Here is a 288,358-nt window from a genome sequence, read left to right as displayed (position 1 = left end):
AAAAGAAGTCTGTAAAATCATTTTTCAACTCCCAGCTTTTGGACAAGTTCTCACCAGAATCATGCTAAAGTCGTGATACCAAACGGCAACTCTGATATCACTGAACTAGTTGTTCCCACAGTGACTAGATTAGCATCGTGGGTAGCACTGAGAGCACAACTATGAATGTGAGAGGTGACATTTGTAACAGGATAACTTTTCTGGGATCATAAATGTATGTTAAGGAGTGCAAGTCCATGCTGGGTTTGGTGACACTTGATCATTTGATGCAAGTTGTAGCTCTGTGAACTCCCCAGAACTTCACTTTATCCCTGTTTTTAAAATGTTTTTATGTCTCAGCTTGCCCATTTAGTGTCCATTTCAGACATCAAACTGAGGTACGCTTTTATTCAGTGGAGAGAAATGCCTTTCAGTCAAGCTTGTCCTCTATTATATAGTGTTATTACCCTCAACATTAGCTGCTTTTTAGAAGGCAATCATTGCGAAGATGATGATAGCTATGACAATAAAGTAATTGACCATACCATTCGTTTTTGGACAATTGAGTTTTAAAGATACTTAGCATGAAAGGTGAAGCATGCAGGATTTAGTTATGCAGATATAAAACTCAGCAACCCCTGGCTTACATGAAAGTGGAATTTTGCAACTGTATCACTTTTCTGTAATGAACTGTACCTGATCAAATGTATTTAGCATCATTACAGGCAGGTCAGCTGAGGTAACTAAGACATTTAAAAAACATTCGTATGTAGATACACAGACATGGTTATATTGTTAAAAAAAAAAACAAAGCAGATATATCACGTGGCTTTTTATTTAAAGTTTGGTGTCTTCATGTAATTCCCAACCAATAACTGAAAACGTGTGTGTAGGTGGATAAATCTTACGTACTGTAGTTTGAAAAATGAGAAAAATGCCTGTTGAAAATGTACTTTTCCTTTATTTGAAAGGCAATAAATACAATCTAAATGAAGTATCAATAATTTATTTTTATTTTTTTTTTTGAGATCCCTCATTTAAGGTCCAGTAACATGAGATCACTCTAACAGTAAAGTTCAGTTTCTTTTCTAACGGCTGTGAAGAAGCAAAAAGGCAACACTCCATCAAATATAATTTCTCAAATCTTCATTCTAATGAAATTTAATGGGTATATTCATACAGCACGATAGCCTCAAGCACACTTACATGCGCTCATAAAGGTTTCCATTTGACAGCAGAAATGCATAATGCAGTTTAGATAGAGTGCTACCTTTTTGCTTCAGTAACATGATACACCATTTGATTCTAGAAAAATTCACATGCTACTAAATTGATTGTTTTTCACATGGCTCCGAGAAAATTACCAGAAAAAGACAGGCACAGATCAAATTGTTGACACTGTGGACTTGGTTTGCGATCTTCTGAACCCTCGTAATGAGATGACACAAATAACACTTTCTGATGTGCCTACAGCACACCGGTTACAAGAAGCCTGGCAGAGAGTGAGAGTGAGGATTCTGACGAAGGAGTACAGGTGTCAATGTGATTAATTGCACCAGGGAGGAGAATTAGCAGTCTGCTAATCAGGTCGACCAAACAAGGAGGGAAAATTAAGTTTTTAAAGTGTTAGTTTTTCTTACAATCATGGCCTGTTGGAACAGCAGAGGGAAGTTTGTTAATAGCTCATAAGTCCATCCCTGAGGACCGAATTATCCTGAAGGAAGCTCTCTGTTTGTAGAGTGCCAGCTCATATTTTGCAGAAGGGGCAAACACCCACACAACGTCTAGTGCTGAAACAGCCAGGCTATTGGTAAACTGGCAGCTCGGCCATGTGTGAAAATATATCTTTGTATGACTCACAGATAGACCTTGGTGAGGTGTAGAAATCCCAGATGAAATTAGAAAATGTCTTAACCCTAATAAAAGAAAAACAAACTCTATGGTCTGGCCACACATACAGCAGGAAGAGGAGATCACATCCAATCAGGTGTGGCTATTAATTCTCAAGCTTTTTGCTGCCCTTCATTTATGAAAACAACTTCTAAATAATGACTTTTGACACCAGGGTGATGAATGATAGAAAAACAAGCGAGCTCAGGCACCTTATTGAGATGGCTTTTTGGTGTGTGTCTGCACACTCACACCAAAAAATGTCTGAGAACATCTGGCCTCGCCTGAAGAGAGGGCCCGTATCGGACCTGCAGACATTTGGGGTCAGTGAAAATGGCCTTTACTCCTGCTCTCTTCTCTCCACCCTCTGGCTGAATATTTAAATTTTCACTTCCTCTATCAAAGGGGTTTTGCTCCCTTCACACCTGCCAGTGCTTTGCCCTTGAATGCAGAAACAGGATCTACTGTGAACATGTGATTTTGTTCAGCAAACAAGGCAAAAGTCATCAGTCAGGTAGACTTCTGGAAAGCTTTGAGGACACAATCAGAGACTCTGTCCATATGGAAATTTGGGTTGCTTTGAAATGTTTTGCTTTAAAACTATGATTTGTGAGTCAGAACCTGAAGACAATAATTCAACACCACAGCAATAATCTGTGGTCATTTCTTTCAACCACAGACCTCTTCTACAAACACGCTTTTTATTAGAAATTTGTTTATTAGAATTTTTCCCTGTATTTGCAAAGACCAGAAACCTGTTTGGGGGAGTCAGACAGCTCTTGTCCACTAAAGAAATGAATTTTGACACTGAACCCAGGACATTTACTCTTTTATGTTAGCAAAAACATATTGCTACTTTAATTTAACATGATAGCATGCTAACGTTGGCTAATTTGCACTAAACACAAATGATATTTTGGGGTGAAATTTACAGGTATTTGGTCATAAACTAAAGTAGGAGACAGAATAAATTTGTGACCTGCTGGCACTTAGGTAGAAAGTGAAGAGAAGAGTTGAGAAATCTGACTGAGAGGTAACATCAGGGGAGTGCCAGACATTGGGATTCATCATCTGGGAACCATAAATGTTTGTACAAAATGTAACCAATAATTGTCATGACATTTAGTCAAAAACCAAAAAAGTACAAATGATACAGCTGATGTAAATATAAAATTCTTACTCTGTGTTAAATGTTAATGCCCAGATAAACAGATTCACTCCAATGCCATCCAAAAATATTATTCAGTTTCTCACTCACTCACTCATGGATGCAACAAACAAAGAGAAGCTGACCATGCTTTAATATTTTAAACTCTATTGACTGCAACATCTCAAAATGAATCTCAGACCCTCAATCAACCACCTTCAAAGAAATTGATTACGTGAAATATTGATGCTTCATCAGGTGAGTGAAGGGTTTATTGATGCTGCATCAGGCTAAGGCAGGTTTTTCTTTTTTTTCAAAGTACTCCAAAGCCACTCACAGATTGTAAAGAAAAGTATATTTGATTAATTCCCTTAGTTTTTAAATATTGACTTAATGTTTCTGTATACCTTATATGCTTTGCTTCTTTGGGAAATCGAACGTAAAAACATAGAGATGATTTATTTTGTTGTGTTGTGGAGTTTCTCTTGAACTGATGGTTTTCAGTCTCAGAAACCAGGGACTCAATATGTTTTTCAAATGGTCCACAACGGTCACTAGAGCTTCTTTGTTGTACAACTTGGCAACAACAGAAACTGTTGACTTCTCAGCATACTTGTCAATGTTGTATTTTTGAGGAACTTGCAGGAGAAAAGACAGGTACAAGCAAAAAAGACACAGAAAACCTGGCCATAGCAGTTACCACTGACTGAACAAACTGGCAAACAATGAGTGAGTGACTGAGCTGGGGTTTAAATGCTGCAGCAGGTTGATTAGGTGACGAGCAGCAGGTGTGCAGGAGAATTGGTGGGAGCAGGAACCAGGAGGCCACACCCAGTGGGACACAGATGGGAGGAAAAAACAGAGGGAAATAAAAAGGAAACAGCCTAACCACAACATTCGTGTTATGTTGGACGTATTTTTAGAACCTTGTTCCAAGATCAATAACAATAGGAGAGACCATAGGCTAGGAGAGAAAAAGTATAACAACAGAGAGCAAAAAGACAGTCTTTAATATAAAAAGGCTGCTCCAACTCCCACGAATCACGAACTGCATCGAAACCTTAATCCTTGCACTTAATAAAAAGTGACTGATAAAACAGCCCTGTGCTCCCTGTGCTCTACATAGAAAGATACAAATGATAGAATACTCTTTTTAGGTTAGTTTTGTACTTAAATGTTTGATACCTAGATGCAAGAACACGGTATGCTACTGGACCAAATGCATTACGTGAAATTATTCTGCTGCAAAAAATCAGTGTCGGTGGTTTCAACTAAGACCAAGTTTGTTCTCTAACCTCAACTATGAACTTTTACTTGTCTGAACTTAAAGGTGCCAAGGCTTTGCAATTGCAGTGTTAGCAATACTACTGTCATTACTTGCATTAGTTGCGACACTAGAGACGTAGGCTATGGTAGGCTAAGTTAACAGTTGTTAATGACGTTGGCTGTGTATCAATAACAAAAACTTGTAGCACCTTTAACCACTCCTCATCGTAAAGATGGCTGACCAGAAAATGCTCTTGAAGTCGCCTGCATTTTGGAAAGAGCTGACATGCTAATCTAACCAGGTAGAGTTTCCCATCCTACACTCAGATTAAAATGGCCACCCTGGGAACAGCACCAATACCTCACTTCACAATAAGATTAGTCCAGCCTTTGGATTGTGTCACACCATTCAAACATACCGGCACACAGGACATGAATGAAACGTTTGAATCTCTTCACTGTCATCTGCTCCCCTCTTCCTGGCGATGTTCCTCTCCAGCTCCGCCCCTTCTCCTCTCTCAGCCTCTCTCTCTCTTCATTCAGCACAGTTTCATCCCTCTCCAACCACCACCCCACCCTCCTGCCCAACGGACTGTCTGTTAGAGGAAAAGGAGTTCCTTTTCTTTCTGAGAAGAAAGTCCAACAGGCGAGAGGAAGAGAGAGCGCGCAGGCAGGACATGAAACCTCTTCCCAACCGTCTCGCCCACCCAGGCCAAAGCCTCTCAACTCACAAGCCCTTCAGCAGGCATTTTCTAGCGCTGTGAATTTTTGTGCAGGTAAAGATTAGCAAAGAGCCCTCTGCAACAAAGCATTCAATCACATTCAAGTAGGGCCCTGTATCAAATGCACCCTCCACCTCCACCTACTTTAGGAGAGCAGGTCTTTCTTCTCGTCTCCCTTTTTACTCTCTTCTTCTCTCCTCTCTTTGGCTTGGTCAGACTGAATTGCCTTTGAAACAGGCATCTCTGCTCCCCCCCTCTCCCCTTCATCTCTTGTCAATCTGAGAAAGCCAGGAAATGAACGCTCTTTGTGGGATTAATTAATAGCGGGAGCTGGTCAGCGCGCTAGCAGAGCTGTAATTGCTACTCAGCAGAGGGAGGAGGGAGGCAGGGAGGGAGGGGTGGTTGAAGAAAAAGTTTGGGTTGCAGTTTTTTGAGAGCAGAGGGGGTGTTCCTGAGCGCTTTGAACTGAAGGGCTCTGCTGCAGTGGATTAAAGTGAGAAGAGAGAGATAGAGGGAGGGGGGAGGGGGGGCTTTGAAGTCTGCTGAGAGGTCTAGGAGAAGAAGAAGTGAAGTTGGGTGGTAGAAATTCTGTCTGGCAACATCAAACAGTGTTATCGCCCACTTTCACCTGTTGACACTCAAGGGTGAAGACACTAGATTGTGCACTGTGAGCTGCAAGGATACACGTTCTCCTTCTTCTCATTCTTCTTCTTCTCCATCTCTTTCTTTTCGTTCAAGTATAAATATCTCGACGCAGAGATACAGATTTGTTTTGTTCGTGAGGGCTGATTCGACTGCTCACGTCTTAAGTTATTTGGTTGATTTCCAAAGAAAATTCAGCAGCTTTTCCACCTGAACACCGGGGTCAGCCTGTTGTGCGAACATGAATGTTCATATATGAGTGTTTGCATCATTAGAATATTTTTTTCCCACCCTACTCCCACACAGAGGCACATCTGAGCTGAAAAGATTTCACTTAAGAGCGCTGGTTGATTGTGGAAAAAAAAAAAACTCATAAGGTCATCAGCTGATTACTGAACAAGTTCACCTACTGAATTTCAACACTTTTATTCCCAATGTAAGAGTTGAACTTGTTAATTCTTCATAACTTTATTCTTTAACAACACTAACTGAAATTATAACATGTTCTCGGCTGTCAGACAATCAGAGATGATTGTCTTTTGGTGAAAAGTTCACAACAAAATAAAACAGATGCAGTTGTAGAAATAATTATTAAATATGTAAATCATAAGAGGAGGTCTGGTCTCAGGTGGAAAACCTGTTAATTTTGCCTCCAAACTTAAGTAATTACTTCATTTTATTTAGTAAAAGCAGTTTGATTGTAAGGATAATAGATTTTTTTTTAAAAGTTGCATTAAGAGATTCAGTGATATAAAAAAAGAAAAAATAGATCCATATATTGAAAATGATGCCGATATTTTTGTAGTTACAATGGATTTTGATGACCTGAGTAACCTTCAAATAATTTCCTGTTCAACACAAGGCACAATGTATTTCCATTTAAAGCTTTTACCTTCACACACACTCACTCTCACATACACACATTCGAGTCCACTCATGTTCAAACCTCCTTGAAAAATGAGGGTTTATGTAAATTTTTTTAAAAACTTTGCAAATGGCCATTTTCCCCCCTTTTTTTGCTGAACTGCCAAATTAGTGTTGGAGCGCCCATGCATACGGAGAATTAATCAACAATAATCTTTTCACTTCTGTGAGAGATTATTCAGCTCGGGCCCTTTGGTGAATGTGCTCTGATGCTGCACTTGCACATATAAGAAAACACTTCTAATGTACGTCTGCGCTTTGGGCCACTATTGTGTCTTTTGTCTGTGATGTTAAAATCAGCTGAAACACAGCTTTTAATGAAGGAAAAATATAGAATTTTGATCATTTTCAGTGAACTGTGAATGATTATGTTCTGAATTAGCCCATATAAAGTAACAGAGGACTAAATGAGCACAAAGTTGCATTCATTTTCAAAGGATGGTGTGATTTCTTTATTCTGTAATTAATTGATAATGATGACAAATCATTAAATTGCTACTAAATAAACCATAAAAGTCAGTTAAAGGAAATCTGAATGAAAGTAAGACTTTCATTTAAGCCACACTGCTTTGAAATTGTTGATATTTGGTGGATACTTCTGCCGAGTGAAGTTCATTTCTGCAGCCGTTTACAGCCTCCAACAGCTAAGCTGTTCATTTAAACAACAAACTGAAAGCTTATTAATTTAGAAATGTTAAAAAGAGCCTTTGAAGAGAGTCAAGCATAAAGCACAATAAGATGTTTTCAAGCAAAAAAACACTAAATATGCCAAATAAAATGGCCTTAACCTGAACTCTGTGACCTGTAATATCCACAAAAGGCAGAAACAACCTTAATCTGTTTTTTTTCACATCTTAGGTAAACATGGGTCGTGATCGTGCCGCTGCAGAAAATAAATAGATCAACTGTGTGCAGCTCATGGGAGTGGACAAGTGCAAATGAATACCCTTAAAGTCAAAAATATGCACTAGACAGAGAAATGGTATGCATATCCAGTGAAGTGAGCCCACATTCACTCATCCATTATACTAGCTTGGCACATTTTAGACACACACATACACACACACACTGGACAGATAGTAGGTATCAAAATTCAGGGAAGAGAGAGAGATGTAGTGAGGTGGAGGTGGGGGTGGGCAGTCAGAGGAAGGAAAAAAAAAGTGATCCTTGATTTTTATGCAACGCCTGTTCAAAATTCAACTATCCTTGAGGCGCGCTTGTGCAACACTTTGCTGATGTCTGGAGGCCTGTAATTGTGCACACACATCAATTATGGATCGGGGCTCTGGTACTCCTCGCCTCGTCCTCCGCCGGCTCCAATCAGAGCGGGGTCTGTAGCTGGTCGCGCTCCCCTGGTGCTTTTTCTCTTTTTCTTTTTTTTTTTTTTTTGGTGGGAGCAGTTTGATTACAGGTGTAGTACAGGCAGCCTTGTTATAGACCAGTGGATGGAGAGGAGGGGGTGCTTGGGAGGAATGTTGGTCCCCTTCTCCCTCTCTCACTCCTTTTTCTTCCTTTCCTGCCCGGATGAGGGGCATGTTGGTGGGTGGGTGGAGGGAATTAGGGAGGAAGCAGGGGTGGAGGGAATAGTGGTGGGATGGGGTGGGGGGTTATGCGTCTGATTCGGCCATCACATCCCGCTAACAATTTCTGTCAGGTCCCCAGAGATTCCCTAATGAGCCCCACCGACACGGCCGAAGGCGAGATCCCCGCGCCGGCCCACTGAAGTGAGAAGCCAGAAGATCGGCACCTAGCAGCCTTGCAATTATTAATCAGACTTCACTCTTTTTTTTCCTCCCTTTTCACTCCCCCTCTTTTCACTCACTCTCTCCTATTCATCAGTTAGTCAAAGTGTTCCCTTCTTTGCTGCTCCCTCCTTTTCCTGGCTGATAGGTACAGTGGTCTTTATTGCACTACACACAGAGGTTAAAAAAGAGTGAGAGAAAAGATCGTTAAACCACTGTGACAGCAAAGCTCAAGTCTCTTGCCTTTAAATAGGAAAGCAAAAGGTGTCATGGCAAAGAAAAAGAGACAGCTTTCATCAAATATAGAACGACTGACTCCACTACAGAAGTCCTTACATCTAATAAAAAGTGATGTGCTCCACTTTTCTTCCGTCCTCAATCACCCATCAGCTGAGATTTATACAAAGAAGCACTATATGTATTTTTTAGGTCCTTAGTTTTTACTTGAGCACATCTATTCTGCTACATGAGACTTCTGATCCAGCACATTTCAGAGAAAATACTGCACTTTCCACTTCTTTTTTAATCAGCAGTGAATTTGCAGATTAAGATTTTTACATTAAAAAGTATATAAAGCATTAACATTAGCTTTTCCTGAAGCAGCAGCTCATACATCCATACATCAGCAATAAGAATCCAATATTATATAACACTAACACAGGCCATGCCCCTGTATAACAAGTACTGATAATACTTTTGTTGAGGTAAGATTTGAAATAGGGACCTTTACTTGTAATGGAGTACTATCACACTGTGGTACTGTTGCTTTTACTTGAGTAAAAAATCTGCATATTTCAGCATTAAATAATAAATCCTTAACAGTCAGAAAATATTTCATGACATGGACTCATCTCATTGAATTAGAGAAAAATAAAGATGCTAAAAAAACAGATAATGAACAACTACAGCACCTCCTTATATGTAGAAGATGTTAATAAAGATATTTTGATATTATAAGATATTTTAACACACACATTAGGACTTTCTACAAGCTCTACATCCTCAAAAGAAAAAGTAAAGCTCACATTCTTTTAATGTTTCTGTCATTTTGTTACTTTTTCTTCTTTAAACTAACATTAGGAACACACAAAATCAGAGTCTTGTTGTTGTGTGCATGACAGAGGGTCCAACTCCAAAGTGATTAATTAATAAACAGTCTGCCTTTGTCTGTATTTGGTGTTGAAAAGCTTAAGGCTCTTATGATAATGGAATATATATTTAAAACGTATAGCATTATATGAAAATACATCATTAAGAAAAAATGCAAAAAAACTTATTTTTATAAACTCATGAAAGGGAGCCACTGTCAGCATCTGCTTTGATGCAAGAACAGATTATTCATTACCTTAAAATTATTGATTTATGCTTATTAATGTAGAGAATTAGTCTGCATCTTGTTTTGAATTTTTAAAATGCAGGTTTTTCTGGTGGAGTTTTGAATGGGGAACATGACAGTTTCATAGCAAATTTTATTCAAACCCCCCCAGTTTTTATACTTCAGTCCTTAATAAGTTCAGTCCTGTTGCTTCTCTATCGCCATTCCTGAATCCCTTTTTCACATTTCTCACACCTCCTCCTCACTTTTTCCAGTAAAACAGAAGGCACTGTGGTCTTTACAGCCCTACAAGCAGAAATCTACTGGTTCAAAAAGAAAAGGAGATGAGGAAGAGATGGTTGAGGAGACAAAGAGCAAGGGTCTGGGTGGCACTTTGAGCTAACACCCCCCTGTAGCCATTAAACAGCCCCATTAACAGCAGGATAATGTACAGGGTCTATTTTGTGTGAGGCCAGTTTGGGCTTTCAAACGCACACACATATGCAGACAGACTCTCGCCCACACACACGCGCACACACACACACACCCACACACACACACACACACTTTTATCCCTCTATGGAGGAAAAAAAAGGGAAAGTTGCTTCTCTAAGTCTGGGCTGACTTGGCCTGAGGCGAAACCTGACCTTTGCACCACAAAGGTGAAAAGCTCTGTTCTCATTGGTTTGAGAAAAATGCCTCCAGAAGTAACATTTTTCCCTCTTCACATCTCATCTTTTCATCGGTTATTGTGTTTTTTTTCCCTCTCTTCTCTGCCCCCTTTCTTTCCTCCACTGAGTGAAAACCTCCCGTAGCCTCCCCAACCCACCCCAACTCCCCTCCACCCCCTCCAACGACCCCAACCCACCCCCACCACCACCCCTCCCGTCTACTTCCCTGACAGGCCCTGGCGTTGCTGTAACATTTTTATCACCGGGCGGCTGCACACCTAGGAGCAGTGCAGGACAGAGTGTGTACTGCAGCTCGCGGGACGGAGGCAGGGTGGTGAGGTGGTGGTGGAGGGTAAGATTGAGTGTAAGTGCTCACTAAACAATGTTCCAGGTATTCCTCAGGAACTGCAGGGTTTGCGCTTTAGGGTCAAGTTCACGACCTTGCTAAGATGTGGATTGCTGACCCCGACCTGGGTGAAATTATATACGTTCTTTCCCCTCGTGGAGCAGGATAAAGGCTGACTGAACCGCTTTACAATAAATAGCATGTGTTCTTGTTTTGATCTGTTCCTCTGTCATAATATTGAAATGCTGGGTGCAGTAGGTGTGACACGTTTCATGTTTACCGTCATTTGCATGTTTGCCGCTCTAATTTTGACTTTGATATTGTTTTTGTTGAATCTGAGTGAAAATAAGTATCTTAATTTGCATGGAGTTTTGCATAGACAGGAGAAAGCACAGTCATTTTTAGACACATTAAAAACCCTGATGAGTCAGGCTGAAAAAGGTGTAGTACATACTTCACCAGTTATCCTTTTTATAACCATCACCATCATCATTAAACTAAAAGATTTTTAAAATATTCTTTTTACACTGAATTACCAAAAACATAAATAAAAATCTAATCACTGTATTCTTGTTGCTTACAATAAAATCTACCTCTTTTAAAAATGCAAATATATTTCGACATTGGATGAAACTCGAGGTGGAATGCTTGTCTAAAATGAAAAAGGTATTAATTTGCATTGAGTTTTGCACATACAGTCATTTTCAAACACATTCAAACGTCTAATGATTCAAGCTGCAAAACATACAGCATGTACTTTCAGAGAGGGGTTACTTTCACATTGTATTTGCTACCAGATCATTAGTAAAACCATTTATTCACTATTAAGAATTCTATTTTTTTAGTCATTAAGATATGTGTTCTTTTACTGCAAAAAAATCTGCTGCCATTAGAAGAAAAATAAACCTACAATAACATACACTTAGAAGGTCAAATTGTGCAGTTATACCCTCATTCATGTTTTGAATCAGGCCACTCACTGAAGTCAAGTGTTACCAGATATACAAAGAAAGTCTCCACAGGTAGGAGTGAATTCTTTGAAAATCTAATGAAGTCTGGTTGGGAAAGATTAACCACAGAGAACCAGAAAAAAATCTCTCTCCTTCATCTCTGGACATCAACTCTGTGTCTCTGCTCTCTCTGCTGCTGAGTGTTGATTGATGAGTGCAGACCTGACTGTGTAGTCAACAGAATGGGTCTCTCCTAAGGAGGAGTGAGAGAGACAGGGAGAGGGAGAGGGAGAGAGAGGGGGGAGAGGCCGCCTAATGAGAGCTGAAGACAATGCCAGAGTGATGAAAGAATAAAAGTCGCTCTGCTGGGATTCAGAATTAGAGGCAGAAATTGATGCTGCAAGTGAATCTAAAGAGCGAAGGAGAGTGAAAATTAGGCCACTTGCTTTAATGGCGTGCTTGTGCGTCAGCTAAAATGTTCTGTTAGGGCCTCAGAGGGGGGACACGTGCACGGCAGTTAGTTCAACCTCAGCGACCAGTGTGTGTCTGACGCCCCCGACCTGTTTTGTATCATCAGTAACACGCACATTATATCACTCTTTAAATCAATAACCAGGAGCTTTATCTACAATATGTCATTGGAAATATCCATAGACTTAATATGTGAACAAACTGTAAGAGAGTGAAGGGAAAGGTGAGCTGTGAGCAGAGAGAGGGAGGAAATGTGCAGAATAAGAAGTAGGCCATCCACTCCAACTGCCTGCCTTACACTTTCATATACAGCAAATACATTATACTTAAACAATGAGGCAAAACGATTAGCTAGAAAGATGAAGATGCTCCTTTAATTTTAAATGAACTCTGTGTACAAATAAAGCTTAATCTTAAAATGTATAAACAATTTGAATGAAGCCACAGCTCAGTTATTTAACATGTTCAATAGCATTAAATCATAATATAAATATATCAAAAAGCACCAGTGTAATTCAGGTTTAACTCTAAGCACCACTGTAGGTGTTTGTTTTTTTATTACTGTTGGGTTATTTACCTGAACTACAATTTGTGAACTGTTCTAATCTACTCTAGTTACTCACTAATGTCACTATTTATTACTGATTGTTATTAATATTAAACTTTGCAGTTTTGTATGACTAACAATACATTTCAGGGCAAAACTTAAGTTTGCTGTGTCAAAACAGGTTTTTTAGTTTGGGTAAATGACCCAATAAAAATGTAAAATATAACACTGACACTTGGCCAGAATAACTTATTGGTACTGGGCCCAGTGAATCCAGTATTGCATTCGGAACTTGACCTGGTGATTTTTAGTGTGTGAGAGTTTCACAACTCCCAGAGAAAACACACTTCAGGCCTCTTTTATAATCCTGTAACTTTACACACAGATGAATTGAGCTTGGTTACAACTCAAACTATTCAGACAGTTCACATCACTTCTTTTTTTTTTTTTTTTTTTTTTATGATATTTCCACCTGTGGCTCATCTGCACAATGTAACATAGGGATATTTCAGCATTAGAGACAAAATAATCAATGACCGTTCTTTATAGATTTCTTGACGGAGTTCCCTTTAAAAGAATACAAACAAATGATCCAGTGTCATCAATATATGTATATATATTAATTCAAAGTGTATGTTTTTTTTAAACAATAAAGTGAAACTAATGCACATTATGTCCCTCACTCAGTGTTCAACCCTTTAGAAAAATCTAATTGCGAAAATTTCTTTCTCATTTTTGTGAAATTTCCTAGTAGAATTAGCTAAATTTCACTGTGCACAGTAAAACATCCGTATTTTCTGCTTGAAAAAACATACAATTTTGGATTATTTTTTTTCCTCTTTTACTTTAATATTGTACTCTCAAGTTCAGAGTTAGTGATGAAGCATAAACCCACAATTCTCTGATTTCAAAACTTTCCCCTCATCACAGAACTCGGTCCTGGTGAGATGCAGTTTCATCTAAGTGCAATACCACACATGATAAATATGTAAGTGTGAGGCTGCACAGAAGAAGAAGAAGAACATTTGAGGTGTGTGTGTGTGTGTGTGAGCTGGTGGTGGGGGTGCGAGTGAGAGAAGAGGGTGGTATCGGGTGTGTGTTGACAAACGAAGACAGTGTATTGGTTTGTGTTGTTCGTGCGGGTTTGTGCGTGGGTGTTCATGGGGGTGAGTGATGGAGAGGGGTGAGGAGAAGGTGGGGGTGGGGGGTTTGGGTGGTAGCCCCGCTGTTTGGCCATACGCTCCTGCCTTCTCTTGCCTTTTCAGCCTGGCTGACCAGAGAGCTCATTTGCATTAGCGGTGTGTGTGTGTGTGTGGGGTGACGGAGGAGGGGGGGGGTTGGATTTCGCTCGAGGCCTGTCTACTCTTCTGGGCAGTAGACTGGTGTGTGTGTGTGTGTGTGTGTGTGTGTGTGCGTGTGTGGCAGCATGGAGGGAGGGGGGTGGGGGGTTGATCGCGCGCTGGCAGAGAGGACGTGTCACATCCATGTAGCCCTTGCTAATCAGGGGCCGGCTTGAGCCGCGGCCAACTAGCCGAGGCTCTTCCACACCATGTGAAGAAATGCAGATAATGGCGCACGCTACTGAGAGAGAGGCATGCTGGGAAAACGCTACATACATGTAGGGGTGAGAGCTGCTGGTGGGTTAGCTCAGAGTTCAGCATATGGGGCGGCATCATGTGTGTGTGCACGGAGAGGCCACAAGCACACGCGTGCACTCGTGGCTCCACTCTGACAATCCACCAGCGGCTCTTTTCCATTGCAAATCCACAGTCATTTGGTGAAGTGCTAGTGACCCCTATGGGCAAGATGCTGTGATTTTTGGCTATTCATGATGTGCATGGCTGAATTTGCACTAACCCTGTGGAAAAAAAGGGAAAAAAACATGCACATGCCATTTAAAACCTTGACGACCAGCGCCAGGAACTGGAACATTGAAATTAGTCTCTACAGTGGTGCAAAAATTTTTAAATCTGCTCCTGATTTAACTTCCCTGCATCCTAAAGTTCTCCACATTGGTTTTTCTGAAGATTTATAGGATGATGGTGGCAAAAAACAACAGCCATGCAACAATATTTTAAAAGAAATGTCTTTTTTGGTTTGGATTCCTCCGTGTTTGAATGCTGGGCTAGATTAGGACCAACTGAATCACAACAACAACAACAACAACCTCCTTAACACTGGGCAAACGACACCAAAGGGCAGAATATCTTGGCATTGTGAGCTCTTAGAAACCAGAGGAAGACATGAAGTAAATATAAAGAGTGACCACAACTGTCCCTTTAAAACTGGTGGATGCAGACAAACCTGGCAACACAGAGAAAAGACAGAGGCAGCACCTACATGAAGACAGAGGGAACAAGTTCTTTACCAAAATAAAACTCAAAAATCAAGTGTTCAACACATTCAATGTTTAGTTGGGGGGAAGTTTCTAAAATAAGACTTCCAGGATTCAGTCCTATGTAAGTTTATATTCTTGTATTCCTAATTTTTAATAATTTGATTGTAAGGATGTTTTTCTTTTAGTGTAGCAATGTGCAAACCATTTGTTTTATAGTTGCATTTTGTACAACCTTCTTTGGCAGTACCTACTTATGGTCATGCCAATAAAGCAATTTTGAATTTGAATGGGAGTGTGTATGTGAGACAGAGGGAGAGGAGGGATCGTGACAGCAGCAGTATCAGCGGTGAACAGCACCCGCCGCCCCTCCCCTCACCTCCCGTTTCACCTCCCTCAGGTCTCCAGAAAAAGAGGACTGCGCCTGAGCCGAAACCTGCCGCTCTTATTCTATCATCCTCTACAAACAAAAAGCAGCCGAGCGAGAGACACAGACATGGGAAGAGAGAGTGAAGGAGAGAGAGAGAGGAGGGACAGAGTAAACCACAGGGAGAGATTTAGCCGGCGAGGTTCAGATTTCGAAGCGACCCCTGTGTTGCTCTTCTTAGCCCTCGTTGTGGCAAACGGGCGGCGAGCAGATGTGGCAAACACACGCCACCCTCCACCCCCCTTCAAGTCCTCTAAACCTGTCTGATCTGCATCTTAAGTTAAGGAAAATATAATGTATTCCAAAGGCAGAAAAAAATAATATGACACAAAGGGATGATAAATAGGAGGATGAGGCCTGTAATAAGCTAAAGAGGCTACATGGATAATAACCTCCAAGCAGGAGATGTGGAGACCCGGGCCTATATGTTTCTCCTTTGCCCGCCTGGGATCTCTAATCCTGGGCTTTGAGAGGGGGACGCAGGGGGAAGGGGCTGAGGTTGAAGTTAGTGTAAGATGCATTAGTGTCTTCTACACATGTGCGCCCTAATCCCTGCTCTCCAGCTTTTTCTGAGCTGCTTTTGTATTTCATTTTTTCCTCCCTACCCTCCCCTCCTTGCCCTCCATCCTCTTTTCTCTCATCCTCTCCTCTCTCTCTCTCCCTCTCTCTCTTGACCAGTTAAATCCCGACGGGGCCGGCGGAGTGACAGGCCCCATTCAGTGGTGTGTTGGGGGTGACAGCTGGTGAGAGGCCCGTGTGAAAGAGCGTTGCCCCCATGATGCTTCCAGCACCCCTCCTCTTACCGTACACACACACACACACACACAGCAAAGGCAGGAAAACCAAAGAGCTGGGCAGCAGCTGAGCCGTCTCTGCCCCATCATCCCCCTCGTGTCCTTTTCCCCCCTTCAAGTCTCCAAGAATGGCCCCAGCACAAGAAAAAACCAGGTAGCTGCCATTTTGTCAGTGTTGATCTCTGGTTCATTTTTTGGTTTTGGTGACATCGCTGCAGAGATCAGCTGTCAGTCAAACCACGGGAACACCACAGTTTCTGCTCATATCTGCTCACGTTAAAGCAAGACCATGTCACTTTTGACAGAAGAAGTTACACATTGTTCCTTCAAGGACTTTCCTGATACGACCTCGCTTGGCGTGGTATGACCAGATATTTTTTGCAGCAGAAAATGTATGTAATTATAAATAATGAACCTTACTCAGATATAGAACCTGCTATTTATTTATTCATAAGAAAAACTGAATTAGGGAAAAACAACAGAGGCTTTTGACAACTGGGTGTACACTTTAGTCAACACTGGAGCACCAAAACACATTTATTTGTGTAAAAATGTCAAGGATTATGACTTTAACCATCATTTACAGTAACCTGGAACAATTTTAACTTGCTTGGTGGATTTCAACGAGGCTCCACAGTATCCAGCTACTTGATCCAACTGCCCTCCCTAAAGTACAGTAGTTGGTCTGCTCTCAGCACGGCTCTCTAGTCAGTTCAGTTCATTAACAAGGGGGAGCTTGTGTTGCTCTGAGGCCTGTAGTATTGTGTGTGTTTGAGTGAGCACTGATGAGATGGACCTACAGGAGTGTGTGTGTGTGTGTGTGTGTGTGTGTGTGTGTGAGGCCCGTCTGGTGCTGCCCTCATGTCGTCCATGACAGCATGTTCTTTCTCTGCCCCCAGCTTGCTCGCGCTGCCTCGTGTCCATCAATCTGTGCGTGTGCCCCTCACCTGCACCTGTTTATGTGTGTGTGTATGCATCCCTCATTTCATGTGTGTGTGTGTGTGTGTGTGTGTGTGTGTGTGTTTCCTCCCACATTATGGCGTGTGTGTGTTTCCCTGCCCGCCTGCCTAACGAGGGTCCCTAGTCCATATGTGACTTCCTCATTAACGGGCCCACATGACAGGGACAGAGGCGCTGGCCGCTGGCCCAGAGTAGGGCTGACACCACCGGACCCCCAGACGCTAGCAGGACCGTGTGTGTGTGTGTGTGTGTGTGTGTGTGTGCTCGGCCACAGATGCCCTAACCATGTGGCCCCCTGTTCTCTCTTCCAGTTAGGACCACTAATTACAGGCTGGATCTCTCCCCTCTACCTCCCTCCATCCCTCCATCCCTTCTCTTTTTGTCTGTTTTTGAAGTGATAATGGTGTCATTGGCTTGCAATTGGCCAGCAAAGATTGATAGTAATGGATAGGAATGGTTCACGGTGTGCTGCTGGATGCCGCAGAGTTGTCAGCAGTGAATGTGTGCGGTTTAAATTGTGTTGAACAGTCGAGGAGAAGATTTTCCAGTGCAACAGGGGCCAATAAACAGAAGGAGAAGCTGAAATAAAAGTTCGACAAAAGCAAGTTGTGAGCAAAATGACAGAAAGCTCTGTGAGGACAAACTAGCAGCACACAACAGTTTGAACCGTCGATGTTGGCAGTGTGTAAGAGCACAGCACCAGGCATGCCGCCATATAGGTAATGATTGACAGGCTGTCACAGAGAGCCTGCTTTTTGGGACTTCCAGTCAACTCCGCAAACACTACTCCGCCTGCCATACACCTGGCAGAGGCACAATTGGATAACAAGCAGGGCTGTTTGCGCTGCCGGTGCCACATTCAGTGGGAATCATGGGCAAGAACAAATAATGTCAGCAAAGGCTTCTTTTTTTGTGCAGTTAGTGGTCGAGGAGAGTGTTTTTCCCTCATCCTGCTGAGCTGCAGTGAGGACACACAAACATGGACTTACACTCCCCTCTGCCAAATGCACAAAACACTGGGAATATGGAGCTTTAAACAATCTATATAACTGTATATAGATTCTTTAATTGCCTGATTAAAACAGAGGAAGTTACATTAATAAGAAGGTGTTTATGCAGGTGATTCTCACGCTTTTCCTGCTTTCCTCACAGCCATGTTTACTAGCTTGCTGTCCTCCTCTCTGCCTGCACACTGCAACATATCAAAAGTGCTGCTAACCACTGGTCAAACACTCCTCGAGGAACCTCTAAATATCCAGTGGTGTTTCAGCTACGCTTACAAGAATAAAAAATGGTGGCAGAAGAAAACATGAGACACTAATGCTCCTCAAATGAATGAAAAACAACATGAACGTCATATTTCTGTCATGTTTTCTAAACCATTTCAGGTTTAACTGGTGCTCTCTAGATCATGTGCCCATGTTGCACTCTCTTCTTTTAATATTTGCAAAACAGTAGTGGACTGAAACACACATTCATTTGCTTTTTTTTTTTTTTTTTTTGCCAATTTCCTGGACAATTGATGAAATTTGCAGGACACGATGGAGACCTGGCTACAGTTGAGAACCAGAATTCATCCTCTGGCCTTTGAGGTTGGCAGATTCAATAAGATAAGGAGTGTGAGAGTCTCATCTTTTGTTCTGTGGCATGTAGATGATCAGAAAATGGAACGGCTGTGTTTCATTTTCAAGTAAAGCCATCACTCCTCCCTCAGTTCTCACCAGCCCTGACCAGTGGTCCTGAAAACACAACTCTCAGCTTTATATTTGACATGAAACCTTTTGTCAATCACACTAATTGCTTCTGATGAAATATTATTGGAGCTAATTACATTTTTCTTGCCAGTGTGTTCTCCCACACAGTCCCTCTGTACAGGGCATGCACTTCAAAAATCAGCCTCCAAAGCACGCATTATTAAACATAACACTCTACCCATCGTTAGATGTGTGTATTTCATTTTTCATTCCAGCTTATTCTGGTTGTTTTGCACTACTTTATATGGCACCACATAGACAGGGGCAGCTGCATCTAGACAGAATGGGAGAACACAGAAATGACATTGTAAAGGTAGTATCAGCATTACATACTCATACTGTTTCATCACAGAATTAGCAGTTTAAGTGCTTTGGGGGTTGATTTTTTAATCATGTATCAGTCCTGTAGGATTGTTTTAGAGCTATTCACTCTGGCAAGGAGGATTTTTTTGTCAGATTCAGTCTGTGTGATGGAATAGGAATAGAAAATAGGACACAGCAGAGTAAGATTTCAACTTTAAAAATGGTTGGAGTAACACTTTCACCATGTGTCATCACAGCCCAGCTGCATGCAGATGTTCATTCCAGTGAAACATGACAGCAACACTATTTCAAGGATTCCCACACATAAAAACAGTGAGAACTTCTCAGTGAGAGCAGCTTCAGAGTAAAAACTTGTCCCGGGGTCTCTGTGACCTGTGCTTAGGTAACCAGTGTCCTGGAGATGTCCGCCGCCTTTGACAAGCACCAGCTGCTCCTCGCCACCCTTTCTGACCTCATGATCCCCAGGTCTGAGCTCTGATGGTTCACCTACTACTGTACCTGTCAGGTTCACACATGTAGACCTCCTTTATTACATATATGATCATTTCAGGGTCGCAGGAATATTGTCAGAGCACGGAGAGTCTGACCTTTGGACTCAAGTTTTCTCCTTTAAAAGTTGCTTTTGAAGGTTTTGAAGTGGTGTGAAGCTTGCAGTATTTTTAAATCCAGATGAGTGATCAAATGAGGAATATTTTTTCAATGAAATAATCTGGATTATTGTGTAAAAAATTGGGAGACATTCATCAGTTGCAGACAGAATAAAGTAAAATTTTAAGCTGCAGAGATTAAAGTAGAGTCGTGGCATTAGTCTCTTGTTTCCACTCAAATCTTTGGCCCTTTGCAGAGGTAATGAAACAAGTTAACATCCTGCCACTGCTTGTGTAAATTGAAAAAAAAAAAGAAAGAAAAATAGCAATATTCCTCTTCAATCCATAATTACAATATGTGATTATTCACATTGTCATTGTTTCCTTTTGGAGGATGGAGGCTGGAGAAAATGTGTGGCAATCATTAAGGTATTGTTTGGCTAAAGAAGAATAATTTGCTACTGTACAGGATTTAGCTACTAATTACTATGTACATTTAAGACTAAAAATCTCTCCAAGGCGGCTGATTGTGTTACAGCTATTTAAACATGTGCATTTATTGCTCAGGTTTTCATACAGCCTGTTTTATATCTACAGATCGCTTGGGTGAGATTTTTCTGTTTACTTCTAAATAATTACCTGTCACACAAATGTTCAGGCCCCAGGGGCACTTTAACGTTCTCAGCACATATCATTTTTCCCCTAAGCGGGTCTTAAACTGCCTACTGGTGTTAAAATTAATGCCCCTGCCCAGACGCTGGGTTGACCCCAGACAGCCGTTTGACCTCTGACCCTTCAATTGTCTTGTTGCCTTTCCAGGGTAAACAGAGACAGAAGGTTGCCTGTCTGTTGAAGCAACGGTCTGCCTGCCTGTCTGACGTGCTACATTCAGGTTGTAATGGTAATTATCCACATCTCAAACATTTAGTGATAAATAAACTACACTACTAAACATCTCTACATTCAATACATAACTGTTCATGTTCACTCAGTCCTATGTAGCTGTGGTAACTTGGGGGTTACAGTTTATCAACCTGCCTGTGTGTCTGCCAATCAAACCGTCTGTCAGCCAGTCAACAAGCGTCAGAGATAAAGAGAAAAACTTGTTCTCAGAATAGAATCAGCTGTTTTTGGTGCCGTCAGATGCTCTCACTCTCAGGAGAAGCACTCCTCATCTGACACCGGCACAGATAAGACCAAGATTTCTTTTTCGGTACAAGGGAGTGAAGGAGTGGTGGAGTAAGATGAACGGCTAAGTGAGGGTTAGTATAGAGTCGTCGTGAGGTGCAGCATCAGGCCTAAAAAAGCTTTGTCCTCCCTCAGAGCCGTGTTATTTCTCCACCATGATTGCCCGCTCGAGACATCTTGTGCTGCTGATCTGAATGATTTAACCCCACACTATCCCAGTCCCTGAAACCACCCCTCCGGTGTTTAGGTTAAAGAAATCAAGTGAAAAGAGGAAATTAATTTTGTTTTAACTCATTTCACCTCTGAATGTGCCCCTGGGTTGCCGGAAGGTAACGAGAAGTGAGGTCGGATGTGATAACAGCTATCTGCTGGCTGCTTATGGCCTGCACCTCTCTGCTCTCTCTCCCCCACAATGCACCACCACAATGACTGTTCAGAGGTCATTTAAGATTCATTTAATGTCTGCACCGTGGACTGGACTGGACATGGCAACCTATTTGTGTCAACTGAAGCTGCTCAACCACACTTGCTAACATGACATTTCATGGGTAACGTTTTCCCAAAGCACTTCACAATGCCATTATCATTTAGTCCTAGGTGACCTCAGAAGGGACTAAATCACTAATCCTGCCCTTAACGGAGCCATTCTGGACCACAGATTAGAATTTTATCTCTACAAACATTTACGTAGGCACCTCTACCTGGAGGGAAAATTAATCTGATTAAGACTAATCTGTGATTGGACTTAAACCTCAGAAGGCAGAGTTAAAGAACGTCTTTTGAATGAAAGGCAGGCTTGTCTGTTTGCCCAGCTCTTCCAGATGGAAATATTTCAACAACTATTGCATAGATTTACATGAGATGATTTCTTAACTGTCCTCCATAGCCTCACTTGGTTTAACTTGTTGCCACATGTTAGTGAGGTCTTCTGCTACTGGAAATGACTGTCCTTCTTGTTTTGGATTTATAGCTCAGCAGATGTGAGCATCTGGTTGCACAGGAGCTTTGGTGTGAATTTATGTGAGCGTGCATCTGTGCTGTTTCTCGCAGACTATTTTCAATTCGTCTCTGTGTTTCTCTGTGTTTTGTGTATACATTAGTGGACATGATTGAAAAAGAAAAAAATGGGGGAGTAAATGAAAAGAAAGGATCAACTGATAGGATCTGGAGAAAGAAGCCAGAGGTTGTTAAAGGTAATGAATCTATACCTGTGCCTGTGCAGCCATTGTCGCTTGTAATTGCGGTGGTGTTCTTCAGCGGCTGAGAAATGCCAAAGAGGACCGCTCAAACAAAACACCTGCCCCTGCTGTTATTTTACTACAATATTTCCTCCCTGACAATCCCCTGTCTCTGGCTTTCACAGGCATCCCTGCCAAGGGTCCGCGAAAGAAAAACTGTTTTTATAGAAAGAGAGAAGGGGTGCCACTCGGGAGACAAAAGGGAAAAGTGGTGACATTATGACGCGCCTGTGATGTTAATTAAAATAAGAGAAAGAGTCCATTCAGCAATGTTTCTCTGATACAAAACAATAACCTTTTGTGTTAAAAAGAGAAATGTAATTCATACTAATCCTGTGTGTGGTTTGCACTGAGCTAAGCAACGGACATTCCCCTTCAGTAAGAGGCTTTACAATGAAATGTCACTTTTCTGCCATATCCACAAGGATTCAAGGCTTATGTGGTGATGGGTTTATGTGAGGTGAAGCGTTACACTATGTTTCATTTTATTTCTTTTGCTTGTCATTTAAGCATTTTGTAATTGGTACTGTATATCACACTCCTCTATGTTTTGTTGTCATTTAAGTCCCTGTTATCCAATTCAGCTTTGTCTGTGCTTGTCATCTTTTTTGAAAGAGGTGATGTTTGATTTTTTTTTTAAAAGGCCCTTAGGGTTTGTTTTATTTCATGTCAAGAAAATTTATATATTTTTGACGGGTTGTATCAGTGAGCATGTAAACACTGCAAACCAATCTGTGCATTCGCCTTCAAGTATTTGGGTGCTGGTGGATGTCAGGCATGCATTCTGTCACTTTCTATCTTGTTTTCATTGGCAGGATGAATGCATTAAGACAGACTTCAGTGTCTCTAAACAATGCTTTCGTGAGACTATGTGTGGGCACGTACAGGCAGCAAAGAATGGAAACCAATCAGTCTGTAAACATATCAAGTCATTAAGAGAAGTCCTGAACATCCTGACATACTGAACCTTTTTGAGGAAGCTTTTATTCCACCTGAGGTGGAAATCTGCCTGAGGCTCCGTACAGCCTCACAGAGCTGTAAAATGGTAAAATTATAACATTAACACCATTTGTTTCATTTTTTTGCTCCTCAAGACCAGTTCTGTTTACAGTATTTGTTCAGTAGATATAACTGCACTGTGGGTGAACCTGCAGCTTAGAACAATCTTTGTTTAAGAATCTGATACTTTTTATCTTCAGGATCAAGTCTCCATCCATCACTGTTGGTGAAGTTGGATTTGTAATTCTTTTACGTTGTCAGTTTTTCGGTCTGTTCCTTTGGTTGCTCTTTATTATTATTACTTTGTCTATCACAGTACAAAGACTGTATGGATTCAGTAGTTTCTTTGATATGACAGTGATGCAAATAAAATGATGGCTTGAAATGACAGGAAACTGCAAGGAGCTCTTGCTTCTCTGGAAACAGAACTGGGCCAATTTATATAACAAATAATCAGCAACTTAACAAGGAAGACTACATGATTTCCTCTTAGTTCTGCTATATTATTCTATCGTTAACAAAATATTATATAGTATTCATGAGTTTTTATTTGACCATTCTCTCACCCTTTTTCCCTTTCAGTCCAGGCCTACTAACTGCCTGTCTAACAAGCTAAAAGCACACACTGTATCAAAACGAGGATGATGGACAGTAATGGCAGCTTCCAGCCTCGCAGAAAACTTAGAGGTTGAAAGAAAAAGCATATTTATCTGCTAATAGTACAGCCTTTTGTTCCTCATGGGGTGAATTTCTGAGGTGTCTAATTACTACCTTGAAAATTAGTATTTCAACCATAAAATTTTTCCATCTTTAAAGCCTCTTTAAAAGAGAGGCCTGTCTTGAGCGAACAATCACTGAAATCATTGCCTGGAAATAGACACATTACAAAACACAAGCACCTACCAAGAAAATGGTCAATTTTGTTTTATGAAATAAGTGTGAAATACAAGTTGTAAGTGGCCACCAGAAAGATAATTAATGAAGCAGATGTGAATAAAAACAGATATTAGTTGATATTGAAACACTGCTGGAAAAAGCAGCGTGTGGAGGTGGGAAGAGCAGATGGATCAGCCAATGCCCCAACCTTGGTTGAACTCATGCAAAGAATTTTGAGTTTATTATTTAATTTAATTCAAGTGAGCCTTCACCAAATGTTAACCATAGTTCTGGTCTAACCTTGACCAAATTTTACTTTCCAAAGTTAACTCGTTTTGGGACTTTTCTCGAATTAGCAGTCAAGCTTTTTGAGGCACAAACATCCATGCTCCTTTCAGTTCAGGCTGCTCTGACTGATCAGTCTGCTGGCAATACCAGCTACTACACGTATGATAACGTGAACAAAGTGTTCAGGAATCAGGAAAGCAAGAAACTGACAGGGAACATAAGTGGTCCGCGGCTCGGCAGAACCGGATGAAGCTGTAGGTGGTGGTGAATGCTTGGTCAGACACACTCTCCAACTCTCTTTGTTTTCTCTAGAGAGAAAGAGCTGGGAGTGCATTTTCCTTTCATACAGAAACAACATAAAACTGCTTTTTCCTTCCTTTTTTCTCTCCAGCTCCACACCTTTACCCCTTCAGGACACTGTAGGTAAACAAAATTTGTAATGTTTACTTGGTTGCAGTCACCTGGGTACTTGTCAGCAGTGGCTCTGGCTTGTTGCAGCATCAGGTACATCTGAGTGGTCTGTGGGATCTGAGGTATCAGGGAGGCAGTGTTGGTGAGGAAGAGTGGGAGGGGGGTGGCAGGGGTAAGACGGGAATCGATGCAGGGCTCTTTTAGGCTCAGTTCCCTGGCTGTGCAGCTGCTAGCAATTACCTGAGAGTGAGAGGAAAGACTGTGAAGTAACCCAGCGCTGAAGGCCTCTCCTCGGCTCACACCCCGAGGCTCTCTAATTACTCCACCAAAAGCCTGAATATCTGTCAGAACCAATCAGAGGCAGCCAGGAAACAGGAACATGGTGAGGCATTCATTTGTTTGCGAGGCAAACACTCGCCAGGTACTTAGCACAGAATCAGTGTTTGATTTATTAATGCGTGTATGCAGGTCAGAGTACTTATTATGACAATTCTCCTGCTTGCAACAAAAGCTGTGGGAAAACAGAATTATTAGGTGCAATTGCTTTTGGGTTTTTTCTTCCCTTGCAGAAGAAAGGCTGTTTTTTAAGTGGGGAAATCGTGCAAAGAAAAAGTGAGCCATATCCACTGAACAAGACAAGTTAGAGAGGAGTTGTTGGCAAAGGGCAAAAAGTAAAGTCTGAATCAAACACAAGAGGTGCTACTTGTAGATGATAATCTTCATTTCTGCATCCCAGCTTTCCCCCCAACTCTCCTTTCCTCCCCCTCTTCCTCCTTTTCTTCATCTTCTCTGCAGGATTGGCTTTGGAGTGTGGCCGTCCCCCCTGCCATATGCTTGGCGCCGCTCGTCTTTTAGAACCACTTTGTCACTCTCCCCAGTTTGGAGGTACACTTTGAAAGTGATGTCGCAGGATGCAAAACACCCAGGGAAGGTGGGCCAGCACCAGACAATGATTAATACTGCTTTCAGCGATCTCCTTGAAGGAAACCGAGGCATCATTGCATTGCACTAGAATTACTTTGGCTTAGAAAGGAAGGGGGGCAGACTGGGGGGATGAGAAAGCAGCATCATAATTCTTTGAATCGCCATATACGGATGTTTTTTAATTAAAATGTTTAGTGAAAACACATTATTCACAACCTTGAATTGCACGGGCGAAACTTATACTTTATGCATCGGGGGAAAGTGTTGAGACTTTGTCACATTCATGAAAGCCTCATCTTGATTTCGATGCCGTCCCTCCAAGGTTGAGCAGGTATTTTTGTGCCTTCCATTTGAGTTATAAAGTGATAAATGATAAGAGTGCATTTGCACACTTTTCTTAACTTTCAGGTTTTTGAGAGGCAATGAGAAACAAATGCTGGGGATTTTGGAGTTGGGAGGAGGGTTTGTTGGGGGAATGCCGGGGTGTGCCTGTGCATAAATGGAATCCAACTGAAGTTTGGAGTGATGGGGATGTGTGGCAGCGTCTCCCTGCAAGGCCTGGTCACTTTGACCACAACGCCAGGGATCGTGTGTTCTCAGTGGTTTGCTAATATGTGTTGGTATGGTGAGTTTCCCTTCTTTACGGAGGCCTAATTAAAGCTAACAGGACACAATGTTGCAGTCTACTGAGGGCACCCTGTGACTCACCCCTCCTGCGAGGGGGGAAGGAGTTGGTGGTTGTGTAGTTTTCAGGTGAGGTTTTCCCACTTTTTCCAAGTACAGAGTAGAATAGTAAATTACAGTTTAAATTTAAGTGAAGCTGTAGCTGCATTAATCCCACATGGCAGCAAAACATATGTTAAACTTCAGCACAATAAGTACAATAGAAAAATATTGTACTTGGTTCTTCTCTACATTGATCACACAGCTTTATCTGCTTGGTTTATTTGCTAAAATTCAGTGATGCAACCATTGTCAGCCATGCAGCCTTCATGAGTATTACAGCAACACAGCACAGATGCCTCTTAAATAGCAAAAGCACAGGTGATCCCCCTTATGGTAATTGGCATTGCACCAGCCAAGGCAATCAGGCATTTACATGACAACCAATCAGCATCCAGCACTGGAACAAGGCAGAAGCTGGAAATTAGTTCACCATAAAGAAACGTGAGCATCCCGTCAGCCTTGCCCACCCATACAACCATTCATTTAACGGTGAATACCTGTGTTTAAGGGGAAAATTACAAAGAGACCAATGGATTCATTCAGGTCATGCAGGTGTAAAGTTTTCTCTTGAAGTGGTTTTTCAACATCACCACCTCTTTGACTTTAATTTTTCAAAGCAAATACATTTTAAAGCTTTGGTTTGATGTTGATAATATGTGAAATGTATTGTAGTTAGTGCAGTGGTGTTCTCATCTCTTCATGAGAAATTTTAAAAAGCTGTTTTCAACTTCGTGATGATGCATTTTTCAGCTGATCCAGTGGTTTTCTTAAAGTTTTATTTTGCTCAAAGAGTGGGAGAATTTTCTCAACCCCATAAAACCTATCCACATCACCAGATCTGGACAAAAAAGCAGATACTTGGCTGAGATAAAACTCCCACCAACACTTGTAGTATTAAAAACAACCTTCCTGTCAGACCAATACTTCATCAAGTGCAGTGAGTTAGAGCTTATGACTGCCTGCTCAGCTCCATGCCCCTTGCAAGTAGGTGAAGTTGAGCCAGAAACGCACATTTCACATCTAGATAAATTTTTAATAGAGAGCCTGCCTTACACCTTAGTGCAGCATTCAATTCCTGACTACCCCTGTAATCCGGGACTTTTACTAGTAGGTTACGTTAGCCACTGCTAACGGGAGAGTAAGAGAGTGTGGAACACAAAAAGATGATATCTATGGTTTTGTTACGTCCCCCCTTTTTTAACTGTCCACTGTTGTCCAATGTTAACAGAGTGCAACATTAGTACTTATTTAAGTAAAGGATCTGAGCACCACAGCCAAATGGAAAATTGAAGCTGAATTATCCTATAAACGATTTCCTGACCACAGTGCAGATGACTTTTTCTGTGACAAAATAGATGAAGTGGTATTAGAATTTTTAGTATTCCCGCTATTTTGATTTTTAAAAAAGTTTTGCCCCCTTTTTAAAAATGAGAGATTAACCAGTCACCAAATTAGTGCATGCAGTAGTGATACAATGAGTTATGAATGCCTGCTTTTAGGGAGTAATAATAACTAGGATCATTCTGAAATGAGTGCTGAGTAATACTTTATGATTGTGGTGGGGACTTGAGAAATAAAGTTACTGAAACAAAGGAAGCGCTCTCGCTCAGTCGTGACTCATTCTCTTTCTCACACACACATTTATGCACAAAGGGACATTCACACACCCAATAAAACTACTGTTCTTTCATATAGCAATTTATCTGAACAAATTAGAGGCAGCAAGTATCCCACAGATGAAATCTCAGTTAGTACCTGCCATGCAAATTAAAGCATCGCAGCCCATACTCCATTACACATATCATTATAAACCCCTGCCCCACTTCAAAACCCCTGCTACCAATAATCAATCTTACCATGTTTGGGTATAAAATGCAAAGCACTGAATTAACAAGCAGGCGTGACAGGCTGATTATTGATTTAATGTCAGCGGCTGGCTGGCACATACATCTCTGAGGCACAGCACACTATTAAAACGTCCTAACTAGGGTAATTGCATTAGACACCTTTTTATACCACTTTGTGTGGCTAATCGGCATGTAATAAGGAGAGAGAAGAGACAGGAACTGAGCGATTCGCTGACTCAGTGGCCGTGTGATGTCATGTCTGGAGGTGGAGGCAGAAAAGGAGGAGAGGGAGGAATAAAAACTGGAGAGAAGAGGTGACAGGAGGGGGCATGGGGATCTTTAATCTTTCTGTCTTTAATTGGAGCTTCTGACAAAACAACCCACTCTCACAGCAGTTCGTGAAATAGTCACAAAATGTATTGTATTGATTCGTGTACATGGATATGAATTTTCCTTTTTTTTTGTGTGTGTGTGTGTGAGTGTGAGTGTGTGTGACTCAGGTACTGTACTTCCTGTCCATTTACATGAATCAAACTGCAAACTGAGAGCTGAAACTGAGAAATTTGTGAGTGTAATAATATAAATATGAAGAGAAAAATAACATCCATATAAATGAAATTTCATGACAGTTTCACGAACTACCATAAGACTGGACGGGAGAATACTATGTATATCATTTTTGGCTCTGCATCTTGTATATTTTGAATATTTTATTGCAAATTTTCCTTGGCTAAAAAATAAATTAGTAAAAAAAAAAAAAAAAAAAAACACTACTGGAGCCTTTAACACCAAACATAAAATGCAAAGATTTGAGATGATTAAAAGATGGTATGTAGTATCATACCATACCATAATAGCAGGTATTATTGTAATGACATAAATAAGTCCCTAAAAATTTTCTTGAATTTTGCGGCACCACCTGCAAAAGGCAGCTTTCTTGGCACCAGAGCAATTCATTTAACGGAGGCCCATTTCTCATTTATTTTCATCACTGTTAAAATGCTTAATAAATCTTTGCTGGATAGGTGTGTGCAGGCAGAACAAGAAGGAAACAAAAAACAACAGCTCATACTTCAAACTGTCCTGCAGAATCAAGTACAGAATCCACGTCCCTGAGTCGAATCCCAGGGCTGAAATATTCAAACTGCAGCACTGCAGCAGCTTGATCGCGCTCCAGGCCTGGACCACTTCCTGTTGCTCTGTGAATGAAGATGTGAAACTTCATTGTGGACCCCCCAACGAAGCCTGTGAGGGAGGGCGGGGGGTGGGATAGAGACAGAAAGGAGAGAAGAGGGGGTGGCCAGGTGCCAGGTGCTCCCTGTGACGGGACACCCCATCGCCACGGAGACATGGGTCAGGGGGCACGTGGGGAGGGGTTCGCGGGGAGGGCACGCGCTCTGAGCTGCGGGGCGGCCGGGCTTTGGCATGAATTACCCGCCCGCTGAGCTGCTGCTTTGGGGATGCTGGAGGAGAGGTCACGTACCCAGTGGCCCTCAAAACGCACACACAGCCTCTCTCAGCAACAACAACAAGGCTCTGTGTGCGCCAAGCTAGTCACAACAGCTATTCTGCATTTAGCACAAATACAAGTACACACACACACACTCATGCACACTTGGAGAGGATGAATTAGGTCAGCTTCGTTGGTCAAACAGGACAGCTCTCTCCGCAGCAGGGCACTAAACACAAATTATTCTCACTAGAATGCCTTTAATATCAAAGAGGGAAGGGACAATCAGAGGCTGGACCTCCTCCATTTAGACTGTCCCACGGCTCAGTGTGGCGCCACATAAGGCACCTTGTCCAAAGAGCACCTGGACACAAGAACACTCCGGACAAATAGAGAACATTACAGCAAACTGCAGCACACTAACATTAGTTTCTTTGTTGTTCAAGTTCACCAATATGAAGCTTAGATGGAGAAACAATGGAAACTATAGTATCACAGTCACATTGTGCTCAGGTTTTGTGCAGCACTAAAAGGCCCAATGAATAATTTTATTTGACTGTATAAATTACAGACGTAATTGTTAAGATTGAAAATAAACATTGTGAGTTTCTCAGCTGACCATTGCTGGAAATATATGTTTGTTTGTTTCATGCTGTGTAAGAGGACCTTGGTTCTTTAGGGCCCCAAACAGACAATTAAACCATGCTGAACCCTGATTGGCTGATGGCACCAGCCACTTTAATCAAAATGATGCAAAACAGCTGAGCAGAGGCTTCCTAATTGAAATGGTGAAGGGAATGCTCAAAGATTATTGGCAACTGATTACTCAGGACATCAGTTAAAGCCAGTTTTAATGTATTTGCTGGAACTATTACAGAGTAAAAGGATGGATTTTCTAACTTCAGCTTTACCAACTCAACAAAAACAAAACATTCAGTTCTCCTTCCCAAAGTCAAATAGTGAGATAAAAGATTTGACCTTTTTTGTAATTCAGGGAAGAAAACAGTAAGCAACTTGTGCTTAGTAATAGCAGTGGATCACTGAACCTCCTCCTCGGCGTGACACTGTTGCTAAACTGGAGGTTTGTTTTCGCCAACAGTACGTGATGATCCCACTCTGGCGGAGGAGGGCTGGAGAGAAACAGAGAGGCCGGGCCGCGCTGTTCGGTGCTAAACTGAATCAAAGGCCAGAGGCTGCTGCGTCTGCCTCCAGCCGGTTGATTGCCAGAGACCCTGGATCAGTGCCTTCATCATCTGACAACCTGTGAGAGCGACTCATTCATTCAGTCCTCTCCTACACACCTCCGGGACCTCACTGACACCTCGCAGCATAATGAATCAAACGCTCTGCCAGGAAAACACAAACCCCCGCACAACAACACACACACACACATACACGTGTGTCACACTAATGGTTGCCGGCGAAGACAAAAGAAAGTTTGCTGACGAGTTTATGACTTATTCTGAGGAGAGACGGCGGTTGCCTTAGCAGATGGATGCACAGCAGTAACATTCTGCCACAACGTTTCTTTTGATATCTAATCACGGCAGACGTCAACAATGCCGTCCTTATTATTGCAGTAATGAAAACTGAATCAGTCTCACACGGATTAATTTGTAAAAGAAAAATAATTAAGACAAAGGTCCTGTATCAAGCAGACAAATCAGAAAGACAACAAAGTATGATGCGTGACAGTTTCCCCGAGTCCTCCTGCGGTGATGCAGGCCTGTCCTTTGTGTCATGACTAGTCGCTCTCTGGCATTAATCAGAGCGTCGTCCTATCTTGTTAGGCTGAGCTGGGAGATGATAGGGAGACTGCAGGTCTTTAATCAAGGTTAGAATAATCTGTGATGGTAGCTGATTATAAACCTGATCATCAGCAACATATTGTCACCTCCTAATCATCCAAATAAACAGAGAGAGACCTGCCCTCAGCCCCCACGTGGAGGAATAAATTACATGCACACAAACACACACCAGTCTTACACATGCCTACATGCATATGCAAACAATTACACTCACATAAACGCATACTTCCCCATACATACACAAAATTTGCTTAAAAAACACACACAGAGGCTTGGTTGTCTACGCACGTGCACGCGCAGATAGGCAATCTGCTGCACGCAGCACTTTTATATCAAATACTTTTAATGCAAATATCACATTTTATGGTGCCTTTTGAAATTTCTTGCCTCTCAGCGATTGAGAAATGAATACATTGCAGCTAAGAAACCACCAGCTTGAAAGACATCCATCAAGACAGCAGATAAACAATGAAACGGCCCCTCTGAAGTCGATGATAACCTCAGCTTCTTTCTAATCTACTTTCATGTGCTTTGTCTCCGTTTTTTATTTACTCCCTCTCTTTTATTTCACCTCTCCCCGGGTGAGCCTCTCCTCTCCTCTCCTCTCCTCTCTCCTCCCTTTCCTCTTCCCTCTCTTCCAGAAGCTCATTACCTTGGGACCGAGGCTCGGCTGTTTTCAACACAGCGAAATTATAACACGACCGGCGACGGCACTCGTTAGCAGCCTTGTCAATCATCTGAGCGGGCAGGGGGAGAAGCAATCGGCGCCGGGGTCAGCGATGAAGATGTTCATTCTCTATTCATCCATCACATCTTCCGGGAAATCAATTTACACCGCATCAGCGTCACAGTGCCTCGACAACAGCGGTGATATGAAAGAGGAGGGAAACTACTTCTGAGAGAAAGACAGAGGATAGTGGTAGATTCGTTTAGATACAATCTAATAAACGTCACTCATCTTGTTTTTTTTCTCTCCCATCACCCCCAGGTTACCTGAATCCTTTGTCCTCCACTGGAAATTACTATTTGCTAATAACTTTTATAGATATTTAAAAAAAACAGCCAAGCTTTAATCACAACCAAAGTACAAGACTAGCTAGTTACCAACATGTTTATCCTCATTCTGCAGTAAGTTACTAAGCCTCATTCCTTCAACGCATCTTCACTTTCCCGTCCCTCTTCTTGTCCCGTTTACTTATGTATTCTCTTTGGGAGGTGGCAGGTGACAAGGCAGAGATTTGGGATGTTGCTGCTGCTCACATTAATGTAGTTGTTGCTTTCTTGCAGATGTCATCTTCATGGTTCATTAACGGTGTTTGGTTTAGGGAAACCTGAAGCGAGAGAGGATAAAAGACGAAAAGACAGGTAGAGATGGAAGGGACTAGGCAGCGAGGAAAGTAATTGGCAACATAAATGAACCCCGGTGTCGCGCTGACACTGTCCACGTTAGTAGACTGCAGATGAAAACGCCTTTGAACAGCAATTCTGTGCTGGACATGGTGGCTTTGAGAAAACCTGAAGTGTGAGGTGAGAAATAGTCAAGTAGAGGGAAGTGACAGAGCAAGAGAAGGAGGACGGAGTGCCAGTTTGTGTGCATGGAAGCATAGACGAGTGTGTGTTGCCAGGAGTGTGTATGTGTGTGTGTGTGTGGGTGCTTTCATTCCAGGAGATGTCATGCTGTTTGAGCAAACGGTTCTCCGTTAAGGCCATCCACCGCCTGCTGCCGGCGCCGCCACCCCTGCTGTACCCAGCCAGCCTTGTGCCAACGCCTCCGACACCGCAGCCGCCAATGCCAGGAGCCCGCCTGCCCCTCGTCTCAGCAGAGCAGATGTCACTCAATTGCCCTCCACCTCCCTCGAAAACTCTACCGCCGCCGCCACCCCTTCATCACCCTAACAGGCAGCCGTGCCGGCGTGCCAAGCAGGCGACACCCAACGTGTGAAGAGAGAGGGGTGGCGGGCATATCGATGGGACGGTGAGGGGGAGGGGGGAGGGGGGAGGCAGGAACGCACAGCGTGGGAGCGTTGTAGATTTTTCGCACTCCCTCCATCGCCTCCCGCCCGCCCCCACCTCCACCACTCTGCCCGAGAGGCACGCACCTCTCCCTTACAAACACCACCACTACGTACATGCCACATGCATTGGCACATAAACACATGCACAGTCTACTCTCTCTCTCCCCTTCCTCACCCCAGTTCCTCCCCCCACCACCACCTTTTTGCAGAAAAGAGACACACTTTCTCCTCTTTCTCCCGAGATGACACCCCCTGCAGGCCTTTGGAATATTCTAATTCTGTTTCCCTAACTCTTATTATGTGTGGAGTGTGTGACATGTGAATTGTAATTAGTCGCTCTGGGGTGAGCAGAGAGCGAAACCCCCCCCAAAAAAGAAAAGAACCAAAAAAAAAGGGGGGGAAAAAAACACTGGAGGGCGAATAATCTTTCCAAATACCCCATCCAATTTTAACCCTCCAATCACCACCTTGTGCTCCTGTCGCTGCCTTTGATTTTCTCACATAGGTGTACGCACACACTCCCTCAGCCCTTCAGCGCTCTTTGTTTCTCCTTCCAGCACTTATCCAAGGCCATCCACATCCCTTACCATCCACACAGTACAGTAGCATTCCTCCCTCAGACTGCTGTGGATCTTATCTGCAAGGGAGGCCTGTATCAATAACCTTGCAGCCTCCGCTCCTCCACTACAAAGGGCCCGGGCGACAGGGGCTAGCTGTAGGGATGGAAGATAATGGGATTGAGGTGGTACTTAAATCTCAGTGAACCACGGCAGCTCAAGTAATTAGTGGATGGGATCCATACTGGGGGCGCTAAGCAGAGCTAATGCTACCCTGGGCTCTGCTACTGGAGCAAAATTAGCAGTATGGGAATGTGCAGAGCAATCACGCGGATTATCTGCCTCGCTCGCCCGTCTGTTTCTGCCTCTGTCTCTCAATCTGATAGACAATCTCCAACTTCAGCTGTGGCTCTCAGAGAAACCCAAACCCAACAGAGAGGAGGAGGAAAAAGGGAGAAGGAGAAATCAAGCCGGGGGGAGGTATGGGGTGGTGGTGGTGGGGTGGCGAGGTAAGGGGATTGTAATTTCACAGCAGTGTCAGAAGAGCCAGCAGAGGCCCTGTCTTTCCATTGAGGCTTCATTAGGGCGAACAATGGACTTCCCTGCCATCTAATTAGACGAGGTTAATGAGCAGAGGAGGGCCGCGGACGATCCCCACCGTGCGTGCTGTGTCACAGGCGGGGGAGGTGGTCAAGAGGTCCCTGGGAGTGCGAGGGGAGGGTCATCTCATAGCAATCTCGCAGATTTGAAAAGGAAACAAGGTACAGTTTCAGGGCTAAACATGCTGCGGTGTGGGGTGTAAACTTCATCTACATCAGGTTAATTTTATTGATCCCTGAAGGGAGAGCAGAGGTAGAGGATGTCAAGTCAGAACTCCGCTGTGTTTCTAATACATTTTGTCAATATTAGAGGAGAATCAGATGTTAAGAAACTTGAATGAAGTGAAGTGAAAGCAGAAGAAGTAATTATTTATAATGTGTTTTGCAGTGTGATTCATCATGCAGTAAATGGCAGATACCTTTGAGACATTATATCTCATTAGATTAAAATATATTGGTCAATTTTCTTTTTCATGCTTGGCTTCTCTCTGTAAACCCTTTTTTTTTACTTTTTCATTTTTTAAAATTCAAACATCAGTGCTGAGAATAAAGCCCTCATGCGGTGACACAGCCAGCTCACCGTTCCAGCTGCACTGTACCTTTAAGTGAACCCTTTAAGCTTGTTGCACAGTAAGCCAGTCATTAAAGGCTGCATTCTCCATCCGCCATCCTACTGGCTATTGAAATTCATGGGTCAAGGGAGCAGCTCACCAAAATGTTTTCAGATGGAAAAACCCTTTTTTCATGTCTTTGTTTAAATGATGGCGAACATGCTATATGCAGGGCTGTGAAATAACATTGTGCACTCTAGAGATCAACCTTCTTTTCAAGCTAAAGTCCTCATGACATAAAGTCACCATACTCATGGTGAGGATCGTCGAGGTGAAGAAAAAAGGAGGAACTGGTGGTTCTGAGATGAGCTTTAATGATTGCATTTCATCATCTTTTGGAGTCACGCCATCCACAGTTCTAACATGTCTATAGGCAGTGGTACCAGTGTGTGCTTTACACATTAACTCCACTACACTTCCTCCTACTGTAAGAATTCTGTACATTTACTTAAAGAAGCTATATGTAGCTTTTGCTACCCTACATCGCCAACATTAGCAGTAATAGCTGTTTGCTTTCTTGTCTAGAAGAAATGTTGTGAGTTAAGCATCCAACTTAATTCCTTAACTTATGTTACTGAAGGTAGCATGCTAGCGACTCATTGTAGCATCCAGTCTTCTCTGAAGAAGTAGCTCTGCTCAGAGGGTGAATTATAAGCTCTAGGATTGTAAACACAATGATGATGGAAGCAACTTAGCAAGGAACCACGTCTCACAGCAGAGATAACTTACAAATAGACCCTTTAAAAGACGTTGAATCACAGCATCACTACTTCAAATGTCTGAATAAAATGCAGTACTTTGGAATCCAGATTATAAAAATTGTTTGTTTTTTTCTGTGAGGAGAAAACATCCCAAGGGACTTCTAAAACATCACAGTCCCCCCAGAGAAAAGACAATCAGAAGTAAAGTATCAAACTAGAATCAGCCTGTTAACAACAGCAGAAAACCTCACCAACAATCTTGTACTGCCTCACAACATATAGCTTGTGACGTCACCCACAATTAAGAATACAGCTAATTAATCAGTTAGGTGTAAGAGAGGAGGGAAGAAGTGTCTGTGTGAATTTGTCATGAGGGAATAGGTTTATGTATAGATTACTGTGGTTAACAAGCTTGTGTTGAAAAACAGAAGGGAGTAATTCTTGGGGAACACCAGGCTCTTTGAATGAAACAGCTGATGTTTAAATGTATAGGGGTGACAGTGAGAGAGAAGCTGTAACATTAAAAAAAACTAATTCTACAGCAGAAGAAGCCTGTTAAATTATATTTTTAAGGAGCTGGATTCACTATATTAGTTACATCTTTGTTTCCATGGAGTCCAGGCATTGCAGGGTGCAGGGTGTTAGTGTCTTAACAACAAGCAATTTATCATTTTTCACCACAAAACAGGCTTTTTACAGTATCCTACATTACAGTGCATTACAAGAGACTGGAGGTAGCACCTGCCTAAGCTGCAAGCTAACAGCATTGGACACTACATGGATGTGTAATGTGATTTCTGTGAACTGGGAGGCAATTTTGACATTTCAAACAATACTATCGCTGCACATAACTGAAAACACGAGATTACACCTGCTGCAGTGACAGCCTATGGTCTGGTTTGGACACAGACACGCACACATACATGTGCACACAGTGATGTCTACTAATGTGCAGGTCGTGGTGTGCAGTAATAACCATAATCACAGCGGCTATTAGGCTAATTTCAGATAGATTTTATGTGCGGATTGTAACCAAAAAGCCATTTTTTTTATTACTATTACTAGATACATAGATAGATGATACAAGTCTTCCTATATTCTACAGTTTACACAGCCTCAGCCCCAGCTCTTTTCATTTCCCAATAGAAATGACGCTGCTGCAACTGACATGCGCGAGTAAAATGTTAATCAAACAAACCCATTTCTCCTCAACAGCTAAACCAAACAAACGGGCCTCAACTTTCCCATTCAAGTCAGAATGACAGCGTAACACAACACAACAGCAGCGAACGCAGGGTTCTTTATTCAGGGAACGTCAGCCACGCGCTATTCTGTTGAAAATATCAACTTCAGATGTTGATGGGAGGAAAAAAGACGGGCGTTTTGTCTGCCTTTGTTGGTTTGGGCTTGATATGCCGCCTTGAGCCTTTCAAGCCATTTGTTAGACTCAATTTCTTCCTCTGTTACATCTGCAGATTACGTTTCAAGCAAACAACCAGCAACATGAAGGCACAGAAGCGCTATTATGGTGAGAGAATGACAACTTGCATAGGTAGAGAGGGGAGGAAATACAAGAAAAGGATGAAAAAAAAGAGTTGATGTAAAGAAGGCTAGGAAGACTGGAAAGAGGCGGAGATAGAAGTGATGAGATACTACGGTGATGGGATGTATGCGTGTGTGCATTGTAAATGCATGCATGGAGGTTATGCAAATAAAAGCGCTTTGATTCTTTGGCCCTAAACATAGTCTCCCTCTTATTGTTGTCGTTTCTTTAACTCTCCCCTCTCTTGGTTTTCCGCCTCTCCTATGTTTTTGTTCATGAAATGTTACAGACAAGTGTTTCAGCTAAACTTGAAGCACTGGACAGAGACAGTTTGTTTGTGGACAGGTAATTTAACGATGTATTTACATCTGAAGTGTTTTCCCTGTTACTGGATTTTTGGTTGTTTTTAACATGTAATTGTATGGAGGAGGCCACAACACACACACATACACATACACACACTCAAAATGCATCCACTTTCAGAAAAGCTCATTAACTGAAGTTTCAATCATGAGAAAAAGTGGTTTCTACAATCGAAAAAAGGGTAGAAGTACAGTAAAAAGGTATGTTTCTTTGAATAAACATAAAGAGTTACATGTCAAGTATGAGTCAAATTATGGGTTCTGTCAGTTTCCATATATGCTAATTAGTTTTTTGAGCAGTAAAACTGGACACAAAGACGCTAATCTAAGCTATAACAAAAGCCTCCCCCTAACATATTTGTTTGGCCTTTGCTGTTATTAAAACAGTGCCTTTCTAGTAATAAATAAAGAAAAACATGAACATACCAGTGAAAAAGTCAGCAGGAAAGAGGGTGGACAATTCGTCTTCTTCAGCTAGTTAATATTCTAGCTTAGCTAATATTCGAAGTTGCACACCTTTAGCTGTGCATGTAAATTAATTAAACTAACCTGACTTTTCACGCTGTTGTTTTCGTAGCACAAAGCTTCGATAGAGAGCAAGAAAAACGCCAGAGTAAGCAGTGTCAAGTTTATCCAAACATGTCTGCTTTCCAGTCCTATCTCTTGCTACAATCACAATATCCATTTTGACTGAGAGCAATTAGAGAAGTGTGAAATTATACCAGAAATTTTTTCTTCAAAAATTATACGAAACCCACTCAAGCAGTGTACTTTTGTGGATCACTGTGAAGGGTTAAATGACTTTTAAATGACTGCCTCCTTTTGATATTCCATAATTGCACCATTTTGGGAGGATTTCCTTCCAATGAACTAAGGCAAAGAAATCTATTGAAGCTGCAATGAGGGCAGGTAAGGTGACCAAAAGGTACCTTTATCCTCTGCTACAGAGCTCACACATTCGGCCTTTTCATTCCCCTGAACAGACCCCTTTTCACAGCCAACATTTTGCATGTCATAGCAGAACAAGCACAGGTATAATTGATAACATTAACAATGTCTCTGCAGTGTCTGTGTGTCAGCACGCATGAGACCCTCACCCTGGACCACACACATAAATAGAATGTGGCCTTAATTAATGTTATTGATTACACCTGTGCTTCTCCTGCTCTGCCAGTTTGAACACCTGTAGCTCCGCCCACTCAGGTGTAGCGATTTCTATTTGTTCCATGTACTGAGAGCAGACTTGGCTTTTGTAGTTATATTTTCTGAGAAAATGTGCACCAGAACATAAAAATAAATAAAATTAAAGAATCTGTTTTGTTTATATCTTTTAACCTTATTTTCTCATAATATGAATTTTATTTTAACACTTTGGAGTCACTCAAAATGCCTTTGTGTCCACTAATGGCAAGCTATTGCCTGTAACTCATTATTCCTTGTCTGTGTAGAGTTTTTCATGATTAATTGGCAATTTTTAAGAAAAAAAATGTCACAGTAAAATCCCTAGATGAAATACACTTAGCTTATCCTCCTGTTGTTTTATGTCTGTTTTTAAGTCACATGTATTGATTTCCAATTTCAACATTAAATTTTAGAGCAAGAACCCCAGTTTGACAAGTGGGAGCACCTTGTTATATCTTTGGGATTAACAGGACATTTTCACCCCTAAATCTGGAGACAAGATTTATTACCATTCCCTGTCTTTGCTACACAAATTTATTTTTAATTCATGTGTTTCATCACCACGTTCTAATCACTATTCCTCTTTATTTTTATAGCAAATAAACAAATTAAACTAAAACTAGAGACATGAATTTGTCATCCTGATCTTGCTTAAGCCTAATTGGGCTAGCTGGGGTCAAAACACAATCTTACCTAATTATGAATCAGATATTAGCTGGTGTGATCTCACCCCGGTGATAAATGTGTTCTGAATCTCCGAGCAGTGTTGTTTACGTGCTCTCAGGCTCAGAACATGCATCCCTTGCAAGCATGTAAGAAAATCCTCAACCCTAGCAAAAGTGAAACCAAATCCTATTCCATATTCCATAGCTCTACATGGTATGAGTGTGTACACTTCAATGAGGAGGATCACTTGCCACAGAACAGTAGACTGCTGACAAGCCCTGTGCCCCTGCTATTCAAGGCTTCTTAAAAGAACACTGCTTTAACCTAGATCGCCATCTAGTGATTGTATTCGGTACAACTCCTGACACCTCCACCAGCCTCACACACGTATGTTGTAACAGATCGAAGAATTGTTTACTATCCACAGGATGTCTGTATGTATTTTAGGTATTTTGCTTTTAAGTTTAGAAGTGTGTGTGTGTTTAAACCTAATTTTAGTTTTGGTTCTGGCATGTTTAACAATCATGTGACAAATAAAATCAAGCATGTATTTATATAGTCATCTCAGAAAGCTCTCAGACTGGGGATCAATACGTTGTCGACACTTCTGGTGACAGTTAAATTACTGATTTCCAGGCATTGTTTCCAGGAAATGAACAATAACAGATTAGTTGCAACTTGCATGCCTCTATGAGATTCGTCTGCTTCCCAATGGCTTGGTTTTTTTTTCTGGTGTTGTATTGTTTCATAACAGCTCTGTCTTCAAGACTGTTTAGGATTTCAAGAAACGTGGCCTTATTTTGGACTTTTTATCAATGCAGTTTTGAATGGAGCAGGTGCTGTAGCTTGTTTCTGCTTTTGTCACTGCTTTGTCTTTTCAAAGATATTTAGGATTTCATAAATACAAACTTATTTTTGCCTTTTTGTCGAGGCAATTTTGAAAGCAACAGACTCTCCAGATTGTTTTAGGTGTTGCATCTTGTTGTCACTGTCTTGTATCACCATGAATATTTAAGATTTAATAAATGCAACCTAATTTTTGGCTTTTTGTCAATGCAGTTTTGAATGGACCAGATGCAGAGGCTTATTTCTGGTGCTGTATGAAGTTGTCACTGCCTTACATTTTCAGGGATATTTAGGATTTCATTAATACAGCCTTGTTTTCAGCTTTTTGTCAATGCAGTTTTGAATGGAAGAGTTATTTGGTGTTGCTTAATTTCATTACAGCCTTGTATCTTTAAAAATATTCAGGATTTCAGAAATACAAACTTGTTTTTGTTTAGTCAATGCAATTTTGCATGGACTATTGATATTATTTGAAATGTAAGTGAACATAAGTGAAAACATGAAGACAATAACAATAACACTAAAAGGCTGGTTCGAGACATAAAGAAGAGAATGTCAGTGACTGTTCAAAGTGTTTTCATGCATACGTGCATCTTCCTGTAAAGTGAATGTTCACCCGAGTGTGTGTATACATGCCTTAGCTGTATTTATGCACATGTACAGTTATACCTCCATGTGGGTATGTAACCGTGTGTATGTGTGTGGGTGTGGGTGTGTGTATGTGCATGTGTGTGCAGAGGCCATGCGCCTCACCTCTCTATAATGAAATCACGCGGGTCAGTGAGGCTGGCGAGGCTCGGGCAGGTCACCCAACAGATCGGAACTAAGCTGCTTTGACCCGGCCTGGTACTGCATGCCAAACACACACACAAACTCACACGCAAAAACATACTCTCTACACAGTGCTTACAGCACAATGGAACCACTGTACAGAGGGGAGGGTGTGTGGCAGTGATTAAAAAGTGAGTCCAAGCTGTTACACTCAATATATACAATTCAACACACACACACACACACACAAACAGTTGTTTTCTTTTTGTTTAGCTCCAAAACTAATAAAACCTATCAGAGAAGATGTCCTTAAAAGAGGGTTTGAAAAATTACATCAGGAAATTAAATCAACAATAGCAGTGATCAAAGTTGCCGTAGTCTGTAAACACTGAAATGGTACATTAGATTACAGTACAGCAAGTTGTGTTTCAGCAGGGTTATTATGGAGAAAGCTTTAATCATTTCTCTTCTATTAGCTGCTGCTCATATCGCCCAGGGACTTCTATTAGAATTAAATTAAACAGTGGAAATGTAAATATTGACAACATATGCATAATTATTTATTCCACACACAACAAGATCAGAAAATTATTGCTACATCGTGTTAATATGAAAACAGAAATATTTGCATTGTTGGTAATAAAAAGGCAAATCACATTACAGAACAACAAATACAATAATAACAATAATAACAATAATAGCAATAATAATAATAATAATAACATATAATGCAGCCCCATAAAAATGTCAAAATTAGGAAATGTAAATACAGTAAATAAAACATTTTGCAAATATAAATGCACACCCCTCACACCCACCATTCACCTATCACTGTTGCATTTTATATTTTCAACCCGTCAGATGTCAAAGGTCAACAGCTCCAAGACTGCAGTCCCCTGGAAGTTGTCCCTTTCCTCTAAGAGGATAATCAATTACCAGGAGACTGATCTTCGCCGTCGTGTCCCCACTCATTCCTGCTTCCTCAGATCAGCGAGGTCCCCATAAATTTGAATGTAAAACAAGCTCACCAGCACAGGGTTAAACACGTAATTAGCCACGACAAGTGAATATGAGGAACAGACTTAGTCAGGAAGAGAGCTATGGTAATGCAGAAGACTTTGCAGCCCTGCGAGGCATCGAGACGGGACGTGGGAAGGGGAGGGTGTATGAAGAAGATTTCACATGCAGATATTAGAAATGCAATTGTCTTCTGCATACGGGGCGTCGGTCTGGAAATTGACTTTTTCATTATTCAGTTAGTACAATAATTAAATATTCGATGCCCTGGGTTGGTGAAGCTACTGAACCACACCGAGGATATTTAACCGGGCCTGACAGATGTTTTAAATAATGTTTATTTATCAATACTAATATAAACTGCCCTAAACTGTCACTCTCCTGTGACCTGCCTCGGATTTCTCCAGGCTTTGCATCAGTAACTCACATCCAACAGTAAGAAGACGACAAAACTTAGAGAAATTAGTAAAGTTTGTCAGTTGTCAGTTTCTGTCTTTTTTTCTTTTTCTTCTGGAAAGTCCCAGAAAATGTGTCACGTCATCTGATTGGCTGTTTTTTTTTTCCCCAACTTCCTGTGACACGGTTCAAACACGAAACCAGAAGGAAGTGCTTCGTGTTGCAGCGGCCTCGTTTGTCCAGACGAAACAACGACCCAAATGTATAAATTAATAAATGAATACATGAGAACACCAAATAAATATCCACACAGATGAATTAATACATAAATACATGGCTATATTTATTCATAATCTCCATAGCAACACGTTCGCCGGCCCCGGCAGATCTGAGAGGGAAAAATATCATTATACAATAATTAGACTTCCATCCACTTTCCATTGCCCATTACCAAATATGAAATATTCTATGTATTTACATCTGAAAATGTCAATCCCATTTAATATCACAGCGTGATTTGCAAGTCATGCAGCTCAGAACACCCATCAAGGGAGAGGATAAAAGGCAAAAAGGAAAGAGATTCGCTTCTTTACAAGTCCGGCCAGAACAAGGCAAGTACAAAAGTATAGGAGAGCCTGGGCAGAGAGGGATTAAAAAAAAAAAAAAAAAAAAAAAAAACTATGGGAGAACACTCAACAGGCTTGGAACGGTTACAAACAACAAACGGATGGACGCCAATGCTTCCAGTAAGGAAGAGGAGAAGAGCTCAGTCTGAGGTCGCCCCTCATGGCTTTCATGTGGGTAAGTACTCTTGTCTTCATGCTCTCCTTATGTTACAGTTTCCTGCATTGGAACACATTTATATCAACGTTTGCACAAACAGTTTTCACTGTCGAAACATTTACTCTGGCTCTCCCTAATTTCTGTCTGCGCCGCTGGAAGCTGGAAAGACTTTGAACTGCCATGTGCAGCCGCTCGCTCAGAATGCGCCCGAACGCAGCGCCGGGGTGCAACCGCAGGGTCACGTTCGACCTTTATTCTTGGTCGGGCTTGTAAAGTAACACGTCCACTCTGAGAGGCAAACAACATGCAAGTGGACTCAAACACTCAGTGGTGGAACAATACGCTTTTCCTTTGGATCTTTGGGGGTTGGAATCCATTTGCATTGGCAACAGGTAGCGGCACTCAATGGGGGCCCCGAAAATGTCTGGTTAGAAATTCATCTGCTCCTTCACATCAGAGATCTCCAGCGGGCTCAACAAGGGAGAACAGGGGGGACAAAGTGGTAGAGTGCTTTTGTTGACAGGCTCCAACAACTTATAGTGATCCTTCATTGCTGTGTTTGATGGACATCTGAGCACCACTTGTGAAAGTGTGGGGGATGGTGAGGAGAGGGTGGCATGAGCGGGAGGGTGGGGAGACGGGGACGCGGTGGTGGGTGGGGGGGTTGCACGGGGTGTCAACACAGGGACTGATGGAGTGTGCGCTAAAGCAGTGTATTGAAAAAAATAAACAAATCAGAAACAATTAAGTGTGAACTCTCATGGAATATTCATAGGCGAGCAGCGTTTGCGTGACAAGCCATCACGCCACCTCCAGTCCATTTTTTTTTTTTTTTTTGTTTCTCCTCTCCATGTCCTGCACACATGGAGATGTGCCTGCCACTTAAATCAAATTAGTCATTAGCAAATTGAATCAACAATTAGAGCAAAAGAGCTACATGGCATTAGCGTCAGTTCAGTCATATTTGTCAACCTATCAGAGCAACCTCTGGAGTAGTTTTTCCTGCGGTCCAACTCCTCTCCGGTGCGTTCAAAGTCAAGGCTGTAGCTCAGGGCGGAAGGCCCCTCCGTCCCTTTTCTGCCAGGGTCACCTAGCATCACTGCAGCTTGGGCACGCTGCTTGTTTTTTTTCGCCAAACTACATTTGTTTTGTTCGCCCCAGCTCTTTGATGGATCCGGTGGATGCCCTGATCGCCCCTCTTTGTGCCTCTTCTGGATTATTTGTATCGACATTTCTCACTCCTCTCCACCACGGCTTTTAGTTAGAGGCTGTCAAAAACATTGCTGGCGGAAATGGAAGTATCCTCATTATGCAAATGCTGGGTTCCACTGATGGCACGTTCTGTTTTATAAATTGCATCCCCTTGTCAGAAGTCAAATTGTATTTGAGTAACTTCAGAGAAATTGTCACTAAGATTTCAATTTGGTTTGCCTGCGATGCCACCATCAATTTAGTCAGAACAAATATAGACATATGTTTATTTCTTTACAAAGACCAACATGATTGTGTTGTTGCGGGAAGCCTTTTTCACAATCATATATTAAGGTTTTGAATAATGAAAGAACAAAAACTTGTGCAGTTGAATAAATTCATTTCGGATTCAGATTTTTTTTTCAATAAAATATGATAAACAGCAGTGGTTAGTGTATATTTTTAAATGATTTCCTGCACGCTAACGCTCCTTCCTTGAAGAGAGTTGACAGGGCATCCTCCAAGGAAACATTAATAATCATGTTCCATTAGAGATAACAAGAAAAAACATTTAGGAGTGATCCTCTGTGAGCTGCATGAATAAGTGGATAATTGTAAATTTGTTGATTTGTCTAATTTGTAAATTTCCTTCAAAAAAGCAGGATTCCTTGCATGTGCATCACATCAGCATCGCTCTAAAACTTAGTTTACCACTTATGAATAAAAATCTAATCACAGTTTTAAACTTTGGAGTAAACAACGAACTTGTTTTTCCTACATTTCCCAAACAAACTTCATTGTAACTTTTCATATGTGATCAAATATTAAACATCCCCTTTTTCATCACATGAAGTGTTCCCTGAATGTGGTTTCAAGTCTGGAAACTGCTTCCTTAAATCCTTTAATCTCCGAGTGGTCTTCGAAACCTGATCAATCCAGAAACTAATATTTGAGGGGGATGTAAGAGGAAATGAACTTAGTAACCTCGGTCATATAAGCGAGCTAATGCTGAGGCTGCAGTTTAAAACTTCTAAAAACAAATATTGGGTTGTAGGATGTCACCGAGCTTCTAGCCTGCAAACAGCCCTGTCAGCACAGGTCAATAGAAATCTGTTTTATGGGATGCAATTTGAAGCAAAACTCCTTTAACAAGTTTCCTCTGTGAATTGGGATTCGACTTCATGCTGTTACAGCGTTTATCTGTTTACGTCTTCTGTAATCTTAAGGCTCTCAAACCCAGGTGATTTCTCTGTCTGCTTCACTTACAGGCTTGTGTCAAAGTGAAAAGTACATTCAAGTGCCCTTGAAGAAAAAAAAACATCAAAGTGACACGAAAAACTCTCGGTTCACAAATTGGCAAAACACGATTCTGTTGCCGACGATCCTCCATCATTGTTACAACAGTGAGAAGTGGGAAAGAAACATGACGCCTTAAATCTCTGACAGCAACAAAAATAAATGGCGCCTGGCTATTACTGTAGACAAGCCAAAAAAGAGGGAAAAAAAAAAAAGAGGAGAAAGCGAGAAAAAACGTCAGGGTCGATTTTAATATTCATGAATTTCTACCAGCTCAGTTCAGCAGTTTCGATTAAGCATTAATTAGGAGCCAGAGGGGAAACCAAACAAAAATAAGGAGCTGAATGACTAATGAAGGTGGTTGAGATGTGGGTAGACTGCCATGCCATTAATGGTTCGGTGTTATGGGTGCTACATGGGCAGGAGTGCCAGTGGTGTGGGCGGCTAGACGCACCTCTGCCCACACCAGAGATCACACTCTGAGAGAAAAACACACTTTGGCCGTGGAAGAATAACATGCTCGCCTCCAAACAGTGAGCAACCGCTGCTGCTTTCTCTCTCGCAGCTGAAAAACCTCCCAACTCCGTTTTTTTTTTTTTTTTTTCGGGAGGGGGGGGTTCATACATTCATTTGAAGACATACACGCTCCTCTGGGTGATGGGAAATTCCTACAACCCCCTGAATTCATGTAACACTTTCCAAACCAGCTGGATAAACTTAAAAACACGGCATGTTTGGGGTCAGGGAGCTGTATGCATATTAGGCACGATACTTCACACGTAGAGTTGGGATTGTGTTTCCTTAAAGCAAACAAGTTGCTAAAAAGTTTTAGGTCACGTCGATCGGGGGCCGCGGTTTGTGTATTTTTAAAATTTTGTATTAAAAGTCAGGTTTGAGCACAAGGTCTGCAGTGAGGTTACACTTATAAAGGTTGATGGAGACATTATTAATTCCATTCTTGCGTTTAGACAAGGAGAAAAGAACATTATCCCGACTGAGAATAATTTACAGTGTTTTATACATGTAAACACATTTCTAGTGCTTGTATCCAGTCATATTATCTCCTGTAATCATCATTTGAAAAGCAAATATTTCATGATTTTTAGATTTGTGGTTCAACATCCCACCCTCATATGAAGTGAAAGTGCTTACAGTGATGCATTGTGGGTTCACTTTATACACTACAGACTGCTCTGCATCCTACAGAAAGGAAAGGTAAGTCTGTTCAACAAATTTAAAAAGCAACTTTAGGCAGATTTATTGTCCACTGCACCCATCTGAACCTGCCTCACAGGAATTCTGGTTCTCAGTTTTAATAACTGTAAAGAACTGGCAACATAATGACTTTTGAAAATTGTGAAAATCAGTATAGTAAATAAAACACTGCATTATAATTCAATAGTCAAAACCAGGAAAATGGTACAAACTGCAAATGATGCAATAATTCAGTATATTTTATTAAATTGATGTGTTTGCTGTTAGAAATAATGATGTCTAAGTCATTAGATTTATACTGAAACACCAGAGAAACAAGATTATTAGCATATGAATTAAAATTAATTTTGTTTATAAAAGGCATTTTTATTAGCAGATGACAGAAAAAATACTAAATCATTTCACATGGACCACAGAAGATCATGGAAACAGTTCATAATGCTACAAAAAGGGAAAATATTAATTTAAGGAAGATTCCTCCACAGCATGTAAAATAAATCACATTAAATAAAAACTTATTTACTGTTTAGGGATATTTTTGCTTAAATTTCTGATAATACAAAGAAAGACTCTTACTGTTGAATAAAACATTATTATGTTTAATCATAGGTTATATCAGATTATTATATAAAATTATACTAACAAGAATATTCAATTATATTAGAATGTATTTATCATTATTTTACATTAAGCAAAACTGCCCTTAGCTTTGCTTAATATGTCACCACTAATGTGAAGCTTAATTATTAGTGTACTTCATGCATTTACAAGAACACAATGTATATGTATGACTGTGCTACAGTTGAATATATTCGTCAAATATGAATAAACAGCATAAATATGAATTTAGCATAAAATTTTCATTCATTATTGTCATGGCTGCAAAATGTCAGCCAGGGCACAATTTACATCCTATAAATATTTTCACCTCAATTATTTGTCGACTTATTTCCCTAAAATGTGGAGTTAAAATATTATTTTCTTATCACTTTTGTTTTTACTGGCAACTTTATGAAACGCATCAGATCACAGGAGGAGGGGAGTAGAAATATATAATCCCCACAGGAACAGAGGAAGAGGACAGAGGAAGAAAAAAAAAGGTTATCTTTTCTTTTATCTGTTTGAGAAGGGGCTTTGCAGTCTCCTCTCCCAGTAAAACAAGGATAAAGGGAACAAGGAAAAAATAAATGATATTGTTACAGAGGTATTATCCTTAAGCCTGCCCATGATATTTGAATTGTATTGGTGAATTGTAATCAGGTATTTTAGCTTAGTGGTGCTGGTCTCCGTGTTGAACGCCTACCATCTGGTATTGGACGACAGTGTGACAGACAGAGGGCTGGGGAAGGAGGAGGGAGGGGAGGGAGTAGGAGGAGGGGTGAGGGAGTGGGTCGGAGAGAGAAGAGAGAGGAAGCCCTTATCCAACTGAAAAGCCTGGCGACTTTAGTTTCCCAATCTCTAAATCTACACATTGTAATGTAAGTCCACAGACAGGAAGCCCAGAGCAAACAGTGTTTGTATGACCAGATATAGGCTGGAGATCCCTTCCAATCACCAGGAGAAAGTTGGCGACGGTGGGGCTTTGTTCACTCTGGGTAGGTAAGGAAAAGAGAGAAAAAGAAACAAGGCTAGTGTTTAAATTACTTGCTTTTTTTTTTACCAGTCTTAAAGCCCCTATATTATTCAGTTTTTGTTATTTTGCTTTCAAATATCACATAGCTTGAGATAATGTTTCTGGAGATGGTCTGCAAATAAAGGTAGTTTTGCTAGAGATGTTTTTTCGAATGAGAAACAGGCACTGTAAATGAAGTCAGTATGTTGGGGGATAGGGAGGAGTCAGCCTGTGTTTGTGCTGCTAATTTCCTGTTAGGAAATTTAAAAAGTGGCATTAAATATGGCTGGATTAACTTGTTAGAGGGGCCCTGAAGTGAGAAAGGTGCTTTTGTGGCCCCTGTACAGTGTACGTAAATTTTGTTGTACACAATTATTGAGGTGTGTGTACTGTGAAATCACAGTAGAAAACTATAAAAGAAGAACTGTGTAAAACTTTACACCAGCTTTGCCCAGCTGATAATTCAGCCTTGATGCTGTGATGGTAAGAAGACACTTCTGTGCTTATGCACAGCCAGGACAGTAAAATCACAATTAACAATGTCTTATTTAAATAAGATCAAACACATAGGAACTATACAGTGTCCCCTTTAATTCATTTAAATCTACCTTCATGACATGTTTAAACAAACAGGGCCTTTAAAATTATTGCACATCCACCATCGACTCTTTTGGATGTTCAAAACACCCGGCCAAGAGAGAAGGAGTAAAAACACAGTCTGAGATTCTCATCTGTAACGGAGGCCCGGCTGGTTTGACTCCGTGACCCCGTCCGGTCCGATGAGAACTCTTGTTTCCGTTGATGACGCTCCACAGAGGAGAGAGTCCTGTTGCGGCTGGTCCCTGCCGGGCTGAATCATCGCCCTCGTCCTCGGCTGCAGCCGCATCTCGAGTGCCCTTCAACCGCTTCACTCACTGCTTTTCAAGTGACCGAGCGCTGCCAAAAGAGAGATCCGGACCCAGAGTGCCCTTAGATGAGAAAGCGACACATTGATGTTTGCGGTTTGTTTTTTGTTGGCTGCAGGTTGGGGAAAAGTATTTATTTTGACATTTGTGGAGCAAATTCCAACCGTAAAAAAAAGGCACCGCTACATTTTCACAAAGCCATGCTTATTTTGTGCTATCACCCCTTTATACAACAACCTGACTCATCCAGTGTCTCGCTTACATGTGTTCTTATGTAACTAAACCTGAATTGAACATCATATGAACAACATCTCTGGTCAGCAAGGGTCAAACTCAGAGAATAACACTGATTACCAGCAACAGCTCTGAGTGAGGGTGCCCTAACAATTAACAGAGGGAGGTGTGGGTGCATGTGTGTGTTAGGTGGAAAGGGGGGTGAAGTTTTTCTTTTCTTTCTCTCTGCCTTGCCACCTATCACAATTCATTACCACAAATTAGGGTTCAATAAAATTGCTATTCAGAGATAATTAGGAGTTGGGTTTTGTGGTGGCGGGGTCGGGGAGGAAGGGGTGTTGGTGGGAGGGGGTGGGGGGTGGGTTTGCTTTCCACATGTCATCATGACCCAAACCAACAAACCGAGGGTCTGCAGCTGGGGCAAGTGAAGTGAGACCCTGATCTGCCACTGAACCCCCCCCCCCCCCCCCGGACACCACCACCACCAAATGATGAGAAGACCCCGCACACAAAAGGAAAACACACACACACACACACACTCTTTCTCCCCCTTCCTCTCACCTGCTGAGTTGGGAGCTGCTCCAAATTAAACAAATTATTTCAGGCCTCTCTCTCTTTCATTCTCTGTCTCCTTCAGAAAAAAAAAAAAAAGTGGAGCAACGGCTCACCGACAAACAGTGATCCCACATAAGGACGGCGGCTAATAAGGTTCTGTGTGTGTGTGTGTGTGTGTGTGTTTGTGTTTGTGTGTAAGTGGCTGCCTTAGTGCAAGAGCTGGGGTTATGCCTGCATATGTGCACCAAGCTGAAGAAGGTTTGTCTTTCATTAATTAACACTTTCCTGATAGAACAAGCTACCAATCTTTGCATTAGAGAAGGAGTGAAATATTTGTCAGGTGACAGAATTTGCCTGAGAGCAGTTGTATTTAATTAAGACGCAGATCTTGTATTTCCTTTGTATTACCATTATTCTTAATTAGGTAGGGTATTAATTATTCAAATATTACAATAAATTGGTCATTTTGATGTTCAAGTAACAGACAACAAAGCTGCAAAAAATACTATTTTAAATTTGAAAATGTAAAACCTTCTTTCAATGGCAAAAAGTGAACACAGGAGTTTTCTATAAATAATTAATAGACCCTCTGATTGAAAATATTTAAGTGTAGCATTAAATCAGTGCAAAGCGCTACTTTAGCGAGCCGCATTCTCAATGTTTCATCCTCTTCTCAAGATTATCCTCTTCAGTCAACAACACTTTCAACAGTAAAGCAGAGAGACCAACAATATGAGCACAGTGTTTTCAAGATTCAAGTGAATCACTTGCAGTAAGAAGAGAAGTGTCCTCCCTTGTCTCCTGCTTTTATTTTATTTTATTTTTTTAGTTTTTAGTTTTTTTTTTTTCTGGAGTGGACAAGGACGCAGATTTGATGTTTCAGTCTAATTTGGGGCACAGATAAGCTTTCTCTTTAACATTTTTTTAAACAATTTTTTATTAATTATCTTTTTTTTTTAAAACCCTGCTGTTGATATAATACAGTATAACAGCGATTCAGCCTTTACACTCTTAATGTTCTATATTTTAGCTTTTTAGCCTTTTAGCTTTAAAACTAGTGTTATCCAACAGTAAAGCAGACAGACATTAGCTTAAAATGAATAGGAATGAACAGCATTTGGCTAGATTTTTAGCTTTAAGAACAAAGCAACTTTTTATTTATTTGATTTTATTATATATATTTTTTAATTTGTAATGGACCATATACAATATTAAACGACAATGTTACAGGACAAAATTTATCAGCTTTGTAGCAAATGCATAAAAGCTTTTACAATAAAGTCTTTCCCGTAAAATGTCCTTGGGTTAAAGACACACATAACCCCCATGGATTATCACTTCAACAAGTTTTCTCTGTTCACTTTCAGGCATTGCTTTGGCTGCTCTTACTGACATTCAGCTGCTCTGTTGAACCTGTCAACTTTAACTCCACTTGTTCTCTCTTATGGCTGTTTGTGCCCTGCATCCTCCTCCTCCTCCTCCTCCTCTCCCCGTCTCCTCCAGCTGTCTGCGTGCGACTCTGGCTGCGGCCCCAGCGCCACTGGAGGGGCCGTGTGAACCGGCCAGTCCGGTCACCTCGCATCAGTGTCGGGCTGGAATGCGCTGTGGCCCTGGCCCTGGCCGGGGACACCACTCAGGGGGTTGGGGGGTGGCGGCGGTGGTGGTGGTTGGCGGCTGAGCAGGTGCTTGGTTAGGGAGAAGGGGGAGGAAGTAATGTTGATGTCACGTCCCTGCCACCCATTGTGGTTGGGGGGGACATGGACACCAAGGGACACAGAGAGCCTGTGGGTGTGCCTCTCTAGAGGTCACCATGCCAGATCAGAATCACACTGTGAGCCTTTACTTATTAAGTGGCTTTCTGTGCACCCGATGGTTAGCCAGCACTACACGACAACCAAGCCTGTTCTCTCACACAAAAAGACCCCGGTAAAGAGACACCAGCCTGCTATTGAGACAGCCACTCTGCCGTTGTGTTTGTCCCTGCTACTACCAGACACTGTGAACAAATATGGCACATGATACCAGAGGTGTAGCATTCCTTCCCCCTTCCCTTCTCCACTCCTTGTTGAAAGAAGTCCTTTACACACCAAACAGAGCATCGCAGACTCTCTGATCAGCAATTATGCACTTTAGAGGTATTAAATACTGCTGAGGGGGGGAAAAGGGGGCCTCCAGGGACCACCAGCAGTCCATAAATACACTTCTCTCTGGAAAATGAAAGGAAGAGACCTGCCATTTGTAGACATTATTCATGCATTAAATGTAATGCCTGGGTAAAACAATTATATCGCATATATTTTAGCTTTATTTACTTGCTGTATCTTGTCTGGTCTGTAGAGCGGCATGTGTGCTCAGATGATGACAACTCTCCTAAGTTATTTGCTGTGCATGTGTGCACTCATTTGTGTTTATCAGCCGCCTTTCCCGCTTTGTATCTATATTTATCACGAGCACAGGTCAGAGATCACCCATTTCTAAGTGGTGAACTGGCACAAAAGATTATCATCAATTAATATGCCATAATAACTGGGTTCACTTTCATAGTTGCTGTATGCATTTGTCTTTTAAAGTGATCTGGTTTGGCAATCTAGCCGCCTCCTCTGTAATATATGCTAATGTGAGTAAAAACACTTTGGATTGTCTCTGAGGAATAAGAATCCGTATTGGGATTCATACCGGCAGCATATTCCATTTTTGGTGTCGAGAAAAGTTCTTCAGCAGCCAGGAAGTCTCACCAACTTCATATGTATTCTTTTCATACTGTTTCCCCAAAGTTGTCTCTGTGAGCAGAGCCTGGTGAGTAGCCAGAGAGCCCATTATTCAAACCGGGGTCCTGACACCAGTTTATGGCTGAATTACATTAACTTGCATGTAACTTGACTTCAGCAGTGAGAAGAAATTGTTAATATTCACCCCAAACTCAGCAGGGCCTCTGCCAGTGTTGGCTACTCACAGCATCCTTTGATATGTTTTTCCATGTAACCTAATTCATTCACCCAGCTGTGCTGGATGCACAATAAAGATATCATCGGTTAGAAAAAGGAAATATGCATATGAAAGGAGGACTCTTGATTAATAGAATAACTTATGTCAAAGCAATGAAACAAATAAATAAAGATTTAGCTGCTTTTTAACACTGTTTGACATTAAAGCTATGCTACTGTTAAGTGTTAGGTGTTTTTTTCTTATGCATATTTTTCTTACGTCTGACACAGAGTCAACTGTTCGGCCACCACAGGGCCAGTAGTCAGGCCTTTTGTTGAACATCTGTGGTTGATCATTGCACATAGTTTTTGTGTTTTTGCTCTACCTTTGCTTGCAGCCATTTGGTGAAGTGAATATGTTAGAGCGTTCTCTGACTGACTGTTCAGCTCAGGAAGTCAATGTTCTCACGTGTTTAGTGCAGAGTCTCACTACAAAATTTCACAGAAAACTTTACAATGGCAGTTGCAGTCCAGTTGCAGACCATTTAACAAAGATTGAGGATGTGAAAACGATTGTGTAGTTTGAGTTGCTGGTGTTTTTGCTATAGTGGGTCTTTTTTTTACTTGATGGATCGCAAATATATGCAGACACGGAACATATGTGCATATCTACCATGTGGTGTTTGGCTGTAGTCTGTCTGGGACTTTCAGTTGCAATTTTTTAAAGAGTATTGAAAAGTGTATTTTATTGTCAGAAAAACAGCTGTTTGTAAAAAAAACCTGGGGTGTTTGATCAGCTGGGTGTTAACTTTTTATTCGTGTAAGCAGACACAAAGGCAGCAGATCGAGCACAGGAGAAAACACGAGTAAGTCAAAGCACTGAATAACACACAGGTAGAGAAACTCAGAACTTAAGAGAAACAACTGAGCAGCTGATAGCTATCTACACGTGTCTGGTGCAACCATCTGGGGGAGAATGAGAGAAGAGCCGGGGTTCTTGTAGTCTCCTTGATTGCAGATGCGTCACAGGTGAGGAGATGATTCAGGTGCCAGTCTTCCCAGGCCACACCCCAAACAACACAAACACATACACAGACAAGCAAGGGGGGAGGAAAGACAAGGGAAAAAAAAAAAAACACAGAAACGCAGGAAAAATCTGGAGTCGTGGCTCCAGTCATGACACTGGGATCTGTCGGTGCTCGTATTTTGAGATCAGGAGTGTGAAAGCTATCACACCTGGTAGATCTCTGCATGTTTAAATACTTTGGTTCATAACAGAACTGAGGAATTACTTGAGTTTTAGTTGTTGACAGATCCTGAGCTCAGGCCTATCCCCACCACTAGTCAGTTTCAACTTGACAAAAATAACTCTAAAGTATAAAACAAACTCCTGTCCTAGATCAAGAAACTATAGCTGTTGAGCGGCGAGGCCTCTCCAAAGTGCACTCTGCAGTTAGTGCACTCCAGCTGCACGGTAGCTGAAGCACCCTGGGCGAGAGGGCTTAAAGGACGGCGCGAGTGACACTGCGCCTCAGCGCCAGGGACGTTGAGGAGAGGGGAAGTGACAGGAGACAGTTGCTACACACTGTGTCAGGCTGGCAGTGTCACACCTGGCAGCTGTCAATCACCACGCTCACGAATACCTCGCTCCCTGATATCGCCGGAGCCGCTGCCAAACATGCCTTGAGTGGTGTCATCCATCCACATATGAGCACTGGCTCACTCTGACTGCACTCATCCTGTCACTGCAAGTCAGAGAGAGGGAGAGAAAGAGGGGAGAGAAAGAGGGGAGAGGGAGGGAAGCATCCATCTATTTACATATGGAAAGGTCACAAATAGCCTGCAGGCACTGTGCTAATTAGAGAATGTGGCAAAAAAAAACTCCAAAGATAAATTGAAAGACAAAAATGGAGAGTTATCTAAGTGTGCTTGCGTAATGAAAGTGAGGATAAGGTGAATGAAAGGAGAAAGGAAGTGGCTGAACCTTGCAGAAGAAAATTCTTTACTGAAGGTAACAGCCTAAAACAAAGGAGCAGTTTGAATTTGTGAGTGCTGCTAATTTTGAAATGGTCCGTGCATTCTTGGCTGAGAATCGTTGATACAAGTGGGATGAGTGACCGACCTCCTGTGGTCCCAGCAACTACCAATGTAGCTTTAGCTTGGTGGTTAGCGCAGGCCTCCACCGGTAGACACTGACCATATGATGGTGTTCAGATGACCGGGCGTGTGTGATCTCCCTTAGCCAGATAAGCGAATCAACCTTTATAATTCATTGTGACAAGCTGACAGGGAAAATGAGTGTAAAATTTTATACTTACATGAATTTTTGTGTCAGATCACCGTCTGTGCACTTGTTTTTCTGCCTGGCCATAGCCGAGGGCTCCTTTCTCTGCGGGCGTTTCATGGACTTTGTTTCCAGGCCTTCAGACACATCGCCCTTCGCCCTAGTGAATTTGCTGATTAATTTTGGATGCTCCCCTTAATTAACACCCCAAAGGAAAGTGTAGATTTCCTAGCCCGCCTTTGCTGCAGAACAAACAAAATGAGAGTCTGAAGAAGGATGACCTCAGGGAGACAGACGTGTTGATGTCCAAAATGACATTACAGGAGCAATGTGAAGGCCCCGTGATGCCGGGCCTAGACCTGGACATGGGCGATGCCTCAGGAGCTCCCAGGCCTTTTAATCAGCGGCTGGAAACGAGCTCCCTATTAGTCTCATTTCATTTGCTTTAGCGTCGGTAGAGGAGCAGGCCTTGCATGATGCCACCCGACGCTTGAAACATGCTGTTCTAGTGCCAGTGCTGGTGCCGCCTCCGGCCCACGGTCATTAATTGGTGCCACTCTCTTACTTCCAGTGAAATTGGCAGATGACGGACAGGGGGCGAAATAAAAATGTGATTTCTTTCTCTTTTTTTCCCCCTCTTCGCAACATCAGAGTGGATTTCACTAATTGGGTTGAATGGCGCCCATCTCGTCTTGTGACAGCCAAGCAGGATGCATGAGAAGCTGCGGGCAGCTTGGAGAGCTCTCACCCTGCCATGCCAGCTCAGAAGACATGCCGGCAGGAGGGGGGCGAAGTTGCAAAAGACACACTGAGACAAAAGAGCACAGCTAGAGATCGCACGCTCACTTTTCGGAGACCTTGAACAAACAAACTTGCACTTTTCCTCGCTGAGGGCAAGAGGATACGCACATCATCGCTCAACCAGAAGGTAGCAAATCAGCTCACGAAAACACAGGGGGTGAAGTCCTCAGAGACCTTCTCTGCCTCCTTGGCCTGTGCATAGTCAGTACATCACTCTCATTGGATAATAAAAAGGTTGAACTGAACACAAATAGCAATGTAGGGGAATAAGAAAGCAGAGAGAATACCAATGATGCTACAAATCCAATATTACAGCATATTCTCTGTGTGCACAAACTGCCATTATCCCCTGCTATTTTGGACATTTAGAGCTTTGTTTTTCATTGTGTCTTTGAGCTCCTTGATGAATTTGTATGCATGTTTCTCTATTGTCTAATGAAAAGTATATACAGCATCAAAAGGCTCCAGAAATTTACAATCAAAATGTATTAAATGTGAATTAAATACTCCATATGCAAGGACCAGTGACTGCAGAAGGTGGACATACAGTTTACATAACTGCAGACTAATACAGTGTCCAATTAGGGCCATTAAAAGCACATCTGATCCGCCTGCCTCCAGTAAAACAGACACGGATGTTTGAGCAGGTCGTCTCAGCTCCAATGCTGCACAATTGTCCACTTTGTTTTCACAGAGATTCGGGGAGGGCAGGAAAAAAAGCAGAATTCCCATTACAAAAGGACAAGAAGTGCAGGTGTAATTGGGATATTTGGGAGTGTCTAGTTTCAGGGCCCATCGGAGCCGCTGTGAAATGAAGCCTGTAAGACTAGAGCGTCGGACTGGCAGGAGAGGCTGCCCTCTCACTCGCCTCTGCTCCCTTTCTCTCCACTTCGTGTCTCGCTTTTACTGTACTCCTCTTTCACCTGCATCGCCCTCCTCACCTCTTTTCTTGTTTATTTTCTGTCCTTGTTTATCAGCTCTACTTTCTTCTGACTCTCTTTTGCTTCCTTTAGTATGTCTTCATTATCCTTTCTTTCCGTGTCCCAACAGGACATGACACCGCAAGCCCACGTGAGGCTCAGCCGTCACCCCTCCCTCTTCTCTACCCGGCAATGATAGCAGCTTGATCGGGCAGGTATAGGTAACAAATGAGATCAATTAACGTGTCCAAGAGGGGCACCTACCTGAGAGTCCGGTTGCACTAAACAGTCTCCTCATCTTTTGTTTCCCTCTGCGGGATTCCATTTGCAACCTCATCACTTTCCCGGCCCAAACAACGGAGCCGATTGTTCCACCCACCCCTTAATGGAGAAGGCCCAAGAAAGCCTGGCCTCTTCCCCCTGGCAGCCTATGTATCTTTACTATCGCGACTCCAACTCGGGACAGAGGGCAAACCTCTCCGAAAATGAATCCTTGCTCCCGTAACCTCTCCCTACTAACCCCGCCCTCCCCGCCTTTCTCCCCCTCGCCCCTCTCTCGACTTCGCAGGACATCAACGAGCTCGATTTGTAGCAAATTTGTTTCTCCAGCTCCCTTTAATTGAATGACTTTGGCGCTAACAAGGAGCTGATTGAGCTCAATAATGGCACTGTTGAAGGAAGAAAAGCCAGAGCAGAGGCCGCGGGGCCGGTTCTCCCCTTAAATGCACACTCGCTCTGTATTGCAACCTCAGATTACATACACACACACACACACACACACACACACCTCTGGAAAGTGGCAGATTTGAAGAGAAGACACTTATGAAAGCTGTGTTTCAAACAGGAAATGAATCTTGTCTTAGACACTGCAGGTGTATCATATGTATCTATGAGTGCTGGAGCAGAACAAGGTATCAAATCAATCAATCTTCCAGTAGATGTCACACTTCACCACTGTTCCCTTTGCGTGCTGTGTCCATCATTTACTGTCCGTTTACACCTTCCCGTCTCATCAGGCTTTACCATCGATTTCAGACAGAGCTTTTTCCAATATTCAACATCCTTTTTCAAACACCCAGCAGCAGACAAATTGACAGTCACTTTTCGCAAATTTCATCTCACCTAATGTTACAACCAGCTTGATGGAGAGATGGGATAACTAAGTGAAGGTCTGCGGAGAAAAAATGACCAGAGGAGGAGCAGAAATAGGCGCAATTATCATGAGTTAGAGAGACGGGGGAGCCGGTGATGGCAACCATCGAACTCCTGAGCGTTCGTTTAAATCTGCTTGATGAATGTGATGTGCGCTCCTCATCTGTCCTCCCCCCCTTCAGTCTGTCCACAGCAGTTAGACGGGATTGTTTACTATAACCTTGTAATCAACCTGGCTTGGTTGACAGCTCACCATTACCCCTGATAACAGGCCTGCTGCAATTTGGCCCCCCCTGAAATATATATATTTAAAAAAAACAAACACACACACACACAGAGAAACTGCTCAGGCCCTTTCTGATGCCTTATTGATAGAGCGCTGGCCCTGTTATCTTTGTGCGTAATTTGTTTTCAAGAACTGTGATTTACATTTCAGTGGGATTACACCTTTTAATGCTACACGCTGGCGAGAAGTGGGCAGCCGCTGAATACTCCACATCTCCACCGCAGGAGGAGGAAGAGGTGGAGGGGGAGATAGAGGGGTAGAGGGAGGTGGCGGCGGTGTGTGTGTGGAGAGAGAGGGGGGTTCAAACGATGCATTTCCAAGTCCTCAAGTGGAGAGGATTACAATTACAATTAAAAATCAAAAGGCCTGTGTGTCCATCAAACGACTGCCCATAACCCTTTGTGTACCTACTGCCAAATAATCGTGGCTAGTGGAGGGTTGGCAGATGCAAAACGCTTTCCAGCTTAATTGTGGCGTATTACCGGAGCTCGTTCATCGGGATATTATGCAATAAGTGTTATTTCAGGCAAGAATGCAGGTTCTAAATGGCATGCTAATGTGAGTCCCTTGGCAGCGTGTTAAAGAAAATCCATGCATCACCATTAAAACAACAGCGGGGCCAATGGCAAAGTTCAATCATCTTGTTTTGGATTTTGCCTTGATGTAGTACAACAAGTTCAGCTCAACTCCAGCTGCCACAGAGGACTTACACAGGTAATTTTGAAAAGACGACAACTAATGCAGCAGCGTACATATATAAAAATATTTGTGTGTCAAAGCAGAAAACTCCCAGAAATATGAAAAATGAAGCTGCCCTCTATTTTAGTTTTTGATTAACAGTCCTTTATACCTTCAAAATAAGGTTCAAGATCATATTAACCATAATTTGTTGTAGCAAATTAATTCCCCCAAAATAAAATAAAAATACTGAGTGAAAAATATTTCCCACAAGTTCACATGAATCTTTAGCACAGAAGTCAACTGAAATAGTTTAAAATAAGGGTCTTTCTTCTCTATAAATAGGAGTTTCTACCAGGAGTTGTTGTTGCCCTGATTTTTACTTCCACCAACACTCACTGCACACAGCCAGCTCCAGCACACCAACCCCCCTTTTTACACACCATCTTAATCATGTGCATTATTTCAGTAATTCAGATCACAACATTTTACATAATTCTTTGTTTATTCATTTTCTCAGACAGTCAGTGAAATTATGTAAAACACGCTCTCAATGGCACTCGGTGTGTGTAATAGAATGCAGATTTCATGTTATTCTAACACATTTGCTTACTTGGAGGCAAAGAGTCCCATTTAAATGAGAATTACACTTAAATGTCACATGGGTTTATCTAAATTTATAAACAGTGCATTTATTATATTAAATTTGGTGAATCCTAAACATGGATTGCGGGAGCTAGAATGAGAGACGTGCTCCGAGGGTTATGACTTACTAATGCCTATTTAAATTGTAAACGCTTTGTTCCTTTTTGTTTTATTTACCCACCATTCTCTCCCCAAGATGACATGGCACCTGAAGAATTGCTCTTTGAATTTTCCCCAGCGCGGTTGCCATTGAAACCGAGAGAAACATCATTTGCTTTTGTTGAATTAATTCAATCATTAAGCTGGCAGTTTGAAACCTGCAGCCCCCTTGAAAAAGGCTGAGATAATACCATTCCTGCCATTCACAGTGGCCCAGCGTCTCCTGATAGCTGGCAATCTGTTGCCTAATAATTTTCTGGACAAATTATAACGCAGGAATCCTCATTCAGAGAGGTAAAAAGTGTGAATGCAGGAGAGGGAGAGAGCCCCTCAAATGTCTTTTTCAGAATGGCAGCAAAACAAGGAGATTATAGGGGGAGAGGAAAACTCGTTTACCTCATCAGTGGCCTTTGTACGCCTTGAGTCAGCTTTCTGAGGGGAAGATGTTTGAACTCAATCATCATTGGCTGTCTGTGCTGAAGCACAAAGTAGTCCCACCTCATTCAACGAAAGTGAAAACTCTCTATTATACTGTACATCCTCCATTTAGATATTAAAAGTATTGAAAACATCACAGAGATCAAACAAATCCCAAATGTTAACCATGTTTTTTATGAATGAGCTGTAAAGATAAATTTATATCTCAGTGCTGCAATCAAACATTACTTTTATGACTGCATGCACAAGCAAATAACATTTCCCTGTCCTGTGCATTTGCATCAGCACACACCAGTTTCATGCACACACTGAGAATTGTTTCCATATGGGACAGCAATATCATAGCAATAGGGTACATTAGATCTCCTCCATACAGATGTTCACCTCAATTTCTGCAGCAGTTTGGTCCATCTGTGTTTACAGTGAGCTGCTTAGCACAAGCCTGTGTGAAGAGAGGCATATCAAGCATATGGACATTTTACAAAAGGTTACCCTGCATAAATTAGGTTGAATGGCAATCTGTTGAGGAGAGGTGGCTTACTGCGAGCACTAGGTGGTTCAGAGTAAAAATGGATAACAAAAGGCTTCTGGTTTTATAGCCATTTATTATAGTAGCCAACACAAAATGACTCGGTTTTGTTCCAAAATGAGATATCCAGCATTTAAACAGTGACAGCTTTTTTTTTCATACTGACAAACAACTAAAAATTAAAGCACAAATTGTGCATCTGGGAATGCTGCAATAACAACAGATTGTTTATTTCCCTTCGGTAATTTAGATCTTAAACGTTAAATAATGACAGCAACCATTTACAGTATTTTAAATATTAGGTCTTCACAGATTTTGGAGCTAACTGAGATCTGTAGTTACATCATTCAAACTGTGTTAAAAGCAACTGCGTAAGTAAAATTAACAGTAACAAAAGAGAAAAGTATTTGTGCCCAATCCATGTACTCACTTCTCGGTCTTCTTTCATTTTACAGTTTTACTATCAAGTTTTTCCTTTTGTGAATGGACGTATTAAATACTTGCAATCAAAAGTGTTTCTGTTGAATATTAGGCTTTAATCAGCTTTGATAGTTATTTTTCACCTACAACCTGCTGATATTTCATTACTGAATCAAGGTAGTATTTACTAAACTGCCTTGATTCTGGAGGCAACACATGCACAGCAGGCCGAGCTTTAGATTTTTATCACATCTTAGAGTGACATCTAGTGGCTATTTCTGTAATGACACCACAAGCCCACATGAGGTGCACAGTATTTTATTACTTAAAAATCTCAACCAGCTCTGCTTAATAACATGAGTTTATGATGAGATAGATGACTCTGTTCCACCCTTTCTATGGTGCCCAGGGCCATATAGGAAAATGTTTCAATTTTCAGTTTTATGGACCATTTTACCATAATCCCTCCATACACAGTAACTGCAGACATTTCCCACTGTCTCTGTTTCCTTGTGGCATAACGCAAAGCATAACTTCAAAATTTTGAACTCAACACATTTGCCAAACATCTCTTTTCTACCTTTAGTTCCTGTCTCCTATGAACCATATCTTGTGAAAGAGAAATACCCTTCAAAATCTCTAAAATCAACCCACAACCGCAGCACCTAAGCATCATGCGAACTGCCCTTTCATACATCCACCAACGCCTCTAATACATTCAGCCTAATCTGCCTATGTTTGCTCTCATCTGTGAGTTACCTTCATCACTGTGTGGGTGGTTAAGATTGATTAACAATAACAGCAGCTGACTAGGCAGGAATAATTCACTAAAAACAAAGCATTTGTGAATCAAGAAGGCCCACGATGAGAGAGACGGAAGGAGGGGGAGAAATGTTCTGATGTCGGCTAATTGAAGCTTTGTCACGCAGATCGGGGCGGGGAGGTTCAAAGGCGAATGCCCGTCCGGTGACAGCACACCATTTCATTTCAGGAGGCTGGCCACCTTTGATGTGCACTACTTCTTCTGCAGATGTGGCTTTGATACAAGAGGCCAGCGCGGCTGGTCAAGAGGGCTCACTGGACACAACAGGCCTCTGGGAAAAGGAGCGGCCAAGTCACAACAGCAGAGCAGCAAGAACCGGACACTGGAGCACTCAAGTGGCCGAAATTCATATTCATGCAAACATCACACAACATCACACATATACAGTAGCTGCAGAGACAAAAGAGAGCCTTCAGGGGATTTAACCTCATCATCCGGCAGCCATGTTAGAGGTCTCAGTCAAATCCTAGAGAAACGTATTTGGAACCAAATTTTACTAGATGTCCTCTTTCCTCTGGATCAGCCATGATCTATTTCATAATTTTCAGAACTTAGACATCTCACAAGGCAAAAAAAGTTCAACCAAAGAGTCAGATAATACTTTCTAGAGGCCCAAAAAAGTTAACTCTTGTATTTCACACTAACAAAGCAAAGATTAAAGTGTGCAAACAAGCAGTCAGATGTATCATGAAACATCTTGAGGGGTTTTGACTCCACTTTAGGAATCAGTGGCCTGCTGTAAACAGGCTTTTACCTGGATATTTTTGAAAATCATAACAATGTCTGAAAAGACTAAGATCAAACCTGTTCTAGAAAACGTGTTTCTTGTGCAACAATGGGTGGTAAAAAAGTAAATATCGGTCTCTGTTATATTTCTCTCTCCAGTTTCTGTGCATTCAGGGTTCACCTAGCTTTACAGTATCCTTTTCATGCAAACTCAAGGCACTTATATGTATGGACCCATTCCTAAAGCATTCACAGGTGATCTGTATCGACCAGAGTTGAGTAATGTTAGAGAAAGCAATTAAAGGGAAGAGATAAAAATGCAGGAAGACGGATGTTCCTACCGTTACAATTCCTTCTCTTCGCCCTCATAAATATGTCTCTGGCAGATCTTTGTGCATATAACCAGTGACACCCAGTCGAACACCCCCTTTAGTTTTGTAGCAGAGTGGTAACAGCCCTTAACTCACCCTCCCAACATCTTTTCATGGCCGGCCCTTTTGTTCTTCAACATAAAAGGAGAAGGGTCTACATGGAGAGGCAGGGAGACACTTTGAATAACATGCTGATCAATAAAGACCATCTAGCATGGAGATAATGTTGGGGAATTTAGAGTGCAGGTCGTTGAAGTGTCATCCATAGTGCTCATAGTGAGAAAGGGTTCACGCTGTAGGTCATCTCCTGCTTCGGCTGATTTGACCATATAAGAGTGAAGGTGCAGTTATGTCAGGTCTTTGATACAAATGTTCACTTTGATGGGGCTCAAAGCCTGGTAGAAACCTCAAGGTTAAAGAATGGTCTTGTAAGTGGAAGGTTCATGGTTTTGAGTCTTGGAGCAGTGGTAGAAATCTGGATGAATGGGAATACTACAGCCTTCAAGAAGGGGCCTAACCAGTAGATGCTCCCCTGAAGTTGCAACTGGTGGTACAAAGGCAACCAACTGTCTTCAGGTAAGTTACTGTCTAAATGAATATTGGAAATGACAAATTTACACAGTTTTACAAACTTTTATCATTATTTATTAGAGCACCTTTTATCACCCATCACTTATAACTGGTTCCATTACATTTTCCTTTAAGACAAATACAAGGAATTAGACTCGTAGAGTCATGCAGAGCATCTGATCGTTATTTGTCATTTTATACTCTCCACCTATTTATTATCAGGGTACTGCAAAGAAATGTTAGTCTCATTTATTTCTCTCTAACTGACAAGATCCAGCACTGATCCTTAAAGACTCCAGTCCTAAATCGTCATAAGAATGAAAGCGGGATAGTTGCATTAACTTGTTTAAAGCTGGAGCCTTGAATTTTGAGGCTAGAACTGAATCACATATGATATTTGTTTTAGTACTTTTCAGCTGTTGCAACCCAAAAGCAATTTTGCTGTGTGTCTCGTAGGTCTGTCCCCAGGAACATAAAGAAATTAGATAAAATGATCTGTACAGAAAGTGATGCATTTTACATTAGCAGCAGCAGCAACAGTGGTTTCCTTAGAGTTAAAGGATTAAGAAGTGGGTGTTGAGCATGAGCAGTAGTAGTCAGCAAAAGTGCACCACTCACAGACACTCAAGCCTTAACAGAAAATCCAAGGGGAAAGATGAGAACTGGCAAAGCGTTTTAAATAGGAAGTGTAGGAAGTGCAGCATTGTAACCAAAAATGGAGACCAAAAAAGTGAAACAATCTGGCGTGGTGTTACTTTAAAAGTCAGATCTTAGGCCTCAGTGTCTGCTGAGGGCAAGGTCTGCTGAGTGCAGAGGATATCAACGTTATCGCCTGCTCCTTTCACTCTCCCCATGATGAGCTGTGCTGCCGAGTGTGTTGTTGCCTAATTCCCTCTAACTACAGCCCTGTGTAATCACATACCCCAATTAACCACCTCGGCTCCCCGTTTCCTGCATCGTGCACGCCGCCCGTCTTCTCGCCACACCGCGTAATTAGCTTTCATCTGAAAATGAAAAGAAAGGAGCACCTCAGCAATTGTGCAGCCACTTTCTCTTTCTCCCCATCTCTCCCCATCTCTCCAGCACTCTACTTCTCATATCATAATGGCCTGCAATTTCAATCAGATGGATTTTTATCGCTGACACTAAGAAGAATTGGCCCTCATCCTAGTCCCTCCTTCCACCACCCCCAAACAAGCAACCCGCCTCATTTGATGGCTTATGCTTGTGAGACAGCTATCAAGGAGAGTCCTTGTTGTGACTGGGAGGTCTTAGTTTGATATTTACAAAGGATTTAATTCCCTTTTGTGGATGTGTGTGGTATAATGGAAGGATCAGGTTCGACATGTTCCAACAAGGTGCAGAACTAAATTAATTTACAACCACCAAAATGGGAAAAAGACAAAATAAGTCCATTGGAGATTTTTGGTGTTAATCACTTTGTTGGCTGTATTTAGTGGTGAGATTCCCAGATTCAATTTATATTGTGATATATGCATGTCAAAAATGCTCATCTAAATTAGCTTCAGTTATCACCATGCACTGACAGTATTTAAGCTTTACAAGCAGTAGTGAGTGGTTTCCAACCTTTTTGCCAAGGACTTTGCCTCTCAGGCAACACACAAGCAGTGCTGCTGGCCGAATAAATCCCCCATACATTTACAGGTAAATAATTCATTTAGCTGTTTATTACTTTACAGATAATTCTAAAAAGTCACTGGAGCTGATAATAAATCAAAGATGGTGCAGTAAAAGATATTAAGTCTCCTTTAGAGCATTAAGTGCCCAACTCCAAACTAACCTGACTACACTCACTTTGAATTCAAGCCAATTTTCTACTTTTGAAGTCCTAAGTACAGTACATTTGCTGCCCTTTAAGTCCAAAGTTCAGCTTGTGTTCATTGTGATTTTTATTATGTGACAAAGTTCTTGCAGTTGAAACAAAAAGTTTGTCACTTAGTAAGCCCGACTCTTTGAGCTCACTGTTAGCGAGAGACTTCCCTGCAGATAAAAAGAGAGATGATATCATTAAGAACTTATCAGCAGCGTGAATGCTCCTCACAGGTACAGTGGTAATGTGACAGGAACACTACACTTCGGTGTCACCGGGAACAGTTCCAGCCGGGTGAATCATTGTTCAGTCATACAAGTGAGCAGCCTGTTAATGATACAGCCCTGACATTTAACACATAATAAGGTGTTTCATCCAGATCTCCTTCGGAGGCGATTTGCAGGTGGAACGAACCGAGGACCTTTTAGTTCTACAACATGGTGACGGCAAGGACTGTTTGAATTCCTGCTTCTTGTTGCTCTTCTTCTTCTTGCTTCACTCTTACCCCACCATCCCCCCTTCTCTTGCCTCTCAACCTGTTTGTTCTCTTATCTCTCCTTGTCCTGAACGAATCGATGAGGCGCTCGTTAGCCCAGGGATGTTCATCGGCGAGTGCTTGCTCGAAGAAGAGATTGGCCTAGAACAGGAAAAAAAATGCATGGATGGAGGCTTATTGTGCACTTAACACTCTGCATTCAGCAAAGAAGTACTGGATGTTCAACATCTAACAAGTCCATCTACTGTCAAATTTGGTTAGATCTTTAGCTCTGTTAGCATTATATAGAAGTCTAACATGAGTATCATCGTCTTATATCGGCAAAATTAAAGTAATAAACAAGTTCAAACCTATTGATGGTGCTAGGGTAAAAAAAAAAGTTAAGGAAAGTTATTGCAATTCTTTTCAAGAAGGATATGAAAGTTTGAACCAAATGGCATGGAATCAATCTAATAGGTGTCAAGATATTTCATTCTGAACCAAAAATGTCACCATCATGGTGGTGGTGCTAGAGGAGAAGTCAGTGGGTTTTATTCCTAGGGGAAAACCATTCACCCAGCTATCCATTAGCTACCCAGCTGAAACTGGGGCGAGAGGCGGGGGACACTCTGGACAAGTCTTTCACAAGTCTGACATGTAGAAAGAAACAACCATTCACGCTTACATTCACACCTGGCAAACCGTAAATCTTGAACTATTTCACCAAAGTGGAGACTAACTGACTGACATTGCCATCCACTGGTGGTATTTTTCTTTAAGTTTTAACTTCCTGCTACAAATGGATGAAAAAAGGTGGTTGTACTTCATGATGAAGCTGTTTTGTCACATTTCATTAAAACAATGTTTTTTCACTCACTTGCCATTTCACACGAGTGGAGCTGGCTCGCAGGCTTTCATACAAAACTACAGATCGTTCCCCATCTATGGGAGGGGGGGGGCAAAGACGGCGGGAGGTACCCAGAGCATGAATATTTATTTGAAGTCTGGGGGAAGAAAGTGTAACTATTTTCATAATCATTTGTTATTGCAACACAATTTCCACTGAATAATGGTTCCATTTGGGTAGATAATCACATTCACAAACTTTCAACAAGTACAGAGCTGATGTCCGTGGCTTTAGTACCAGTGATCAAGAGCAGACATGGACAGATAGACACGAGTATGCTAACACATCCTGAGACACAAACTACACTGCTTCTGATATCATTACTTCCTCAACAGAATGAAAAACAATGCTAGTAAACATATTTATGCAATTGATACGCTCTTTCAGTTTCAATAGATTGTGTTTGCAAAGCAATGCATCCATTTTCCATTAGTACATCTTTCTTGTCACATAATTTATACAGTGGCTTGCCATATCTTATGTACTATACAGAATAAAAACACTCCTGAAGAGCAAAATTTATTTATACAGTATGTGTAGGAGGCTTGATCTTGTGTCGTTAGCCTTTGATATCATTCAATCAACAGTGAGTGAGTGGGATGCACATGTAAAGGGAGGGCTTTTTCCCTTATCTTTTAAGCCTGTCCAAATCTGACATTTTTGGGCATTTAAGAGAGGTAGAGAACAGCTGGTCGCCTTGTGCATCTCACTGATGCTCATCTTCCTGTGCATCAATCCTTTTGAATACAGTCGCTCTCAGTTTGCTTCTTATTGATGCACTGCTTTATGTGGAAACTTCACATCTTTTTATGCATGTCATAAAGATGATTATATGGAGGTGGAACTGATTTAAGATTAGCACTCCTACTATGGTTTGGTGAATACAGACCTTGGTGGATAAACACTTTTTTGTGTTTAGCTATTTAAAAGACAAACGCCACAAAGAATCAGTACATAAAGAACATTTCTTTATATACCAGTATTTGGGTTTAGACACTAACCTTTCTTGCAGCTGCTTAAAATTCAGACCATGATTTGAATTTGTGGTCTTTAAAGTGTCAATGTATTACCATGGCAATCAACTGTTTCTTTGTTCTTGTTCAGTAATCTGAGTTTCCTTAAAGTCACATTTAGTTGAGGATGTAACTCCTGTACCCACATGTGATTCCAGCTAAGGCCTTGTCTGGGCCTGCAGCCACCATCATGACAAGTAGCAGACCCTCAAATCAGCACCGTCTTGGCACCAGAGTGACGGGCGACCCTCTTGCCTCAGAGGTTTGCATACAGAAGAAGAGCTTATCCTCTTAATAAATAAACCTGGAACCTAAAATCACAGGAACACAGGGGGGATCATTGCTGCACTGCACTGCACTCCTCTCCTCTCCGTCAGAGGGGGATTATCCCTTTCACTTGGTGCGCACGCCGCTAATTTCTCCTGCCAGGTTCAACTCCCAGAATGCACCAGGGAGATTGGCTGTCTCTGCTTCTTTTCTTTCTTTCTCTTCTCCCCTTGTTGCCAGTCTCTCTTCTCCTGCTCTCTCTTTCTCACTCCTTCCACTCTCTCCTCCCCTCCATACCTGGCTCCCTGACTTGTTTTATCTCCCTGCTGGTGGGAACACAAGCCCCAGTGTTTCTTTTTCCTCATCCTCTTCTTTGATGATGTTTTACAAATTCACTTGGCAGGCTACAGAACCGTATTCCTGGGACTCAAGGCTGCACGCATGTGCCTAAAAACAAGATTAAGGTGCATACTTCTCGTAAAACAGGTGTTGTCAGCATCTAACAGGTTGAATTTTCTCTTTTTCTAACCTGATGCAATCCTCATATTATGCCTCAAAAGATAGCAGGTTCTTGTATTTAACAGGGGGTTTTGTTCAGAAACATTTATTCATTTTACTCCTCTCATGTTAAGTCAAGCAAAAAGTCTAATATTTCTTTTAAACATGCTTCAGCTGCAGAAGTCTGACTTTCTTCTGAATGCTTGCTGCATCAGTATTAACAACATAATGCCATATATAGTTTGACATTCTGTGAAATACACTTTTAGATGAAAAGATCAACACCAATCTTAGATTTGGTCATCAAATACAGGCCTACAGCCAGTAGCCAGTTACCTTAGCTTAGCATAAAGACTGGACAGGGAAACAGCTAGCCTGGCTCTATCAAAGGGTAACAAATTTGGCCGACCGGCACTTTTAAATGTCAGTAATTAACATGTTAATTTACTGTATATCTTGTTAATGCTTTGTGCTAAGCTAAGAAGTGAATGTAGTAGAGCAAAGGATCAGAATATTTCCTCCACCACTGAAGGTATGTGAGGTCAAGATGCAGTGTCTGAGAAACTAAATAAATATTCCACTGCATGTCCCATCAACCTCAGGGCACTGTGGAAATTTATACTGGTGCTCAGGAAGGCACCATCCATCTATAAGTAGACCTCTCATTCGGTACGTGTACGAGTGCACATCAGTGTCGTCCAGGGAAGTTTTGACTGCTGATCTGAGACACCACTAAAAGTCACTAAAAACAGATAATTGTTGACCAGCCATTGTCATGTCTTGTGTTGATGTTGCTAAAAAGTCCTGCATACTGTACCGTGTTTACTGTATAGGCTATGACATATCCAGTAAATAATGAACAGCACTGCATGTTCACACCATCAAGTTCAAATCTTCTCATCACCTTTCAGATGTATGTAATTGTATTCTTTGTGTGTTTACTCAGCGCATCAAGTTAGTCTCTTACCTACGGCTAATTCTCACACCTGCCGATGAATTCTGCAGTGCAGCACATTGGACTGTAAATCACATAAGCCAGAGAATATACAGTAGGTATCGTGGTTTTCACTGCTCGCTCAGCAAGTTTAGTTTGACAGCAAATTGCAAGGATGAGCGCAGTTTGATAGATACAGATATTTGAAAAGTCACACAATAGATAGAGGATTTTTTGTCTTGATTTTGTGCAGTTCCTTCATCTAAAGGCGATGGACACGGGAAATGTATTGGTGTATGGTGTTGATGTTCTTTCTCCATCACATTTTGAGAAATAAAATTATAACCAGTGTGATTCAGGAATTAATAAAGTAAGTGACCTTTGAACCATCCAAATAGATGATTTTACAGACTAAAGTTTTGATGTCTGATTAAAATATATTGGGCAGAGGGGACAGCATCTAGACCTACTATACAGTGGGTGAGTGAATGAATAAAATAAAACAGTGAATGAAATGATGCATTTTCCAGCCACTTCCTCTCAGAGTCAGCCATGGCTGACCTGGCTTTTTTTCCCCCCACCTCCTCAAGAAGCTTCCTCACTCTGTGTCCCCCCCCCCCAATCCCTCCGCCCTTTCCCTCTCTTTGTAAACCTCCGTCTGTGAACGCAGCCTGCATCACAAGTGTTGCCGCCGTCACTGCCGCGGTTATCCCGTCTCCCTGGCTCACTGTGGCGGCAGCTGCTGCTGCTGCTGCTGCTGAGCTGTTTGTTTAGGAATCTGGGCCTGAAAATTGTATTCCATCGACCATGCTCGCTATCAACACACAATTATCTGGGTTAATCATGTGGAACTGTGGCAAATTCACCTGGGGCTCAGGAACTAATGACATTCGCGTCTGGCCCTGCTTTAGTGAAATGGCCCCAGCACCTGCAGCAGGAACACGGAGATTGCCAAAGAAAATTTGGTCTCATTTCGCCCTCCTCAACGCCTCCCCCCTTGCCCAACCCCTCCCCCTCACCCACTCCCTCTCCCTTTCTAGCCACCGCCACCCTTCCCCCTTTCCAATCTCTCCGTCTCTCTTCCCATTTCCATCCCACTTTGCTCTTAAATTTGTTAATCTTTCAGGTTTCCTCCTCTGCTCCTCCTCTTTTTTTTGTTTCTCTTGCACCTTCTTCTCCTTGGCGAAAGAGGGTCACCCACAGTCGCTGAGTCGCACACAACCCAATCCCAACGGCAGGGCAAACGTCAATCTTCACGCCTCTTGTATAATCACTAGATTTCCAGCTTCGCTACCTGTGTAACACCTGAACGGTAGACGGTGAAAAAGTGAGGAGGTGATATAGAAGACGAAGATGATATCTCACAACGTATTTCTGACTTTGGTTCCGGACAGACACCGACTTGTGTTCTCACTGTATAATTAAGCAAGTGATTGAGTGCAGTCAGCAGGGTGTTGATGCTCTTTCTCCATCACACTTTCTCTCCCTTGCTCTCTTTGTCTTTCTATCACACACACACACTCAATCATACACACCACAGAGTCATTTCCACCAACTTAGAGGAAGTAGAGGAACTCAATGCTCATAATTATACATCAATACAAACATATGTTTCCCAATCACAGATGCCATCCATGTGTGAAATGGGTGTCACACTGTTGGAGGTCTCATTATTTGTGAAGTGTGTGTGCGCGTGTCTCAACACTTTGGCTACCACCCACACCGGTCACAGTGACTATGTAATACACCTCCTCTGCTGATAATCTCAAGCAGGGCTTTTGCATGCGGAGCGTTCTGTACGTCGGATTCTATTTCCAACGGTTCTTGTTTGATATGAGGTGCGAAACAAATCCTTCATTCCTCTGGGAACATGTTGGACAATGTAGATGGATTTGTCATTCCTTTGGAAAGCAGCAGATGAGATGTTCATTGGGTTTTTCTTTCCACACCTTGCATGCTCTTCAGCTGTGTTTTGATGAGAAATAAATGACAGTTGCGCTGGTGTGCCACAAGCTGTGGCAAAAGTTGGTTCTTAGAGGTCAACACTGGGGTCGCCAGAGGCTTAACCACCTTTGATTTAGACCACATGAGTAAATCCTCCCAGTTTGCTCAAATTAAATCCTGTGTAAAGGTTTGAGTAACATACAGCCCTGGGCACCTAAAGGATTCATGTTTGCTGTGTGGAATTTGGGCAACTGATGTGGACATATAAAGTAAGAGAGCGTGAGTGCTGTAGTCTTCAAGATCTTTCAGAGGGACATTTTGTCAAAATCTAGTCTGAATGCCAGTAATTTAATAGAGCCTGTGATAGTGTTTCTTCTGTCGACACCTGACTTCCACCCCACAGTTGATGTATGTTGGCAGCCAAGCATGGGTGCTGCCAGTAAGTGTCCATGTTTGCCCATGGCAGAGAGAATTTAGGAAGTGATGATTTACAACCTTAAGTGTAAAAGTCTTGGACTCTACATACAGTCAGCTTCAGAATCACTGACACACTGGAAGCCATTGTTTTGCATTAGAGAGAGTGAAGATGAAGAACATCTCAGTAGGACTTCAGATCTTGCAGCTGTTTTCAAACTGTTCTTGTTTGACAGTGACAGCTGTCTTAAACTAAAAAAAGGGACAAAAGTGACACTAAACTACTAGACTATGATCTGGGCCACAGCTCACCTTGGCTACGTGATGACTTCATATTTAAGTTATAACTTATTGCCATTTGGAGCTGCCTGGCTGAGCTTTAAATATCCCTGTCTGCACTGTGTCTCCAGTATAAATGGATGTTCACACACAGACATGTTTCTGTGTACAAAAATATATTCAAGGCCATGATTGTAGGGCTAATTGAAAAATGTTCACCAAAATAATCAAATTTAAAGCTTAAGAATGCAGTCGAGCCCACATAAGAGGCAACATCAGGGCGCACACACAGACACATATACACACACACTCACAGGGAGCTTGTCTTGTTGCTCTGGAGTCCGTGACATGGTTTAACAGTCTCACAGGATCCATAAAACGCCCCCGAAGGCTTCATATAATCTCTCCTTTTTTCCAGTTTAATAGGAGATAATACAAGTGCGCACCCCGATGAATCAATATGCAACAGCAGCTTTAGTTTGATAATTAATACCAGTGTCGGAAATAGATTTGTGATTTGGCAGGGCAGGTCTGATATGACTCTGGTCTCCTCTCTCTCTCTCTCTCTCTCTCAACAGCCAAAGTCCCCGTTCCACTCCCTATCCACATCCCATTGAACTAATCGCATTCATTTTTTTTTCTTCCAATAGCGCTAATTCTTTGACTAAAGCCTGTTATCTCATTAAAGGCCCCGCGATGGGATTCGATGGCATCCTGACATCTGTATTCATTCCCCTCGAAATTAGTCCTGACACAAATTTAATGAAAAAACACTCAGAACAGTGGAGATTAGACATCATGCCAAGTATCACAGAAGGGAGAGGAAAAAAAATCATCTATTTAGTTTTGGTTACATTTTTGGAAGGGTGGATTAGCACCGTTCCTTTAGCACCAATAACTCAACTGTTCAGGCCTACCTTTGACTCGTGTTTTGACTCTGTTACTCTCAACCTTTAAGGCGGATTGAGATATTGCAACACTCCAGCAGGTATTTTGATATAAAAGGTAAGAAATGGTAAGACAAGACAAAGAGGCCCTCACCTCTGGCCCAGCCGATAAACTGAGGATGCATGGGAAGTGGATTCCCCTTCCAAAAGCTTCCACCTAAGTTCCCACCCCACCTCTCGCCTCCTCTTCATCTTCCACTCCTCCCTTATTCCACCGCCAGCCCCCCCCCCCATTCCTGCGCCATCACCCTCGTCAAAAAAGCCTGTGTCGGTTGCAGCGCTGATAATTCCCTCTGTTTGAAAAAAAAAAAAAAAGAGAGAGATGAAAGCGTTCATGGATGAAAGAAACTTGGATTTAATCTTTCTCGCCGTCTTTCGCTCTCTCTTCCACTACACGGTGTTGATCGTTTTCTTCGGGAAAAGGGCGAGGAATGAGGAAGGGGGAAAAAAAAAAAAAAGGCAAAGAGATGGGAATGAGGGGAGAAAATAGAAACAGAGGTAAGCCCATTTGGAGCCACAAAGCCCAGGTGAGGTGAGGTTGTGGACTAGTTCAATAGAATCAGTTTACCCTTCCAAATGTACACACAGTGACCTGATGAAATGGTGGCCTGGAGAGAGGGAGAGAGAGGCCACAGATAAAGAAAAGCCATCGTTTCCACCTGTGCCTCATTTGGCCCTGGCCATGATAAGCCCTTCAGCTCTCAGGTATCTGTGGTCACAAGGTAAGAGGCCTGTCATAAAGGAGAGATAGAGCAACTACAGAATGAACTGTGAGGAGCTGAGAGAGGACAGACACAGAGGAGGAGGAGTGAATGCAGCGCAGACAGGCTGTTGAGAGGAATATTCACTCATTGTGAGAATTTAGACAAAGAATTAACTTCTCAAATTGAATCCACCTGATGTCATCTGATTTGAGTCTGAAAAAAAAGATCCAATCAGAATCAGACACACAAGCAGGTGTCTGCTGCACACTGCATGTATATTAAAAGCAACGATTTGCAGGATTTAAATGTGGAAATGCATATTTTAAAAGGGGCTGCAATAAAGAAGCTTTTGTATCCGTTAAGGGAAAATACTGTAGTTTGCAGATTGTGTTTCAGTTTGAGTTAAAGGTCCCATTTAATAATTTTTAAGATGTGATCAGACATCTGATTTGCAACAAGTAAGATGCTATCAGCTAGCATTTGGTCAAAGTTACATATTTCCTTCAATTTTATTTAAACACTGAACATGACCATCCACCAACATGACCTCTACACCCTTACTAGCCCTTTACTACAAGGCCACAGTAATATCTGTAGCATCGGAGGATGGATATACATGTTACAGACCCCCTGTCAATCCACTGTATATTTGCTGCAAACCACACCATTTTTTTCACAAATTTGTTTTTCTAGCCTGGTAGTTGTTTATTTCTCCATTACTAGCACAGCCTTTTCTCCAGCGGACCCCCTATAATGGCAGTCAAGGTTGCTGGAAGATTTTGTGATGCAACTGCAGAGTCTTGAATTGTCCCTACTGTACTCTGGGAGCACAGTGCCAGGCCACAGACCTCATTATCCACCACTGACTGGCCTGAATAGATGAAATGGAAGGTGGAAAAGGCAAAGACAGACAAGAGGAGATGAGGGGGAAGAAAAGGTAAGAGAGGAGGATCTGACAGCACAGACATGAGAAATTGAATCACCCGTGACTCAAAATGATTTTAATGAAGAAAAAGAATGGGGCAAATTACAGAAAAGATGAAATGAAGAATAAGGAGGAGGAAGAAAAGCTCTTATTCTTTGCTCCAACACCCAGAGAACATACCCTGTCATAATAGCACTCATAATAACTTTTTTTCCCTGTAATTGCTCATTTAGATATTGACCTGCAGTAATTTGAAAACTTTGAAATGTAGATTTTGAGCTACATAACTTCCAGTTTTGTTCCTAAACTCAATTTCCAATATTGCTTTCATAATTACAGCTTATAAAGGCCACAAAGAATGACATGTCTTAGCCCAGCTGCTCACCATCTTAGACTCTATTGAATTGTTGTAAAAGCACATCGTTGGCCGGAGGACACCAGCATCCTCCCAGGAGGGGTGCATGGCAATAGTGGAGGTGTGGGGGTGTTGGATTTTATAGCCCGCAGCTCCCCAGCCCCACTTTGCCAGCCGGGGTATGGGGAGCCCATATGGCAGCCAAGCATGGCTCTGGACAGCCCAGGCTCATATGTATGGAAAACACAAGGTCTGGAGAGGGAAGTCACAGGGGGTCATGCTAGTCAGAGAGGCAGCCCGAGGTCCTGGTGCAGGTTAGAAGGTCTTGGTTCGGGAGAAGAGGCTAATTTCTTCTACTTGGCTGAGCAAAGGCCTGAATAATTGCGCCCCCTGGGTTGGCCTCTGGGTAATGTGGAGGTAGAGCAGCGTATACCAACGAGGAGAAGGAACAGGGGGAGGTTCAGGGGAGCTGATGGGATAAGGATGCATCCAGCTTTTCATGGATGCTCATTATATTTGATGTGAAAACATCCTCACACACACCATTATTTGTGTTTTATACTGTGTACTGTGCTTGATTCAGTGGCATTATATGCATACATTACTCTGAGCCTGCGTGCATGGTCATTATTGATGTGAGCAGCATCAGTATAGGAAGTAGCATGTTTCCACATCAAGCCCACTCAGATGTTTGTTGTTGTTTCTTTAATAACATCCTGCATTTAGCTGTTTTTCATACATGTTGGTGGTGTATATAAACATTTGGAGAATGTAATTTGAAACAACGTTGCTCTTGTTTTCAGACACAAAAAGCACACAACTGTTGCCACCAGATTTTTACAGCTGTAGACAGCTAGCTAAATAAGCTAACGTTAGCTCCAGGAGTTGGTTGAAAACTCTGGCCTCTGTTGATGTCTCTTGTGACAGAAGTTAATAATTTATATACAAGACTTTGTATTGTAGCGTGGAGCTTGTTTGTCCTAGTATTATATGTATGATACATTTTCTTAACCCCACAAACTAATGTCATTCATCATTGCTATGCTAATGATATGCTAGGTGGTTAACTAGCTGGACATGCTAACTGCAATTCAGAGCAGATAAACAGTGTTTACACCCTTTTGTTTTTAATTTTGGCCAGAAATAAAATAATACAACCCTTTAAACTCTTCAAATGCAGAGTATTGCTCTGACTACAACCCCCACATTCAATTAAACTTTGTGGTAAATGTCTTTAAAAAGGCGTAATAGAGAGGAGTTGTGTCTTCAGTTGTCATGTGTTGCCCCTGTGGTAATTGTTGCAGACAGCTCTATCTACTGAGGACAAAGACCCAGTGTAACGATGTGGCTACTACTGCTGGTGGAGTGTGTGCATATATACACACACACACACACACACACACACACACACACACGTGTGTATATGAGTCCAAGTCTGACAGCTACAACAGCACCACATCCACTCTTGGAGCCCAGTAATGAATCTGCCATGATCCTGCTCTCTAAAGATTGAAACCAAGTGATATGACTGGATCTCCTCGTATTAGTTAGAAAATAAAAGATCACCCTTTAAACGGGCGCAGGCTGTTGGCTGTGGCAGCAGCGTGGCGACGGAGAGGAGGTGACAGAGATGTTTAAACACAGTGAGGGCCGGGGAAGTGAATGTGACACGCTCAGGTGTAATTATACTCACTTAGTTCACAGCGGAGATTAAGAGGAGAGGGGATGGAAAGGTGCAGGAGCGTCAGACATGAAAGAATATTGAAAGACTCGCTGATGAGCGGTGTTAACTCTTTCTCCCTGTCCTCCCCCCCTCCTCCTTTTCCTTCCATTTTGTCACTGTATCATCTCAAGGTCTCACTTCTGTTTGCCTTTTCCAATTATCAAGGTGTGACTGCAGGTTTCCACAACCCTCCCTTCTCCTCCCTCCCTCCTTCAAATATAATGTTAACTATACTGAACTTGAAGAAAACAAAAAAATCATTTTCTTTTGTTTGCCAGGAAAATTACAGTTGAATTAATTAACACTTACAAATTTCCCCCCTGGTTCCATCCTAATCTGATGCACTGCAACTCTGCATTTTGGCTCTACATTGTCGGACAACCTTATGAGGACTTTGGATTTAATGAGGTTGGGACAACTCTCCAAACATTAACTTGAGACAACACTGTCCTCTAGTGGCTGTTGTGTGTTTTACACACACTACCAGATGTCCCTGAAGTGGTCGTCCTGTCAGAAAATGGATTATGACAGTCTAATTTATTATTATCTCTGTCCCTCTGACCCAATATGTCAGAGCTTCAACCTGATGTCCTAATGACAGGCAGGCCCGGTCACACTCAATCTACTCAATCCTTCAACATACACACCAGCAGCCGGGCAGGCTTTAGTCAAAATTGATTCATCAATTATAATAAAAGCAGAGTGAGAGTATTGGAGTATTAATCACAATGGGATCTGTTAAATAGATTAGAAAAATCATTTATAATGACCAATTTCAAATTAAGGATTCCAATTATCCTCAGTGAGTGGAGTAAATCGGAAAGATCCAGATTTGTGATTTTGGTCTTCATCTTTGGTTATCACTGAGTGCCCCCCGGTCAGTCAGACTGTGTGGCCACTGCTGTCTGACTTTTCAGTTTCTGTGGGTGGTGTTTGATTTGACTTTACTCCACCTACTTAATCCTGCTGCGAATAGAAAACATCCTTAACATGAGGAGAGCTAGGAACAGTCTTCTCATGGACACCTATGTGACAGCCATGTTGCTAATGCTACTGCTAGCAGCCAGAAACAAACAAGATGATTCATTGTTTGTTTGATAATCTAAACAAATAACACACGGTGACCTTCTTTAGTACAGCGGTGCCGACATTAATACCATTTGGAAACACTAGAGGGGTGGAGTTGTCTGTGTGTTGTGGTCTTGGAATCCATTAGGATTCCGAGTTTCAACAATGGGAGATCAAAGTTCAGAGCGTTTGCTTTTTTTCTCTAGCTGCGTCTGATGGACATGTCGGCCAACCAAGATGAAGAGCAGGCCGGCCAGCAGGCAGAAGAAGACAGCCACTGGAGCCAGGAGGAACGAGGGACCCTGCTGGACACTGAGGTGGAAGGAGGGGCAGCTGGAGAGTCTCTGATGGAGGGCGAACTGCTCTAGAGTGTCTAGGACCTGGACCCACATCAGATACATCAACACCACAGCCAGCAGACACAGGCCTGACAGGCACAGAGAGAAAGGATGACAGTTATAGCTGTCAGATGTTTATGAAATATTATATTTTATGCTTTTTATACAATGAATAATTACGCCTTGTTGTTTCTGTACAATAAATGTTGCTTTTCTTTTTTTATTCAGGATAGCTTTTAAAATCTGTTACTCGACTGCTTTCTGTTTGTCTTGCTTTGTCACTGTCATTTTATTGTTCCTTTGTCCTCACTCTACAACTGGAAACCTGGTTTTTAACGGAGTCATTTCCACAGCAGGTGATGTTTTCTGTGCTCCTACAGAAAAAGAATAAATCATCATGTACCCATGATAACAACTGAAACACTGTTCCAGCGGTTTGATGCTCACAGAACTGTTGCTTCTTTGTTTCTGCACAGGAGTCCAGCTCTCGGCCAACATTAACTTCTCATTCATTTTCAGCAGCTAGATGTCACTTTTCATGACTAAAACTTATTGTGCAGAATATTAAAGCTTGTATAAACAACAGTAGAATCATTTACACAACGTATCTGATAGGCCATATTGTGCAGCATCTCTCACATCAAGTATGTTTTTAAGCAAGTGCTGGCTCATGAATGATGTTTTCTCTGTGTGGATATGAAGTAAGACAGTGATCACTTTCTAATGGTTTGGCAGCCGTGACACAACAGATGCCTGGACTGAAGATATTGATTGTGGGCGATGGGACTCTCTAAAAGATCAGTGTCAACGCTGCAGTCCCTTTCTCCAACCAACAGTTGTCTAGAGGATATAAACTCTGGGAAATTTTCCCACCAGCCCCTGAACTATAATTCTGAGTGAAGAAAGCTTTGGGGAAACAGGGAAATGTTCAGTCAAGAGTTTCAACAAGGGAATGAACAAGCTCCCTACAAACACTTTACTGAAACAGAACACACTTTTGAAGATCAGAAACACACCCTTCTACTCTCACACACACATAGCTATCAAACCTGTGCTCAAACAAACTGAGGCTTTTTAAACACTGCACCCAGCTGAAGCCAATGTGACCAAACGAGCACCAGCCACCAGCAATCACGAACACCATGTGAAACTTTTGCCCTGTTTCCCTCTTGGAAAAAAAAAAGCCTACGTATCGTGTTTTAACCTCTTTAACCACATTAACAAACATTAGCAAAACATTGTTCAAACCAACAGAATTTAATTTTACATTCAAGGAAGAACCTTTAATTCCAAAGTTTCCAAATATATTAATGTGAATTTCAGGGGGAATGTGAATAAAATAATGCACAAAACATCTGAATCATTCATTTGCTGTGTGAAAAAAATTGTATTTCAGGTGAGGAAAGTATGAAAGGATGGAAATCTTGGCTGAAATCTGCTGCAGGGACAGATAAGATAATAATATGTGTTTCACGAAGTTGGACTCCTCATTTTCATTACATCTACATGCATCAACGCAATGTTGTTAAGCCATGGAACATGTTGGCAACAGTTGAGATTATATTTCTCTACTAATCTGCTGATCTCAGACACAGCAACACTTCAGAAACCACTACATCTAACGAATCTGTGATGATTTGCCCACTAGCTGAATCCACAGTGAGGGAGACCCTCTTCTTCACGAATTATCTCATTTTATTTATTTTTTTCTTTCATTCAGTGGTGTCTTATTTAAATGCTAGGAACAGTTACTTTGGAGGTCCAAACTAGTTCAAATGTACAGACAGCAGACTTTGTAGCAGCCTTAAACTGTGCTGACTGGACTCTGACAATAAAAACCAAACTTATGTCAAATTAATTTCATGTACTTTGACACTTTCCTCTCACCGCAGTTGTTAATTGTTGTTGTTTGTTGGAATTTTACAAAACCTCTGAGTGTATATATATCTCTGTGTTTATTTCTTTTTGATGATCTTGTGTAACAAAAACTTGGAGAAAATACCATAAACACAGAAATGTACTTTTAATAAGTTTGTGGTTTGGTTTGGTTCTTTGGAAACATTCAAATATATTCATAAAATTCAAAATGTCTCTGGACAAGGGTTTTCTGTCCTTTTGTTGGGATTTAGAGAGGTTTCAAAATTTGAGACTGATAATAAAAGTGAGATTCCACACTCTATTTGTACCTAAGTTAGAAAATGACATGAGTCCTTACCGCCACAAAACTGAAGGGCCCCGCCCACTTTATAGAGCTTGTGATTGGTCAGTGGGCCGGCACAAATAACCGCAAATCCACCGACTACGACACCAGCCACACCTGTGACGAGAAAGATGCTCCAGAAGGTCCTGAAAACTGAGACAGGAGGAAAATGAGACCTTGTAATTCACAGAAAATCATAATGCAGGATAATGTCAGGAGAATAATACCAACCAATGGCAGAGTGATGTTCATAGGGTTCTCTGGGTAAACCATGTGGCTCCACCCACGATCCCACTGGGTCATTAACAGGAAATGGGAAGAGGAAAGCGGCCTGGCAAACCTTCGACGATGGCTGATTGACTGAGGGTTAAAAAATATTATTTAGAAATCCTTGAGCTAGTCTGTGGCTAAATTTAGAAGCATGGTTGCATTGTGTAGGTTTCAAATAAACACAGTGAAGGTTCTCACAGATCCAAAGGTCCCATATAGAGTAATCGTGGAAAGTGACCATGAAGGAGCAACGCCAAAACAGACCCTCATGAAAGATCCTCACACTGTCTAAAGCCTGATGAACCAACAAAATAAATATCATCATGATAATGTGGAGAAAAAATGTTCCATAACAATTTATTTTTGTGTAAAATTTGAAGAACATGTCACAGTTTGGAGTCATGAAAAGCTCTCATTTTAATTTCAGTAATTCGTGAATGAAATACCTGGACCTGGAGCTGCAATTTTGGTTTGGCTGGGAGCAAAATAAAATTAAACTACAATTTTAAGTTGCATTTAAATGTCCCATGTCCCTAACTATATCCAAGAGTGCGTCCTTTCCTGAAATGCGAACACATGCTAATCCAATCAACCTCTCCTGAAAAAAAGTTTTTGTAAATAAGTTTTCAGATTATTTATATCCTGGCCCTAAGTACTGTACTTTTTTTTCCCTTGTATTTTTGTGTATTGTTGGTTATTTTTATCTGATTTTATGTCATTCTAAGGTGCTGTGCAGGTGTGCCTGTCCTGTCTGCTGTGCTCAGTGCTCTTGCTCTTCCTCTCTCAGGCCACTCACCCCACGTCTGTCCTCCGCTCGGCTACAAGACTCAGCAGCCAGCAGCCAGTACTCTGTCCCACAGGAGAGCAGCATGAACAAAAATCCTGCAGCTCCAAAGAACAAAGCCAAGAAGAGGAGCACCTTCATCCTCTCAGCAGGAGACATGTCTCAGTCTGTTGGTCTGTCTGTCCAGACTTTTCTGTTTGATCATCTGTTGTTACAGAAGTCTGTGTTTTCCTCTGTCTTTAATCATTTGTCTGCCTGTCTTTGCTTTCTGCAGCACTGCATGTTCAAATACACTGAGCATGTGTCCATTACTCCACCATCATGACAAACACAAGCCTCTGGACAGTATTTCCCTTCCCACACTGACCAATCCGATTCATGAAGTGGCTGAATGAAAATAAACACTTGCATCATGTGTTGGTCAGTTTGAAGGGATACAGTTACAGAGGGGGTTTCACCCACACAAAAATAGCTGTGTTAATGTTGAGAATGGATGCCACATTTAACACAGAGGACGCTGTATTCCCTCCAACCCAAAGATAATCACGTCACTCTTGAACGCACAGACTTGAAAAACTTACGACTGTAGAAATATCTCCTTGGCATTTATTGGAATGCCAGCATTGAAATCCAGATTTGGTACAGTACAAGGCTATCCAGTTTAACTGAGATCTAGGCAACAGTGATGGTCCAACAACAGTCATTCAAACTGCATGTTCATATATTAATATGACATTTTTTCTTTCTTTTTTTCCAAGACAGGTTGTTCAAGAGATGATTAATACAAATAAAAAGGTCAAAGGAAAAGTGGTGACGATTAGTCACAATCCTACAGGAGAAAAAGAAGACAGGACCTGTCTCAGTGACACCTGGAGAAAATTATTTGAACAGATTTATAAACAGATTTGAGGGTTTTTTTTCTTTTTAATGCCTGACTTATTTTCATCTGAATTCAAATATTTCTTCCAGGTACTGAGGGACATCTTTAAAAAAAAGAGACACCCACAAACAAAAAAAAAGAGGAAAGAAAATCAGGTCAGTATTCCAGTATGATGATTGTTTTTTCAGTATCTTGTATGTTTGCACCCATTTGATGACTTAATGATCAAAAAGGTGTTTTATTCTGTGATGTTTGTGGAGGTGATCTAGCTAAAGCATGTCCTGCTTCCTGAAACAAGCCCTAACTTTTACTGTTTTGTTTTTTTTAGAGTATATAACATATAGCAAGAACCCAACCCTTATACACAGAGAAGTGCATTTATACAGGACTCATGTTGATTAATTACATATTACAACCCTGTGAGGATAGAATAAGTACATATACGAGGCACACAGAAATTAAAGATTTATCACCTATTATTAACCTACTTGCAGTAAACATTTTATTTGAGGATCCTTTGGGCTGAGTCACCTCTTTCCTCTTAATTTGCGAGGACATTGCCACTCTTTTGGCAGTTTGTTTGGTCCACTGTTGCTCTATCCGAATCAACAGGTCTGTCAGAGCATCCGTGCAAAGGCTCATGGGACTTCCACAGCATGTGAGGTCTTGCGGCGCTTCCTCTTTGTTTTCCTCGGTGGGGTGGGTGGGCCTCAGCTGAATGCGCTCCTCCAGGCGCCTAAGACATGACTCCGAATACGGGGTTGTGGCGGCAGATGCTCGGCCCGATCTCTTCATAATCTTTCTTAGTGTGGCACACTTGGTAAAACTCAGGCTGTGAAGAACAGAAACAATCCTTTATTTCTCTTTATGTTTCAAAAATAAAAACATCAGTAAAAAGTTCAAAGTCTGACAAAACTTTGGCTCCTTGCTGTTTCTTTCTGATCAGTTTTGTTCAAGTGTAAACTCAGCAACAAACATTCACAAGTTTCTATCTACAACTACTTACTGATATCAAAACCATATATAAAAAGCTGCAGGGGGAATGATTATATGTTGTTAGAGAAGCTGAAAATACTGTTTTGATACTCACAGTAGATGCCAGCATTGATCCTCCGAACCAGACAGCGTACCTCTGCATGTGATGAGTGATGACTTGCACATCAATGGGCTTGGGCTGCAAACAAAGAGAGTCATACTCAATGTATCAGGACAAAAAACTACTTGCTGTGAACTTCTTCTAGGAGAAAAGGCCTTTTTTATACATATTTGTACAGTCAATAACACAATATGTGAGATAACAATGACACCTACAACAACATAAAATATTAATTTTGTGTATAAAAGGTTTGTGTAACAACAATCAAGCGTCATTTTAATGTGTTTTCCAAACTTTTCAAAGGTCTATGTTCAGATTTTTCCAAGAAAATTGATTTGAGAAATAAGATGGTGGATAAATCTTCCTTCTCCTTCCTCTTTCCTCACCTTCAACTTGCCGCCGCTCAGCTCTTCGCTCATTTTCAGACGTGCGTCCACAGTCCTCTTCAGGTCCCTCTGCAGGCGTCTGCCGAAGTCCCTGAACATGGTGGAGCCTCCGGAGAGCACAATGTTCTGTGACACACGTACACGTTAGCGAAACTAAACACACAGGCTAACATTATGTGTGTGTGTGTGTCTTATAAGCATGAGAAGATTCAGAGGGATGTGTGTACCTTGTACAGTGGACGCCTGACGTCGATGGGACAGTTCTGGATGACTTCATCCACCACCTCTGAGATTGGCTGGGTGAAATCTGGGTTGGCAAACTGGACAAGACCAAACAGTTAGAAAAAAAAAAAACTCAAACATCTGATGAATCACTGGTTGTCATGTTATCTACTGTACCTCAGGATGGAAAAAGATCTCAGGGCCGAGGAAGCGTTCGTAGCCGACATCGATGGTGAACTCCTTCTTGGTGATGGCGTTGACGCCTGTGTACTGTTTGATCCACTTGGAGCCGTCTGTGTCGTACTTGTTAAACTCTTTCACAAGGTCAGGGCAGACATAGCTGAACCGCTCCTAAAAAACAAAACAACGTAGTTCAACTGTCACTGTAACATGCAGACATTATTAGCAATGGAAGACAGTGTAAATGGGTTGAAACCTCTGGTAATTGTTTCAGTGTACTAGTTTCTGCAGCTGCACTGACCTCTAGTGGCCAACTCAGGAATGCATGGCAGCGACAGGAGATTTCAATCACCTCCACTATAATCTATTGAGGGTATCACTTCCTTTTAAGGTGCTTCTTCATGCAGATTTCAATACAGAAATAGAGGATGACTCAAAAAGCAAGAACATAACATCCCTAAACCAACCATGCTGATGCTGTGTGGACTGGGCGGCTTCAGCTACGTCAACAGTTACCAAGTCTTCTTGTCTGGTGCAGACCTTTTTATACTATTCAAATCTACAAGGACTGAGTGTTTCATTTTGGGTGGAGCATCACTTTGAGAATCTAACACAAACAGTGAGTCAGGCTTGGCAAAATAAGATGTTACTCCTGTCTTGTCACTTTACTATAAAGCATCAAATACTGGGAACATTTGAGGCCACTTTTAAACAATAAAACAAACACAAAAGTTAACACTGACCTTGACAGCTTTAGCCGTCTCCAGAGACTGTTCCGGAGGTATCCCCACCTCTCTTTCCCTCAGCAGCTGTTGGATGAAGTAGGTGATGTCTCGACCAGCGATGGGAATGTGCTTAATGCAGCTACCGATGACGTAGCCTTCAGCCTGGAGCACAAACATGCACAAGTTTATGGCTGAGAGGAAGAAGTTAAAAAAGTAATCCCAGAAAAAAAAAAAAGAGAGAAGTGACACTTACCACGGGGATGACGTGTGTGACTCCGTCTCCACTGTCAATCACAGTCCCTGTCAGTGTCCGTTCTCCGACCTGTCTGGATGTCCAGGAGGCAGCCAGCGCCAAGACAGCCTGATGCAGAAAATGCAAGTTTTAATTAAGAAAATAAGTGGCAATAACACTGTCCTAAAAAGCAAGGTGAGATATTCTTGCACTCAAAATAGCTAAAGCATAAATATTAAGACAAACCTCCACTTAAAAACAGCATAATTTAAGGTCTTAATTAACAGTGTGGTCACATTTATGCAGCTGTAGATTTCAGAAACACAGAATGATGACAGTGTGCTGTATTTGAATCAAATGTAAATAATCAAATAGAGTTTGAAACTTAAAAAGAAGAAGTGAAAATAGGTATTTCCCTAATAAAGCATCCTCTGAATCACATCACAGTCTGAGTAGAAAGAATCAAATCTAATTTTATCTACTGCCCATAGGTCTGGACCTTCAGAGAAGACAAGTGCTGGTTTGCTGTTGGGCTCTTTGTTCTTTTTTTCATGTTGTTCATGTTTTGGAAACGTACCTGAACAGCGATGTAAAGACCCGGGACGTTGAAGGACTCAAACATGATCTCTGCTGTGTACTCTCTGTTTTCTGGTGTGTTGAGTGGAGGCTCTGTCTGGAGAAGGAAAGGAACAGAAACATAATGTCAATACAGAATGAATATAAAACACTATTCTATATTTCATAACATAGGAGAGGTTAAACTTGACTGAAGCGATACTTCAATTATGCCACAGAATATATTTACTAATGAACCTTATCAGACTTAATATGAAAAGGATTATGACATTAAATTTTTTGTTTTTGTGTGCAATAATCTCAGTATCCTCCCACATATCTGGCTCAAGATGAAGTGCCTAAACTGTCAACATTAAAATATAACTGCTCCGAGCTCAGACTGTTGCTGTTGACAGAGTGAAAACAGATGGCACTGAGCCTGTGCAAAGACTAACTTTATATGACTGGAAAAACCAGAAGAGGAAGGCTGGCTTCTGTTTTCATGGCTTTTGATATATTCAAGGCTTTGTTTATCATCAATAAAAAGTTATAGTCTTAATAAAACAGAGGCAGGTTTCTTTAACAGGAACTCTCTCCACAGGATCTTGTTTAGTCCCTGTCAATCTACAAGCCATTTTGATCTGCATTTCAGATTGTAACGTTAATAATGTATGTGGTTCTGGTCATACCAAGAGAAAGTAATGGTCTTCAGGTTCTGCCCGCAGATACTTGAAGATGATCTGCTCCATAAATCTCTCCATCAGGTCCCAGTCTTCCACTATCCCGTGACGAATGGGCCACTGGGAAGGAGAAAGGCAAACAGTGTAAGTATTCACACAGACAGCTTCACACAGGAAAAACTCAACTGACTCAGTTTATCTCTCTCTGTCCACCTTTGTTGCATATGATGGTTTGTCGATGGCTTCGTCCCCGATGAAGAAGTCCAGGTCATCAACTCCCTTCATCATCCTGCGCTGGGCCTGGTCCCCGACCTTGGCAGATTCTTTGATTGCAATACCTGTACATCAAAAATATATGTAGATATATGTATATATATGTAGACAGTTTAACTGAAAATAAACTGAAAACAAACTCCTTCCAGCTAATACAACAGCATGATGCTGAGCAAGGGTTAGGCAACAAAGAGAGAGCATCATTATCATATGAATGAAAAGATCTTAAGTTAGAATACAAGGCTGGTATTATTCCTCATCTTTTCTTTTGCCAACAAGGACAAAACCAGCTATGCATTTGTTCATCTCTCAGCACTTTCTGACTTCCCTTCCTGTCTGTGACAACCGAAACCCACTGGCCCCTATTCTCATCACAAATGTATGAGCTCACTATTTTTAAGCTCAATATTTTCCTAAAACAGATGGACACCAACAGTTTATAGCAGATGCTTCTCAAACAGGAATAACTACTGCATTAGTTGAGGACTATTTAAAACCTGGATGACAACAAAACCAAGCCTTTTCTCTTCAGGGAAAGATTAAACAACCTGTTTCTGTAGCTAATGTACCTGAGTGTACCTGTGCAAATACAGATCTTGACTTTGTTTGCAAGCTGTCTAACTGGTGTCTAACTCACTGGATTGTGGTAAAAGGAAGTTGACCTGAAACTGTCATCATGTTGCAAATCATAGAGGAAGTGGCCTCATTTAATAGACATCTTTTTATAGGGCTGCAGCCAACTGTTATTACGGTTAATAAATACTATCATGTGTGACAAAGCATCAAATTCTCATATTAGAGAAGTTAGAAACAGCAAATACATGACAAACTGCCTTTTCTCTTTTTACCAAAATAGTCAATTGATCAACTAACTGATAAGTCAACTAATCGCTAATATAAAAACAGAATCCTTTTGACATAATTTCAATGGTCAGCTTTATAAATACTTGTACTGCACTTTCCTATACAATATATACTTACAATCAAACAACATTCAATTAAAATAAAAATCTAATTCCTCTTTTGGCTCTTGATTTACTTACATGAAGGTATGATGAACTGTGGTTCTGTGTTTCCTGCATAACCAAGCTTTGTGTACCTACAACAACAAGGAACAAAATGAGCATTAATGTTTAGTTACACTTCCTTCCTTGTGGTTAAAGTTATTGCAAGAAATTGTAGACAAGTAACAGCCAAAATAATCTGGAATATGTGCCTTCTGATATGAGGATTGTCCAGGAAGTAACATTAGCCTCAGTAGCTAACAGTAGCTAATTGCAATGATAAAGCAGAACAGAGAAGAAAAGCATTCAAAATAAAGCACTGGGGCACTTTGGCGTGCTCATTTGTGACATTAACCTTGTCTTTAAAGAGACTATGAAAATAAAGAAGTGACCAGACCCTATTGAGTATCGTTAGCAGCTTTCAGGCTACACAGCAGGGCGTTAGCTGAAGTTTGACAGCCGCTTATGTGGTCAATGAAAGCCAGGCTAACGCTAAGTAGCATGTCATTTTTTTCCCACTTACCCTGTGCCACAGTCAACAACACAAGCCGGCAGCCGACCAGCCATGCTCGCTCTCCTTTAATCTAGCTACAGGTAAATATATCAGGCGCCCGATGTGAACGGATATCTCAACAGTAACCGGTTTAAATCGCAGCAGCCTGAATGAATAGCATTCACGGCCGATTCGGGAAAGCTTCCGGGTTCGGTGAGATTTCTTCTAGTGCAGAGTCAGCAGCTTCGAAGGACGAACTCTGCCCCCAGGTGGACGGAGACGGTTACTGCAGCAGAATAACAAATTGAATTGCATTTTTGTTAAATTACCAAATTAAAAATAAATACTATCCATACATGTATAATGATAAAGGCTACAGTTTTTAATACAATGTCCTTGTGTTTCAAGAAGATAAAGTTGAGCAGAAAAAAGTAAGATTCAAAAAATTATAAATGTATATAACTAAGATGCATTTTATATATTTGGTATGTAGGTAAACTGTGCCTGTGTAGAATGTACATATATAATGCAAACTATACAATAAAAACTCTACTTTTTATTCATTTAATTCATTCATTCATGTGCAAATTAATGTTAAAAGTGCTATTTTAAAATTTACCAAATTAAAAGTAAAGACTATATATGATAATAACGGCTTTTTTTAAAAAAGTAAAATGTTTTTTATGTCTGGTTTCACAATATGAGGTACTGTCATTTTTTGTCTTTTTGTAAAGGTTTTTCCATTGGAAAAAAAAGTAAGCAACCTCATCTCACCGAGCTGACTCCACCAGATGATATCAATGATTTAGGTGCCATCAGAGACCAGACAAAATGGTCCTCACCCTCCGCGACTGCATGGAGAGCCACTGATAAAGACGATATATGAGCAGGAGGGAGCTTTAGGGCTTGACTCCCCCTCCGTAGCGCCTCACCACATTAGAGCCAATCCCAGGACCTGAGAACATTGGCCCTTTGTCCTCGGGCAGACTCATCACTCACACAAAAGTCTCTTCACCACGCCGGGTCTCCTAGAAGGGCCCTTGGCTCTGCTGCTCCTGATAGAAACAGTCCTAGTCTCCTTCGCTGTGCAGTCAGGCCACTTGATGGAAACTCTCTGTCGAGAACTGTAGGTGAGACAATTTGTTTCAACATTGTCAGAGCTGGAGCACAGATTTGCCAGGAGTCCGCTATCAGAGGACTTTCCTTTTACATCACAGAGACAAATGACACCAAACACAAGGTTTTGTCTCTTGTCTTCTTGTTTCAGTGGAACTGAACAACATCATCTCATAATGACCATAAAACACAAGAAATGCTCCCATCAGGTGTAAATATTCAGGCCAACAACTAGTTATTCTAGTTAGAAGTGAAGAAATAACCCATTCTGAATCCCTGAAATGAAAACATAAACTCATACCCAATGAAAAAATGACCTACAGCCTTTACTTGGTCTGGTACGACCGGTAGCTTTTGGTGGAATTGACACAATGCCTGAATAATGAAGTGAAATTAAACACAGTAGCTGTTCAGTCTCTTAATCAAATACTGAAAGCCTGTGAATCTACTGGAAGATTTATTATGACAAACTCTATGCAGGAGGTGACTTTAATTTCTGCATGAGTTCACGTGTTTTCTAAGGAAAGTAATGTGGGGTTTAATCTTCTCCCTGTGAGGCTGTTTTTAAAGGTATTCAAGGCTTCTGGAAAAGGTTTGCTATTTTAATTTCTCAAAAGCACCTCTCTCTTCATACTCCTGTGTGTCACTGTTTTGAAGACTAGAGGGCACCAGTGCTCTCATTTTTAAGCAACAACTGAGCCCACAGAGCCGGTGGTTCACTTACTGTAAGAATATTCATAACTAAATTATCCTATTCTAGCAGCACAGACCCACCTCCATTGGCTCAATCTTTCTGACCCCTCCATAAAACACCCTTCCTGGAATTGAATAAGGGCTTTTTACAACCATTCTTCAAGCCAGTTCTCTTTTGTTTTGCAGCTTCTTGCATCAGTGTGACGTATTTAACACTACTCTCTGATGCTTGTTAACTTCCCCACAGCTGCAGATTAATATCCTCTTTGCAACCACTGTTACTTTGGGGGGATTTTAATTGTGTTTACTTTTCTTTATGGGGTCTACTTACTGGAATGAAGATTTGTGTTGGTGCACTAAAGTGGATTGGAGTGAGAATAAAGTCTGGAGAAGTGGCTTGTATCAGGTTGACTGCTAAGTCATCAGATTGAGGGTAATTGTTGACGCAGTACATGCTTTCCTCAGGCTTGATCCTACTCATATCCAATGTAATATATTTAATGGAATCTTATTTTCATTCAGCAATTTAATCAATAACAAAATGAGGCTTATTGATAGCTGGGTTGATACACTGTAGTCATGAGTAATATCCTGTGAAAGTAAATGAAATTAGATGCATTTCAGTGGGGTGGGCTCTGGTTCATTATAACTATATACAATGTACTGTATCTATAGAGCTGGACTGAGTGTATGTGACTCTCTGGAGGTTTTTGATCTTGCTGTCCTCTGTTAGTCCCCCGATCTGTACCTGGAACAATTTCCCGCCCACACCAGAACAGATAATTTCCCCCTCATTTCCGATATACTTAGCCTACACAGTACACAAAGCAGATGAGTTGTGGTCCCTCATCAACTGAAGTATTTCCACAGCCAGAGCCCTAATATGAGTGTGTTTGCGTGCACGTCATTAGAGCAAGGCAGAGGTGCGCCTTATTATTTTTAATAATCTCCTGTTTTTGCTGCTTCTTAACCCCGGGAGATCTTCAGTCGGCAACTTCCCCCCTCTGTGATCGTCAGTCCTGACTCCTTCCACCACCTCCTCCTCTGTGTTCAGGCTTATTAATGATGCTCTGTCATAGAGGCGCGCCCTCACACTGCAGGATGCTTCAGCTGCTAATAGAGCCAGAGTTTCAGCCTCAGTAGTCACACGCACACATATAACTGAGATCCAACTCCTTGTAACATCATTATTTAACAACACTAAAGTCATCTGATACTGCTGTGTTAATGATTCGTCTTGTTTTTGTTTTCTCTTTGCAAATTGACAGTAAATTTCACTGTTGGCTGCAGGATGCATCCAGTCAGTGGGAGCTGTTCTATTGTGTCTCTAACAATGCACTGCTGCATTGTTAGGCACATAATTGAAAATGGTTACTTGGAAACAGTATTATGGCACTTAAGTCAATCATCAGCTGCCGGTGACACTCATCATGTCCACAACTGGGCTGTCAAACACTGTGTCACTTTAAAATGATTACAGATGCAGATAAGGAGTTAACAGAGAGTCTTACCTGCTGTGTATAGGTGTGTTTTTTAGCCTCTGCACATTTCTCACATCTCATCTTTGCTAAATTACCTGCCTCCTACTGGAATCTGCTGTTGTCGCCACAAGACAAAAACAGCCATTGTACGACGGGGTGTAACACAGAGTGGATTACGTCTAATCTCTGCTCTCAGCTCATTCTGTGAAAACCTTAATCTTCTGTTTCCTATAAGGCTTTTATCAGGATTCAGTGCAGGCTGGAGATGACAGTGTTTTAGTAATTGAAAGGCAAACACCTTCACAGTGAGAAAATGCTGAAAGACTTTCTACTAGTGTTGAAAAAAAAAAGCTTTAAAAATGTACGTGCATGCTCATTTGAAAACCACAGAGGAGGCACAATGTTTAAAATAATCAATAGAAGAGTAATTGAGTGATGGTAGCATGCTAACATGGAGCTAATTCAATAAAACCCCTGGTTCCACAGTACCCTTACCCAGCTGTGTGAAGGTTAAAGACACAGGAGGAGAGTTAAGGCCTCAGTAACCTCTCATAGACCACCAGCAGTGGAGGATTTCATCTCCCAGAGAGTCAAATAAAGTCTCCTTTCAAAGCCCTAAAAGTTCAATCATTAGAGCTGAGGTGAGGTGAATTCTAATGTTTAGCTGTCGCAGTGAAAATGCCATAACTTTTTGATGTGTTTTAAACTGTTCCACTCAACACTAATGTGGCCTCCATGTCCAGTCACTTAGTCAGCAGCAAAGCCTCATTGTTGGGACCATTTCATAGACTTTACAGGTCCCGTAGTTCCCTTTAAATTTATGAGAAGGTTCTTTTAAAGACCCTAATTTGGTGCTAATCACTGCACAGGGAAAACAGAGCCAGTGTTGGGATACTTCTTGTTAATTAATTCCAATTAATTGTAGCACAACCTGGAGACGCTTTTTAGTCAAGTCCATAGAACATGCTGCATTCAACATATATGGATAATGAAATAAAATTAATGCATATTTATTATTTCAAGCAAAAATGCAAGATGTTTGAGGGTTGGAGCTCTTGAAAACATGAAATCTATCCATTTTTCTGCAACATTTATTTACATCACATATCAGCAGGATACAGTGTTACTCTTCACAGAAGACCAGTCAAAAAACTGCCATGAACATTTATCAGATGGTCCATCTCTTGCCTGAAACCGTAAATAATTTTCTGTTACAAGATTTAGGATATTAATTCATATACAACATTCTTCTTTTAATATGGAAACAATATCATAATAACGTGACGTGAATGTCTGATTGAAATCATCATATTGAGCCTCAGAGCAGTTTCTCTTTGCTCTGCTCTACACCCTTCATCAGACCTTCATTTGTGGCTTTAAAATACAGTGAGAATCTCTGCACTGTTGTTGTCTACAGCACATTCACTACATATAAATACAACAATGTACAGACTGGGAAAAATAATGCAGCAAAGCAGTAAAATAAAACCTCATGAGGCAAATAAATAATTTAAAGGGAAATATGACCTAAAATGCCCATCTGAATATGGAAATATGATCCATAAGTTAAATTAGTTTTCATTGGTGTAGATTATAAATACAGTATTTGGTCTATAGCGGTGGCCACATGCATCACTAGCTATGATTTTGGATGTATGTTTAATTCTCTTAAGTTACAGAAAAAAATGGCTGATATCACCCTGAAGAGAATTTATTTGTGCTTATAGCTTGTTCTCACACTGCACTACGTCTACATAACACAAATGTTATCACTCACTGCACCAGGTGTTTCTAGGTTCAGCTCCAAGACGGTTCAATATCTCATTTCGCAAAGTAACATATGGAATATTAATGTCTCTATAATATCTCTAATAAGCTGTTCAAATGGCAGAACTCCACCAATTTTATGATCGAGGATGAATAAGCAAAAACACAAACAGGCTTTCCAAAACCATTTCAGCATCCTTCATATTCCCTGTAGTGAAATGTCAATCAATACTGTATGGCAGTGGAAAATATGCATAAATATGATGGGATAATATGCTGCAAGAAAACACTGAAATCTTATTTATCAGTCCTCATTTGTCTGAATCAAAGTGCCTGAATCAAAGTGCCTTCTTCATCACAACACATGAAGATTATAAATATGGTTAAGGTTCGTAAGGTCAGTTCTTTTGTAGTGAGTTTGAAATAAGAAAAATCGTGTGGTCTGAGCAACAACAGCAACAGCATCAAAAAGAAATAAAAGCAACACTGCTGTATCAAACCATAAATCAAATAAAGCCCACAAAATAAAAGCTTCAAAATATGATTTCTACAATAACTTCTACCTGCACCTTTTACAGCATGTAATAACCAGAAAATAACTTCAGAGCAGGTTCTTCACAAAACGCTCCACTTCACAAAAAGCAAAGAAATTGAGAGATGCCTCGGCAGCAGACTGGATGGTCCTTCTCTGGGCAAAAGGAGAGCAGATGCGTGATTCAGAAAGCCTGGTACGCTTCCAGTTTCCAGTTCTGCAGTGTCACTCTCAGTGGTTACGGTGTTATATCGATCAGATTCACAGTTTTTTCATGATGCTGAGAAGATACAAAGCCAGTATGGTGTCCAAGTCTGCACCTTCAGTCTATCACAGCAGTGACTGCATGTCCGGGCTCCAGGGTGAACCTATGATGAAAAAAAGGAGATGTGTGTTTATTCAGTGTTTAAAATGCTATAATGCTAAACGCTAACGAACAACAACATGCAGCTGTCACAGCCCCCACTCTACTGGTTTCAGGTTTTCCACCAGATTTTGCTCCCATTTAGCCACAAGAGGATTAGTGACAGTCGGGGTTCCAGTTTATCCTCAAGGTGTTGGATGAGGTTGAGTTCAGGGCTCTGTGCAGGACAGTCAAGTTCTTCCACACCAAACTGGGAAAAGTATTTCTGCACATGGCTTGGACGAGGCCCATTAGCTCCACTTAAAGGAGTAGTTTGACATTTTGGGCAGTTTCTTTATGGACATGCCTTTGCTTGTTCAACATAAGGACAAAGTGTAGTCTGGACTGATATGTATGCAGCTATACCACCACAGAAGGTAGATTACAACCTAATCTGATTTCAGTCCCTCTCCTGCTTTAACTTCACAGGATGACAGGTTGTCTTTTTGTTTCTGTCCACAGGCTCTAATTTAATTCTGACTGGGAGCCTGGATGAACCAAAAACAAATACAACAAAGTGAGGTTTCTTTCTTTTCTATGGTTTGGACTAAAGATGACAAACTGTACAGTGGGAATATGGTGGGACCGTCTACGTCAGCGGGAGGAGCATCAGTGGCAGCAGGAAAAAGGTCAGGAGGAGGAGAAGAGGCCGGTTCGTCTGTGAGTTTGGCATCGCCGCCAACGAGGCGGGGCGCTTCCTCTTTGGCCCGTTGCAGAGCGGGGTGTTGCAGCAGGAGATGCAGACTGAGTTCAGCCTCCCGGTGCAGAACTGCTGGTAGCCAGAGGAGGCGATGAGGCAAGCACCAGAGGAGGCACAGGACTTCCGATAATGTATTCCTGCAAAAAGAAGGAATCGGCAGATCAGAGGGATTCACATTTTCTACATTTCTAACAGTGTCCAAACAGGGAGAGTCTGTATGTTGCAAAACATAACATCAGATTGAGAGTAGTGATTCATTTTTCCTTGCTGTAAGTAGATTGCTTAGATTGAAAATGTAATGTATAAGAGTCTTGTGTTTTGCAATGCTGCAGCACTTTATTGTGGCATAGGGTTATAGAGCTATTGGCTTTCTGTCTGCTCTTATTAACTGATGTTTGTCAGTGTGCTATATGTTACTACAATTTGTATGCTTGTATGAAAAAAAACTCATATTCTGAGGAGCTGTAACTTTTTATTGAACTCCAGAGCCCTGGACTCCCTTATCAAGTGAGGTTACTCCATCTGTATTTGTTATCTGTTTCTATGGTATGTTATAGCAGGGATTTTATCATTTATGTGGTGCTCTTATTGTGTTTTCTTTTGTCTGTAAATGAAATTTCCTCTTACTGGACAAGAAAAAGTTTTGATTAAATCAAATTCAGATAAATTCTATCTCTGCAGGCAGATTGTTCCATTATCTGGGAACGCTTTTATTGATGAAGGAGGAGAAATATATATAATAACTGAGCATTTTTCCTCTACACCAGTCTTTCTGTCCGTGGTATACGAGCAAACATTTCTCCAGAAAGCATCAGCACTCTGCTTCTCTGTCCGTCAAGACAAAGCATAATAGTATATCCTATTCAAGGACATCATCACACCACGACTGTTGCAGACACTGAACCCGTAAACATTCAATTACAAAACTGTGTGTCCAGTCATTAATCCACCTGCTGTCTGATATACTTCACACATATGGAAAATAGCAACCTTGCCAAACAGGTGGTTTGACCCTAAACTGCTGCTTTTCTAAAAAAAGGCCTGCTAATGTTTTTACTTTTTTAAAACTGTAAGCCAACAAATTAATGTAACATATATTATTAATGATGTGCCTTGGATTTGGAAATTATGCTCAGCTGCTACTGTGGGTATTAAGCTGGTTAGCCAAACATGCTAACAGTCACAGCAGATAAACACAGTGTTTAATACACACCTTATATTTTTACTGCTGTTTTTGGTTTTGGAAAAGGCAAAGAAAAGACAATTCCCCCCAAACTCTTTAGCAAACAGTCAATTCTGCACCCTACAGGCTGAGCCATTTTATTTTCTGTAAGGCAGTGCAAAACTAATCAAATGCTGTGTCAGTGGTAGCTGAAGGAAAGACTCTGCTCCTTGACAAATGAGCTGAATAAAGTGGCTCAGAGAGATAGTGTTTGCCGGGGTTTTGGAGCAACGCGACATCAACACATCGTTAAATTGCCTTATGTGAAAATGAGCGTGAAAATAAAAACAATGGAAGGCTTTACATCTGTTTGTGGATGTTTATGATGTGTATGTTTTACACTGCAGGGATGTGTTACACAGTCTGACGCTCTGTCTGCGCGGCGCTAAGAGTGACACAGCTGTAACACTGCATGTCTATCCACACATCAATCAATGCTTCCCTCTCCTTCTTTGAAGCTGGGCAAAGGAACAAAATAACAGATAACAATGTCCATTACACTGAAAATCACATGAGACTGTTTTGACCTATTCATTCTCTTCTCCTGGGTCAGTAAGTCAGACATGAGGATTAAAAGGTTTTTGGAGGGAGGAGAAAGAGATAGTTTCCCTGGTGAGGAGTATTTCAGCCTTATTTTTCACCGTCAGGAGAAAATGAGGAAAAACAGGTGCAAACATCACAGCTAATTTGTTGTTTACATAGGCTGTGCTTGCATGAGTTGGGAATAAATGTAACATTATAGCAAAAAATATTTTTAAAAGTGATATTTTTTTGACCTGCTGTTTTCCAGACAGTCTTGTTTTTGACTGTGTCTCAGCTCATCCCAGTTGAGACATCAGTATTTATGTTAATTGTCCGTCCTGTTGTACATCAAGAAAATTGCGGGCGCTTTAGTGACTTAATAATTCTGAATGTCCTCCTTTAAATGGCAAAGAAATAAAACTTATTCCTCAGAGGTCATGTGCCTTTGAGCGCTGTGTTCAGCTCTGTCTCCAGTTTCCAGACGGTCACCTTTCTTCTGCGGATAAATAGGAACGCTAGCTTTGATACTCTTGGCTGGCCTAGCCTGAGCACTTACAGCTTCAGCTATCAATCCTCACTGACTCTGTCCTGGATCACATCAGAGAATATGAAAACCTTGAAAGCCTACACCTCCACCAAGGATGCATAATCCTCCAAATCTTTTTTTCCCCATTCAAGTGAATGCAGGAGTTCAATTAATTGCACTTGAATTTAGGATTTACACCAAACGCTGGCTCCTGGCCTGAGCTGTGACGGCTGCCACAAAAACCTAAGGAAAAAAACAGACCAAGGCACAGCAGACTGTTGCTTACCATCAGGTTTGACCAGCACCTCCTTCTGGCACATGTCTTGTACGTTGACAGTGCAGTTGACGATGTACTCTGGTGTGGAGCAGTCATTGTGCTTCATCTCCTCGCACTGGTAACACTGGATCTGAAGGGCATCTCCTGCACCAGGGATGAGGCACAGACAGTTCATTTTAGGTGCAGTAACTTAAACATTTTAGCACATCTAATGTGGTCTTCCCCAAATCTTGATCGCGCCCTGGTGGCTGGTTGCAGTATAAGCCCCGCCCCCGACGTTAGCGAATGAGACATGGATCATACTAAAACATCAAAGTACAAGCCAAATCAATTCTTCCCAAAGATGGTTTCTGTAGATTTAGGTAGTTCTGATCCACAAGTGTTTGTTTTATTGATAAGTTTAGTTCTGATCAGTTATTTGACACTATAAGAAGCGGGTTTGATGCCACGACTGATAGCTGTGACTGACTGCTGCTCCACGGGCATCACCAGCAAGATGGCGGCGGCTGTATCAAAGATATTTTGGCCTCATTTTTGTGCAGTGGGGGAAAGTGGAAACGCGTCGTCCATCTTTGTACAGTCACTGGTATAAATAGCACAACACTTTCAAGGGCATTTCATGTGTCATGTCTCCTCATTTTAAGCTTTTCACGTGTCATTTGATGCCATTTAGTCTCGTGTTAGGTTAGTAGGAGGGTTAGAGGTTAGTCAGTGGAGAAAAGACGCGGCGTTAAATGACTTTAAGGAAACTGGCGTAATGACGAGCAGTAAGACAGAAAAGCTGACGTTAGTGGCATCAATCTTCTCATCTAACTCTCCCCAAAAACAGCAAATAACCATATTCTCCAAACTGGAAAAGTAGCTGGTTACCAAACATCATTAATGCTTTTCTGTGCACTGGCTCAAAGTCACCTATCTCCTGTTTTCTCCATTTTGTCCTTTCATGACTGGACATATTCTCCTTCTTGTGTGCAGAGTGTATTATTGACATTTCTTCACGATCTTCTTATTCCACATATTTTTGTGAATTTGTTCTCTACTTCGGGTTTTCTTTGAGTCAAGCAGCAGAGGCTTTTATAGATTTTGCTTTTGTGTGAGTGCCTTTGATGGTGTCTCAACAAGACTAATGGCACTCCATGAGAGAGCAGTGTCATCTTCTCTATCTTCAGCACAGTGTTGACACATTACTAGCAGAGGGGCAGCACCAGGGTTTTGTGACTTTACAAAGCATGTATGCAAGTCCTTCACCACGTCTAATCATTGGTGTTTTTCAGCTGTTTTATTGGCTGTCTCATGAGTGTCAACAGAGAGGTTATAGATTCACAGTGTGAGGTGAGAACAAGCTGTAAAGAAACAGGAAAAAACACATCAGCAAAGCCCACAGTGGTCTCTTTAAATCCCTCCTTTAACCCATGTATTTTATAGGTGATAAAGCTCCATTTACAATACAAACAGGCAGTGAGAGAGACTTGATGTGCTCAGGCAGTGCAGAGATGTTCCTGCGTGTTCTCATTCCCTGAGGTGGTAAAAATGTGAGTGCCCGACTGCTTCGGCGTCTTCTCGTAAAGATAACACACAACTCCCCTCGCAGCTTTTGCAAATTTTCATCGGATGCTTTTAAAGCTGCCTAGACGAGCTTCCTTTCTTACTGCCTAAAACCTCATCATGAATCTTGAGTATCCATTGTGCACACCAGCCCCTGCAGAGAGGCTACAGAAATCAATGTGCCCATGTGCAATGTAGACGACATATTTCCACTGTGACACACTGCATCACAGGTAAAGGTGAGTTCTGACCAATTTTACTGAACATCTGAACAATATAAATCCAAACTCTACATTTTCTCACTAAAAGTTCTTTTTTCATGACATAAGTCAGTGTTTATTAACATTCAGTTCTTATCTACACTACATCTGCCAGCTTCAGTTAAGATATCCAACATCACACAGGTATTCAATCAAAAAAAAGTCCTATAAACTCGCCTGCCCTTTCTTTCCCAAACTATCTGTCCCCACTGGCAGATATTACTGCTGTAATTATTGAAATGGCACCAATCATCAATCTCAACTCCAACAGCGCCATCAAACGCATCTGATAAAAGGTCCACATATAACATCACAACCCCAGCTTAATTACTTTAAACCAAGCAAATGCCTGCAGCCTCCATCCATCATCTGGAAGTGAGAGTCATGAAAAACCAGCGAACTCATTTTTGGGGGGGAATATCTGTCACACTGGAGGGCGAGGATGCAGCGCCTCTGAGCTCAGCTTATCAGTTTTAGAAAATTGCTCTAAATCTATTTCTTAGTTCCACAACAGAAAACAGAGGCTGATAAGAAAAATAAACCAAATCCCTTTACACCTTCTTGCACCCAGGTGCAGAACAATTGCAAAGACCAATATCTTCTGATCACAGTCCCATTTGCTATTATCACTGAAGGCACCGCAAAACAAAATGATATTTAAGCAGAAAGCAGACACAGGTGCAGGAGCAGCTCTGGAGACAGCGTCTCATTCTCTGACAGGAGCGCCAGTCACTTCAAGAAGGCACAACAAGACATCACCGAGAAGCACAAACAGCTCGTGTGCAGCTGATAAACATGAGTGTTAACACTTTAAAGGTGTTATATTGGCTTGGATCTGTGTTACTCTCTGTGCCAAAACAGCGCAGTGGACTCCTGCTCCTCTCCTGCGCGTAAAATCGTCACCACAAAACGCAACATGACTGTTATTTCCTCCATATTCCTCAAGTTTTCTCTCGCTGTAAATGTCAGTGTTATGTTCAGACCAGGGCAGATTTCACATACGCAGAAAAGATGACATCAAAATAAAGTTGGAAACATTTTTGGAAGAGTGTATCTTTAGTTTAAATGGTTTAAAATATCTGCACCACGGATGCAACGCATGCACATCAATCATTGTGTTACTGGTATTTCCTCTACATGGAGAAGATTTACTCCAAACTCCGCCACCTCACACTGACTGGACCGGGTCCGCAGTCTCTCCCTCCCCAACTCGCACCTACCTGCGTCGCGAAGGACTCCGAATAAAGTCGCAAAAACGAGAAGACGCATTCTCTCCTAAATGACGCTCGGAGGGGAAACATCAGACCGAAAACCAACTTCTCAGCTCAGGCGGAGGCACAGAGGAGGAGGTGGAGGAGGAGGACGAGCCGCCGCGGAGGAGAGCCAGACACGGATCCGCTCATGATCCTCTCTCGGTCCGGGCTGAGGCGAAAAGCTCCGCAAAGTGAGAGTGGAGCCTCTCCACGGCGCAACTGTGGCGTCAAACCCGGAGCGCAGAAGTCAGAGAGAGAGCCACGTGACTGGAGCGCACAGCTGATATTTGTCTTCATGTACCGAGGAAAAACAAATGCTAATATTCCTATGGAGACTTGTAGCTCCTCTATGATGAGTTCTGACAAGTTTAATGGAGGAATATATTTTTTATTATTATCATGAGACCCCTTCTGTTCCTTATTAAATCCTGTTATATAACTGCACTAACATTAAGGCTTCACTGAGGCTGAGTTGACCTTTGTTACTGTCTGAAATATTCCTACCAAAGATTTAAGTTTATGATTCTTTCTTATTCCACTTCAATACTTCAACTTATCACATAGTGACAGTCTGACCTTTTCACTCACTTCTATTCGTTTTCTCTGGGAACATTTCAGCGCTAAATAAAGACCATGGTGAACTGCACATGTTGTTGCTGTTATAATACATTGAATAACTCCTGTCATGACTCATTCAGGCTGTTTCTAAAGGAATCCTCCAGTGCACTGACTTTAGTGACATTTTATTAACATTTGCTGCTTCTGTAACAGATTAGTTCGCATCTACACTGAATTACAGCAAAGATAATGTTGCAAAGGCAACTGAAGCGAACCTCTACCAAAACACTAACACAATACAAATGTAGAAAATGTTGCATCAACCTTGACTTTCTGATGATTCTGTTACTTTTAAATGTGTTTTGTGATCGATACAATATACTGAGAGAAATCATTGGAGCGTGCATCAACTAATTACGTTTATTTACACGCACATAATTACCCATCAAGGGACTAATGGTTATAAATCCCTCCGCGCGGACTGAGCGCAGGCTGGGCACGAGCTGTCGCCGGCTCCGCGCGTCAACAGCCGCTGGGGGGTTACACACGATGCCTTTAGGTTGGGGGGGGTGTTAGGGTTTTCTCCAAACCTTTTATTTGCACATTGAAAAGACCGCATGAATCACCTGGTGACGCACGACGCCTGCACGCGCCTGCGCACGTTTATGCGTGTATTTGCGTGTGTTCTGCCTCTTTTCTTTTCTTTTCTTTTCCTCTCTCTCTCTCTCTCACACACACACACACATGAACACACACACATGAACACACACACTGCAGCTCAGGTTGAAATAGGAAATAGTTTCTCATATTTATTTAGGAAATAGTTACATAAAATATAGCATTAAAGTCTAGTGTAACAGACAAAATTGCACACAGTAATAATAACAATAATATTAATAATAATTACCAAAGTAACACTGCTGGTAACCATTTCTCTTTACAAAGGAACCAGGAACATTTAAGGAGAGAGGTGAAGCATGACAATCACACTACAGTCTGACAGTACAAAATGTGGGTATAAATACTGGACATCTAGAAAAATACACAAGTCCTCTTCAGACTCTCTTCATACAATATTAACAGTTTCATAGAAAAATTGAAACACACAGTCGGCTCTGTTGATTATAGCACCAGCTGGTCAAATTCCAGATAGAAATTTGGCATAATGTCAGCCTAAAATTCAAATATGTCTTTAAAATAAAGTGATAAAATATTTTAGCATTAGCTCTTATCGATCAAAATAAAGACTTTTTTTTTTTTAAACAAGAACCCCTAAAGAATTCCATAACAAAAGAAACATGCCATTCTCAAACAGCAGACTAAAAACCTTGGTTGAATGATTGGCAAACGATTTACATCTGTTTTTGTTTATTATTATTATTATTTTGCATATATCAATCAGCAATGCCCATTCTGATATTAACTTATAGCAATTTTTATATACAACATAATATACAACTATGAGAGGAGAACTGAGGTTTGGAGAGTTCAGGTTTGCTGTGCTACATTAGAGGAGAAACTAGACTGTGAGGAGTTTTGTATCAGGAAATAAAAAATAAAAAATAAAGAAAAGCTGAGTGTTATTTGTATTTTTTCCTGATGGCTGCATTTAAAAGTCTTACAATCTACATTAGTCCAGTATGTTCCCTGAGCTACCAACAATGACACTGGGTGCGTTCAAGCCAAAACGTTGGTTGTTTAATGTACCTGCCTGTCAGTCTGACACGAAACATCCATACATTAGTTCATGTACCATGAGGAAACATCAACATGTGTTGACATCATGAGATAAGCTACTGTTAAAAGTGAGTTTTATTAGCTGAGTGATCAACGTTTGTCACTATTTTCTGCTTTGTTTTGCATAACTGCTCAAAAGATCACACACAGAGCCAAGATTGGCAACAGGTTTTACCTTTAAAATGATTTCAAATCAACAGGAAGTGTGATTTAAAAAAGGAAGAGGATGAGCCAGGTGTGTTATTATGGGTTGCTGAGTCTGCATTGGGCAATTTTTTGGACAACTTTAATGGGCAACGTACCTAGCAGCAAAACATAAAATGACCCCCCTGGGTTTAAATCTAGTTTCCTAGCCGACAGGAATGCAACTGAAAGCAATTGTATGCCAATGTTGCCCATCAGTGTTGCCCCAAGATGCCCTGCTTCATCACTGCTTGAATAATTGCAAATAAATTCACTTTACACTCCTTACAAACTTTGTACAGTATTTGTTACAGTGCAATGATAAGACGTTCCCCAGCGTGGGGGGAAAGAAGAAAACTACAAATTGCAATGAGACAACGTTGAGTATTGCTGTCCGCTCCACCACACCCAGAGTCAAACTATTACAAGTCCTGGTTTGGTGTTTGGGTTGAGGTTTCGTCCTCGTGTCTCCAGCTCCACTAAGTGCTTTGTGTTGTGTGTAGAGAGGACAGGGCTCTTTATGTTGGGGCAGGGCTGTAGTCAAGAATCTGTTCGTCCAGTCCGAGTCGTTAGCCTTCAACGTCCTACTACGGGATTTCCAAGAGAGAACTCAACAAGGAGGAGTGGCCAGACTCAGGACATGGACCGGCCTCCTTCACTACAGCCCCGCCCTCCTACTCTTTGCCTCCTACACATCATTGGAGCCCTGGCTGGTGCAGGAGGAGAAGCTGTCGTACAGAGAGTCGCTCAGGGAGCCCACAGGATCCGCCCCGGGCTTTCCAGAGAAGCTGGAGGAAGAGGGCTCGTCCACCTTGCAGCAGTCCTCCGAGCTCTTCCCCACATCGGTGTGGCAGTCGCCTCTGCGGCCGCCTAAACCGCTGGCAGAGCTGCTGTGATTCAGCTTGTTCAGGGACTCCAGAGAGAAGTCGAGAGAGCCCGGCTGGTTTGCACTGACGGGCGTTTTCTCCAGGGGAATCTCCTTCTGTAGAGAAAAAAGAACATACATCAACAGAGAGCACGAAACATGTTGATTCACAGTAAAGAAACATGATTTGCTGCAACTTTATTAATGTTAAACGTCAACAGAGCATTTCCCGGTTATCAGAGAACTAAGTCTGACATTGCACTCATGTAACTCGTTTGCAGTGCTGTGCTGCAAAGCAATAAGACTGATGCCGCTTGAGAGCATGACAGTGATCTATATTGAGATTTTTATCACGCTCAAGGGCCAAATGTATGTCCTGGGTGTTGGCAGACATGCATCTCTGGGCATCTGGGCTCACCCACTCTCCCTGTTATATTAACTGCGTCGTATGCTGTATTATTTCTTTTGTACAGAATGTGACAGTCTCCTTCGTAGATTAGCATACTCAGAAAGGTGTTACTCCAGGGAAATGATATATCTAAAGCTTCAATTAGCAGGGGCAGTTTCATCCTGAATGCGCTAATGACTAGAGCAATGGCATGTGCTTGGCGTCGTGACAGTTTAGAGGGTATTAAAATTGAAAAATAATATCACTGCAGGTCTTATCACTAGACCAGATCGTGTCATCATGTCTGAGCGTGTTGGTCTTTCAAGGGTACGCGCCTTCAGGCAACTCAGCAGCAACAACAAAAGTGAAAACGCCTGCGTTAACGAGCTGCTACTTTGTGCTCACATTCATTGTTACATGAGTTTAAGCCACATTATTACTAATGAAACAAAACGACACGCAAAACCTAAAAATAGTCACTTGTTTATGATGAGGCCAACTCTTCTGAGTGGTCTACTTGATTTCAACTGTATGCTTCAAAAGGCACTTTAGGGAGCTTGTTACCGTGGCAATCGGCATCACAACCCCTCCTCAGAGGCTGTAAACAAAATTTTCCTTCAGCAGCTGCAGCCTCGGAGCAGAGCAGAGATCTACACAGGTATTTTTGCAGGGGTAAGTACACAGAGGAGTAGCTGGAGGGTTCAGGCAACCTCTAGGGACGCTCCATAGCAGGAGGACCATTTAGCATTTTGCTGCGAGGTGTATCTCCCCTCAGACCTAAACCCAGAACTGCTTCACACACGAAGTATGAGCACATGAACATGACTGCATTAGTAAAACAGATCTGAGCACTGTTCCACAGGTAAAAACTTCCACATGGGGCGAATGTAGCCCGCAGCTGCTCTTTGATCTTAAAAGTTTCTGAAGTCACTGACCTCATGATTGAAACACTGATGTGCTACAAGACCGATAGCAACATTGAGAAGAAGGTTCTGCTCATGCAAACAAGTGTTTTAAAGTTCGTGTAAAGCAGTAAAACTGATGGCATTTTGAGCCACACCTCAGAGAAATGAGCGATTAACCACCCAGATAAAATTAGGTTTCAGAATCAGGACAAAATGAGGAGAGCTTTCTGCTCTGAGACGCTGGGGGCGTGTCCACTGCAGGAGCTGAAACCACGCCCACTGTAACACTGCAGCACAGCGACAGTCAGCACCATGTTAGGGCAGGTCAGTTCAGCCTCATTCAAGAGTGACAGCGAATTATTGGTGAATTCCTGTTGTCCCTGATGAAAGTTTGTAAAACTAACCAGAGAGAAACGGTTTCTGCAGAGACGGGTGTTGGTGGTGTTCCCCAGGACTCCTCCAACCTCCTGAAAATTTAAATAGGGCGGTGACCGAGCTGTTCTGTAAACTCTGGCATCCAGGGAAGACGAATTTAACTCACAGTTAAGCAAGAGAAGGAGAGATGTTAATGCAGCTCTGATATTTATAAGGTTTGCAGTTCTAGGGGCGGGGCTATGTTGAGTGGTGGGTGGGGTTATGCTGAGTGGTGGTTCCAGAGCGTCATGAGCCACAGTTTCAAACCTGCCCATAAAATCCTGAGAATGAAACTGACGGAAAACTGTGAAACGGTCTAACTCCACAATGCAGTAACACATACTTCACATAGTTTATTTTCCTGTATGCTTTCCATCAAATGCCCCTGCTGTCTTCTAGTCACATCACTTAAACCTAAATATTTGGTTCACGAACAAGTGAAACTACAGCAGCTGCAAACTGTGCATACTTTTATTTAAATGAACTGATTCAACTGGTTTTTATTCAGATGCAGTGGTGACTTTGCAGTTTACAGCCTGAGCCAGTCTCACAGAAGTTTGTGAAATAGTCATGTAATGTACCTTTAAACTCTGCTTCCTTTAATGAATGTCGAGCCTCTTTTAAAAATGTTTCCAGTTGAAATAAATGAGTTTGAATGTTTCAGTGTCATGAAAGAAATGGCAAATTCGTGTCCATGTACACGAAATCAGTAGATTACATTTCCTGACTATTTCCCAAACTGCAGTGAGAGCTGTTGCACAGTCTGTTGTGTGGCTCTTTTCACCAAGTGGGAGATATAATCATTGTCAGAAATTCACAAAAAACCCCTTTAAAACCCCTCTCCTGCATACTGCTCATAGCCAGTCTGAGTCATTCAGGAAATTGGGATCACTTTTTGTCAAACTGTTTCCCCCCAGCCTGTCACTTTTTCCTGCTTTCTCCTTAATTCTTCCTGACAAGTGTGAGTTTTTGCATCCAGCTGTATGTTTGGCTGCAGAGCGTGAAAACAATACAACAATTCAGGTCCTCATGGGCCTGAAGGCTTGTTGTGTTTCCTCTCCTACCAGCTAGTTAATTGCATTCACCAGCCATCCCAGGTGTAAACTATTCTGTGATTAGGGGCTGGAATGAAACCAGCAGGACTCTTTGCCCACAGGGCCGAATATGAGAGCTGTTGGTACTGTAAAATAAGAGGGAAGCAGCTCTGTCTTGCAACATGTCTCATAAGTGCACAGAATCTTTACTGACTTTTTCTTAGAGGAAAATAGTTTCCAGAAATGTGGGAATCTTTGAGGTTTATGCAAAGTTCTGTCAAAATGAGCCGTGATTTATTTAAATTTGTGTGCCAGTATAAAAGAAAAATTCCAGTTTGCATTATTAAACTCGCTTTCAAAGATTGAACTCAAAAGCAACCCCAAAAAAAGCCTAATCATATGATACTGTGATGGAGTATTTTGATGCATAATCAACCTTACACCTTTAAAGTCCCATCGAGCCCCATTAATGTGCACTGACGTGACCTTTCACAATGAATTTGTAAAGAAGACAGAATCAAAAGAAATGTTAAAGGCAAACGTGCCCACAGGTGACATGTGACTCACATATGATATGAAGTGTTGAGCAGGTTTCTGCAGGTGCGGAGGTTGAGCCCAAATTAAGCACAGGTGTTGAATGCAGATTAGACTTGTTGAATTTTAGATTAACACCCACACACTGCTCTTCACAACATTCACCATTTTTATGTCATTGTCAGCCATGAAAATTGTTGTTTTATGGCCTCGGGAAATGAAGGAGTGCATGACGTGATGGGGATCAGTGATTACCGGGACTGTGTGACAGTGAAAAACAGTCTTTAGGTCCTGACTCTCTCAGCTAACCCCCACCCCTCTATATCTCCTTTTGGTTAGACGAAGAAAGGAAAGGGGAACGGCTGTGTTATCGCTGATTGGATTTGATTTTGGAGGAACACAATTACCAGCAGATCGAACCTTCCCAGCGCAGGTCTCTGTACCACCTGCGAGTGTGCAGCCAAGATGATGGCTGCACACATAACTTGAGGCTGCAGGCAGACGTCTCGGTGAGAGCTTCCCACTTGAAAACACGAGGGGCCAAATCGGCAATTGGTTCTGCATCACATGTCAGTAATGGGATGTCTAAACTCGAATTCAGTCGACCTGCTCACTACAAAAGCTTATTGAAAGGGTCTTTTATTGTGACTTGAGCCAGGCCTATTTTCTCCTCTTCGCCTGCTGTTACATATTTTTCTGTCGTTACTTTCATGTTTTTGACTCGTATGAATATTTTTTGTTATTTTTTTTTTCAGTGGCCATTCAGCGTATTTACAATTAGTAACCTCCTTATTTTCACTCACAGTTTTATTGTTAGTGCTAGGGTCTGCCATTCCTGCACTGGATTCAGATGCTCTATTTTATCTCATTGAGAGCTCATAAAATAAAACACTTCCTATTGCTGCTGCTTCACATTAAAAGCGTTAAACTGCTGAAACACGTGGCTTTTCTTGAGAAACAGCCACAGGAAATGCATTGAGTTTATGATCGTTAGCATGGTCATTTTTTGCACTTAGTTAGCTGTGCTGTAAACATACAGCGTACACCAGCTTATTCTGCTGTATATCTCATAGAGTAGCGGCTTAATGTGCATTCAATATTAGTAACACTCAAAAAAAGTGGCGCCAAATCAAACAGTGCTGCAATCTTAAGAATTACAACTTCAACACAGATGATACTTATTTACTGGTAATCCAAAAGACATTTAATGAAATCGTTGGAGGGATTTGAACCCAAAGAAGAAACGATTACTGACCCGGACTAGAACAGCATAAAGAAACAGGTTTGCATTCAGCACAGATCGAGGCACAATGAAGAAGACCAGGAATTATGTTTTTCCCTCTTTACAGCGCAGCGGGATGACTGATTGGCTAATAAAAGTTATTCCTGTAAAATATCAATAAATGTGGCAGTGTATGCAGATTACACTGCGTTCTATGACCAGTGAATTCCCACAGCAAGGCGTCTTGTGTCTCCTGGAGGCAACTAATCTAAAGTTTGGTTTACTCACTGTCAAGCTAGGAGGGAGAGAGTAATTGGAAAACTCCCATTGCTACTTTTCAGTATTATCTAGAATCTGAATCTCATTTGCAAGACACATCACTTACATGTTGGTGACATTGTGTGCACTGATTCTGATTCTGACTTTGCTCTTCAACATGCAAATGAAGGAAATTATCTTTGGCGTCATCACTGTATGAATTACTTGATCGCAGGCCAGTCTGAGGAAGTGTGATGGCTGTTTCTATTCTGTTTTCTACGTCTGGGTCTCCGACTCCTGTGCCATGCCGGCTAGCAATCCTATCAGTCTGACAGCAACTCAAGGGGAGCGTGTATTCCTGCTGCTGATATTTATTTGTACACTGATATTGTTACAGTTTTGGTTATCCAGTGGCCCTATTTCAAATTACATGTCAACTGAAATGTTCCCTCTCCCTCGCCATGTAATCATTGCTCAAGGTAACAAGCTGTTCCCGTGCTCGAGGAGATGCTGCGCATGCTGATTTGTTGTGCACTGGTTTTTGGACCCGGGTCACATAAAGCCCAGGAAATCTCCCTAACTTCGGTGATACTACACCTTCGCACAAGTTCTGATGTTATTTTCCTGCAGCAATTTCTTTCTCCTTCATGAAGACAAAGGATGGAAACAGGAGGGAAAAAAAGGAGTGAGTAAGCAGGAAAGGAATGAAAAAAGGAATGAGAAAAGTTAGTTTAGGAGGGGAAATCAAGGGAGGAGAAAAGAAAAACTAATGAGAGGACAGAGGAAAACTCTTACGAACAAAAGCAAGAGAAGTCAACTGAGAAGAGCAGACGGAGAGAGTTGTACGGCAGAGACTGAAATAGAGAGAGGCAAAACTGAAAGGAAGACGAGAGAAGACACGTGGGAGAAAGAGAGACTCAGAGGAAGGAGAGGATAGAGGGAGAAGGGGGCGGGGGCCGCCGTTAGCAGGGCTGTCAGGTGCTGTCAGGATGATGAATGGGAGGCCAGCACGGGCTGTGAGGGCTCTGATGGGAGCCGCTGAGCTTTACATCACTCTCCTGAGTGTTTGTGAAAGGTTATTAAAGGCGCTTAAATCACTGGGCTCTGACACAGGCCCACTACCAGCCCACAAAACTTCCCCAAACTGCGGCGAACGACAACGTCCCCCGAGTCAAAAGCTCCCGAGCCGCGACAAAAGGAAGGCGGTCTCGCAGGTACGGATGTGCGCTACGAGGGGTGAGGAGGTGATGACACTCAGATGGATTGTCTTTTTCAGAAGAATAATGTAGGGTAAATGGGTTCAACAGCAGTCATCCATCATTACGGCTGGTTCACAGCTCAGGAATAAGGTTATTGTCAAAATTAACTTTGGCTTAGCTGGAAAGTATAAAACCCAAAACTGGAAAATCACAATTTGTACACATGGCAATAAATAATTTAGTTGCAAAATCACTGCAAAGGTCTTCTTACCTAATCAATTTAGTTCAAATTGTTTCAAGGATTTCCTTGAGTCCCACCTTATTCTGTCTTGGTTTTGAAATACAGACACTCATTTCTGGAACATTCTCCAAGTATAAGCCAGTTTCCTTTGGAGACAGGTTGAAATATTCTCAGTGCACTGGCAGATTTTTTCACTTATTTTCAGAGAGGAAAGTTTTTAGGGCCCCATTAGTGATAGAAATGGACTGATAGGATACTGTGCACACACTAGAGGAAGTGTCCAGTTTAGTGATTCAGCAGCTTTAGATTAAGTAAGTATAAACACCTCAAATCTGTTCTTAAGTACAGTTCTTGAGTTCCACCACTGCTTGCTCAAGGATGGGAGACGTTGCTGTAGTGGGAGTCAAACTCTTGACCTCTCATTTTTGGTGCAGTCCCTTTTAAGCTCAAGGCTGCTGCTCTACCCTCAGAAATGTAGCCTACCGCAGCCAATTAAATGACAAACAGAGCTTCGTTTGTTGTCTTTCGTCTCTTGCGTGTCAGCTAATGGAGCTGTGCTTGCAGCTCGGTTGCACAGCGCCACGTCGTTCGATGCGCCGCCCCTCCACCGGGACTCGGATCAGGTTCAATCCGCCCTCTTCACGCCCGAGCCTCGCTTCTAGTTAAAGTGCGAGCCCTGAACTCTGCTTTGTTGAACAAAGACTCTGCCTCGTACAGTAATGTAATACTTGAGTGGAAATTTCTTCTTGCTTGAGGAGGTCAGATGGTCTACAGCAAACTTGGAGCTTCGAGGGATTCAGTCTTGCTCAAGTGTTGCCCAAGGACACTTCAGCAGTGTTTACTTCCTGATTCAATCTGGCCTTTCTACTCAAAAACAACACCTTACTGCCAAACATCTGGCAAAATATGGGCATGTAGTGCGGCTCAGAAGGAGGCTACAGCCCTAAAAAACTAAATGTTAATATATGGCAGTGCTAATAAAAGCTGAGGCAGAGAGCACATGCCACCTTCCACTGAGAAAATCAGCATTATTATTCTAATTTATGTGTGTAAATGCATTACAGATCTTGGTATTAAAATTCCACCAGGGGTCAAGAATGAAGAACATGCAGTATAATTCCAGGTTTGCCTCCCACCTCTCATACACTACTGTTTTTTGAACTTGTGTTGAGTCAGACCATTTTGTTTTTTTTTTTTCAGAATATGGATTTTTGTGTCAGGGTGGGTGTTGGGACAGCAGCAGTGTAAGAGAGTAGTGTTTGGCTGTCCCCTAGAGCTTGGCCATGCAGGCTGGAGGCCATTTCATGGTCCTTGATCCTCATTTGTCATTCAGCAGCGTTAAATACTCGTAGGCAAATACCCGCTGACACAAGAGGGCAAGGCGATCGAAAGCAATTAGGTGGCTTTTTATATGAAAATCTGCAAAACAATTCCAGAGGTGGAAAAGAAAACCTTGGGAGTTTGGTGAACTCGCTCATGCCTCAGGAAGAATTTCAAAGGTAAAGCTGACACTGTAGCTCAACAAGACTCGCTCTGACCATCTGAAAAGTCTCCTTGCCGAAAGTCTATGACATGGGAATGGTAAAAATTCAATTTATTCATCTTCATGCCTCTGCTGCAAGGAAAGAAAAATTTATGCAAACCCTGTGACAGCGTGTGTCTCTATCCTGGGAAGACTTTCATTGAGGCCAGGTGCTATTTCTTTTTTTTTTACCCTCACACACATTCTCTTCATACTGTATAAAGCTGCATACATTTGAACCTGGGAGCTGCCTGGCTTTTTATTTCACTTTAAACTGCCTCCGCTGGGCTCCATGAAATAATAAAACAGACTTATTCTGGAACATTCAAACAAAGGGCACTCTGCATTATCTGCATCACGTGGTATATTGAGGCAAAACAATCCTTAAGTTTTCCCCTTACTCACAATAAATAAGAACTTCAGAGTAGCTATTATCAGAATGTTAAATATCTGAATAAGCGCCTACAAAAAAGTGAGTAATACCACAGCCTGCGCAGCTTCCTGGATAACATAAGAGGGTGTAATGACCAATAAAATGCTTGATAGGAATCCACAGCGTGCCAGTAAAGCTTCATTTATGAGTAAAAGCGATGAGGTGTAAACAATGAGCTGTTTTAATACTCACGCTGAGTCTGTCTCCTGCTTTGCCATCGAGGGATGACTCTTTGTGCAACAGGTTGTACTGGGAGATCCTCCTGCTGTCCTTCTCCAGATGTGAGAACACGTCGTGTTGGTAGTAGTCCATGATCGACAAAGATTTCTCCACCACGCTGCTTCTCTTCAGGGTCTCCTCGTTCCGGTCGACTGTGGACAGAGAGTAGAAAGTAAGATGTTTGTAGATGATTGGAAACGACTTAAAGGAGCTTCGTTAATCGTGTTGTCGCTTTAAACGTTTTCAACCAGACCTGAGTCAGTCTTCTTGGGTCTGTTGATCAGGGTCCTCTGCGGCGAGCCCAGAGTGCTTCCGGTTTCCTCGAGTTCAGTCTCGGTGTCGCTGCTGCTGCTGCCTGAGTACGTGCACACTCTCAGGGCTCTTTCCTGTTCACAGTCAAAGAGGCATGAGTCATTTTAAAATACAAATATGAAGCATTTTCAAAAACACAGGCGAGCACTGTTGTGTTGGTGTAAGAGAATAAGGAATGAAGAATGTGAGCAATAACAAAAAACAACAAAACAACAAAAATCTTTAAATGCAGGTTTGTGCAAAATTCATTGGAACAGTTCTTTGTTTTTCAGGAGAATAACACAGAGTTTTGGAAAGAATAACTTCACTTTTGCAAGGCCGAGCTACATTTAAGACTCAAAACATTCCTACTTTTTTCCAGACTGCACTTATTCTGATGTAGATTGTTTAGCTATGATACAAAACACCGTCTTCAGTTTGGGGCGTTCTATTGGCATCCTTTGATTTCTTTTAACTTTTTAGGACCTGGTAATGTGTCAGTTTTGAATCAGATCTGTGTTTGTTACAGTGTAAATGACTTACACCAGGCATATCATAGTCCTTGATTTTCATCTTCCTCTCTGCTTCTTTCTCTTTGTCCTCTGTGGGGATGTTGCTCCGTGGAGCACAAAGACTCGACCTCTTTGTCCTGATTGCATCTATAAGTCAAAAAGAGTCACAAGAGAAATGAGCCACGGGCTGTACAGTAAATAACAGACTCCACATACCCACTTCATATAATGCATATAGATTGTGGCGCTGGCGAGAAGAAAACATCGTTTGAATTCTTCTAAAGTGACAATCTGTCCTTCGGCAGACAGACTGATGAAACGCAGGATGAGCACATCTTGCGCATCCATTCAACCGAAACCCATCCAACTGCCTACACAACCATTTTTCTGCATATATGAATGGAGCCGCACAATATCCGAGCTATCAAACATTAATGGTGTCCACCCTGTGATTGTCCCCAGCCGTGACTCCTGGCAGCCCAGATATAACAGCTTTCAGCTGTCTGTCCTGAATGACGAAGCGCTGCCTTATTATCACTCTGCCTACTGCTGTCTCGGACAGACGCCAATTTAATTGTCTCTTTTAACATTCAGCTACATTACAATAACAGGCTGCTTTTGGCCGGTGCTCCGTCTCCATCTGAAAAATCTGATCATAAAAGTGCTTTCACCTTCCTCCTCTCGCCTGTTAGGACGCAAACAATGTGACAGACGGCGCTACTTTTCTGGCATCCCTTGGCTTTGTGATTCTACATAATGACGATAGAAAGGAAAAGGAGGTAAAAACATATGATAAAGATGCACAGGATACGCTCAGGCTCTTCTAATCAACTTGTTCCAGAGGGAGGACTCAACAGGAGCAGCTCTCTGTTTGCACTGACAGCTGTGAGTCAAATTGCTGCCTCTGCAGTGCCACCGCAGCACTGAGGTGAAATAGATGCAGGCTAATGTCCTGTAAGCATAAATCCCTGGATGTGATCATTCAACCCTGTGTTATTGTAGCTTTAATCAGCCATCTGATTGCATCTTACCCACCACCATTCTGTCGTGCATCACAGCAAACACCAAGGCAGAAGGCGCTTTATGATCAATGGCTGTGCTGACATGCTTATCTAATTGCATTTGTTCGTTTTCCTCAGGGCACAGGAGTGTATTGGTTTCTGTAAGGATGCAGGGAGTTTTTTCATCACAGCTGCATATCAGACGTCAGTGTTGATACATTAGCTTCAGAATTAGCTGAACAAACAAGGTTCTTTTAATCAGAGTATAATAAACCAAACAACCACCTTTTGTCTGCTTGTCTAGTGGCCTTGAGTGCTCTGGAGGAAAATGTGTTAATATAAAGTACGGTGGCATTCAGTACTTCACTTATGTCCTGAACGGTAAAACAAGCTGTCTCATGCTTTCAAGGCCTGGCGCTTTGCCATCTAGCATGATAACAGCAGCATTTACAGGCATTCATTTTAATTTATTTTCCGCCTCGGCCTTGATTGAGGGAACATGTTTCAAAACAAAGGCACTGTTTGTTTTTGTCATGTGAAGTCTTCCAGTAGGCTCAGAGGAAAATAAACAACAATATGTTAAGCAACATATTTTTCTGACTTACCTGAAGTTGCTAATTTGGGCAGGCGGCTCTGGGTGTCTGGGCCGTTGCTGCTGCAGGTCACAGTGGGGTCGGACAGGGAGTGACCCATGCTGGTAGGAGCATGCAGGCGGGTTTTTGGGAGGGAAGGCACTTTCACATCGGGGTGAGAGGGGTCTGTGTGAGAGGAGGGAGGCTCCGGGTCGAGCTCGGAGGAGGAGGAGCCGGCGGTCACCCCATCGGGACTGGATTCGGATTTAGGGATGTGGCGACCGCTGGCCCGGGTGACGGAATCGGGGAGGGGGAAGGTGCCGATCCCGCTGTCCAGGGTTCTCATCTGACAGCCGGAGCCTAAAGTGACAGGGAGAGGAGTGTGATGTCTGGGAGAAGCAGGGGACAACAATGAAGGAAAAGAAAGGAGGGTTTTGGATTTACATGCAACGGAAGGGGTTGTGACTAAAGAGCGCATCTGTAGCAGGTTCAGTAACACATAGTCGGTAGGAAAAGAGAGAAAAGACAGCATTTTTATTTGATATAGTAACATTTAGGGATTAAAACCAGCTGCTGTATCTGTCATTCTCTTGTTAGAAACACTTACCATACCATAGCACATAGTGACAGATGCACAAATCCAATAAGATACACCACAAGAAAACACCTGCTGTCAAGCAATTCTTAACTAAAGACACAACTGAGCCACAACGAGAGGACTTGTCCTGCATATTCATCAGAGTGCATGCTGGGTTGTGATCAGGAGAAAAGGACGGCGAGTGGCAACAGATGGACGCTGTTTAGACACCACAGTTTGCAGATCCTTGACTCAGGCTGGAACAGATGGACGGCCGCTCGGCACAGCCCAGGTCCTTGTAACTGTGAACGCTAATGACCGACAGTTGCATCGGCTAATTATCGGGGGTTTGTAACTTTTTGCTGGGAATTTGTAAAAGTGAAAAAAGCACGTATTGTTTCATCTTTTATGCACTGCTGTCAGCAAACTTAGGTTGAAAGGAGATTCAATCACATCATAACTCCCAGAGTTTGTCTTGGAGATGATGAATCCTCTGCAGCCGTCCACTCTGTCTCTCAAAATATAAGTAAAAACTCCTATGGCAGACGGACATGTTTATTTTTTCTGTTTGGCAGAGGTGGATCGATATTGACAGGCTCTGCTTCTCAACTGTATAGCTTTGTCTCGACGGGATGCACAAACACACTGTCCTCATGAGGATTTCCCTCTATGAATAAAAGTTCTCTTTGAATTCTGTTGGGCATTACAGTCAAGTTTGAAAAGACTTTGCAAGAAGAGCAAGAGGCCCCTTCTTCAGAATCAGTTTATTCCTAAAAACATTTGCACTTGGGTCTAAAGCTGAAACTATTGATCCATTTTCTCTTTGGATAAACCTAAGACCATGTCTCTGGGCACCAATCTGCAAAGCACTGTCAATAAATTCACAGATGAGGGAATTTAAGGAAGATATTCATTTGTGTTGCAGAGAGTTCAAGCCGTCAGTGCTCTTGTTTACATGTGCTTTTTTTGTTGTTTTTTTTTCCAGGCTTGCCTCTGACATTCAGCACCATACTGTACATGCAGAACCTGTGAAAATGATTCGTCAGCATTGGGATTTACACATCCGCCATGTTCGTCAGACAGATGGCTTGTTACTTGTACACGTATCTGCTCGGGAACAAGTAAAGAGTTGAACAGAAATCCTACTCTGAGTTTTAAAAAATGCATGATGTGGTTGACATACACACAAAGAGTGCACACGTGAATGCTTGTTTGTGTGTGAGGGAAAAGAGAAAGGCGGAGAGCACCATAGATTACACAGCTGTATAATTGAATGCCAACCCTGGCAGTTCAAAATGCCCTCTATAACCAAACTATAACAAGGTCCACAGTAATTCTACCCAGAGGCAACAACAACTGGACATAATCTAGTTTTTCATGAGCTCCCCTATCACTTCTGTATACAACCTCCAGGGTTTGAGGGAAGAAAGCTGGTTTGTTGATTCCTCCACTGTGTGAAATTGGCTTTATGCAATGAGGAGGTGTCAAAGGGAAAAGGGAGAGTCATTACTAACAGCATAACCTCATCTAGGAGATATTTCTGTGTCAACATTCAGGTGAAAATCCAACAACAGCTGACACAAATTGCCACCGAGTCACATTTCCACAATAGAGACCAGTATCCTGGGTCATTAGAGTAAAGATCCAGATCCAAAATGTTAAAAATCCAAACATTTGAGAGTGGTTTTCCACCCCCCAAAACGGAGTAAAGGCTAGAAAGTAAGTTTTGAAAGCCAGAAACATCAGCACCTGGTGAAGTAAATGCTGAATCATTGGTATTGATCAACAATGCCATCAAACTCCTGCAGATATATTAGGGTCATTCTGTGCTATGGGCCGGTCAAAATGTTATTTATTGTCCCTCTACGAGAAAAAATCCTGTCTCCAGGGAAGTTCCTCTAATATACAATAACTGACCAGTGAAGAGTGAACTTAAAAGTCTTCATTCATAGCTCGAGCATGGAGTTTCCTGCATCATAAACCGGCTGGATGTAAACCATTTACTTGATGGATGTGTTTGTCTGGCATTAGGTGTGTGACTGCTGCACTTTGGAGAGACGTGACATTAAAGCAGCACTGGGGAGCAATGAGCGACCACAGCTGAAACCTTTATGAAATATTTAATTCATACTGTCTGGAAGTGCTTAGTTGGCAGAATATAAAGAAGGCAGCCTGTTAATCACAATGCAGAAACAATTAACCATTTTATTTTGGGTGCTGTGGCTCCCGCACTCTGAAAAGTGGCTTGAGCCAAAACTAATTCTTGAAATGATTTGATTAGTTACTTCTAAGATAAAACTTCAAACTAAGAAAATAAGTGAAACCAAGAGCTAATTTCTGGCTCTACAGAGATTATTCCTACCAACACTCAGCCTTAACAAAACACATTTAGCTCTAAGTGGCAGATGTGAAGTTTGAGTCCATTTAAACTTTTGGATATTACCAGCGCCAACTATGACGCAAACCCACGCTACAATAAACAACTTTTACATGAACAAAAACATTAAAATGTCAGCTACAATGAAGTAAAGAGCAACATTAGCATTAATTTATGGTTGCTATAGTTGCTATAAAGCTAAAAGGAACTGAAGAGTTAGGTGATAATTCTGCAGGTTCATCACTGTGAGTGACTGCTTTCATAAATTTAGCTTTAGATCCTTTACATTAAGCTAGGACAATTTAATTAAAACTTAGCTTTAGGGAATCCAGTTTATGTGACTAAAGACTAAAACTGAAAAAACGGCACTTTTTCCTTCAAGTTATTAGAAGGACCCATTTCCGCTCATCTCACTTCACTGGCTTGGTGCTATATTACAAGAAATATGTTGTTACGACCTTTGAGATGGATCACAGAGACAATTTCTCAAATACCCAACTGAGTGACAGCTGAGTGACAAACGCGTTGCACTCCACATCCAGTAAACCACAGTTACACCCCTCTCCTTCCCTTCGCTAAATTACACACTACAATGTGAGTTTGTCGCACTGTAATAACAATCATCATCCCATTTCATAAACTGATGCATCTATTTCTTCGCTTCCTTAGCTGTTCAGGCATTGTAAAATATCACCCGGTTGCACATCAATCACCTGACTAGATTGTCAACATGTTGTTTGCAGCCGCTGCCATTTCCCCACAGTAATGGCGAGTCTGGCAAGTGAGGAGAATCGGTTGGCGGAGGAATTGAGTTGTCAATCACATCAGGAAATCACAGCTGTAAAATGTGTTAATGCTCTGTTGCACTGGTTGATTCGTGACGGTTAGTGACAGCTTTTCGTAAGCAAGATGACAAAACTGTACTGAGTGAGGTAAACACTTTTGCAAATGTGAAACTCAGTGGTTTAAAACAGACAACAGATCAAAAATTTGAGCAGGAACTTTGGTTAGCTTGCAGTGCTCATTATTTATTTTTGTGGGACACATAAGCTTACCGATCATGTGATCTTGACAGGCTGTGTCTGGGATGCGTGCCTCCTCATTTTCAGCCCTCAGGTTGATCCTCTGAGTCATGATCAGGGTCTAGGATATTAGCAAAAATGCATGTTAATGATTCAAAAAGCAGGAATAATATTCCTTAATACATAAAAACATCACAGTATACAGTGTCTTTTAAAATCCAAATGTACTCTTGTTTGAATAAGGTGTTACATTATGTAACATGTATCCATTTATAAAGCTTCCTTTGAGGCAATTTGCAGACAGAGAGCGAGAATGAAAAGGATCAGTTCCACGATGAATAGACAAGCTTCTGGCATTGTGAAATATGTTTAAAGTTTTGTTCAGAAAGAAGTAAGGTAATTTTCATACTTTCCTGCCTTACTTTAATTAGGTTATATATTTTTTTAAAGAAGTGGTTTGGGGTGGTGCAAGAGGAGCTCGTGGGTCATAAAGTGTCACTCCTTTGTTGTATTTCTGTGGGGAGGAGATAGAGGGAAGGCTGGGAGGATGGTATTAAATGGTCCCTTTGTCAAATTGAGTGCCTGAGATAAGGGGCTCCTCCATGTTATCAAAATTCCACATCATCTGGATTAAATTTCCTACATTATGCGGCGAGACTCCCTTTTTGTCACTCTCTTCCTCCATTCAGCCAGCTCCTTTTTACGTTCTTTTTTTTATTATTATTGCCGTTTCAGGCACTCTCTCAAGCACTCAGCCTCTCCATCATTTTCTGGTCTTCTGACTGACAGATAATAAAAAATAAACCCACAAGGTCATAATTTTTAGCCTTTTGCTTACAAAGTGTGCTGATAGGATTTAAAGAATCAAGCTCGCTGAGGGACTGCTAATGTAAGTTTGCATTACATGCATGGCCTGATGGCTGTCTCTGTGTGAGATATAGTTTTAAAACCTTCAGCCTTGTGGAAACAACAACAACATCGGCCTGGGTTGATAATGAAAAAAGTAGGCGATGAATTGTAGGCTGAGTCAGAACACAATGTGAATCAATAGCGAGCCTTCGGGGATATGATGCTGAAGAGGCGGCGGTGTTGTGGATGTGTTTGTGAACATGTACATAATGTTCAACTGTGAAAACCTGTGGGAATTTGCATGTATGTGTGCGTGTGTGTGTGTGTGCCTGTCCAAACACAGCCGGAGACAAACAACAAGCAGAGCTGGAGGCAGACGATGCTGTAATGAACTCAGTGGAGCTGTGTTATGGTGGCATGTTTGCCCACTTACAGCGGTATCTGGACAGATCTCCATATCTCCCTTCATTTCGCCGTGTTTCTTGGGTGTGGAGATCCCAGGCGGCGATGCAGCCACAGAGTTGCCCTTCACAGCGGTCCTGCGAGGAAATAAGATTTGATCTGTTTTTATGTCTGTGTGCCAAGCTCCTCCTTTATCAACTCGGCAGATAGAAAGTAAGCCTGCTGATAAATTGCATTGACCTCTTTCGCTTCACCAACACACATGAAAACACACACACACACACATATAGAAATGCCATCAAATGTTTAACAACCTCTATGAAGTTGCTCCCTCTCTGTGATTGTTTGCAGGTACTCTGGATAAAAATCTGTCAGTTGTGATTTCAAGTGGCAAATCAATGAAGTGAGGGGTATGAAATGTGGAGCTTTCCTCCCTGAAAGATACTTTTCCTTGAGTGTGCTGACTAGGTGTCTGGATGCTGGTCCAAGAACTGCTTATGCTCACTGAAGTGGAGTCATAACTCAAGCAGACAGCAGCTGTTTGTGCTGTTTATTTATCAGTTTCTCTAAATACACAGGTTTAATGCAGCGATGGCTCATGTTTAATTTACTAGAACAACCGATTTGTTTTAAAGTGTCGATACACTTAATAGAAAGACAACTCTGACGAGGCTCAGTGACAGGAAGTAATCAGCACAGCATCCGATCAATCAAGGATAATTCATTCTTGATTTTCTTGATGACAAAGATGTTGTTTTACCCACCTGCCAAGAAGCTCTTTCACGAACTGGTCTTTGCCGATAAACGCTGTCGTGCACTGGATCTGACTGGCGATCTGACCCATCTGATTGTTGCAGTGGTCCATGATGGAGCTCAGCTTGTTGTTCATCTCGGACAGATTCTGCACCTCCTGACTGTCTTTCTGCTGGCTGTCATTTTTCTTCTTATCCTTCTTCTTGTCAGACTTCATCTGTTTGCCTCCGAGCACTGATCCGATCTTGAGCTCTTTCTTCTCCTCTTTTCCCTTGGGGGAGTCTGTTTTCTTACCACTCAGAGCTGGGAGTTTGCTCTTACGGAGGCCAAACCAGTTCGCCAGAGAGGGGCCCGTCTTCTGTTTGGCCTCGCTGGCAGCGACCTTCTCCTGCTCTTGACATTTCTGCACATTCTCTTCGATTCCCATCATGACTTTCTCTTCAATAGTGCAGACTGTGGGGCTGATTTTTTTCTCCTCCGTTTCTGGGGCTTTGTTTGGAGAGTCCGTCTGAGTTTTCGCTTCCCTGCTAAAGTGTGGCTCATTAGTTGTGGTTGCTATGACTCCTGTCTCTCGCACTGGGTTTTCTGAGCTATAAGAAGGGGGAGGCTGAAACTGTGGATGAGAGGCAACTTTTGCTGGCTTACGGATGTTGCTCAAACCACTCCTATCACTGCTGGGTAAGCTGCGCACCTCTTTTTGAGAAGGCGTGGTGATCCCCTCCCCTTTTGCTGTACCCTGTGTCCCCTCACCTTTGGAGCCTGATTTAGAGGATCGCTCAGGAAGGATGTTATGACTATTGGACCCTGTCATACCACCGTAGTGGCTAAGCCTGGTCCTGGGGGAATGTACAGGGCTCTCAGCCAAAGAAACACTTGGTACCTCTAAGGAGCTCTGTCTTGACAGAGAGTTCCCCCTTTCACCTGAGTTGGTGATGATCTGCGTTCTGATTTTTCCCGGTCCATCTAGAGCGTTGATGTTGGGTTTCTCAATGTAGTTGGTGCTGAAACTCTGGCTGCGGGCTTTGGCTCCGTTCATCCCCAGGGCCGGCTTTAGATGAGGTTTGGTCGTAACAGATATGGATCTGGAGAAAAGTTGACTACTCCTTTTCCCCTTTTCGCACACATCCCCCTCCTCTGGTAACACGGCAGCGCTTACTTCCTCCTCCAGTAACCTACACTGGACTTCACCTTTCCCCTCTGTAATGGACATCTTGGGTGGTGAATCAATACTGTACACTGGCTGCAAGCTGTCACACTGGGTAGAAGCATTTGAAGTCACAGTCTCCTTAGAGACTGAGTTGATATGATCTTTCTCTTGCTTGCCTGGTATAGAAGGACTGCTTTTATGGCTGGGGGGAGATTTTAAAAATGCTTTAAACCCCATTGGGATGCGAGTCTTTGAGGCTTTTTCCACTGAGTTAGGGGACATCATGACTGAGCTGGGTGGGCTGACTACAGCTTTTCCATTCTGTGGTTCTGTTTTACCTTGAGGGGTGTCCTGAAGTGATACAGGTAAACTAATAGAGGTCTTCTGCACTGACTGATGGACATTTTCATGGGTTGATCCTTGTTTACTTGCAAATGAGTTCTGAAGTGAGGACCCTCTGAGGGCACTGTAGGGAGGAGGGACATTCTTTGAGCTTTTAGGTGCATTTTCAGGTTCTGGAGCACACCCTGAGTTTGCAGAAGGGAGGTAGTCTTTCGTGGTCATTCGCTTGGAAGTGCCTTTAGCAGATGTCTGAGTCATGGCGGGGGACTTCTGAAGGTGCTGACTGGCTCTGTCGACCAGTTTCTGAGGTGCAAGTGCAGTCCCATAGCCTGCATCCAAGTCTAAACAGTCTTTATCCTTGATGGGTAGCGTAGTTTGCATATTTGGTACAAGTGAGGTGTGGTAACTCGGGGGAGGGCCCCTCACAGTGGTTGGTGTGGATGGTTGAGCCACCCCTGTTTTATGTGCTTGAGGCGACCCTTCGTAATTTGGTCTGATCAGTAAGGAGGTGGTGCGGCCTGGGGGAGGGGGAGGAGAAGGGGACCTGAGTTTATTTTTGCTGGTTTCACAGTGTTTGTCTCTGGTTGGCTGTTCGCCATTATCAGCATACTCCAGGTGCCTCCTCGACAGGTGTGGGGAACCAGAGGAGGAGCCCTTACTCCATTCAGCCCTGCTGGGAAGCTTGGAATTCACTGCCTTCTGGCTCTGTGAGCAGTTTCCTGGCGTCTTAATGAACCTGGATATTTTAACTGTAGGAGATGAGGGGGATTTCTCCTGACCAGAGGGTCCTGAGTTTCCACTGTTACTGTGTTCAATAGTGGAGCCCTTGGAGAATCTCAGTGGAGATCCCGAAGGTTTGTTACGACCCGGTATCTTTGAACCACTGGACTTGGGACCAGCAGAATCATTCATGGGAGGGATTGAATGGCCTTTATTAGCTCGGTTGCTTGGAGGTTTGATTAGCTTCCTTTGTGGAGTCAACTGCATTGACAGCCTCTCTGCACTGCCTTCTCTGCTATTGCTCGTTTTGCCGGTCCTAATGTGATATTCAGATGGCTTTTCCGGAGATTCAAGAACACTGTAGTTTCTTGTATTTGCTGACTTTTGTCTTGTTGGTCTCTCTTGGGGCACCAGCTCTGTGTAATCAGCCACTCCTCTGCTACCTTGAATGTCATTTCGAGACCCAGCACCTAGTTTCTGCGCACAAAGTTCAATAGGTTCTCCTTCTGCATCAAATATTGCCAAAATGCTCTCCTCAGACTGAGTGCATTTGGCCGCTTTGGGCTCCTTAATGAGGCTGAAAGGCCGGGGCCTCCCATCTGCAGACTGGGTGCGTCCCTGGTCTCTTCGCAAGCACTGTTGTGCAAGCAGCTTGGCAGAATCCCTCGACAGCCTCTTGGAGTCCCTCTCTGCTTGCTCTGGTGGCTGGCTGAAGGACATTCGGATGTCACTGGACTCAGAGTTCAGTTCCTCTGGATCATCCACATCAGAGAGGTGATTGGGACCCTCTGGGTCAGAGGGGTTGAAGTGCAGCATGGATGGTTTAGTAAAAGCTGATGTCCGCCCTCCCTCAGGGAGAAAACTGTTAATGAAACTCATGAGTTTCTCAGGACGCTCTTTTGAGTCATAGCCAGAGGACTGTTTTGCAGCCATGGGACCTGAGCTATCATCACCTCCACCTCCACCCCCACTGTCCTGTGTCCCCTCCCAGCTACATAAACTCTCTGAGATGCTGTGGGAGCGCCTCTTACAGTAAAACCAGCTGTCCTTGGTGGGGATGTTATCTCCACGACTGGAATGCGCCAATTCATCATCTGCATCGTCAGAGTCGTAAGAGAACTTCTTGCCCCCAGCAGCCAAACTTCGACCCACGTGGGTGGGCTTGGACACCCCTTTACTGCTACTCTTGATACCCAGGGAGTAGATGCCCTCATTGGAGTTCATGCAGTCTTTGTAGCCTGACTTGGAGACCTTGGACGAAGAAGATGAGCTCCTGTGTTTCCTCCTCTGGAGCTTTCTCAGTCCCTCCAGTATGTGGCTCTCCTTGCGCCTTGTGGGCAGCTGCTCCTCCTGTGGGGCACAGATGTTGCTAGGGGCTGATGAACCCAAACTCAGCCTCTTCTCCCAGGTCAGAGACGACTGCAGGGTGGAGAGAAAGAGTAGGTCAACGTCACTGGAATTATACTGTAATACAGCATATGCATACATAAATCATTATTATCTTAAAGCTTAAATGTCCTTACATATGAAACAATTCTCTTAAGGCCTTTACCTCTATTTGCAGGTGTAATCAGCACATTCATGCAGGAAGATAAGGGACTAATTAGGGTCTCATAAGAAAGACAATAAAAATCTCAACAGTTCCTAAAGTACCTCTAACGGGGATCCTGATGAGTTACCATGAACTGCTGTTTTGTGGTGTCAGGGTTTATAGAGTAAGTGGGGAGGGGGGAGGGTTTACCATTTTCCCACAGGAGCGTCCATCATTCCAGGTGTACGAGCCGCTGGAGAATTCGCTGCACGCGCTCGACAGGGACAACTCACTGCTGCTGCAGCTGCTGCGTGGGTATACAGGCGCCGGCACTGTCAGACTCAGCTGGCTCAGACACTTAGCCACAGGTAGACCTGCCTTCCCGTTCAACTGAACCTCCTTTGAGATAAGAGAAGGGAGACATGTCTTTACAGTGAGATAACTTGTGTAGCATGATTCATACTCTTGTGTCTGGCTTTCTGAAGTGAGGAAAAACTGTGTTGGTGGAGAAGCTGGGATATAGATCACACAGAAATAAGGTGATCGTAGTGAACATCTTCACTACGATCACATTATTTCTATTTCCAAACTAAAAAAAATGTTTTTTTTTACTTTTCTGTGACTAAGCACCAAGAGTATTAGATGTGTAAGTTGTTAGGTAGTGCTGCATATCTATTTGCTCTCTTGCTGTTAATTTTGTGATGAAAGATATTTAAGAAAGACTTGACAGACCAATCAAATTCTGGGAAAGTTTCTTAAAACTAAGTTAAGCTTATTTTATTAAGCAAAGTAAAATATCAATCAAATTTCCATGTGCAGCCACCACAACACAGCAGATGTTTATCCAGTTTGTATCTCACTGCAGAGAGTTTGACACAGATGAATTATTTGATGGTGTTCTATAAGAAATACAATATATTCATGTTGCAATTTCTACTTCACTAATCATGTAAGTGTCACTTGTGTGTATCATTTAACGCGGCCAGTTGAAGTAGATGTGGTACTTTTGCACATTCAAATAACAAGAAGATTGATAATTTGCATTGTGGCTATTATTATTTCATTTCCTTCGTCTTCTCCCGCTCTCGCAGCACACATTTGAGTTTATCAGGTGGCATTCTCAGAGGGGTAAAAGGCTAAAAGAATGGAGCAAAACTCATTTTCAGTCCTTAATGCATAATACATAAGATGACTAATGTACCACGGTGTCCTATGGAGTCATTTTTACTGACGACGAGGCCCAATCGATGGTTTTCTGGTAATATGACAAGGATTTATTCCTCTTAGTGCCAAGTGATACTGCCAGCTCTTCCTGCTAAGGGCAGAGGAGGGGTCATGGCTTCAGATTGTTAGGTCTGTATTTTAATATCATGTAATGATTTCTTGATGGGGGTGCAGTTATGCTACCTGGACGAATACACTGCCTTCTACGTGTTTCCCATTAAGCTTACGTTAGAGGGAGAGTCCGTATTCCTGGAAAGCAGGAAGGCCTTGCTTCTCTCTGGCTCCAGAAGCAAATCTGCTGCAGACAGATCCATGATCCGAGAGTGGAGTTTCTGAAAGGCAGAGCCAAGGACACGCCGTGGTGAATTTTGACTTCAGGGATTTCAGGAAATTAAAATAAGCTTCGGTGTATGATCTGAGATTGGCACAACAGCAGAAGGGTAGGGAGATTGTTATCAGTACTTTGAGCGGTCCATAGCATCATCTTCATTTCTTTTTGTGGCTTTTGTTCTCAAATTAAAAACCTGAATGTTTTTTTTAAACACTTATTGATGCCTTACAGTAAATGTTATAAATTGTAAATGTTAAAAAAAATGCATGAAATTATAAAAATGAAATTATTATTCAGATTTGTTGCCCAGTGTTGGTACAGTATGTCGAAGCAGAGCAATATTTCCCCTGACTAACAAGTAAGTGCCCATCAGATTCCCTTCACTGGCGCCACACAGAGCCCTGATTCATCGCTCAAAGTCATTAATGTCATTGGCCGGAAAAAAACGAATGTGAATAGGAAATAATTGCATCAGGGAGTAAGGGATTCCTTTGATTTTTTTTTTTTCAATTCAAACGCTACTCCACAGTCTCTTCTGTTATTTAACTTGTGTGTGCTTAAGAGGGGAGGATACAAAACCAAATACATTTCCATGTATTCATCTCAGAGCTTAATTACACTGGGTTCCCTTTGCTCAAATTAACTTAAACTGGAAATATGCTGGAACAAAACTCTTCATCTAATGCTGCATTTCCTGCCAAGGGTAAAATTAATGCTCACTCAGGGAGTATATGTGTACGTACGTGGATATATTTCTGCACTCTTGATATATTTCAGCCTTCGTTTCTGCTTTTAAAATGAAATGTTCATGTTGTGAAACTGCAGTAGAAAAATACCTATCGAGAAAATCGCATGTTATAAAAGTTAAAGTCACCTTCAGCAAATGGAAAACCAACGGCTATAATTTTTCCATCAATGCCATAAACATTTAAAAATAAAAACAGGTAGATTCATCCTCAATTTCACTGCACTCCACAAGACTATTTCTTGACACTTTGTATTGACTGTTTGTGTGTTGTCCTCTGAACAATTTTTTGTGCAGCAAAAAAAAAAGAAAACAGCTCTTAATGATACCAAAACTTAACAGCTTCTTTTGTCTCTAAAGAACAAACAACCTGCATCACTTTGCCTGTGGCCAAAACACAGCCATCCTACGTTTTCTCTCTCCGAAAACATCCAGGAAAAGCTTCTTTTTGTGTTAGTGCGAGCCTGTGAATAAGCTTTCAAAGAGAGTGACTTTTCACCGTCAGCGACTGGGTGGTAATGGTGCCATGGAAACAGATCGATGCCCACTTTCAATGCTTTTTCAGCACAGAGATAAGGATAAGTATTCTTTACTATTTTTAGGATTTAAAAAACATCAATCTCTGCATACCCGCACAGGACTCTTTATAACCTGGTTTGATTTGGTTCAAAGTAAAGAGAGGATTTATCAGTTTTTGTCTTTTTGATAAACAACTGCAACTAGAAATTACTTACTGGCCTTCGGCACGGCATACTAAGGTGGATTTGTATGAGTTTAGCTTGGACTCAAAGCGCCAGATGGCCTCTCATCCCAGTTTTAAAGTCTTGAAACTGAAATTTGTGCGGCTCCGGTGCCGCATCCCCAAGCCTCCCTGCTGTCCACACGGCATGGGAGTGGCTGAGGTGTCACAGGAGGCTCTGATCTTATCGTAGGGTGCTGGATTTCACCTCCTCAGCATCCTCATCAAGGATTCAGTCGATAGTGTCACAGGGTCACGGGGGGGAAGATAGTTGAAGGAAACGGTAGATGACAAGGGCGGGGTGTGCACTTCTTGAACTTTTTCAGGTTCAAGGCCGAGATCAAAGTCAAAGATGTTAATGGAAAAATTCCCATTAATGCAGGCTGTAATATATCATGCAAATATTGGCCTTTTATTGAGTATTAGATAATGTCTGGAATAATCAACGCAGACGTTTAATGTGTCGTGTTAAAGAAAAAGCTGAAGCTTCCTGCTTTTGTTCTTTGTTGTTTTTGGCTTGACAGTGGTCATATTTCAAGATAATGAACGTCAGCCCAGAATAGCAGCAATAGGCAGCTTCAAAACAAATACTTCAGTATTGGCACCCGCTGTCAAAGACACATCAGTTGATCCGTCCTGAAACACACCCACAGATACACACAACAGATAGACACAGATTGGTCGGACACACACACACACACACACATCAATGCATACACACACCCCACTTGTACACATGATTCTCACCTGCATGACCTGATCTATATGTCTGACTCATCACAACAGTTTTTGCTAAAGCTCCAGCTACACACAGCCCGCGAATCTACACCAGGAAATGAGACAAAGGCTCAGCTGTAATATGACAAATAATATGACAAGACTAAGGTGAGATATATGGAGCTCTATTCAAAAACAGTCAGTCAATATCTGAAAAACTCCACTCTGCAAATGTTCTCACTGAAATGAATTCTTGGAAAGTGGCATAATTTGTTTAAATTTGTGATTCTGGACTTTTTCTGCAGAAACTTTTAGCTGATGGCTGTGGCAGCAGTTGGGTGTTTTGACTAAACAAACTTGCAAAACTGCATGTGCAGTAATGAGGTCATGGCGTTCACGCTGTGTCCTTGGGGCCCTGAGGTAGCTTAGGAAACACCGAATATTTGTCCCAGTAATGGGCGACTCAATTGCCACTTGCCTGTCATACTTGATAAGCAGCATAAGTGGATGGGACTGTACACCGGTTATTCTCCCTTGGCTTGCAAACAGTGCATGGTTTGAGAAAACAACCATCATTCTTTTTAAGCAATTTTTCTGAAACAAATATGTGGCATTTTTTGGAACCAAACCAGTGCAGCTGAAGGCGGTGGAGGTGCACGACTGGTATAGTTACCATCAAACGCATTCCGTTTTTTTTTTTATCAGAGAAACTCAAGATGCCCACGGGGAGGGAGAGAACATTTAATTACTGATAAGCAAAAGGTCCAGAGCTAGATGGGAAATAATACACTCACATGGGTGATTAAGGCTCTCTGTGCTTGAGGCTCCAGGAAAGAAAAGAAATGAAACTCGATTTGGTTATTTTCATATTTTCATGAGACATTCAGCTACAAAAAAACAAATACCTTCACAAATACCTAAAATGTTGCCACAAGATCAAACCTTTGCTAACTTCTTACACAGCAAACTTAAAGGAAATACCACTCTCTGTCTTTAAGTGAAATATTTAGATGGAGCAAGCAACCAGTTAGCTTAGCTTAGCACCAACATCACTTCTAAATTGGTAAGTAAACAGCTGTTAATGCTAATGTTGGCTATTTAGCGATAGCAAAAACTTACATATAGCAGCTTTAACTGACAGATATAAGGGTGGTATCAATCTTCTCAACTAAGAAGATAGATAGATAGATATTGTTGGAAGTTCCAGTCCCCAGCGACATGGATAAATATAGCTGTTTTTTGCAGCTCTCCCACACATGACTGGAGTGCTCATAATGGACACACTGAACATCCGGAGCAGCGTGATCACATTATGATTAATTCTTCCACTGAATCACCAGTCGATGGTGAAAATGTTATTATCAAATAATGAGCGGGCGGGAAAATCATTTTCCAGTGGAAAAACCTACACGTTTTTAAAAGCTGATGCTAATTTTTGAGTCACGGTTGAAATGTGTCAGAATGTGTGCACACACACACAAACGGACCACGAGTCAACACCGAATTCAATATCTTTGCTCCCACATTCCCATCACACATTGCATGATTTATTTCCTTTTGACCTGTCTTACACACATACATTACCAACTGATATATAATCTCAGCCTTGCATTGGTTTTCTTTTCAGCTGAATCACTTTTGAAGGAAAAAAAACACATTAACACAGCCTCGGCTCAACGCCAGTGTGATACAACTCTATCATATTTCTGAGAGCCTAAATTCACATCTCCAGCTAGATAGGACCTCTTGGTCTCTATAGTGGTATCATTAATATCCCTCTTCAAGCTTTTTATATTGCACTTTCACTTGTCAGTGCTCCTGTCTGTCCAATAATGGCACTGGAAGTATCTAGAAGTGACAGAGAGCTTTACAACACACCCAGAGCCATATTATTTCTCTTTCCTCTTTCTTTCTTTTTCTTGTTTCTTTTTTTAAACTCCCATTTCTGCCTCTTCTTATTTGGCCCTTAGTTTTTCACTTCTACCTCCTTGTCGTCTCGGAGCTCATGCTCCTCTGCTATCTCATCTCTCTCCATTTTCACCCTCCCGTCCTTCCCTGCTTATCTACCCTTGCTTGCCTCCTCTCTTTTCATCCTCATCTCTACTATTTCTCTCTTCTCCTCTCCTCCAGACGGATTGATGGCTCCTTCTCTCTCTCTCTCTCTCTCTCTTCTTTTTTTTGGTGGTAGTTTGCTATTTTCATATTGACAGCGAGGAGCCCTGCGGCAATTTGCACAATTATATGAAATCCTACTTTCCAAACTAAGCCTATTGCTTTGTGATGCTACTGTATATCAGAGTTGACCATAGCTGAGTAAAGAAAAGAGTGGCAGGTCTGTCTTTTTCATAATTACACCTTAAAAATGAAGCTGGAACGCACACACAGATACTTTCAGTAAATTGGTGTTTTCCAATGGACCAGACAGATGAAGTGAGACAGTGCAGGGTTTGAGTAGAATATAAATACAGTGGTCATTGTCTGATGGTTACAGTACAAAGACTGGACGGTTACTGGTTTAAATCTTTCTTGTTTTGTAGAATGTGAAGGTGGCAAGTCATCCCTTCCTGCAGAAGATTACAGCTCTAGTGCTGCCAACATTTCTCCAGAGTCAGTTTTAGGAAGTTTAATTCATGCCCCAGAACTCCAGAGAATCCTTAGTACGTGTGTGAATCCTCGACTTGAAACCATAAAAAAAAGAACATCAAATGGTACATATGCAACCTCAGATTGAGCCATGATGCCTGATAAACAAAAACAACTACAAGGGATCTAAGCTTTAAGGCCAGTGCTTCCTTTATCTTTGCTTCAAAACAGACCAAGAAAGAGGAAAAAGATTGATGTAGTTTTTTTCCCAAATCAAAGGTTTTTGTGTTTTTTAAATCAAAGTATTTACAGTCGTCTTTGCAGCCTCTGTCTCTGGCTGAGACCCCAGAGCACTTTAATAACAACCCAAATGAAAAACAACTTGAAATGCATGAGAATAAGCGCTCGGTGTTGTGTGCTGCTGCTTCGTTTGGAAACCCACTGAGTGCAGGGGAGGCTGAGTGTGAGCAGGCAGGTTTACGACTGTGAGGAGAAGAGATATGGACAAACAACATCTGCCTTCACCTACGGTAATTCTATTATTCCCCAGGTGAGCCAGTGAATCTCCCCACTGGCTCTGACTGCAAAAGTGAAAGTCATTTGCAACTCGAAGGTGAGAACATCTGGGTGGGTTGTGAGTGGGCAGCGTTACCTGGAGAAGCAGGTCTGAGGCAGGCTTGATCCTCTGCTGGAACAAGATACTCAGCGCCCGATTCTGCTGCTCGAGGTCAAAAACTCTGGTTCGCAGCTTCAGACATTCCTCTCTCAGATCCTGAGTCAGAAGCAACACAAGAAGTCAATCTTCATAAATGTATATAATTTTCATTCTAATGCTGAATGTGAAAAAAATTAAAGTGCATCATCATTTACATGTGTCAAATCTATCATGAATGCAACAATGTAAGATATCACAGTGTTGGTGGGGAATTTTGTAAAGGTAATGCTGTTAAAAGTGATCTGAGATGAGGAGCAAAATGGTTTCCATGGAAATAAGAGACAAACCTTCTGGGTGAGAAGCGCCTGCACAACTTGATTGGCAACCTTTAACAGAGAGAGAGAGAGAGAGGAAGAGAGGAAAAGAGAAAGAGTGCATGATTGAAATTAATGTGGCTCAAGAAAAGAAGTCTCAACCCTCTGTGACCCTTGCAGGCCTCTGTAGATTGTCCCAGCAATGCTAGTGCTGGTCTTCCTCCCCCAGTTTACACATAAGATGAATTATTATGAGCTCCCAGTATCTGGTGTGTGCGTATGAGATACTACACTTTTTTTACAGTGTTTAACTCTCACTTCCTAATGGTGTTATTGACAGAGGCGGGTTGATGTAGGAGCAGAGGTGTTCCCAGTTTAAGTGCTGTTGTGCCTGGTCCTCGGTCTCACAGCGGCTCACACCCGCCCGCGCTCAGACCACAACGCCAGTGGAGAAGCAGCTCCGATTACCCACCATTGATTGCTCATTAATACTGTGCGAAGGCGCATTGGCTCTTTAGAGTGTGCTCGCTCTCGTTTTATTGAATGAGAATAGATGGGAGTAAATATGGTGAAATGAGCCCCGCTTCTGGAAACTGCAAGTTACAGATCTGTCTCTTGTAGGGTGACCAAACAGAACCTGACTCTAATGGTCTCAGACAGAGAGACTGAACCCTCACAGACTGTATGACTAGTAATAGAGTAATCAAACTAAAAATGAGCTTGCCCACACACGCTAACATTTAGACAGACAGCTGGTCTAACATAAAAAAATAAACACCCCTTCTGTTACAGAGCAAACTTTAGATTTTCTGCTGTTGTTCTGTTCAGTCGTTAGCGGGACACACACACAGCCTCCATCGTTAAAACGGGATCATTACCAAGACTTCCCTCCACAAAAGTCAACCACATAGGAAAATAGTGACAAGTAAACACAACAAAGCTGGGCTGAGCCATCTTAGTGAGGGCAGGGAAGCAGAAAGGAGACGAGGGTAGATTTTACCCCCGGATACGATCCATGGAGGCTGCAGACGCTAACACTCACGCATCACAACTATCCACAGCTCATTTCCAATCTTCTCCCTCACCCTCTCTCCACCCTCTTTCATTCCTCACCCCCGCCTTCTTCCCGCCCTCCGGCAGATCTGCTCAGTCTGCTGAGCCTGTTGGTTCCGGGACAAATTGGGCAACTTGTCCCTGCTGGACATCCCCCCCCCGTAGCAGTGCTCCCCTCCCTCCTGGAGTTTCAGCAGGCAGGCACAGCCGTGAGCTGGGCTGGTTTATTCCCCTCATGTGGCTCTCTAAACAGCACTTATCAAGCTCTCATAAATAACCGGCGGGCACAGAAGTGGCATTGTTATGTAAACCATTGCTTCAGCAACACCAGTTCACATCAGGTTAAGGATATTTACCAGCTTGCAAAAATTAATACTGACCACAAAGACTAACAACAATAAGCTGTTTTGCAATTTGATATAGGTGGGATGGTGGTGCATTTGTGTGCTGCACAGCTAATACAGAGGAGCATACCTGCATAAAACATCCTCAATGGCTTTTTTGCTATTATATAAGCATCAACAAAAGGCCATATGACATTAAAAACACCATAATTGTACATAATAAAGTGTGGAAAATAAAGTTTTTTATATAAATCAGACTTTAGGGAGCTAATGTGAATGCTTAGCTTAGCGTAACTGAAAGACACTGGTCTCTTCATTAAAGTGAGAGATGAGAGATTTTAGTGCCTGAAAAATATGAGATGCTCTTTCCTAAATTAATTGTTAATATCAACAATTCACCCCCCTGCCTCCCTTAAGCTGTGGTTCGAGTAAATTGCCAACCTGTGGGGAACACAATGTGCTGTGCAGGACCTCATTAAAACTTTAATCTTAAGCTCCACAGTGCTGCTCATTCTGTTCACGTGAAGTCAAAACAACATTTTTCAAGGTAAGTTAAACATCTGGTGAGTAACACGGCACGCTTGAATGTGCCTTTCTGGAGGGAGACGAGACGAAAACAAGGTCCACACTCACCTCATCGAGACAGCGTTCGTACTGCTCCCTCTGGTTCTCGTTCTCCGAGGCCAAGGCGGAGTTCTCCTCCTGCGAAAAACGACACAGGCGCGTTCATTGTCAATGCAGCAGGGACTTTCGGTTACATTCGATACAACAGAACAACAGCAACGGAGACAATCAAGGAGAGCCGCAGCTAAGAGGAGATTTGCTTCACAAAGGTCATATGTCAACGTTGAACCGGGATGGCCAATAAAAAATTTACAAAGAACCGCAGAGAGAAAGGTCAAGGGGATGGAAGTTATGATGCTGAACTTTGGGGCGGCAGCGAGCCATTTGGAGTTTGGACCTAATAAGAATATCTCCTCCACTTGCCAAGCGGTGAGGCGGCGCCCTATTGATCTCTGGGAGTTTCCAATTTGTCAGAGGTAGGCAGCGTATTAGGAGCTGTCAGCCGGCCTTGCTTCTCTCGCCCTCTGCCCTTTAGTAGAAACTACCAATCCCTTGATGATAGCATGGGAAACATAATTACAATCCAAAACATTTCCAATTATGCCACCTAGGAAGAAACACTGACTAATTAAAACCTCCAAGCCTAGATCATGGTTATGGCTGCAGACGTAATGTAATTAAAGAGCGCTTGTGCTTCTAATGTGTTGGTTTGAGGAGTGGAATTTCTATTTTTAGGAGATAACATTAACTGTGGAAATCCCACTTAATTAAAAGTTATATAATTCATGTCAAATGTATTTTTCTTTCTCAACTGCCAATAAAGGTTATCACTTTTGAACACGTGTTGATTCAGTCAGCACAATGCCCACATAGGAGCTTTTTTTCCCAACTCAAGTGTAGTATGAAGTGTTATCTGACTCTCCAGTCTGTAGTTACAAGAAGAAATATAAGTGGTGTTGTGTTACCTCAACGCTGAAATAAATTTTGTTGCAGCTTTATTGTTCAGTGACACCTGAAGTGAAGCCTTTAAACGCTGAAAGGAAAATCCCCATGTCACTTGGGCTTACAGCATCCTATAGTGGTAAACATGCTACAACATTTTTCATCGATAATTGCTTTTTAAGTACAAACTATGTCTTTTTTCGTGTGAAAACCCTGACATAAACTGCCCACACCAGATAGAAAGACACATGTGGCATTTAAGTGTGTGAGGTGATGAGGTTCAGAGGGATTATTTCTGAATGTCAGGTATGGAGAGTAAAGCACAGGGAAAACGTAACGCCACACACTGATATGAGAAGGAACAAAGAAACAGAAATACTTGTACTATGTTTAATTTCCAAGCAATAATAAAAGTGAAACTCTGAAGTGGATTACGTCACTCTGGCAGTTTTCAAGCCTGTGGAGGTTTAATATACTGTACAAGGATGAATGGCAGTGAATTAAAGGTGAAGGGAAGTGACTGATGTCTCCAACACCAGAGAAGAGTTTAATATGGGCCTTATTTTCCCATGTTTCCTCCACCACTGAAAGTCACACGACACAAACAAACTGACAGATTGAGGCAGTAGCTCAGTAAAATTCCTGTTTTTGTCAATGGAGTCTGGTTATGAAATGTAGTGATGTTTCTAGTTAAACAGAAAGGATCTTACTCTTTAAAAAAGGCTCTACCTCTATAGGAACACAATAATAGCAATCTGAGCCTGTCAGTGACAAAAACAAACACTTACAGAGACGTACTTTTACACGGACAACTGCCCACTTGGATTATATTGTAGCAGCTGTACACGATGGCTGGGTACACCAGTTTTGGACAGGTATTTCTGGGTGTATTCATTTGAGCCTCGGTTACAGACTGCAGTGCGTGCCGGCCAAGTTAATGAACAGCATCAGTTGAGCTGGAGAAATAAGAGCCGGGCAGTGCTTACTTAGTGTCAGTGGAATTTATGCACGAAGCGAGGCACTGATGTATTGCCTCTGCTTTGTTTTTGCTGCTTTAACCGGTGGTGCATCCATCATCCGCACGGTGGAATGGAATAAAATGGCAGATAACTTTTGATAAAGCCATTTAAAATGTAATGTTTGGGTAATGTGCTTCATCAGATTGATTACCAAGACAGGTTGACCACACTTCCTGCCAGTCTGTGAAGATAACTTGGAGCTGAGGAGCAACAGGCAATTAACTGCCACTTTGCTGTAATTAGAGTGTATTTTCTATCAGGCAGGATTTAGTGTAATGTTGGCAAAAGAAGACAGAATACATCCTACGGTCTCTTGTTCTTCTTACTTTTTTCTTTCTTTATGTGTGAGCAGTGAAAGCCTCTAATCAATCTGAATTAAAATAGACGTATTTCTCCCTTTTTTCAGGGACTTTAGTTTCTTGTTAGATGAGGGTGTCTACCAGCTTCTTGAATACTGGCTTTTTTTGCTTTAATTTTAAGTCGGGTTTTACGTGATTTGAGATGTGGTGGAAGGCTGTGTGTCACACGCCTTCCACCACATCAACATCACGTGCAGCCACTTAGGAATGAGTAGGTAAGACTGGAGGCCTAATTTAATTAAGTCTGAGTCCTTTAATTGCTGAAGAGATCTGAGAGGATGTGTGTCCAGTGGCTTGAGTAGGAAAAAAAGACAATAAACATGGATGACTGTGGCTGCTGCTTGGGGCTCGTGATGGAGTGCAGCTTAAATCCCCGAGCGCAGAGGAAAACAAACCAGAGCTGGAGTACAGTCTGAGGCCCCCGCGGCGACTCTCACAGGATGACTTTGCTCTCCAAACGAAAGAAGACTGGAGAGTTTGATGAGCTGTCATGCTTTCAGACACAACTGAGCAAGGACTCTGACAACTGGCAGACAGGCTAGCCACAAAGGATAGCCAGGGGTGGCTGGGAAGTGTGGATGCAGAGGAAGAATGAAGGAGCAAAGAAGAGGCAGCAGGTAGAGAGAGGAAACAAAGGGAAAGTCAAAGCAGCAACGTTAGAGAGAAAGAAGAAATGTGTGGTGGTGAAGTATTTACCTCCAGGGCCTTGAGGCGCTCCAGAAGGGGTTTGGTTTTGTCTTTGTCCTCCTCTGCTTGGCTGGCATCAGGATCGGCGTTCGGCAGCAGCCCCAGGTCCGGCTCCGCTTGAGTCGCCGGCAGGGAGCTGTTCTCTTCGGGGCCATCGTGCTGTTTCTGCACTTCCTCGGAGAGTTTATCCTGACGCACAGACAAACGAGACGAGGTTAGAGGGAAAGGAGAAAAAAAAGAAGAGACGAGATGAGACGGAGAAGAAAAGGAAGGGAGAAATTTTGGCAAGTAAAAACCTGAGCAGATGGGAAGAAAGTGTTCAAAAGAGAGGTATGACTAATGTTTCAGGGCGAGATGAAAAACGGGTAAGGAGCCGTGAAAGGCAGAAATCAGAGGGAAGGAGAGAGCGAGAGACGTGGAAGGAGGAAAGGGAGAGGATCAGATGGGCAGATGGGACAACAGGGAGGCAGCTTCAACAACAGAGCTCCAAAACATCCCCTAATCCCTAATCATGTTTCACTTGTTTTCAAAAGAGTGGCAGCGACCTTGAGGGCTCTCATCTTGTCTGTATTATGGAGATCCTCCACTCTCTCTTTGCCCTCGCTGTGTCTCTCTCTCTCTCTGTCTTTGACGATCTCTCTCAGTCTCTTTGCCAGCTATCTCTCTCTCTGCTTTTCTCTGTTCTTTTTTTTTTGGCTTTCTGGCATCTGATAATTATCTTCTGGTAATAATTAGCTACTAATTAGGCACGTTCTGGCTAGCACCGAACTGCAAAAAGAAAACACAATGAGCTACCTGCCACACTCGAGGTTATTCACCCCTTTTTTGAGCAATCTTTGCAGCTTCAAAGTCTGTACTTATTCACTGAACATCTTTTTACCAGTGTCTGGTAAAAAAAAAAAGGTTGTGTCATGGTTATAGCATGTTCAAGCTGGGTGAATACAAGCAATTTCAAGATATCAGCCGAGGCTCTGGGAAATTATGATGGACATTCTTCACTGTTTTCTGCATTTTATAGGCTAAACAAGCGGCCGTGACCACTCTTCCCAGCTTGAGTATGGCTATGAATTGAGAGCAGTCCAACTACAGAGTGATTTTCTCTCCTAAAACACTCAGATTGTTTCATTTGAATAGCTGTTACGCGTCTTAAGAGGAAGGAAAATGCAGAGATCACAGAAAAGTCAGAGAGGGAGAAGGCGGATGATGGGTTTTTGTCACAATTTTGCACCGTTTTAGAAACGAAACGAGAGGTTTGCAACCTTTTTTGATTGGTGACCCCTTAGAATAAAGCAGCATTTGCTTGCAACCACTCATCACAAGTCGAATATTTTGATGAGCTTGGTGAAAAAGTTCTTTTTTTCCACCAGACCTCTCTGATCTTTTCATCTGAAGCCATCTTAAGCGGTCTGAGGAGGTAAAACTATCCAGTAAGCGAAAAATGAGGGATGTAAATTTAAGGAGCCAAACATTATTTAAAATGATTTTCTCATGTTAAAGGCCCTGAAAAATAAATAAATATTTCCAGTAATGAACAGAAAACAGCAAAAATTTAAGGAAAGTCAAAAAGAGAGGATCTAAATTTTGGTAACAGGGACGATATTTTTCTTATTGCCCCTCTTGTGACCTCTCAGATGTATCGTGTGACTTCTTCAAGGAGTCAGAAAAATAACAGAGATAAATAATTGAGAGAGAAATCAATGCTGAAGAAAGGCCTTAGCTGCAGCCCTAAATAGATGAAATAAAACACAAGCTTCATCCTGACTACAGCTACTTCTCATCCTCTTAAATGTCGATTAAATTTCAATTGCAGAAATATTAAAGCCTTGTGTTAATCACTTACAATCCTGCTCTAACAGTATGGGTGTTATTGTATCCTTCAGTCAACTCTGAATGAAGCAATTGTTGCCTTTCTTCAAAAGTATTCAGTTGTTAGAGTGTGATATATCACTGTGCATGCGGGTTACATTTTTCATTCCTACCTGAGCTTTGAGAGATAATTGTCAAACCTGAAGATACCTATAGTTAATGTGCAGGTGAGCAGCGCTGATGGATTGCCACATCTTGGCTTTTACACATCCAAATGCAGCAGAGAGCAAGCTGCTCCTCTCTCCTAATAGGAAGTGGAAATAATGTCCTTCCGAGCTCTCTGCTTTTAGCTTGATCCAATCTCCTCTAAACATATATTAGGTTTTCAATCTTGTTTGATTCCATCAGACAATTGTGTTTGAGGCAATGCCTTATAGTCATGGTTTTAAGTTCGCTTTTGTTTGCCGGGGGTAGCCTGTGAAGTCTGCTCATCAGACAGCGTTAAAGGGCTCGGTAATAATCTCCACAGAGAGAGTCTGGAGTGGGAGAGGGGAGGGAACCTTGTCCCTCATGCTGCCCTTTCAAGTTATTGAGTTTGTCTGCTGAATACACAGAATACAGCCACAGCAAGAGCTCATCGCTGTGTAGGAATGTGTTCGGTTATACAGCAACTGGGAATAGCATAATAACCCTGCAGGTTTATTCTCTTTGACAGTGTCCGTCCACTGCTGAACACAGGAGCAAAGTACATACTGTACGTCAGTGTGGAGGACAAGAGATTTAAACCTCCGTTAAGTGATCAAGGTCTACAAGTTGTTCCCCTCAAACATTTACTTTTATTAGGAAATAAGACACTGCACTGTGGTCTAGCAGGGCTTGACTGAGTGTAAAGGACAATGGGAAGGTTTCAGCAACTTTCAATCAAAACAACGTTTAGAAACTAGATTATTTTATGTGGTGACAGTTAATGCTGAAATGATTCTTCAGCTGACAGAAACCCACATTAATCTACAACAGTGTCAATTAATCAAACATAAATAAATCAGAAAAAAGGCAGAAACGAGTCGCCTGTTCAATTATCCTGCCAGTGATTCAACAGTAAATTAATGGACAGGAATGTTATTAATTTATATTTATCCTATCAGTCAACAAGACTAAGATTCTACAGCCATGGCAGAGGTGACATTAATTTAATGTATTTTAATCTCAATTAAAGGATTGTAATATATCTAACATGTCTCCTAACAAAAGCTGAACTGTTGTAATGACAAAAAAATTACTGTAGGAAAATAACTCGTCAATTAATGAGCCAACAGTAAATTAATAGACAAAAATGTTGTTGTTTAAGTTCTTTATCGAGCAAAAACACCAAACATGCTCTGGTTATAGCTTCTGAAATGTGAGAATAAGTTATTCTTCTGTGTTTTATATCATCTTAAACTGAATATCTCAGGATATCTCAGCAGTTTTACAGACTAAATTATTAATTTATTAGTCAATCAAATGGTTAACTGAGGATTTAACTGTGGAAATAAGTTTTTCAAAAAGCTGTTCAAGATAAAAGTTTTGCTTGTGTTAGAGACTAATGTACCTGGGGTTGAACCCAGTTCACCAGAGTTGAGGATATTCACCGTATCCACCCACCACCTCAACTTCTACTTTCTATTACCCTTGTCATACTGTTTCTCCTCAATATAATCCGTTTGTGGTGGGGAACCCAGAAAAGGATTACTCTGCGTGCACAGAGGACATCATTTACATATTAAAGCACCACATTCATTTCACATGTGTTTCATAAGACCAGGCTGTCTAGTCATATTTTCACGATAAAGCCTTTTACACCTCAGGACAACTTGCAGGGATATCAGTGTGTTATCATGGCTGCTAATCCCATGTTTCACTTCCACTCGTACTCACTGGGAAGTAGAAGCAGTAAAGCAGCTGACATTTAATCTTATGGAGCTCATTTTTTACACTGGCCATTTTTATTTGCGCTCATCATTCAACGTTTTTTTTCCAACATCTTTTTCTGTCTTTTATTCACAGTGATGAACGAATGCAGTCATTTATACAGGCACTCTTTTTATTGCATACTTGCTGTACCAGAGGTGCCCTTTTCTTCTGCTCCCTGGAGGCGTTTCACTCTTAGCTGCTGGATGTTAAAGACAATAATATGGTCTCTGCTTTAAGGACACTGTGGTTGTCATATGCTCCTTGTGTGACACAGAGCAACATAGAGAGGCTTTGTTGTGAAGGCTACAAATAAATGCATCTCACAAAATTTGGATTGGAAGCAAAAACACTTTTTTCCCCCTCTGTAGTTACGGCTCTCAGACCGATGATAGACGGACTGAGGCAACAGCATTTCAGCGCTGCAACACCGTGTAAACACGCTGAGCTCCGAATTGTGAAGTGCGACCCCAAAGGTGACCCTGTGCTTCAGAAATATACAGTATTACTTATTCTCTCTGCCTCTCTGCTCGATCCCAGCAGCTATTTCTCTTATGTAACCGGGTGAGCGCTCTCACCTTGGCTCCAGTCTGGCTCAATCCAGCACAAGGGATCTCAGACTTCTCTTATGGTAAATCAGTAAATAAATACAGAATATAACTTTCAGTGAAGTCAGAGGTTCCTTAAGCTCCTTTTGTCATCTTTCATAATTAAATTACTGTTCGACCTGTTAAATAACTTGTGCCTTTTCCTGGTAATGCTTTATATTTCAGGTCCTGTATTTTCCAGCCCATTTCCTGGAAACTTTCCATATAATTTCCAGACAAATGAGTTGATATTTAGCTGTAAATTACTAAGATATTTCCAAGAAAGGCCCATTATGAGGGAAATGGAGAAATATTTGGTTGCTATACTGTAGTCAGATTTTTTTTTTTTTAGTTAGTTTAGTTTTTAAGGGAAAAAGGTAATTATGCATCAACAGAAGTCAAAATCCATCTGGGTTTCTTAGAAATATTCTGATTCTTCATGACTTTGAAATGCCATACATTAAATTTAGATAATTGTCAGAATTTTTGTCAGTTTGTCTTTTAATTATTTTTCACTCACCTACCAGCTAATAACTGTAGCACCTAAAACTAAAAAAAAAAGCAGCCCTAAAAATAAATTTTTAGGGACATTATGAGGAGAGTTTCAGGAAAATAAATGTAAAATAAATTGTTACCTTTCCCCCGCTAAGATTAACTCTAAGACCCACACTTTTAGTGTCATTTTAATTACCACAGGACGTGAGACAGACACTAAGAGATGAGAGTTTACCTTATAGGCCTTCATGATGTCCACTGTGTCCACAGCAGTCTGCTCCAGGACGCCCTGATTCTGCAGCAGTGACCGCACCGTCTCTTCCATCCTGCACACAGAAGAAAAATCATTGTGTTACGTTACATATCAAATGAAAATAAACATGAATAGCGAGGCGAGGGATGTTGTTTACAGCAGTTTTAGGTGGCCAGAACTCCCTGATTCACAGGTACAAACATTCATTTTAAAAAAATCTCGACTGCAGGTATGAACCTGTCCGAGGACCTCAGAGTTATACTGGTTTAAAATGTCTGCAATGTTGAAGCCAGAGCCACAGGCAGCTTCAAAGTGATGAGTAGACTCAAAGGTACCACTGCAAACATCTAAAATGGGATCATCACATTTACAAGTGTTTTTTACTATTTTATAAGATGTTTGTTGTTTGAAATGGATCGTTGCACCCTTCAATTGTGATTTTTTTTACACTTTCCATAACCATGCACACACAAACACAAGCACAAATGGGCCCACAGTGAAAATGAAAACAGAATGGGACTGAATCAGTGCCAGAGACACAAGATGGATGAGTGGTATTTTTTTGGACTGAATCCCAACTTCTGCTCAGTTCACAATGTGGGGAACACTTTGTCCAAATGACTAGATTGAGCACAAAATGTGCAAACATAGTACTTACTAACTTATTGTGTGTGATTTTGTAGGCGTTTGTGTCTGTGCGTGGCCGCATGTGTCTGCTGATGGCTTGAATTAAGTGCAATCAGCAGCAGCAAACACTGAGCGGGTGACCTTGACCTTCGAGACCTGGCCCGCTCCAAACAATCTGCGCTTCTATTTTGTTCTGCTAACACTGCAAGCTGCATGCAAAACAGGTGCCAAAGAGCGCATGTGAAAATGCCTGTGCCTATTTCCATCTGAATAAGAGCCACATGCCATCTTTATCCCTCCAGCTACAGGGTGAACTCCGACCCTACATGCATTCACTTTTGGATTCTGTTTTTTAAAAAAATAGACTAGCACAGCACCAGATAAGCTACGTGAAATGAACCTGGACCCAGCTGGGATCATGTAAACGGAAATGATAAGATAAAACTGACATTTAGGAGCAGCAGTGGATGAGGAGTGACAGACAGCCATTGTTAAAAAGGAGCGTCTTGACAAAGGAAGGGCTGTGACACTGTCAGGTGAGAATCATCTGAATTTCATGACACTGTCGTCGTCTTCTTCTTCCTCTCTTAGTGTTTTGATTCACAACAGCAAAACAAAGGAAAGACCCACATGACAATCGCAGTTGAAAATGTTCTTTTTGGGATTTAAACTGGGATTCACCCAGTCTGTTTGCATATCATACCATCACCTCTTTGTCTCCAAACTCATGACAGAAAGCCTTGTGCTGATCGTCAAGCCAAATCCAAGAGTGAAGGAATCATCTAAAAAGAGTTTAACCAACTTCTGCAAGTCTTCAACACATTCACAGATAAAGTTATGTGTGGTAAATGTGTAAGTATTTGTACTGTTATTTGTTATTTTAGGAATTTGAATGGTGTGTGACAAGAGGAGAAGACTGGGAAAATTTATTTACAGTACTATCAGTATATAAGAGCTGGATTTTTCAACTTGAAGAAAATATGTTTCAGTGTCAGTATACGTATTTGCATGTAATATATTCATACCAAACTGTGGTATGCATATGTTTTCTACATGCTTTGTTGTATAATCATTTCCTGGTGGTTCTCCAGTGATCGGCCCTGGCAGTGGGTGAGAATGAGCACAGGCAGGCAGGACGGCGTTTGTCACGCCATCTGTCCCGGCTGAGCTATAAAGCCGACTATAATCAGGCCGCTAGCTGCTGACTGAACAGTCGAGGAGGCAGGCGTGCGGGGTGTGCGGGCAGGCAAGGCTGGTGGCAGATTGCTCCAGTTCCTGCTTTAAATGCTGGCCTTAATCAGCACATCCTATAGAGCAAAGGGGACATGACATAGACAGCTTTGGAGTCCGGAGACACTGACACCAGGTCAAGGACTAGCTGACAGGCATGATCAGCATGACAAGCAGGGGTAGATCTTGGACTGAGGGGATCTGGGCAGGTGACCACCTACACTTACAGCCACAGTCTGTGCCTCTTGTGTATTACACACTGAAGCCACATAGATGGGTTTTGAAGGGATTTGCACAATCCTTAAACACTCCTCTGTCAATCTGGATCAAAAATATTCTGTCCACTGCACAATAATAAAGATTTTAAAGCCATTTCTTAAGTTGTGAATCTATTTCTTAATCCAAAACAGATGGTGACTGGACATGCAGCAGCTCCTAGCTCATTTTGTACGACAAAAGAAGAGCAGAAATGCATTTTTATGTGTGGAAAACAAAACATTTACACAAAACACACTTTTAATGGTGCACTGCTGCTCTCTCCCTCAGAGGAACAGTTTAGAAAAGTGCCAAATTGCTCCCCTGTTAGCTGTGTTGTTGATGTGGTCAACTAAAATTCAGCAACAGGAGTAACATGACGTAGACGCAGGACAAATATGTAAAGGTGGGCGTTTTAGAATTAAACCTGAAATGAGAAATAGATCAATAGGCAAGCCAACAGATGGGAGTCAAAATTATTCTGATGCCTCCTGCATAAAAACATGTACTAAATAAGCCAGGGAAGCAAATGAATGTAAAATAAAATGACTGATATTAGCGTTTGTTTGTTTTGGGAGCTGGCGCGGCCGTACCCGCATAACTTCCAGACAAACTTCCCAGCATGCTCACTGCCACTTGTAGGACCTCAGTGACCTTCACTTTGATGCCTCAGCCTGCCTGTTTCCTTGTGTTGTGGCTGAAGGAGGAGAAAGGAGGAGGGAGGAGGAGGGGGGTCTGCATATAGTGCTCCTGTTTTGAGGGGTCTGTGGCATTCCTGCACACCTGAAAGAGACTCTTTGTGTTTTCTAAACAGACCCAGGGAGCACTGCCGCTGCCTCGCTTTCCATACCGCCTTCAATTTCAAAGTTTCCTGTCACAGAAGGCACAGATGTGTGGCATCTCGCTGGATACACTTTTGTGCTCTTGACGGCCGAGGGACAGAGCACTGACAGACTTTGAAGTTTAGCGGTGGTGCTGAGGCACGATTATACTTAATGTGGACAGAAGGACTGGGTTCATTTGGAAGGAGGATTTATTCTATCTGGATAAAATATGAAAGAAAAATAAAACTCTCTGTAGTCTTCACTCTGTAATCTTTTCCAATTCCTTTATGGCCATCAGTAAATCTTCAGACGCTTCCAAAAAGCCTCTAAAATACAGGTTCACTACTTCACCCACTCTAAATGTAACATTTTTAGCTCTGTGGTGAAGTTTGCTCTCAAGATTCTGTCTAGTTTTCCTCAGGAGCTCAAGCTTTAGACAGTTACCTCCCAATTATCACTATCACTGACAACAAATCCACTTATACTGCTATTTAACAGCATTTCATCCAAAACAAATCACTAAAAGTCATTAGAAAGTAGTTGTGACAGAGCTAATTATGAAGTAATGTGGTTCCAAAAGTGTAAAAAGGTGCATTTAAATAAATAAATGTATGTTTCCAGAGCAGTAAATCCTGCTAAAAACAGAACAGGGCAAGTGTCCAGGAAAAAATCCCATAAAATAAACAGCGTAATTTGTCATTACTGTAAATTCAGACGCCTAAAACCTATTTATATGTGAGGGAGGGAGTGCTAAAAGTGTATGATGGATGGAATATAACTCAGATGACAGAGCATTACTTTACATAAAAAAAGTCTTGCTCAGTGCGATAGTGTGATTAATCTCAAAGCGCTCACCAACGACCTATTGAAGACATCATTCAGGGAAGGAGAGAGGGAGGGAAGGACGAGTGTGTGTGTGAGTGTGTGTTTTGGAGGGGCGTATGTGGAGATGAAAGCAAATTCTGACTTTCCTGACCCTCGCGCCGCACGGGCTGAATTTCAAACGCGGCGTTCGTCAGCCGTCCAGGAAATACAATTAAGGGTCCAATCAATTTTCAGCCTGAGGTCTGACGATCTTGAGGCCGTCACACACCCCCATCTCTTTCTCATAAAACACACACACATGCACAGAATACACACATGATCACAGGACGTCTACAGCTTTGATGTGACGCCGAACCGCTGAGGTGAACAAAGTGGTGCATCATCAGGACACACCGGGGCAATTAGAGGTGAAATGCTGTGTGTCGTCTCACACTGTTAACATATGAAAAACTTCCTCTCTTCTTCTTCTTCACCATTTAGCTGTCAAAAATCACAATGACATCAAGACTTCAAACGAAGTAGAGTTTCTATTCGATGAAAACTGCAGTGGCTTTACACAGCTCCAGCCTTCAATGACAAACTCCTTCACAGACCTCAGAATGATCAAAGGACTCCAAACCTCTCTCAAAAGCTGACAATGTTAGCTCTAAACTTACCCCATCTTGAGTTTTTCTCCATTTTTAGTGCCGCCATTTTTTCGGAAAAACGCCAGAAAAACTGTGCAGACATCCCTGAGCTCCATATGTAGAGACATCCAGCTCTATGCTCTCACAGCACCATAAAGTGACCCAGACGTTGTTGCTGAAATGTGGGTCTCTAGGCTAAAATAGGCCATGCAGTCATCATATAAGCCTGAGTGCTTTTCGCTCAATCGACAGGCAGCATGGTCAGTCCCGTGGCCGGGTTACTGCATCAGCCCTGACAGCAGATCTCCTGTTCTCATTTTCTACTTGCCGTGTCTCCAGTGTGTCATTATCCGACACTGGCCCTGTGCAAAGACACTGATCTGGCAGGCAAAGACTTTCCCATATGTCCCACGTTAAGCCCTCTCCAAAGGAGAAGGGCCCCCGCCGGGAGGTAAGCAGGCCGCTAGTCTCGGATCAGGGATGGGTTTGTAGGGATGTAGCGCGACTAAGGACAGGGATCCCCCTGTTTTTGTCGGCCAGTGTGTGTGCTTACGTGCGTGTGCATGCAGTTGTGTGGCGATTAAGAGGCTTTGGCTTCACTAAAATCGACACTTTCCGTGCAAAAGAAAAGCTAACACGGAGGCTGCATGCCAGGACACTCGCTGGATGGATCAGAGATCTCTGCATGTCGTCTCAGATTTCTAGCTCGTTGTTCTCACCGATCTTCTCTCCAAATGTGCCTCTTTTCATTAACACAGTCTTTAGATGCTCGTTTGGTTATTTTAATCACCGCTCTCCTGCCAATGACCGCCTGCATCTTTGCATGTTTCACAGCTCAGACCAAGCAGGAGTTGCTGATCCCCCTCCCGCCACCTTGGTTGAATATTTGTGCTGCCAGCATTCCTTGGCAGCAGCGTATTAGCGACACTGCATATTCAGATTTAAAAATAAAAGTGTGGCCTTTTGTACTCACGCTTTTGCTTTGTTGTTTTTCCTTTACACAAAAACTTTGGAAACAAAACTGAAGATGAGGATAACATCATAAAACCCATGATAACTTGTTTAAGCTTCAGCCACAGAAAATGCTGAGCTTTACAATAAGAATTATGAGGATCAGAGTCAAAGAACTGACATAGCAGAAACAAACCTCTTAACAAGAAATGATGGAGGGAACCACAGACGAGTGGAGACATGTCAGCTTTTCTCTGTCTGTCTCTGTTCACACTCTCACTTTATCAGTGCTGTCAGAGGCTCAGGTTGACCGAGACCCTCTAATCAGATTTGACCGGTGAACAATTGGAAAATCCTATTGCTGCTGAAATGATAGGGAGAACAATCACCTGGTTGTGCGGCTGAATCGAGGCCATCGGGGGCCCTCGCGTGACGGCTGCATCGATGGCCCCGCAATCGCCTTATCTGACCTCACCGGGCCTCTGCAAAACTGTCCGTTTTGGCACAGGAATATTCCATTCTTCTTCTCAGACTCCTTTCCAGCAAATCACTTATGTACGCCCACCGGGTGATTGCCTAGCTTAACCCGACGCTAAGCCACTCTTATCCTCTTAGGGCTGTTTTGCAGAAAACATGCAAGGAGACCCTTTCTCAGACGTGACCTAAATGAAGGAGAGACGCAAACCTCCCTGGAACTAAAACTAGACGCCTTTGGTGAGAGGTTTTTGGTCCGGTTTAGAGCCTCGAGGACAGTTCAGGGCTGTAAAAGTCACGCACATCAGTCATGCGTGTTACAGCGGGGTAGCATTACTAAAGGTCCTCGCCCTCGCGACCGATGACTCTTGCCAGCGAACTCTGACCTTATCAACAAGACACACATGCCAGAGAAAAAGAGATCAAGAGGCCAAAGCATTTAGTATACTCTGACAGTCATATTTCATTCTAATATTTGTTGACTTACTGCTGTGAAAGGAGCTGTTTTTTACACAGGACGCCCCTTTAATGTTAAAGTGCTTTATTAAAACACACTTAGAGCTAAATGAGTCATATACATATTGGTTTATTGATCTATTTCATCTTAAATACCATTTAAAACTGGACTATCTCCACAAAACGATTTTATCAGAAGCACCAAGTGCAACTGAGGACTAGTCCGTAAAGAGCGTAAATTAAAAGGGACATATGGAGGGAACCAGATTTAGGTTCTTCCCCTCTCATCCCTCCAGCAGTCCCAATTCTACATTTGGAAGGATTTAGAGCACAAATTCATGATGGCCGTCCCACATGTTCACCTCTGGCCAAAGGAAGCAGTTAGCAATGAGGAAGCCATTGAATCCTCAAGAGCATGTCACTGGACCTGTCTCCTGTGGCTGTGGGGTTACAGGCATGTGTGTTCCACATGTGAAACAGAGACAGAGATACAGACTGAGGAAGACGTCCCACTGGGAAACCTTAGTCAAGGAGTCCATTACTTACAGCAGGAGCAGCAACTGCTCCTGAGAAGGGGCCATTTGGGGACTGGGGAGATGGAGTAGGAGATGACAGAGACAGAGAGTAAGGGTGGATGATACTGATAAAACCTAATGTCAAGTTGTATGCAGAGCTGAAACAAATTCCTAAACGAGTGGTTTTCTTAGTTGTCTATGACATTAAATTGAATATATCTGGGCTGATGACTCTCGACTGGACAAAACAAGCAATGTGAAGTTGTCAACTTGGGCAGTGGGTTGCTGTGATGATGATTTTACAAACCAGGTGATCATATATAATGAGAAAAGTTCTGTTTATATGTAATCTTATATTTTGATGTCCAGTTTCTGGTCATTTCTGGTTGTAAACATTTCCTACAATGCTTTAACACAGCCAGAGATATTAAAGGGAGAGCTACATCGCTATAAGTGATGCAGCAAAGTCTCTGATTGTTGGCAAACTTCTGTTGTCTCATGATAAATATAATCGCACTGGAGACTGACTTGACAAGCCAACCCTTGCTCACTCGTCACAGTATCTAGACATGCAGATAGTTTTCATTTTATGTGCCCAGGCCTTAAGGCATCTGCCTCTGAAACTTCTGCCTTCAACACAGTAGAGGTTAAAAGAATTTAGTTTGTGGTCAAAACACAGAAAAATAGCAGCAATAACTGCTCCCCAGAAAAAGTGTACTGGATAGTTTGGATAATATGCAGAATAAAGTGAGAATGGCTACAAGAAAGTAAAAATCTGGATAGAACAAATGCTGCTGGTAAATGTTTTTAAAGTAATTGTTCAGTGCTGAAAGCAGGGGAAACAAATTTCCAGTTTCTCTGCTGTATTGGGGTGGCAACAGAAATCTAAGAGATACAGCAGGTACATGAATTCAGCGTGTAAAGTAGTGTGCAGCAGGCAAACATGATGCACAGAGCAGCCTCTGTGTATATGTGTCAAGCAGAGCAGATGCCAGACAACCAAATCTATACAGCAACCATGAGGTCAGTTTGAATTACATGCTGTTTGGCTTTAGGCTACAATCTGTGAGCACCAGCTCCACGAGCCAGAGAGAACAGGCGAGAGCTGTGTTGATGTGAGGACGGATGCCCTACTTCCGCAAAAGGCTTGTAATCTGACCTCTTTCAGCACGACTATAAACATCATAACCAGCATGTTTAATCCAAGGCGGAAGTCGAGTGCGGGGTGGAGAGGGTGTGTTTACAAGTGTTTGTAATTGTCTGACATAGTCAGAAGGAAGTAATGGGTCGCACTTTGACACACAAACCCAGCATGGTGCTTAGTGAGCGAGTGTGTGGATTGTGCGCTCTAAAGGGCTTGATTGATACCAAAGCTCTCTTGTGGGTTTGTAATTTAGTGCAAGTGATAGAGCAGAATAACCCAAATTAAGTTCAATTCCCTGCTCAAATTTGGAAAGTTAAAGAGAGCGGCTGAAATGGACCAATAAATCCACTAAATATGAGGTGCTCCCAAAATAGTCCAGACACCCATTATCTATTTAACAGCCCTCGTCCCCATTGGGCAGGAGTAAGGAAGTAACTTCAAAAGACTGCCCCCCCCCCCCCCCCCCCCTTTCCATCCTGTTAATGACCCCAGATGTGTCGTCTTGAACAGGGGTCTGATTCATCTGGCTAAATCCCATGGCCGCCAAAGGCACGCAGGAGGTAGGGGGGCTGCTTCAAATGCGCCAAATTAAAACACTTGGTCCAGGCGTGGCTGGATGCTTGGATGATTAGAGGAGAGGGCATTGATCTGCAAACAGAGTGCAATCACTCAGCTCCCTCTCTGAGTGTATTAGCCTTTGCTGGTCCAGCTGTAGTGCAGTGGTAATGAGAGTAGCACATGAATGCATACAGTACACACACACTCGTACACATGAGCGGTTCTGAAACTTTACTCTGTGGACCGTGGAGGGATCTCAACCTGAGCGTGACTGTCCAAACAGCACGTCCAGACTTGAAAAGTGCTGCCATTCCTGCCTGTTTACATCATCTGGGCTCAGACACACATTGTATATGCATGTGCGTGCATGTTCTCACACACTGAGTAATGTGAAAGAATACGCCGCTGAGCCATAAATCTGCAGGCACCAGTCATCGTCGGCTGTTGTTGTTAGTCTAGCCGTAAGTCTCCCATATCCTGCCACGGAGAGGGCCCTTCAAGACGGCGATGATTCAAAGTGGATCAGGTCGGCTGTAAACGCCCCGGTTTTGCCGATGAGCATGTGTGTTCTGGGTGACAATGACTTTGATCCAGCGGACGAACAAAAAGAGGAGAAATGTATTTCCAAGCTACCTTTAACAAACCGGTTACCTTACAAAGAACTGAAGTGACAAACAGTGAGATAGATAAGTCTGAGAATGAGCAAGCAGCACAAAGATATCAGACCTGAACTTGTGTATATGCCTAGGTGTGTGTGTGTGTGTGTGTGAGCAGACTTGAGAGCAGCGAGCAACAATGGGCCTCTACTTTTCCCTTTCTAGAAGTGTCTAATCTCCACAACAGGCAGAGGAATGACTACAATAAAGTCTTTAAGAGGATAAGCATGGTAAGCAAAACAAAACGCAGCGGACTGAAACCAAGCAAATTGCTACAAAAGGCGGAAAAAAGTTGGGTCTGATCTTGAGTTCTGTTGCACACACACAGAATGAAATTGCAGTTCTGGTCATTACCTGAGAACTTTCTCCCTCATCTTCAAGCCAGACGTTAACGTATGGCCCCTGGTGGCCCCCGTATTCCTGTCTGCTCACCGGTCATCCTGTCTGAGTGTGGTCACACAGGAAAGTGAGGAGGTGGGGGGGTTGGACGAGGCCTCAGTGTCCTTGCAGGGTAGATGTCCAAATGCACTCGATGGATTATATTTCTGTCTCTACAATTCATTTAGCCTCCTCTCTACAGTCATTTGCCGAAGGACAAGAAGACGGGATTTTAAGTGCTGCTCCTGGGGTCCCCCATCTTTTTTCCTCTCCTCCATTCTCCCCTCTGTCCCTGGCTCTTAAATGTCTTGCCCATATGGAGTCGTGGGACGTCCAGGGTGGGCTGAGGAGGCTGCCGGGGCTGTGGGCTGAAGTCTCCCACTAATCCGCAGGAGTTTAATGACGGCAGGCCTCGCTAGTGGTGGTGAAGCCTTGGGGGGGGGTTGACCCAAGTCAGGAGGGGCTGGGCATGTGACCCACACCAGGCTAAGAGCCCAACTGGTTGGGGGAGGGTGTGTGTGTGGAGGAGTGGATATAGTGTGTGTGCACCTATGTCTGGAGCTAAGTGGTCAGTCACTTGAGGAATGCAGACTTTCTGATCTCGGCCGTGAAAACGCAGGAAAATTCAGCTTTTATTTTGTGGGCGAAAGCAGAAAAGTAAAAGCCAGTTGTTCCAGTTTTGGCGATTCCTGCCTTACATTCAACCCTTGCCAAAAAAGTGTATGAGTTACAGGGCATGCAGAGGCAAACACACACACACACACAGAAAAAAACAAAGGCTGTAAGAAGCTGAGATTCCCCAGAGTGTGTCTGGCTCCAGGAGCGAGTGTCTGATCTTTTCTGCTTGGCGTGGATACGCCTGTTTGTTCATGTATGTGTGATACTGTAAAGTGCAACTCTAATGAGCATCTCGTTACCTCTGTCTCCTATCATCACAGAACACCTCTGCCTCCCGGTGCAACAAATCATAAAAGCAGCGAGCTCGCTAAATCCAACTGGACCCTATTTTTGGCAGAGTTTGAAAAATCCATTTAAAACACTCATTTGCATAGTGTGTGATATTTTTCTGTGACATTTGGCTGGCTTTTATCACTCAAACTAATGCGCCTGTTACTAGCCTGATTTCACTTCCATCTTCATGATTCAAAGCACAACCTCAATTAATTAGCAATACGCAAATCAATTGTTGCCTGAGGTCAAACAGATCCCAGTCTATTTAAAAGATTGGATGTCCACTTAACGTGATTTGCGGGTGTTATCTCCAAAGACACATTGATGAACTGAGGTTTCTATTCCCCTAATGCGCAACAAATAACAAACCTAAATCAATCAGGAGATATGGATGGATGAAGGTCTCGCTGGAGAAAAGCGGCAGAGACGCAAATAATTGTCGTCTGCTGGCTTGACAGCGAGTGTGCACGTGTGTGTGTGTGTGTGTGGGAGGTGCATCCATGAGCCAATAACTGAAAACAGCAGAGCAAGCAGCAGACACAAGTGGGGCAAAGGTTCATGGGAAGACACTTGTTAGTAGCCTAGTTTGAGACTGAGTTATCCCTTTTTTTTTCTTTACTGGCTAGTAAGTCCCTAATTAAAGTGACCACACTGATGCCCCATCTGCCACCGGGGCACAGCGCCACCGATTATTGGCTGCCATGTAAGCATGTTAATCCACTGATGGACCAGGTACGAGTAAACACACACTGCACACATGCACACGCTGGCACATTCATTCACATTCATTCACATTCAGATAAGCACTCAGCAACGCTTAAACAAAGATTAAGACTTTGACAGTGAGACTGAAATCCTGTTAGCTTGTTTGCGTGGAGGTGGAGACGTCTGTGCAACGTTCCCGCGGGACTCGCAAAAACTACACTGCTGGTATGGTGCGAGGAAATTACAGCAATCCAGCATGATGACAATGAGCAAACGCTGCTGGAATGGCAACAGCTGAGTGAGGTGGCGAGGTTAGGCGACCACCAACCGTCCGCTCGTTCGATAAACGTTTTTTGAGGACATAATGGGATCTTTGTCTATATTGCAGCGCCTGGCACCCAATGAGAACCATCCATCTGGGCGACCTCTGCCCATGCCGACAAATTCATCTGTCTCTGTGGGGACCTGTGCGGGACCCAATCAGGGATAAGCCTTATATATTCCCCTCCTAATACAATTGCAGTACTTTCTCTTGCTCTGGCTGCAAGACATCGACTCTCATACTGCTCCGTTCCTATCTGCTAATTCACCGCTACATCTGCCCCCTTTAAGAGCCTTACTCTGCACTGTACCCCCCCACTCTTCCCCAAATAGTATCACTTTTTCCTGGCAGCATATGAGGAGAACATAGTAATTTTACACACAGGTCAAACAGGGAGATACTTGTGTCTAACCCATACCCAAACACAAGACGGAGACAGGTGCAGCCAGCTATGTTGGAAATATAAAATTGTCTGAGACAGGTTTATGCAGGATTTTCTGGTGATTTATATACCTGTGACTGAACAGAAAGTCATGCTATACCAACTGGAAACTACATTTCATAGGTCATATCCTGTGCAGCCTGCTACTGACATACCAAGCGAAGGATAATTGACTGAAAATGCGATTAAATCTGTTGCTAAAGAAACCTTAAAGCTAAGCTCTAAAGTGTAAACTATACAGACGTGATGCAGGATGTGAACACAACTGAGAAACTCCACTGAGCTTAATTCAGAGGCAACAATGGAACATTTTAAATATGTGATAAATCTTTGGAATGGCTCTTAAATATTTTATTCTTCCCCTGGCAGCAACTCTGCCCTCATCTGCACTATAACACTGGGACCATTAAAATGTACAGGATTTTCTCCACCAACTTAATGAGAAGATAAGCAGTCAATGTGAAATCCTCTGGACTCACTGAATGCCTATCGCCTAATTATGGCATCAACTCGGCTCCGGCTCTTGATTTGCCGTCCTGCTCTGTCACACCTCGGCGGCTGTGAGGTGGAGGACAAGTTCGTGAAATGGAGGTTAGCGAAGTTATGACAAGAGCATTGTTTGAGCACTTCACGCTTTTATAACTTCTCTTAAGTAATGTAAGCCATCTTTTACTGATGACAAGGTCAAGTGACCTGGAGAAATATCATTGACGTGCTCAGAGCAGAGTACTGAAGGGACAGAGGGAGCAGGGAGCGAGCTATTGATTTATAAAGACATGGTGCTGATTGCAGGAAATTGCTGCCAAAATCAGTTACTTTTACTAAGATGGGTGGCAACTGGTTTCCAGAAAGTTTTGAGCAAAAACCTGTTTGAGTTTCCCACAATCTGGGATTTCCTAAAATATTAAAAAGTTGCTACTGTGTGTTAGGGATACATTTGGGATTTTTTAGCGACATATACTGCAATTAAAACTGACTTCAGTTACTGTGACGGCTTTTTCACACCTCAAAAAGAAACTTTAATTACTTTTCTTGATGTTGACACTGTGTGAATGAATTTACTGTTCAAAATTAAATTCATCTAAAGGAGACTAAATAAAGCAAACTGAAGGAAATCTTCAAAATGAAAATGATTCCACTGTGTTCATATCAGACATTTATTCAAAGGCAGACCAGAGACCAGGGTTCAAATCTACAGTCCCGTCTATAGTTCAGGCAACAAAAGCAATTTACTCAAAGTTTGTGGTTTTGGTTAGACATGAAAAAACATAATGTATCTGAGGTTACTGTGGACTTGTTCTGTATTAAATCAAACCACAACCTTTCCCTTTTACTGATGTATTCAGGACCAACACATTTGCAATTGCCAGGGACGTAAATTAACATTTCCTCATTAGGTAAATAGAAAAGATAATACAGTTGCACTTCAGTCTCCTTCAAAAGGTTAGTTAGTTGAACATAAACTTCATTTCTTGGAGACAGAGTTGATTGAGGTGACTTTTATTTCTAAAATCAGGCCACAGCTTTGACATGTACTGTCAGTAGTCAGTACTCTCTTTAATGTAGCGGAGTAGACATGTAAAGTAATATAAGATTAAAGTGCTTCGGTAGAGTAATTCAGTAAATGTTCCCAGTCACTTTCTGCCACTGGCTTTACGTCCTAGTCAAGGTCACAGACGGCCAAGTCCAATTCCAGCTAATATTGAACGAGATGATTGTCAATATCTTATTAAAAACACCTCCCTGTTTCCTCTGATTTGGGATTTCAGGGGCACCTTTCCTCGTACAAATAATCTCAAATATGCTCTCAGCTTTCGGGCTCTTTTACCTGGAGAATTGTTGCTGCAGTGAAACCATCTGCGCCCGTCCCAGCTCGGACTCCTCCGTCACTTCCCGGAGACGCTTCTCGCTCTCCAGTCGCAGGCGTCGCTCTTCCTCTAGCTCGTGGATCAGCTTTTCTCGCTGTGGACGCACAAAAAATAAGAATGAGACAGGCCACACTTATGGTGAAAACACAGTGTTTTAACATTGAGATCATTGAAACATCTGTGATAAATGATGCCCAAACATCAGACCCTGTCATTTTTTAGGGTGAAAGAAAATAAGAGCATGCAGGTGTGATGACATTTAAGCTTCCAGATTGGCATTACTTCCAGTACTTTGTTGTTACTTTGAAATGTTCATAATGAACTGCTCCTTCCTTCTGTCGCCATGACAGAAAGTTCACACTAAATGTCAAACAACGGAAAGTGGAAAGTGGACCTTGCCTTTCATTCCCTTTCTGTATGATTTTCTACTTTATTTTTTATGGCAAAGTGTTATGGATTTTTTTCTTCTGAAGCTTGGTTTGGTTTGAGGTAACCCCGTCTTCCTCAGGAGGAACTTTCAAAGCCTGTGGTGTGTAAGGTCTGCAAAGATCACATGACCATTTTTATCCGTTCCCCTTTTTCCTCACCAGAGACAATTTTAAAATGAAAGCTCTTTTTTCAGTCTTTAATTGGATTCTTCTCTTTCTGATGGCCTCAGCCATCTGCTCCCAAAAGAGAGAACCATCCTCGCCTCAAACCCATCTTCAAAGACTACAGGCCTGTATGTACACTCCCTGCTTGAAGGGGGGGGGGGGTGTTGAGTTTTCTCAGTGACAAACTTGTGGAGGAGCTTCAAGCAACTGCTACCAGCATGAGTTGAGGATTTTAGCTGACAGAGCAAACCAGCAAGGATCATTCTCTTAGTCTCGCAGTCTCTACACAAAGCCCAGCATCGCTGCTGCTGACAATTTATGACAAAGCAATTGGCTACGTTTTCTTAGCTGAAGGTTTAAGTGATCAGCCATCTGTCACTATCTTGTCGGGAACATCAGCTAAAAATACAAGATTGTAGAATAACTGCAAATTGGTTCGATGCCAGAGAGACTAACTGGACTGTCATTAGGGAGAAAAATGGAAAAAGTTGCTTCTTCTGCAAACCAAGGTGCAGCTTTTGCTGAATATGAGATTTGAATGTGAAGTGCACTTCATCTTATTTGTTTGGCTTAACAAAGAGAAGACATTTTCCCCAAAAAAGAAAGAAAAAAAAGTGTTACGTTATTATGGCTGTAATTGTGTCTGCAAAGAGACGAGTCATTCCAGGCAGTAAATTCAGAGGGGGATTATCCTGTCAGCCCCTGGTAAATGATTATATATCATTATCTGCCTTGAAAGGTGAGATCACAGAAAATATATCTGACTTCAGAGAGAGTCTGTTCAGTAGACAATACAGATTTTTTATTTTTTTCCACTCCAGCTCTCATCTTTCCGTCTGTTGGACACCAATCTCTGACTACAGACAGACATGCTTTCTCAAGCATTATGGGGACATCTAGTGGTGCAAAAGTGTAAGAAATATAGACTATGAATGTGTTGTTATATAGACAAAACATCCTCAGTATGTTTGTCTTTTTACTGAGTATATCATCGGCATCTGTGCACATGATTTAACGTGACCACATAAAACCAAATAAGCAAGAAAAATGTCAAAACAACGGGAAAGCACGCCTTTAAATTACCTAACCATTTTACAAAATTGCTATTTTTACTGTGACCATACTGTCTTGAATGCAGCCAATAAACAACCATATTTCACTATACTGTTACTTGGCACAAATTCTGTCACAAAAGCAGATTTTAACTGGGCGAGTCGGTTGGGGAGAGAGAATATTAAACCCAAGTCACCATTAAAACCAGTTCTGGTCCTCTCTGTGGCCGTAAATTCATGGCTACTATGTGGAGAGGCTCTTTACACAACAGGGAGGCTCCCCCCGTCAGGAGTAATGGCCTCTGTAAATTCAGTCGTACAGAAGCATAAAGTCGTACATCCCCCTGCTAAGAGCTGGACCTATATATCTGGACACAAACCAACAGCTTTCTGGCTCTTCTTCACCTCCTTTAGTTAAGGAAAATGGGTCAAGAGATGCAAAAAGGCAACAAGGTTTTCTTCCTCCCTGCAGTGTGTTGCATGGCAAACTACAAGGAAAACACGTTTTTCCTCAAGCAACAAGGATATAAATATGTTTTTAATGATACAAACATGGCATAAAAGCTGCTAATTACAAGTGCAACCTCCAGCGTCTAGCAGTTTAGCTGAATTTCACCTCAACACAAACAAGCACAAAGGCCTTTTCTTTGCAGCACCACATGTATTAATGTGTACAGTATTGTTAAGCAACTTGGCCTGAATTCTCACATAAGCACAGTAGCTTTGCTCTTGATTTCTGTTGCCCACATGGCCTAACTAACGCCCCAGGCATAAACCACTGACCACTATGTGTCTGCTGACAGAGTCTTGCCAACAACCTCAGTAACAACACAGGATTTATGGCCCATGTTATAGTAAAAAGGCCTCTATTGCTTTTGTTCAATATATAATTTCAGCAATTTAACAAGGCCCGAGGCCATTAAATCAAACATTACCATATCTTTATGTGGCCAGAAATCCCTAGAAATACATTACGGGTTTTCTCAGTTGAAATGTTTATTGTCTACAGCAACTTCATGGCTTTTTTTCTGTGGTTAGGAGTATGCTAATTGAAAGCATATTCTTTAATAAGGCTCTGCAAAAGCTACACGCCTTCAGCAAATGCCCTGAGAAGGAATCTCAAAGTCAACCCTGAGATGGCATGTGATGAAAACATGCTTGGCAACTTTCTGTGAGAACATTTACTTGAGTTAATCCAGCGATTGAGGAGATAATCCTCTCACTTGACTGTCTGTCATTGGCTCTGGATGAATGAGGCGCGCTACCGTCTTCCTCCTATGGAGGGCAACATTTTCCTGGAATAAAACTGCAGCTGTGGCAGCAGCTCCAACAAAAGCCATCTCTATCAAACAATAACAGTGGATGGGAAAAGCAATATCAAATGGAATAGGCCAAGTAATCTATAAAATGGCCCAGGCAGGATTTTATACCGGTCTACTGAGCCATATATCTGAAACAAGCCCAGATTGGGTGTTTCAGGATTAAATTTGACCTCTGTCACAGATGAGGCTGGTTTCATTTCCTGGTTGATAAGAACTGTATCCATCTAGATATGACAGAATTTATCACCGTCAACATGTAAAGCTTGAGACTGAAAGGACTGCGATAGGCTATTGATTTCAACACACTGTATGCACTGAAATAAATGAAAAATCGGGGATAAAAGAAATAGCAAACGTCTAATTTATGTGTTGTGTGCAGCTCAGAGTGCCTTCTCCCTGCTCCTTCTATGGAGACTCATATGTCTAAAATTGTATTAGAAGCAGAGGAACCCAGAATGAAGCTTGCCTCTATAATTGGACAGCATTAGATGGTAATGGTATTCATCCGAGCTGAATTACTAGAAGACTCAAACCCCCCTGATACCCTCCAAGATCCACAGAGGACTCTAAATTAATTAGAGACCTCTGCCTCTCCTTGTTGTGCTTGCAATGCTGTCTCCCATAAAAGAAAAGCTACAGTAGCAGTGTTATCAGGTTAAGTGCATATGAGTGCGAGTAGCCTCTGAGTCTGTAGAATGTCCATCTGCGACTGTATATGTCTGTGCATTAATGCAGAGGTTTGGGGGTACAGTTCAGGGGGCTCAATAATCTCTTCATTACACAGAAACCCCCCCTCCTTCAGTGGGAGCTCTTTGCCTAATCAAAGGGGCCAGGAGCGGATCTCTGGCTCGCTGCTAAAGCAAACACCAGGGACACAATACACCACACAGGTTCTTCATTCATAAATAAAACATGCCACTAGGTTGTTTGTGTGTGTGTGTGCTCATCAGCAAGACTGAAGTCAAATGAAAGTGTAACACGAGGACGATGTGGCTGGCACATACAGTATCATGTATTAATGCCAGCTCAGATGCACTACACTAAAGATGAACATACATCATTAGGACAAAAGTGTGCAAAGTATTATTCATTTATTCAATGTATTTCCAGTTCAAGGACACACTATTAATTATGGCGCCTGACAAAGATGAAAAAAGAAGACGTGTCTGTGTTTCTTCACGAGGAGAAATTCACAGCAGCATATGTTTTCTGAAATGACTTGTTATAGAAATAAGGTTGAGTCTAAACAGTGTTTTATTCACTAAAAATCTGTGTCCTATGTCCCCCAGGGCTCCATCAATTCAATTATCATGGAGAGCCTCTACATTAGAGTGTACCACTTCTCTCTTAGACAGCCGCCGGCACTATAGCAAATAATACACACACCCCAGGAATATGCTAAATCATATGAGTGGCCCATTTATCATTGCCAAGGGAGCTCCCCCACCCCACCCACGCACTCCCGAGTCATTCAGTCAGCCGCACAAATGCACTCCGGAGAGTGGGTGAGAAGGGATGGTGTGGAGATGCGATTTGAGCCTGGCTGTCAGCACTCGTCAGCCAGTGAATGTGCCAAGCGATGGGGGGACCCCATCTCAGCCCTCGGCCCTGTCCATGGCTGATAAGGCCAATCTGTGGAGCACCTGAGCTCCCCCCCCACACACAAAACCTCCACGCTGTCACACATCCTCCAAACAGCTGTCAGAAACACACATGAAGGTCCCTCAGCGATGGAGGTCTGTGAGGACTGAGCTTTTCTCCCTGTCTTTTAAAGCTGGGAGCCTCTCAAAACCTCACTTTATCTGCTGAAAGCACACTACAAAGGATGTCCATCTTTAAGGTGCTTTTTATGGTACTTTAAACCTTAATAAATCACTGTTAGATCAAAGTTCACACCTTAGATTAATTACCGCAAACTAATTAAATCACGGTTATGCCGAATGGAGGTCCTGGTGGAGCTGTGCTCAAAATCAAGACGACCATTCATTCTCTCTCCCTGTGTGGCTCGTCCAACTTGGAAAGCTTTGACTCAGCTTGCACAGGATGAACATCAGTTGTCTCTGAGTTATGTTCTACTTTTATCTAGAATGTTTCTGTGAAATTTGACCCAGTTAAGCACAACTGTCCTGTGGCTCAGTTGTTTACTTTACAGAATGTTAATTAATGGAGTAATTATACTAAAACACTACACTCTTAATCTGGTTTCTCCTTGTGTTAACGATTCATTTATCTCTTGTTACATGCTACATATCTGTCAAAAACAGGAGCACACTACATACTACAATCAACACTGGCACTGGATATAAATCTCACAGTGTGGACTGGTCCAATATAAACCACGAGTGTTTTCACACCTGAAAGTCTGAACCATGCTTCATGTTTTTGTTACATTTGATCCAGTTAGTTTTGGTTTCACGTTGACCTGCCTGCTTCTGGTCATCATCACCACCTTCTGATGCGTTTCCCTATACCTGACACTGATTGGTTTATAGACAGGCAGGCAGTGTCTCACGTCAGTGTGTTGTCAATTCCACTTCTCAGAAAAAACTTTATGAATTCTGGTATTTTTCTGTGTTTTTACAAGTTGACTTCTGATTTTGTCGTCTCCTCCTCTCCCCATGTGCCACCACAGCTCACTTTACATCTCCTCTGCTTACTTTTCTTCCTCTATCTTCTATGAAAGGTGTTTTTACACTGCAAATGAACCAAACCATGGTTCAGTTTGATCTAAACAGAAACCACCTCTTTTGGTCGAACCAAACTTTGGTCCTTTGGTCCAGACACTAGTCTGAGGCAAACAAGGCAGGCGTGAAAGCCTGGGTTTCCTCAGTTACCTGCATCTGAAACGGAATTAGCAACAAGGAGATACAGGTTGAATGAAATGTTTTATTTGTTGAAAGTAAAGACTGAATGACTCAGAACTAAATAACTTGTATAGACGGCTGTTCAGTCCTCACGGGCAGCCAATTTCAAAGTACAATTTACTTGATGCAGTGTTACAAACTATGTCACATACAATCTTGCAGACTGTAGCACATGGAAAATCTGTTTTCATGGACAGAAATAGCTGATTCCTATCTCAGCTCCAGGGGTTATTTTACCATACAGTGCCACTCGCTTCCCACTTTATATTCAGAAATGCAGCAGCTCCCTTCTTTATCTTCCTAACTTCATTTTCTACATGAAATACTCTGGAGAAATCTGATTTTTAAATGAGTCAGTTCCACAATTAAGCCGAGTTCAAGCAAAAAACAATTCCCTTTATCGTTCACATGTATGCTTTACTCAGCCATGAACAAATCGAACGCTGTAATCAGCCCAAACATCCAGGGAAATAACTGAGTGTGAGTCGACTGCATGTGTGAGGCTCGTATCTGTTTAAGCTCAGATATCACAGAGCGTCCACACAAACCCAAAGAAAAATAAAGTGAGTTTCTTTCAAAGCCAGATCGTTTATTTTCACATGTTGTTTAGACAGCCGTTTCCAGTGGTCATAATCTTACCTAACAGTTTTAAATGCCTTTTTAATAGAGAGCCCAGCCCCCCCTTCAGCAGAGCAGGCGTTACGAGCCTTTACGAGCCTGCATACAGACCTCTGTTTTCTGTGTTTTCTGCCTGACAGGAAACCCAGCATCCTGCCTCTGACAGACTTAACTTGCACTTCGAAGTGGCATCAAAAGAGAGCAGGGGGACGTGGAGCAGCCCTGCCCCTGCACCACGCCTCTGGGCTGGGGTGTGAAGAATTCCAGGGAAAACCTACAGCGGCGATGAGGCCGCTGAATGAGTGGTTTGACTGGAGACAGACAGGGCAGGCTTGTTGGAAAGAAACTGAGGCCCTCACAGAATAAACCATGACCTGTGCTCTATCAAACACCTAACGGGAAATCCACTGTTTTTCTTGTAAGAGTTTTAAAGATTGCACTCAGCAGATCAGGCCAAAAACACCATGTCCAAGCCCTAATATAAAGTTTAAGACACAAACAGCGGTTGAAGACAGACCATATCGCTTCAGACTAATAACAAATGCATCTTGTGTGGCCATATTTGTGGTGAAATACTTTGCAGATGGTCATACCCTGAGCCTGATTGCCCAGCATATTATTCAAAAGGTTTCACGCGATTCTCCCAAATGATCCATAACAAAAGAGTGTTGTACTTTTGCACTGCCAGTAGCCGTCGTGTTTCACAACAGGAGACCCAATTAAAACACAGCCTCCTCTGTAAACTGTGTTGTAAATGCTGTCTCATTCACAGCTGTGCAAGTGAGACCCGAGGCTTACGATTGCAGCAATCATAAAGACGCCTTTCACATTCTTCTTCTACACAATGTGCTGGTAATGGTACGGCATGGCGTGCCCTCACAGAGGTACACAGCAGAAGCAACCGGCACAGGAGTGCGATGGGTGGCTCTGCTGCTTTCTGTTTCTCTGATCATGTTACACAGAAGACGCTAATGGATGTAGAGAGAGGAGGCAGAGGCAGGGAACAGAGGCTGTTAAAGAGAGGCATCAGATACAGAGCCACTTCAAAAGTCCGTGGCTGTTTTAATCTGTCTCTCCGGGTTAGTCCCTTGGCAGGCGAAGATGGGGGGTTGGGGAAGCCGAGTCGGGGCATGGAAGTGGGCGTCAGAGTGTGGGGGTCTGCGGGGCACAGGCTGGTGCGGCTGGTGAGCAGTTTCCCACTTCACACCACCAGCACTTTGACAATTATCTCCTTGATGCAGCACCCCCCCCCCCCCCCCCCCCCTCCATTTCTATTGAAGAACTGTGCCTGAGCTGCGAAGCCTCCCAGGAATGCCAGGGAGAGAGTGCAAGGGGACTCCAACGGGGATAATCCCAATTTCAAATGGAGCTTAGTGATATCCCCCCCTCCTCCTTTTCTTCCTCCATTCTCCCCCTCCTCACCCTCCTCCTGTCTGGCACAGATAACTCATCCCTCTCTCTCTCTCGACCCCGTGCATGCGCAGACAGCAATTCACACACCCCTCTAAAGTAATAATTAGCATGTCATGCACTCGCGTGAGTCTGAGAGCCGGGCCTTCAACAGAGTCTCACAGCGTGGCGAATGATATGTTTTTCTTCAGTTTCGGCTGCGCTGAGGTCAGAGGATGCAAGGTTAGCATTACAGGAGGAGGCACCGACACATGAAGGTGCAACCTCAAGAATTGAGGTTGAGTGGAGCTGGATCTTCTGTATGCTACATGTGTTGGAGTCATGCCACACCTGACCTGTACGGTGTAGCTCAGAGCTCCATTTCTTGTAGCATTAACTCTGCGACCATGCTCTTTTTGACGGGTCCTATCCTTCTCTGACTGTCCACCATTATTTAGGAAGAACTGCAGACTGCACCTATTTCTTTGTGACCTCTTTGTGACCACCAGGCAAGACAGGTAAACCCATACAAGCGCAAACTTTTTGTTTCCATTGTACTCCATGCAGCGCTGATGACAGTCAGCAAAACTACTACACTGTTCCATGAATGACTTATCTGTGAGTCCATGTTACACTTCATTTGTGGGAGGTTAAGGCTGTAATCCAGGCTATGAGAAACAGTGCTGTTCACATGACTCTGGGTCATGCAAGTGATACCTAAGGAAATCAATACAGAGCCTTCTTGTTTCACATACACATGCATGACTGGGGTGACAGTACGAGGAGTCAGACAGAGGTCAGAGAGGAGGGGAGGTGGGTGAAAAAAGGAGGCCTCGTCCTTATTTCGATGTAAACAAATCCTGGACGTGATGGCCATCTCAGTCTGCAATCTTCTCCTTTTATGCTGAATTATCCAACTGTATATTTACAGTTTCAGTGTCTACATTTCTGAACTGATGCAAATTAAGAGAATAAGAGATCTTCTCTTCTCTGTGAACCCATAACGTACAGTTAAACCCCTCTGCAGTGCAGCTACTGTTTCTGAAATAAATCTAAGCCTCAATGACAGCAAGAATCTGCAGTGCTGAAGTGCCCTGGAGCAATATGCTGACTCCATGCCCTGCTCTAGAGGCACTGTTCTGTATGTGACCCCGTGTTTTGACCTCCTCAACCGTGGGGAGAGGTGAGAAAAAAAACAAGCATTCCTCCTTCAGGGATCAATAGAGAATCACACACAACAGTGTGAAAATCTCAGAGTGTATCAGCCCTTGTGTGCTGTTGCTTTAGGCCTGCTGCCATAAAGAGAATCAGAGGCGTCACTGGGGTGCAGCCGAACAGCTGGGCCTGTGGTTAAAGCCTCTGCTCGGAGGCTGCAATCAGCTGAGCCGAGCCCCATCACACGGTTCAGCTTTTCACTTTCTGACCTCCCTTAGACAAACATACAGTATTCACACATTCGCAAACAGACAGAAAGATAAGCGGTATTGGACACGTATATGTGTGCAGATCTCCACCTCCCAAATTCTTTCCCCTCCTTTCACAAGTTCTCTTGACAAAGAAGTGAAAGCACAAGATCAGCAGTTTCCAGTAAAGCAACACAGCAGCGGCCTTGTAATGTTACACAACCCGACCATGCATTTGAATACCTGTTGAGCAGGACATCAAGCCTCAGTGCTGTTTGACAAACACAGAAAACTGTCACTTAACACCTGGATTCTGTGCCTTATTTTTTTGTTGTTTTTTTCAATTCTCCAGAACTGTCTTCTATAAGATCAACTGATAAACTGTTGAGACAGTAAAGATTGACTTTGGCCGATGTGATGGTTTGGCAGAGCGTGACCGAGTGTGTGTGTGGGTGTGTGAAGTGAGCATACTGTGGCTATTTTGGCTTTGTGCAGATTACAGGGACGAGCGGCTCCACTGTACTTTACCATTGTTCCTTCGCTCTTGCTCCGTGCAACTTCCCTCTGCAGGCGAGCCACGGCCAGCTTTTCCCTAAACCAAAAAAAAAAAAAAAAAAAGGGGGGGGGGGGGGGGGGGGGGGAGAGAGAAAATGAGAGTGAGTCAACGTGTGATCACTGTTTAAGGAGTGAGACTGACACCTGTATCTTTAAGTGACATTTATAACATGTTTTTCCCAAGAATTTCTCTCTTGTTAGGGAGAAAAGCAGTTTTTAAACTAATCACGAGACTCTCACACTCTCCATTAAAATACACATTTCCTTCAGAGGCAGCTAATCAGTTATCTGATATTTAATTAAAGTCGATATAGACTCAGTATATGAGAAACCAACACTTCTCTCTCTTCCATCTTTCTCTGTCTTCTGCCAAGCAGCAGAAACCACACAGGCCTGCCAGCAAATCAGCAGACACACACACACACACACACACACAGAAGATGGGGTCGTCCGCTAACCACACAAAACAGAGAGCTTGCAGTTCTGTCCAGACAAAAATAGCTCAGAGGAAACAAAAAGCAGGGCATCTTCGCGCCAGACACACACTCATAACAGACTCACTCTCCCATACTCAAACACACACACACATACACACAAATACACACACGTGAACTGGGCTAAACAAAGAAATTGACTGTGCGCGTCCAATCCGTTTCCCACGTGAGGGCATTCCAGACTTTAATGGGATAAATCTTGGCACACTAGCACGGATAATAAAGAACCCTGTTTTATTGCCTCTCCTGAGGTATCACAACAACTGGAACACAAGAGAAACGCTGCTCCGGGACAACACAGCCTGCAGCTGACAGTCAGAGATGAGACATATACGCTTGTTTGTCATCCTCCGAGTGTTTTTTATCCAAATTTCAGGAAAGACAACAAATGTTCTGAGGGAGAAAACACCTCCTGTGGCAGCGCAACATGTGTCTGAATCTTCGTAATCCCCTGGTTGGAGACCAAAAGTCATTAATTCAAATGTTAAATGCAGCATTCAGAAAGATGTTAATACAGTGTCCATGCAGTGTATTGACACAAGGGGCACATGAGCTGCCAGATGTCCCCCAATTACCACTCGCATGTACATAGCCAGGTATGCAAATAAAGCCATTAATTAAGCTAATGAATGCATGAATTAGCAAATATTTAAGATAAGATGAACTTAATTGTCCCAAAGGAAATTGTTCTTGAACTCACAAACCAAGATACCAAAGTACAAAATAATACAAAATAAAACATGTTTTTGTACACAAGTCAATACATTAATTCTCCAAAATAAAAGTCTCAAAGCACTGATGAGCTGCTAATAAACTCTGTCACATTATCATCCTCCAAAATAAAATCAGGACATCTACTATATACAACAGTAAAGCTGAGGTGTGAGTATTGTTCTTGAGTCTCACCTCATATGGGACCTAATAAAGGAGTGTATACAGCAGACAGCCACGAATAATCACAATCACCTGCACATTTTTCACATTTCTTCATCGGAGCAGACACCCAAAGCCCCGCCAGCCTCCCCTAACCCCCCAAAAATAACTCATGACTAACATCTCCTCGTCGCCTTCGACAAGACAGCATTGTTTCTGAGCGGCTTACCTGTCGGGAAAAACCCCTGGTGATTAAGACACAGCTGGGTTGATGGTATGGCTGATGGGATGAATCGACTCGTCTGGGCTAAAAAAACGAACTAATGCCGCTGCTGGTGGAAGGCATTCTCACCGCTGCGTTCCCTCTAATGGGGGAAAAGACTTGAATTAGGTGCAGCCGAGCCTGGCACACCGATTGTGAAACACATGGTGCGGTTGTGTCAAATCTGGGAGGAAGTCGAGCGAGGGCTGTAAGACGAGGGGGGTGTGTTTGGGTGTGTGTATGTTGTGCTTGAGTTAGTGTATTCGGGTTTGTGTGAGAAGTTTGTGCCTTCAGAAATGTAGGTGTGTGGGTGTGTATGTGCTGTGGGACCATTCATAACTGTGTAATATGTGTGTGTGAAAGTGTGTGTGCTCCATACCTGAGACTGACTAATTTGCTCATGTTCCAGTTACACAATGTGTCTCTTCCTATTACCACATACTGTATGCTTACAGCATTACGCTACCTTGAGGAAAAAAAAAGGTCTCTGGAACTTCTCAGTGCAGATATTGTTTTGTTAAACAGGACTGGCCTGGCATTCCTCCAGTCTGTGTTATGGCTGAGCGTCAGAGCCTGTAAGGGGTTAAGTTTCAGGCCACTTATGCACAGGCATGTTCCAGGAGCGACGGAGCATGAGCCAACTGCACCTCGGGAAAATCATCTCCAAATATAGAGCAATTTGACATTCTGTGTTAAACATAATTATAGTAATTGGCAGGAGCAGTAGTCAAAACAGTATTCTAGTGCTCACCGGCGACATCCAACTGATGCTGGCGTGGAGTTGTATTTGAGCAGCACATGAAAGCAATCTGTACTCCGCTCTGTTTACGTATGTGTTTAGACGGACATATCCCGCTCTGAGTTTGGCATTTGCATTTCAATCCCGATTGATGCGAGACATTTAGCCAATCGCTCGTTTCGTAAACTCTCAGCAGCTGTGTAAACCCCGAGCGAACGTCCAACCCAAATGCTGTTATGTCAGGAGGTTTATCTCCAAGCCATCGCTCGCAGAGGGCTGGAAATGCACAAAGTCGTGTTATAGCGGAGGGTCCCGTGCTCTGATTATGATGTTTTCATAATCATGTCAACCACAAGGGTCAGAACACAGGAACGCCTCATTTTAAAGGATAATTATTTCTATATGAGTCTTATTTTTGTAGTTACGGCCATTGTTACAAATGGTTATAATAACACCAGCCAGCAGATGACTGTATCTAAACCATATTGGGAGGTAAAATTGAAGGTGTATCAACTACAGCAAGTACTACAGGGTAGTAGTGACTTTGTCCTGTCCATCCGAGTGTGTGATGAAAGTATAAGCTGAAAGTTGACTGTGTATAGATTCTTCCTCCTCCTCCTCACTGTTTTTCTTCCTCTTTGAGCCCCATTATAAAGCTCGGCTAGGTAAACAGCCAGCAGCCAATCACGAGCTGGGGTGTTGACATGGACCTCCTGCGGGTTTTCCAGTGACCTGGAATCACCTGAGAGCAGCGGTGGTGGGGAGCCCAGCTTTGATAGCAGCTCCCAACTACAACACCACAACTCTCATGTCAAGTTAATGTGACAAACAGACACAATATTCATTTAATTTAATGTTAAAATGCACAGACTGAGCTTTTAAAACAAGGGTTATGTTTTTAAATCTTGAGAAACTTACATTTTTGCTCATTTTCTTACTTGACACCATTTCCTGTCCACCCACACACACCTCAAAGTTTTCCCTCCTTTCTACGTGTGCGATTCCAGCAGCATCCCTTCTCTTTGAGATAAAACAGCCAACGTTGACGGTGACACCAGCCTCGTTGCGCTCGTTGCAGCAGATCAACCCTGTTTCCTCTACTCTCATTCAGTGACACTGTGTAAACCCTCTGCGACGCACCGGCCTGTTTTTGTTTCGGAGCGTCGCAGAGCATGCAAAGACACGATCTGTCAGGGCTGAGGGAGGATCAATCACAGCGAGACGGCTTTTTTTGCCAACCTGAGCTGACACGTTGGGCCCGTGCGCTTTGAACTGCATTGTGGGAGGCAGACAGTTAGCTGCTGTGTTTTCATCACTGTTATCACGGCTCCTCCATACAGGTGGTGTAATCCATTGTATATTGTTTGCAGTTAAGCACATAATGAAAGAGGGAAAAAAGTGCTGTCTCTTGCGTTTTGGTTTCCCATTTCCTTAACTGTGAACCACCTTATTATCAAGTGTGGTTAATCTCCCCTCTGTATAGGAAGATGTTAACAGATTAAACACCACATAATGCTTCAGCTTTTTTCCCCCGCAGCAGCTCCTCACACTGACATAAATACACACATCAGAATGTATAAAAGATGCATTAATATAAACCAGTATTGTCACTGAAGCTTACAGGAAGCTAAACATTTCAATCGTCGTGAACCACAAGTGTACACAGAGCGGCTGAGAGGGATGCATAAATGTTTGGATGAGAGCAGCGCTGCCATGCATTTATGTATTAGTGTCTGCACTCCTGCTGGGTTAAGAGCCCTGATACGCACGCAATCCCCGTGGCCCACATAGGGGCAGCCCGTTCAGAGGCAGGGCTCTGGCGGCATTTTTTCTCGGCCCCCGGCTCCGGACCGGTCATTCCCATCCTTAATCCTCCTATGGCCCTGTTATGTAACCTTCTGCACCGATCCAAAATTTCACTCAAGCCCCCGGTGTGGTACAATGAGCTTAGCGAGGCGTTTGATAACTTATAACATCCAACCCCAGTCTGACAGGAAAACAGAGTTACAACTGCCAGAGAGGTTATAGTCCAGATGGGGTGAAAATGACTCAAAAAATGTACTTAAATCGAATAAATTTTTGGTTTTAATTCCCATCTTAAATTATGTCCTAATGTTGTTTCCTTAAGATTTAAATGAATTAATTTCTGCATCCAATACTATGGCATCAAAACCAGCTTCAGCCCTCAGTGTAAACATTTTCATCTGTTTCATCTGAGGGGTGGGGCTCACACATCTGTGACCACTCAATTGGTCCCAATGCATTAGGCAGGTCCAATCAATCACCAAAAAGCGTTGTGGCGGACGCCCGAACAGCGGCCTGACCTGCGCCTGTTCCCACTGCCTCACCCGCAGCTGGTTCCTGACCTCCTTGTCTCCCGCCTCGGACCCCGTCTGCACCAGAGGGGGCAGCGGAAAAAGAGGAGCCACATGTCAGCACCTCGTACACCCCAAACACCCACCCACCCAGCCCGTCAGCCAGCCAGCCAGCCAGCCAGCCAGCCAGCCAGGCACAATGAGCCTTACCTCACCACGGCAGACCATCAATTATTGACGAGGTGAAATGTGATGAGGTTCTACTGTGAGCACACAAAGAACACACGCCTTTTCATGCAGCAGTGTGGCCTGATGATGGCCTTGTCAACATGTTATGTTCTTCACGCTTTGAAGAAAATTCATCACATTTTTTAAGAAATGCTTTTTTGTTTTTCATCAGATCACATTCACATGCACATCATTACTGTGAAAGTTAGTGATAAATCCCTCCCTATGATGCTACAGTTACATTTAAAACAACATGTGGCCTGATATAACTTTTCCCTTACACTCCCTTTAAATGTATGGAGTTTTGTATTGGGGGTTTGTTTGGACACGTGTGCACCGCACTGAGTAATGCAGCCAAACCAGTTGAGATGATGGTGATTAGCAAAGATTTATCCAAAGTCAACAACATGTTGAGTGCCCCGAGCTGTTTATGCTTTCGCCTCTGTGATAACATCTAGCCCTCAGTGCTTTACCAGAGTCTCAGTGCTGGATAGCTTAATTACACTGGTGCAACATAAAAGCGCCGGGCGACCTCATCATACTTTTGTATGGCATTATCTGAAAGCACATGATTGATGGATACAGTTGCAAGATTGTGTGAAAATGATTTGTTTTTGCACGAGTAAACAACTTCAGGGAGCTATCTGCACAATCCAGGGCCAAGATCAGATCAAATATATTCACTGCATCTGTAAACTTCTGAAGCAGCAAAAATCAGACATGAGGAATCCTCTGAGACTCCTCCTGAGCTCAGAGGAATGCGCTCACCAAGCGTGGATTACCCCTGCCTGACTGTCTGTCTCCCTAAATGTTTTCTTATTCCGAGAGCAGGGCCTGACCTCAATTGTTTCCAAGCCACAGACGCATTCCTGTCCAGACGAAACGAAACATTGCGGATGAGCAGATGTGCTTTAAAAATGGTTGCCTGCCCTCCCGTTCGCTGGTCTGCCGGTCTGCCTGTCTGCCTGTCTGTCTGTCTGTCTGTCGAGAGGGTTTACTCACCAGCCTGGAGAATGAGGACAGGAGCTAGACCTCGAAACACACAAGGGGCACTCATAAACACATGGATGAACACACATGTACAAACACTCTAGCAAAGAAATCCAGAGACATGCACACACACTCACACACTTTCTAAATCTTTTATATCCAAAACATAAAAGAGAGACGACTCCACACTGCTGCTGGACCTGAACAACCGCAGATATGAAGAAGATGTGTTGATACAAAGCAACAGAGAAAGAGATCAAGCAAGTTGCCCCCTCCAAAAAGAGAAAAAAACATTCACCCAGACACACCTTGTTTTGAAATCGACCTTATCAAAAGGCATCCACAGCCACATGCTCACATTCCAATAGGTAATAATGTATATTTAAGCTTTTCCACTGATGGCTGTGCAGCTTGTGTCACAGTCTGACGCATAATTGGGTTTAAGTGAAGCACCCTTCACCCTGGACTACAATTACATCATGATTTAGGTGTTTACCTGCGTTTTGTAAGGCGCATTCACACGGGATAAACAAAGCCTGTTTTCCACTGCACAGACTTATGATTCTGCCACAGTGTGTGTGTGAAGGCCAGGATTGTGTCTGAAGGAAACAGTGTTCATACCTGTTCTAAAAAAAGTCTGCCATCATAGAGAGGGGAAAGATGTGATTAATCATGCAAATGGGGATAAAGGCGCTGCCCTCAAAGGCATTTGTGGTTTTTGTACACATCCTACCAAGAGGAAGTGGCAAAAATAATTGTGTTTCTCGATGCTGCACACATGACCGAGCGTAAAGTTGGCATTGTTGTGGGATTCGGGACAGAACTCGTCCAGACGTAGCCTGTCCAGTTCTGTGCTGTTGAATGATCTGACAAGCACTTTACGTGAAGCAAACTGATGACTTTGTCTGGCTAACTGAAGGCTGCAGAGGCTGGAAATGAACTCCAGAGGTTAATATCACACTCAAAAATCACAAAGAAAAAAGGCCTGTTTGTTTGTTTGTGACTGCTACTTCCTCTCAACCTCCAAAACCTGTTAACAGCTGCAGCCTTTATCAGTGACACAAGCAGCAATGACAAGATTTTAGAATGCCCTTTCATGCTACTGAAAAGCTCTTTATCAGGCAGTTTAATAAGATACAATGCAAATTTCTGTGGTAAAAAGGCACCCACATGCCATATGTAAGTCACATGTCTCGTGCATTGTTCTGTGTTTGACACCTTGGCTGGCCCGGGTTGAAGTAATAGCTGAGCGGGGATTCACATTTACTACTGTACCGTAATACTAGAAGGTTCTGCTGACTCATGGAGACCATGCAAAATGCTGCAGGGTATTTTACGCCGGCCGTCAGCACACCATTTTCAGAGGGACATGGCAAACAGTGGACCTTTACAGAGGCAGACAAATGGCTGCTTCACATACAATAGAGACAAAAGTACAGTAAACAGGCACACTCGAGCCAAGGGTCTGCCATCTCCACTGCTGTACATGTTGCTGGGCAGCTGTTGCAGAAGTTACCTTTGTGATTAAGTTATCTATTCTGCAGACGTCACATGTTCAGGTTGTTGAATCACTTCATTTAGATTCATCTCATAGCTCCCAGTCCTTTGATAAGTAACCTGAAAATTGTTCAAACAGCTCCACTTGCTGATGGGTTCAAATTGAGAGACAGGGATAAAAGGAAAAACATGTTTGGTTCTGGCACTTCTCTCCTCAATCTTCTCTCACAGGAGCATTGCCATAGCGTTCTCATTCTGCTGCTCTGGCATGCCGGTAATCAAGTAATTAAAAGTTACTGCACTCATTGTAATTCACTCTAAGTAAAGAGTGTCACCAAATGGCTTAAAGAACTTAGGTGTTTGGGTAAGAGTTTTACTGCATGAAGGTGAAGCTTCTCCAGCAGCCCTTTATCCATTTCCTTTCCAGCTGCGCCAACACCTCCAGCCACTGGACGAGGTCCTGCATGTTTCTCCCGCTATTATTCGGTGATTTACAGCCAAAAAAGTGGGGAGCTGAAAAGTTTGTTGACATTCCCTGCCCCGCACAACCTCAAACACAACGCTGACCCCCTTTTCTGACCTCGTAAACGGCTGAGAGCATCGCCATGACAGGAGGAGAAATATAAAACAAGAGGGAGCGCTCACAAAGTGGGATTTTTGACTGCTTTAATCTGCAAACTTGTGAGATGCATGCGCCTGTGAAAGCATGTCAGGAGGAAGGCCGTGTGTGGTGAACAAGGACAACACTATATTATCTTGTAAACTGTTGGCATGCAGGACGATGACCTAAAAAACTAATCCAATTTGGGGCTTTTTCCTCCAAGAAAAAGAAACACTTGTAGGGGTTTTAAGGCACGAATATGAGAGATATCAATAAACACTTTAATAAAGGGAAAACAAAACTTCCTCAAACAGCCATTATACAAATACAAATTATATTTTATGCCAGCTCTAACTGGAAAACAGGCAGTTTAAAAGCAGAAAAAGGTCCACCAGTCTTTGCACCTTGGTGAACTCATATGGAGCGAGCTCATCCATTTAGAAACCACAAAAATGCTCCGGCTCTAATGCCATCGCTGAGCAGTCAGCGAGGGTGTCTGGGCAGAGCTTTGTCTCCAGGCAAAACAGTCAGTGCATGCAATAAGCCACTGATAGCTCGCAAATAAAAGCCTTTTATTGGTTATAAATTCTGTCGGACCATTAAACTTTATGCTTTTCCTGAGTGACATTACCCTAAGTTTAGCCAACAGGAGACAGAGAGAAAAGACATCTAATAGTAGCCTTTTTTTTTCCAGATTTCCAACTTGTTAACATTCAGTGAGACTTCAGCTGGAATATAACATCTTCTGGTTCTTTGCTTCAAAAATACACAACCTGGCAAAATGTCAAAATCTTTCTTGAGCTACCTTCAGATGCTGTTTTCGCAAAAAAATAAAAACAGGTTCATACCAGCCCCAGGGAGCTCTGGGGGACTCTGACTGTTTTTAAAGTTCCCACGTGCTGTTCGTGGGGGAAGATAAATGTAGAGCAGGCTAAGGGGAGGAATGCATTCAAAGCACCCTTAATTGAGCTGGATGGCCTGCAGTCACAGAGAGCATCTCAACAAGGCTCAGGCTGGCGAGATCCTGAGATGTGCCTCACACGTACACATCATTAAACCGGCTGCTTTGGCTCACGGCTCCACGGTGCCCATGAACACTGAGGAGACAGTGGGAATTACATGGGAAAGTTGTCTGGAAGGAGCCCCCCCCACCAACCCCTCCTTCAAAATGAAAGTCCCCTGGCTGTCAATGAAGGGGAAGTGCTCCCATGCTGAGGCCCACTGGGCCGGCCATTGAACAGGGGAACATTCCTCAGTAATTCAGTTTGACCTGAACCCAATATGCTAGCTGAGGGTCACCGAATACAGAGCGCCACATACGGGGAGGAGACGAGAGGGGAGGAGGAGAAGTTGGGAAAATCGGATGTAGAGGAGTAAGAGGCAAAGTGATGGACAAGGCTCGGAGGGGTGGAAGGAAAAACAAAGGCACATGTCAGTGTGATCTGCTGGAGTAGTCTTAATTTTGTTGACTGTATTATTCGTCAGATTCTTTTCCGGGCTGGTATTTTGGGGAACGATTATCGCTCTTAATAATGCCAACTGGCAGAGCATCTGGCAGCCAAAACGTCACAGTGTACACTTTCTGTTGTAATTGATGAACTTTTCACATCCGTCTCTTTAGAGAGAATTTGCTCTGGCATCACACAGCTTACAACATCATCTAGGCCATGTTAGACCTCTGCCAACTTCTGCCCTTCCACTCAAACGCAGAACAAATGCGTCTGTCTCGTGACTTTTAAATCAAAACTGCTTAAATGTGGGACACATGATGTAGTAATATGTTGGTCAAACAGGAACATGGCAGCAGGGAGAGAATAATAATAATAATGTGGAGAAATGGCTGCACTGTGGCGTGGTTGAGGATGGAGAGAATTACAGTTTTAATTCTATAAAATCAAATCCCTCCACTTGGCAATCCTCTTATAAGTAATCCCCAGGTAGGTTTCAGAGGGCAGCGGGCTCAAACTGCCCAGTGCAGCAACACATCTGCCCTGGTGGCAGGATGATATCACTGGCTGCTGCTCTGCTCTAAATAAAGGCTTTAAATGGACACTGCCCGAGCAGATACTGGACCAAATGGCTGAACTGTAGCATTTGGTAACTAATGATGATTGCTGTTGTGCATACATAGAAACTGAAATAAATATTTGATAGATGTGTGACCTGGTTGTGATGGATTCAAGCTTTAAATGCATGCAAATTGTGCATTTAGCGCATGGTGTGATGCATGTAACTCAGTCAGGGATGAGATCAATTTCCTTCAGGACAGAGATACTTTACTCAACAAGACATTACTTCTTAAGGGTGATAGGTCACATGGCTGCTGCTGATGAAACTTCTTTAAGGCCAAGACCTTGAAATACCCCTGAGCACCTCAAGGTTTAGGGCACTTATACACTAATATTGGGAGTTTGAAATTCAGTGGTGCTGCTGTAAGGTCAGTAAAGGTCAGCCCAATAAACAACTTTCTCTAAAGCTATGTTAGATTCCTGAAGCAGTACGAGAAAATAAGCTACTTGACTGTTGTTGTTTGTTGTCCTTCGCCAACATTCATTGGCGTCGCCAACCATAAAGCATCCACTCCATGGCAGATGCTATTTTTTGTCCTCATGTTGGGAAGCACCCGTTCCCATGGCAAAAAAAAACTCAACTCCAACTCCCCAAAAAAAGACAGAATGGCATTTCTCTCTGGCACTTTGACAACACCAGCAAGAGAGTGATGATACCTCCCATACTCTCCCATGCTCCCATTTTCGTGTTCCCTCGCAGTTGTGTTTTTAGAGATAACAAATGCAGCTAAAAATACAAAGCCAGTGTCCATAATCCTTACAGTTGGCATCCTTTAGTTAGTTACAAGCATCCTAGCCTCTTTCTGCGTACTGTAAATATGGCCGACAGTGAGGAAAGACCCCTGACCTGCAGTGACTTTGACATATGGACACTGGTGCTGCAGCACTTCACGCCACATTAATAAGGAGCTGCAGAGAAGATGACCAAAACAGAGAGACCATATCCCCCATAATCCATATTCTCCACCACTTAGCTGTATCCACACCCAGTCATTTCAGTGTGGGATTAGTGGGCTGGAGAGAAAATCTTAATCTGCCCGAGAGTGAGAGAGAGAGAGAGAGGAAAGAAAAGAAGTAGAGGGAGGGGGAAACAGACATTCCTGCACATACAAATCCCCTGCAACGCTGGATTGTTTTACCTCTGCTTAAACGACGGGTATCCACTTCCTTCTGTTATCAATCAGAATCAAAGTGTTTTTGTTTTTTTTAACGCAGCGCCCCGGCCCCATGCTGTTGCCACTAGCAACAGGACACGCGATTCTGCCCCCCCCACCCCCTTTCCACCCCTCCTTGGAACTGGCTAATAGGGCTCAGTGCAAATCAGAGATCATCCCCTGCACATGTGTACAGCGCTGCTATATGAAATGTTCCCTCCTCTGGGGAGTATTAGGAAAATTGCAGCTCAGGACAATGTAAAGACGGCTGAGGGAGGTGAAGCCAGGAGGGGAAAAATCATTAAGCCTCCTTGAATCAGGTATAAGTAAAAGCTGAGTGTGTGTGTGCATGTATTCTTCTGAAAACAGAGATGTAGATACCCAGAATCAATCAATGAGACAGTAAAATCATGCAGTAGCACGGGAATTAAATAAAGCAAGTTTGTCATGCCGTGTATGCTGACGACTGTCCGCTTCTTACCCAGGTGGAGATGCAGCATCCTGGTGCATTCAGAGGACACACATGGTAATCCACCAGCACGCTTCCCTCCTGCTCTGCAGCTGCTACCCACTGATCCCGCAGATGATAAAGTTTACATCCACAATGCAGCACTGCCGGCTCTGCGCTGCTCCCTGCCTGCCTCTCCACCACTTGACTGGGACCAAACTGCCTCTCTCCTCTCCTCCCCTTCTCTCTCTCTCTCTCTCTCGCTCTCTTTCTCAGCTCACAAATCCCCCTCGCTTTCCTTCCTCCTACTCCTCGTCTCTTCTGTCCTCTACCCTCCCCGTCTCTCTAAATCTGGCGACATGCATTGACTCTCTCCCCAATGCTGCTACCCTCTTCCTTAACGTTACATACGCTCTCCCTCTGCACTACGCTCTCTCTCACTAACACACACGCTCTGAGGCTCCTCTCCACACACAGCCGCTGCGTGCCTCCCCCCCGCCCACCCCGCCTCCTGGCTTTATCTTTCCTCTGAATATTTCTCTCCTCAGTCTGTCTCTGCTTCTATCTCTCTCTCTCTCTCCAGCTCTCTGGCTGCGTCCCTCCTCCTCGGGCTTGCGGGACGTTTAACATGTGTTCAGGGAGAGACGGCTGCTCTGCTGCCTCTGTGAAGGTGGCTCTTTCCTCAGGGGAGGAGGAGGAGAAGCGAGGCTGGTGTGGGGGTTTGTATGAAGGAGGAGGAGTTTTTTGCGGGGTGACAACAGTGTCGAGGAGGGGGTTTAACTCCAACAAGGGGACGTGAACAGGCAAGCGGCAGCCGGCTTGTGATGTTCTGCTAACTGGACTATTTAAGTAAAGAAAAAAAGAGGGGGAGAGGGTGACAAGAAGACAGATAGGAACGACGGCAAAAAAACAGAAAGACAAAGAGAAATGAAGCACATCTAAAGGCAAAAGTTCACACACACAAAAAGTGATGGAAGTCATTATGTGAAGAATGAAGGGCAGAAAGCTTCAGAGAAATTTCAGACCTGGGCAAATGCAATGGGCATGCTTGACATTTCTGGAAAGTTACAAAAACTGTCAGACACTAACTTCCCCAATTCCAGCATTTGAAACTCAGTTAGCCTCTAAGCTGACTAAATGCTAAAAGCGCCTCTCTGTTACAGCGCTCCATCCACGCTTGACACCCAAAAAATTGAGCTTCTCTACATCTGAAAACGCTGGCTGCCTGTTTTAGCATGGATGGAGGGGGAAAACAACACACTGAAAGAAAGAGAAGCCGCTGACAAAAGGCAGACAGGGACAACCGGGGAAGAGATGAAGATCAAGAGAGCGAAGGACAGAAAGTGAAAGCCAGAGAGGCAAAAAAAAGGCTGAGAAAGAAAGAAAGAGAGGGAGAGAGGGAGAGAGGGAGAGAGAAGTGCTTGGGTCCGCCTGAGCCGAGTGACGGACCAGGCTCCAGCCCATCTGCTGCAATCACAATCAGTCTCAGCTGAATGGCTGTGACAAACTGCAGCCTGGAGCCCACAGCTTCAACCAGGCAGGACGCCTGCGAGGGCCGAGGGAGATGAGAGGAGGGGGGGGGTGAGGAGGCAGAGGAGGAAGGGAGAGAAGGGGGGGGTACCCTCTATTCTATTGTCTGCTCCGCAATAGGACCAGTGCGAGATGGGGGCGGGCACCGGAGGGGTGAAAGGGGGAATTAAAAGGGTCCCAGTGACAGGAGCGCCCAGTTAAAGAGGAGGAAGAAAAGGACGGGGCTGACTTAGAGTCGGGGCCATCGCTGCCACTTTGCCCCACATTCACTGTCACTAATGCCCTAAATGACACTAACCATGTGAGAAAATTAGTTTGCAAGAGAATGGAATAGGGGGGAGGTAAGTTAGAGATGAGCGACACTGGAGATAAACATACAGGGGTGAGGGTGCAGGGAAATCAAGAATCACCCCGACAGTGATCATAAAAAAATCAACACAACCTGTCACTTTCTCGTTATCAGATGCCTCGTAAACATTTGTCATCATAAAACTCGGAGAGATTCATGATGCCTGATTATTGCGCACGTGACCTGAAATGTCATGCAGAGGGGTAATTGTGTTTCATCATAAGCGCAGCTGTCTGGCAGGGAAATCTGAATACGGAGTGAGCGTGATTTGATTCTAAGAGCAGGTGGTCACCAATTAGACACTATTGTCCCATTTGGGTGAAAAAGACAAATGGACGGCTGAGTCAGCACTAGCACGTACATATGTGCTGTAATCAAGAAATATTGAGGGCAGTGTTCCATGTTAATTTGATTGAACGGCGAGCGGCGACTCGTTGAGCGATGGCTCTTGGTGGCGGTGGTGCTTGGTGTCAGAAATGTCTTGAGCTTACTTCCCAGAATCCCCTTCTCTTTCTCAGTTTCACATGTGTTTAGGTTCGTTATCGTGAGCATCCTAGGGTGTGTATATATGTCTGCGCTCCCTAGCTGGGTGTATATGTGTGTGTATGAATGGGTTTGCGACCATAATTGTATATGTAATGTATGGGTTTGAGGATGCATGTGGCAATAAAGTGTATACAGTGTGTGTGAGTGTATATAGGTTCTCACAACTATAATTTTGTCCATTCATTAGGCTGTATATGTGCGTGTGTGTGTGTGTGTGTGTGTGTGTGTGTGTGTGTCCACTCTGTGTGCTGAGTGATCTGCTGAGCTCATTAAGGCGCTGCTTATTGCTCTGCCAGGGGTGTCAGTGACAGATTCCACTGTTTGGAAACACTCGGCCGCCCACACAGCCAGCCTGGCTCCACCACTGTCGCTCGCACACACACACACACACACACACACACACACTCTCACACTCAGGCTAGGTTAGCATTCCACAGAGAGGAGGAGGAGGGGAGGGTGTAGGGAAGGAGACAGGATGGTGCTGGGACAGTGGCTGGAGGGACGACGGGTCGATATGGATTCGTAATGGGGTGTAGACCAGGGTGGTCTGCGGGGGGAGAGGGACGCTCACGGTTGTGGTTGTGTGTGCGTGTGTGTGTGAAGTGGATGTTTGGGCACATGCAAAGGAAACGTGTGAGTGTAAGCACCTTTGAACCACCTTTAAAGAGAGGCTAGTGGTTGTGGTAGTATGTGTGTAGCGGTGGGGGAAGTATTTAGATCCTTTACTGAGGTCAACACTGTAAAAAGTTACAAATCCTGTCACTAGATGTACTTGTTTATGCCTGTGTGGGTTTTTGCCAGTTTATGTACTTATTTTTAAGCGAGTTCAAGACTCTAGTGCTAAACATGGCTTAAAAGTAATAATTCTGAGGACTCTTTTCAGAGTGTTAAATTATTGATGTATTAACATGTCGGCAGCATGTTAATGTTGTAACTTGACCAGATGGAGCTAAATTCAACCTCCTCATGTTGTTGGATACTTTAATCTATCTCAATCTGTCATATTTTATGAGCTTATCATATGTTTTGAATGTAAAATACTCAACTCCAGCCATTTAATTAAATGACATACACTGTAGTTGCACAAAATGGGAATATCTCCAAAGTAAAAGTAGATGTATTTTGTTACTCTGTGTATATGAATGTACAAACATCCTGTCCAGGGGCTCCAGCCATCAGCCACACTTTGCCTCCATGACATTAATCCCCTGCAGCTTGATCACAGATGAGTGACCAGAGGCGGCTGGAGGGGGAGGCCACCAATGCGTCACTTGAGCTCATTACCCCAACCGGGTCGATCCTGGCGTCTAGGTGTGTGTTCCGAGTCAGACGTTAATCACACGGGAGGAGGAGTAGGAGGAGGAGGAAAAAATGTTGTTTCCTTCCCGTCTCTCCCGTGCCCTGAAGACGATTAGCATGTACGCAGCGTTTGAGCTTAGCCATGCTTCTGAGAACAGCTATTTAATGTCTGATACAACGGAGGAAAAGTAAGGGGTGTAAAATCATTTGGAAAGACATCAGAGGTACTATGGGTGGGTACAATCCATCCAGGAGATATTTAGCTGTCAACATGGCTAGACTCTTTTTGGGAAGAAGGGAGGAAGGGGAGGGAGTTTTCTGCATCAGGACGAGCAAAGGAAATGCCAAGCTGTAGACAGGCAGCGTGTTTGTTTAGCCAACACAAGCCTGCTCAGGATCTACACAACAGCAAACACCCAGACAGATGCAAATCACATGACGGGTCACGCTGCAAGAGCCCTCCCTCCACAGACAGCGTGTACATGTTGTGAGTTAGTGAGTGTCATTTAACTTGTGTGTGGCAGAATGAAGTGTGTAATACAATGAAAGCGATAATGCACCTCCGTCATGTTTCATTAAGCAGGGGGATGGGGGCGGAACGAGCGGTGGGATGGTGGTCCCGACCAGACAACCATCAGCAGGCGAGGTTTTCCTCTTCGTGGAAGTCAGGAAATGCTTAAAGTCATCAAGACTGGAATGAGCAGGATTAACACGGATGGAGTTAATCTTTAATTAGTCTTTAAAAAAAATTACTTGAACATTCCTTGTGTGATTACAGTAAACAAAAGAGACTATTTCATAGTAATCTCAGAGGTATCCTCCATAGTTAATGCTAGTGCTGCGAAAAATTAACACCACATTTCAACAATTCCACTATGCTGCTGTTTTCTGTTCCAAGGTCTTTGCTTTATGATTATCTTCTGTTACATTTTTCACATTTCGATGCTGTCAGAAGAAATGAGGCTGTCATCCTTCTTTGTGCTGCAACGCAATAAGTGTTTCTGGTGACTCAAAGCTGTGGTGGCAGTAGGGCACTGATATTTAAATGCACACATCTGTTTGTGCTGTGTGTGTACACAGTGTACAGACAAATATTGCACACGTTCATTACACTTAGTGTCTTAAAACATATGTGCTGTGTGTGCTATGTGACCATTTATCTACATGTATCTACAGTATGTGATCTTAAAAACATATATGGCAGCAGAAGAGGCAACCATAAACCATAAAGCAACCGAGCAGATTTTCCCCAGAATCAAACTTGGTGGCAAAAAATGTAAAATATAGAAGTGGACTGACCAATAGATGTGACTACAACACCTGTGATGTCTCAAAATCAATGCAGGTTATTGATGTTTAAATGCAACACATCAGACTTAAAGTCGTCCTAAATAACTGAATTGTACTTCCCAGTGGGGTGAGATAATGACTTTTCCTAAGCCAATCCAATTATTTTCTTTGATTAAATGTCATTTTCTCAACAGCTGTAGTGGTATATTCAGCAGTGTATTCAGCTGTGGCAGTATGTCGTGTCTTGAATTCTTGAATTTAAATGATTTGAACTCAGAATCAGGAGATTTTCCTACTTCCTACTAGAAAAAGTACAATGGGACGCCACTCAAAGTCGGAGAAGCAGTTGTCCGACGTATTTTTTTAAGATAATACATGTACACAAGACAGCTGCATTGCTGACAGTTCAGTTGTGTCATTGCCAGCCAAAAGAACACTTTGTTTACAGAAACCGAAAATTACAACTGGGAAATTCCGACCTCTGACTCCGAATGGAACGCAGCATCAAAGAAGCATCATTTTAGAAATCATCACTACATCAACAAACTCACAGGGCACACCCTGTTAAAACTGAGGTGTTGTGAATTTCACAAATTTTCACCCCTTCCTGTTTCCCCCAGGGAGAGAGATGAGAGGATGTTTACCAAAAGAGCCCTGAGCTGGAGGTAAATAGCGTGGATGCAACCACTGTGACTTCCACTAGCCAAAACCACATGGGATCTATCAACAATCCAAACCGCACAGGATCTATCAACAATAAAAAACCACGCAGGATCTATCGTTCTTCTTATCTTAAAGCGAGGATGTTTTCCAGAGCACACGTATCAGTCAAAATAACTGCACGCTTTCATGAGCACAAAAGGAGTTGTGGCCCATTCTCCCAAAGCTTATCTTGATTTAAAAAAAAACCTTTTCATTGCACAGTGGAGGATCTCAACTGAAGTTAATAGACCTGAATGTTGGGTGAACATTCATTTAATCAAACTGAAAAAAAAAAATGTAATATCCTGCACCACTGCATAATTAAAGTGCTTTTCTTACAGTCTGAGAACACACTTAGACAAACAACAGTGGTAATTAGCCATTATGCAAGAACCCACTGAAAAAGACTCACCTCTTAAACACAGCTAATTGCCTCTAGGAATGCAGATAATACCCTATTCGGTCCGAATGCCAAGAATACGTGTCACAGGTCCTGTAAAACACTGCATATGCATGTTGTGAAACCACCACATCCCAGCTGGCAACAGTAAGAATTGTTTATAGCAACACTATATCTGCAGAGAAAGGATCAATCCATTATGCTTATTTTTCAGAATAAGTGCAGTAGACAGCTGCTCAGCTTCATACTTAACCTTGAACGCATCAGAAAAGAAACATAAAGGCTTGTGGTGAATGATATGTGGAGAGGGAGGCAGCGCAGGTGGCGCAGGCTTCGCATATCACTACTCTTATCCAGTGTGCATGGGAATGCTTCGCCATGACCAGCTATGAAACGACCTTGAGGGAGCATCAATAAAAAGCTTCATTAACCCATTCGATTAACCTCTTCCTCGCATAAGCTCCATAAAACTGATGCATGTATTTTAGCCCGGAGCCCGGAGTTCACTATATGAATCAGGGCTGGAGTGTTTGGCATTTACAGGACCAGGGAAGATGGACTTAGCGAATCCTTGCTGAGATAAACTAGCAAGTGTTGACTTGTGTCATAGGGCACCAGTGGTGTCACCTCCTTAACTAATTGCTTCGGGGAGTTCATCATCACACTCGCAGTTAAGTCCTCGCCGACGAGTGCGGTGAAGATCAACTCGACACAGACCTGCTACTTGCTTACGAGCTCTGATCGATTGTTTTTTTGCAAATTACAGATAGCACACATGAAAGAGGCGCGATTACCTCAAACTCAGCTTCAGGTTCTTCATGGTTTTTACCCCACAAGCTTTAATCAAGCATTTTTTATTGAGGAAAAAAAACAAAGGAAAAATTGAGGAACTGATTTTAAATGGTCCAAATACCAAATTCCACCAGTGCCTGAAGGTTCCAATGAAGTTTTCACAGAGTGATTTATTTACCCACTGACGGCTCCTTTGAGATATTTTGGAGTCTGGACTCCTGGGCCGTAAAGTGACCTCTAATGGATGGATTAGGCCAAGTCATCCACTTCTGAGGGCACACAAATATACTCAGGGAGCACATTAGATCTCTTTGGAGCTTAGCATGATCAAATTATTGCATTAGACCGGTCAACTTATCCAATTAAAGTTGTAAAATGCATGGCTCTCACCCAACCGAGACGGCAGATCCTTGAGGGCGTTTGCGGGGAGGCTGAACCCTATCCACCTCCTCATCGACAGAACAGGCCTCGCCACATACTTCAGCTGAGGATTACAGCCTTTCATCTTGCTCAGACCGCCGACAGCACACAGGCGTCTTTGAGGCCAGATATGCCTTGTAGTAACATCAGCAAGGTCCAGATTTGTAAAGCTGTTTCCCAGCCTCGCGCTCCTGTGGTCTTTTTCTCTCGTGTGTACATGCTCTCGTATTTTTTTTCGTCTCGTTTAACCTCGCTGTCCTCATAGGAGTGCAAGGACATTTTCTTCCATTAGTGTCCCCTCAAGGACAAATTTAGGAAAGTGTTTTTGAGCTGTTCTGAACTTCAGTTGAGACAAATGAAAGGTGATTAGTGGCTTAAAAACTCTGCACTCTTAATAGCTGAAACAATTAGGAGAATTTTTGAATAAACTAATCCAAATGACACTGAGGGATTTATTCTGATTAAGGACAGACATTTATAAATTAAGCTTTAAAACCCCAACAAAATGCTCACAAATCCACAAACCAAAACCTCTCCTCGTCTGATCAGGCAAGGACAAATGGGAAGAAATGATGAGCAGTTACGTGACAAAAGTGGTCAATTTTCAATTCTACCCAGAGGCAAATTCACTTACACAAAGAAACTCCTATTACCTATAATCCCTCAGCTAAGCACACATCTGATCTGACCTCCACTCTCTATCTCCACGGTCTTTAAAGCACCGTTGCTCTATGAACATGACAAATAGCTTATTGATCAGCAGATGTCGTCTCTAATGTCCTTTCTGCTTGGGCTGCAGCTGCAGCCGCCTGCTCCACACAACCTGTCCTAAGCCTCCTGGATCTCCAGCTGAGTCTCCTGCCTCCTCCCCAACACTTCCCCACCTCCCAGTCACTCTGAGCGGGGGCCCCACCCCAGCCGGCCTGCCGGCCACCCTCCTCATCCCTCCTTGTCCCTCCCTGTCCTCCAAGGTGTGGAAAGGGTCACAGACAAACACCATCTGCTCCGGCAGAGAGAGAGAGAGAATGGCAGGTGAGGCCAGCTTCGGGGGTCATGTGACCCAAACGCTGGCCGGCTATGCCAAAGCTCGACCCACTAAAAACAAGGTCAAAAGAAGATTCAGCAGAAAAAACAAAACAAACACCAGCTCGGCACGGTGACAAATCAAGAGTGGGAAAATGGGTGGAAGCAGAGATAGAGGGAGAAAAAAATTCTAATCTACATTGTTTTAATCCACAGGGAAGATTACACAGTCATGGTGCCTTGACACAGCAGCTTGTCAGAAAGAGGTCATGCAAACTCACTCCCCGCCCGTCACGCTTTTTAGCTCTGCAGAGCATCCATATGTCCTTCCAACAAGTCTGTCACTCAGCTGAACTCTTTCATAAACTCACTCAACATTTTCCTTCCTACATGCAACTGTGTGTCACCACCACTAATGATGTCCTGCAGCTTAAAAAAAGACATTTGATTATATTTACTGAGAGCACGCAGCAAACAAATGATGAATAAGTGGAAACTCCGGTCAGCGCCCTACTGTACGTTTTGTGTGGTGTTGCCAAATTTGGATTTGCTCCATCTGATGTTGACACTGTGCTGTGGAGCTTTTGTTTCCGTCTGTCAAGGACGTGGTCTCGCTGAATAGAGGGTGCGGGAGAGGACTGGGCCAACATCCCACTGGGGTTTTGTCTACCGTTGAGATGCTGCAATAGAGTGAGTGTGCGATGTTGAGGATGCAGCAGATGCATCTGACATACAACTGAAAGTGATTATTAGATAGATTCTTGTTATCAAATATCAGTACTATTTCATTAGTAGCCACCTGTAGCCTTGAAAGGTGGCGTTTAAAGCTTGCTTCTTCACAGAAAATTGCAAGAAAATGGGGTAAAATGCATCAAAATGTCTGGAAAATGGTTCCAAAGTGCCATTGAAGAAGCCTATTTAGTAATTTACTGAAAAGAGCCACAACAAAGAGAAAACTGTGTTGCGTTTCCATTTGATAAGGATGTTTAATCCACTTTACTGACTCAGAAGAGTAGCGTGGCTTAAAAAGAAGTCATAATTGTCCAATCTGTGTACTTCACCAGTGTGAAACTACCCTATAATATGCTACAATGAGAGACATGAATGCAGTGGGTCAGCGGGTCATGACGTAGGGATGCAGAGAACTAGAGGAATGTAAAGGCTTCTCTTTCTCCTCTTGACGGATTGATGGGCCCCATATTCTGAGGGGGTGGAGAGGAGACACCTACAGCGTCGTGAGATGCTGCCTAATAAGGGGAAGGAGGCGTTTTTTTTTGTTTTTTTTTTGTTGTTTTTTTGGGTTTTTTTGACTTGCCGTCTATGTTTTAGCTCAACAAAAGCCTTTGTGAAGTCATTTATCACTGTCGCCGCTCTGAATTGAACAATGCTGGAAAAGAGATGAGGACAAATTCTTTCCTGGTGGTGTGTTGTTTCTAAAACTGAGCTTCAAAGACGGGGAATTTTCAAAGCACGGCTCTAGCTGAATATGCACTGGTTTGTTTACAGCGTCTAGAATAAGAAATCTGTGTAAGACAAAAGGATGTATCACACTCACTGGTAATGGCTACCTTTGTATTTAAGACTTCTGGTCTGAAGTGAGTTTCCACCACACAGCTTCTCTCTGTAGCAGCTATTTTCACCACGTCAACTCAGATGGCTTCTTATAACTTTGTTTAGACTTGTGTTGCATCTAATTCCTTTTAATCTAATCCATTTTAAATCCAGGTTTATTGTGACCTTAAATCAACCCTAAATCAAATAGCACTCACAAGTCTACAATCACTTTCTGTCCAGTCCAAAAGTTAACATTTCAGACTGACCATTACCGGCTTTACATCATTCCTCCACCACCTTGTTGTGCCTAATCTAAAAGGCAAAGCTAGTATAAAATTCACCCAGGGCTTCATGAATCAGCTTTATAAATGTTCAGAGACAAAAAGAAAAGGAAAACAACAGGAAGAACAGGCCTACAGTGCAATTCTTCATGGTAAATAAAAGAAATAACAGCATTAAATGACATCAAGGATGTGTTGTGGCATCATTTTACAAATTAAAACACATATCAAACTTAGTAACACCAGCCCAACGCCAAGTTAAGTCATTTAACAACATGCAAAATCAACAGCAATGCTCATCGTGGTTAAAACAGCCACTCCATTCGCGTGGAGTCTGTACAAGTTCATGGCTTTGAAACCACCTGGTCCTCACAGCTCAAACAGGGGTCACTCCCTCCAGAGACATTTTGGTGGCTCTAAGTGGCGATTAGGTCACTGCGGGTGTCACCGAAGATGACTTCCCTGTCTTATAAAGAGGGGTGGGGATGACTTAGACTGGAGGGTCATTCCTTTACACATCACTTCCTTTATTAAGGGGCTGCCCTGGCCTAGTAAAGGGGATGGTCAGTGGTCATCCGACCCCCCCCCCAGCCACCCACCCTGAGACCTCTATCCCCCTGTGTCCAACCCCCAGCCCTTCTCTGCTCACTCAGGGGGAAAATTACTTTGAGCTGGGGGAATACAGCTCCATTGAGATGGAGAGAGGGCCGTACAAAAGAGGGTGAAGTTTAAAAAATTGTCTCTCTTTTCCATGGGGGCGGTGCATCACTGGAAGGGCTAGGACGATAGGAGCACGGAGGGGACAAGGTCATTAGATTGGCATCTCCATAAGCTCTTCATTCCCATTGTCTGGGCAAATCCGCTCCAAAGGACCTCCATGAGAAATGCCCCCAGTCAACCCCACACTGAGCCCAGAGTCCCCCCTTTGTCTGCCACTTTTTAGTGTGCTTCCAACACAAAAAGCATTTCTCAAGAACAGCGTACAAAGCTTGTCTCGCGCTCAAAACCAAACAACATTGTTCTGCTGCCTCTGGTTGGGAATGGATTGCAGGCAGCTGCTGACATCTTCAGGCAATAAAACATCTGCCCAAAAAGTCTAGAGAACCCCTCTTACCTTCGGACATTTCGGCGCTCCTCCTCAAGCTGTTTCAGAAGCTCGTCGATGCATTTGTTGGCGTCCATGTATTCCTGCCAAGAGGAGAAAGATGAGAAAAGCCAGAAGTAAACAATGGAGTCAGTGTGCAAACAGATGCAGGTCTTCATCTGAAACATTATCAAACAATAACAGCAAGCATTCATTGATGCTGATGGAAGTCCTGACTGGACCGTGCATCTCCTCCACTTTGTTTTCATTCAGTGTGAAGAACAGCAAACCAGAGCACAAGTACTTTTCAAAAGGTGCAATTAATCAGTTTAGTCTCCCTTCCTCTCTCTCTTTCTCTTTTCCCTCAATGTGTAACTCCAGAAGCACCTCTGGGTAACTTCTAACGGCTGGCCCAGAAGCCAGCCCAGCTGTGTAATGTCAGCTGGGAATAGCCCACACTCACAAAACGTGCGCTACTGAGTTACAGCACGGACCAAATGAGCTAAGGCTAAGAGCAGAATGGAAAAAACAGACGCAAGGATTTCTTGGCTCCGGCTTCCCGATTTGCCTCTTAGTGGTCCGACTACATAAAGCAGAAAGCGGGGGAGCGACTGTAAGAAATAGGCCACATAGGCACCGTACTTCAGCCATCTGGGTTTTCAGACATTCGAGGTCTACCTGCGGTACGTAACACACGGCCAGTAGTAACTTGAAGCTGTCAGATCAGTGCAGTGTAGGTTTAAGACTAATTAATTAGACGTTAGCTTGACAGCTCATGACGCATCTCCTGGGTAAACGGTTATCTCAGCGAGACAGATGCTCGCCATTGATTTGTAGACTCTCTGGTCATGTGCTCACGGTGTAATTAAATAATGGGGATTCCCATGAAGAGGTCACTGGGCCAGAAATCACAGTCTAAGAGAAAAAAAGTAGCAGCGTCTGTGAGTCATTTATTTTTCTGCCATAAACTCCCCATAAAAGCTTCATTTTTGTGTGTGTATTTCCTTTTATTGCATCTCCCTTTTCCAGTTTTCTGATACTCTCTGCCCCTGAGCCACTGTTGTAATCTCACTTCTCTAATTAGTCACCAGCAAAAAATAAAGCCCTTCTGTGGGAATGGAACCGCAGGATATCGAAAAATAAACTCTGTGCTGTTTTTGAACGTTTTTGAGGACCCCTGTTGTGAAACACTGTGATTAGAATAAAAGAAAAGTTTGGTCTATATGCAAATTGTACTGTTGTAACAATGCAGCATATCACAACAAGACTCATTTCTGTGGAACTACAGTAAATCTGAATCTCATAAAAGGCAACCAAAAGCAGCAGCATAACAAACGACACACTAAGCTTTTAATAATTTGCCTGGAGTATTGTTAGGACTGATTCTGACCTCCCTGTGACCCGCCTGAGGGGCCTGACCAGACTTTAAGTACTTCTGCTATCACTGCATGGACTTTTTTAACCTGTGGCCTTGAGAGCAAACTCACAACAGGCCACATGTTCAGTACAAGTACAAGCTGCTGGTCTAAATACAGTAAGTGCAGCTGTTTTGTCTCCTCACTCCTTCCCTGGTGCAGCTCTCCCACTGCTGCCGCCTCTGAAGCAATTATCGCACTTAATCTCACATCTGAGACTCCCGCTCGACGACACCCATCACCACCAGCTTGCCCCCAGTGCCAGCAGAACATGGCAAAGGCCCAGGCTTCCTGCCGAGTTGGCCAGTCAAGGGCACTCTGGGTGACCATTAGGCAAATCGGGCTGACGCCAAAGCACGACAACAGATCGATGCTGAACAGCGTGATGCCGCGTTTTTCAATTTCTCTCATACTTTCTGCAGCTTTTTCCACAAAAATAACATCAACCCTTAATCTGTTCATCATCTCTTTATCCATCATTGTCATCATTAATTTCGACTTAACCAGTGGGACAAATTTTTCATGTTTGGAAAGCAACCAATTACAGTGTCTAACAACAGTGCCCCAAAGCCATCTGCTAGTCTCAAAGTGCCACAGCACGCAGCCAGAATGCCACTCACACCCAAACTGAAAGGCCATTAGCACTCAGCTAAGCTCCCAAAGTTAAATTTACTGTTGGCTGCAACAGCAGTTAATCAATGGAAAAAACCATGGCAAGTGATTGCATTCATGTTGCTCTTCTGAATTCATCCTAACTGTGTGGGAGGATGGGGTGAGTTTGGTAGATGTGAAATATGCTCTGCAGCAAAAATATGATGTGGTGTTCAGTTGTAGTGTGAAAGTCTTGTGCATTATTAATTAAAAGATAAGAGTTGTCTGAACTTCTGCACAAAAGAACAATAGCAAAATACGCAAGAAACCAACATCTGCCTTCTCATCAGCTGAAATGTGTGATTTTTTTCTCCAGCAGCCAAAAAAACTGTCTGGGGCAAAACGTCTGTCTCTGAAAGACCATTAGCAACACGATCCCATAATGATTACGGCTGCTGCACAAAGGGGAACCTTCTTCGTGAAAGCCCCATGTCAGGGGAAATATTTACAGGCCACATCAGACGTGAAGTAAAGCTGCCTAAGTCTGTGTTGTCATCGTGCAGACCTCTGCTAATGACAGGGCACTGAAATAATCCTCAGCACACATGAAGGAATGCAGGGAATGCAGCATGCTTGTTGTCATGTGAAATGGGAGGGTATTTAAAGCAGAGATTTAAAGCATGACTCATGTATGCAATGCCGCGTGTTATATCTTCAGCCAGGCATTATTTCTGACGGTTTTACAGCTCGAGTGAAAGCTGCACCGTTCCCACGAGGCCCAGGTACTCACGTGTAGACTGAAAAAAAACAATGAATTTACTGACCTGAGACTTTATCGGAGGCATATTTCTCAGGGCTGCAACGCAGCTCAGCAATTCCTTACAGAGGTTAAAATGTCCTAAAAGCTGTAAGCTCATAAGGAGTGTGTAATCACCTCCAAAGTATACTAAATCATAAAGAGGTTTTAAACAAATGCCAGTATACTTTCCTGGACAGCAAGAAGACAGGGGCTTGAAGAACAGACCCTCAGGAGAGGTTGTGGTGAAAGAGGTTGAATTACATGGGTTTCTGATCGACTGCTACATGTCATTTTTATATTAAGGTGACAGCAACGTTTAGTTTCTTATATTCTGTGTTATATTATACTATTACTATTACTATTGCACCACTGGAGACAGCTCTTGGTGAGTAAAGGAATAAAGTTTGATGCTCAACTCGTAAGTTTCTTCTAGACTTGTGTGGGGTGTTAGATTTGAGGTAAGGTTACTTATAGTGAATATCTAACTGCAGATCAAACTCTGGATATTTCATAATATTTCATTAAACACCTGTATTGAACACAATATTGATTTTTGCAGTTATGATCTGAGCAGGGGGCTAAGCTAAGGTTAACCCAGCAGATAATGTGTTTGCTGATGTTCCTGCTCTATGACCGCAGGTTCTCAGTAGTGTTTATCCGGCCATGTTTACTCATGTGTGCGAGGGCGTTTGATGAGGAGCCAGTCTGAGGGAAGAGCCCCTCCGCCTTGACTCACACATCCAGTCCCCTTCCAACTGCTTGTGTGCCTTTATGAAAATTTAAAATGTGCACGCCGTCCCCCCATTGCTTTGGCAATGAGGAGCAGGGAAGCAGACATTAAAAAAACAGGGAAAATCAACACACTCCTGGGTAAAGACACACAAATGTGCAAACAAGTCTGACTGATACACAAACCCAGTGCAATCTGTTTAAGATTAATGGTCCAGATTTTTCAGTAATAAAACATCAGATGTGTTTTTCATCCATATGAGCCTCGCTAGCACACTCCGCTCTTTCACACATTCTTGAAGATTAGGAGGAATGGATTCACATCCTAGACAAGCGTCTGGTTCTTATACAAGCCTTTTTTGAGTTGAATGGAAAAAAATAAATAAACCTAAAGCTAGATAAAACTCTGACCTAGTCGCTGCCAAGGTCAGCGTGCACTCTTTGAAGCTTTTGCCACGATGAGTTCCCTCCACCACCTTGATGTGTCTGCAGATCAGAGGCTCGGGCTGGCCGTTACAGATAAGACACCTTGTAGAGGCTTGCAGCTCCTGCAGCGCACTCTGGGAATATGACCCTGCCAAAGACAAGGTCACAACCTCGACCCTCTCTATCCCTTGCCACACCAACCTATCTCTGCTCTGCATGAATTTCACACAGGCTGATGACATGCAGGCCCGGCCTCTGGGACTGTAAAACCAACTGCAAACCCTGAGCTGCAGGTTTTGACGGAAAGTAGAGCTCCCGCACGGGCTACCACAAGCCAAAGGTTATGCCAACAGAACGTTAGATTTCTTTCTGGGTGTATTTTTATGGCACACTTGAGAATGAATTATGACAGTGACTATTCAAGGTGTGGGAGATACAGTATACTGCATCTGATACGGCTGTTGGTCTTGGCCTCCTGCCAAAGATTCAGCTGGGTTTGCTGCCAAATACTCCTGCCATCCAATACTGCAAAGTTTATGTGTACATCATTTGCAAAGATGTAAACATAGCATATTTAATTAGCATCAATGGAAGCATATGCTCGTATGCCATATAATTTATAATGGCTGTGATCCTATCACAGTGCAGTAATGAACTAATCAGTATGACTAATTGTCTCTGTGTGCAGATTTCTAGAAACCTGCCTCTGCTTATATCAGGTCTCTGCCTATCTGCCAGCCTTGGTTAAATTCATTAGTCTTATCAGCATGTTTTGAGGCTGTGTGCTGATGATCCCTCATTCAGAGATCGTTACTCACATCCCCAATGGCCCTGGTGTCATAATATCAGCCCGGCCATCGGGCTCTCATATCCTCAGACCCTGATAACTCCACCGATAGCCCTGCCTTTTATCAATGGAAAGGGCAGCGGCTCAGGTTAATACATGTTACTTTTCACGTGGGGAAAAAAGCCACTGAGATCTGTGCACTGTCAGGTTGATCTGTGAAAGACGATTTGGTGTCAGGGACAGATGTGATCCTAGATGCTTTGTTTCCTGTATCACAATGACTTGATGAATCCATAAAGGAAATTGTTGCCTCCTGAGAAGACAGAATGAAGATTTAGATGTGGAATGGGCAGAGACAAGTTCACGACCCCCTACCCTCTGTGGCTTTACTGCTTCTCCCCGAGATCACCTGTCAATCAAACAGTGAGGGTGCTGGGTATTTTATGTTTATCTACGTCTATCTCAGCCCAATATCCCTGGGTGTTATGTGCATATTGGACAACTGGATGATATACAGCCAGTGTCAAAGTTCAAGTTAATACAGAGAGTAGTCTGTGCTTTAACGAGACAGAAAGTAAGGGTGTGGAAGCTGATGCAGGGGATTGGCATGAAGCTACTGTCACAGACCTGCAATTAAAATAACTACAATCTTTCCAATCATTCCTGCAACCTTAAAGTTGTAACCCATAAGATTTCAGTCCTGGTTGAAGCAGTGGTGAAGCCTTGGTGAAGCAGCAGCAACTGCTAGCAGTCACATAAAGTAACGCTGTATAATATACTTGCATTGTTTCCTGTGAATCCCTCATGTATGTGAAGGCAATTTTAATCCTGTGCAAGGATGGCAGATTCTGCCATAAACAATGAAAACTGAATATAAACATTTAAAGGTGCTATGTTAAGTTAGAGAATTGAAAAAAAAGTTGAATGTAGTCCACAGTTTTGCAAAATCATCCTCTGAAACATCTATCATCTCTCAGTTTATCTATCAGTCTCTGAGAATATTCATTTCAAAATAAAAACAATCAAAACAAGCTCTTACTACCTCGTACTTAATGAACCTTTACTCAACAAATGATGCTGAAACCGAACTGAGCACTATACTGCCTAATTGTACCTAAAACCTCAACGACTGTAAAGCTGTGGAGCCTCACACAGTAGCCTCATTGAGCTGAGGACATTGGTGTAACAAATGCCTCCAGTGAGCAGGATATTCTTCATCTGCCTACCTGCCCCAAATGGAGGAGTGTTGGGGAATATGGATTACTTGAGATACAAAAGGGAGCCTGTTCATCATCTAGGGTGAGTTTCAGCAGTTTGGGTTATCTGATGTTCTTCCTCCAGCAGCACCTACGGCCCGGCCCAGCCCAAACATCAACACCTCGCCACCGTCAGGAATCCAAATCCCTGCAGATTATCTTTCCAAACATTAAGATACGTCCAACGCTCAAATAACCCCCCGTCTGTTTGGGCTCCTCCTCTGCCCTTTTGGGTTTGACAGAGTGGGCCATTCATGCCTGTTGGGAACAGTGGCAAAGCTGTTCGTGGTGCAAATCTCACAGGGTGTAGGGGGGGGGGTGAAAAAGTAGCTGAGGAATGAAATACATTGGATCCGACATTGCCATTCGATCACTTCCACACAGCCTACCTGTGTGGACGAGCGGGCGGAGGCATCGAAGGCCTGCGCGAGCATGCATGTGCATTTTTTGAGTTTGTGTTTTTTTACTGAGGCTTTGAATCAAGACAAGTCATGTTCCTTATTATCACCTATTATGCAAATTTGGGAGGCAGGAGCTTATATTTCAAAATAAAAGCAGGCAAAATTACACAACGAACTGAAGGAAGTATGGAGAGGTTGGTGTGTCGTTCTTATGACCCACTTAATTTATCGATTTTAATTAATCGACTCCATTGAAATAAACTGTTACTGTTATAAAGCTTTGTCTGACCGAGCCATGAGGTCGGATTGGATTTAAGGACTGCAGGTTTGTGAGAAAATGTTCAACTTTGTATTATTTCTCATGCACACAAATATCTCTTTTTCCATTTTTGATCTCCATCCATCTCTCTGTTTCCTCTGTCTCTCCTCTTTCTCTTTTGTTCCCAGCCTGAGTTTTAAATCTCTAAAAACACACATCAGGGGGGAGTGGTTCGAGGAATGCAGCTTTTTAGAAATAAAAACAAATACGCAGTGTGTCCACGCTGGTACCAATGTTTCCAGACAGGATGGGAAGCTAGGAAACAGTGAGCGCACAGGGGGTAGAAGTCTGCAGTGCGCCTGTGCCCAGATTTTACAAGCCTGGGGGCTCCGGGGTTTTATTATCATCTGGGGGCCAATATTCAGCCAGGTGCACTTGGAGAGGGAGGGAGATTGGCGATGACAGAAATGAAAAGGAAAACTGGGCCTGGCAACCCAGAGGAGCAGAGGGGAAATAGAGAGGCTGCAGTAGGAGAGACAGAGAAAATCAGAGAGTTTAGAGAGACAAAAGCAGCGGGGAGAGGATAAATCCTCACCTGGTGAAGACAGACTATAAAAAGACACAACAAAGAGCATAAAAGAAACAGCCATAGTCGTAGGTGTCAACAGCATGATTTTGACTCTGCCAGTTAAGAGAATTACCTAACATTGTACTAGAATTACATCAATCATACACACACACTGCTGTTGATTTCTCATGGATTTTTGTTGTTGAGTGTTGAATTTCTGCACCATCCAGTTACGCAAGTGCCAAACACTTTCTCTGTTTAATCTGAAGCTAACAAGGATATAAAAAGGCGATGTAATGTGTTGTGTAATGCATGATGAAATATTGCAATGGCTGATTCTGTGTCAAACAGGATGGAAAATTCATCTTTTTGCATGTATTCTGGTTCCAAATAAAAGGATTAACCAGTGGATATAATGCTGTCTTCAATAAAGGATGGCCTGGCTGTGATACAAGTGAAAATGTCTTCTTTATTTCATCCAAATCCAGTCAGTCCAGTGATGTTTGTTGTTAATAATCACTGCCCGGTCCCTGGTAATTATCTTATGTTGAGTGACAATTACATAGTTTCTACCTGGAAGACTGGAGGAAGTCTTCCAGGAAGTTTTGCTTTGCAGTACAGAAATTTAATGGTGTTTAAATTACTGTCAGGACATCTTCTTAGACTCCTTCCCAGTTCCAAATCTTCTTTCCTATCCAGCACTGAGCCCATCATCTCCCTTTAGCTCATCAACAAGTAGGAGTGTGTTCATACTTGATTTTAACACATCAATAATATTTGTAACACACTGTTGATGTTGTCAGCCATTTAATCCAAACATCACTCAGCCCTGGACCAAAGGAAAGTGAAAAGAGACAAAGAGCACGAGAGAATGAGAGAGAGAGCAGCTCTTTGGAAAGTGACAGGAGAAGGGGGCAGATCAGAGCCGAGGCCTGATGCTAAACAGATGTTGGTTGGTTCACAAGGGGGAAGTCGGGCTTCTGTTTACGCAGGCTTTGACAGACAGGCGCCACACCTAACCAAGCTGCGCTGTAACAGAGGCGTTTGAACGGAGAGAGTGGTTGATCAAGTAGCAGGAGACTGTGTTCCTTCATGGGAAATTAGGCACGTTATAGATTGAGGAGATTGAGAAGTTATCTGCACTTTACAGCTCAGCTCTCCAGTATTTCTCACCTCCTCTCATTACTGTAGTCTTTGTGTCATCATGTTGGCCAGTGCTTACTTTCCATTAGTTTTGTTTCAGCACAGTTTTTGGCCTGTCAGTGGTGCTTTGTATGAGCTCAGATTTACACTGAGGTACTGTAGAGATTTATGTTCTCACCAAAAAAATGAAGATACCTGAAACGACCCACAGAGCAGGCGTGTTTTATGACCGTAACTGATGACACCAAGTCAAATTTAAAGTTAAAATAACAGAAAAAATTCAAGAAAGCATTACCTGCTCTGCTGAAGTTCAGCAGAGAGGACAAGAGACGATAACATCCCAGGTAACAAATCAGAAACCACAAACACGACAAAGTCTCCTCAGCAACAATTTCATGACCTCCTAGCGTGTGTTTTTACTGAGATATTTCTTGCCTGGGACGCTTTGTCAGATTCCCTGACATTTCACGTGTATTAGCTCCGGGCCTCAGCTTTATCGCAGCTTCTCCTCTGTTTAATCCAGAGGCTGATTTATTGACGGGGGCCTGCCTGAGCACTGAGTTGGCTGGCCCAGGTGCTGGGCAGATGTTGAGGCAAACGAACAGGCAAAACGCTGCATTCCTGCGAGAGAAAGCATTAATGTCAGCTTCTGATTTTCTTTTCTCTTTCCCGCTTCGGGATAAGGGGAACGGAGATTGCCCCCGCAGGCGTGCAGGGAACCATAACCCGGGGGAGAAATGGTAATGTGACAAGAGGACGCTGTTTGTTTGCGCTCCTGTCATCCCCAAAACCCACCTGTGCCACTCATGCTTATCAGATCCACATTTCCTATCTAACCTGACAGTGACGGAGAGCGGATCAAAATACAGTGGGGTGATTTCTTTTTTTTAAAGGGGGGAGGGAAGGTGTAGTGGAGGAATAATAATGAGAAATGTGAAAAGAGATGGGTTGTGGTGACTTTTGACCTCTACTGCAGCACTCGGTGCAATGAGTATTCCTGTGGTCATGAATTATTTCTGTGGAGATGGAGAGGGGATGATCACCCTGTTTTTGCTCGGCGCATCTTTGCAGACAGACTGTGGGGGTGGCTGCAGCCTCAGGGTTAACAAAACAGGCTTGTGGCCTAAGGGCTGGCTGTCTGAATCTAACGGCTAACTAGAAAAAATGTGCGTGGGGGAAGTAAATGAGTAATGCACACATCTCCCTAAACAGATAAGTGCCCCTGACCAACACAGTCAACTAGCAAAGGTGTCCAGTCGCCTACATTACAAGGCTGCAGTAGTCCGTGGGTGGTGTAAATCTAGGTAACCCCCAGCCCCGAGGCTTCGCTGTAAATAAGAATGTCCTTAGTGAACTCACCTTGTTAAATAATACATGTTGGACAATGCTTTGTTTAGTGCATGATCCTCCACACTTGCAGCAGCTCTGACAGAAAAAATACAGTGAGCATCTGATCTGATGATGAAAGGCTCTGAAACTGTTAATGGTATCTGTTGCTGAGATTTCTGCTTTCGCCCTGATACACTTCAAGAGAGAAAGGATCGACTTTCCCATCCAAAACAATGCTAGCTGGTTAGCATGCTAACTTTAGTGATAGAGGTGACAGAAATAAGAGCAACATTGGTTGCTTTCTGTCGCTTGACAAGTAAAGGAACGAAGTTAGATGCTAAACTCGCAGCATTTCTTCAAGACTGGTATGTGAACAGCTTCTAATGCTAATGTTGGCTATGTCGCAACAGCAAAAACTTATAAACAGCTTATTTAAAGAAGAAATAAGGCAGTCTAGCAGCGCTCACAAATTGCTTATGTGAAACAGGCCTGCATCCCACAGACAATCCCTAAAGCTCACAGAAAGTTTTTTCTTTGTTCTTATATTTCAGTTTTCCTTGTCAGGGGCGGTGATTCTGGCTTGAAGAGATCATCTACACCCTACTTTGGCTGCATCCATTTCAGAGGTTAATGTGAACAAAGACCTCTCAGTGCAGCAGCTCACCGCACTCCGTCAAGTGATCTGAGAGAGGACTGAGAGTCCAATAATTCAGCAGCATAAAATATTTAAATCGACCATCATCAGCTTTTGAAAGGCATTATTGCAGCCTATTTCAGGGGGCTATTTTACAGTCAGAGCTCATCCAGGTTTGCAAAGGAATTTCAATATGAATCGGGAGCCAACCACACACTGTATTTACACAGTTAATGGCACTAAATCCTTGTTATCATCTCAAGTGGAGACTTATTTTTAGCAGCCATATTTGTTTTATTTCTTCCAGATGGGAGCTGGGGAAGAATTTGACATCAGCTCTGTTTCTCATTAAGCCTCTCAGACAGGGTGACATCAGTGGACTTGAATACTCTCTTGTCCTGGGATTGAAACACATTGGATTCCTCTGTGTAAAGGACTTTAAAACAAATATATGAAACAGAGTGTCAAAGGTCTATCTGATAAATAAATTAAATTAATCTCTATCATAACTGACCTCCATAACAGGAACCTGATTTCAGATCTTATTTATTTTCTTTATAATGTCACTTTCTGGATTTCATATCCTGAGACTTTTCAGCACTTGAACTCTTTGAGATATTTTCGGACCAGAATGTGATAGTTCCGCTACTGTGGGAAAATGTTGCAGTGCGAGGACCTGAATTTCCTATGCTTAGGCCAGCTATTTGCTCTTACAATAACAACACTGTTCTATCATTATTATTTGTTTATTCAGCTAACCCTCTTTATCTGGGGCAGCACCCCTCCCGCCGCCTCCAACCCCCTCTTTGAGCCGATGCTCTCGCATTCACTGAACCCTCTGGAAGCCATTTCTCAACCCGGAGGCCTCAAATAGGGTGATTGAAGTGAGGTAGCGGCTTCATTCTGAGGGGTTACAATAGCTCACCCATCAGATGCCCTCTACCCCTGAAAGCATTACCTTCAGCATGAGCTGTTTACCATAGCATTATACGTGGGACATGCTGGAGCATTCTGCATTGTCCCCCTTGTAGGTCAGAAGTTGCACTGACCACACTAGTTGTATTATTTGTGGAGGTGAACAGACAGGACCGACTAAATCCACCTGAATGGAAGCCCGATCAGAGAATGAAGAGCTTTCACCGTCACCTCGTTTCAGCATCCTCTCTGAGTACTTGCTGCACATATAAGAGGTCCATTTACAGGGAAATGTATCCCTGAGACCGCCCGAGTGCTTCCCAGGTTCCTGGTGTACACACAGGCTCCATGCTGGAGTCAAGTCATGCGAGCAGTAGGCAGATGTGGGTCAGGGGAGAAAGGCTTGATAATGCACTAATTCAGCGGAGTCTCAGAGCCTCCCCCCGCCCCTTCCCTTCCTCCTCCTCCTCCTCGGTGCTCCTGCTGAGACAGGAGGAAGGGTGGGGAAGACAGAAAATCCAACCAGGAAATTCCTCCAAAATAACCCTTGTTTGTATGTGAATGAACTGAGGAGGCAGGGATGTACTGCAATATTAAACAAAGAGTAAATACAGGCTGCTTTGTTGAGCCTTTTTCTACAAAATGACGTTAATCCCAAAGAAATTAATATAATGAAATAATCACAGGAATCTTGTTCGCTCTGCATAATTTAACGAGTGGAAATCCATTGGCTCCTCCAGCTGTTGTGCCAGATGGATGTAGGGTCGCGGCTCGATAGCCCTCCGGCTGCCCCACAATAGCCCCTTGGTGACCGCTGTGACCACACACAAAGGCGTCGACCACTGACACCGCAGACAATCAGCCCTGGGGGTCAAACGGTTCCTGTGCAAAGCATCCCTCATTCAATCCCACTCACCTGAGGCTCAGTCCACCTCGTAAAACCCCAATCACTGCTCTGGTGTCTGGCCACTGAGAGAGAGAGAGAGGATCCCGGAAAATCATTGAGCGCCACAAGCACATCACCATAAAGTTGAGTTATGGACTCATGAAAGGCATACAGATCATATTATCCCTTTAGAAAGTGACTGAGACTCAATAATGTGAATGGCTCCAGCTAGCCGGATGACTCACGCAGACAAATGTTACTACATGCAGATGATATTGATTCTTTTCATGGCTCTTACGGCTAGCCTGTCTTTTAATGACAAAGAGCCAAGCATCCAAACTGCTTCATCTCAAGAATCAATGACTGATATTAAAGGCTGGGAAAGCGCTGGAAAAGATGTACAAGTCCTATAAACCAGTGTGGAGAAAGGCTAAAGAGCCGGGATCGTTTTGTGCATTTCCATTTAAATTTGTTGCAAAATTCCTCTTGAATCTGGTGTCTTCCTTCATGAAATGAGCATCTGTTTCAAAGCAATCTTCTGTAGAGGAAGGTGAAGTAGCATCCTGTTGGAAGGATGAAACCAAAGAACTTTTTGCAGCGTATAATTGGATCCACAGAAACGGCCAATCTTCCAGCCACTGACTCTCTATAATGGCACACCATCAAACAGCTCCTGCATGAATTTCCCTCTAATCATAGTAATGGCTCTGCTTTGCATCTCATATTGATACTTGGCATTTGAGATAATGTGACGACAGTGGCTGTGTTTAAACCCCTGAGATAACACAGTTGAAGACCATGTGGAATTGCATGGGCTTGATTTCTAACCTGCAGCCTGCGCTGTATCACCAGGCGAGGAGATCATCGCAGCCTACCTATCGGGCCCTGACAGCGCCCGACTCCTCAAACAGTGGGAGTGGCGTGAAGGTCACTGCCTCCTGACTGTGAGGCTGCGGTTAAAGTGTAGCCAGCGGGTGGATGTGGTGAGCTGGATCGCGCTCATCTCTCTGTTCCCCTCTCTCTCGCCGACTTTTTTGCAGAGCGGAGACAAGGCTAGCATCAGCCGCAAACGCTTCTGACAGAGCGCATTAGCCACGTCAGACGAAATCAGGTTTCCCCTGCAAACAACACCTTATTATAATGCGACGCACTGCAGCAGTTTGAGGCAAGGCAGAGCTCTCTCCGCTTTTTGTTGCATCCGCTCTGTTGCTGTGTTTGCATATGAGCCAGTTCCAGCGCAGGATATTGTGGAGAAACATTTCAGGGAATGGCTTGTGCTATGAAAATAACCACCGGCCGTTTTCTTTAAAACATGTCAGACAGAATTAAAACCGTTTTCTCACGACGAGCAACACAGCCCAGAAAGGCTCCTGTTATCAGAGCGGAGGCCACCCTCCAAAACACACTGAATTTCCAACAAAGAAGCGTCAGACACAAGTTCAAACGCTCGTGAAAATGGGTTAATCTGCCACAACTCGCATCAAGTGGGTAAAATTGCCCAAATAGTGCATTCTGGGAGAGATAATAGGAGCCCATCATCAGACAGTAGTTACAGATTTCCACATGAGGCTGCAGCCTTTCCCTCGGGGCTCCCACCCTGTGACACATCACACAGCCAGGCAGGTGATCTTTTGTTTGGGAGGGAGAAGATGATGAAACATGTACACAGCGACGCCCAGTTGGGGACAGCACAGAGGAGATAGAAAACAGATGAATGAGACTTTAAAACAAAACAAAAAAAAAAGAGACAACTGTGCTGCAGGCTTTTTCCCCAGTGTATAGACAATATACAGGAGCTCTGTTGTATTGTCTGGCTCTGCTGCTGTGAGCTGACAGGCCCTTTAAAGCTGCAGGAGAGCTGTCTGTACTCAGAAGGGCTGTCATCAATAGAGAAGCACAGGGCGGGAGGGGGGGCAGAGGACGGCCGGTCAGGGCCAGGCCACTGCAGGGACGCAACCAGCAGGAGCACCTGGTGTTCACAGCCAACACACACAAAGGCACATACACTAATGACGATGCAAAACAGGCACACATGCAAAAAACACACTGCACACATGTAAGATGACCACATGAAGCCAGTATATATATATTTGCTTACACATGAACAAGCACTGATAGTGTGTTAAAGTCCACATGGATGCACATGTACGCTGGCACAGATGTAACATATGGACACTGGACCATTATACTGTAGCTTAAAGTTTGTGGTGTGTAAAAAACATGAGAAAATTCAAACTTTGACCGAGTTTTGATCAAGAAAATATTGCTTTTTGCTCAGATTATTGACTTTTCCTGTGTAGAAAACATGAGTTAAAGCAACATTATGTAACTATTTTCCCTTAAAATAGAAACTTCAAAATCATTGTGATGGTACACTGACTATTAACAGGGAGAATAGAGCCTCTGTCATTCCTACTTTACACCTGTTCTTGCTCTATGTAACTTTGGTTATTCAAGTACCACCTCCCTCTAACTGAGTGACAGTCAGCAGCTTAAACAGCTTGAATCACAGAAATGCTGAACTGTAGATGAGAAGACTTAGAAGTCATTAAAAACCAGCGCTCATCTCCACATCCAGCCAGGAAACTTTGAAAATATCAAGAATTTTGAATGGAGTTTGGTGTGTTTTTTACAATGACAGTACTTCCTGCTCCAGAAAAATCATGGGTAATATATACTGTTTGGGCTTTGTTTTCTGTATGTGAAAAGTAACATTTTGTTTTGGACTTTAAATATTTCATATAGAACTGAGTAAACCCTTGAAGCAGGCACGTAAGGTTTTACTGACTCACATCAACAAAACTGCTCCACCAAAAGAATTAGGCAACAGCATCTGATTTTCAATGGAAGGTTACATTATGAGTTCATGTGTCATCCAAGAGTCAACCACAGTGTGACAGATTTATGCGCCGCTGTCGGAAAGTGATGAACATTGAGCAACATGTAAAAGAATGGATAATTCACCTGCATATCATTAAATGCAGATCAGCCTGAACATTTCTTAATTACAGCCATCTTTAGGTCAATATATCTGTCGCTCCTCGTCAGCAGTATCTGCAGCCTGTTTCCTGTAAGAGCAGCCTCTTTCTCATTAGCAGAAAACCAACATTCAACAAAAAGCGACACCTCACACTCTCTGCTGAGCAACACAACCTGCCCAGAAACCAATGTTGCGCATTCACCATAGCATGAGTAACAACATGACCTCAATATTTCAGAAGTGTGTTTGCGTGTCTGTTTTGGGGTGGTAGCTGTTGTTGTTGTAGTGGTGGTGATGGTGGGAGGATAATCTATGCAAAGCTCTGAAGCTGAATTTCGGCTGTTGAAAGCCAATAAGGCGGTATCAAAATGAGGGCAGAGTTAATTAATCATCTCGGCTTCCTTTTCATGGCCCTCCCGTGACTGTCCCGGGGGCTTGTGAGAGTGTGTTTTTGTGTGTGTGTGCATGTATGTGTGTGACGGAGACAGAGAAAGCGAGGCAGGGAAGCAGGAGGGTGGTGCAGGTTGCAGCTGGGGGATATTAGCATAAAGTAATGTGAGCCAGCAGTCTGTCGAGCTCCTGTAAGCCTGGTGCAAACCTCTGAGGAGAAAACAGGAAACTACTGACACCTGCTTTATTCACTGACCACATAAACAAGACAGTAGAAGCTGTATTAGTTGCTGATTTTGTACACAGACTGTATCCAGTGTGTAGTTTAATTGTTAATACAGTGATGCACTTTTTTTGCTCTGTGCAAACACAACACAAATCACAGACTGCCATCAATCAAACTACAGCTTCAGCTCAATTAAACTTCACAAAGAGAAAGCAAAATATTTATCCAAAGATTCTTCCTCGAGCCGTCTCGCCACCATCTATAATTAGTCCTAATGTTTTGCAGCTGTGAGCAGCTCATCTCTTTCTTTTTGTGCGACGCAAACACAAACAAAAAACAAGCCTGTTGTGTCCAAACTCACTCCTCGTTCAGTTTGCGTTTCCCAGAACAGATACAGGTTTTCCTCTGTGATGAGCAGCGACTTCAGACTGAATGAATCATCATCATTTAGCGTCACCGCTGCCAGGTGTGCTGTCGCACAGCTGTCATTTTTGCATCAGTAAAATATGACGCATTGAGTTTAGGGCTTGTCAGTGATTCCATTGTTTCACTGCTACATAATTTTCACACACATCAGGCACTCAAACAAAACGGTAGAGGGTAATTTTTTGAGTATACCATGTCACTTTTTCAGCGAAGCAAAAAAGCTTTAAAAACCCATTAGAGCACAGAACAACAGTCAAAGTTTGCAGCTAGCTAGTGAACACAATGGAGCATTTATAAGAAAAAGAGCCAAATCTTTCTCTCAGGAGTTGGTGGAGAGCATAACAGAGCTAAAAGAAGAGTGAACACTGGACTTGAATTTATCAGGTGAACACAAACACGACTCAAAATCAGTGCTGATGTTTCTTTGTCTTTGCTGAAGCAATAACAAGTTCACAACATCAGTGTAAAAGCTGTGTAAGAGGCACCAACAAGGAAGAGTTTTCCTGCTTTTTCAATACCATGATGACAAAAAGCAGAGTCAAACAAGCTCCTGCATGCTGATTTATCCATTTATATCATATTAAAATGGATGAAAACCCATGAAGGAAGTCATCAATGTGAAACATTATGGTATGCTTGGGTTAAAACCACCTGTGTGGTCTTCTTAAGAAGAGATTTGCCTTACAATGACTAAAGCGGATGACTAAGACATGACTTCATTTCTTTTTTTTCTTTCTTTACTATGGCCACGGGCAGGTTGAGAAGGCTTTTATTTTGGCAGGGCTGGCTTGGCTCGGCCGAGGATGATGTAGAAAAAGCACTCCTGGACTTTTAAGGTGGTGTGCACGCCAAACAGAACACACACACAAAAAAGTCCACATTCACTTGTGGCCTCAGCGCACGTAACGCTTTCATTCAACTCACAGTAAAAGCAGCGTTAACAGGGAAGTCACCCGTCGCCCTGAGAAAGCTTTATTTGAATTGAGGCTTTGACTGCAGCCTCAGTATGGAAATGCAAAACAGAAATATGATGGACAGTGCAGAACATCACCCATAATGCCAACATTCATGCCAAAATGAATTACAGCGAGAAAGAAATCAAGAAAAAAGATGTATTTCTGCTGCATTGAAGTCTTTCAGGCTGGAAAAAGGCTCAGTGGGTCAGTGTGTGAGTGTGTGTGAGTGTGTGGAGGTTTGGGGGATGTTGGGGGGGGGGGATTTCTAAACGGAGCACAGGGAGCGATCTGGGCACGAGGAGGAGCGAGAGTGAAATAGGATGGAAAAATGCAATCATGCATCCCGGGCCTCTCCAGCTCCTCGTTGTGTGTTTCTCCCCCCCACCTCCCTCCCTACTTCTCCTCAACGAGCCATTAGTCACTATCCCAGCTCCTGTTAATGTAATTAGATAAAGGATATATGGAGTCTCCGAGCTCGGTGGAGACATTTGTCTGCATAATTGCGTCCATGCGGTGGCAGAGGCTAAGAACCCCTGGATTTCCACAAAACACCTCTGGCTCAATAATTCAGAAGGAGTGGAGAGAAGAGCGAAAGAAGGACGGAGAGAGGAGACACTGGAGGATGAATGATAGAGATGAAGAGGGAAAAATCCTCCCTGAGATTTTTTTTTTTTTTTTTTTTTTTTTAATCTTTAGCTTATGTTTCCAGAAAAAGCTCAAATCACTTTTTCCTGCCAATCCAATAAGTCCAAACAGTTAGGATCACACTCTGCTTCTGCTGCACCCACTCCAAAAAACAAACTGAGAAGAAGTCAGGGATCAAAGCACTGAAACCTGGGAGATATTTTTAGATTTCTCCTGCCACACACAACATACATACTGCACATTAAACTATAAAGTGTCACAGTGCATCTCAACCACTTAGGGTACATATGCAGAGATGGCAGGCAGGCAGGCAGATTCCCTGATTTCAATCGGAAACAAGCTTGATTTTCGCACGTAATTAGCCTTAGTCTCAGCTTGTCGGCTAGTGACCTACATATGGAACATGGTGAGATTGCATACTCTCTGGATGCAATACACACACACACACACAGACAAGAACTCCGACATTCCTGTACACTTCAGAGGCATGGACGCACACAGTGACAGTCCAAAAAGCAAAGCCAGGGTTCTGAGTAATGATTATTTACCCTATAAATTAATAAATTAATCAATCATTTAGACTGTCAAATGTCACGGTGACACCTGTTTTGTGTGACCAACAATCAAAAACCAAACTTGCAGATCAGAAAAGCAGCAAATCCTCACACTTTAGAAGCTGGAACTTGCAAATATTTGTCATTTTTGCAGAATGTAAACATGCAAACACTCAAAAAACTAAACTGAGTCTATCTGCCGTGATATTACACATAATCACAGATGGATGCACATGCAACAAAAAAGTGTAAATACCGCATGCATGAATTTAAACTTTCCCTAAACCGACCCTCCCCCCCAATTTCTGCCCTGCACCTCCAACCCTGGGCAATTCCTGTCTCCTGTCTGGGGCGATGTAGGTGGTTGTGGATTTGGGTGGACTGGAGGGCAGGATGTTAGCCTGATTATCACCCAGTCAGACCTACTTCCAGCTCCAGACAGCCTGCCTCCTGCCCCAGATACCTCCTCGACGGACGAGAGGGCTGGAAGGGATGGAGTGGTGGAGGGTTGGGGGGGTAAACGTATGGACCGAGACTCACCGCCAGCAGCTCCAGCAGGGGTACATTTCGGATTCTCCCGCAGACCGACACCACGTCGTGGTCCACGAACTGGCTCATCCTTTTTTTTTTCCCTCGTCTGTTCGCCTTCCTCTTCTTCCGCTCCGTTCCCCACTTCTGCCCTAGCTGCCTCGCAGAGTCTCAGCTGCTGCCTGCCACTGCGTGCATGTGTGTGTTTGCATTCGTGTATGTGTGTGTGTGCGCGTTGGGATGATGATGCAGCAGGCAGTCCTGCAGCCTTGGCAGCAAAGTGCCTCGTCTGAGTTCTCGTCTCTCCTCAGCAAGGCCACATCAGCTCTTGTCAATATTTAAACAGCAAGTCAAGTCGGATTAAATCACCTGGGCAGGACCAAGTGTGGTTTGCTGCCCAGGAGAGAGCGAATGAGTGCGATTTTTTGAATTTGTGTGTGAAGCAGTGAACGGCTAGTATTTGTGCGTGCGTGTAAAGACATAAAACATTAACATGTCAGCAGAGTGGGCTAATTCAGACTCCACGCTGGCTGTTTCTGCTCTTTCTGCAACTCCAGCTTCTGTCCAAAACTCACACTCATTCATGCTCCACTATTACTACTGCTGCTGCTGCTGCCGCTCTCAGAGACAGAGATCTGAGGCAATGTAAAGAAAGACTTGGCAGCAAAAAGTGAGGGAAAGCGTGTGTGTGTGTGTGTGCAGCTGACTGGCAGAGTAACAGGAGTATCAAAAAGCCAATGAAAAGACTCCTTGACATTTGCCTCAGGAGTATTTTCCCGTCTCATCGTGAGCACATGAGTGAAATCAAATATGCTGTATGACTCGTGCGTTCTGGCAGGAGAAGAGGGGATCCTGATCCAACTGCTGTGGTCTATACACCCCTCATAAGGCAGACACGTGGGTCCATTTTAATGTGGGATAGAGGTGGGAGGGCACTTCTTGTAGGAGTAAAAACACTTTATTTTGCACTGAGCTGGTGATTTGATCCAGTCTTATTTATCTGAGCAAGCAAGTACAGATTGATTGCCTCCCTTGGTGGCCACAGATTCAAACAAGATCCATAACAACTGCTCCTAGCCTTGCAAAAACACAGCAGGCTGGAAACAGTACCTGCTACAATTCCATGATAACCGGACAAACTCCATCTCCTTATGAAGATCGTGTCAATCGAGTGAAAGCTTCTGAACAGCTACTAAATGGATCATGAGGTTTGGTCACTCAGATTCACTGTTTTCAAAGTCAAGACTGGACAAAATATGAACATCATTGTGCTACAAAATTGACCTTTTTTGGTGAAACTGTTTTTCCCAACTGCTTCCTCCCAAGATCATGAATCATCGTTCACCACCTCCGCAAACAAATTTCTTGAGGGAAACACTGAGAATAAATTTTAAAACCTCAGATTGCATGTTGTGTTTTGTTCAGATTGGTCTGGTCAAGTAGGCTGCACAATAGATAATGACAGCTCTCTGCTTCAGAATGGAAACCAGGGTCACGCTTCTCCCCCAAGATATCCACCAAAATCGATTTTTGAAGTTCCGTGGTGTTGCACAATCATGCTTTATTTTTGTCTGCTTGACTGGTCTGTTTGTCATCTGACCAGGCAGAAATTATTCTTAAGTGGACGTTTCAGTTGTGTATTGAAAACTTTATTTTCAACGTATCCAGAATAACTTACAATGAGCAAGAAAGTACAAAGTTAGCCTCACCTCGTCATGGTTACCAGGTCATGGTTACATTAAATTGAGGGGATCTGGACTTGGTTGTGGATCAAGTCCAGTTCCCCTCAATTAAATTTTTCTCTGAGTGAGTATTATGTTTTATTGTACATCCACCAAAATCAATTTTCAATCTGTCAGATCAGTGTCTGAGCTGACAAAAAGGCCATGAAGTTGCCAAATCAAGCGTTAACATCTAGATGTAATGGGTCTTTCAAGCAGCAGTGACTCACAACATTATCCGAATGCTTGCTGACTGGTGGAGTAGGTATCTGACCAGGCAGCAATTACTGTATTCGGTTCACAGAGTTACTGTAAAACTGACTGGAGATTTCAGTCCTCTACATCTAGGTCTGTCATAGCAGCAAACCCTGAATATGAACACCCTGCTCCTGCTGACCTATATAAGCTGTGTTTTCTCCCTCGCAGGACTGAGCCTGTGACCTGTGGCTATCACTGTGATTGATGGGAGTTGAGTGGCAGGTGGTGCTCCTGCTCAAACGCAGATTACAAACTCATCAGTCAGGCAGGCACACTGGGCGAGCCTCGCTGAGGAATTTATGACATCAGCCACAGCAGCTTCGCACCAGGTCAGGTGTTATGAAGGAAGCATGAGGGTGATGCAGGTGTGAAAAAATCAGCGCCCTGCCCTGAACGCATTCCTGTACATGACTAATTGTTTTCCACCAAAGCTGAGCCTGCCTCCTCTTTATTGAATAGAAAATTACTTTGAAGTCTATTGTGTAAGCAGAGAGTGTTTTCACTAGTGGTTTGAAGATGGATGACTGGATTGAAGCTAATGCCACCAGTCATCTGTGCATTAAACCAGTGTAAACTATTATACAGCAGCAGTCAACCAGCCCTGTAGAAGTAATAATGAACATCCTATCACTGAATGGAGCAATCACATCTGTATAATAAAGACTGAGTTTTTAATAATGCATCCTTTGGTGATTTAGGGATGCTTCATTTGTCAGTGAGAAGGCATCATGACACTAATACCCGTATAATGATCCTGGTCTGGGATGGCCAGAAAATTGAATCTAGATAGGAATGACTTATTTTGGTAATACATCTTTAGCGAATGAGACGCTCCATTTCTCAAAGCCTCAATAAGATTAATGATAAAATAATATAAATATAATAAATTAAGGGTAATCATTGTGGTTTGGAAGACTACACTGAGGTAGGAATGACTAAATAATTCACATCATTCGTCAAGTTAGAAACTATTTACAAAATTACAAGGCGGTGAAATTCCACAGCAGTTGCATCAGTGTACGTAAGAATGTGCTGAGCACAATTAAAACCAGGTCCTAACCCCCAACCCTTTTAGTTTTAGTTTTAACCTCTAACCCTTTAAAAACAAAGAGGTCACCAGGTGCGAGGAAGCTCCACACCTGGCAGGAACTCACCACACAAGCTCGACCAGTACAGCCTCCGCTGGGTGAGACAATTACCCTGGAAGGCATCTATTTTGCACCTGTAATGAGTCTGTCAGCGTCCTCAGGCATCAACATGTGTGGAAACATCCCCATCTTAAAGACTCGCATGCAGCTAATTTGCATGTCGCACGTATTCATGCACATGTTGGCAAACACTCACAGTCGTCATCAATCAACCTGTGACAAAACAAACAAGCGAGGCCGTGAGTGCTTACATGGAGCCATATTTCAGGTGTTAGTCTTAAAGTGGGTTCTGTATGTATTTACTCAGCAGTCTGAACTAATGCAGAAACATGTAAATATTTCCCTGGACTCGGCAGGAAGTGATTCTAGACCACCAACCAACATAAAGTCACAGAGTCCTAAAGCTGGGATCAAAAGTTAGCTTGATAACATTAGCAAAGCAGCAGCAGCAGTTTCAGTCCTCCGTGTGTCTACACAGGATGTGTTCAGGCACAGTATTAAGCGTAGGTCACCCGTGTTTAGACAACTCTCCGAGAAAATGGAAGAAAATAGACTTGAAGCTTAAAAATGTGCCTTAGGTCGCGGTTGCACGTGGGAGATGGATGACTGAGAAACGTGGCTGGAACACTCACTATGTAGACAAGCTTTTAATAAAGAGAATGATGGGAATTCTTAAGCACCAGACATTTTCAATCCATCAACACCAAGTGGTCCAGCCTGGAGGAGACTGTCCAACGTTGTCAGATGAGTTATGATGCCTTTATTGAAACTTTAAACCTGCATTAAGATATTTTTTGGCCACTTCACTTATCATAAGCCCACTGTGTGTCCTTTCTAGATCAGTAAATCCAACAACAAGCCTGGTTTCCCCCACATTTTCAGCTTTGGCCAGAGAAAACTGAGCATGAAAGAGCTCTCTCAGATCCCAGCTGAGGGTTTGGCTCGGTGCCTGATGAGGAGGATGCGATCACAGGGGCGGCCTCTGTGCAGAAGAATAGACAGGACGCCCTTACTGCCACCTTCTGCCTCTCACACCCACACCCGGTCTGCCAGGAGGCCACAGAGAAGGCCTGTCCCGCCCCAGCTGCAAGGTGAGGAGGTGGGCTTCCCTCTGCTGACAGATGCAGCCCCTCCTCAGCCTCCACCCTCATACACTGGGGTCTTAATCTGCACATCCAATCCTGTTAGCCACCCTCTGCCAGTTTTGCCTTGTTCACACTCAAACCTGCAGTGTCGGATCCAAAGATGGTGCCTCATCCCATCCGCACATGATAAACAAACAGCCCCTGGAGGTGGAGCTTCCATGCCAGGTGGACGGGGTTAACACTCGGGGATAAGCTCCACTGACTCCTGCGTTTGGATTGTGTTTCAAGTTTCTCTGCTGAGACAAGCCTCGATTTCAACACAGCAAACCCAAAAGAAAAGAGTGTTTTTCACATCTCTGTTTCAGGGGGAGAGAAGTGCATGCTGGGTAACCATCCCTGTAAATACTGTGCTAGCCATATATAAGATACCATAAAAATCGAGTAGTGTTCAGGGAAATGACTGAATGACTGGAGCTACCCAGGGTCTGTTTAATGATTTCAAAAATGACTTCACTTATTTTAAATATGACTTACATTTAGTGTGGTTGTTAATGTCAAACTTGCAACGTAGTCGTGAGATGCCACAACATTTATTCACTTCCATTTCTCATTAAGAAACTTTCATGATGTTTCACCACAGTAAAATAAAAAAATACAAGGCAACATTTACAGTCTATCTACGTTTTATGTTTCCAGCTGCCGGTTGACATAGTAACTTAACTTTTCCATCTTCACAGTCTTCTGTGTTTTTGTAAATTTGCTTAAGATTTGCACCAAATTGGACGGAAACTTGACAGTTGAGGATGAGCTGGATGACTGTTCACCCTTACTTGTTTGACTGTTTTCTCTTTGTACTGGCACCTAATTTACACCTACAAATACATATATTAGCTACTTTAAGGGATGTTTGTTTAAAAGGAGAGTGAGGGAAAGGTTAATGAATTATAGTCACAAGAAAAGGAAATGCATAACTTCTTCGGGGCGAGTGTGAACATCTGATCTGATCACACTTTTTGGTGTCATGTGATCAAATATAAAACTGGCATAATTAAAGCCTTATTCCAAGAGAAATACAAAACACGTCATGTTTTTATCAGCCTCCTTCTAATCGCGCTGAACAATAACAAATTTACTCCCGACATGTGTGACTCTTATCTTGGCAAACCACCACTTGAGCCCAGAGTAAATCTGAGGACAGACTGAATGGTTGCAAGTGTTTGATCCTGTGGGGAGATAGCACTGCTGGATAAAGAAAGGACTGTCCTCTGCAGACTTCTCAAAAGGCCTTTGTGGTCCTGGCACCCGGGCTCTTTTGAGGGAAAACCACAGGGTGAATAGAGACTATGCACTAATGTTTGGGGAACAACGCATGTGACTGCAACCGCACGCGGCCGCGGTATCAACTTTGATCTCCGTCGTGATTGGGAAGAAGAGAGTCCATAATTGGCCCCTCAACTCAAAGGGCATAAAGGACAGTCTCATTGGATGAGGGAAAATGGACGTCCAATTATAAGAGCTGGCACAGAGCCCTGGGTGAAAGCAGAAACTCTTCCTCTCCCTCTCTCGCTACATGAAAAAGCCTCCGCAATCATTTTGGAGCAGACCCAAAAGCTTTGTTTTTTATTTTCCTACTGACTATAAAGTGTCTGTGATTGTGCGACAGGCGATAAACTCTTTGACCCACAAGATAACAGTGTTTACAACATTAGTGGGCAAATGTTTCTTCAATGCATCATTACTGAGGCATGTAACATACATGCAACTTGTGACATGGGTCAGAGATTTCAGTGCACATTAGCATGCCATTGGCAGGCAAAAGAAATGGTTCACATGCCAAGCTGAAAAGAAGCAAGTCAGCTTGGCTCAATATCACCTGAGGCAAAATGTGCTTTACTCACCTGAAATAAATCTCGAAACTTCACTCCAGTCCCTACAAATGCCAGTACACTAATTTCCTGACGTCATGTTGAGCAAAGGGCTGATGAAGAAAATGAAAGGAGAGTTTGACTTCACAACACATGATGCCGACATCTATAAAATATTATATAATTGCCCCAATAAAAACACAGGCTAGGTATTAACTGGGGACTGCCAAATCTCGTTACTCAGAGGTTGGAAAAAAAGACGAGTGGCTCATATCAAAACAGCCTCGACAATTATTAAACCAATTTTACAAGCGGATGGAGGCCGCTTAGTCTTATCCACAGCGTGTGGTTGGCTGTGGGGGGGAGCTGCTGGGTTTCAGACTGGAGTCTAGGGAAAAGCCGACGTTGTAATTGCTTCTTGTCGGGCTCACGACAGAGGAGGAGACAGTTCCCATGAGACAAGAGGAGAAAAAAATGCCACCTTTTCTGCCTCTCAGAGCATCCCAGACTTTTTACTGGGTTCCCACACCCCGTGGCCCCCGTGGCTACCCACGCGGTGAGCCCAGGTATGCGCGGTATGTCACCTGTGCTCCAAGGGAGCTGTCAGGGACCTGGCCAGAGGCTGGTACACCCCAGCTGAGAAACTTCATTTAAAAGGCCCGAGATGAAGTGTGAGAGAAAAAGTGAGAGGCTGCTCCAAGAAGAGTCTAAATCTTTTTATGTAACTGGCTCCCACCTAAATTGTCCAATCAGCCTCGGCCTCAGAACCACACTTAACGCCAGTTACTCAAGAATCAAGCCGACACACTGAGTGAGCACTGAGTGAGTACTCGTCCCCTGAGCTCCACTTCCTGTAATACACATGGCGTGAGAACGGGGGCCCACACTGAGGACAGCATTGTCGGTGGATTTCTACTGTATAATTACACTCAATTAGTTTGAGCTGCTCCGTAATAATATCAAACTTCTCCGTTTGCCTGCCTGACGATGTGGGAGCCAATCAGATTAGACTGAGCATTTCTTCCCATCCCAGCCACACAGCTCGCTCCCCTGCTTGGTTTTATGTCTCCATTCTGCATCGTAACAACCAGCTGTAATGGGCTGTGGGGGGAGGAGAAGGAGGAAATCCAATCTTGCCAAACGGACTCCATGCTGGCTTACCATCTAATTCATTTGCACTTAAATTTAGCATAAACCAAACTAATTTGTCTGTTTTGGGGCTTGTTTCTGGGACAATTTTATTGTCTTGCTTTTGCCAGTGGCCAATGAAACAAGTTGCAGCCTGATATAACAGCATGGCAGCAAATCAGCACGTAAAAGACTTTATACGAGGAGGAGGAGGAGGCTTGACAAAAGCCAGGGGGATTTAGCTGAACCCAAATACTTTGGAGATAAACAGGAAAGCACTACCACATGCTGTTAATTCAATACAACTCACAACTATGCAGCAAGCGTTTAATCAGTAATGTGGAGCACTTGATTATTAACCCTCCCCTGCAGAGTGTTTTCAATTTGGCCTTTTGTTATCAATTATCTCTGAGCATGATTGCACTGCTGCACACGTTATAAATGCTGGCAGGGAAAAGGGTGTGGATGAGAAAATAAGGACATGCTCTCACCAATTTAAGGATCCTGCAGTTGATGAGTATTACTTCACGGTTTGAGGAAATGCATTAGATACCCACGTCTGAGATGGAAGCACATGAGGCTCTTTTGTTAGATGGAAATGAGACAGATGGAATAAACCAAAGCTAAGAGGACAATGATAAAGAAGTGCACCTTTGGCAAAGACAGGCATCCAGTCTGATGATAGGTACGTGACAGGACGCTCATCAGATGAATTCAACAGTTTCAGGCATGCTGTTTAGCTGGTTCAGAAAGGCCTTTCATCTCAGTTTGGATATGGGAGATCTGTGTTACGCCAAACTTTGTAACTTTACAAAAACCACAATCTGACAGTCAGGCCAGGTGTATGTAGGTGTGAGAACGGGCAGAGCTCCAAACACTCAGCAGCTTCTTTTCTCCACATGCCAGTGTTTGTGTTCACTGCTGAGTCACGCCGATAGAGGCAGCGTGATTTCACTAAAGACACCATCAAATTCAACAGTTACCACAGATAGTCATTGATTATAAAGTGAATTTACTTAAATACTCACTAAATTATTCACTAAAATGCATCTTGGGAGTTGTTGTAAACTTCTTATAAATTTGTATTTTAAACTTTTTAGCAATAAAATTGTGATATTCAATATTTAACACAGCCAGGAGACTTTTCTGTTCAGTCAAGCCTTTCAGTGCTTCAGCTGTCAGTCACCTAATATTAAATAATATAATATAAATGGGACTTTTACTTCCAAATACCAGAGACATTTCTGATAATAATCGTCTCAGCTCTACCCAGGCTTCACCCCACAGCACAAGTTTTGACTCTCCTGGCTCCAACAGCTGCCAGTGAGCAATAAATGGATAATGAAACCTGTGGATGATGTTGCTATGTGAATTATTTTCAGTCATCCGCGATCTATTCTTATGCCACTGCAAGTATTATCAGAGAAACCTTCATATTAATGTGCACCACAGATGATACTTAGCCTGATTACCCTCCACAGTCCTCATGTCTTTGGTGTCTCAGCAGGTTATTTTCAAACATTTTCTCCTGTGTATTTTACAGAGTGTTTACCTCCACAGAAATCTGAAGTAAACCCCTGTGATAGCCTCTACCGTATAGGATAGACCCCTGACAGAGCTTCTGCGGTGACCTAGTTAAAGCTGGCTGGCAGCAGCTAGCAACAGCTCACAGACCGTCCACGGCCATCGGGCTCACCGCGCACATCCCTGCATGACGAAGAGAGTCTCATCCGCAGGCGGGCATCAAATGATAAAAATAAATAGAGGCACAGAATCAACCCAGCAACACGGCAGTTATGTAATGCAAATGGTGCCCTAGTTACTCTGCTGTATCTGCTGCTACTCTGGGCCAGCACTGAGCTACATAACCTGATCCAGATTAGATGGTCCAACCCAACCTATTTCCTGTCACAGGGAGAGGAGCGCTGCAATGAAACGCATCAATAAAATGCTGATAACGCTGACTAAGGGTCCACTCCCTTGACTCAAACACACACAAACATACACAAAGACTTCAATTGCTTCTTTGAATGAAGCTTGTGGCTTTGAGCAGCTTTGGAGCAAACACACCCAGGAAAATTCCCTTAAACCTAGCCTGCATACATTGAGGAAACATATGCTGGCTCAATGCATTATACATGTGTGAGGTGGTGGTCCAGGCTGACATTCAAGCCCTGTGTTCACCAAATTACCCGTAGACGATTGATAGAGGCTTTGTATGAAGCTAGGCCATGTAATCCATCCAAAGAAGAGCAGACATAAATATTTTACCTGCTCCTCAGCTGACATATGGTATTTTGTCTTGAGCTTTTTGCGCTATAGTGTGACCTGAAAATCTGTCAGTGGTGTCCCTAGTGGAAAATCTCTCTTGTTCGTCATCCTAACGAGCCATAAAACATATGGAATGTGTTAAATGTGTGAAAACAACAAAACAAGGCCAATGATTTTGTGTGTAATCTTCTGCATGTAAGGGTGACAGCCCTGTGAGAAAACTGGGCGAGCAGCGCTCTTGTCAAAACACTGGATCACACAGGGTCATCTGTCCAGGTCATACAGCATGTTATGTGAAATGCATTGTTAGCAGTCGTGCCTCTGCATCACACGAACTGGATGAAACTAGTTTGCAGGTGACAGAGAGGGAAAACCAGAACACGGACACTCATGCCTGTCGTCTGACGGAATGTCAGAAAACCGCCTCTTGTGTTTTCTCAGATGCCTGAAAAAATAAATGTATCAGAGGCTCATATCCTCCCAGGAAAAGGAGTGTTTACAGGACTTAGTAGGTTTATCTGTGCCAGGGCCAGCAGGGCCACAAAGGGCCAGAGACATCACGTCCCCCCCATCAGTGCTGGGAAGGATGAAGACCCAGGTTGAACTTAAACTCAGTGGCCTCAAACTCAAGTGAGTTGCAGCTGAACAATGGCTCTTAACTTGTATGACTGACCCTTAATTTACTTTAAAGTCATAAATAATATGATTCAAAACAAAGCTGAAAACAACAAACACTTCTTTCACAATGTGCTGAGGGTCCACTCATCATTAAAGCAATATTTCCTGCCTTTCCTGACACCAAAACAACACACAATAAGTGTATATATTAAGCAACTACATTCATTTAACTTGCATCAAACTGAGTAACAAACTTCTTCAACTTCAAATTTGCTTCATAAACCAAAGCAATGTCTGCTTTTCATGGCTGCCCATGCCATGGAATCAAATCTGCACACTGCCACCAGATCTATCCTGGAACTTTCCCAAAATGCTCAGGGCCTCCTCATGTCCCACTATTAGAAACAACCCAGCACAGCCTTATGCTCCCGCCGCCCCAAGTGAGAATAAGTCATGAGGGGGAGGAAGCAGTGGAAAGAAAGAGGGAGGTGTAATTGTGAGGAGAAGAAAGTGAATGAAGATCACGAGAGAGGAGCGAACGAGGGAGGAGAAAAGAAGGAAAAAATGGAAAGTAGGGGGAAAAAATGCTGCATGCATGGATAGTTGAGTGGACAAATGTGAGCATGTTGAATCATAAACCCATATCACAAATATGACCTACTTTCAGTCTCACAGTGAATCAGGTCGCCGTGTATCCAATTAAAGCAATTAAAGCTACAGTATGTATCTCCTATCAACCAATGGCTATTAGCGGCAGTGATAATGTTCGGAAAAGCCTTTGTGAATCACACGGTCGTCAGATAAGAAACCAGCTAATCGTCCACTGTGTCGCACAAGTTACACAAGGCTAAGCCGCTGTAAATACATTATAAATGAGGGAGCGTCTCTCACCAAGAGGATTCAAGTGTGTCACTCCGAGTGGATTCACTTTCATGTCACTGTTAAAGCAGGAAATGATTGACAGACTTCCCAAAAGAAATCCCAAAAGAAAAATCTGCATCAAGAATTGTTTTTACACTGGCTGATTAAATTTTGATGTTGGTTTCTTGCTGTTTTTAAGTCACGTGATTTTCCTACATTTCCCAGGAAGCCCTTTGAGATTCAGTGAGGAGATATGGCCACAGACATCTGGATGAAATATAGGCATCGCTAAAGGCAAAACAGTCAATGACTGTTTCATAATTTCATGTCAGATGGTTGTTATGGTGATTTATGGTCGAGTTTGAACGCTTAATCGATTAGTCAGTTGACAGGAAACGAATCAGCAACTATTTTGATCATCAGTTAATCCAAAAAATGCTGTCAGTATGTGAAGATTTCCTGTTTTTTCTTTGTTTTATATCATATTAAACTGAATATCTTTGGAGTTTGGACTGTTAACTGGACAAAAACATGCATATGAAGACATCACCTTGGACATTATCCACTATTTTTGAGACAGATTAATCAAAAATAAACAAGAAAAAGATAAAAATATATAAGAACCATGAAGAAACAGCTCTGTTTACCAGGGTATTCTCAGGTCAGCAGCGAGTCATAAAGTCAGGTCAAGTCAATAAATTATATTGACATGTTTCGGCTTCATTAAAGCCTCACAGTCAGTAACATAAAATACAAAACTGCCCCGGAAATACAGCCTCTAACTGGATATTACTTAATGGTTTTACAGTGTTTCAGGCAGTGATTAGCTGCAGAGAACAGCTGCCATTTAATCTGCAGCAAATGTGACTTTGGTGACTTGAGCATTTCCTATACCAAAATGCTATTTTAAGCGTCTTGATTTATTATTTCCTGTGCAGTGACCGTACAGTATATGCACTTGAAGGTGGCTGGGTGGTGGGGGTGGAATAAGCTTCTTTGCTCTCATGCAGACACAACACAGCAGCCGCTATATGGCCGCACTTGACATTCCAAAGAGCCACTTGCGAGCAGATTCACCTTCAGTTAACCCTGAGCCAAAACAAGTTTCCACTCCTGTGATTCAGAAGCGCTGCGCGGCATAGAGATAAGCCTGTCAGTCACCGGCAGGCCACAGTGTGTTTCACAAATAAAGTCATGAGGGGGGAGAAGGGGAAGCAGGGGGGAGGATGTTTTTTTTCTCTCTCTCTGCCTTGTGACACATGGATGTGTGTGTTTACAGTATGTGTGAGTCTTTAGAGTTTTAAACCCTCAACGCAAAGTGGCTCTTTCCTGGGAAAGAATTACCCGAACACAGGAAGTGAAGCGTTTCTCATCACTGGCAGATAGAATAAACAAAAGATAGTTTGAGCAGCGTTAGCTCACGATGTACAAGGAGACAAACGAGCGCCACCTGCAGAGGCTCAAACAGAAACATAGCACGTCACCGACTAAGTACTCTATGGGAAATGGAGTCCAAACAAACCAAGACAGCATGCTCCCAAAGACATGAAAACATTCTCTAAAGTCACAGTCACATTATGCACAGCGGAGGCCAGTGGGAAAGTCTGCTTTTAAACTATAACCTCAGTCATTTTAAGCTTAAAAAACATTTAAAACAATTTACAAACATCGCCCCTTGGGGAGGAAGCTCAAGCCCAAAAAAAAGAACATTCCACAATGTCTACTTCCTGTCCAAATGACCAGTCTAAGAGACAGCGATAGTGTTTTGGGATTGACTTACCGGCAGGCCGCTGTCAAGAGACAATCTCTTTAACTGCTCTCTGCTCTCCAGGTGTCTGTTCATGGTCCCTCTGCCCTGCAGCGATCCACACACCTGGGCGGCCCTGGAGGGAGGGAGGGAGGGAGGGGAAAAGGGGGAGGAGGGAGAGGGAGAAAGTCAACAAGGAGCACCGGCATGTCCGGCAGGTCACATTTCCGCTGTTAAGAGGAGCTTTCACCTTTTACACGAGATCAGAGTCCAAGTGAAGAGCAGCAGAGGCAGCAGTCACTGAACTATACTTTGTCTCCCTCCCGTTCCTTTCACTTTCTGTTGCAGCCAAAAAAAAAAAAAAAAAAAAAAAAAGCTAGAGAGGGAGCAGAAGTACAGACCTCTCCTCAGGCCTGACAGGACCCTGGGATCAGATCTTGCTGCTTGCTCTCGGCGTCACCCAGGAACCCCGCCCTCCAACCCAGCTCCACACACCCCAAGCTTCAGCCCCTTTTGTTTTTCTAGGCCTCTCCAAACAGCGCTGGGAACCAGTCCGACCTGGCCTGACTGAGGCCACAGCAGAAGATAAACACTTCACTTCACGCATACTACTCCTTTACAAAGAGCCCAGGGCTTTAGCCTCACTGTTGTGGGTGCACAGTGTAAGCACAGCACTTCCTCGTTGGTGAAGACAGGGTCAAAGGTCAGCTGATGGTCGCCTCGGGGTCAGAGACCCTGTCTTGTATTGCCATGTGCATGAATGCGTGAATAAATCCTGGATGTGTCTTATGTAACAAAGATAGAGATAACACCAACAGTACATACTCATGTTAAAGTACACTTTATAAATCAGATCAATTAGATCAGATTAGAATAAATAATTAGGGTATTTTCTGTCCCATCTATATTTTTCTTTTTTGATTTAAACTGATTTCATTCATCTAACTTATCGTAAATGTGCTATATGTAAGTTTTTGCTGTCGCTACATAGCCAACATTAGCATTAACAGCTGATTTCTGACCAAGTGCTTCGACCGTTGTTGCATTTACAAGAGGTGAAAATACGCTGCCTGATAAGTGCTACTTCTTCATCCTCTCATTTTGGACTGGAGGCAGACTGGACGCTACAGTGACTCACTATCGCAAAGTGGTATTATCAGGGTTTTCCATAAGGCCGGACACTGATTTGTAACAGCTTTATTCTGTGTCTTTCTCTAAGGCCTTCAGTTACTTTGTCCTTTGTTTTGGAGAGGAGACCTCTGTGGGTAATTCACCTCCCAGTAAAACTCTTCTGAACAATGAACACTGAAGGAACAAGATACGGTAGCGTGAGTGTTAAAGTTAGCAGCTTAACCTTGAATTTACATGACATAATTTTATTTTAAGATCATCTACTTTTTCCACAGTTATTGTGGCATGTAAATCATAAATGTGCTTTATATAAATGGCCATTTTAATCCCACAACAAACATCCTAACACTATCAGCATAAGTTCCATTGGTGTCTGCTATAGGCTCAAACTGAGGCTGAATTCTATGTATCCCATTTTTTTTCCAGGTCAGTTATGTTTGCTTGCCTCACAAACCTACTTATGCAACCACACTTCCCAAGCAGCATCCCAAAGCCCCCCCTTTTGCATCTGCTGAAGGCTATATCTGTTACACCCTGTCTAAAGCTGCAGCAGCATGACTGCGCCTGTCAAACATCCCAACACATCAACATGACACGTTCCATCCTCTGCCAATCTGGCCGAGTCCAAACTTATTGACACTGAAGCCGCAGACATCAGACTGCATGCGAGATGAGCCGCTAAGTTTTCATCTAGACCTGATGTTATATTTCCAAACACAACAGTGTCTCCTTCTGCCCCATTTCTGAATACCCCCGGGCTATCTAGCGTAGAGGGAAGTTGTCTAATCAGTGAACAGGATGTGAGAGGCAACGTCTTTAATGACACAGAAACATCAGACCCCTGCCTGTCTCTCCCTCTCTCTCTCATTCTCTAGCTTTGTAATGACTAATTGTGTAAATGTATTGCATCAGATGAAATCGTCTGGTCTATGTTTAGATTACATTTCAGTTTGGTCCCTTTCCGCTGGAGATTAGGAGAGGAAGTAAAGCCCACAGCTTCCCTTGGATGCAGAGATATGGAGGAGGAGGAGGAGGAGAGTTATAGGAAATTGAGAGTAAATGATTAAAATGGATTATAGCACTGCGCCTGATTGCCCAGACTCGATGTAGACACCATCCTCCTTAGGGTATAGAAAGTGTGAGGGATGAGGTAGTGGATGGATCGGAAGTGATAAAGATTAAGCAAACACATTAAAAGCCAGATATCAGGAGGCAGTCAGATAAAGGCGAGTGATATAAGACAAGAAAAGTCCAGTTAAACAAACCAAATGATGCTCAGTCTTTTAGCTGCCAGTTTCCCTTCAGCTCCAACCAACTAATTGAGTCAGACTACAGTAATATAGATGCAGTAACTGTCAGTAAACTGCATATATTTGTTAAGAGTGCAGAAATAATACTTTAAATGCCTTTAGGATGGAGAATGGTCTAGATGTATTTCCTTATCTAATCCTGTCAACACCAGTCAGAGCCCTGTCTATCCTCAATCAAAACATACAGCTGAGACATTTAAAGAGCATTACACAAAGACTAAAACAGATCCAATTATCTAATAATGTTCGGTTCAAAACATCAATACAACGCCCTGTTTTTTAAATTGAAAGTTAAGCTGGACCTCTGACCAAATGTGGACAGAGTAGGGTGTTTACACTGTTAATGTTACATTAACAAGCATCCATCCTGCCCTTTCTTTGAGGCTATATCACAACTACACAAGCCATGTTTATTCCTCAGCTATCTGATATGTTTCACAGGACTGGTAATCAACATCTCATCTATTAAGTATTCGCTGGGAAGAATCGGTGCTTAGGGAAGCGTGGAAATCTGAAAAAAAACCCGGCAGCTTCAAACTTGTTGACTGTCCGCACATCGTTCATGTTTCTTGGTTGCTTTGTTTTAAAGGAAATCAACCACTTGGTGACTGCTCACAATGACAAATGCTTCTTTTCTTGTATTCCATTAAGTCAAACATTATATAACAAAAATAAACGCTGCTTTGCTGCCTTTCTGCAACTCCTGCCCATTCAGGCCTCTCCTCCCTCCCCTCCTGTTTGCCTGTGATTTACACCAAAAGCAATTACTGATATGTTAAACTGGTCCAGTGTTGACCTACGCGGAGTGACACGCGTCGACGCCTATGGCCCACACGGCCCCCAGCCGGCCCATCAGGCCAGTCGGCGAGCCAGCCAGTGGGGTGGAAAGGATATAATCAAAGGAGGCCAGGAGGACGCTGACATCTGGGAGTCTTTGTGCTGTAGGCCTAATTAGATGCCAGGGTGAAGGGAGGGAGGCGCGGCAGGATGGTGTGTGTGTGTGTGTGTGTTAGTGAGGTGGGGGGGTTGGGGAGGGAGGCTCTCTTTTTTAACATCTGCTCCAGGAACAAGGGAGGACCCAGCTGAGGTCACAGAGCCCCAGACAGCTCCAAAACTACAAGCGGGATAATGTGAGGGGATAACAGCTTAATGATAACACTTAAACCCATTGAGAGATAGCTGCACTGAAAACAGACTGTGAGCCTCATGGATAAACGGTGATAATAAGCCCAGATTGTCCATGAATATGGATTGTCATGGCTCAGATTTGATACTGTTCCTTTGTAAGCTGAGAAGAATTAGGCAGCTGTGCGTTTACTGCAATCACCGGCCTTGTTTTTTTACTGCTCGCTCTTATCTTTTTTTTTTTCTAAGGGTGAAGTCAGAATGATCCCACATGTACAGTAAAGGTCCACTAAAGCCACACTGTTGCTCCACCCTCTGGCTTTTGACTCCCAAGTGTCACACAGACCACAAGTGACAATACTGCCCTTTGTGCCCAATACAGTCAGGCATTCACCCACGCATATTCTCATTTCACACTAAGCAGAGTCGCCACAAGTGAGGAATCTTTGTCACAGTGAGTTCAAACAGAGATATGAAGAGGCTTGAACTTTGGCCCTTTTCCCATAAAGCAAAACCTCTCATTGAGGAACAGCAGCAGTGGAATTTGCAATAAAAGAATTTCCTGTGGCCTGTACGTTTGAATAACCTACATTTAGTTTTTCTTTGTGAATTGATTTAGTCATGGGTTATACATTAAACTGCACAATAAGTGATGGAGCAAATAAATTTAAGTAAATATTTAAATGGCCATCTGGAGGGAAGAAAATGAGGGATGGAGGAGCCAAAGGCTTGAGAGGATGGGATTCCAGACGAGCGTTTTGCATGAGTTTTCAATTAGCATTCACATCTATTACAAATCTTTTGAAAACACAAAAAAATGAAAGCACCCCGCGGCTAAATAGTGACTCGGACCTCTGTGATCAATGCCGCCCAAAAAAGAGCAATACCAGGAAGTGCCAGGGCCTGAAAATGGATGGTGGTTGGACATTGATTGGTGCAACCCCCTTTGCCCCAGGAACCAATTCATTTTGTCTCTATGCCCTGCGTCTGCCTTGAATGAATTTGGGAGGGGGTGTGGGGGCTAAAACGGGGTCAGAGCAGAAGCATCCCCCACGGTAGAGAGCCTGGTTCTCTCCTCTCTTTATTTTTCTTCTGAATGATTCACCCAGATTGCCATGTCCGCAGGAGAAGAATGAATGACCAGGAAGATTATACGTTTGAGTCTCGCTTTTAATTCGCCTGCTACGACCGAGGGAAGTGGGAGGGGACGCTGGGTTGGAGGAGAGGGGGTGCTATTACTTTCCATTCATTGAGGAGAAAATTGAAGCATGCAAGTGTCTGATGTGGGGTTTAATGTGCAGAGAGAGAGGTCCATCTGTATTGTAGCAGCACAGATGGTCTATGCTGATCGGATGTTTTGAGTCCCTCTGCTGGCCGGCCTGTCTGATCCTGCCTCTGCGTATGTCCCGGTACAGTTGGCACCACCGACTGTAGCCTGGCACGGCCTAACGTGGAATTACAGTGTCTGAGAGCCTCGAACAATAAGCCATATTTTACACTAGTCTGTTGTTTTTACTCTGTCAGCAAACCAATCATTACGCTGGGTGTTATGTCTCTCTCTGAATTTCTACAGTGTGTGCTCACGGCTGCTTCCATAGTGCACTGTGCCGTGCTAGTAATCATAACAGGTTTAACATTTAAGTATTTGTCACGTGGGTGTGAAAATGAGAGGCTTAACGTCAAGGCTAATAGGTCAATTTAACAGCCTCTTTAAAATTAATGTCGATGCTGCAAGGATCCAGGACCCATGTCAACACAATGCTCCCTTATGTGACTGTGATTATGTTCCTGCTGGAGAATCTTAGTGTTGTAGTCACATTAATCAAGGCCAGTCAGAACATGTGCACATCTTTATCGTCTCTGAGACGAGCTTGTGCGTCTTTCTGGCATTTAAACCAGATTATTAGGGGAAGTATGGACTTGTGGCATAATGAGAGCAGTTTGATTGTTAATTATCCTGCTCACGAATAGTCACATTATTGTGCTCAGGTAAAAATAGAAGCTTCATGTGTGTCTGTACGTACGGTTATTTGCTGAGGTGTTTAGGGACAGCCTATACATTGCTGATTAAACAAGTACATTTACAGCTGCAAGTATTCATTGTAAATCATTTTATTAAGTTCTAAGTCATATTAAGTCAAATAATGGCTTATAAAATGTCCATCACAAAGTTCAGAGCGCCCAAATGCATCCAGACCACAGTCTAAAATTGATGTTAGTCAATTCAATGTGATATAAAAAAAGTGAAAGCAGCAAATTCTCACACTTCAGAAGCTGAAACCAACAAATATCAGCATTTTTTCCTCTATAAACAACTGTTATTCTCTGTCAACCAACCACCAAGACCACCATGCTTCTGTCAAACCGCTTACAGGCACTCATGACTGAGTGAGTAAAGATGATCCCTGCAAATGTCCAAATGAAGCTCCTCATTATGTTTTTACAGTCACAAAGCTATGAGACATGCTGGAGGGCCGTGAGGCATTTTGTAAATCATTTTGCAATACACAGACAGTTATGTGACACCTAGCTCTGCATTTTTAATCGACCTCTCTCTCATCACCAGATGCTCCAGTTCTGTCTTTTTTTCTGTACTGATATGTTTAAAGGGCTGTCACTTTAAAGGGCGTAGTATCAATATTTGACTTAGCCTACTTGTTCAACAAAGCTTGTCTCACACCCTTCATCCAATCAGTACTCAGAGACCCGGCTGAGAAGACTGAAAAGACTGGTTCTCAGATCTTATGCTATGCAAACACCTAAATTACTTCCTAACCAAAATCGTGGCAAACAAGATGAAGGGAAACAACTTTTAATGATAAAGATTCTGCTAGACCTTGTCTGAGCAGCTTTAAATCTTGTTTAGTCAGCAGACTATTTAATGTGGGGGTTTAAAAAGGAAAGGGTTGGAGGTCTAGCTGCAGAAAAAAAAAAGGAAAAACAATGAATACAATGTCGTCATCCTGTTGATGAGGGGAGTCCCTGCAATCCCCTGTGCTTATCCCACCAGATGCGTAGGATGTTTTAATATACATCCTGGAAAAAAAATCAACTGAGCTTCCTGCCATGGGACCCTTCACTGCAGCCCAGCGTGCTTCAGCGGACAGCGTGACTCTCTGCTGAACTTTCTCATGATAGTGCTTCAGGTAGGACAAAAAAAAAAGACAGAAAAATATACTCTAAAGGCCCAGGGGTGATGCAGCAAGCCAAGAGAGGGCAGAGGAATTTTCCAACCATTATCAAAATACACAACTGCCCCCCTCCTCACTTTGGTATGTGAGGCATCATGCGATGGGCAGCTCGCTACAGAACTGAACACACACAATTCATGAGCAGGCCGCTGACAGCTTGAGAAACAACAGTGTGTTTATCTCTGTGAATGTCTTCCTGTGCTGTCTCTCACAGAAATGTACTGTGGACATCATCTGATAACCAAAGACACATGCTTCTCTTTATAACTTGTTTTTTTCATCTGTTAAAGAGGTTTTCTCGGTTAAATAACTGATATTATTTGTTGTTGTTTGTTTACATCATTTTATCTTGTATACAGCTGTATGTATTTACTGTGCAGAAACAAGACACAATTTATCGCATTTTAAACTAGAAATCATGCTTTGCTGCATCTAGCTGATTAGCTAAGTGGCTACATCTTAGCATAGCTACCTACCATTATAATTTCACTTCTTTACATTAGTATTTTTCATATCTTTGTCATTTCTAAACTTATTCATAGCTCTATGCTACATTTTTGTATTTTGAAGAGACAACAGGGACAGCTACCTGACAGTAATTTAGCTATTTTTTAACGTTGTTATTATTTTTGCTACTAGCTAATAAGCTAATCAGCTACGTGTTTCAGGGTGTGAAGAGGTAACTGAGATAGCTAGTTAACTTTAATTTAGCTTGTTTTAAAGTTGTTTTCTCAGTATAATTTTTGTCATTTTGAAATTAAAAAAAAAAAGCTGCTACATCTTTTGGGATGTCAACAGATAATGAATAAAGCTAACTAATAATGACACTTTACATTTACATACTTTACTTACATTGTCCCTTCACAACATGGTCTAGCAAACAGTAAATTAACTACTTGTTAAAATATGTTGTCATTATGATTTATAATCTGAAATCTTGCTTTTTTGCAACCAGCTAATTTAAGGGGCTGCAATTTCAATGTGTTAGCTAACTCGCTAACTAGCTACCAGCTAACACATGTAGTGTTAGCTAACTACACAACGCAGGTGGTGTTTGCTTTTAATTGCACTACTTAAAGCACTTAATTAGTTCTTTGTTTGAACAGTGCTGCGCAATTAACACTAAACATACACTGACTAAACTGTCAAAGTCAAAAACTAAGGCTAAAGCGAGGCTAACGTTAGCTAAAACAGTTACAATTGTACAAAGTTACTCACCGAGGAAACAGTCAATTTCTGTTCTCTTCTTAATCCTTACTCATAAAGGCAAAAATCGTTAAATTAAGATTAAATGAACACCAACCTTCATCAGCTGTATTTGCTAAAATTGCATTATTTGCCACCTATCCCATCATGCTCTGCGCACACTCGCAGACAATGAATGGAGGTGAAGCTGTGCAGCCTCCCATAATGTCAAACAAACAATCATGAGTTCAAACTTACTCTGCGCCGGCCGGATCCTCTCCACTCAACAGGTTTGTATCCAGCTCTGAAGCTCCGAGTCTCTCAGAGGTGTTTTCGTTGGGAAGACAACGTGATGATGTGGAATTTCCTTTGATGGCAGCTGAAAACATACTGTTGTAAATCCCCCCTGCTGCACGAGGTGTGTGTGTGTGTGTGGTGGGGGGTAGGGGGAGAAGCCACGCACAGACACACAATGTTAAACACACTATCTGTGCTGCCAGTGCTGGAAGTCTGCAGCAACACCCTGTAAGACTTGTAAATAGAAGGGAGGGAGGTGGATGGAGTTAGGGAGGCAGGGTGGGGCCGGAGGATAAGGAGAGCGAGGAGAAGTTCCACATTACATCACCAGCAGCTGTTGACAGGCCTGTGTTTATTAACTAACTGCCAGGGCTGGAGGAGTCACACCACATGCCTCTCTCTCTCACACACACACACAACCCCACCAAACACTAACAAGACAAGACAATGCTCACTTGCGTCCAAATTGCTTGTTCGACAGACAAGCAGCTATGTGCAAGTACCAACAATTTGCAGACACGTGGATGCATGCTCTCTCTCTCTCTCTTTTTTTTAGGAGTAAACACACAAAAAACAAAAGATATTCTTGGAATCTCTTAGCCAGGAGATTCAATTTGTGCTATTTCTGTTTTTTCTGATAGTGTTACCTGTCATCTGACTGCACTGGCTCTGAGACTTGCTGACTGGACTAGAGGAGCTGTTTTCCTGACTCAGATAGCACTAACTGTAATGGTATTACTGCGAAGGGAGAGCTGCTGCTGCATTCCTCAAGTGTCTTGGCTTGGCAGGGTCCCCGGCCTCTTAGCTCAGCCTGTATTTCTCTCCCTCCCCTCCCCTCCTCTGCTTTCCTTTCCTTTTTTTTCTTGTCTTCTCATTTAAATGGAGGCACATGACTCTCGGCTTTACTGCCAAGTAGACTTCTTTATGCCGGCGCGGGAGCCACCAGCGGTCTGCTTTTCATTGGCCTCTCTGCAGGGCACTCCTTAGCGCGCTGCATTCCTCGCTGCCACCCATCCCTACAGCCCACAAGACACAAGGATGTCAAACCAACCTTATCCCTGATGTCGTATTTAGTTTATTTTTGCAGGATGCATCAAAATCAAAAGTGCATTTGCTTGCTGTAAACTTTTAATTCCATGTTTCTTAGCCTGCTGCCTGGGCGACAGAGCCCTCCAGCTACAGCCTCAGCCACCCACTGCTGGCCATCCATAACCACTGTGAACAAATGCTCCGCTTCAGCCCATCTCTGCTGCATTCTTTGCGGTCTCAAACGCAATAATTTCTCCCGTAATTCCATTCTCTTGTCGCATTCCTCCCCTCTAAGCTCACTGCATTGCAACATTGTTCGCCCAGAGAGAGAGAAAGAGAGAGAGAGAGGAAGAGTGGGTTGATGACATTGCAAGAGAAATGATTTCATAAATCGCACGAAGAATAATTTTAAAACAATTTCCAAATTGTTTTGAAGCGAGACGAACAGCCTGACCGAGCAAAGAACACAAGCCCAGGTCATCCTTTTATCATGGGCCTTCAATTAAACCTAAATGTCAGGAGCTAATCGGATAAAGAGCAGCGTTATATTGCTGCTGATTGGCTTCAAATGTTATGAAGGAGAAGGGTAATAATATGTGGAGATGACCATGTCATTTTCAGTTAGCATTTGATAATGGAAACCTTTGCTTGCTTAATTGGAAGCTTGTGATGTATAATTTTAATCTAATAGAAAAAAGGAAATGTCCTGGATTAAAGGATGCCTGTTGCCAGATAAAAATGTATCATGCAGAAATGTTCATTTTGCTCAGTTTGTTACATCTGTAAAAGAATAAATCAAACACAGTTAAAGCTTTTATTTTTGGTAATTCAGTAAATGTCTTCACTGTCAGCACTCTTATTTTGAAATCTTTACAGATAGCTCATAAATCTGAGTGCCTGTCAGCTGCAGTTTGTTGCTGCAACATCATGAGAACCATTGTGAGTGCATCTTGTGAGCACGTGTGTGCTCGTCTTATCAAAAACAAAGAACAGTTTAAATCCCCTCTCCTTCCTAAATCACATCCTGTCGTCCATATCTTCCTCCTCCACTCGCTCTGATATGTTCCTATCTTGAAATAAGAAAGGAAAAACGCTCTGTCTACTCTCCTTAACTCTTATTTTTATTGTCAAGTACCACAACTCATCATTTTGGCATCATGGGAGACCTGTCAGGGGAGGTTTGGGACATAAATCTACTCGGTTTAATGGTATATTTGCACAAATTATTACCTAAAAACAAAAAAATCAGGTTTGAGAATCCAATTCTAGTCACATACCTCAATGTGCACATGTGTTTGTGCCCTGAGTGCAGCAAGGAGGTAACGGCTAATGATCCTCGAACATACGTCTTGACCTGCGGCACAACCGGATCTATTCCAGGCAAGAGGTCCAAGTCTTTCATGTCACAGGTCAGAGCCCCACAGGAGCACTGAGGAAACGATCAGTGTGGAGCACCAGAGAGAGGAAAGCCGTATATATTCTGCAGCAGTGCAGAGAGGATGCAAGCAGACAGGTCAGAGTATTTAGTGTGGATGTGGACTTGTGGCAGTTCCGGTGCTTGACACTGAATCCATGCCAGTGCTTGGTGGAAGAAACTGCCACTTCTTCATTGTTTTTACTCTTGTATTGCTGATGTATTCTGCAGGTTAATCCTCCTCTTTCCATTTTTCCCGCTGGCATCTGGATAAAAAGATAATAACAAGACAAAGTTTGGTGATGTAGTAGAATAGTATTGAATCGTGGGAGCTGTCGTCATCAACTACCATTGCAGTCACTGCCAAATTACAACTTTCCAACATCAACAATCCAACAATCGTACCTTAACACACCTGACTTTCATTTCAAGCTCTTCACCGTCTGAGCCACGTCCTTAAAAACATTTATTTCAGCATGTCACGGCCACAGAACTGGCAGTAAATGATATGAATCTGTCTGTAAGAGAGACTTGGATTGAAATCTCATGGGTCAAACGCAGCGAGACTTTAATGAAAACACGCTGGGAAACACATAAACATAAATAGATGCACAAATGCATAAATATCCTTTACAGTAATCACCCCATCTCCTTCCAAATGTGTGAAGCTGCTTTATCGTTCAGCCATAATGCCTCCCTTTGGATTGCTCGCTGCAGTTGTGGTTGAGACCAGAGCAGCCATAAAGCAGACAACTCTGCTGCTTGCTGCAATACTTATGGCTCCTCTGGTGTACCTGTTCTACTGAAACCCCTCCAGCTTGCATTGTAGGACATTCTAAATGAGACGACCACAAACAGCTGTGATGGAAACACCAGACCGATCCTGAAGGTCTGAGTGTGCTGCAACAGAAGAAAACAAATCTGACATGAAACTCTGCTGATATAGCTTCATGCATGATGTGACTTGAGCTGATAATAATGTGGCCCGGGGCTAAACGAACATATCGAATCCAATCAGATTCATGAAGTCATCGTTTTTCTCCTGGATCCTAGAGGAGGGCGACCCGAGTCTCCCTTCACTCTGAGGAGCAGGAAGTGGCTTTGCTCACGGCCCACGCTACGTTGACACGTTGGAATGTCCCATCAGTGTTATTTGCAGCTGCATGACGTGCCCCCCCCCCCTTCACATCAGCGGCCTCTCCCATCCCCTCCTCCAGGAAAGCATCTTTATGTGCATGTGTGTGCATTGACTCAAGAGAGACGAGCGCAGCACATACGGTAAAGATTTCATCTTCCACAAATCAGGGAGAATTGTGGAGTTTGCGCTGATGTCAGCTAGTTTCAGTCCACAGGAGATCAAGCTAAAGAGATTTAGATGAACCAGGATGTGATGCAGAATAAAAAAAAGAGAAGAGACGTTATCCAGCTTTGACTTTGTCCGCCCTCTGTCTCGTCAGACATGCTGTATATTGTGGTAATAAACTGCGGTTACTCTCCTGATGCTGATAGTATTTCATATTCAATCAAAGTGCTTTTTCACTATTGTTTTAAAGCTTCAAACCAGGCCGGGCACCCTGCCAAGTCTTTACTGTACAAACTGACTTAATTCATTGACTTATGGTGAGCGATTTCCTGATGTGGACTCTGGTCTCTGTCCATCCACTGGCTGTTCCACAGAATCAATGGCTGACCGGAGGGGAGTGACGCACCGTATCTTATGGCTGTCTCATGCAATTTTTCCCACTCTCCCCGAGGTGAGAGGATGGGAGAGTCAGACAAATACGCCTTGTGTTTTTGCCCCGTGTTTGTATGCAGTGCCACGTCCAGGCTTCGTGCCAAGTTCTCCTCCTTCCTCTCCCTCCTCCTCCTCCTCCTCCTCCTCCTCCTCCCCAAGAGAAGACTGCAAAAGCTACAGACAAACCAGAGCAGAGCAACCACAGCCACCGCTGCCTTTACCTCCAACCCCCCCCCCCCCCCCGGTGAACGTGCCCAGATTAGGCTGAGGCGATGATGAAGATGACCGGGCAGAGGTGAAGGCTGAGGAGGAGGATTTGGGGAGCAGAGTAGGAGTGGCTGCTGTTTCACGGACAAGACTCAGTGCCCTTTGCCATTGAGCCAACGCCAGCTGGGACGAGGAGTGGCATCCTTTTGCTTTATCTCTTCTGGGTTTTCTTATGTTTTCAATGAGACCATTGTATGAGCTGGAGGAAGGATATGAGGTCCCATTTGGCTGTCATTGACATGTAAAAAGAGTGTGGCGGTGACAGCTGACGAGATCAGGGGCCTGTAATTAGCTGAGAATGTAAGATAGACTCTCACCCCTCTGTCTGTGCCAAACACACACACACATGCTTTTTAAATAAAGATAGATGAAAAATACACCAAACTGCCAAACCTTCTTCGCCTGTAGATAATATTAAGGGTTATCTATTAGGCTTCGTGTGAGGTTTCACGCTGATGCAAAGCTTCCCTGGGTGCTATAAATCCAAAGGCGTGAACCATGTGGTCTGGCCTGGGGTGGCCCACATACTTAAAAAAAAAAAAAAAAAAAATTTAAAACCATGGAGTGCTCAGGGGAGAGGTTTGGATGTACAACTGAGACATTCATCCAAGGGATACACAGGTGTGACAAGCCGACTGTGAATAACAGCCCAGTCTCATCACACCTCATAAATCACAACACTACAGAATGTGAAACGTACTGAGGAGTGTCTTAATATGTTTTTTAGGGTAGATATCACTGGTATTCATTTAGAGTCATGTTTTTGTCCTTTTGGTGAATTTTAATCTAATATTCACTCTGTTTTGGTCTCTGCCAGCTGAGGGAAATATTTGGCTCTTTAAATGCTCTAAATGCTCCTCAGTGTTCACTAGCTGGCTGCTAACTTTGTCATTTGGTTGATGTGGGTGGCGTACAGTTGATTTATCTGGGCTTTTTTGGGTGAAAACAGGTGCTGCTGTGGCTGGAAAAAGTGAACCACAGCAGGAAATATGTGGTGTTCAAAACCAAAACAATGAGCTGAAAGATGCTAAAAACCCTCAATGGGTTAGTGATGACAAGTTGTGCCTTTCACGTTGCACATGGTTATAAAAATATGGATTAAAGCAGCTTTAAGATATCTGCCTCCAACAACAGCAGACAGCTTTCTTGCTACTCTAAGAGACTTAACTGTCAGCAGCTTTTATGGGGACTATTTCTTCTGTAGAAAGTCGTCCCTTTGTAATTTAACTCCAACACACAACTCCCCCAGAAACCACAAATTGTTGTTTTTACATTTCTCTCTCCTCACAAGTTAAACAAAAGAGATACAATGTGTTAATCAGTCGGCTTTGGGAGGTGTTGAAAGCTGTATTTTTTCTCACTTTGGACAGAGCCTGGCTAGCTTCCAGGCTTTATGCAACGAGAGAGATTGATACTGATCTTCTCATCTCACCCTTAGAAAGGAAAGCAATTAGAAGTGTTTCCAAAACATGTGAAATATTCCTTTAGGTATGGAGCAGAAATCCCCTACAGTGCCGCTTTAAAGAGAAAGTTGAATTTTGGCTGTTAGAGGTAATGAAGCAGGGAGGGACATGTAAATCAAAAACAACACAGACCTGAATCCATGCTGTTATGCTATTATTCTGGGCTGTCCAGAGGGCCTCTTACTGGAGGACAGTGTGTGTGCGTGGGGTCGAGGGGTACCAACAGACAAGTTACCGTGGTGATTAAGCTCCTCTTTCAAGCTGAAGGTGGGCCTTCTCTTTGAAATGGCTGATCTGGGCTTGTGTCAAACCACCACAAGGGTCTCAGCGCTCGCTCAAAAACCCACCGATGACAGTCGCTGCTGGGAGATGAGAAGGACATCAACCTGCAGGACCCAGCTCTCCCATGGGAAACCTATGGAAGCTCCTCGTGGCCCCCTTTGTGGCCTCCCCTCCTCTAAAACCAGTGCCTCTTCCATCACTCTTCCTGGGCTTTCCAATGAACCCTTTGATGTCCTGGGATCTGGGGCTGCTGAGGACGTGGAGGGCTGTCAGTCTGAAGGGGGAGATAGCTCAGAGAGATACTCACCAATGGAGAGATGGAGACTCAAAGAGAGGAGTTAGAGACTTCATATTAGATTTAACTGGTCTCAACAATCCACAAATACAGCAGGAATATTGATAGCTTGATAGCTCTTAGCAACATACACTAACAGCTTCATTTTCTCACACTGACTTGTTTTGTTTCTGCTCATATCTACATAAAATGTACTTTCAATTTGAATGTTTCAGGGTAACAAGCAGAGAGACTGTAAAGATTCACACTAGACATAAACATGGACATACTACACAGAGACAGTGATGGGAGACAGATGGAGACAGTCCGACAGCAGGAGAGTATCAAAGGTTTCACCAGTCTGACCTGTAACATGGTTGAGATCGAGGGACAAGGACGCTGTTTGTTCATTAATCCACTCTCTCATACTGAGTTACCTCGGCCCCTCGTGGGAATCAGTTTCTGCCCGTCACAGACTGACTGTGAGATCTGACACACAACTCAATCACACAGCTGCAAACACAGGAGTGAATATCAGCTTGGGGATGAGCTCCCATTTCAGAAAACTGATCGTGTACAATATTCTGCAGGTGAAGATTAAAGGATAAAACAGGCTGAAAGCTTTCATTTGTGATCACAAGATGCACCATCTTCATCCATCACTAACAAAGCAATGTGATGTGCACAGTGCGCCCCCTTGTGACAAAATTGATCAATACAGGATGTTAATTTAGATTATTCAGAAATAAAACAAAGAGTTTCCAATATCTTAGGAATTGATTTTATTGAGAAATCAACTCCACATAAAGATAAAAAAGAAGATCTTTAGTTTTCATTGTGAGATTGTAAACACTATCATGTAGTGAAATGAAAGTCAGACAAACAGTATTGTGTTTATGTGCCACCATAAAGAAATCATGACATTTTATGGCAATTACTGCAAGAATGCAAGTGGCGTGGTCTGCCTTAGATAGAGTTTTATACCTGCCACTGATGAAAAATTATTTTTACAGCTTATTTAGTATCATTTCATTGATATCTTTAACTTCCCTGCACAAGAGCCAAATGAATATTACAGGACTTGCAAAATAAGAGCTAATTCAATAAAATGAATTGCTTTTGAAGCTAAGAAAATAGAGGCTCCATTATTAAATGTCACCAGGCAAAAATAATCTCAAATAAAAAGTGCCATTGGTTGTATTTGCCTTCTTGTGTTGTGCGTTTCTGTCTCATGAACCTCTTTCACCCTCTAGTGATGGTAGGTTGTTAGTGAAGGAGCAGCAGCAGCGAACGTGTCTGCAGACTGGTCGCGTTACATGTGCTCTGGATGGTTCTGCAGACAGGTGATGAACTCTTTCACCTCTTTTCCCTCAAAGCAGATCTGGTAGACTGCTGCAAACAAAGGAAACCTGCAGGAGAGAATAGATATGGTTTAATATCAGCCTAAAATATCCAGCACTGATCGGGTACTGAACTAACAAAAGGGTGAAGATGTCATCCAGTCTTCAGAGGGGTCTAATCAGGCGGCGTGAGTGAAAAGACAGAGACGACCACAGCTGTGTAAAGTGTAATGCTGCGTTCATGTCACGTTGGAAAGTCAATAAAATTAAAACCACAATCACGGCATCCTCTGTCATGACTAGTAGAGACAGACACTTACTTCTGCATGTTATATATTTATATTTCTAATATATTAGTGAAGTTACCAGCGTTTCAGTTTTTGCAAAGATATTTGTAATAATTGATTTACATAAACACTTTCTATTTACTACAGACATCCATCTTTTCTATCGTTTTGAACGCAGCATAACTGTTTCATTTTATTAATATAAATGATGCAGATTAATTCATTCCTGTGTGCTGGCAGAAAAAAATATTAAGTAAACTTTTTATTGTGGTTGACTGTGTTGATCAGAATATATAAGGACAAAATCAACATCACTATTTAAGCCTCTGAATCCACTTTACTAGGTACACCTGTACAATCTAATCAAGTCCAATATATCTCTTCTGCCATAAAGTCAGCTTTTATTATGGCTGCAATGTTCAGTTTTTGTTGACACTGTTATAAATGTGTTCATGTCTGTGTTTTAGCTCTGAGGTCATAGTTTGAACAGGGCTGCATTATATTGAAGTGTGCTGAATATTCTGCCCTGCTCATGTGTGCGAATAGAATGGACAATAGGATGTAGTCCAGTAAACACCGCCTTTAATTATAACCTCAGCAATAAACACCTAATTAAATGCTGACGAACAGAAACTTTGTAGAATTCATGGCTGTGGACTCACTTGTTGATCATGTCATTCTTCTGTAGGATCTTGTAGACCTCAGCTGAAGTCTGTGGACCCTGCAGCTTCTGGCCGTTGAGCATTTCTGCCTCCAGTTCAGCGATGGACTGAAGAACCAAACACACAGAAACCATGTGGATGTTGTTTAGTGACATATGTGTTAGTCCTTTAGCATGCAGTAAAAGGTAGACAACTAAAGGTTTTAAATTTAAAGGTTTTTAATTTTGAGGTTGTGTCTTGCTTGAACTATTGTGTTCCATTTCATTAATTTCCCTAAGCTTTCAGAAAGCATCTGTATTACACTCACCTTGGACGTTCTGACAAAGGCCTCAGCAACTTTGCGGTTTCGGCCTCCGTAGCAGGTGGTGATGAGGTCGGCCACGCCACAGCTTTCCAGGAATGTGGAGGAGCTCACTTCACCTTTGCAGAACAGCTTGGCGAAGGCGACCATTTCCATCAGACCCAGCCTGATCACCGCTGCTTTGGTGTTGTCGCCAAAGCCGAGGCCGTCGCAGAACCCAGCTCCTACTGCCACAATATTCTGGCAGGGCAAAAATTAAAGGACACACAATAATTTTGCACCAATTTCTGCTTTAATGCAGACAAACTACTCATAATTCACAATAGGCAACTGTCTTTACCTTTAAGGCTCCACACAGCTCCACTGTATCACTCTCTTGTACGACAGTGATGCGAAAGTTGGGAGTCTGAAGCAGCTCTTTGAAGATCTGGCCATTTGCCTCACTTTTTGCCCCTTTATTAAACACAAGCGTAACATCATTCAACACTGGTGCAGAAGGGGAAGCAGAAGGGGAACACTGTGTTTTCTTGTCATTGCCTGGCGACCACACTGCACCCTCTGCAGCGTCAGGAAAATTTTGTGCAGCAGAAGCTGAAATAACTTTGACAGTAACAAAAAACAGCGGCTAACCAATGGTGGTTTCGCAGAACTTCTCATCTGCCACCTCGTTCGCGATGTTGGCCCCCATCAGGACGCTGACCTCGATCTCTAGTTTCTCCCGGATGATGTCTGAGATGAGCTTCAGTCCATCTGGTCCTGCATCAACACCCTGCACGACAATGACAGAGAGAGTTTCTGTACTGTACTCAGAGCCATAACCTCTGGCCTGGAGTGGTTGTGGCTTTGAGGGAAGATTTCCTCCACGTTGCTCAACTGCAACGTCTTGTGATGTGTCAAATATGAAGAAAGGTCAGGTGACTGTTTCCCCTTTTTTGCTGTCAGGAAATGTGAACTGAAGAACAATGACAGGATCTTACTTTGATGAGTGATATCCCAATGGTTCCCTCTGTGATGTGAGGCTTCATCTGATCGCAGAGTTTGCCAATGAACTGGTGTGGGATCACAAAGACGAGGATCTTTGCTCCTTTGACGGCGTCTGTGATGTCTGGGACAGCGACCTAAGAGAGGCATCAGAACAGAGTGTGTCAACAGAGATAGCTGATGCCAAACAAGATCTTTTTAGCCTTTTATCTGGGAAGACACTGATCTTTCTGCAGCTTCTGCTGCTGCTTTCTCTTGATTTTACATTTATTATGTATCAAGACAAACCTTTTATGATGTGCCATCTTGTTTTTTAGCTAACTTATTGCCTTTTCATTGCTATTCTATAATATTTTATAGCAGATGCAGAGATAAAGGTAATACACATCAATAACAACAACAAGAAACACAATGCACAAAAAAACTGACATTAAAAACAGTTATGAAGAAGCATTTGCCCTCTCTACCCAATATTCACTGAGTAAAATTCTGCTATTTAACCTGCAGTCTCACTGTTGTGGAGGTGGAGGTGTATCAAGGTCTCTGTCTTGCTTTCAGATTCATTACACCCCTGGTATTCACAAATATAAATATGTATTTTGAAAAAGCAGTTTATCTTTCCAGAGTTAATTTATTTTAACCAGGCTAATAAATGTGGTGGTTCATAGGGGAAAACTGTCTCTTTTGAAGTTATTTGTCTCTTACACCACTTGACTTTGTGCCATTAAATGGTTCTTTTCTGTAGCTCTTGATGGCTGTGTAGTTGATGTGAGCGTACAGTTAATGAAAGACACAAGGAAACAGATTAAGTAGATGATACATAAGACATATGGGTCAACGTTAAGTATTCTTATCAGGGTAGATGTCTTACAATCAAAGCCTGTTTCAAGATTGCAGTGAATTGCATAACCTGAAGGGCGGTGTGATTGACAGATAATGCTGCCTATAATAAACATACCACATTCCTGGGCAGCTTGTGACCTGGCAGATATTTGACATTTTCATGCTCCGTATTGATGATCTCTGTGAGCTTCCTCCCGTCGATCATTTCCTCATACACCCACATGTTCACCATGGGGTCGAAGCGGTTGGATGCTTTGACATTGTGGCCGATGATTTTGGCAATGGAGGAGCCCCTGGAGACGAGAGGAAAGGGGCATGTGAGGGGATGGCGTTGAAGTTAAATTTCACCAGAAATCCTGAATGTCTCAAGAAATCCCAAAACACCACCAACCCAGAAGCATGGGAAACTAAAAATCAAGCATTTATTTTAAATTCAGGCTTTAACATTTGCATAAAGGTAAAAAAAACAAAACAAAAAAAAACAGTATACGTTGTAAGTAATAATGCACAGTTATCAATGTGCAGTGGACAATCTACTCCATAAAGACACATTCACACTGTATAGAGCTATAGTGACCTAATGCTGGTATAACTTTACATAAAGTACTCAAGGGTCGTTTTTAGTCAATGGGACTAAAAGGTTCCAGAGTAAACAGGCCTCCATTAGTCTTTTATCCGAGTTATTTCATGTTGCAGCTTGCAGCCGGATTCCTCAGGTTGCTCTAAGATAAAGGCTGCGGTCCAAAGAAAGTCGGTTTTGAACGAGAACAGCTGAGTGTTTTCCTAACCCTAACCCATTTGATGCGATTTGATTTTAACTTAAGATAATGCAAGAATTACACGTAGCCGGTCTCCGGTGTTTGTCTCAATCTGCAGACTGTCGAATTCCGTGTTGAGTTGAGCGTTAAATGCATAATACTAAGGACATTTATGAACAAAATGTTCCTGTTTCTGAAAGATGCATCTGTAATAAGAAGTTACCAGTTTCCAGATCCAACGATGCAGACTTTCTTTCCAGGCATTTTGAGGTTGGTTCGGCTGCAGTGAAGACCCTGTTCTTTTGTTTTCCCTCCGTCTATAAAAACTTCCTCATACGCCCTGTAAAATGCTGCTGGGTTCACTCCTCCCCTCGCTCTCCACGGACAGCCTACACCTCCTGCCTTTAGAAAACTGGAAATCATATTAATCCAAAGCATCTTAGACGTCTTAACACATATATCCCCCCTCTTTGTCTGTTTACACACGCATCACAAGCTTTATAATTCACCAATGGGCTTATTTTACAAAGATAAACAGAAGCAGAGAGAGAACAAAGAATAAAGGAAAACTTAATGTATAGTGCATTAATGTTTCAGCAGTCATTTATTATTAAATATTAACTGAAAGTCCGGGAACCCGCCAGTCACAGTTTTATCTTGACCAACAGGGCATTCAACGGTACTTCCGGTCAAGAGGATTTTCAAAATAAGGCTCACATTGAAGCAATCACAATGTATAACTCTGCTCCTACACATATTATAACAATCTTTCCAGTCAGTGTGTTAAAAAATATTGAAAAGTAACCAGTACCCTACAAACATACTGTTGAAAAAGTAGCAAAAAATCAATGTAAAAACGAAACCAACGATTTGCTTAATGAAAGCAATACAAAACAAAAACTTATTAAAGTACAATTTCATGTCCTTGCTTCAAGACTTTATTTCATTTAACCAAAACTATGCTAATGTTGGAGAATATAATCAGGGTGACAGGCTACACTCACTCCCATTTACAACACATTAATAGATTATTAATGCTATTAATAATTAGCACAACAATTATTTATCTATCTATTTTGCTTTTGGAGGTGGTTTGATAAATTTCTGTGACTATTTTTCTATTTTATTTTTTTTATTAAAAATCGAGTACGGAAGTCCGCTGCTCCTGTGAGGGAGTCACATGATTGTTTTCCTGCCAAAGCAGTAAATATCAGGCGAGCTAGCAGGCACAGGCTAACGAGCTACTCCCTGTGTCAGCAGAGTGGACCATGTCTTATCACCTCTTATTAACCTAGCCAGTCAACAGTCCGGTGTCTGTAGGGCGTGTGTTTCGTTTCGATAAGAGATGAACCGACACTTTGACTCTGTACTATAAAGGAGGGTCGTAACTTTAAACACAAATCTGTGGTGACTTAGCTTGGCTAGCTTCTCTGGTTAGCCCTAGCGCTAGCAAGCCTGAGTTAGCGTCTAATAGGGGGGTTTCGTTGCTAGTGACTATGCAAGCGGAAACCACGGCTATAAGGATCACGGAAAACGAAGGCAAGCTGGATGTATTTCCCCAGAACAGGACCCCAAGCTCGGGGAGAGCAAGTGCCAAAAGCTGGCAGTATAGGTGGGTGGCTGTTTACCCTGCTAACGCTCTGACACTTAAGCTAGTTAACCTACAGTGAGTCACAAGCAGCATAAATGTGATTTACTGTATACAGATTGGAGTGGTGTTTAATCATGTATGTGCACTCTTTAATTTGCTCATTACTTGATAATTAAATTAGCTTTCTAATCAGGCTGGTAACAAGTAAATCAATTTGCCCTATGAGCAAATCTGACACCAGGAAAAGCTCTATGATTGATTTGTGCTTTTATCTTTGTGTGTTTATGGTTGTGTACTCAGTCCAAGTATTTTAACAAGCTCCCCGTGTCTCTTCTCATCTCATGGCAGTGACCATATGGAGAATATTGATGGCTACTTGATGAAATACACGAACCTGGTGACAGGGTGGCAGTACAGGTGAGCTTTTAAACCTAAGAGGGAACTGTCTTATCAGACTTTATGAGCCAAGTTCATTATTGTAATCCAGACTAATCCACTTCAAGTAAGACAAACGTTGCTGTGGTGCCTGTTGTTTTTCAGGTTCTTTGTCTTAAACAATGAGGCCGGCTTGCTGGAGTATTTTGTAAATGAGCAGTCGCGCCCCCAGAAGCCCCGGGGCATGCTCCCCCTGGCAGGGGCCGTCATCTCCCCCAGCGACGAGGACTCTCACACCTTCACTGTCAATGCCATCAGTGGGGAGCAGTACAAGCTCAGGGGTGGGTACCTGTCCTTAAATACACACCGCAGCTCATCATGCAAGCTTCTTGTTTTACAGCTGAGGTGGTGCACTCCTCTCATCTCCACCTTAACGCTGCCTGTCAGCTCCCATTTTTAACTCCAGGCCTCCTCTCATCACCATCCATCAGGTTCATACAGTATTGATCTGGATGTTTTCCATTATCTGGTGCCGGTGAGGCAGAAGCGCACAGGAATTGATGCTGAGTAAGATCATCCCAGAGTAACCGTAACAAGGTTTTACCATCTTGTTTTTCTCCTTATGTGTGTCTCCTCAGCCACCGACGCCAAAGAGAGGCAGCACTGGGTGAGCAGACTGCAGATCTGCACACAACACCACACAGAGGCCATGGGCAAGGTAAGACTGTTTGTATGTTTGTTATGCACATGAGCACATATTTACAGAGCTACATGGGGGTGTTTGCGAGGATTGCTCTTCACTCAACGGCTGCTGCATTTTAAACTTAACGTGATGATCCAAATAAAACAAAGCGGATTTGAGCTGGACTGTTTTCAGCTTCCTGCTCTCCTGCCTCACATGCCAAAGGAGCAGTCACAGTGCAGATACTGTACAGCTGTGAAATATTAATGTTTTTATATAAATGTATCAGGTTTTACCCTGAGTGTAAGCACAGTAATCACTAGTATTGATCTGGATATTGATCCACACACTACTACACTGTCCGCAGCATCATTTAATGGTCCTGTGATACATGAGAACTCCTCAAAGAGCTCTTTTTAGCAGTGGCTTGAAATAGTCAGGAGCTAAATTTAAAATTTGTACTTATGGCAGATGTATGCAGCGTAACTGAAACTGTGAACATCACCTAACACCTTTTGATAATTGCATTTCAGATCATTTGTCTCCTGTAGTGAAAATAAGTCACCCTAAGAACACTGAGTTAAACCATAACAACATATATACATATGTTTTTGTTCAGAGTAATCCCCCACCTAAGTCCCGGAGCTACTCTATGGCGTCTCAAGGCAGCGGCAGCTCACCGATGTCCATGCGCAGGCCCAGCCAAAACCCCACTTCTTTATTCAGCTGGTCGCAGGTCCACAAGGGCTCGTCGCTCTACTCCAGCAAGAGGTCCCTGCTGCCAGACCACCTCATGGATGCCAGAGAGGTAGAACAGAAACAGATATTTTGCTCAGAATCTGTTTGTAGTTATATTTATTAAGATATCATTGCTTGGGCTGGAAAAGTAAATTCAGAAAGTCTTATTTTGAAGTTTTACCGTGCGTCATTACACTTCCTGTGACCCACCACACTTATTACAGAGTACATGCAACAGGGTATACGATGGACATGGGCCAAATTAAACTGGGCACATTCAGGACAAGTTATTAGTCTGCTGTTTGGCAGTTACAAATGAAAAATGTAGCTGATCCAATCAGAACGCTTTTAGATTTTGTTCTGTCTCTGGCAGCGTTGATGCATCTGTTATGCAACTGATCTGCAACCAGAAGCATCTTCAAAACCTCTGACATGTTGGTGGCTGAAAAATCCATGTCCTATCCCTGTTGCCATGGATACAAATAACAATGACTTCTACAAAAGTAGGCTTAAATGAGTCATAGATTTTATAATAAATCGTCATAATGTGTGGAAAAGAATTGGAGAGGCAGGAAAAATATTGGATACATGTGGGTGATATGGTTTGTCCACAAGAGAGCACTGTTGTCTTTCTCTTACCATCAGCACAGGACTCCAGCAGCACAGCAGGGATCTGTCATGCTTCTTGTTTTCAGCGGGTTTTCTTTTTCCCAGGACCTTTAATCAGAATATGGAAGTTAGTTCAAGGGTTTTGATTTGACCACTGTGTTATCTATCTTAATCATTTTAGAAGTGTAAATATAAAAGGTAGAAATGGAGAAAGTAGAAGGCTAAAGCGAGCTTGTTTTTAATGTTTATTGTCTCAGAACATGGATTAGTACCTGCACAGGTAAAGTTCACGACAGTCCCAGGAGACCTGGCAATCTTAACACTTTGTTTTTCACCACCATCCCCCAGATGATGACCCAGGCCCAGGGCCAACACAGAGACCTGATCCAGAGTATCGAGGGCTTGCCTGCAGCCCCCGGCCTCTCCCCTCTAGACCAGGACCTGCTGATGCTTAAGGCCACTTCCATGGCTACCATGAACTGCCTCAACGAGTGCCTGCACATCCTACACCTGCAGCAGGTGGCCAGGCAGAGGGGCTCCCTGGGAGGTCAGTGGAGGGCTGTTTCTGTCTGGATGTGGTGGTTGTTGCCTTGTCATTTTCTGGTTATTCTAACAACAAAGTAAATGAATATTTCTGCTATTAAATTTTGCAGATTAAGTGTTTTTTATCCTTATCCATAAAAAAAGCTGCTTCTGTGCTGTGACACAAATCCACATGTAGTCCTCACATCAAACGCACCCAATCTAGACGAACAGTTTGCGTTGGTTGGACAGTGGAATTATTTTGCATTATTGATAAGGAACCGTACCTATTCTTACCACCTGTCTCGAAGGTAATTAGATCTCAGATGGTTGAAATATCCATCGGCAACACTTCGAGGACAGGCTGCGGCTCTAACACAGCCTCACATGGACAAACATGCAGTATTGTGTTAGAGAGCACCCAAAGTGAAGTTCCTGATATCTGGACTCTTTCTATTCAGGTTGATTTGAAATGGGAAAACATCCAGGTAATGTCCCACTTTTTCACAGCAGATCTCCTTACTCAATGTATATTTCATTAGGCCAGACCCGTCGCAGCAGCCAATCAGATTAAGTTGTCCAACGACGCACGAGGTGAATTTGAATGAGATGTCCACCTCTAAACATACATAAAAAAGTGCCCAGGCCATACTGAGAGGCTTCAGCCAATCAGAGGACAAGGATGTTTCCTGTCGGCGGGGCCAAAGTATCCTGATACTCTGCTCACCGGACGGGTTGGGTTACACTCTTTTGGTCTAGAGCAGCTGTCTGAGGAATTGCCATCTGTCCAGTCAGCAGCCAAGCAGTTGTGGAGTGTTGCGTGGTGAATGGTAGGCCCAGCGTAGAGCTACGTGTTGTGTGTGCAGCTGTGAGTGTCGGAGGGCCCTTGGGGAGGGAGGGGGGGTACAGTACCATGAGTACCTCTGATCCTGCCGCTGTGCACTCCCCATCCACGGCAGGACCCACCATCGAGTGGCTGGAGCCCAAGCTGCCTGACATCCTGAAGAATGGCAGCAGCTCCCTGGGCAGCTTCACCACAGAGGGGGGCCCGCTGGAAGGGAGCCGCCTGGAGCTCAGCAGCCCTGAGTCGTGCAGCTTCTCTGGGGTAAGACCAAGGAAATGACACCCTCTCTCCTCCAGGAAGCAGCTAGGAGAAAGCTACACCAACCTGTTGTTTATCAGGACATTGATTTGACTTCATCTCGCAACCATAAACCATTCAATTTCCATTTCTGACTTTTTAAAAACATTGTGTCAGCAGTTACTCAGTCTCCCACAAAGTAAACAATCACTTACTCTCAGCCTCTGTGGAGTCATTCAAGCAGGTTGTCGAATAAATCCCATTCCCCTCCACTCCCTGTCTCAGGAACAGGAAGACATAGATGCAGAGGATGAGGTGGAGGACTGCTTCACAGACAAGGAGGAGGACCTGGGTGCCGTGGAGGAGGAGCGCAGCGTCATCCTACACCTGCTGTCCCAGCTGAAGCTGGGCATGGACCTCACGCGGGTAGGTCGAGTTCCACATACTGCCAAGCAGCAAAACAAGTCAAAGCAACACTACACACTGTTTGTCTGAAGAGGTGTTTGAGGGGATTAAGATGGTGATTTGTGACTTTGTGTCTCCAAATTTGTTGTTTTTTGTCTTTTTTTAATAGTTTTCTTTTAAGGAGATTTGCCTACTTCTTAAAATAAATAAACTATTTTAAATTTCAGTGGATTATGTGAAAAATGCACCGCCACATTCTTGAGAAGTTGATGTTTTGTTATATCATCCCTATGTAAATTTTTCTTTACATTTTGTTCATTTCTCATCATCTGAAAGGAAAGGCAAAATATAGATTTTGATTAAGTTTTACAATCACCTTAAATAATTTTTCCTTTATTGCACATGACAGATTCATGGGAGTTTAATCAAAAACTCACTGTACCAGATAAAGTAAATCAGTATCAGTTCAACAGTGTTTAAGTCACTTCACTCAAACTGGAGTAATGTACTTAAACTCTGTGTCAAAATGTAAATTTACATCAAGATGTTATTTATTAGATGAAATTATTACTAGAAAGACATGCCTGAAAAAGTACAGAACTTGTCTGAATGGAAAAAGACAGTGATGACCCAGGAGGAATGAACCTTTCCCTGGAGCAGGAATCACCTCAGGATCTGTTTTTTGTAGTGACCCTACAGGCTGAAGTAAACACTTCTTGCTGTGTAATTACTAGTCCTTGACTCGCGCGCACGCGCACACACACACACACACACACACACACACACACAAATACACCAAGAGTGGAGTCCTGGATAGACATTCAATCTTGTAGTGTCAGTTTGTTCTAGTATTTGGATAGCCTCCTCTTGGGTTTCTGATTTATCGCAGTTATCTGGATCCACTGGCTTACCTCAGACCGAGATCTAGTAGACGCTGTGACCCCAGGGTCATGTCAGGTGTACGTCGCACCGCCAGTTCCTCGATTTATGGAGGGTAGATAATGTGGTACTGGGCAAAATGGAAAGAAAGAAAGGGGAGGGGAGTTATTATCTTGCAATTTATGTATTCAGAGTCATTACAACTAAAAATATAATCAACTCTGGAGCCATATTTATTTGGACTTTCCTCCCAGGTGGTCCTCCCCACATTCATCCTAGAGAAGCGCTCTCTGCTGGAGATGTACGCCGACTTCATGTCACACCCGGACCTGTTCATGGCCATCACCGACGGCAGCAGCCCGGAGGACCGCATGGTCCGGTTTGTGGAGTACTACCTCACCTCCTTCCACGAAGGCCGCAAGGGCGCCATCGCCAAGAAGCCCTACAACCCCATCATCGGCGAGACCTTCCACTGCTCCTGGAAGGTCCCCAAGAGACCAGAGGCCTCCAAGGAGTCCACACAGGGGAGCCCCGACTCAGCCGCCTCCCAGGACTCCTACCAAGTGCGCTTTGTGGCGGAGCAGGTGTCCCACCACCCCCCTGTGTCTGGGTTTTACGCCGAATGCCAGGAGAGGCGGATGTGCGTGAATACGCATGTGTGGACCAAAAGCAAGTTCATGGGGATGTCCATTGGAGTATCCATGATCGGTGAAGGTAAGCAAATACAATAAGATCAGCGGGACCATCAGAAACACTTTTAACTGAGACAAAGTCGCATTTTGCAGCTAATATTGTAAATTTCCCCATTGTGGGACCAATAAAGGATTATCTTATCTTATATTTCTGTCTTGATTATTTTCCAGGTTGTCTGTATTTGTTGGAGCATGATGAGGAGTACACCTTCACACTGCCCTGCGCGTACGCTCGCTCCATCCTCACTGTTCCCTGGGTGGAACTGGGTGGCAAAGTCAACATCAGCTGCGCCAAGTCGGGCTACTCAGCAGTCATCACTTTCCAGACTAAACCCTTTTACGGTGGCAAATTACACAAGTAAGTCCCTTCTGTTTCCACTAATTGTTACTCATGTTTTTACTCATTTAACGTCTGCTGTTCCCAATGTAGGGTAACGGCGGAGGTGAAGCACAACGCCACCAACGCAGTGGTGTGTCGTGTGCAGGGCGAGTGGAACGGCGCCTTGGAGTTCAGTTACACCAGTGGTGAGACGAGGGTGGTGGATGTCACCAAGCTGCCCGTGACGAGGAAGCGCGTTCGGCCGATTGAGAAGCAGGGACCAACTGAATCCAGGTCAGAGGAGGTGGACTTGTAGATTTGTGCTGTTCTGTTATGAGCTTGTTATTTATACAGACCCTCTTCACTTTTATATTTTTCTTTTTTTCAGGCGTCTGTGGCAACACGTGACCGAGTCCTTACGGCAGAAGGATATCGACAAAGCCACAGAGCACAAGAGGATTCTTGAGGAGAGGCAGCGGACAGAGGAGAGGCACCGCGCCGAGACCGAAACCGCCTGGAGGACCAGATACTTTGAAAGAGAGGTGAGCAATGTATTTCAACAAAGAATGAAGAACACACATAAACATACAACAGTACGCTGCAGCTGAAGACACTAATGAGGGTGCACATTTAGGACAAACAGTTCGCAGTCTGTGAAAGGTCATCTGTGCTCAGGCTATCTGTGCTGACTCTAAATAAATTTTAAATCACCTTGAGCATAATTTCTGTGCCTGGTTTGAGCTTCTCCATTTCAGAGTGTTCTCACCTTGCACTAAGGTATTTTGAATTTCCTAAGAATCTGGGTCATTTAGATGCACAACACTCAGCACAGGGATTTCCTGCCATCTTTAATCTGTTTGTTTCCTGTTTTGGTTTTGACTTTTCTGGATTAGTTTTGCTGACTAATTATAAAACCAGCTGCAAACCAGAATATATTGACCACAGTTTTCTCTCCTCCTCCAGGGTGAAGGCTGGGTTTATCACAAACCACTCTGGAAAAACTCTGCATTCAAATCCTAGTTTCTTCAGTCTGTATCTTGGATGTCGATATTGTAGATTCAGGAATGTGTGTGTGTGTGTGTGTGTGTGTGTGTGTTTGAGTGTGTGTGTCTGTGCGTGCACACACACGCACATGGTTGACGGTTATGAAATGCGAGCATGACCTGCACTGACGTACAGATGAATGCAACGTGGGGGAGAAGGACAAGAGAGAGAGAGACAGCATGACTGAAGGTGTTCTCAAATCTCACTCATGATGTTCACGAAGCCTCCAAGTACAAGCTTTTGTACTGCTGATCAGTTTGTTTTTTTTATAATCCAATGTCAATGAAAACATATTCTTGTACAGGCAATGGTACTCTTATTTACACAGCCTTAAGATAGTCTGATGAATGATACTCTAAGTTTGGGTTCTGCTGATCAACCTGGATATGGTTCTTTTCTTCTTTTTTTAATGAAGTGACTTTTGAGGAGTTTCTTCCTATACTAAGATAACCAACAAAAAAACTTAAATAATTGGAAAATTAGTGCAATTAAACTGTTGTAAATTCTGTGTATTTCAGTGTAAAGTTGCTGTGAGCGTTGCTCATTCATGTTTAACAGTTTTCAGCTCAAACAGAAGCCACTTCCACTATAATTCAGTATATTTACATGCACACAATACTCTGATCTCTGATCTCTAAGAGCAGCTCCCGCTGTTCCCTTTTCTCCTCTTTTTATGCTAAGCTCAGCTAAGCTAACTGGCTGTAGCCAAAATGGTGACGTACTCCTTTTTAAAGGGGCAGCCCAGCAGTTTTAGTAAGGCGCTATCATAAAGTTGGTGTGATACCTTCACTTTCACGTCCTAGAGTGGGTTAAGCTCTAAAAAGAATGCTGGAGCCTACAATCCCCACAATGCAGCTCTTCAGCATTCCCCTGCACCCCACTAGGTTTCCTGTATGAATTTTGAGTCCCAGTAAAAATTTGGGTCATTCCTTTTAACCACTTTCACCAGTCCTGATGCAACAAATTCTTTAATATCAGATGATTGTGGGCATTTAGATATATAGTACATGTTGATTTGAAGCAATTTATCTCTGAAATTGTTTTTGTTCACTTGTTCTTTTGATGCTGTAAAATCAATATATTGAATAAGTCACACTGCTGGGATGGCATGTTGTAGACTAGCTGACAAATAACCAAATTTTAAATAATCGAAACGACTGAATCACATGTGAATGCATAAAAATGACCCCTCTCCTTCACTATTCATCACCTTTCTCCTTTTATATTTTGGTGGTTTTGCAGTGGATGGAAAAAGTCCCACGTGCATGAGAGCAAAGTGTCTCTGTTCACACTCACTGCAGAAAGTATACTACTCCTGTGTCTGCATTACTTACATTTCTAAATGTCTCTTGTAAAAGCTTTTAACCAAATTTGCTTGTTTTGTAATGCAAATAAATATTTTCTTTTGAATGTGTGTTTATCCCCCCATCTTGCGCTTTAATTGCTCTTATTTTTAGAGCCACTTTTTGTATAGAGATGTTGACATTTCTCGTTCCATCAGTGTTTGTGTTATTTTCTTTTCTTTTTTGGAAGTAATTCCAATCTACTATACTGTGATGTACATGTAATAAACTCTATTTTTCTCTTTTTTTTTAGTTTTTTCCCCCCTAAAAAACAAAATTTTAGCCTCACACTCTCAAAGCATCTCTGTACCAAGTAAGAACAGTTTGATTCTCTACAGAAAGAGGAAATCCACTCTGCCATTGATAAGCTACTCCCTCTAAGTCTTGGTGCCTTATGCAAACTCTTTCTGTGTGTGTCTTCCAGCGACGGAGCACAGCGTACTCATCACTTATTTACCTGACAGATGCAATGGCGGATGTATTATTTGTGTGTGTGTTTGATTTTTTTTCTCTTTTTAAGAATCAGTGCTTGATGAAGAGAAGTCGACTAAGCACTTTTATTCCAGGTTTTGAATTCTACTGGTTGTCTTGCTGACCTATGAAATGCACTGACATTGAAGGAAACCTGATGTTGTAGAAAAATGGATGTGTGATAATAATCAAATAAATTGCGTATCAGTTGTACACTGTGTTACTGTTGTTAAGTTTTGTTCTCTGCCAAGTTTCACTAAAATGTGAACTAAACATCTGCAAAGCACAAGAAACTATAATTACCACCTCACGGTTCATCAGTTTGTGCAGTCATCAACATTTACTTTTGACCTTTGAACACCAAAATCAAATCAGTTCATCCTCGAGTCCAAGCAGACATTTGTGCTAAATCTGAAGAAATTTCCTCACGGTGTTCCTGAGATATCCCGTTTACAAGAATGGGACAGACAGATGGAAACATATCATCTCCAGCAATGAATGTCACCAGTGCAGAGGCACAATAAGCAGTATGAAAGATACACAGGACACTCAATAACAGAGTAAGGAGTGTGCTTATCTGCTATATCTATATCTGGGTGTAGCTTGTTTGCCAGCGCCACACCTTATTATTACAGCTTTAATTGTGCTTTGTATGAGAACAACTATCTATACTATAAAAGACGCAAGGTCAACTGCAGCTGCAGGCTGTCATTTTTGTGTTTGGCTGTTTATCAGCCAACACGTTTTTGGCCATAACCTAAGAATTCATGTTCTAATTATGACTAAATTTTGTCGTAATTATAATGGTTTGATACCCATTTGACTTCTGTGTTTAATGTCATTTGCTTTACATGTGTGATTCTATTTTGTGATTCTATCATGTTCAAATATGTCCTACGTTATAACGGTTTGTTTTTTGTTAAATATCAAATATAAAGAAGAAATATTTTGACATTATTTTGATGATTTCATAATTGATGACCCCCTCCTTTCTCTGTGTTTGATACGTCTCATTTTAAGGCATTAATGTGTGCCATCTCAGAGAAAGACATTTTCCAAAGTAGTGACTTAGTTACAAAAAAGCGGTCCAGAGAGCAGAAAGCATCTCAGTCTACCCTGATTTGATTAAAAGACAAGGTAACAAATCCAAACAGAAATATGTCAAGGACAGTTTTGTATGCAAGATATGCCACTAAGTAATGGATGACATGGAAAATATGTGCAATATCACAGACGAAAAGGTGAATTTCCCAGATAATTAGTACCTGTAGCTCTTCTGTGAATATTCTCATTCATCCAGGTCATAGTTATCCAAAGAAAGGTTTAATCGAAAGCAACTGGACTTAGTTATAGTCTGGAAAGACTATAACCAGACTATAACTAAGTCCAGTTGCTTTCGATTAAACCTTTCTTTGGATACCTGTAGCTCCTGACCTCACTCTTGGATTTAAGTTTGGTTTGAGTTCCAGTCTTTATATTTTACAGAATTTCATTTATTAATATTGGCTGTTGACTGTAAGCAAGGGGTTAAGTGATAGACAGGAACCGTGGCCTTGGTTGCAGCTGCTTGTTACATTTTAAATGTTTCATATCAGAGACTGTTGCTCTGTTTTACTGGGCGTTCAACTCTACATGTATCTTTTCATTTTCCGCTTCTAGCTCAGTATGTCTTGATAGCTTGCATGTGGTTACCTGAGATTATAATCACCAGAAAATAGTCCACAATGGCTCTCCATATACCAGGTCTGATCATGATGGTCGTCTTCTACTTGTTGGTGTTGGGAATCGGCATCTGGGCGTCTGTAAAATCCAAGAAGATGGAGAAAAACACACTCAGTGGACAGATAGAAGTTTCTCTTCTGGCTAACCGGAGGGTCAGCTTGGCAGTGGGAGTCTTCACAATGACGGGTGAGTTTTGGTCAGGTAGATACGTTAAGGGTAATTTAATTTACACAGCCTTCTTGAATGATGATACATTGATGTGTATTCTGTATGTTTACTTCCTGCTGCAGCCACATGGGTTGGTGGTGCGTTTATCATTGGAGTTGCAGAGTCAGTTTATGACCCCACAAAAGGATTAATCTGGGCTCTTATTCCCCTACAAATGTCACTTTCATTTATTATTGGTAAGATCCTCTTACAAAAAAAGCATAGAAGCTATGAGATACAGTTTGTAACAAAAGTAAAACACAAGAAAATAAAACACAGAGAAATAAAATCTAACTTGATTCTCTCTTAAAGGTGGACTGTTCTTTGCAAAACCAATGCGAGACAAAAACTACGTCACTATGATGGATCCGTTCCAGAGGAAGTATGGAAAAATACTGACTGGTTTTCTTGCCATTGTTCCATTTATAAGTGAAGTGATGTGGGTTCCTGTCACACTGATTTCCTTGGGTAATTTTTCACATTATTCTCCAGAGGTGTTAGAATAAATGTTAGTGATTAGGAGCTTTATTTACATGGCAACTTATGTGTTTCTGTATATTGTGTACTCTTCCAACAGGAGTTACCGTTAGCATCTTTTCCGATTTGCCCTTAAGTCTTTGCATCTGGATCTCTGCTGTGGTGGCCATCTTCTACACTGTCCTCGGTGGTCTCTACTCAGTCGCTTTCACTGACGTCATCCAGTTGTCACTGGTGTTTTGTAGCTTGGTGAGTTTAATATAAAAAAACACAAGACACGTCTCTGAACAGATAAACATCACCATGTATTTATTTCTGGATAAAATGTCAATGAATAATTTTCCCTGTGTTTATAGTGGCTGTGTGCCCCTTTTGTTCTGGCAAGTGATGTTTACACTGACCTCAGTAAAACAGCATTCAACCACACGTATCAGGCCCCCTGGCTCGGTCGCCTTGAGTCGCATGAAGTGTGGAGATGGATTGATAATTTCCTGGCAATGGTAAGATGAAACACATGGAAGATTTAAAATGCCTGAATAAACAATACACATATATGCATTTTTCTTTAAATGAAAAACATGTTAAATGAGTTTAATGAGCTTTTTCTTTGTGGAGATGCCAAAATGAAAAACAATTTTGATTGTAATGTGGCAAAACAATCATTAATGAAAACAAAAAACTTAATAATTATCATTTTAATATGTTTTTCATTTCATTATGACACAACAAATGTGAACTTTGCCTTTTTTGTTTTCCAGAGTGTTGGAAATTTGGCATTTCAGGATTTCCATCAAAGGACGCTCTCCTCCAGCTCCACATCTACAGCCAGAATGATCTGTTTCATAGCAGCAGGTGTGGTGATTGTTCTTGGGATTCCACCTGTGCTGATTGGTGCCACTGCAGCCTCAACAGGTACGCACTGATTAAGAGGGCAGAGCTTAAAGAACAGAAGAAAAGATAGAAGAAACTGATTTTTTCATTAACTACATGAGCTAAGTTCACCTTCCATTCATTCTGGTTCTACTCTCTCTGTCAACTACTCTCTCAGTGCTGAATTTCAAAATGTCAGCACTTTTAATTAGGTAAAACTGAGACTGAAATTGAACTAAATTAAACCAAGCTGCAGTAAACTACTAAGCCACCTCAGACTGAGCAGCATCCAGCAGCTTCCTGTTGTGTTTCAGACTGGAATTTGACCTCATATGGGTCTCCATCTCCGTATGAGCGAGGAGAGGCGGCTATGGTGTTGCCCATCATGCTCCTGCATCTCACCCCGACTGCCATTTTCGTCGTCGGCATGGGAGCCATCGCCGGTGCTGCCATGTCGTCCACTGACTCTTGCCTGCTGGCAGCGACCTCCATCTTCACAACCAATATCTACAAGCTCATTAGACACCAGGTACGAAAAGAAGGTGGTTTAAAAAACAGCTGAGGGTCATTGTGACATTTTAACTGAAATACAGTTTGTTCTTTTCTCTAGGCATCAGATAAAGAGCTGCAGTGGGTGATACGTCTCTCCATCGTGGTCGTAGGGCTTGTAGGAACATCCCTCACCTACCTGGACAGCAGCATCTTGGCGTTCTGGATCCTGAGCTCAGACCTGACTTACACCATAATGCTCCCCCAGCTGATCTGCATCCTCTTCATCAGGGTTTCCAATGGTTACGGGGCAATTGCAGGCTATATTGTTGCTTTTGTGATGAGAGTGTTGTGTGGAGAGCCAGTGTTCAGCCTTCCCGTCATCCTCCATTTCCCAGGATGCACTTTGGAGGATGGTGTCTACATCCAGCGCTCACCTTTCAAGAGCATTTGCATGCTCTCCGCCCTGGTCTCCATCCTGTTGTTTTCATATGTGGCTTCACTCCTGTTCAACAAGGAGATCCTTCCTGAGAGGTGGGACGTGTTCAATGTGAAATCACAGGCAGCACCATCACCAGCAGGTGGCACCAGAGAGGATGAAGGTGAAGAGGCTGATGTTAAACGTGAAAATGAACCAATGCTTGATACAGACTGCTAATTCAGTTTCTATTGACTTTATTTTTCTTTTTGTGACATAAACACATTTATGATAAAGATCAAAATCTCATGGAAACAGAATGAGTTGATGGAATCCTTACAGTTAAATATCTTTACGTGCATTTCTATCTGTTCAATGCTTCTGTTTTTCCAAATGTGATCATCAAAGCAGCACATGACATATAGATAATCATTCTAATACTGATGTGTTTGATGTGTGAATTGTTTTTATTGGATTTTGTTATTATGTAAAATAAAGCATAAAATTATAACAGATGTTATCACTTTTTTCAGAAACTGTCTGCAGTCACAAAATGTGCATTAATCACATAATAATCAGTCTTTTCTAATAAGATTTATATTTAGTATTACTAGTAATAGTTTACTTTTATTCTTTGAGAGTCAAAAAATTTGAAATATTTTTGATAAGGCTAGTATGAACTCTGAGAATTGCATCAAAAAATCATCATAAAAAATGTGAATTTTCTTCAGTTCATAATGACTGCTTTATAATTGAGATGTATGTAAATGGATGATAAAGGAAATTAGTGCCACATACCACAGCATTTATAACCTTCTCATCCCTGAGAGGGTCTATTATTTATGAACAAAGATACGATGAAGTGACCAAAAAGCTCAATGACAAGCACTATATCATTCATGGCTACTTGAATGATCCCTCTATAATAGTCCCAGTGTTATAAAGAAAGATATACCTGAGAGCTATTTACAGTTGTTTCCATATTAGAAAATGCACATGCATATCAATCAAACTCATATTGATTAGCATCTTGTATCGAGCATTGGTGCAGAGGTGTCTTTGCCACTTTGCAAGTCATCCTCTCTGGCGCCACCTGCTGGTGATGGTGCTGCCTGTGATTTCACCTTGAACACGTCCCACCTCTCAGGAAGGATCTCCTTGTTGAACAGGAGTGAAGCCACATATGAAAAGAACAGGATGGAGACCAGGGCGGAGAGCATGCAGGTGGTCTTAACAGGAAAGCGCTGGACGTAAACGTCATCATCTAAAGTGCAACCTGGGAAACAGAGGAGAACGGGGAGGCCCAACAGGGGCTCGCCACACAACAGCCTCATCACCACGGACACAAGGTAGCCTGAAATTGCCCCATAGCCGTTGGAAACCCTGATGAAGAGGATGCAGATCAACTGGGGGAATATAATAGTGTAAGTCAGGTCTGAGCCCAGGATCCAGAACACCAGGATGCCGCTGTCCAGGTAGGTGAGGGATGTTCCTACAAGCCCTGCAACCACGATGGAGAGACGTATCACCCACTGCAGCTCTTTATCTGATGCCTAGAGAAGACAACATAACGCTTGAGTAAATATTAAAGCCACAATAATGACACTTCCATACTCCTGTTCATTCAAACGGCTCCGATGCCAAAAGCAGAAATGTAGGTTGGGGTAAAATGCTTTAGGGCGATGGGCAACACCATGGCTGCCTCCCCTCGCTCATACGGAGATGGAGAACCATATGAGGTGGAGTTCCAGTCTGAAACATAAGAGGAAAAACACAATAATAAACAGTCGATTAATGTATCAGGAAAATGCTGTGAAGCAGAAGTTGGATGAGTAAGCCAGGCAGTTAATATGTGTATTTGAGTGTGTTTGCATATTCATACCCAGAGAAATCAGTAATCCAGGAACCCAGATGATTTCAGCTAAAACTGGAACGATGGCAAGAGCTGCGGTCAGAGCTTTCCCGTACTTTCTCTGAAATGGATCCATCATACTGATATAGTTACTCTCCCTCATTGTTTTGGCAAAGAACAATCCACCTTTAAAAAAGATCAAAAGATGATGGAGAAGAAAACCCAACATAGACTACACTAAGATCATTTTGGTTGGATTTTTTTTTTTTTTTTAACCATAATGAAGTGGCTTACCGATAACAAAGGAAATAGAGACCTGCAAAGGAACAAGAGCCCACATCAGACCTTTGGTGGGGTCGTAAACCAACTCTGCAACACCGATGATGAAGGCACCTCCGACCCAAGTGGCTGCAGCAGGAAATAAACATAAATAAACACATGCATAGTTGAAAAAATTGAGTGATTTAGAGTAAGGGAGGTGTCCAAAGGCTACACTATCACCTGTCATTGTGAAAGCTCCTAGTACCAAGCTGACCCTCCGGTTAGCCAAAAAGGAAACTTCTATTCTGTTTCCATGTGTTTTTATTCAACTTCTTAGACTTTACAGACGCCCAGATGCCGATACCCAACACCAGTAAGTAGAACGCCACCATCATTATCAGACCTGGTACACTGAGAGCCATTGTGGATCGTAAATGCTGACTGATTCCTCTGACTCACTAAAGGTTCTTATAGCTTCTTGTGTTTGCCCACCAGCTAAACCAACTGTTATGGAAATGGTTGCACTAGCACATGGAAAGCACATATTTGCGTTACTCACTTTACTCCTGTGAGCTTGTTCTGTACTGACTGTTTCAATATGATATTTTACATATGATAAAGAGCAAAGGACAAAAAGTTGTTTCAGGCATTCTTACACAGTGTACGTGCTCCAGTTAAACACATCCTTATGATTTTAATTAAAGCATTTCACATTTTCATAAGTGCACATTTTAAAGTCAAATGAAGTTAATATGAAAAACAGAAAGAAAAGAAAGACTGTACTAAGTGCTGTAGAGTACAGAGGGGTGTTTTACTGTCAGGATACCCTGAGCAGCAGCTACTGTAGTCCTATGTACTGTGGATTAACTGAATTCATGCTATTCAACTTATGTTTGTGCATTAAAGTTTAATTATATCTTTTTATAGGTAAGAGTCAGGTCGTGACACTAGTTAATGCTTCTAAAATCCAAATGTTTTGGTTTAATAAGCTAATCAATATGTAATTCTTGACAAATAATCACAACTCAACAACATAATTAATTGTACAAGCCTATTTTTTTAATTGTTGAGTCTAAATCGTATTAGTCTTGTTGTGTAACTTGAATGCACCTGATTTTCATATTTTGACAGAGCAGTAGAGATAAAAATAGGCAACCAGGGATCTCAGTTTACCGACAGGGGGCCATGCAGACCCCAATGATGTAACAACATCTCCCGTCTTACCAAAGATGAGCAACACATACAGATGTCTCACTCCAACACTCTTTCGTGGTACGAAAATGGTCATCATGTCTCTGTCACAGCAGCAGCAGCAGCAACTATTTTCAAACAACAGTAATTATCGTTAATTGCTTATTCTGTAAAATATTAGAATATACTTAAAATTAGAAGTTACACAGTGTTATAAAACATAAACTACAACATTTAAAGTCGGACATTTCTGCTTGATACGTGCGTTAGACAAGTAGAAGAGAATTAATTTTACGTGTTTCTGCACCATGATGACCAGATGTTTTCTCAAATAGTGTAAGAGCACATTGCATATTTATATCGTTTACATTTGGGCCTAACATTTTTGAGGAGTCGGTATTTGTTTCACTGAGTGACACATCGCCCTGTTATAAACGATCTTCGGTCACACACGCCCAGCCTCAGCACCAGCGCATCCTTTCTCCACGGGATTTTTGCCCCCTCTGTCCGCACTAAGATTACAAGAAAACCCGTGAGAAGGATGAGGCCTTCATGCTGAGGACAAACACCGCCGGACCTCGTTCTTCTCCTCCAGAGCTCGTCTCTCGCGGTCCGTTATGTCTTTGAGCCTGCTCCCCCTCTCGCCATGCCCGCTGCCGCTGCTGAACGCTACCTGCCGCTGCTGCTCTTTCTGCTGTCGCTGCTTTTGATTTCCTGCCTGGATGGGGCGGTGAGAGCAGAGGAGGAGGGCGGCGGCCTGCCCTCCTCCTCTTCCTCCTTGCCCGGGGACAATGGAGTCGTCGCCTCGGTCGGAGACCCGTCTGCCACAGACCCGACCGCCCTCGGGCGATTTCTCAGCCCTTCGGCTCTGATAGCAGGTAATTATAAACAAAAAGACGCTCCGTTTATTCCCTCTCATTGTTACAGAAAATGGAAATTAACTGCAACAGAGACAGTGACTCATGATTGAATCATTGCTCAAATATAAACCACTTTAAAAGCTGCTTTTTGGTCAGATTGTGTTTTTAAAACCACTGTATATCTTGATCTGGAGTGAGCTCAGCATCATTATTTATTGGGAAAATGCTGGGGCTCCTATTAAATGTTATAAAGTAAAGGCTTTTAAAAGTAGAAGTAAGTAAAGGCCTTAAAATGGGTTAAAAATGACATGAAAATAAATTTATTGTGCAGTTCTGTATTTATAAGACCTTAAATTACACTATTTGTCTTATATTCCTATTGATATACTATTGGATCTAATTCTCAGCCAGTCTGGCCAACAGACTAATAGGATTAAGATGTATAATGTGCAGGTTTGAGGGATTATTTTTATCTTTTTGGCCTGAGCAGGTGATGTATTAATGGGGGAGTGTGTTAATCCTGTGCTGTTCTGGTGATACAGTGGGTAAGCCAGTGTTTGCTGATGGCCTCACAGCTACAACGCCTGTGTTTACATTTGGTTTACGAGCATCTATAGTAGGTTTACAATCTGCAAAAACGGACTTGAATGCTTTCTAGGAACTCCAGCAGCCGTGTTGGAATCAGATTTACAGACCGCAAAACATTAGGAACTTGCAGCATATTAACTGCGAGTGATGCTGAATGCATGTAGAGGTGATCGTTAGTGTTGGAAGGAGGAAGCATCTTACACAGCTGCTCTGCTGTCACTTGGTTTTGATGTATTTTTCATTCTCCCAGCAATTCAGCTGTGCTTGCCTCATCACTTTTTCATAGCAAGAGAAAGGTTACTGAGTACTGCTGAGAGGAAGTGGCAGAGGCGAGTCTGCATACAGACAGAGACAAACTTTCTCGTGTCTTTTTCTTCTTCTCCAGAGCCTCAGTTCGCCCTTAAAGTCCTGGTGAGGGACCTGGTGACCCGTCAGCCACTGTCGGGGGCTTCGGTTGATGTTTACCTCAACCACACCCTGAGGAGCTCTGCCCAGACAGGGGCGAGAGGCGAGGTTCTGCTCTGGGTGGCGTTCAGTCCGGGGCTCAGTCTCACCCTGCTGGGCAGCATGGAGGGCTATGTGCCCACCCCCCTGCCCTGGAGCACCACCAAGAGACCGAGTGAGTGAGTTATGTACCTGGGTTAGCCTGGTTTCTCTGACGTAAGGATAACAGCCCACCAGGAATTAGTCCAACACTGTAAACAGAAAATTATGTGTATTCATTTTGTGTTTATTTTGTTCATAGGTGTTTATTTCTTCTTTTTGGCTGCTGTAGCACAGACATTTCCATTTTAGATCAATATGGTGCATCTCTCTATCTATCCACATCCATGATACTAGAGCCCAAATAATTAGTTGATAAATCAAGTAGATGATCAATATAACTGATTAATAGTTTGTCATTTTTTAAGCAGAAATAATAAATAATGAGAATCTTCTTTGTTTAAAATCATTATAAACTGAATATCTTAGTGTGTTGGACTGTTGGTGAACAAAATAAGACATATTCATTTGTCTCTTTGTTCTCTTTTTAGACATTTTATAGGCTAAAAATTAATCTAAAAATATAAAAGTAATCATTAGTTGCATATGTTCTACTAATATACCTGTACAATCACAATTATTGGCAGCAGGCTGTTGTTAACATCCTCTCTGCTAAAATGATGGTCCAGGGTCACAGCTGACCCTGACCTCCACTTGAAGAGGATCCAACAAGGATTGATTGGTTTATATGGAGCAAACACAATTAAGTTGTAGTGTAGTGCCTTGCTCCAGGGCGCGATGCTCTTTCATAGGCATACGTGATTTTAGCTGTATAAACATTATGCTAAGAAGTCATTTGCAGGCACTTACTTAGAATAATTGCAGCCACAGTATTCACACACGCTCCCTCAGCTGCATTATTCATAGTCATTACAGATTAATGAACGGTCTGCAACAACATACAACTTGTCACTGAGGTTTGTTTGCGATGAAGCAATCTATGCTCCCACTGTACGGTCGAGTGTAACCAAATGCTGCGTCCTGTAGTCGTTTTATCGACCGTTTCCACAGTGGCATGCACCGTGGAGTCGAGGTGTCTGAGTCAAGCTCGGGTGAAACATATCCTTGCCTCAGCAAAGTGCCTTTGTCCTGCACTGAATCGGATGCAGAGGGGGGTGGGGGGTGTTTAGCCACAGGGATTTCACGTTGAAGGGGGCCTGGGTATTACTCTTTTGTCTGTGCTCCCACTTCCTCCTGCTGGTCTGAATCAAACAGAAAATTATCAGGGAGGTGGTGTTTAGGGAGCAGGTGTTCTGAGGGGGATAAAAAAAGAAAAGAGTGTCATCTGTCGAGACCTGCTTTGCTCTGCATTGTCAGAGGCGCCTCCCTTTTGTGCAGCTGAACCCTAAAAAAAGGTTTGAGGTAGTGTTGCCATCTGCTGGTGGTAACACAGGTCTACAAGTCACTGTAAACAGCTTTAATGTCAACAATACAAGGGAGAATGGCACAAAAGCTTGACCTCTCTCCTCTCTTGTTACATCCTAAACTATTTATATATTATCTAATTTTGGAGAAAAAAAATGCTGAAGCAACAGTCGCATTTGTGTTTGACCTCTGACCTTTCGTTTGTCTCCCCTGCAGTTTTCTCTGCTGTGACGCTGCTGCTGCTCCCTCACAGCCAGGGGAATGTCTGGCTGTTTGAAGACTCGGTTCTCATCACCAGGAAGTTACCTGGTAAGATTGCAGAGTCAAGAGTCAATGAGCAAATCTTAATTTTAATTTGTAAATCACTAGCTATCATTTCCAGGCGAGTAACTGCATAAATATCTCACAGCATGTGTCCAGATGTAAATGAACTAATATGCCATCTTATTTTCACAGATAGTTCATCCCAGCCTAAGGTTAAATTCCCCAAGAATCTCCTCACAATCTCCAATAAGGGCAACATCTCCTCGGTGACAGCGTACCTGACTGTGCCGCAGCACCACCTAGCTAAAGACTGCACCAACTGCACTCCAGGCATCATCAGCAACAAATCAGGTGAGTGTTAAATACTGTGAAGCCTCATTAATATTTAAAACAGTTTATTCTTAGTCTGGACTGTTTAACGCCTTAGTTTGGTGATTAAGAAGAGAAAAATTGTGGTAACAGATTCACATTTTCATACATATTTGACACTGCTCTCACAGAATTTATTTTTTACCGTTTAAATCCTTTACTCCTCCTCCTGGTATATGCAGGGTTCAGAAGTATCGAGCTGAGGGCAGTGGCAGCCGTCAGTGTCCTGCTGTACTCTGGTGATGAGGAGCTCCAGGTCCGGGGTCCCATTCAAATCAGCCTGCCCCTGGGACACAGAACCCACCTCCGGGCCTCTGATACCGTTCCAGCCTGGGCCTTCAACCTAAAGACTGGTATGAATAAAGATCACAGAGGAGCAACTTCATCTCAGATTGACATGTTTAATACAAGAATAATGAATCTAAATGAAGATTAATGCACATGTTACCTGTTAAGTTCAGTTTCTCTCTGAAATAAGATCTTCAAACTGACGCCAACTGATTTGATTTCCTTCATTTTTTTTCCTGTGTGAAGGAGCCTGGGAGAATCAGGGTCTTGGAATAGTGAAAACGGTTGGGGATGAACTGGTTTGGACTTACACCGCTTCCCATCTGGGATACTGGATCGCTGCACCCCTGCCCTCCTCAAATGGTATGACCACAAACTGCATGCACCTACATTACATTACATCAGCTTTGCCAAACTGTCTATTAATAAATATTTATAAATGTGACATTTTAGATTATCTGGGACATGGAAGCACTCTGGATTTCCTGTCATACCACACCTACCTGCTGATAGGAATACTGGGAGGAATGCTGGCTATAGTTATCGGATTTCTGTCCTTGCTGCTGTGTCACTGCGGGTAAGAATCTCCTCAGAAACGTTATCAGTTTACAGTATATAAAACATTATCTTTGCATCATCATTTAGATCAAAGTCTAGGCTACAGAAATCTTTGGGAATCCATCTTGATTATATTCTGTTTCCCCTTTATACAGAGGTTCTCATCGAGAGCCCAGGAGGAGGAGAGCTCGCTTCTCCAAACTCACCGTCGTGAAAAAAGACCAAACCACCTCCACCCACATGGAGGAGGGTTTGTTGTTTCGATCTGGCGACAACAGCCTCGCCTCCTGCAGCGTCCAGTGCGAGCCCTCATCCACGCCGAGGCACAAAGCCAACTACAATATCTACGTGGAGGATCCAGGGAGTCGCCCCACCGCTCCTCTTTACAAAAACATCGCTTCAGATCGAATGAAGGGTCCCCAGCCACCGCCTCACTACATCAACAGTGAAGAGGTAGCTCGGCTTCGGGAGAAATCTGAGCAGAACCGAGCCAACATGAACTCTGACAGCTTCTTTCAAGATAAGCTGGTTCATATCTATAACCAGCCAGTGGCCATTATTCAGGCACCAGAGCTTTTCAGTGCTCAGGAGCAGCAGCTGTCAGGCTGCAAGTCTGCCACGTTCCCCCGCAACGGAGGTGAGTATGATGCTCACTCAGAGCCTGCGAGTAAAGACAGCTACACCCAGACACTACCCAAAGTCCCTCACCACCACTCCCAGGGTGGGAGCAGCCCGCAGCAGAGCAGCCAAGATGAGCCCCAGCCTCTGGAGACTCCCCCCCCAGGCCAAGGCCCTAACGCCAGTGTGTGGGGACGCTACAGTAACCTCCTCGAATCCTCTGTCTCTGTGCCCGGGACTCTAAACGAGGCGGCCGGTATGGAGGCCTTCAGCGGTGGGCACGGTGTGCCCAGTGAGCTGCAGGGGATCTCAGAGCGCACGCTGCTGGAGCTGACCCGGGGCAAGTCCTTGTCATCTCACCCCAGGGCCTGGTTTGTCTCCTTAGACGGGAAGCCGGCCGCGCAGGTCCGCCACTCCATCATCGAGCTCCAGAGCCGCCACCGCCCGCCGAGCAGCAACGACACCAGCCTGGACTCAGGGGTGGACATGAATGAGCCTCAGCAGAACATCCGTGAGACAGAGCGCGACAGGCCTTCGCTCAGGGCCTCCTCTCTGCCGCACCACAGCCGAGGGGGGCGGTACGGCGAAGAGCAGGACCTGAGCAGCAGTGAGAGCGGCACCACTGCTACCTGCACGCCAGAGGACCCTTCTCTGAGGAACATTTTGGACGGGAGCAGTGGGGCTATTCCCAATATTCCCGAGGAGCGAGATGGGATGGATACATCCAGCGCTCAGGAGGACAGTGAGTCGAGAGGTACGCCACCTCCACGGCGCCTGAGGAAGGTGAGGGAGAAGGGAAAGACGGAAAAGAGGAGTGCTAAGCATGTCCGCGAGGGGAGACCTCTGACCAAGCGAAGTTAGAGCATGGCTCATGATCACATTCATCCAGACAGGCATTTTAATTTCCACTTAAATGTCCCATCAGCCATTTAACCCATATCGATCTTCATCACATGGAGTCATAAGTGCTGAGTGATCCAAATTAGTTTTTACCACTTGTGCTCACACAGGCATTGTTGTTGTTGAGTCATGTGATTGTACAACTTTGCCAAAGAATGCATAAGCTAGCTAAAGAAATAAAGCAGGATCTGTCATGTTGAAGCATTACAGTATGTAGCTGCTGCTAGACGAGTTTGTGCACCATGTTTTCCCACCATCCTCCTGAATCTGAAGATCACCAGCGAGATTCTTCACAGCAAAATGTCCATGTGAACACGTTATCCCATAGTCCCCCCCGGTACTGGCATTAAAGAGGGTGCCTTCTTACTGCCTGTGATCATTACATGTGATTGCATAAGGCACGGTATGTCTATATTTAGTAAAAATCTGGCGAGTTTGCAGGACGGACACAGATACAGGTCAATGTGTAGTGCACTTATCCTCACCATAAATGCCTGCTGTAAATTAAATAAGACACAGAAGCTTTCCCAGTTTGTGTTTCGATCATCCTGACTCACTCTGGGGTTCATGTAAAGACTCATTATCTGAATCAGCTCTATCAGAAAAATGCAAGTTTTTAAGCTTATGACATTAAATGCTTCATATCAGATTTGCCAACAGCTAATCTGATTCTGAGTGTGATAATTTAGACTCCAACTCTGGGCCGTGAACGATATTTTGGAGTAAAACACTGACGTACATTGTAAAGCTAAGCTGCCATTTTGTCACATCTGATATCCAAGGTTTTAAGCGTACGGTTGTTTTAGAATGCATGAAAACGAATGTGTGAAAATATTTTTACTTTAGAGCTACATCATCATAGCTGTTAGATTACTTGGTGATTGAATGATTATTGATCATTGAGAGGAGGCTGCCAATTGTAAGTATCACAACAATAATACCCCAGGACTTTTATTCGACGACAATGGTTATCACAATGCAAAAGAATCACGTGGAAATTAACCTCAGCTCACAGACACCACAAGAATTGGTACGAAAACGCGGCAGTGGTTACTTTATGGCATTCATTAGTGTGACTGGAGAGTGTCATGGTACAACAAGCTATTGTAAACAGCCTAATAAAAAGCAGAACTGCTGATTGCTTTTGGGGGGGGGGAACTGCACAGCTCTGAGGCAACAATATGATATATGAATATTAACAATTTACAATCTTAAATCAAGAAGCGCAGAACATTTTTAAAGCTCCCCCAAGGCATGCATTGTTTTTTGTTTTCCACGACTGGACTCTTTGTCATGTACAGTATTATCCCCTGCAGCTATTTTCTTGACAATACTACACAGTTGGTGCCTTGTAGACTCTACAAGATAGTTACTGATGTTAAAAATCCTATTTAGTTGCTGATCACCTGAAATATGGAATGACTTTTTTCGCTTTGAGAGATAAGACTGATAGTTTTAAACATATTTTTCAAAATGGAAGTTTAAAAATAGCTGTGCTGAAGATAATGGAAACTGAAATAGCTGTCATTAAATTTTGTATTGACATTCAAGCTGCCCATAGGATGAATCCTATTGTGCACACATTCATGTCCCACACAGGGTGAATTGTTATCTCTCTGGTGACCCTTTTACTTTTCATCTAGTGCCATCATCAGGACAAAACAAACAACATTCCCATAATTAGCAAATGCTCACATCCTAACATGATGGTGAACATGGTAAACATGCTTAGCATCAGCATGTTAGCATGCATTTAGCTCAAAGCACCACTCTCTGTTTTAACAAATATTTATACAGACACGTATCCTTTACTAAACAACAAGGTTATGTTTTCCTGCCTTTCATATCTGTCCTCTTCTAAATGATATGGCAGCTTTTGTCTTGAGTCAAATAAAGCACACCACACTTTATAATATGTGCCCATTTGTTACACCGGCACACAACATTCCCAGAAACGTATAAAATCTTCAGTGTAAATATTAAAACAATTACAAAAAAGAAAACTGATATTGTTGCCTATCAGTGATAAAAGTTTGGCAAAAAAAAAACTAGCAATATTTATCATAAATTAAAATTTAAAAACAAACTCTGCAGCAACAATTTTGCCATATTTAGTCTTCCGTCATGGTACTACTGTAAAACTTTTTCAATGATGAGTTCACTTTGTATGTATAAGCCTTGATTCTGTAGCCACATTCATAAAACATGTTTTTTTCTATGTATATAGTAAAGCAGCATTTTACGTATTATGCGACTGTGACTTAATTTAATTTGTGCTGTTTTTCTATCATCTAATGGCAAAGGTCTGAGAGATGCATCAGTGCGACAGAGTTTCTAAGCAACTGTCATTTGAGATGTGTTATCAGTGTGAATTCTTTTAAGGTTAAGCCTAAAGAGTGAGTGTCTTTTCATGGGAGTGTACAAAAGAGCCTGAGCTTTGTATTTTTAAATGTAGCAACAAGTCGAGCACTTAATCATTCAGTATGCTAACAAACGAAAATACTTTCTCCTGCTACTCTTCAGCTTGAAAACACAGTATATCCCAGCTTCAGCAGCAAACACGAGGAGTAGTTTGTGAACACTTTTTTGTGCTGATAATTTTTTGACAAGCAAATCGACCCTACTGCCACTCCAATTTCAACGTGATCTTGCTGAATGTATTTGTATTGATTTCAATGTGTTCTATAGTGTGCCCCTCTTGTGTCCAGCCATTGAACCTCATGGGCTTTTGTTTCTTCCAAAATGGGCACCTCTTGTGTTTACCTCTGTAATAATGGTAGTGTTATTAGTCTTGCCTTTTTGTGCACTAAATTAATAAACTTACTTGATACCAATTCTTGTTCAGTTGCTTTTTCACCCATGCGTTTTTAAGTATCTTGCATATTTGAAAAATTAAATGATGTGCTAAATCATTGTCATGTACACTTGTTGATTTATTTCAGAAAAGAAGTGCGAATACACCACTGAAGACCACAAAGCTAAAATGTCAAGTCTCAGTCTTCCTGTGTTGCTGTGTGTTTATCATCACCCCAGTCATTCTTAGCTCTGAAACAAGTTTCTTGTTTGTGTCTTGAGTTGTTACCAGGCTTGTCCTCGTGGGCTTTGGTCTAGTTCGCCTGCCAGGAAGGGCCATAGCAGCTGCATGGCCTGATTCTGGTCTGCATGAACCTACAAATAGATTTACCTGTGGCTGCTCTCTGATTTCTGCCGATGTCTTTTTTGGAGAACAAGTGTTTTGTCGGTCGCCTGAGTCAGATTTACTTAGTTTTTTCTGCAGTACTTTTCCTTCTTTTGTTACACCATCTGTTGTGGTGATGCACAAGCCAATAAACTGGTTGCTTATTAACTTTTGTGGGATGTTTAAAGGTTCACAAGAGCCTGTCAGCACCTCTAAGTTGAGAGAGCCGTGCGAGGGAGCAGTTTTAGTGTTCCTGTCCCGCAGTGCCACTCCTGGGATAAACAGGTCCTTTAAGTTATGTTCTGGTTTGGCAAAGTCATTGGAAAGGCAGGAGGCCAGCTTGTGGGAGGTCTTCCTTTCACTGGTTCTCCAAGTCAGGGGATTATAAATGACATACCCATCCAAAGGGCAGGAGTTCGACTTCCGCAGGATCCCATCCACACAGTCCATGTGGAACTGAAGTGTGTGTGAACATGAGAGGGGGGGAGGAAGAGAAACGGGAGGGGGGCTCTATATAACAAAGTTGTTTGTACTATTTCTGTTTCATTCATTAGACTTTTATGGATGAACAGGTTGTCATAAATCATAATACAATCATTATGAAGCGTGACCTTTTTGGAAAGTTCAAAATAACAGTTATATTTCCATTTCCCCTGATTTTGTATTAAGCTTTGAGAACTTTTCTTTTTTTATGATATGATTTCTTTTGTTTTCACTCTTCATATTAGATGATGCAGAGTCATCAGTCTTACCTTGTGATGACAGGGCAGGGTTCGAACACGCTGGCCTGGGTTAAAATTCTGCAGACAGATGCGACACTGCTGCCCTTCGTCCAAGAGCCGAGACCCTGATCTCACCCTGACAGCAGGCAGACACACCAACACATTTTCTGGTAGAGGGTCTGCAGCTACAGGGATGATGCTGGGGGTCAAGATGGGAAATACAGAGTAAGAATATCCTGTAAACTGTATTGCATTTCTCTAACCAAGATGTTTTCTTTTGTCTGAGGTTGCACTTGCCTTACCGATCACACATTTTTGGATCACTCCCCTCCCTGAAACCACCTCAGAAAAGCATTGATGTTCAGAGTTAATCTGACCATCATCATCTGCTAAAGATGAAATGCATTTTCTTGTTATATTCAACAACTAACCTGTCATTTATTGGCTGAGAGGTTGCTCCACTTGGTTCATCACTCAGGCTTTCTGCCACAAGACGCCACTTGTCTCTTCTTTTCTGTTTAAAGTATATTCAGTGTTCAGTCAGTTTTTATCTTCCTCAGACATGTGGATGTATTTGGCCTTGAACCGTGGTAGCTTAACTGTAAGATGACTGTCAGGTTTACAGTGTTGGCTGATGCAGTACAAGTATCATTTCAAAGCTGAATGCATATAGCTTACTGTTCGTGAAGCAAACTGATGCTGTGGGTGGCAGCCTCTTTTTGAGCAGTCCTCACACAAATACATGTAACTGCAGACTGTGCATCTGAAAACAATAAACATGACTTGTAGAAGACATGGGGATACTGTACTGAATTAGTCAGCTTCTAAATATCTAAAATGTCTGACTCCCTATCACTGCGACTGACTCAGAGTGAATCACAGATATGACTACTGTGAGCATACTTGAAACATTTGCCAGTGACAGGACAGGCCTGACAGATGTGACAGACGACTCCCAGGTGTCTGTCTGGCTTCTCTCTTTCAGGAGCGGTGAAGAGCTTTGCTGCATTTTTCACCTGCTCCTGGAGTAACTTCAAAGAGCTGAATTCCTCCCTGCACAGAGGGCACTTCACCATCTCTTCCCTGTCCGAGAGCTTTTGGTGATCTGTCCAGACTTTCATACAAGAGATGTGGACATTATTGCCACAACCAAACCTAAGAGGGAGAGATGAGGACAGCAAGTGAGAGCACAGGAAATCTGTCTGCAACATGCTGCAAATACAGATTTCCACATCATTTTGTTATGTTTGAATGAAGTGTCCTCTTCTGTGACTATCAAGAGATTTGGACCCAATTTTATTACATCCTAAAATCTGTGCTGGTGGTTTCCGCCAATCATGGTCTGTGTAAACAGCTGAATGTGCTGTAGTGGCACTGACAGTTCTGTATGGGGTCATGTTCTGGTCATAAGTGCAACAAAAGTTGACTTGAACATCTTACATCATCCTGAAACATGACTGTATTCAAACAATAACAGTCTGAAACCCCGACCCCAGCCTGACCACAGCCGCCCACACACCTGCAGTAAGACACAGGCAGTTTTTTCTCCAGCAGCTCCTCTTGACAGATTGGACACACATCCTGGGCTTGGATCAACTTCCGGCAGACACTTCCAGCCTCCTGGCCCGTGACTGGTTGGCTTGGGGTCCCAGAAGCAGCAGGGGGATCAGTTTCCATCCGGTGGGCTTTGGTTTGGTGTAAGCCATGGAGAACCTCCAAGATCTGCCTCTCCACAAGTCCATGTTGAAATGAATCTAGAGCAGAGTTATTTTTAACATTATATGTCAAGAGGCGGACATGTGCAGGGGTGGGTCAGATCTTTCAAACTTCCTACAAACTATATGAAACAAAGGAAACCTATTAAGCATGCAACCACTGTAAAAAGAAAAGAAATAATTCATCAAAACAACTCACATTCATGTTCTCTGGGTATTCTGAATTTCCGCAGTAAAATCCTGTTTTGAAAAAGATTAGAGGTTCATTAAGGTAATGCTAAAATAAAAGTGAATATCACTGATTCAAAATCCCAAATAAAATACAGAAAAAACCTTTGTACTACAGTTACCAGCAGATGTGTTTGCATGGTTCCTGCTCTTTGATGAACACAGGGCAAGAGCACGTATGTGGGTCGCCTAAACACACCTGAACAACATGAATGACATGCTGTATTGGAGGTTTTTTGTGGGGGGTTGAATAATATGTATCTTGAATCACAGAATGATTTACCTTGATGTTTCTGGCCTCTCCCTCCTCTCTGAGCAGAAATCCTGTGGGTCCGTAGGATCTCAGGAGGAATATGGTTGTGTTGAGGGCTTGGTCCTGGTGGACACTCACTGCATCACTGACTGTGTTCCTCCAGTTAGTTTTCCTGAACATCCTGTCACTGTAGAATAAAAACACTAATCAATCATCCACCCTGTGATATTGAAAATGAGGGTACAGGATATTTAAAACAGGAGGGTAAATGTTTGGTCACACTTGGACCAGTTCAATTCATTTGCTTTATTCGTATACCACATTGTAGCACAGACAAGAATACACCTTGTATCTAGCTTTGTAGCTAACAGGTAAAAGGCGAGGGTAGTTTGGCCAAGTAATGCTAGCTCGTTATTGCGTTTTTACTCTTTAACGACTCTCATAAGTAATTTAATGCGACTGTACCTGAAAGAAAGCTGGGGGTTCCTTGTGTATTTCAAACTTTAAAGACAAATTAAACCATTTTAAGACAACAAAACGACGGTTAACTGCTGTCTGACATTACTTTGCTAGCTTGACATTAATTAAGCTAACTTACCAACACCTGTCGACTATTTCCGGTTATTAAAATACCCAGAGCAGTCCGTTGAGATCTCATTTGTTACATGAAACACACGGTAACTTAACTTCCCATGGTGTACAAACTAAAAACAACTAAAAAAAATACCTGTCTTTTAGCAGTAAAGCCCTGAAAACCAGCCACAACTTTACTTTGCAGAGGAAGATTCTAAGAACGCCGTGGTCATGGTAACCCGACTGGTGCTAGGGTCATGTTGAGCAGCAGAGGGCGTCGTTGCTACGGAATCGGCCAGGTTCTGTGCTGATTGGTCCATTTTGTAGCAGATTCACAACAGTTATGTAGTATTTAAACTAATATAAAGTATATTTATGCCAATATTCTGGGTCTGGGACACAATTCAGCTAGACACACACAAGCTAATATGATTATAAGTGTACTTTTTTAGAACTGTTATTTAAATTAATATTTCTGTTCTAATGAATAGACATGAATTTGTAGTGGTATTCTTTACTAGTAGAGTAATAAATACACAAAGGACCAAGTTCCTTAAGATTTGAGGAAATCAGACCATTAAGATCAACTTTCATGATTCGACAGTTTTATATTCTGTGCTACAGACACAGTATGAAAAAGTCATTACAAATCCAATACACTGCAGAAAATGTGTTATTCGTCCAATAACTTTTTTTCTAATATACTGCAGACAAATGTGTTTCCTGTCACAAGTAAGCATCACATTATATTAAAATTCTGTACTTTTTTAAAACTTTGACTCACCTCGTTATTCTGCGGACAGATTGCACTCTTATGCAACAAATAAAGTCAGTAAGTTGCTTTGCAGAACTTAGACCCTCACAATAATTAATAATTAATTAATTGAAGTCCGGTTTTTACTATATATTTTATGAAGTATAAAATTTAATGGTTAGCAGTTATTTTAAAGCCTTGTAATGTCCATTACACTGTAGGGATGTCCCTCTGTATGGCTCCACAAAAGACAGGCATGTGATGTCATCCACAGCCCCAGTCAGTTTTTACAAGACATCTCAGTGTTGCTTCTGACTCTGCTGCGAAGCACTCATGCTGAGGGACTACTCTTGAAGAAATCACAAACGCTGCATTTCATAGTTTTTTTCTGTCTTTTCTTTAACTGTCAGACTGAAGGATTACTCTTTGAGAACTGGCAAACGCTGTGTATTAGTATTTTTTTTCTGCTCCTGCAAAGGTAAGTTTCTTTCATACCTAACAGTATTTCAGTATTTCATAGACTATATGGTTACTGTTCACTGAGGATACAGGTCAAATGTTTATTTCTTAGTGTCATATTGAACTAGTTATTATATACTTTATAGGTTATGTGTTGTAGGGCACATAAATGCACACGTGCACGTTAAGATGTTAAGTGGTAGAGAAACAAAACCATAGGTCAAAATATATTTCACAGTTCAAGAGGACAGCTAGAAAAAAACAAAGATGTTTTGTAAGAAAACCAAGAGTTATATTTAAAAAAGAGTAATACCCTTCAAACGGACACTGATTTCCTGGACATATATCTGCCTCTTCACATGGGTATTGAACAGTGATCCTGTTCAGCTCTTGATAAATGACAGTTTTTCACATTAAAACATAAAATATTTAAGCCTCCAGGTGCTACAGATGTAAAGTAAGGAGAACCCAGTGCTGTTATATCGAGATATTTTGTGACAGTTTCTGATTTATTTAACGCACCGAAAAAGCAAAAGAATTTTTCTAACATGGTGAATATGCTCATCCCACTTGCAGCTCTGTCACACCTAACAGCAAAAAGCTGCTCACACGGCTAACATAGAGTGGTGAGAAGGGTTTTCTTAGACCAATGTGTTTCTAATAAAGGGCACTTCTCATGGAAAAGTGTGTAAATCCTTGTGCTCTGACACACACGGCCCGCACAATAAGGGAGTAACTTCACTATGAGTTATTAAGTGTCTTTGTAGGCCACTGGGGAGACATACTGTGTGTCTCTGGGTGTGTTCATGAAAATATTAATCTTATAAACTGACAAAGATTTCCTGAATTAACAGCCGTGGGAGCCGGAAATTAACAATAATAGATGATAGAGTTTGCTGGTCATCATTTAACAGTATTTTATTATGCTTTAATGTGCAACATCTAGTCACCAGCACTTTCTATAATATTTGGGCCTTTTAAAGATGAACATTTAAAATTTTACATTTGAAGCCAATTTAATTTCACCACTGCTGTGTTCTTAAAAAAAACATCATTTCCATCATTTTGTTACATTCGCTGATATTAAATTTAAATACCTGAGTAGCCCAGCTCCTAACTTATCCATAGAACAGCACTGTGCTCAAAACATCATCTTGTTTAGTTTTCTCTGTTCATGTCAAAGCCTTGACAGGACCTGGTGCTGCAAACCAGCATAGCTTAAATGTTGTGGTATGTGTCCATGACATGTGCTTGTACCTATTAAGAACATTACATAAACACGATATCACTGATAAATGTTGGTACCAGCACCACCTCCATCAACAGCTCTTACAAATGTGGCTGTCCTGCCTAGTGAATCAAAACTGGACACAATCTACCTACTGTGGAAAGATGCTCAGAAACTAAGAAATGTGCTTCATAGCAAAGCTCAGTCTGTGGGATTTGTTTGGACATTTGTAACTCACAGTTTGCCCACAAGTGTTTTCACCTATGTCGACAGCCCGCAGTAAGTGCTTAACATTTGGATCAGTGTTTAGAAAGCATGTGTCTGTAAGAGAGTCTGCAGCAGATGCTCTTACTGTATTTGCCATATTGACATCTTTTCGCTACACCTTGGTTTATCTTGCTCAACATGCATAATAAGCATGCAGGAAGGAAGCTGTGGAGAACAGAGGAAGCAAAAGGCCACGTCTGTGACCTCAGTGTACAGAATGGAGAGACCTGCCATTACAAATGAAAAACATGGGCATGGAGACATACAGATTTATTGGCAGTTTTGTTTACATGACTTTAATATGGTGAAGGTTGAAGAACTGGGCATTTCTGGAATAGTTTTTGAAAAAGTTTTAAAGTAAAACAGTGTTATAACATCCCAGCATCTCAATAGTCTTAAACTACGTCATTTTAGATTTTAAAAAAGTTAAATAAATTCAAAATAAGATTCTTTAAAGTACAGAAACACTGACTAAATAACACATTTCAGATTGTATGGGTGTGACAGATAAGAGCACATGAAGCAGAGTTTGAATCCAGCTCCTGTCAACACAGTGAGTGTTGGATCATGTTAGCAGCTGCTGCAGCTCAGGAAGCATCGCTCTTTTGAGCTCTGGGGGGGAAACTATTTGGGATAGTGCTGAAATTTTTACCTGTTCCTCTGAATCGCGTAAAAATAACATCAAGTGAAACATAAAAATAACATCTGGTCTGTTGAACTTAGCGCAATCAGTGTTTGGTTTTACATAGAAGCCCATGTTGTCCTGTCCAGAGACAGATAACAAAGAATTGAACTGGAATTCCTCTCATGTAGATCAGAGCACAGATGGAGCTGAACTACATTGTGTTTCTTCTGGTGTTGTGCTCCTTCAATAAGGTAATTGTCATTTTTAGCCTCAACTTTGCTGCTTTCACTGCATGTGTCGCCTTCACAACTGATTGCTAAAGATGTAGCATTAAATAAAATAGCATGAGCTTTATCTGATTAAATTCTCTTATTGTGATAGTTGCATTATCTGATTTTATGCATGTGTGCATCTGTGTGTGTTTGCATACTGTGTACTTCAATAACCTCAGCTGCTGGTGCTGGTGGTGGCGACCTCTGAGGAGCATGTGAACCATCGGGGTGATCAGATGTCCACGCGGTTCCAAATTGCCACGGCCCAGTACGAATGTTTCCAGCGTATCATGAAAGAGTCACACCGCACATCAAAAACAATAGGTGAGGAGTACATGTCACAGGTTGTTTGTTTTTCCTTGTTGCTCACCAACATTGGGTCCTTCTGCCATGTGACTATTTGTGTTTGTTGCCAGCAGGCCCAGTGTGCAACACAACATGGGATGGATGGCTGTGCTGGGATGAAACTGAAGCTGGCCTCACAACAGAGCAGAGCTGCCCAGAATATTACGATGACTTTGATCCTCTTGGTAAATATCTCTGCTCTGCTTCATTTCTGTGTCTTCAACAGCAATAATTGTGGACATTTACCCTACAATGACAACCTGTGTCTCTGTGTGTTAAAAGCTAAATATCTTGCCTGTGATTTTTAAACAAAACTTATTAAGTTAGCTTTCTGATTATGAACTTTTCTTTTAAATTGAAGAGCTAGTTTGTCTCTATCCAATAAACACCTCCAAAACTTTCTAGCTAATGTATTTAATTTGAAGTGAACTAGAGTGTTTACTAAGCTAGGCTAATTAGCATCCTACCTTTATGTAAAGTACAGACATTTAAGTAGTAGTGTTGATATTGTCATAATTAGCAAAAATAACCCACATAGAGTTATTTTTGTAAAAACAAAACTTATAAAGCTAGTTTTCTGACTTTTCTTTCAAATTGAATGTCAGTACCACTCTCACTAAGCTAGGCTAATTTGCGCCCTAGCTTCATGTGAAGTACAGACGTGAAAGTTAAAAGTAGTTGTGTTGTCAATACTACATACCCTGGCTGGTATGAAATGTCTCCCATAATATTTATTTAATATAAGCCATTTAGATCAGCAGGGTTTGTTGGTTGTTAATAGAAATAAAAATGCAGCCTCAAACTAAATTTAGAAGGAGAGACATTTGTGTCTTTGCAGCATGTTTGATTTTTCGCTCCACTAATCAAAATTTAACAGCGGTGGCGTCCAAGGTCTGCACAGAGACGGGCGAGTGGGGACGCCACCCAGAGAGCAACAGGACGTGGACAAACTTCACAAACTGCAGAGCCAACACTACACATCACAACACGGTGAGAAGGAAGAAATGAAGAGATAGAATAAAGAAGGACTCTGGAAAATAGAGTGGCTTTATTGTCTGTGTGTTTGCAGAGAAAAATTGAAGTTGTATTTGTTTTTTAGCAGGCGGCAATGACTCACTTCTACCTGGTTATGATTGGTCACGGACTGTCTCTGGTGTCTTTGTTCATTTCATTAGGGATATTCTTCCATTTTAAGTAAGTGACTTTTTCATTTTTTTAATGTGCTAAAACTTTTGTGTAAAATAATTTGGTAACACTTCCTACTGTAGCATACTTTTAAAAGGCTTTATAAACTGTAAAGTTACGGTCAAGGGTCAAGAGATAACGACTTGGAAAGTTTCTCATTACTATGATTTACAGGATAAAAAATTAGCAAATCAAGCTGATAAAATATCATACAATTTCTTTAATGTGTCTCTTCTCTCCTCTCAGGAGTCTGAGCTGCCAGAGAATAACCCTCCATAAAAACCTCTTTGTCTCATTTGTGCTGAACTCGGTTATCACCATTGTTTTGCTGACGACAGTGGCAAAGACACAGGGACACATGAACAACTCTTCTGTGAGCGATTTGACTTTATGCATTTCACACTATTTAGGCATTTAGCTTTTCAGAAAAGACAGTTATCATATTGCTTTTTTCCTTCAAGGTGAGCTGCAAGCTTCTCCAGTTCATCCACTACTATCTGCTGAGCTGCAACTACTTCTGGATGCTCTGCGAGGGGATCTACCTGCACACTCTCATCGTTGTGGCTGTGTTTGCAGAAAAACAACATCTCATATGGTATTATCTGCTGGGGTGGGGTAAGTGAAGGTTTATGTAGACCATGCACATTTCACAATCTTTCACTCAAATGTCATAAATTAAAAAATCTAATTTGACTTTGAAGGTTTTCCACTCGTGCCAGCAGTGATACATTCAATAGCACGCCAATGCTACTACAACGACAAGTGAGTCTTCTTGATCGTCACGTCCACACATGACTATTTCTGTTTATACACTCTGCCTTAAAGTGATGATCTGATCTACGCTTTCACAGCTGCTGGGTCAGCTCAGATACCTCCTTGCTGTACATTATCCACGGCCCCATCTGCGCTGCACTGGTGGTAAGAACTGAACTCCTTTGGGAAATCCAGACTTACTTTTTACTCATGTTACAGAACCACAGTGGACCATCTCAAAATGCCAAAGACCCACTGACTCTCCCTTTTTTTAATTTCACCTGTTGCCTCCTCGACTCCAGGTGAACCTTTTCTTCCTGCTGAACATCGTCCGTGTCCTCATCACCAAGCTGAGAGTGACGCACCAGGCCGAGTCCAGCCTTTACATGAGGGCTGTGAGGGCCACGCTCATCCTCATCCCTCTGCTTGGTATCCAGTTTGTCCTGTTCCCCTACAAGCCCCGTGAACACTGGGTGTATGAGATCTACCTGTACGTCATGGACATCCTCATGCATTACCAGGTCAGTGCATAACCATGAGGAGTGATCAGGATTATTGAGGTAATTGTGCAAGGCAGCTAAATATATTTTGTATTATTAAAAGCTCTGCTCTGAGTATAGACTTGATCCATTTGGATCAGTAATGTTGTAATAGTGGTTTAAAATTGCAAATATTTTCTGGGTATTCTGTGGACTTGTGCAGCTGTTTGAGCTTAAAGGATTTCCCTTTTTGTGTATTTCTCAAGAAACTTTTATTTTTTTTCTCCACTTGCAGGGTCTCTTGGTTTCTACAATATTCTGTTTCTTCAACGGGGAGGTGAGTTGTCTCTTATTCTCATATTTAAAGGTTAGAGTTACAATTTTCAACAATTTATCATATTTTTTCTACTGCCTGTACTCGTATTACAGTCTAAATTATTTTTCAAAGCAGTTTTTAAAGCAACACCGTTGTTTTCTCACTCATATTTGTTGGCAGTCAGGAGCTGAGTGTGTTACTGGGGGATGGTGTGAAAGTTCACAATGGTCACACTGACCCTGCTCACACTTGGCACTAAAATGCATCTCGAGTAACAGAGGGACGCAGGGCCATAACAAGGATTTCACAACGACACGGATATGAGACAGAGGAACATTTTGGCTCTGATACTGATATTTTTCTGTAAAGTTTACTTGTTAAAAGTCTAGTTTAACATATTTACTCTGAAAATACAAGAATTAACTTAGAAAATTTCAAAACTCCCAAATTCACAAAAACTGAGAGATGCTAATGCTAGCTATAGACCAAACGTACATAAAGGACGTATTGGGCTCTGATTCTTTTACCAAATTTTAAGTAAGCAGGTTCAACCTGTAGGCCACACTGCCATCCGTCTTACTTCCTTTTTGTGTCTACGTGTTTTCGTTTTTTTTTTAGGTCCAGAGTGTTCTGCGGAGACACTGGAATCAGCAGCGGATGCAGTTCGCCGGCACCTTCGCCAACGCTGACTTCTTCCGCTCGGCCTCCTATGTGGCGTCCTCACTCACCGAGGTCCACCGCTGCTACAGTATCGAAAGCCACACCGAGCACATGAACGGGAAGAGCTACTCGGACATATTCAGATCGGACAGCCCCTTCGTGTGAAGGTGCTTTTTATTTTTCTTTGTTTTTGACTCCTTCCAAGATGTTACGAAGATTGATTGACTGTCCATGACAACTGAGTACTCTTGATGTTTTTCCATTTCCCAGCTGAAAAAAAAAACACTTAAAAAAAAACCCCTTTTTTCACAAATATCACCAAAACAGAAGGAGCTTGAGACAAATATTCAAAGGGGGCTGTTGCCAGATATGAGGAACCGGCCTCATGAACCAACCAGCCTCAATATACAGCATTGATACAAGGAATTCATGTTTTTCTTTTTCTCTTTCCTTGTTTTTTTTTTTTTTTGCATCGTGTGGAATAAACTTGAAGAGCACTCGATGAGACGGTTACGATCTTGCAAAGAGAAAAGTTATGATTGTCCGGGCACATAACTCTGCAGCAGAACTTCTTTGCAGGCAGAAATAATCTCTTTTATGACGCAGACTGTATTGGGCAAGGGTCAGGGTCACATTTGTGTGGAGTTAGCTAAATGCTAAACTGAAATACAAAAGAAGACCCACATCATGCCTTCAAGAAAGTAAAAAAAAAAAAAAAAAAAGATTTCTGTGGTTATTACTATAAAAATGGACGTTTAATGCAAAAAAAAAAAACCCTACAAAAAACAAAAGTAAAAGTACAATTACAGACACAAAATAAATAGCTTGCTATGCTAAATGCTATCTCTGTGTTAGCCACTTTTGAATTGAATTCTGTATTTATGAGTAATGTCCTCTTTGCTAAGTTAAACAAATAATGAGGTTAACATACAGTTTTATCAGAAACATAAGCTTACGTTGTTTGGCTTAGCAATAGCTACATTACCTTTTAAGTTAATAATTTGTTAGGCTTCGCTGTTTTTCACTTCATATCTGATTATTCCAAAATGCTGGAGAGATGATTGTGAGAGAGAACAGGGAGTGAAAAGTTTGTACATTTATTTGATTGTGTGTGGATATGACACATATCTAGGCACAGGATAAAAACTACTACTATTTAGGCTGCCATTAGTGTACTTTAGTGTATTTTTCCAGTCAGTTAGGAACACGTCATTGTAAGTCACGTAGTCAAGTCCAGAAACCACAGCTTGTTTTTAGATTAGATTCTGCACAGATTTTAGTGTCCAGGAAACAAATTCAGCAGGAACTGACTTGTACTGATTCCCTGATTTGACACTTTATATTGATAATTATTTCACTAGCACCATTACTGTCACGAACCTCCTCTAATTCTGCAGTATATGTGATATAAGTTAGAGATGAGTGTGAGTATCTCTCCTGTCAGGACCCTCACAAGTGAAGAGCTGCTGGTTTCAGCCTTCAAACACAGGAACTACAGACCAGTCCCTTCTGCAGAACTAACTTATTGTAATGTTATAAATCACCCAAAATCGTTTAAAAATCACAGAATAGTTTGACAGTTTGGGAAATGCACTTATTTGGTTTCTTGCTGAGAGGAGATTGCAGGAAAATGAAAAGGCATTATTGTGTAAGCTCATTTCTGGTAATATGATGGGAAAAAAAGAATCTGTAAGTCATTATAATGAGTTAGTATCCCAAAATAATGACTTAAGGTGTCAAAAAAAATCATAAACATAGATACTAAGTCATTATTTTGATAAAGTTTCTCATTATAATGACTTACAGGACCTTAGTGGAAACATTATCACCCAAAAACTATTCCTTTAAATGTGCAACACTGAACCCTATTTAAACCCTAAATTAAAACATGCTTAAATGCTTGGTATACTGATTTTCTGCTAGTTAAAATACTGTATGTGTACAGAAGTATTTTTATTGACAGAGGAAACTCTCTCGATATCACAGGTATTGTGTTTTGCTATTAAATTAACCCTGGATGTGCTCAGTCATGGGTACACAGTCAGATATTTACTGTATGTTACACTGGACATAGCTACACACTGTATGTGTCTTGTTGGTGGCGTTTATCTCTTGAAGCAATAGTTTGAGATTTAGGGATTAAAATATTATAAGTTCAAGGGTTCACTTACTAGCTTTCCTTATTCCACTTCCTTCCTCAGCAAATGGAACCACAGTATATTTTCCACAATGTCGAGAATGAACCCTCATGTTAAAACATATGTATATAAAACACAGATGTGTGTTTCCCGAGGTTGGATCTCATTTTTGTACAATAGTTTTTATCATTAAATCCTGACATTGCTTGTTTATACTGTAGTAATAATGCTGTAAATAAACGATAAGGTGTTTTTAACTGAGATTCAGCACAAAGAGTCGCTATGTTTGTCTTTTATTCCCATCACAGTGAATGTTTTCTCTAAACGGTGCAGCTTTCTGTTTCATTCCTCTCAAAGACAAAGGGAAGAAAATATGTAATTGTGTTTTTTTCCCCCCACATATCTAATTAAGGGTGGGATTTCCTTGTCTGACCTTAGAAAAATGCTTCCCACTGAAATGAATATTGTTTCCAGACAAAGCAGGGCGTGCTGGTGTCTGTTCCTCGTCCAAAACATATATGTGAACAGGTACAATTAGGAAATCCCAGAGGAAAAGCGCTATATCTATCCATCCAGTGTATCATTTATCAACGCTCGACACACGCAGAGAGGCTGTAAAAGTACTTAACATGCCAGCTTTTCTTGCAGTTGGTAAATACGTCCATCTGCAAACAACACATGTTGATCAGAAGCATGTGTGCACTGTTCATCACTGCAAGTAATATTTACGAGCTACTTGCACGCCTGTGGTAGTCATGACCTCAGTCCACTTGGGACTCTGGTATCTGTGGTTTTGGACAGTGCTTTCAGCATCATCACGGCGATCACGAGAGCGTCCCCTCCCATGTTATTTTCTGCAAATACTAAACATCTGACATTTTTACAGCACCGAAAACCACACTTTTAACTCGCATCCTGTTGCAAAGATAGTGTAATATCCTGTGTGATTTGAAATGGCACAAGTTTCCTTTTGAAACGAGATAAAAATAAAGCAGAAACAGCTTTTACCTCTCTGTAATAAAGATGTTTTTGTTGTTTACCTGTGACTAAACCCCACCTCCCTTTATTTACCTCAGTGGAAATCAGAGCAGTGGATGTATTGCAGGCTTCCTGTTTCTAAGAATACATTGCCATTGAACTCTTGATCCGTCGGCTCTTGTGTGCTGGTAGAAAACACTTCCTCGGTCTCATGACTAACACTTGTTTACGGCTCTAACTTCCGCGTGCTTCCACTGAAACTTAAAGCATTTTAGCCGATGTTTTGTGTCCAGTTTTGTGGCAGTCCTGCGTGTTTGCCAAGGACATTTCCACAGGACATAAATGGAGACACAGTGTGTGTATGTGCCCCCCCCACCCTCCTGCACGGTGACAGTCCTGCAAACATGTGGCTGCAGGAGTGAATTCATAAGAAATAATCACATAAATCTGCTCCACGTCATGCTCCCATTTAGCTTTAATTTGGGATTTTACTGTAGCTGATGCACTAATCTCAAGTTATTTCCCCTGAGTGTCACACAGACGTTATTAACTTATGCAACACACAGTGACTCAATATTTCATTAGCCTGCAGGACATTCCTGAGGATCAATAGCTGGGACAGACACACAGTTTAAATTTAGCTGGGAGGTTTACTAAACATAGATTCAATTCTAAATACCTGAAAACAGTATTTTACTAAACTGTGAAAATACTGTTACTGTTACCTTGAGTGAGTAGCATGTTGGTGATGTTAGGTTTTACTCTGTGTATTATTGTTTCTCTCACCTGTCCAGGAACAGCAGATGGAAATTAGCTTGTCTTTAAATCTGGCATCTTTTCCCTTAATTGAGATAAAGTATTTAGCATGTGGTCCTTGTAAGTAAATAAACAAATAAATAAATTACACATAGAGTTTGGTGGCTTCACATAATCCCCAGCAACCTACACTTCACTGGAAGTCTAATCAGTCAGTAAGTGAAAACATCTGTGCGGCTGTGCAGAGCCTGTAACATGTAAAGTAACTGTCATGAAGTAATTCAAGTATGGACACACTTAGGCAAAGTAAATGAGTAACTGTACTTAGTTACATTGCACCACTGCTGCTCATTTCAAGCACCTGCTCTGTAATGTGATTTCTCTGTGTTCAATCCTGTTGATTTTGAAACTTGCTACTCTGAAAATGAACAGTGAAATAGTTGAGGTTTACATTGTGTAGAAAATGATATCAGAGCTCGTGTTGTAGTCAGAGTATCCACCCTAACCTTTAGCTGTATCAACCACGTTCCACATGTTTGAGAAACTGGAGTCTAGATGCTTGGCTTTCTGATTTTTCCTTCCCTGATAAAAAAGGAAACTTCCCATTTCCCATTTGTCGTGATTGGGAAAACCCTTAGTTGCACAAGATGCAATGCACTTCTTCCACCTTCCCAGCAGCAGCACAGGTGGTATGTTAGGAATGCAGGAGAGGTCAGTTTGAGCTCTGTTAACAGAAACTCACAGGAAGAAGACATCATGTGACCCGTGGCACTGTTTGATTGACTGGTGATTGTCTGGAAAAATACAGCGAGGAATCATCAAACCAGTCACCGCAGTTACAGAAAAGACACAACAGCATCTTGTGCATTATGACTTTACAAACTTTATTTGTAAAGGAGTTGAACAAACAAATGAACTTTGTCACCTTTCAAGGAAGAATGACTCAAGCTTACAACAACATGCTGCATCCATTTCCAGTAACTCCGCTTCAGTAGAAACCTTCAGTCTGGTTAAACCACACTCTGTTGCGCACATATACACATACCATACACACATCTGGCCAGTAGCGTGATCGGGGGCATGTCTCACTCTTGAGAACAATGGAATGAGTTCTTGGCCGCGCTCGAGGGTGTGGAGGGTGTACAGTGCAGGGGTTGGGGTGAGCAATGTGGCCCGGGCTGTATGGATGTGACCCGGGGCCTGGGTGGGACCGCAGGAAGTCTGCCTGCCGGCTCGCTGTGCACGGCCCTCTTGGTCCACTCGCGGGGTCATGAATTATCTGAGTGGCTCATCACTGGTGGTGATGTCAACACTTGGTCGTCTACTTTGGTGTTTCTGCGGGGACGTCATGATCAAATGTGAGAGTGCATCATGTGGAGAGTTCATTTCCACAGAGCTAGCCAGGGGCGTAGCTAGGAAGACCCCTGAAAGAATACTGCTCTGGGTCTGGGACCACTTTTTTTTTTTTTTTTTAAATAAAACACTCCTACTGGACTCTCTTTCTGTCCTCTGCAGATGTGAACCTCCATCACCTTTCACCCCAGCTGCAACTGAATCTAAATGGAAAGAATTTCTGTTATCAGGGATTTAAAACAGACAGTGGTTTACAACAGAACTAGAAACACGAGCAAAAAGTTTATCCAGACCTCTTAAAGGAACCTTGTGGAGTTCACAACCACTGGTGGTGCTGTAGAGCAATGTTGGCTCCTGTTTTGCATCGTGAATGCACACCCTCACGTTCCTGCAGTCGTTAACTTACTATTTAGCTGATGTTTTATTGGTGTTCCTGCTAATCAGGAACTTTAATAACTAATCCAGGTCACTCCACATGGACAGCTAATTACTACAACCTAAAACCACATTACAAATTAAATATTAGCAAAATCTTTACATAAATTTGCCACATTTATCTAAAGTTTCTCTCCATCAACCAAACATTTACATTCATCCGCCATGTCTCTGGTACATCATCAACAACCCAGCAAGTCACAGGCCAAAATTTTCCAGGCTGGAGACTAATTCCAATTATTCTCACAGCACATGAATGCACAACTAGCCCTCAAGGATACACACACATCATAGAGTCTTTTATGATGCTTTAATTCAGGTGTATTTGCTTGTGTAGTCGGTTGTTTTAGCCCAGCATGAACTCAAAATCTGCCTGCCTGACGAGGTGGGTCTTTAGGTTTATTTAAAGGAAAGGTGGGTGAACATAAAAGAACCAGAACTAAGAGGCAGCAGTGTAAGAACAGGTGTGACAGCGACCTCGCTCGCAGGTGTGATGACAGCATCGCCCTCAGGGAATCATGGTGGACGTGATTTGCTTTGCAAGCAGTTCTGCTGTGATGTTCATTTGTCACGTCTGCCGGCAGAAGATCTAAGACTCCTTCCCTTCAAATGCCAGACATTTGGAATCAAACTCTTCAAAACATCTCAAACAATAAGCTCACTGTAGTTTTAAAGAGCCCAGTTCCTACTGCCCAGGGCAGCGGGCCAGTATCCACTTGTACGAGGCGAGTCACTGCTCTTGTCTTCAGCATCGTCCTGCCAACAGGAACTCCCTCGCTCCTCTCCCAGTTTCCTGCCATTGTTCTCCTCGCTGCCACCAGGCACAGGCTCCGCCCAGGATCTGGGAAAAGGTGGGATGTTGAAGCGGCCCATTTCCCCTTCGATCAGCTACGACCTCAGCCGGTGGAGGAGGAGGGGTGTGTGTCAGATATTGTGTGTGTGTGTGTTAGTAGTGAGGCAGCACCCATATGAAGAGCTTAACTATCATATTGTGCAGCTAAGGGAAGGGTGTGAGTTTTTATTTCATGTGTGATTTCAGGTTCATGTGAGGAAAACCACAGACCGCTGGCCACAGTTTGAGAATAATATTTCATATGAAAATATTTCACTTCACTTCTTAAACATTCACACAGTTAGGAAATGTCATTTATTCTTCTCAAGTGCACAGATTTCCACAAAGAATGATGGTTTGCAGGTGAGACAGGAGTTAATGGTACAAATGTGTCTCCTGAATGATGTGTTGACTTATTGTGTCACCATCTGGTATCTGGTGTTGGCTGAAGCGACCACTTAGCCCTACAAGTAATCACTGTGTCACAAAGCTTGGCGAACCAGTGAGTTGTAGGATGACAAACAGGTGAATTCAGTTAATTAAGTCCAGTATTTTCTCTCTTTTAGTTCTGTTTTTGGTCTCCACCAACTCCTGAGGGAAATATCTGGCTCTTTAGCTGCTAAATGCTCCAATGTGTTCAGGTAGGCTGGAGCTTTTTCTCCAAAAATAGCTGAAAACACAGAAAAACGAACCAAAACAGTAAAGTAGCAGCTAAACAATGAGCTGAAACTCCCTATAAAGCTCCATAAAGCTGAGGTGAGTTGCAGATTAAGGTAATGATAAAGAGTGAATTAGCAGATGCTGAAAATGGGCAGTTAGACAGTCAAAGAATACAAACCAGACTGGTTTCATTAAAACAAGGGCAGAATTTTGTATTTAAATTGAGGATATGTTTAAAATGCCACATCTAGAAATGCTGGAAAACTGATCCCTGTTAGTTTTACCTATGATAAGTGGCTGCAGTACATGTTCTTCGAGAACCCAACAACATGTTCCCACTACAACCAGCAAACTTTATGACTTCCCTTTCAATTGTGAGCCTTTTTTTTCCTCGGCCAAGCATTTTCTTGCCAGTGAGAATAATTTAGATTAACAGTCTGATCCTTTCTCATGATCCTTTCCCAGTGTTCCTTAAGTGTTTTTGGAGTAGGAGGAGGAGGTGGTGGTGGGCGTCAGCGAGGTGGGGTTGGAGGGTGCACAGGAAGGAAAAGGAGTAGCTGGGAAATCTCATCGAGGCTCCTTGGTGAACAAGAGACACCCCAGTCAGGATCTGGGCGTCGCTGCCAAGTCATCTCAGGGTCGTAGACTCTGGTGGTTCTGGTTTTGGGTGAAACGGGTGCAAGCAGGATACGTGGAACACACTCCAGTTGTTCTTAGAATTAGAGAAACATTCTGCAAGGTGACGTTAAAGTATGCATGCAACCGGGAGGAGATGAAAGGAGAATCTAGCCTCTGGAGTCATATGTTTCCTCAGGAAGAAAGAAACGACTTCAGCCCCTCTGAGTGAACAGGGGGCTAATTAAAGCTGACAGCTTCTGTAAATCAGCATCCCCATATGTGTTTTTGTAATAACAACAATATATATAGCTTCTGTAGCACTCTTTAAGTCACCACTTTGGTCCAGACTGAAATATCCCAGAAACTATTTGATGGCATGAAATTTGGATCAGACGTTCATGGTTTCCAGAGGATGAACCCCACTCCCATGATTATGTGGCTTGTTTTTTTGTGTTGTTGTGTAGCTCTGCACAATAAAAACCAGTCAGAAGCAGGTGTGCACTGGTTACTGACTGCATTAATAATTCACTAATTCACTTTGAAGGCCTTTATTTTGTGTTCCTTCACTGTAAATCACCTAAGCAGCATCAAAAACATCAGTCTATCTCAGGTTAGCGATGCAGACTCGTGGGGTTGTAGCTGTAACAACTTATCTGAGCTCCAGCTGAACCAGAGGCTCAGTATCACAGATATTTTACTCTTATCTCTTAATTCCTGCCTGCAGACCTCTGGCAGTCCATCAGATCCGGAGCAGGGGTCTGTGGCTGCACCGTGGATGATATTTTACTAGTAAACACTTTAGACAACAAATTTCTGCTAAGATCTATCTCCCTCCTGGGAGGCTGTATCTAATGAAGCTCATTTCCTCTCCTAACAGGGACACAGGCTCTTTTTTTCTCATCTATTGGAGTTACCCAGGAGCAGGGCATTTCTGGAAAACAGTATCTACAACCTCGTCTTACCTACTTCCTCCTCTTTAGATCTTTTACCAGAAACCTGCACTTATTGTTGGTCTGACAGCAGGAAAAATAGATGTTAGCCCTTTGCTGGCAGCCTCTTCTTTTATGCAGAGTGCATGCATAATACCAAACATACCTTGACTTCCTTTACTGACAAAATGAAAGATCACACTAGGTCAATTTTATGCAATTTCCCCTCATAATTTCTCTAATTTCTTTATTTTCTTCTCTATTTTGTTTATGTTGTAATGTGCACCGGATACTGCCGGGGGTGAAGGCGAAGTTTAATTGTTGTGTATGTCTTGCGTATTGTCTGTTTGTTGCCCATGTTAAACAACAAAAAAGTTTGAAAACAACACATCAGAGCATCAGTTTTCAGGCTGTTGGCACTGGGACGCAGATTTTCTGTCTTATATAATTTCATGTTTGTCTTGATGCTACTGTCCCTGCCTGAGCAGCTTAATTAACAAAGTTATGTCAAAAGCTAGTTTAGATTTCTTCACCCATAATTTTACCCCGTATTAATTTTTTTTTCCATGCACTGAAATGAAAATAGCACCCCCCGGCTAAAAATGACCACCTCGACAGATGTGGAGCGAGCCCCGGGGCTGCAGGAAACGGTGAGAGTGTCACGTCTTTCACCGAGCGCCAAGAGGAG

The 288,358-nt window shown here is 42.6% G+C and overlaps 10 protein-coding genes and 1 pseudogene across 24 annotated transcripts; 4 read left to right on the top strand and 7 right to left on the bottom strand.

The window, feature by feature from the left end:
• Positions 1–75,530: 75,530 nt before the first annotated feature.
• Positions 75,531–82,661, bottom strand: LOC108873104 (transmembrane protein 182). Its single transcript, XM_018661234.2, has 5 exons — positions 82,220–82,661; positions 81,622–81,718; positions 81,385–81,513; positions 81,169–81,306; positions 75,531–79,042 (listed from the first exon to the last, which is right to left on the bottom strand). The coding sequence occupies exons 1-5, from the start codon at positions 82,364–82,366 to the stop codon at positions 78,789–78,791; spliced, it is 765 nt and encodes a 254-aa protein (XP_018516750.1). The 5' UTR covers positions 82,367–82,661; the 3' UTR covers positions 75,531–78,788.
• Positions 82,662–82,795: 134 nt separating this feature from the next.
• On the bottom strand, positions 82,796–89,155 carry LOC108873094 (actin-related protein 3). Its single transcript, XM_018661220.2, has 12 exons — positions 88,964–89,155; positions 88,480–88,535; positions 87,377–87,501; positions 87,173–87,283; positions 86,506–86,601; positions 85,950–86,057; positions 85,715–85,858; positions 84,969–85,142; positions 84,797–84,889; positions 84,570–84,695; positions 84,178–84,261; positions 82,796–83,919 (listed from the first exon to the last, which is right to left on the bottom strand). Exons 1-12 carry the CDS (start codon positions 89,005–89,007, stop codon positions 83,824–83,826), a joined length of 1,257 nt encoding a protein of 418 aa, XP_018516736.1. The 5' UTR covers positions 89,008–89,155; the 3' UTR covers positions 82,796–83,823.
• Positions 89,156–93,298: 4,143 nt separating this feature from the next.
• LOC108873109 (ly6/PLAUR domain-containing protein 1) lies at positions 93,299–101,552 on the bottom strand. Its single transcript, XM_018661240.2, has 4 exons — positions 101,198–101,552; positions 98,182–98,316; positions 95,493–95,762; positions 93,299–94,890 (listed from the first exon to the last, which is right to left on the bottom strand). The coding sequence occupies exons 1-3, from the start codon at positions 101,244–101,246 to the stop codon at positions 95,515–95,517; spliced, it is 432 nt and encodes a 143-aa protein (XP_018516756.1). The 5' UTR covers positions 101,247–101,552; the 3' UTR covers positions 93,299–94,890; positions 95,493–95,514.
• Positions 101,553–102,571: 1,019 nt separating this feature from the next.
• Positions 102,572–229,083, bottom strand: LOC108873052 (nck-associated protein 5). Of its 6 annotated transcripts, none has more exons than XM_018661071.1 (20): positions 228,694–229,083; positions 220,527–220,629; positions 188,979–189,052; positions 165,982–166,045; positions 156,173–156,306; positions 142,388–142,478; positions 137,324–137,503; positions 134,377–134,445; positions 132,380–132,418; positions 132,030–132,149; positions 126,490–126,594; positions 125,249–125,437; positions 121,310–124,926; positions 120,577–120,682; positions 119,328–119,415; positions 115,352–115,678; positions 113,777–113,892; positions 113,196–113,328; positions 112,916–113,094; positions 102,572–104,690 (listed from the first exon to the last, which is right to left on the bottom strand). In XM_018661071.1, exons 1-20 carry the CDS (start codon positions 228,822–228,824, stop codon positions 104,397–104,399), a joined length of 6,159 nt encoding a protein of 2,052 aa, XP_018516587.1. In that variant the 5' UTR covers positions 228,825–229,083; the 3' UTR covers positions 102,572–104,396. The 6 variants fall into 6 exon arrangements, with proteins under 6 accessions (XP_018516587.1, XP_050922070.1, XP_050922069.1 ...); XM_051066113.1 differs by lacking the exon at positions 228,694–229,083 and adding an exon at positions 220,744–220,834; XM_051066112.1 differs by lacking the exons at positions 220,527–220,629; positions 228,694–229,083 and adding an exon at positions 207,804–207,983.
• Positions 229,084–235,963: 6,880 nt separating this feature from the next.
• On the bottom strand, positions 235,964–240,756 carry LOC108873096 (glycerol-3-phosphate dehydrogenase [NAD(+)], cytoplasmic). Its single transcript, XM_018661223.2, has 8 exons — positions 240,592–240,756; positions 239,726–239,903; positions 238,764–238,904; positions 238,417–238,555; positions 238,127–238,239; positions 237,793–238,026; positions 237,486–237,592; positions 235,964–236,605 (listed from the first exon to the last, which is right to left on the bottom strand). Exons 1-8 carry the CDS (start codon positions 240,630–240,632, stop codon positions 236,509–236,511), a joined length of 1,050 nt encoding a protein of 349 aa, XP_018516739.1. The 5' UTR covers positions 240,633–240,756; the 3' UTR covers positions 235,964–236,508.
• Positions 240,757–241,556: 800 nt separating this feature from the next.
• LOC108873072 (oxysterol-binding protein-related protein 11) lies at positions 241,557–251,332 on the top strand. Its single transcript, XM_018661163.2, has 13 exons — positions 241,557–241,980; positions 242,308–242,376; positions 242,500–242,675; positions 242,973–243,052; positions 243,636–243,824; positions 244,712–244,910; positions 245,845–245,990; positions 246,252–246,392; positions 247,505–247,964; positions 248,114–248,300; positions 248,373–248,555; positions 248,650–248,803; positions 249,225–251,332. Exons 1-13 carry the CDS (start codon positions 241,865–241,867, stop codon positions 249,279–249,281), a joined length of 2,157 nt encoding a protein of 718 aa, XP_018516679.1. The 5' UTR covers positions 241,557–241,864; the 3' UTR covers positions 249,282–251,332.
• Positions 251,333–252,843: 1,511 nt separating this feature from the next.
• On the top strand, positions 252,844–255,740 carry LOC108873080 (high-affinity choline transporter 1). Its single transcript, XM_018661199.2, has 8 exons — positions 252,844–253,027; positions 253,132–253,245; positions 253,361–253,516; positions 253,626–253,774; positions 253,882–254,025; positions 254,284–254,437; positions 254,710–254,924; positions 255,006–255,740. The coding sequence occupies exons 1-8, from the start codon at positions 252,844–252,846 to the stop codon at positions 255,540–255,542; spliced, it is 1,653 nt and encodes a 550-aa protein (XP_018516715.1). The 3' UTR covers positions 255,543–255,740.
• Positions 255,741–255,992: 252 nt separating this feature from the next.
• LOC127139156 (high-affinity choline transporter 1-like) lies at positions 255,993–257,058 on the bottom strand (annotated as a pseudogene).
• A 1,974-nt stretch (positions 257,059–259,032) lies between these two features.
• fam171b (family with sequence similarity 171 member B) lies at positions 259,033–267,125 on the top strand. Its single transcript, XM_018661162.2, has 8 exons — positions 259,033–259,484; positions 260,440–260,673; positions 262,179–262,271; positions 262,419–262,577; positions 262,778–262,948; positions 263,130–263,246; positions 263,337–263,460; positions 263,597–267,125. Exons 1-8 carry the CDS (start codon positions 259,253–259,255, stop codon positions 264,918–264,920), a joined length of 2,454 nt encoding a protein of 817 aa, XP_018516678.1. The 5' UTR covers positions 259,033–259,252; the 3' UTR covers positions 264,921–267,125.
• A 746-nt stretch (positions 267,126–267,871) lies between these two features.
• zswim2 (zinc finger, SWIM-type containing 2) lies at positions 267,872–271,873 on the bottom strand. 5 transcript variants are annotated; one of them, XM_018661180.2, is made up of 10 exons: positions 271,783–271,873; positions 271,086–271,242; positions 270,925–271,001; positions 270,774–270,814; positions 270,379–270,613; positions 269,763–270,014; positions 269,538–269,622; positions 269,291–269,373; positions 268,890–269,058; positions 267,872–268,593 (listed from the first exon to the last, which is right to left on the bottom strand). In XM_018661180.2, the coding sequence occupies exons 2-10, from the start codon at positions 271,233–271,235 to the stop codon at positions 267,946–267,948; spliced, it is 1,740 nt and encodes a 579-aa protein (XP_018516696.1). In that variant the 5' UTR covers positions 271,236–271,242; positions 271,783–271,873; the 3' UTR covers positions 267,872–267,945. The 5 variants fall into 5 exon arrangements, with proteins under 5 accessions (XP_018516696.1, XP_018516694.1, XP_050921968.1 ...); XM_018661178.2 differs by having other exon boundaries at positions 271,654–271,858; XM_051066011.1 differs by lacking the exon at positions 271,783–271,873 and adding an exon at positions 271,521–271,644.
• Positions 271,874–272,668: 795 nt separating this feature from the next.
• On the top strand, positions 272,669–281,370 carry calcrlb (calcitonin receptor-like b). Of its 6 annotated transcripts, none has more exons than XM_018661204.2 (13): positions 272,670–272,860; positions 275,150–275,212; positions 275,413–275,557; positions 275,653–275,763; positions 276,456–276,568; positions 276,681–276,772; positions 277,010–277,136; positions 277,225–277,378; positions 277,465–277,525; positions 277,615–277,681; positions 277,819–278,037; positions 278,291–278,332; positions 278,930–281,370. In XM_018661204.2, the coding sequence occupies exons 2-13, from the start codon at positions 275,162–275,164 to the stop codon at positions 279,134–279,136; spliced, it is 1,389 nt and encodes a 462-aa protein (XP_018516720.1). In that variant the 5' UTR covers positions 272,670–272,860; positions 275,150–275,161; the 3' UTR covers positions 279,137–281,370. The 6 variants fall into 6 exon arrangements, with proteins under 6 accessions (XP_050921967.1, XP_050921966.1, XP_018516718.2 ...); XM_018661203.2 differs by having other exon boundaries at positions 275,650–275,763; XM_018661201.2 differs by having other exon boundaries at positions 275,650–275,763; positions 276,678–276,772.
• The last annotated feature ends 6,988 nt before the right edge of the window (positions 281,371–288,358 follow it).

This window comes from Lates calcarifer, linkage group LG7_2 (assembly GCF_001640805.2).
Source record: "Lates calcarifer isolate ASB-BC8 linkage group LG7_2, TLL_Latcal_v3, whole genome shotgun sequence".
NCBI classification, from domain to species: Eukaryota; Metazoa; Chordata; class Actinopteri; family Centropomidae; genus Lates; species Lates calcarifer.
The sequence above is the reverse complement of the archived record's forward strand: the minus strand, read 5'-3'. Positions and strand labels throughout refer to the sequence as shown.

What these genes read in the sequence shown, in the direction of transcription:
- zswim2 (XM_018661180.2), bottom strand. Translation starts at nt 271,235, where the DNA reads ATGTTCAGGAAAACTAACTGGAGGAACACAGTCAGTGATGCAGTGAGT. An exon ending in TCTCAGCCAATAAATGACAG is followed by an intron (nt 269,059 to 269,290) that starts GTTAGTTGTTGA and finishes CTTGACCCCCAG; the next exon opens with CATCATCCCTGTAGCTGCAG. An exon ending in CCCTGCCCTGTCATCACAAG is followed by an intron (nt 268,594 to 268,889) that starts GTAAGACTGATG and finishes CACACACTTCAG; the next exon opens with TTCCACATGGACTGTGTGGA.
- fam171b (XM_018661162.2), top strand. Translation starts at nt 259,253, where the DNA reads ATGCCCGCTGCCGCTGCTGAACGCTACCTGCCGCTGCTGCTCTTTCTG. An exon ending in CCCTTCGGCTCTGATAGCAG is followed by an intron (nt 259,485 to 260,439) that starts GTAATTATAAAC and finishes CTTCTTCTCCAG; the next exon opens with AGCCTCAGTTCGCCCTTAAA. An exon ending in ACCCCTGCCCTCCTCAAATG is followed by an intron (nt 263,247 to 263,336) that starts GTATGACCACAA and finishes GTGACATTTTAG; the next exon opens with ATTATCTGGGACATGGAAGC.
- LOC108873052 (XM_018661071.1), bottom strand. Translation starts at nt 228,824, where the DNA reads ATGTTTTCAGCTGCCATCAAAGGAAATTCCACATCATCACGTTGTCTT. An exon ending in ACGAACGCTGTCTCGATGAG is followed by an intron (nt 132,419 to 134,376) that starts GTGAGTGTGGAC and finishes TCTCTGTTAAAG; the next exon opens with GTTGCCAATCAAGTTGTGCA. An exon ending in ATACGGACTCTCCCTCTAAC is followed by an intron (nt 125,438 to 126,489) that starts GTAAGCTTAATG and finishes CTTATCTCAAAG; the next exon opens with GAGGTTCAGTTGAACGGGAA.
- LOC108873109 (XM_018661240.2), bottom strand. Translation starts at nt 101,246, where the DNA reads ATGCGTCTTCTCGTTTTTGCGACTTTATTCGGAGTCCTTCGCGACGCA. An exon ending in CGGAGTCCTTCGCGACGCAG is followed by an intron (nt 98,317 to 101,197) that starts GTAGGTGCGAGT and finishes TCCCTGGTGCAG; the next exon opens with GAGATGCCCTTCAGATCCAG. An exon ending in GGTGCTGGTCAAACCTGATG is followed by an intron (nt 95,763 to 98,181) that starts GTAAGCAACAGT and finishes TTCTTTTTGCAG; the next exon opens with GAATACATTATCGGAAGTCC.
- LOC108873104 (XM_018661234.2), bottom strand. Translation starts at nt 82,366, where the DNA reads ATGTCTCCTGCTGAGAGGATGAAGGTGCTCCTCTTCTTGGCTTTGTTC. An exon ending in GAGCGGAGGACAGACGTGGG is followed by an intron (nt 81,719 to 82,219) that starts GTGAGTGGCCTG and finishes TTGGTTCATCAG; the next exon opens with GCTTTAGACAGTGTGAGGAT. An exon ending in GGCCCTTCAGTTTTGTGGCG is followed by an intron (nt 79,043 to 81,168) that starts GTAAGGACTCAT and finishes TGTGCCTGTCAG; the next exon opens with GCCTGTGTCTGCTGGCTGTG.
- LOC108873096 (XM_018661223.2), bottom strand. Translation starts at nt 240,632, where the DNA reads ATGCCTGGAAAGAAAGTCTGCATCGTTGGATCTGGAAACTG. An exon ending in GTTCTGCGAAACCACCATTG is followed by an intron (nt 238,240 to 238,416) that starts GTTAGCCGCTGT and finishes TGTTTAATAAAG; the next exon opens with GGGCAAAAAGTGAGGCAAAT. An exon ending in AGCTGTGTGGAGCCTTAAAG is followed by an intron (nt 238,027 to 238,126) that starts GTAAAGACAGTT and finishes TTGCCCTGCCAG; the next exon opens with AATATTGTGGCAGTAGGAGC.
- calcrlb (XM_051066009.1), top strand. Translation starts at nt 275,162, where the DNA reads ATGGAGCTGAACTACATTGTGTTTCTTCTGGTGTTGTGCTCCTTCAAT. An exon ending in TGTTGTGCTCCTTCAATAAG is followed by an intron (nt 275,213 to 275,412) that starts GTAATTGTCATT and finishes CAATAACCTCAG; the next exon opens with CTGCTGGTGCTGGTGGTGGC. An exon ending in CCGCACATCAAAAACAATAG is followed by an intron (nt 275,558 to 275,649) that starts GTGAGGAGTACA and finishes GTTTGTTGCCAG; the next exon opens with CAGGCCCAGTGTGCAACACA.
- LOC108873080 (XM_018661199.2), top strand. Translation starts at nt 252,844, where the DNA reads ATGGCTCTCCATATACCAGGTCTGATCATGATGGTCGTCTTCTACTTG. An exon ending in TTGATAATTTCCTGGCAATG is followed by an intron (nt 254,026 to 254,283) that starts GTAAGATGAAAC and finishes TTTGTTTTCCAG; the next exon opens with AGTGTTGGAAATTTGGCATT. An exon ending in ACAAGCTCATTAGACACCAG is followed by an intron (nt 254,925 to 255,005) that starts GTACGAAAAGAA and finishes TCTTTTCTCTAG; the next exon opens with GCATCAGATAAAGAGCTGCA.
- LOC108873072 (XM_018661163.2), top strand. Translation starts at nt 241,865, where the DNA reads ATGCAAGCGGAAACCACGGCTATAAGGATCACGGAAAACGAAGGCAAG. An exon ending in ACACAGAGGCCATGGGCAAG is followed by an intron (nt 243,053 to 243,635) that starts GTAAGACTGTTT and finishes GTTTTTGTTCAG; the next exon opens with AGTAATCCCCCACCTAAGTC. An exon ending in AGTCGTGCAGCTTCTCTGGG is followed by an intron (nt 245,991 to 246,251) that starts GTAAGACCAAGG and finishes TCCCTGTCTCAG; the next exon opens with GAACAGGAAGACATAGATGC.
- LOC108873094 (XM_018661220.2), bottom strand. Translation starts at nt 89,007, where the DNA reads ATGGCTGGTCGGCTGCCGGCTTGTGTTGTTGACTGTGGCACAGG. An exon ending in AAGACCATTACTTTCTCTTG is followed by an intron (nt 86,602 to 87,172) that starts GTATGACCAGAA and finishes TTCCTTCTCCAG; the next exon opens with ACAGAGCCTCCACTCAACAC. An exon ending in AGATCTTTTTCCATCCTGAG is followed by an intron (nt 84,890 to 84,968) that starts GTACAGTAGATA and finishes GGTCTTGTCCAG; the next exon opens with TTTGCCAACCCAGATTTCAC.